This window comes from Sinohyriopsis cumingii, chromosome 5, assembly GCF_028554795.1.
Source record: "Sinohyriopsis cumingii isolate HCF-2022 chromosome 5, ASM2855479v2, whole genome shotgun sequence".
NCBI lineage: Eukaryota > Metazoa > Mollusca > Bivalvia > Unionida > Unionidae > Sinohyriopsis > Sinohyriopsis cumingii.
This window is the reverse complement of record NC_142965.1, coordinates 84,093,743-84,368,940: the sequence shown is the minus strand read 5'-3', so window position 1 is coordinate 84,368,940 and position 275,198 is coordinate 84,093,743. Positions and strand designations below refer to the sequence as shown.

Genomic DNA, 275,198 nt, shown 5'->3' with positions numbered 1-275,198 from the left:
TCTCTCTTTCTCTTTTAACTTCTACTATCATTCAAAAGTCACGCGACAATATGGAATGGGGGGGGGGATGGCTTGGATATTTTCATATTTAATTAATAATAATCGATTTTTAGAACATTATAATATGTTTAAGAAACAACAACAATAACAAAACAATAAATAAATCGCAGTATGTGTAACACGTAACAGAAATTTACCGAATAATGTCGACAAGATTTGCAAGTTTGTATCATTGATAAACATTGTAGATAAATCCCAAGGAAAGTACACACATACCGTTACGACCAACCATATTCTTGCAGGTTACTTTGTGTCATTTTTATTTCAAAGTTTTAATTCAGCCCAAATTCCTTTTCTCTCTCACTCCACATTTCTACATAGTTTGTCCGTTTTGCATGAGAGTGGAAGGGGAAAAGAAATCAGAAAGGATTACGATGAAAATATGTACCATATTAAATTCATTTAGAAAACGGGCATTATTAATACTTTGTGTCGTTATTTTTATACATCACTAATGATTAATGGAAGTTCGTCATTGACCTAGAATCAACTACAATCGGTCGCGAGAATGTTTCTATATGCGTATTATTGCGCCATGGGCGGATCACAATTTGATATACCAATAGTAATGATATATCAAATTACTTTATTACAACACTTTTAAAACCATGTTATTTTTAATGTGCATATCTATCTATCTATCTATCTATCTATCTATCTATCTATCTATCTATCTATCTATCTATAGAGAGAGGGAGAGACAGACAGACATACATACAGACAGACACAGACAGAAATACAGAGAGAGAAAGAGACAGCGAGAAAGAGACAGAGAGAAGGATTCCATGGACTGGAAGCAAAAAGCATACACTCCTCTTAAAAGCATTTGCAATACCAACAATATATGAAATATATTTGGTGAATTTACAACAGTATTTTTAAATGATGTTTAATTACAGACAGAATAGACAGAAGGAGGGAATCATCAAATCCCCTGAAGCGTGTTTTAGATCATGTTATGCATGAATATTTATATCTGATGATCATCCGATTTTGGTGAGATTGCAATTAACAATAACTGATTACCGATGAGCCTGCTAAAATAAATAATTAAATAAATAAATAAGTACATTCCTGTTTGTCGATATAGGTTGAATGATCTCTCTCTCTCTCGACGGCAAGTTAACCAATAATTCTTGGTGAAATAGGGTCGTATGGCTTTCATGCGTAAAATTTGCAATATACTGGACCCAAGACAGTTCTGCATCCTTAATAATAAATCTAACAGCTCTAGCTATTGTCATTCATTATTGTAATGCCCCATAATGACAACAGTAGTTATAGGTGACACTCGAGGACAAAAATGACACTTAGGGCAAGGGAAATTTAAACATACACAAATCGGGGGCATAAGGGGAATTTAACATGGGATTGACACTTGGGGGCATAAGGGGAATTTAACATGAGAACGACACTTGGAGGACAGAAGAGTTTTGAGGGACAAAAGAGTTTATGGGGATAAAAGTGTTATTAGGACAAACAGATATACACAAACAAACAAACACTTATACAACACAAAGACATTTTTTTGTGCAATAGTAGAAGATTATATATTTTCTAGGCAAGTGATTATCTATTTATAATCTCAACTTGTAGGAAAATCCCTTGGAAAAAATTAGTATCTATTTATGGCCTGAACTTGTAGGAAAATCATATACAAAAAAACCTAGTATCTATTTTTAGCCTCAACTTTTAGGAAAGTCCTATAGGAAAACTCTAGCATCTGTAGCTTCAACTTGTAGGAAAATCCTATGGAAATAAACCCAGACCGAGAGTGTCTACCTCCAACTAAAGTTGACCAGAAGCATTACTTCATCCGCGAGACGGAAAACGCTCCTCGAGAAAATTTAGAACTACGGCTTACATTTGCGCGGTGAAGTTTAAAGATTTCAAGTCCAAAGTATCACTGGAGAAAGTAGAAGGGTTTCATCGCCGATTTGTGGGATTCCTTGTTAACCACACTGAATCGTCAATGCTATGCCAACACGTTCATTGCAGGTTGTTTAGCCTCTAAACCCTGACTTTCCGAAAGACAAGAACAAATTCGTTGGTCTGTTTGTCAGCGAACTTTTGTCAGCTCTTCGCGTTACCAACAACATCTCATGACACAAGTTTCTCAGCAGAAAAGTGCTTGCCAACTCCCGAGATTGTGCCCTAGCAAGATTCCAGGAGGATGTGAAAAACTCTTTCGAGGATCTAGCACGCATTCCGATTTCGCCGGATGGATCTTATACCCTATTGACGACACGTGGAGCCAAGAGGACATTGGGTAGATACGTTTGGAATGGCAAAAAATGGCCAAAGAATATTTTCCACACTTTTTCAATACCGAAACCAATCAACACACCGCCCTGCTGCATTTGCCTAACGCCCACTCTTACGACCTAGACAACATGAAACTTTTTACGTTTGATACTGCTCTCACGTTTCGGACCTCTTCGATTTCAGGAAGAAATGTTAAAGTATTGTCGCTCCGACTTGGACAATATACGGCGTTGTTGTGGAAAAATTTCGAGAACTGTTCCTGGAAAATGGAGGGATCGATCCTTTGAAGGAAACTTAAACCATCGGCAAAGCGTGCTCCTTAGTGTACCGCAACCGATTCATGCCCGAGAACACCCTAGCGTTCATCAGAAGTCGATACCCACCAAAGCTGTGAGTTGATTTTATTACTTGTGCGAAAAGGAAGACAAACGGATATAATATGCCAGAATCGTATGTGGCTTAAGAGCCATTGGAAAATATTCAGTGGATGGCTGGGTCTTAGAAAACCCCAAGGATTACGAAAATTTATGGAAGCCTTTTCATGGATGCCCGACCTGTTAGTCTTAAAGTTACAACCCGATGGACCCTCTGAACCCATGGGACAGTTTGTATGGAGGACGAGTGGAAGCTGCATGGATTCTATACTGCGCGGACGGGGAGGAAGGAGAAGAAATCAAATACCTGGACGTGTGTTTGCTGTATAGTTGGGGGTTCAGCAGGACGACCAAAACAGCTGACGGTACATATCGACGTGGAAAACATTCTTCAATACAAAAGCTCGATCAAATGCAAAGTCTTGCCTCCCACCAACTTGTACCATCCCGTTTTACCCTACCATTGCCAAGGAAAACTGATGTTTCTTTTGCGTCGTACCTGTGCCCAGACCTGTAACCAAGACTAACCTTGTCATCACACCTAGAAAGAACTCGCTTTGACAAGAACGTGGGTCAGCGTGGAATTGTTTAGCGCTATGGAACTGGGATACCAGGTATGAGAAGTGTACGAAATTTACATCTCCAGGACTGACAAGTACCAATAGGACGACGACACTCACAACAGCATTTTCTCGGGCTTCGTCGATGCTTTTGTGAAACTCAAACAAGAAGCCAGCGGCTATCCTTCCTGGTGCCAGAGTCCCTAAGACCAGGAAAAATTCAAAGAGGAGTACAGTTCCAAGGAAGGCATCAATTTAGACCACATCGAAAAATACGAAGGAAAATGGTCGTTGGCCAATGGCATGCTAAATTGCTTGCTGTGGAAAATGACACAACGACAGTGTTTACCCAAGACGGAGTTCTTGGCTGAGCCCTGCCGCTACTACGAAAAGATTTATGACAAAACATAATATATGAAACACGTGGACGTCGTTCTCCAAGATCTGATCCTGGTGAATTACGATGAAGAACCAGAGTGTGTAATGGAAATGTTATCACTGCTGTCTACGTGACAGTCTACGCTCGCTTAAAATTGTACGAAGCCTTACACAAGTTAAGCTCAATTTGAAAAGTAATATTCAAGGATTGCAAGAGAATTGCAAGAGAAAATCTACAAGGAAGTTTGGATAGGACTTGCAAGAATAAAATAATAATTTGTTACTATCGAACTTTATTGTCAATATATTCAACAGATGAGAGTAAAGAAAGTGAACAACGTAATTAGATTTCTCTTGATCAAGACTTTGTTCCTCAAAGTAGTCCTCTTTTAAACCGTTTACATTAGACGATTTCATTGCCATTCTTGAAAGTTAACCTCATCGACAGTGACCAGAAATTAGCCTCTACATTTATACATTCAAGTTTTCTACAAGAGTGTGAATAACTAAGGACAGTCACAATTTGCCTGCCGTAGGTATAAAAGCTTACCATCAGGCCACGACCTTTATTAATAGTGATACAACAGATCCCGTTGAAGGAAGTCAATGACCATATCCAGACCTTGGAGGATTACCAAAACATTTTACATCATTTGTTTGTTTGGGATTTCGTTTGCCAGTAGATCCTCGTGAACTATTTACCAACAGTACCTACAAAAACATCATTGTTGCTCCTTTAAATCTTCACGAGACACTCATTCTGCTAAAAGTGTTGCGTTTTCATATCGATGCTACTCAACCTCTGCGTGAAGAAAAGATTCGTAACGCTTTATCGACTTAGGATGCTTAGGAAGATGTGTGTGTGTAGCTTGTAACATACATCCCCCCTGGAAAGAGGTAAGCTACTGGAAAAGTGTTGGTTTCTATGCTTGGACAAAGGATGTGCCTCATTATGTCAAAGACATTTATAACTGATCACAGAAACAAAAGTGGACTTAAAACGTCAAGTGAAGAATGTGACATTTAAACCCATGTTAGCCACAGTGAAAGAACCCAACACAAGGGAAAACCAAAGTCAGTACAGCAGTACCGTTCCCAACATCGACACGAATGAAAAGCCATTCTGGGAGGAAACAGTAGTGACTGTTAATAGTGTAGAGACTCAAAGAAATTCTAGGACACCACACATTGATCGAAAATGTAGTACAGTAACTTTGTTTGTATTACACTTTGAACTTTTGCTTTTCATGTTAGACATGTACTTAGCCATTTGGCTCTTACGTGGTTTACTATATCATGTAAAGTTTTAAGTTTGAACACTGAACAAACGTATCATGGAAATATAAAATCTCTTGTCTTGTCTAATTTATTTTCATAATTCTAAACGCCTGCGCTATGGCTACATCTCCTTTATCGCCTCTGCACCCAAGGTCATTGACGAAACGTTAGATCGTCGAAGTCGGGGGTAAATGTATCTTCGTTATACCATTAAAATGATGATTGCTGGACCAAGTGATTCAGGCAAAACCGTATTTGTTAAGCGCTTCATCCAAACAAGAACGTCACGATTTAGCACGTTTCTAAATCGTCAACGCCGAGTTATGCCCATCATGAAGATGATACGGCGTACCGATAATCAGTGAAGAGACAATCCAGTATAAAAACGCCTGTGCTGGACGATTCGCTTCAGAGACTTTTTTGCTCTTTTAATGAAAAAGATGTCATCCAAAAGAAGTGTACACCACCATTACTCTCTTGCCAAACATGGAAAAAGAAAAACACTGCCTCCTCGTTTAGCCAAGCATTGGGACGTGTTGTCGATACTGTCGACATGCCCATCGACCCATGCATGTTGGAATGTCTTGAAAGGAACGGTACGTTTAACCAAACACTAGAAAGAACGCTAAGGAAAGCATCGAAGAGTTCTTCGCCAAATGGTAAAAAAGAAAATACCCATCAGCCAATAGAAAATGAACGCGGAGAAATTCGGTCCCGCCTCGTAGGACTCTTGCTCAAAGGAGTAGCTGCTCCACTGTTATATCACTTCTTGAACACGTTTTAGCCATCAGCAAGAAGTAAGGAAGAAGAAGAAGATAAAAGGAACCCCTCTTCTGTAAAAACCTCGAAAGTGTACTTCGGAAAACTTATGGATGGACGACAGCTGACTTTAGTGCCCTACAAACAATGGATGGAATTCCATCGTTGGCAAGAAGAACTAGCCTCTAATTTACCTCCCAATCCTAATCTGACCGAGTTGTCACGGTTACAACGTGACTTGCAATCGTTGATAGATCGTACCGATTTGTCAGAAACGTCAAAATCCAAACGGCACGGCCAAGTTTTTCAACGTCTTCAACTCTTTCACCACGAAACGTTAGACGCAACAGCTAAACCGAATATGAAAGATTTCAACGCCATGAAGAAAAGCCAATTACCACTACCAACCTCAGTGACCAAGACAGACGTAGCCAACCGAATGCCAAAGAAGACACACGAGAGGTCTTTCAAACACCGTCATCTCTCTCCACAAGTAAGATTTAAGTGTTTCTGTTGACCCGTTCCCACTCCCAACGAGAAGATCCCTTTTGTCGATCCCTTCTTCGACAGAAGTAAGAAAGTAAAAGGGAAGTCAAATATGATTAAAAGCAAAAAAAAGTGATTCCGTTGCCACCACCACCACCTTTTGTGCCTACTACTGTGGCATTTTGGACACGTCAAGCAGTTTCCAAACCCCACGAAAGCAAGAGTAGCATAAATGAACAGTGTGTGACTTATTGAAGAGAGTCCTGATGCAAAATCTTGTAGCTAGCATTTGCTACAATCCTGCACATCCTGCCGGTTACGGGGAAGTTAAAAAAATGTATCCTGCTGCTAAAACACAACTGAAAAGTGTACGTTTAATCTATGTGCAGAGATGGTTGCAAGAACAAGTCACGTACACGTTGCGCAAACCTATTCGACGATAAGTTTCGAGAATTGGAACCAAATTGGAGGCATCGATCATCAATTGCAAGCACATTTAGCCGATCACTATCATTTAGTCACCTAAAATCGAACTACAAATACTTATTTTATATCATCGACGTCTTTTCCGAATTTGCCTGAGTCGTATCCTTTGACTTCCAAAAGCAGCTCCGAGTTGGTTTGAGCCTTAAAGCTGGTGTTGAAATAAAGTGGTCGCCACCTTCTCCGATATCAGACAGGCAAAGGTACCAACTTTCAGAACTAAGCTTTCCAAAAAAGAAATGGAAGAGACATTCATATCTTCACCACATAGAATCCCGAAACCAAAGTCAGTATCGTGGAACGTTTCCAACGAACGTTAAAAGAACTCATGTGGAAATATTTTACGCTTCAACACACCTTCAAGTACATCGACGTCTTACCGTGCCTTGTCAAAGCTTATAATCAATCTTTACCTCGGAGCATCGGATGTGTCCCCCAGAAGTGACTCTCGACAGCGAAGTGACCGTGTTTGAGTGACTGTTTGGTACGTCCTCTACTGCCCACAAGAAACGTGGACTGTTGACAGCAGGAGAATGGGTGCGCATTGGACAAACCAAACGTACCTTCGAGAAAGATTATCTACCCAACTAAACCACCGAATTCTTTCTTGTCACTGCACGAGTGCGTGGCCGTCATCCTCCCGTCTATAAAATGGAAGACATGAACGGCGAAATATTCAAAGGAACTTTCTACTTGCCCGACTTACAACGAATGATCAAACAAGAAGACGACGTGTACGATATCGAAAGCAATCTCGATCGAGGAACCGAAAATTAGGCAAACGTTGAGTCAAAGAAGTGAAAGTGTGTTGGGAAGGATATCCACTAAGTTTTGATTCTTGGATCGAAGCTTCACAAGTCATCGACTGTAAAAAGAAGTGACCATCATGCCGTTCAACACAACATCAGCGACCGCTCCTTCCCAGATGAGTACTTTTCCTCAAGAGCAAAAGCAATCCCTGTGGGTGTGGTGATGAGAATATGCGCCTAAAACGCAAATCGTCTTTCTCTGTCAAATCTTTATGGTGTATCGTATCATCGGAACCGCCATCGACAATTTGAGTTGGAAACAAGGAGACAAACAATTGTGGACCAATTTGCTCTACAGTTTCATCGGTTACCTTCTACTTAATCCTTCCCTGAAATATTTCAGTAACAACGTAAGCCTTGCGGCCAAACCCAGTCACCCCCAGAACAGCAGCAACAGTCCTCTTTTGGAAACCCCTTTGACCTCGAGTGACTCCTCGGAAAGAATACCATCGAATTATGAATAACCAATTTTACTTAACTTTATCCAGTGACAGTTCCATAGATGTGTTTCCCATCAATACCTTGCGATGTTTCACCGCAAGATTACCTCAGGTCTTACAACTGGACCACGAAGCGCATTGGGAAGTAGCTTTGGTAGAAAACATTCATCCCACACAAGTCTAAAATGTCACTAGAAATCAAACAACACTTGGATGCAAAAGATCCTGGTTTTCACGAGTCCAAAAGACAAGCATCAGTCAATCATCAATCGAGCAGCATCTATACCATGAAAATTTATGCAGGCTGTTATTTTAGTTCTCAAAATCCGGTGGAAACGATCTCCTCTATTTACGACGCTCAATTTGGCAAAGCCCTGGACAAAGCTAAGCACACCGTACTGATCGAGTACCATAAAATAGCTCGCCGTCTGGATATGACTTTATCGGATGCCAAAACATTCTCCATCTTTTCTCCCACTTTGTTTAATATTTTGGACTAAGGCATGCCTTCCTCTTTCACGACGCAGCAAGGAAATGGTAGAAAGAGACGCTCCCCTCCAGAGTTCATAAACACTTTGTGAAAAAGACTAAGAAAAGAAGAAGAGCCAGAGGAAAAGACGTCTTTGATTACGAAAGAAAAATGAGAACCGGGATTCTTGTGAATGTTCCAAGACAGAACTGGATGTGTTTGCCATGCTACCCACCATGATGACGATGCAAGAATTTCATGCAGTCTCGTCTTTGACGACTTCTGTTACCATCGAATTTGAAATCAAAGGACAGACCGAAGATTACATCGATCTGAATAGCAGTTGTTCGATCTGAAAATCATGGTTCTCAAAACGGACGATACAGCTCCAGGTGCCGATGCCAGAGTAGCTCCCGTTAAAAAAGGCATGCGTTCTTTGTTCAGCCTTGACAGAAGATAGCAATCATCACTATTTGGGATTTATGGACCGTGGAAAGAAAACCCAACAAGGCCACAGTTTATAATTGATGGATCGTTTGCATTTTGAAATGTGGTTGCAAGACAAATATGTGTTAAACAGAGTGGATGTCCGCCTGAGACTGAATCCAAGCAGTACCGTTTTCCATTTGATGGCCAATGTGAATGAGTACAAAAGTATCGTCTAACAAGCCCGACAATGCTTCAGATATATAAGGCGGAGCGTTTGCCAGTCTGTTCACCCATTGTTTACTCGTCAATATAACTTCCAAGCCAGCGCGATTGAATAAGGCATACGTGCATTTGCTTCGTGTCAGACCGAACCTGACCAGAAAGCCTGAAGAACTGGAGAACGTGAAAATTTTGAAAATGACAGAAGACCTGAAAAAGAAGAATTTGAGTCAGGAACAAGATGAGTGGGCGGAGAAGTACAGGCTGAAAAAAAGGCAAGAAGAAGAAGAAGAACAGCAGAGACAGCAGCAGCAAAAGAGAGGTTTTCTCGACTCTCGAGTGGACACAAAGGATTTCTCCTTCTCCTTCAGAAGCTGTAGGCGTAAGCCTGTCGGAAAGCTTGCAGGAAGACGGGGTCATCTCCTAGAATTTATGGGGTACTGACAAAACAAAACAGCCCAACATTTTGTCCCCAACAAATCACTTTTCCCAATTTAAGATGTATGTGTGTGTGCGTGTGTGTGTGTGTGTGTGTGTGTGTGTGTTTGTATGTAAAGGTATAGTAGTGTGCCTATAAAAATTCATGAACAAAAATGTATCTTCCCTATTGTGTGTGTGATTATATGTTTGTAAGATTTCATCTCCTTGTACATTCTAAGCTAATACGGGACATTTAGGAGAGTGTGTGAATGGAGTTTTGGATCGTATAGGTGGAATGTAATAGTATTTGTGTTGGATTTCATTTCCTCTTACACTCTAACCTAATACAGGACGTTTCGGATAGTGTGTGTGGTTGTTGGATTGTATAGATGAATAGCATTTATATAGGGTTTTGGATGGTATATCTGGTGTGTTGTTGTATGTTTGTGAGATTTCATCTCCTTAGATTCTAAGCTAGCACAGGAAGGTTTGGATAGTGTGTGCCTGGGATGTCAGATGGTATAATTGGTGTGTTGCATATTATTTTTGTGATGTGATGATTAATATGCTTGTCTGCTTTCATCTCTTTCTCTTAAACTCTACGTTAACAATAGGCTTTTTGAATAGTGCGTATGGGATGCTGGATGGTATAGTTAGTATGATAGTATTGTTGTGTAAGGGAAGTAGGTTTGTGAGATTTTATCTCCTTTTCGTAAACGTTAAGCTACCACAAGGCGTCATGGATAGTGTGTGTAGGAGGTGTAGGATGTTATAGTTGTGGGGTGTTGGATCGCATAAATGGTGTGATGGATAATATGTTTGTGATTGTAAGCTAATACAAGAATTTCTGATAGTGTGTGTATTGGGTGTGGGATGATATAGCTGTAGGGTGTTGGAAGGTATTTAATGATGTGATGGATAGTAGATTTGTGGTGTAAGGGATCGTAGCTTTGTAAGATTTCATCTATTCCCCTTGCATTATATGCTGTCTAGTGGTCTTTTGGATTGTCGTGCATGGGGCATTGAATGGTATTGTTGAGTTGTGATGGACCGTATTTTTGGTGTGATTTCATTTTGTTTCTATAGCTAAATAAATACCACAAAGTGTTTAGGATGTGTGTATGGGGTGTTGGATGGGATAGTTGAGGGGTGTTGGATGGTAAGGATGGTGTGATGTAGGTATATTTTGTGGTGAATAGGATAGTTGGTTAGTGGGATTAGTTGTAGATTATTGTTTTTTTTTTCTTAAATCTTTCCCGTTTGGTATGATAGTTAGCATGTGGAGACTATATTAGGTGTTTTGGGTTCTGAGTATATGTGTTTGTCTGTTGGTCTATGTTTGTTTGTTTGTCCCCATACACCATTTTGCCCCATACACCTTTCAAGTACATAAACCTTTATACCTTATTAATCTAGTTGAGGCTGTAAATTGGTACTAGATTATTTCCATAGGATTTTCCTACAAGTTGAGGTTATAAATATATACTAGGGTTTTTCAATAGGAGTTTCATTGAAGTTGAAGCTATATATAAATAAAATGGTCTTTACGTAGGATCTTCATACAAGTTGATGATATAAATGGATACTAGGGTTTGTTCCATAGGGTTTCCCTACAAGCTGAGACTATATATAATCACTTGACCAAAAAAGATATAATCTTCTACTATTTCGAAAAGAAACTTTTGTTTTTGTGTTATATAAGTGTTTGTGTGTTTGTATATATTTATTTGTTCGTCTCCATAAACACTTTTGTCACCATAAACTCTTCTGTCCCAACAAAAGTCTTCTGTCCTCCAAGTGTCATTCTCATGTGAAATTCTTCTTAATGTCTGCCTTCGAGTGTCACATATAACTACTGACAACAGATGGAGTTGATTACAATATTCCAACCTTCATTATGCTAACATCTTAGTTGTAATTTTCACTGTTACCTTTTAACTTTTACAATGTTATCTATTTTTACCAAAATTTAATCAAATAAACTGTGAGAAATAGATTAATGCAATGTAAAAAGTCGATATGTGTATCAATCAAAATATGCACATGGAAACTGAAGATATGAAATAGCTGTATTTTATTATTACGCATATAAAATTTAGAGAAAACTATCAAACACATAGATAATGGAAAAATTAAATAATGCAGAAAATGATATACATCATATACTATTAGAAGATACATGCATGGAATTTAAGACCGATCGAATGTGTTAGAACTAAGTCAGACTATGGTACATTAGCTATCAATGTTATAAAGGGCCTAACTCTTACGAAGATCTCGCTATTAGCTAAAGTATTTTTTTTTTTTTACAAACGATGTGCATATTTAGGGCTGTCATAAGGGGCGAGGCGTACGGGCAACCTCACTAGGCGATACACACACAATTGGCAGAATACCTAGGCAATTTGAAGTTAGTTTCTGTCATAATTACAAAATTCTGAAAAAAAGACACAACAAAGCATATGTTTAAGAAAATGGTAAGCACTCATATTTTGATATCTGATAACAGCTGACAAGGGCATGAACTACAAAAAGCACACCCACCGCCAGCACATGTTTTGATTTTGGTTTGGTGCGAATTAATGCCTATGACAATGTAATTTTTAGGAATGACTATACACCTAAACATACTTAGTGAACACCTAGAAGGCTGCCGTATTCTATTCGTTATCAAGAGGTGACGGCCAATGTATTACGTCACACACACACACACACACACACACACACACACACACAGCATTGTCACTGATTTTGCTAATTTCGATGATTTTACTTAGTAATGAAGGAAATAATTTTAACAGTCTTTCCGTATTTATATAATAAGAATAATTTAAAGGGTTTTAACAAGGGAAAAGGTTGCTTAGAAAAATCAAATGTCGATTTTATCAATGCAAAGAAACAGAATAAACAACACATCTTGAATATTGAAAGCTAATATCAGGCTCAGGTTATTAAGCATGTGTGTCAGACATTGGACAACAAGGAATGTAACATTGATCAGGCAAAATGTCTAAGTTTTCATATTTTTTTTTCTTGAAAGATCATGGTTTGTTGATGTTAGCTTCCAGTGTAAGCTATTATATCTACAATAAGAACAACAACAGCATATTTTTTTACACATGAACACAAAGTTTATTTTACACATGAACTCCTTCTGCAGACCTTGATTGTGGAATTTCTATGTTCTTAAAAACTTCCAGATAATCATTGTAGTGTATACATAGCATAATTCCCATTATGTCCTGACCTTTGCACTGGTTATATATCAGATTACAGCTACAATTTACGCATGCTTAGAATACGTTATACATACTTTGAAAACGAAGTAGTGAGAACTTGCAAGTAAACAATAGTGGTTTGTTTAAGGCACAAGGGACAGTTGTATGCACACATATGATGCCGCTTCAAGTGCTTGGTACAAAAAGTTATGGAAAAAATAATAGAATGCATCAATGAGATCGAAAAGGCCCACATTTCGGATAACTATAATAAAACAAGACGTAAGAATGCCAATCACTTGATCTGACAAGTCAGTGGAAGCTCATAGCAAAAGAAAGTGTATGTACCCCAGCAACAAATTCATACATGCATTTTTCATGTCCGAAAGCCATTTTTGACCAAAAGTGATATTCGCAGTGCAAATTCAGGCCCTTTCCTTCGATGATAATTTAAAAAAAACCCAAACTGTTCTTAATAGCTTGATGCATTCAATATATTTGCCATCAAGGCCGTTTTTAAATATATTTTACTTTCCTTGAAACAACGTGTTTCCTGTTATAGTTGGCAAATGCTGCAGCCCTGCCGACTATTGGTATTTCACTGTCTAGATACTGGACATACTGTAAAGTAACAATGGGAGGTGTGCATACCTCATAACAATGCGAAGAACTACCCTAATTCACAAATATATCCATATATTTAACTATTAAAGAATGTTAACTGGAAAGGTCACGTCATAGCCTTCACCTTATTTTCAGGATTTATCTTAGTTTGTCTGATGTCACAACAAACAGAGATCAGTAATCAAGCTGTGATAGCTACGCCATTGTGAATTACTATCCATGCAACGGATTGGAGGGTGATCTAATTGGTTATCAATCACGTCACCATTGGATTGACATTCTAACAACTGGGATACCACGGCCCTATCATTTTTGAAAATAATACTATACTAAAGCATTGAGATCTCATATATACATACAAGGGATAAATACTCCATTTCTGATCGTACAAAATATATGTACGTATTGGATTACGTGTTATGAATCTGAATTTTATAAAACGCTTTTGCAATATCGTCAGAATGCTTTACAAGTGTGTATCGTAATTATATTGCTTTAGTTTGGCAATGATTCAGAATCTATTTTTACCGTTACTTAATTGCGTCATACAATGGCTCATAGAAGTGGTGGTTGCATTTCAATTAACTGTTAGGAAATCACATGCTAAGATAAAAGATGTAATGGTTTCAGCCATCTTTATGAATTTATTATCAATAATTTTCAATATCAAGTACAGAAACATAAAGTATATGCAAATCGCTTCGATTGTACATGCACTGTATGGCGAAATAGCGCTTAAAATGTAATATATTATCCTGTTTTTAAAGTAAGAGATTCGAGTAACAACCATATGTCTCTGACAAGGAATGGAAGGAAGACTTACCTTGAACAAACGGTAAAATCTTCGATACAAACGCAGTCGAGATAGCTCCTCAGTAATGTTCATGCAGGAGTGGTATTCCAGTTAAACCTAATTACGTCATGACTCAGCTTAGCTATGTTGACAGATCGTTTGTTGTGGCAGTCAAAAACATACGATGTTATATGCCAGAGAACAAGTACACTACAACGGAGAGAACAGGCACACTACAATATATTCGCACTTGTACAGGGATGCTATAATATTTCAAATTTTTAAAAAAAGCTGTTACAGTTACAGAATAGTGGAATTACTTGCGGATATTATTAACAAGAATTTAAAAACCTCCTGGTACAGTTATAGGATTACAGACTGACTCTATGATATTATTTAACAACACATTAAAAGAAGTCCTAGCAGACATTTAAATGTTAATTTTTTCAATCTTTTTGCGTGGGATATAAATTTATAACAAAAATATTAAACTGATAATTACAATTATTGCCTCTCTCATTTTGTATACTAGCTGTGATGGCCCACTTATGAATTTAAATTAATAAAAGATCTTAGCTCAAGCTTACTAATGGATCCATTGATAAATTAAAATGCTCTCTCTGGTCGAATTTAGTTTTCTTACGAACGACATTCAAGAAAATCAAAATATCGAGTTGACGATTTCAAGCATAAAAATAACACGTTGTGATGCTACAGAAAAGATAAAGAAACACAGTTTCAGCTTTAGATTGGACCAAGGAAATAAACATCAGTAAGATGCTTAAAAGAGTCAAGGACGAAGAAGGAATAAATTACGTATATGATATAGACAAATTTACAAATTTATATACTGCTGCATTTGGAACTACTAAATTCAAATTTGGTGAAACAATCAGAATTTAAAAATGCAAAACAATATTTGCACAGGCCTATCTGATTACTTTTATCGAAGAAATGTTTATAATCAAGTCACTAACTTTAGGTTATCCAGAAGTTTACAAATTGGAAGACTTGAATGGAGGGAAGAAATGGAGAATGTTTTACGAACTAGGGTCAGCTCTATCTAGCAACCAAGATCACATATATAAACTTAAAGAACTTGAAGGCCAAGACATTGGAGGTAAAAAAGTATGAATATATAAAATGCAAAGGATGTGCGGAATAATTGAAGAATTGGAAACTAACTGTAAACATTGTTATTCAAACGATGTATCAAAGGCAGACTTGACCAGTACAACACAATATATGAATATCACCATAAAAAATCATGAACCTCTGAGTTTCTAAAATATAGCAAGACTTTAGAAGGTGGAAAAATAGTGCAAAAAAGAAGGAGACAAAATTGAGCCATAACACCTTATGTCATAAATTACAAAATATTAACAAAAATGAGCTGATAAGGAAACAAGTTTGCATGATAGGCAAGACAATAAAACATTTCACTTTTCACAGTTTTTAGCTGTATAGATTTTGAACATACAGTTTTCAAACGATTTAATTTGACATTTAATTATAACTGAATTTACACTATTGAAACAAATAGGTCAATAAAAGTGGATGTTGTTCACGATGTTTGATCGAACAGAATGCAAGCAGCAGAAATAGGATCAGTAGTTGTCAAATGTAATAAATATAAAAGAGAAAAACGTATCGAAGAAAAAGACTATAGAAATGCAAGATACAGGAGATGCCACGTTTGTGTGAGAGACACTCAATTAAACTGATATAAATATACAAAATTAAATGATTAGATAGAAAAATCGACAGCGAATTACATTTTAAAACGTGGAGAAATAGTACATAGAAGCTCAATGTAATTGTGCAAGAAACAACATATTGTTCTAATTTAAATAATTTCTTAGCCGAAATATGTAATAAGAAAGTACATTGCTCTGTAATCATGTTGAATTTTTATATTGGTTAACGCATCCAAACAAAGTTACAAGAGTAAATGTATAAATTGACCATAGAAATACAATGCACTGAATTTCGTTTCTTTTACAAAGAGACTATTCAACATGTTTGATAAATACGCTTTAAAATTTGTCAGTCATGGCTCTATAAAAAATACAATTCACAGTGTGAATGAGATTTTGATAGATCCATTAAAATGGGAACTGTGGATGACAACAGTTGTTGGTGGAATTTCTTTAATAAATTTGACAGATAAAAATGTAGCAAAATTAATCAGATCGGTATGCTAATACATTCACTCCGGTCAGTATTTCTTTTCAATTTTCCACTATTGATCTCGTTTACATCAGTACATTTTTTCCAGTCATTATATACCACCACTATCTTGTATCTGTTTTCTTTGTACAATAGTAGGTCTGAATGGATATTCAAGTTGTGTCTATAAGGTTGGACTTTGAACAGGTTCTCATGTTTCTTACGTGTATTTAAGTATTTTTATCTACTCAGAAGTTGATTTGTTATGGTAGAAGAAGGTTGTGGATGTCGGCTTGCCAAATGCTCATCTTGTATTCCGTTAATAAAACTAGATCCTCCTAGTTTTCTCTAATCTAATATGTGGCAAGAGGTTTATATTGTCATTTTGGGAGATCCTTAAATCAGCGGCATTACCGGATCCATCTCTGTGTATAATGTATTTATTTTTCACCCTTAATATTTTGTGCAGGCTTCTTGCAGGTTTCCTCAGGCACCCGCTATAACGAATGGTTTCTTCAATTGAATTTCACTGTGTGTTATATGTTGTCCAGTATAAAAACGTCCTACATTTAGCTTTGTAAGATTCACAGTATCGTCAACTTGAATTTCGATCTTTTGTTGGTCTTGTGTCATATTCGACATCAAATTTCAAATAACATAATAAGTTTTAAATTTGTTAGAGACAGTTATGGAAATAGTTCTACTGGTAGAGGTGTTTCCGAAGCCGGATTTTGTTTAGCAAATATGATAATAACCGTGGTTGTTCGTTTAACATTTATTAGTGTTGGTTTAACACAGGTATGTGTTGCTGAAAAATCCAGTTAGGAAATATTGATTTAAAATAAAATTTTAAAACGCGATGAAACAGAAACACCAGATATCTTAAGCTCAACAGAATTGCTGACATAATTAGCAGAGTTATCAGTAACAACGCAAACAACTATGACATATTGTTTTGATTATCAACAGGAACTAAGAGATTAAAGTCACAATGAGGAAGAACGTACCTATGGAGACAAACACCATAAATGAAAGGAAAGGATTCAATTGAAGAGAGATAGGACAATGAAGAAACTTACGGGAAAGAATGTGTAAATGACACAAGTTGGAAGAAAAATACTTTCAGTATCGAATATTTAGAGTTTGACTTAAGTTAATTGTTTTCAGTACAAACTGATAGCTACACTGCACTCAATTGCCACTTAAAAACGAAATATCAAACCAGTCGATAAGAGAAATGGTAAACTATTTAATTGCAGAGAATAGATCTTGTTTTTCGAGTATTAAAATACCTCGGATGATCTCGAAAACAAAATTAACTACTACAACAAGGACAAGAAAGAGAGATAGACTGTTTTAAATACTGATGGTTATTGCAACCAGATAATGATCATGGACAAATTTAAAGAGTTAAAGATAAAATGATTGCAAATGATGACAGCGAATATTGACAGCAAATATTCCAATGTTAGAAACACAATACATAAGTTGAAATCACCCCTAGCAGCACTTACTTAGTACATATCACGTACTTCATCAATGCATTGTTAAGACTGTCTATCACCCGAATGGTATGTATATATGAATTTAATGAATATGATATAGTGGGGGGGGGGCCTTTGAAAACCATAAATGTATATATTTTCTTTGAAGATATCAATAACATCAAACATTTCTTGAATGACCAATACTAAAAAAGAAACATAGTTCAGCTTAAACGATCTAATAACCATGTAATTAAACGTTTGATGAATAGCAAAAGTAGATACCATCTTTGCTTTTCTCCTAAGTCATTCGGAAGTTCAATAATACTTGTTGAAGTGAAACAAAGTAAACGCAGGTCTTTGTGCAATTAATCAATTTAAAAAGCGATGCATATCTTATGTTACTTGTTTAGGCTCGAATAAACAGTAACACAAGAAAGAGTGAAAACGACAAGCTTTTAAAAATACAATAATTTATTTCCCTGAAAAAATTCTGTAAAAATGAAGAAAAAAATTGAACGCACGGTTTTATCGAATCAAATACAAAAATAATCCACAAATAATCCGAGAATAAAATTTAAGTAGTCCTAATAAAAAAAAAATGTTCTGCTGATTTCACGTTCGAATCTCGACGAAGAATCCAAGATGGAAGACGATGACGTTTGCTAAAATCTGTATTGTTGAAGTCTACAGTTCCTTGTAGAAACAAGAATTATCACCCCGGTTTCTGAAATTACATGCGCACACGTGTTTTCCAGAAAAATAACAGAATTAATCCTTTTGAATCCAAGTAATTTGAAATAACTCCAAACCAAGAAATTTGAAATAACTCCAAACAACACAACATACAACAGTTTAACATCCCAACTTCTACTGAGATTTATTCTCCAAAACATGGGTTATATAGGCTTTCTAAAACGTAAACAAGGGTCACGTAATCATCTTCTGGTAGTTTATAGAAGCAAGTACTTGTTACAGATCACGATTACCCAGTGTTACCCTGACGAAAAGCAATCATTTTTACTCTAAGAAATAAAAAATTGTTTATATCTTAAAGACAAAATCCCAACATGACCTTGGAAACAACCAATCATTTTTAAATAAAATAGAACTTGTTTACGAAGGTTGCTACAAATTTTGAAACAAGGTCAGGATTTAGATCAACACCTTGTGTTAAACTAACAGTCAAGGTCAAACTATTTTCTAAAAAGTATCATCTTTAGTGAATGAATTTACTTTAGAATATCATGTAATGAAAAATAAAAACATTTAAAACTGACAAACAATTAAACTAAAATAAATATATATTAAATCAGATATAAATAAATCAAATATACATAACATTTACTTAAAACGACTTAAATACTCAGTGTTTACCGCTAGATTTGAACGATGCTAATATGCCACATATACATTTAATATATGTACCAAGGCATCTGTGTCTAGCAACACTACAACATGATATTTGATTCCCATCATGCTTTATTGTTGGGTTATGTATTTCTTGTCACTTTCTTTTCAGAATCAACAGAACAAAATGAAAAAATGTAAATAAGACCCATACATTTCGCATGTATCCCTATCTCTGTGCAAATTTATAAAAAGATGCATTAATAATGTTACAATGCGTCTACATGAGTTTTGTGACAGGTGTGCACATTATCTGTTTTTGTTGCTAATATTGTTTTAACAGGTAAAACATAGTCATTACAAGGAGAAAGTAAGTGTGATGCAAAGCGCAATCAATAACAACAACATTGATGATGATGAGATAGAAGTGGATTACTGTGAAAAGCAGAAGTAGAAGAATGGTTTAATTGATAACAAATATCTTACGCTATTTTTCATTGTTGTTCTGCTACAAATCTGAAGTGGAAGAAATACGTCATCATGACTTTAGATTGGCCGGAAATTTACGTTTTTGAGTCGAGTACGGTGACAAATATATTCACATTTCCTCAGCACAGTGCACGAAATATATGATATTTGTTAAGTAATACAGAGTTTCGGTATATAGGAGAAACTTTCAGAACGAATAGAATATATTTGCTGTGTGATTGAAGTACATGTACATGTGTATTCAGATCAGCAGCCTTTTTGATGCAGGAAAATGAACAAAAAAAAAAATCAAAATACACGATGAAGACGAATACCATTACCTGACATCAATTGGCCAATATAGCACACAATTTGGCAAAACTTTATAGCTCCATTACATGGAATAAGACGGTATTTAAAACTACTATTTTAAAACATATGGGGTTTTTTGCATGAAAGAGGAATAACACGACTTTATCGATTGACCAGAATAATGGAACATCACAAATGCCAGGATCTGTTTATAGCAAAGCAATATTGGATGAAGAAAAAAAAAATTGTCAAGACACTGCGTTAAAGAAACATTGTTATTTGATACGGCAACTGTATGCCGCTCATATATTTTTTCGAGTTCAGTGCAGATCAGGTATTGTTTATCACGTAATCTTAAAACCCTAAGAAGCGATTAGTTCAAATTTACTCTTTTCTATCTCTTTATTAAGCTGTGCCGTTTTGAATATACATTAAATATTTAATTCCATTGATTATGTTGTTGTTATTTTGAGTTTCACGCCATTTTTAGTGCATGATTGGTATTCATGGCGGCCAGTCTAACTGGCGGAGGAAGAGGAAACCCCGGTAAGAACCACCAACCCACGGGAAGCTACTGGCAAGCTTTCTCACATGTCCTTAGATTAAAGACACAATACAAAACTTGGCTTTCTTTATGAAACATTTTTATTTGCAACTTTGCAAAACTGCATTCATTAGAATTACATAATTGGACAATAAAGTATTTAAAAATAACAGTCGCAAAGGACCTCACACTGAAGCTAGACTACAATGTAAAGAAAAATGGAAAATCTGTAAGAAGCAAGTGTAATGGCAAGTTGCATATAAAAGGGCATCAGTATATAATGAAATATTCCCGTACTATGAATATTCTCTAATAGGAATAGTTAAGACCAAGAATGGAATAAAAAAGAAGAGTATACATATCTATGAGACAGTTTGAACAGCCAAATTTTCTCAGCGATCTGGATTTGAGCATCGTCCAGCATAGCTCGCAAGCCATCAATATAAATTATTACCCTTTGCTAGGTCAACTCCCTTGTAAATTAATAAGTAGCTTCTAATGGGTGGGACTTTCCAATTCCATTTTTGAACAGCGTTTCGACTGACTTTAGACCTTCATAAATGCAGGAGGCATTGAAAATATCCTGATATAGCCATATATGGTTTTTGTTGTTTTTGTTTTTGCTGGTGTTAACGGAACTTTTTACACATCATTGACTATATCACACTGAGAAAATGGGACCTAAGTGCCTTTTCCAAAGACACAAAATTAAGTCAGTAAAAACCTAGACGAACGACCAACTGAGCTACCGCTCTTCTTAATTATATGTGAACTCTGATAGACGTAGATTTCTTTTCTGGGCGAGACTTCATTTCGTCAACATTTATTTTGAGAACGTTATAAGATTTGCAGGTCCATTTCATATCTTCACTAATGAATGCTAGTGGTACGCATAATAATTTCCCAAAAACATTCAATATGCTGATTCAGTTTTGTGGGACCACTGTCTCCATGAAGTAGATATGTGTTTTAGGGGTATGAATCTCTTCTACGCCTTTTCTGGCAGAGTTATGGGCTTTGTCTATCGCTTTTACATCTTCACATTTGGAAGTGAATTCAGAGTTTCGTGTTGTTCTAGTGATGTATCAATATTTGCAGTTAAAAGCTTGAACCCATTTAAATCGTTAGTATACTATATCTGTCTACTCTCCATTAATCCTAAACTATATGAGTGTGAAATACCATTAACAAGCACTTACTACTACTACTACTACTACTACTACTACTACTACTACTACATATTCTGTATTAACTGAAGACAAACAATAAACAGAAAAAGCGTTAAAACATTATATAAAAAACCCTTCGCATAACTGTTTTCTAATGTAATCGAAGTTTGAAAATGTTTTATATTTCAAATAGTTGGTTTCAGTTTGACTGATGAAGCCGGCAGGGTAATGCGAATGTGTGGAACATGATGCCACGGGTGAGCAGCATGATGACCCAGTGCTAGACATCAGTATGAACGGCCAAACTGCAGACATCTTAACGACATGATCGAGGAATTGTTAAGTTAGAGATCCAAATCACACACACACACACACACACACACACACACACACACATTCTAATGCATACATTTACTTAATGGATGCTCTCTTATATTTTTTAGTTTTTATTTGTTCATAATTTGTAAAGCTTTATACAACAAGTTTCTACATGCAATCCACTTCGGAAAATTTGATGTTTCATTTGATGTTATTAAATTAGATATCCATTTTGAAGGCAATCAGACAATTAAGGGACAAGAAGGCCTACTTGGGCCACTGAATAGGTCTTTAATTTTCTTAAAACTAGACGTTAAAATTCAAGATCAACATGATCGCTAAGCTTTACTCTCCTTCACTCAAACTATCTCACTGTTTGTCATCCACCCCTATCAAACCTTCAATCAACACCTATTTTGGGGGCATTTTATCATTCCTCTTTTTCATTTGTCATTAAGTGCTTCATTAATTCATTCCAAGAATCTGATGTGCGAAATAGGGTATTTGTTTATTTCGTAACTATTTCACTTCTTAACTGATTTTCAGGTTAATCATTATTTAATTTAGAGTGAAACAAGATATTTGTGTAATTGTTACCTAATGGAAATTGAAGTTAACTCCAGTTTTAGTTTTTGAATGGTTGCTGATTTGACTAGAAAATGATGGCTTAAATTTCCCGTAGGTAGGGCTGTGAGGTTCATGTACGGATCGTGGTTTATTCTAATCCAATTTTTATTGCCAATGCAAAAGTGGGATTTGTCAGCAACGGTACCATGACATTGTTTAACAGTGCACCTTATTCCATCAATGGAAAGGAAATCAAATCATTTCTTGACAACGTTGACGTAGCCACAACAATTCTTGGACTCGCCAGATACAGCGATAATTACACGAGAACAGCTGGCCCAACTGATGTTTGTCAAAGATGCAACTGATCAAACAGATAATAGATCGGCGATCAGTAGTAATTGGTGTCTCTCGTGGTGCGATTATATTCGCGAATACGTGTTTTTTCAGTGGAACACATCAGTCAAAGATGTAACTGATCATACAGATAATAGACTGGCGATCAATAGTAATTGGTGTCTCTCGTGGTGCGATTAAATTCGCGAATACGTGTCTATTCAGTGGCACATATCAGTCAAAGATGTAACTGATCATACAGATAATAGACTGGCGATCACCGCTTCATCCACCTCAGTTAAGTTCCCCAACGAATATTCTACATCGACAGTGACTCAGTTAAGAAGAGTAAGATCTCGACTGTTATTCAACAAGGATGCACTTGTTCAAGTAGCAGCAAGACGACCGTTAGATGTAAAAAGTACAGGTGCAATTGGTGCATTGTTTAAATGATCGTAATGCTAAACCCCCAGAATGCATAATCGCTGGAGATTTAATCATTTCCTAGGTAGAGGTTTTATACAATTGTTTGACAAGTATCCCAGCAAAAAGGAATTATTGGCTAGGTGTGTGTGTGCGTGTGTGTGTGTGTCATTAATAGAAGAACTATGATAGACCCTCAATGCTATCGACGTTAGAAAATAATTGAAGGGGATTAACAGCCGCTAGATGAAATCACAACGAGAACCGCGCTGATTGTCCAATACAAATGTTTGCTCTTAGATGTTGTTTTGTGGCATTGCCACAGCAACAACTGTTGGTCTTGGTGTTCCACGACAACCATCGTAGGTGCACCAATCGGAATTATTGTCGATGCTATATCAGTATAAATTGGTGTCTCTGGTGGTGCGATTATATTCGCGAATACGTATCTATTCAGTAGCACAAAGCAGTCTCAGTAAACTGTAGAAACAGTTACAAACAATGCTGGCGGAAATGGAAAATCACCGACAACTCAGGACTCCGAACACAAATAACAAATAATGAGGTTGTGGATTTACAAACAAGTTTTGTATATTCTAGGCAAGTGTTGATCTATTCAGTACTAGCTGCCTATCAACATCACAGTCTGCTCTGCGTCTATTCCTTCCATGGGATGTACATAATATGTGTTGTGTTAATCTGGCCGGGTTTGGCATTTTCTTTACCTATTGGGCTCTGATATACGTCATACGCCTCTATCGACCATGACTAGTCACGTTCGTCAATTATTAAAATGCTAATCAAATGTATGTTGCGTATAGTATGCTGCATGCTTGGCAAGTCATGGGGGATAGAGGCTGTGACGTGTATCAGTGTCCCGTAGGTGAAAAAAGCAAAACCAGTATAATGACACTACCTACAGTATGTGTAGTTCCATCTCATGTCCTTCAATCATATTCCAAAGTTTCAAGTCTGTGTATTTAATGGTTTAGGAGACTGAGATACACCACTTACTAATGGAAGAAGAGAACAGACAGACAGGAATTCACGAGGATATAATCTCCACTTTATTAAAAGATGCATTGTAATAAAAAAATTCAGTTATTTTTTAATTTAAAAAATTTATGACTCAATCGTACGATTTTTTTTAAATTGGTTGTCAAAGTACACCATTTTCAAAGCACATTGTCATTAAATCAAAACCAAATTTACATACATTTATATTTGAATATAACAATATAAATTAAAAAAACAAACAGACATTAATATATCAGCAAGACTTTTTCTTTTTCATTTTCAATATTAAGTTTACTTCTATAACAACAATAAACAGCATAAACTCAAACTAAAAGGTTGTTTTCTATCTAACTTACAACTATAAACAACATAGATTCTAGCTAAGCGTTATTTTCTATCTACCATTTTAATATGATGTTCAAATAGTCTTCAAATTTGTCACAAAATGTAAATTTTCCATTTAGTTGTCATGCCTGTACATGGATTGGGTTTGAGATGCATGAAAGCAGTTGATGGGAAAAGGTAGACTACAAATAACAACCTAAGAATATAGCACTCAGTTAAAGGCCAAAAGGATGAGAGTATATATTTATACTATCAGTTTACATGTTAATTTCCAGTAACGATACATTTATCCATTATATTGAATGCATATCCATTCTTCCATCATTAAAGCAAATTATAGTTGTGATTTAAATTTGCTGCAAGCATCGACTGGAAATTATGTACCAACTGGATTATTTATAACTCAGCATATATATAATGGTTTTGAGATGCCCCTCATTCTCTCGCATCAAGTTAGTTTAAACCATATTTTATATAGGGTGGTAGAGTCTAGATCCAATGTATGCTTTGTACTGTCTTCTACTGTTTTTATCTCCGTCTTCCTCGTCAAATTAATCCCATATGTGCAGGCGACTTTCCACATAAGCAGATATTTCTTCTGAAATATAGCTACTTCGCTAATGTTATGTTTACAAGGAATCGTGAGCTTCAATGGCAAAAGCCACAGTTGTTTCAATATTCGTGTTCACTATTGATAGAGCTCATTAGCGCCGTCGCCGCTTTTCAAATATGGAGGTTTAACTTATATTATTTATGCAATCCCAAATCTTTGACATGTACTTTATGGGACAGAAAGTTGTGATTTTACAAGGTCAACACTCCTTTTGAGTTTCCTGGAATTTTTTAATAAAAAATTCTTATTATGCAATATTGCTTTTGTTAGGTTAAATCCTATCTTTCCCGTTTTACTACAGAAATATTTGCTTTAATTCCTTCATTTCACAAATCCTTCTGGGGACGGCTTGAAATAACATGCAATATTTATATAAAACAACACAAATTCATGTAAATCATAAAAATACATGTAATATTAGTCATCAATAAGAATTAAAATTAGAATTATGTAAAATTTATGTTATATTATGTTTCAATATAAAGATGCATTGTATTGTAATGTTTCAATATGCTCAGTCAAGTCACAGCTGTTGTATATGCTTGCATATATGTCGGGTTCAACTGCAAACAACGTTGACCCTGATCTGCAGTCGTATAATGCGCCTGTTCGTCGGGGTATATGTTCTTTCTTAGCTGGTTAATCCTAAAATTATATGCATAAACCATGATCTGCCTGCGTATTTTGCGTCGATAAATCAGGGTTTATTTTGTTTATTCCTCATTGTCAGCTAAGGGCTTATGCAGTTTGTAGTTGATCCACATTACACGCGAGTGTGTACATTAAAGTCGTTGTGCTCTATTACTGATAACAAGTACATCAAAGGTACGGAATGCACAATACTTATAGATCTTTTGACAAATAGTTATTGTCTTAAACTAATCATTAAAGACTATCATTACATATAGTACAAATACGCACCATCACAGTTACCCATCACAGTAATTTCAACACTTAAACAGTTGATAAATAATTAATAAAATGCCACCCTAAAATATACTTGTAAGCAAAAACTTTAAAAAAATCTGCATACATTAAAAATATATGTATTAATAATATATGTATTACAAATTCATAATAGAACTCCTGGATTTCAAGTTATTCCTAGACCACTTTTTCGGTTATGTTGTTCGGTGTTGTCAAATTATAATAATGTTCAGTGATTTCACAAAACCACTAAAGCTATTTAAAAAAAACACGAAATCCATGGTAATACATACAGACATACACACATACATAGATACACAAACACACATATCAATAGTAAAAAATGGACTAGATTTCATCTTCTTGCCATATATAGTCAATTACTTAGAAATGAAATTTGACATACTTTAATAATATTTAATCCACTGGATAACAGAGAGATATAACACTGTGATTATAAAAATGTATTGCACACGTGAATAATAATGATCACATTATAAAATAGGATCTAAAGCAATGAAACAAAAACATTCTATTGCTGTTGATCAGGATGATCTCGAAACTTTGTTTTTCAATTACATATGGCTAAAATGTCAATTCGGTGTGGACTCAAAGTCACAGCTGACGGACTGAAACTAACTACATTAGACCAGCAATACAGACCACTAGGCCAAGGAAGCTGACAAAAATGATGTACTTTTGTTGTAGTCGCATGGGCTTTACGGTGTTGTTCATATTGTGATAAATAGCTAAGGGGCCAATATATATATATATATATATATATATATATATATATATATATATATATATATATATATATATATATAGTAGTAAATAATTTTCTTTGCTTTATTATTTTCTTTCAAAACATTGTTGTTACGGTTATTAATATTGTATAAAACTTTACAGAGTTAGCTATTAATCCATCTTAAGTCCAGTAACCAAGTGTCAATAATGTTACGAAACACTGAGGTAAAGAGGATATCTACATTTATTGAGTAGATATAAGGATATAATTCGCGAGTGAAGAGGGAAACATTGTATTGTCGTAAAGCCATTCGTGACATTCGTGACAATACAAGATGTTTCCACTTCACGAGCAAAAATATTTCCTTACATTTACTAAGAAGTCCATAGATTTACTTTTATTATATATTTATAATGCAAAAATCTTTGATTTGCATGTATTTGTTCTCCGGTATGTGCCAGTACAATTATGGCCGTATTACTACATCTATTAAAACAAGTTTAAAAATGTACAGTTCCAGGACAGCAACCTTTCACAAATTTAGTTTTTACATATAATGCATAAAGCTGTGTATTTTGTCATATACCATGATCAATCGAAAATGAAGAGATTTTTAAAAAATTTTGTTAACACATTTCTTGCGCGGATTGATCCAGTAGGCATTGTTGGGGTTAGGGTAATATAGGCATTGTTGGGGTGGGGTAATGTAGAAACATATGAGAGTGGTCGCATCGGAAAGATTTCAGAGCGTAACATCTTTAAAGAAACTATTTTTATGATCGTGAGTTTACTTGTATGGATGTTGGTTATTTATTTATTTGATTTCTGTATCAAATGTGAATGTTTTACCGTGGCAAGCGGTAAACGCAACATCCAAATTTTGATGGCCACTTAATTTTGATTTGCAATCAACGCTCGTCATGTTTGATTTCTCCAGAGTTTTCAGACATAATTATGATTGTATTAAGAGCTAGAATTGATCCTTAAACAATCTGATTCGTGTATTGTGTTTCAAAACATGTTTCTGTTTTTGTCGTAGAGCATATAACGTAAATAATATTGTATAGTTGACACACAGAATATTAAATAACAACAGTTCATGTAGGTTCAGTCACTAATAATGTGTATGAGTCATGTTTATAACTAATTTTACAAATTATTACCTGAAGCCTACAATTGCTGTTTAGAGTTCGTTTCTTAACATTTTGTATGGTATCTCTATATTGATTAAATAAACATATACTAAAATGAATACGACATTAACATGTTGAAAATCTATAAATCCTAACAGATTTTGCAACGATGAGTATGGCATAGCTCAACAGCAAAAAGAATGGATTGCTGAATATCACATTTGATTACTACAATGGAAATAAATGGTAATTCAGTGATATAAGATATATATTAAACACAGTATATGACAATCACTATCGATGAGTAAACAGTAGCATTTAGGTTTTTAAAAAAAGCTGTGCAAGCTAATGTCAACCAAAATTATTATGTCAATAAGGTCCGAGATTGCATTTACAGTACCATTTAAATGACTGGTTTTGAATTTTCTATAAAATGTCCTAATTAGTATTTGTCTCAACACAGATATAAAATCTACATTGGAAGGGAAGCTCGATATAAAAAGAAAATTATTTTCGAGTTCTAATGGACTTCGGACTTCTATATTATTTTGTGACTACTTTGTGCAGATTATAAACACCTTTTCGAGTTATGCCACTGTTTAGTACACACTTAATTATTCACAAATACCTGTCTTGAGAGATACCTTGATAAACAGTAACGGTCCAGTATTGCATTAAAATTTCTAAATGATCTCCAGATATTAAATGCTACATAAAAAAGAAACTTACATTACTACCGTGGCACACAAAATTAAAAACATAATATGAATCAAAGAAAGTTCATGACATATATGTTAGAATACAATATAGTACTATTCATATACATAAGTTTGAACAATCTGGTAAATAATTATAATAAATTAAAACGAGCTGAAACAAAACGTATAAATCGACATAGATTGTAAAATGATAACAGTAAATGTACATGTGCATATTTCACATCTTATCGACAGTAAAAGATAAAAGCAACAAAATTCAAACATTTATATAACATATATGTTATTGATAACAGAAGAAAGAAAGAAAAAAAAGCATCATCTTCGTTCACGTTTCTGTGCCCACTCTCGTGAGTAGTGTATTTATGGCACTTAAAGGTAAGTTGTCCTGCAGTTAAGAGCAAGCAATAAACCCCTAACGTTTGCATCAAATATATCTGTAGCAACACATCACACAACTCGTGTAACTTTGCATATCAAGGGCCAATAGACTAGTCTACGATTTGGTACAGTACATGCATGGCACCATGCTGATTTGCCAGTAAACATATCACTGTAACAAATTTATTCCTTTTATGTTCCGTGTTCAAAATTATCAAGATTGTCTTTCCAGCAATGTATAGTGCAAAACCATTAAGCTGAGGTACATTATTTTTCAAAAGCATATTGTCACAAAATGTTCAATCTCTGTTAGCATCATATTGGTACGCAGTAAACATTGCTCGCTGCTCCATTGCATGTCACTTAAAAGCGTCACCCGACAACGTCATTGAATAATGCAAAGCCTTTTACATGATATGGTCAGTGGATTATACAAATCGTGTTTATTTGACGTCATATCGGTAAACTCATCAAATGATTCAATATTACATGATGCCAATGGTATGCAGCTGGTTTCGTAAAAACCATATATATAAAAATTCGAGTGATGTCCCTTTTATTCCCAATTTACTACTGATTAGTTACATTGGCAATGTTTTCTCTACTACACATTAGAATGATAACAACGAAGGGTATGCTTCTCTTGAACTTTGAAACAAGTTCAATGCATACGCATATCACAACCAACTGATTATGCAATCATAAATATAGTGAAACAATGTATTATATGGGTTTTCATTATACGAGTGTTTGTTGTGTTGAAACCTTGAATTACACAAGACCATGAAGGCGTTGAGTCTAATACCAGTTTTTCAACACAACGTGAATGAGTTATTTAAGAAAAAACAACCAGATACCCCTCCCCCCAAAAAAACATATCACGTACAGATCACTGTATTTACCTTCATCTTTAATTACCTGATATTATACATCTAACCTTAATTCTAATAATAGCCTTTTATTTATGCTTCAAAGCATCCTGCATCTTCCTTAATCTGTCAAAGTAGACGTTTATGTACTTTTATCATTGCTGTATACAATTTAGGGGCTCATACATACACGTATACAAGTCCTTAGTACTAGTTTTAATCAATTTTGGTAAAAGTTATTTTGAAAATTAATATTAAGATTTAAAACGCAGCAATCCATTGAAAATAACAACAACAAAAGAAAGCCGATGATTATGGTGATTTTTTCATTTTATTTTCGTCGTCGTTGCTGTTGCAATGATGATGATGATGATGATGATGATGATTATTATTATTATTATTATTATTTTCACGTTTTTTGTTGCTGGTTTGGTGTGATAGTATTAGTAATAATAGTAATACTATTAGTAGTTCCTGCTGTTGCTGTGTTGCAGTCATTATATTTATCAAGCTTTTATTAAAGTGGTTTTTATCTACCATTTATGTTATCAAGCACAACCCAATTAACAACATATACTATTATTTTAATAGACAAAGCGTACAAAAATGCCATAAAATATCAGCTTGTGAGAATAACTGTCATCGTTTATATTATTACTATTTATACCCAATACCAAAAGTGGAAATACGACTTATACATACTTCTAGGATTTACTGACTATTTTTTTCTTGGTATGTACTCAACCACTTGTCTTGGAGACAAAATAAATAGTGACGTGCTCGAGAAAGAAATTTTGTTAAGATATTGGGTGATGGGGCTTTTATTATAAAAATACAAAAATCAAAATATCATTTTTTTATAAAAATAAATTCGATATCCCAGCAAGGTTTAAATATAGAAATGTAAACTTCTTTAAAGGGCGCTAAAACCGTATGTTATATGTGACAACATTTGCCTCCCTTTTGTTCAATACATATTTTCGCCTTTAAATAATGGCATTAAATATTGATTTTGCACACTAGTTAAATTCAGAAACTGTACAATATGCGGTTAAAATAGCAATCACATGGTACAAATGAATAATTATAGTTGGTTACGCTATAGAAGGTATATATATATATATATATATATATATATATATATATATATATATATATATATATATATATATGCAAAAGCATTCGATATCAGATACAAAATCGTACAAATTTAATAATAGCGAAGGTTCTTAATATGAAACTGCTTATATATTTATACATTACCGAAAAATAACATAAATATGATGATAATCTGTATCATACCTATCAACCTACGTACGTACGTACGTATATACATACATCTTATTTTATACATATTATTTTAAAACAGTAGTTATAACAGCTTTCATTCTTTTTATAAGATGAGCAAAGCATATTAATTATAAATACTCCCAATCGCTAAGGTTCAATGTAAAACAAAACATGACAAACGCACATGATGTTCTTTTAAGCCCTGAATACTAGATTAAACTCCAGTTGAATTAGTTATATAAAGACAATACAAAAACGCGCGATTTATGTATGCTATTTGAAAGTTTACACTTATATTCTTTCCATTGGTCTACACAGTTGGATATCCTTTTAACTATGCTCCAACTACTTGTTATCATATGAACATATAAAAAATTATAGATCGTCTTTAATAATGTACGCACATATCATAATAAAGTTTATATATATATATATATATATATATATATATATATATATATATATATATATATATATATATATATATATATAATTTCGCAGAAATCAATTTAATAAAGCCGATTTATTAGGACACGAATATTTAAATATTACATAGTAACAGCTATTAATGTGTCAGAGGTCTCACTGTCTGACAGTTATTGGGCTCGGAAAAAGGTAAATAAAAATGATTCACGGCTTCATGGGTGGCTGGGAACTTGATTATTCACGGCACATGTAGCACTCTGATCATCTGTATTTGATTGACAGTACTTGATCATCCGTTCTTGATTGAGAGTTGATGATAAATCAATTAATGATCAGTTACCACATAAACACGAAGACATTCATAGGACATTCTTTCGAATGGATGCTTACATCACGTTTATTATTCACAGATAGAAAAATCACTTCATGAATTTCCTGGAGTTTCATCCAAAGAATCACCAGGATCCTGCGCTCTTGCTAAAAATCTGAAGAAATCATTTTTACTTGGTATGAATGTATACACTATTTAGGGATTTATGATAATATATATATATATATATATATATATATATATATATATATATATATATATATATATATATATATATATATATATATATATATATTCCCACTTCCATACCTGCCTACAAATGTGTATGTATTTATCTAATGTGACCAAAGTATGTGCGAGTTTTCCTTTTGTGTGTAGAATTGTACCGAATTAGGTCTATAATTCAACTGCTAATTAATAACGATGTGATAGAACTAGTCTACACATTTAAAGTAATTACGTATCTAAGTTTTTAACAAGTTGAATACATGTAACACGGTCGGGTCTTTAATCATTCTTAAAAGCAGCACTTACTCTTCCCTTGACTGGTTGAAGTAACACACCAAGGAATTGTATTTAGAAGAAATACGTTAATAAGCTGAGTGTTGAAATTTAACCATCAACAACATCAGTATCAATGTATTTCTTTGCAGTGAAGGGTAAAACAAATGTTTTTTCTTGTTGTTTTTTATTATCCGAAGCTCATTTATAAATACACAAAAAGGAGATCAATAGATCAAATGGATTCAATTTTATCAAAATGAAATTTTCAGAAAATCATTGAACTTCAAGTGCAGTGGGTCTATAGAAATATGATACAGTTATTTGCTATAAGTATCTTGTCAATGAAAATTGACTGAAAGATATTAACCAGAACAAAAATTAAGGAATATTTTTTTCAGTAATGTCAACATTAATTTCAGTACTTTATACCTTTGCAATATGTCTGTGTTTTCAAGGATGAGATCTTGTAACCTTACAGTGTCATCTCGCAACATTTGCAATCTGCAAAAGATTTACAATTATAATCTAAAGTTTCGTGTTGTTGATAGATTACTTAAACAAAAAATATATACATGAGAAATTAAAAATAACTTACAACTTACAGTAACGCTGAATTGAATCCTAGATAGTTCCAAATGTTCTATTAAGTCCAAAAGTATCGAGTAATCCAAATGAGTTTCAGTGGTATTCTGAACGATGTTAACTATTGTACTTAAGTACCAATATATCGAAAAAGCACGACGATAAAATCCAAAAATGTCTTTAGATGTATTTACAGTTTCCTGAGCAGCTATATATTTCCAAGTAATTAGAGTACTTAGTAATTCTAATGAAAAATTTAATTAATTAAATGAATTCCCTCAAGCAAACACAAATAAATGTCTTAAGTATATATCTCTTACACAGATAGCTAAGTTGTAATACAATTGAAAGATGATACATTGTAAGTGATTTGAATTCGTGAACTAGGTATAGTGCTTAACACTAACTTATCAAGAATTATGTAAGCTTGGCCTTCCAATTACTCATATCCTGCAGTCTGATCACGTGATGTTTACTTGGATAATATCGGAACTCAACCATGGAACTTATGAATGAATTTAAGCACTTTTAATACAATAATGGCCAATTCTTTAAAGTGGAATCTACGATCATACAGAAAATTAATATTAAAATGTTATTAACTAAATAACCCTTACAAACACTTATTATAAATAAATAATTCCCATAATATAGATGTACATGTTGACGGATGTACTGAAAGGTAAATTAAATATTAATTGTTCTAAAATTTAATATTGTACTAGTTTATGCAAAATCTATTCAGTCCTATTATTGTTGAATGCTCGTTTTCTTAAGTGTCATCAAAAAGACTTTCAACCTAAAATTATTGGTCGTTATTGACTTTTACAATAGTAGCCAAGTACTAAATTGGGTCAAGAAAAGAGAACATTAGGTCTAAAGTAACAAATAAAAAGATAGTACTAGTTTGGTTTCAACACGCGGTACTTTCATTGCGATATCACGACCTGCGAGTTTCAATCCAGTTTGTACTGGACCAAACGTTCAGGTTGACCTGTCCAAGTACCTTAACATTCATTTTGCCGTATCGTGTCTATTTCACAGGGCGTGTAAAAAGTGAACTTTCAAAGGCATTTGAATGTATGAGTATCCAAACAAAATGAATAATTGCTATTTAAAGGTATGTGTAATCAACGTCTAAAAAGTGACACCCATTACTCAAGTGTCGGTGCTGAATGCATGCATGACCTGTATGACGTTTTCTATATTACAGTATGCAAGTGTATTGAGTCCAAAATGTCAATAGACAGCCTTTTTGTTTTAACATGCATATGTAAAAACAATTGTATCCAAACAAAATAGAGAAAATAATGCCTTCATAAAAGGACAAAAATCCATATACTACTTATCTTTATGGGAGAGATTACAGAGAGAAAATCTTTTATATTCCACGTGTCAGACTGTTGAAAACTCAAGCATAAAAGAGACGATTTAAAATTAGAATTTAAACAATATGAATACAGAAAGGTTTTCATACTCTTGATTTAATTGCGTTATTTGATACGGAGTCCTTGTGGTCCTGACTCTCGTGACATTATCTAACACCAGGTTAGGGTTATCTTCAGAAGTAGTTGTTCCAATAGCTCTTTCCATTTCTTTATTTAGCTCGAGAAGTTTTCGCTTCAGTTCTTCAGTTTTTCGTCTGAATTCGTCCTGGAACTAAAACATAAAAAGGATTTTTAAAGAAATCTTGTTATATCAAACAATGGTTAGAAAATTAAAATAGAAATTATCGAGCGAAAGTTAATTTCTGTCCTATCTAAAAGCAAGACACATGTAAGCCAGCTAACATGTTTCAGTGTAATACAGTGTATTGCTAACAGAGATGGGAAAGGATGGAAAGATTTGTGTGCTTTTGTTTTCTTGAGTTTTATATATTCATGCGTTTGTAGTTTTCTATGGTTGAACATGCACACAAAAGTTTTCAAATGGTATGAATGACGTAGAGAATTCTTTTTTTGAGATCTTGTAGAATTTAACATTACTAATACTGACTAATAATGGTATTATTTATTGTTCGGTTGTTGCATCTGGATATTTTTGAAGTTATTCACCTGAAGATTCAGAAGCAGTCCCGAGTATGAAATGGCGTTTAGTAGAGCCTAGCAATTATTGCAGGAAAAATCTGGGTATTATAATAAATTAACGTTATTTTAGTATTCAGAATGAGGTAAATTTTTCACAAAATCCTTTCTTTCGTAATTACATATACATTACAATAGCACTTTGTTAAATTTAATCAACTCAAAAGCTAGAATGGAAATACTTTCCGGTGGTAGATTATATGTTTGTGATATAAGCATGTGTGATTATGAATTTAATAAGCATAAATAAATAAAACAGCAAATGTCTGACAATAATATTTCACAAATTAGGTACATGTAGTTTGTATGCATAATAAATAAACTGTGAAGAGAGATCTCGAAACCTACCAACCATGACTGCTGATAATATTGATGCACGATTGAATTTTGTGATTTTTGATAAAATATAGACGAAGAACTTAGCAACAAATGCTTTAGTGCAGTTTTATTTTTTGGAAAAAGGAATAAATAAAATCTCAGATACAAACCAATGCACACTGTACAGGGATATTTTAAATGGACTGGTCGGGTTTAAAATGTGGTGTCTCCAAATACTGTAAGAATAAGGGCATGCTATATGAAGATATTTTACGTTAATAAAACATACATAGTTACCTTTTCCAAATTTTTACTCAACTGCTCTTGGGATTCAATAACTGCCCTGATATTTTGTTCCACCTTTTTGGCCCGCAACAGATGCTTTGTTAATAGCCTGTGAAAGAATGATTTATTGTAGCATTTTGGAATCATAGTAGCAGATAACTTCTGTGTTATTACGTGGAATCAACATGCAAAAATAACACCAACCTAGTCGAACACACATACGACGCTCACACTCAGCATACATGTATACATACCTACCTAAACATACCTGCATACATACATACATACATACATATATCATACATACATACATACATATATACAGAGCGACTTCGTAAACTGATCACTCGAGAAATATGCAGTAATTCGAATATATTTGCTGACCCCTGTAAAACCCAGGAACTCTTCAAAGTTTGTAGTCCCAAACTCTAAAAATACACTCATAATTATTATTATTCACCTAAACATGTTCTTTTTATTCATTGTCGTTTTTTATTTATTAAAATGCGCCTTGATGGTTTAACAGGTGTCTGCATTCTGTGCTTTTTTAATGTCAACATTTGAGGTGCTACAACACAAGCTAAGCTCAGTAGATTAAACGACATATTGACTCGTTCTGTTTGGATGCTGACTTAGGTCAACCCATTGTGATGTGCTTAGGACTATAGTGTCAACTTTAATCATCATATTAAAATCGATCGCTGACAGGAAAGAAGTTGTTATTCGCAAAGCATATTCCATGTTGTTCGTCATGATTGGAAGGGGATATACCCATTGTGGCATGTAACAACAGTTAGTGGCTCAATATTACATTTAGTCATGCAAACTATAGTTGTTAAAGGTAAAGACTTTAGTTTACTTCCGATTGACTACTATTTTTGTTTTACTACCATCGACTTATTCTTGGTATTTTAGATACGGCTATCCGAGGTACGAAAATGAAGCCGATGACTGTGCAAAAGCAATTCGCTCCATTAAGTGTTTAAGCAGTAGGTGTAAAGATACGTTTACGATGTTCGTGTCATTTTTCTGTAAAAGTATGTTTATGTTTGTTGCAGTATATCACAGACATTTATTAGGAAAATCATGCTAAGGTCTGAATGATATACACAAACCTGTATATAACGAAAGGGGGAACTCAGTAGCCTGCATTTGTGTCCTTGTATATAACGAAAGGGGGAACTCAATAGCCTGCATTTGTGTCCTTGTTTATAACGAAATGGGGAACTCAATAGCCTGCATTAGTGTCCTTTTGCTTAATGAACAGTGTGAGTGCAATCAGATTATGAATACAACATCCATACATGTATACCAATGTTCTTCCCTCATCATCGTGTAGTAAAAAATCACAAACATTCAACTGACAACTCCATCCACCAGTATTTTACACAAATATATCTTCCAGTATGTGACACAGCTGTATCCACCAGTATGTCGCACATGTGTATTCACTAGTGTGTTGCACAACTGTATCTACCAGTATGTTGCACATGCTTATAGACCAGTATGTTACACAATTATATCCACCAATATTTTGCATACGTTTATCCCCCAGTATGTTACACAACTGTATCCCCCAGTATGTTGCACAAGTGTATCCACCAGTATCTTACACTACTGTAACCACGATTATGTTGCACAAATGTATCCACCAGTATGTTACACAACTGTATCTACCAGTATGTTACACAACTGTACATCACCCACATTGTTACAGAACTGTATCCACCAGTATGTTACACAACTGTACCCACCAATATGTTACACAAGTGTACATCACCCATATTACTACACAGTTGTATCCACCAGTATGTTACACTACTCTATCCTCTTGTATGTTACACAACTGTATCCAGTATGTTGCACAACTGTATATAATCCATATTGTTACACAATTGTGTCCACCAGTATGTTACATAACTGTATCCACCAGTATGTTATACAACAGTACATCACCCATATTGTTACACAACTGTATCCACCAGTACATTACACAACTGTACCCACCAATATGTTACACAACTGTACATCACCCATATTACTACACAGTTGTATCCACCAGTATGTTACACTAATCTATTCTCTTGTATGTTACACAGTTGTATCCACCAGTATGTTACATAGCTGTATGCCAAAGTATGTTGCACATGTGTATCCACCAGTATGTTACACAACTGTATCCACCAGTATATTACACAATTGTATCTACCAGTATGTTGCACAACTGTACCCACCAATGTTACACAACTGTACATCATCCATATTGTTACAAAATTGTATCCATCAGTATGTTACACTACTGTATCCACCAGTATGTTACACAACTGTACATCACCTATATTGTTACACAACTGTATCCACCAGTATGTTGCACACTGTACCCACCAATATGTTACACAACTGTATATCACCCATATTGTTACACAGTTGTATCCACTTGTATGTTACACTACTGTATGCACTTGTATGTTACACAACTGTATCCACCAGTATGTTACACAACTGTATCTTCCATTATGTTACACAAATGTACATCACATACGGGTAATAGCTAGCTAAACCCTACGTTTTAATTTTAACCCTATGTCTAATAAAACTTAAATACCTGCAGTCGCACAATACCTGAATAAAGTAAGTTTAAATCAATCCCATAAATGACCGTAAGAGTTGAATAATACAAAGACTTTCCGATGAAGTTGAACAAGGTGAATATTTCCATACATTGTTGTTATCATATCTTCTAAAAGTTTATATACATGCATCCTTCACCATCGGGTATTTCTCTAAATGAAATAAGATGGCTTTTCATGAAATTATTCAATAAGCTCAATGCCGAAGAGCTAACTTACGAAGAATATATATTTAAAATTTCTTTTTTATTTGGTGCATATCTTGACATAATTACCAATTAAATGCCAAACATTTAACCATATGTAGATAACTTTCATCTTCTTCTCGTCGTTAAATATTCAAATTAACAAATTAACGTTTCACTGATGAACCACGGTCTCATGGCAATGAAGCACTTACTATTTGTTTCTTCTGCCGAATAGTGTCACGGCCTTGTGGTCATAAATTAAGTAACAGAAAGAAACAAAACCAACAAGTTTTGTACAAATAATTTAGTTATCAGCATTATAAATGAAAATTGGAGAGGAACTTACAGTATTATGTAGTGAATAAAAATAATCCTGACAAAGTTACATGAAAGCCCAAATGAATGAAAAGTTCCGTATATATTTCAAATCGGAAATGTACTGGTCTGTCAAGAATTGTGACGTTGTCAAGATGGCTTTGTCCAAAACTCCCTTGAATAATTCACAAGAATTCCAGAATACTGTTATGATCCAAATAATGAGCACTTTCTATCTCCACTGAACAGTCCAAAACAAAAATTTTTCCTCTCGAGTAACATCTATGAAGAACATAACACGTCTGCAGACTTACAACAGGAATATAAGAAATGAGAATGACTCCAAAAATAGGAACGAAACTGATTCACAGCTCAGTTCACTCCTTATATACGCCATCTATTACAACTCTGTTTCACAATATACACATAACTGATCTTACTACTCGTCTTACCGCAAGAATGCCTATTCATAGGAAGTGAATGAATTCTTCCAGAAACATTCAGACTCCTTCAGCCAATGAAACCTTAATCCAAAGACGTCATTAAGTCTTATTATTAAAATTATTATTAGTAATTGTCAGCAAGTGTGTAAGCACTATTTATAGATCCTATGTATTTTTAAACTCTTAAAAGACCATATGCAACGTAGGTAAAATCTAACTAAAGATGCTTTGTAAAAATTTCCAACCACGAATAAAACTTAAAAAATTAAATAAAATCATGTACCTGTAGTTACAAAAATATAGATATACATAACAAGAGTCTATAGGCAAGGCATATATTATCAAACGATTTTTCCCCATCTTTATGACCACTTTCACACAATTCTCTTACGATTCAGATTCTTTTTCTTTGCTAACTGGCTAGATCCTGGTCGCTGTGGAAACCCATAACGTTTGAAGCATTGGTTTGTGTAGGTAAGTCAATAGCTTACTCAATTAGTTGATACCGGCAGTGAGCAACACCATTACAAATACATACACACCATCTGATGGAGGCATTAAAAATGAAATCAATGAAACTGTAAATAGTGTCCTTGATATCACGATGCATAACGTACCCTGTCTCTTTTACAGCCACGTCGAAAATGGACTGTAGATTAACCAAGCAGTGACGCTCTGTCATAGACAAAAGTTGACTGCAGAGATCTTGGAGTTTTTTCCTGGAGGAAATAAAAAATAGTTGAACTCTATCTGTAGTGGAAATATTTTATATTATAGTTTCGTTGAAGGTTTGGGGACAAATATTTGCAGGATAAATTTTCGTATTATCAAAATTATCCTAGAATGTTCAAGCACACTAAACTTATTATTGCGTCCTTTGCAAATTTCGTTGGAATGCATAAAAGATTTACCTCTTCTAATACAATGTCAAATTATGACCGTGCAAATGACAATGTGTCAAAAGTCACAGAAACTTGTCTTGTGGAGCAAAATTATACCACAACAAGAAGACCAAAATATTCCAAGCCGCAAACCCACATAAAAGGTAATATCATTTAAGACTTCTTGCAATACTGATCAATAGTAGCAGGGGATAATTAGATTTATCGAAAAGAGTTATCTCACGCTATATAAGAAAACGCGTAGGAATTTTAAAATGTAAAGAGAGTTTCTCGTTTTCTGATACAATGGATGTCGAAGATAGTGTATTATAAAGTATAGTCTTGATGATGGCAAAGCGTCTTCTTTCTCCTGTTGCCTGTACAATATATACAGGATTCGGTAACACACCTTTCACACCGATGGATGAATTCTTCGTGAGGATGTAGTGAACCATACTGCTTGTGCCTGCGGAAAGTTTCCATGACTGCTACTACCTTTTGTTTGATACTGTTTGCTTTCGATGAGCTTAAATTAAAAGTAAGACGACAACCGTTATTGCGAATAGACAGAAGACACAGTAAGAGCACATTGTTACAGATATTTTCTCTTCTTAAAAGTTCTTCTGCTTCTTCCAAATATTTCCAATTTAGCAAGGGAATTTTGTAGCATTTCTCTCCATGACAAAACGGCTTAAAGGTAAAGGTAAGTGTTTGATTAAGATTCCGTAGTCCATTTTTGTCCGTATCTTCCCTCCAGCTAGAAAAGAGCAAACTGAATGGAAAACGGTCATCTTCTAGGCCTGTAGTATTGAAACATTAATAACGTAGTATCATTTATTACCTACTATCTTAATCTGCGGTAATAGCGTATTGACTTGTTCCAAAAGATCGTGGCATTTGATAAATTATGTCAAGCAATAGGCATTATATGTTATGAACTTCGGAGAACGATGTGAATTTTTAAGGCGTCGAAATAATTACGTTTGAACCTAGGACCAGTAAGTCACTCAATCAAATGAAATTCTATTTCTTTGATTGGCTATATGTATTCATTCTGATTAATTATTTATCAAGGCAACAGCGTAATCCAAAACTCAGTATTCCATATTTTCGACAAAACAGTGAGATGAGTCTTGCATTTTTTTAAATGTAAATTTAAATTACAAATATTTTGGCCATAGTCTAGATAATCCAATATTTTTAAAGACATTCTTTTCGCATTTATCTAAGACTGAAAATTTCTACATATTCATAGGTGGTGATTAGAATGTTCCACTTAATTATGACATTGACACAGTTTTATTGACAAGAAATTAATATACACTCACGTGAACAAATACAATTGGAAGAATTTGATCTAATCGATGTATGGAGAGAAAACAATCTAACGCAAAGAAAATACACATAGAGAGGTCCTTCTCTCAAATAAGCTAGGTCAGTAATATATTGTAGTGTCTTCTGATCTTTAAACAGGTCTTCAAAAATCTAACGCAAACTATCAATACAATTGTCTAGTGTCTTGGTCCTACAAATTTAGTGAAACACTAGAGAGAGGTGGACATGGAAATTCAACAATATTCTTTTGTACTATCCTAGTTATGTAAATTTCGTAACGTTTTGTACATCTGAAGCTATAGAGATATACAAATTAGACAAATGGGAAACTTGGGTGAAAGTTTACCAACATTATCAGTTCTTTTGCCGGAAAAATCTTAAAATAATGAGGGAAGAAAAAAACAATATCCAATTCACCATTGAAGACAAAGCAGACGAATAAACAAGAAAAAGAAGATGATGCACAGTTTCAAGGCCTTCATAAAAGAAACTATCTTGTTGATAAATAAAATGAAATCGATATTTTAGAAACAACACTGAAAAACATCAGAGTGGAATTATACTTAGAGCAAAACAAATTGGAAAGTATAAGGGCAACCAAATACAAGACTTCTTTTTAATTTGGAAAACAAACATTTTACAGAGAAACACAATTTTAGAAGATGGATTAGAAGTTACTGCTGAGATAACAATCCTCCAGGAAGAGAATTCATTCCATTGGACTCTTTACTCATCTTGATATTTAACAATATAAAATATTCATAGAATTACATTTCTGACTGATAAACGAATTTATAAATAAGTTATCCTCACTGGAATGTCCGTTAGTATTACACGCATGTCTCTCTGCATTAAAAAATAAACGAAAGCTGGAAAACAACCTGGCCTGGACGGTGTTCCTACAAAATTCTATAAATTTGTTTGGATAGTCACTGTACATTATGTACAAACAGTTTCTAATTAAGCATATGGAAACAATTTTGTACCCGCTACACAAAAACAAGGAGTTATTACCTGCATCCTAAAAGAGGGAAAGTCAAAACTGTATTTGAAAAATTGATCATCTTAATCATTCTTTTTGAAAACCTCTCATTCTTGTTATAGTAGAAGAACTGGATGGTGATAAAATGAACTTTCTTTTAAAAAAACAAGGCCTTCGGGAAATATCATCCCAGTTCACTAGATTCTGGCAAAAACATTTTTTTCTCATATGGTCGGGACTGGATGAGTACTCCACCACAACTCCTGAAGATGTTTCATGTACTCCACTGTGGCGTAACAATTTTATAAGAATAAACGTAAAACTGTATCTTATTTTTAAAATAGGATGTGCGAAGTCTATTTTGCACATTAATAATTTAGTCATGACAATATCTTTTACCTTACTTAACAAAATCTTTTAAAAAATGTATAGTATTGATGTATCTTTAATTGAATGGTTTGGAATTATTCTGGATTCTATACCAAGTGACCAGAGAATCGCTATATAAACTAAGCTGAAGCCTGATACCCCTTGAACATAAATACTTTGATATATTGAGAAAGGATGATAAAGTGTCGAACCCGTTTTATAAAATATTCTTGGAAAGACATAAATAATTACCCTTAAAGCATCAATATAAATGGAATGATATACTGAAATTGCAGTGACTGGAAACTTATGACTTTTTCACCATTCAAGCCTATCGATGACATAGGACTTCAGAACTTTGAAATAAAATTACCCGACAGATAACTTACACCGATAATTAGTTACCTAAGATGACAATTTCAGGAACACGTCTTTGTTCTTTCTGTAATGAACATCGAGCCACATTGTTATACCTTTTATGATCGTCATATTGTACAAGCTTTATTCTTGAACTTCAGGCTATTATTAAGATATTAATTTAAATGCAAGTTCCGTGCTGCTTGGTGAAGACATTCTAGACAAACACGACACTATTTATCAATCAACTTATGTCTACTATTTATAAATAAATACATATACTCATGGAGTGCAAACAATTGCATTCCTTTACTTGCATACATTGAAAATATCAAGCTCAATGAAAGCATTGACCTTCATTCAGTACATATGTATTCCTCTGCAAACGCATCTAAAAATAAACACAGAAGGGAACATGTAAGTGGATATAAATATATGTGTTTATATGTGTATATGTGTATTACATTTTTGAGCTATAATGCCAGATGTTATTTTCTATTTTTGTATTGATTGCTGATCAGTTTAAAAAGGTCAGAATATTAGGTAATAATATGGGTATTACTGTTTACAATGGCTTACGCAGTGAGAGAGAGAGAGAGGTGAAACGAAATTTGTGTATTGATAAATGTTTAAGTTTATAATTATTAATCCTTTGTACCACAGATAAATTAAAATGATAGTTACCAATGTTCTGCTAGGGAACATACGACACACTGTGCTGTAACTGCTGTTTCTCTTTCTACGATTCTATGCATGAGCAAACTAGTGTACGTCTCGATTTCTGTTACACGCAATTCAATCTATAAAGAAAACAAAATTTTGCCAATAAAGCGACTCTTTGAAAAAATGCAATTTCACAAAAATTTAGGACAAATATTTTACCTACTATGATGTGATTTATTTATTTACATCACTATTTACTTATGGTAGTATAGGTGAGCTCATCCTGGACCATTCAGAAAGTTTACATTTGCAATTTTAAATCTCATAATATTATACGGATACAATTAGTTATTACTCATATTTCTTCAAGACTTCAAGACAAAAAGCACATGTCCATGGATCAAATTATACATGCCAATGATATGCAGAACGACTAATTAAAACAAATATGTCCCCAACTTTCTGAATAAATAGTACATACACATTGTGTGTTGTTGGTTACAATGGCACACAGAACACTAATATGAGAAGATTGTACACAGCAGAAATAACTAAACTGAATTCTTTTTCACAGATTTGGGAGGTGATATAAATACTTCATGAGCTTAACAATGTCGTTATCAAGAGATAATGTGTATATTTTATAATTTTGTGGATAGCATAAAAACGTGATTAAAGCATGTTGTGTTAAATAATGAAATACAACAAAACAAAACTCTTCATCTATTTACTAAACCATCAAAAACGGTGTTTTCCCTTGCTTTGCAAAATATGCAAATTTACATATTACATTTAAAGTTGATACCTTTTAGATAAGAATAAGAAACTCCGGTAGCAAGATGGTTGAAACAGAATGATATTAGGAAAGAAGATATCTGATGTGGGTAAAAGCACAAATTTATATCCTGCCAAATTTACAGTACGAATTGGAGATCTCTCAAATTTTACACTTAAAGCAATAACGATTCAACAAAAACATAGAATTTATGGAGAAAAAAGTTAGATGTTAAACAACAAATGGTGACTCATTATAAGAATTAACTAGATTTGAATCAAGCATATGAATGGGAAACCTTGACATAATCCGAAGCATTCTTGCTCTGAGAAGACTGGATGAAGGTAACTAATTTCAGAAAAAATACCTGTAGTTGATGTTAGTTCAGCTTATAAGGGCCAAAGTATTTATCAATCATAAATTATTTTTTTTATACCGTTTTAAATAAATACAAAAAATCAGTGCTAAAGCTACCTATTATATGATTCAGCTAATACACAAATATCACTCAGTTGTCGGAACAAATTGAACTGGGCAAAGCAAAAATAAAATTCAGTTAAGTTGCAAGAACGATTAACTAAACAATTTACCTACAGATTACACATAGAACGAGAAACAGAATTCCAATTAAAAGAGTTTATATCAGACTTGTAAAACTGCAGGCGGACATTGTTCACATGTAAGGATACAGATATATACAAACGTATATAAATATATTTTAGATTTGATAGATGATTTAATCAACTGTTTTGTGGCTGAGAAATTAAAAATAAAATGAGAGACGACAAACATGACGAATTAAGATAAATGTTCAAAGAATGAACATCTGATAATATACAATTTAATGAAGAATAACAGGAAAGACAAGTATCCGTTGAAAATGGACAACAGCGAGTATTTTATGATTTGCTTAAGATAAAAGGCATTTGTAGCAGATAGGTATAATAGAACCTTAAAGACTAGAATGTTCGAGCATTTAATAAACAAAAAAATTGGTTAACTTTGAACTAAAGCTAACTGAAAGCTACAGTAAAACTAATCATCTATCAATTAATGTTAATTCTCTTGAAGGAAGAAAGACGAAAACAGATCATAAGTGTGGCCTAGTCAAATGGGCTATATGATAATAAATACAATTTTAACGCCAGCTGTTATGTATATTTATATCTTTTTAAATTCGGGGGCATTATTTTATCTATAACTCTTGTAATTTTTATTCATGAATGTAAATTGTAGTGATTATCTATAGATGGGTTTTGGTGTACGTGCATATAGATATTAAAGACGCAAAATTTTAATCTTTTAAACGTATGTTCATATGCATATTTTGTTAGTGAATATATACTGCGTACCTATCTGTTGATTTATATTTTGTTATGCTAGTTTTTATATTGACTCATAATACGCCGTCACCATTTTCATTGTAATGTTTATATGTCTTTTGTTTCACTGTAAATCTGTGGACATATGAACGATGAAATACATTTTTTTTTAAATGTCAAGTGGGTAAAATAGCGTGTACAGAATTAGAGTTTTGTGTATTTTTGCCCAGACCACCGACGTTAAATAAAATTTCTTGGATCTTGTCTTTTCTATTTTCAACCAACATAAACTATTCATTAGTACCTCCAATGTATTTCTTGTACAAATAAACCTATAAGGAAATCTGTTAACTGTTATACAAAATTATGCCTCTCGCAAGCACGACCCTACACTACACAATGTGTCCGTGCGACACCCTTCATACTCGCGGTAATATGATACCATCGGAATCACAATGAACAGCATTCGGAAATTTCAATTGAGAGTATATATATATATATATATATATATATATATATATATATATATATATATATATATATATATATATATATCCGTTGTGGCAAGACTTTCATGTTCTAATAATAATTATGGTGTCAATAGATTCACATATTTTCTGCAAGCATAATATTTTCTCTTTGTTAATGTTTTTTCTATGATGAAACCAGTTTTGAAATTTGATTTGCCGATCTATTTCTTTTTTTCCGAATAATGAATGTGGTTTTACAACAATTACAAGATTTTTATCAGGTTGGTAAAAGTTTAGGACAAAGTAGACATCATGAGAAGTATTTTAATGAGAACCAATTCATTCAAGAGGAGTGATTATACCAAGATTATTAAGCTAGCTGATGTGTGGCATCCATATCGTGTGTTAGATCCAGATTATCTTCATTTATGATTAACTGGACATTATAATAAGCATTTCTGCTAAAACCTCACGTCAGATTGACTTTAATATCAGGATGAATTACGGTATGAAAATTTTGAAGGTGGCCGTTGCGGCGGCCATTTTGGATATCAGATCAGCACCGTTTTTATTCAGGACCAACTAGACATTATAAGAAATCTTTTAACGAAAACTAGATGTTGTGTTGACCATCCATTGAGGAATACTAGTGATAAAATTTTCAAAATATCTGCCATGAAGGACAGATTGGACATCCGATCGGCGCCATTTTCATTTAGACATTAGACGAAGATTTGTAGCGAAAACAACATGTTGATATTATCATCCATGCGGGTGGAGTAGCAAGAACAAAGTTTTCAAGATGGCCACATTCGCTGTGCTATCGGATGGAAGGACATCGGACAACAAACCGTTCAATAAGCTTTTCTGGTGCATGACCAGCAGAGCTAAATAATGGGTTTTCTGCATGTCAATGTCAATTTAAGCACCAAAGAATATTCTGATGTCCAGAGAATACAGGGTATTATTGTTTCTAAATAAACATAAGTGGTCTAGAGATTTTCCCAAACATGGATAGGAGATATGATAACAGACCTGAATGATTTATACTATCAAGAATCCTCATTTTTAAGACATTTTAAGTGCACTACAAAGCTCTGATGTACATTCATTCACTGGATTAGGAGATATGGCTATTTAATAAGCACCCAAATGCTAGATGTACGGACACACCTGATTAATAGTTAATAAGCACCCAAATGCTAGATGTATGGACACACCTGATTAATAGTTTGATCATAGACCCATATGCACGAACAAGTTTATAACGTCAATGGAGGAACTGGGCACAATATTCAACCATGGCATAAAAAATACTCGCTTTTTGTTTTGCAACATGGTTTAAATGATGTGTATATTTCCATTAAATGTAGGCGAGTACCACTTACACCTATGTTCGTTTAATTTAAATACATTTCGCTTATGCTTATGTAAGTAATCGAGAACGAGACAAATGTATGATGGAAATTTGATGATCGATATAAAGAAATTTGATGATTGATGCTTGTTGTAAATTTCGAGTTACATTATCTGTCATATGCAATTCTGCATCTCTCTCTTTCACAGACACACACACACACACACACACACACACACACACACTTGTGAGATGTGGATATTAGGTAAATTGTATTTTCAGTAGTCATTTATATTATAATCTATCAATAGTTTATTTTATATCCTTTTTACACATGTTGGGACTGCGCGTTCAGTCCCCTACGTCAATCATTCTCTTCGCTATTTGTTCTCTCCTTTTTGCTGTGAGAGAATCTGCGTAATTCCTACATGGTCAAGGGGGGTATATTGTACATTTTAGCATAAATCTCTCCCTTGCAGCTCACTGAAGTGATATGGAGGTCTCATGTTTACTTCCAGCCGTCCCTCAAGAAATAAATAGGAGTGGCCCCGGAATGCTCTTCTTCATGGATAAAATATTTCAAATTCAAAAATAATTGTTTGGCTTAAACAAGATTAAACATGGTTAAAGTCGTAAAAGATCGACAAATATAACGGGAGTCTTATTACAAAGCTAAAGTTCACGACATCGGTTACTCCACACAGCAACAAAATGGCATTACCGTTATTTTGGTTCTTGCTACATAAACACATTAACAACCCATTGCCTATTTATTTACAACACCTCGTTTTATTTATACTATTGCAGTTTAATAATTATTCATTCAGAATCAATTTATTTGCGCTAGTTCACTTTTTATTCCAATAAAGTTTGTTTCATTGCATGTTTGGGGCTTCTTTTTCACCCAGTTCGTTACACAAGAATGGCAAAATTTAGAAATAAATTTCCTTACCTTTTCTCTGAAGCTTTTTATTTCTGTTCCTCTCAGCTTCAAAGAGATATTAAGTGTTTCTTCCCTTAATTCCTGAAAGTCGTTACTGCCGGTTTGTGTTTGAAGCATTACTTCTATCATCTCAGTAACATTTGTAGCGACCATGCAGATACTGTCCAGTCTTTTATGGGTCTCATAAATGACCTTTATCAATAACGGTAAGAATTGCTGAGATTCTTTTACTCTTCTGTAAACGTGGCGTCTGAAAGGATGAATGCATGAATGCCTGGGGACGTGAATAGTTCATCATATTTTACTCACCACAACAAGTGTCTCAAGAATCTTCTCTAAAAAAAAATGCCATCAAGGTATATCTTTCTCTACATCTAATTTCTAAAAGAGAAGGAATTTTTCATGAGGAACGTGCTATTTTAGCAAAGGAAAGGACCGTTTGCAAATGATGTACTTTGTTTGACTTGATGTTATTCATTTTATTCTTTGCGTTTTGAAGAAACTAATTCATATCTACATCTATAAGGAATATAATTTTTTTAAAGACGGTCAACTTCTAAGCTATATCAACACAAAATATTTTTTAAAAAAAACAACTTAGAACGTTATAATAATTAATTTTGCACGGAATAGCCAGGAATCTGTTATTTTCTTCTCAAAAGCTACATAAAATTTAGAAGTATCCCATTCTGTACGCTATTTTTTCTCGGTCACCACATCGAGCTTTTGTTGGATAGTCTGTTGGTTTATAATTATATTTGCTATCATATGGAAATATTTAACTTATTACATTTTTATGGACTTTACAGTGCTTTACTTCAAGGTTCCTGTTGTCCTTCGTATTGCAGAACTTAGAATCTTCAGCTTTTCTACTTTTCTTGTATATTTCGTAGAACAAGCAGTACTCCGCAAGCATCGGACTTGTATTTGACTAGTTGTTACTTGCATTGCTTACTTGTGCATTTTTTGTTTTTGGATTTCATTCGCTTACCTTCATTATTGACAACGTCCAAGCCCTTTTTAGAACTTCAATTTGTTGAAGCTTTGCATCAGGGTGGGGCACATTGTTACTGTGTCACAATTTCCTATAATTCTCTCAAATCGAATTCTGATAATTGATTAGAATGCAGATGATTATATAATTGTATGGCCTAATTGTAACATATAATCATTTCCAATGTTTTCACTGACCTTATTACAAATACAAATGACCATATTAATGATTATACATTATCGATTTAGTTACAAAACCTTAAGCCTAACAGGCAGAGAACATTTTTCTCTCTATTCCAAAATGGAAAACAGCAACCATTCTTACATAATGCACAAAGATAGTTAATCTTCAACGAAAATCTACCTTAGTTTGGATTCACCGTCTACAAGATTTTCTTGACATTCTTCGATCTGTGAAGTCTCAGTGCTAATGTAAAATGAAACGTCGGAACACTTCTTTGCAAGTTTGACGTCATTATCTAGATCTATATCGCTTGTAAAGTCTGGAAATTTTGCTATAAAAAAACAACATTTTCTGCAAAAATACAAATTTAAAAACGTTGGGTTTAAAACAATGAAACAAAAGTGTATATTAAAGGATTTACTAGTAGAGTTTGACTTAAAGTGTAGGCCTACCAGAGTACAGTCTGGATAATGAATGAATTTCCATAAGGAAAGCTCATACAGGCAGATTGCCGTAAAGCAAAACAACATAAATTCATATAATTTGAATTATAACATGTATATTTATATACAGCCAAATACTAATGCAACTTAATAACTTGATATAATTATTGATATAGATTAACCATAATTTATCAAAGTGGAATAGACTGACTGCAGACAACAAATTGTCATTCATTTACATTTTTCTCTTTCACACACATACATACATACATACATACATACATACATACATATTGTTTTTTTAAGGCTAAAGCTTCCCAATGATAGATCACGGCTTACGTGCTTTACCGATAATGAATGAGCCCTTTCTTAACAAATCGTTTGAAGGGAAAGAAAATGTGAATTATAAACAAGTCATCAAAGTTTTTCCATTTGTGATACTTACGCAATTCTCTTCGCTCCAGTCTCATGGAATCTAGTGGCTGACGATGGAAAACGTAAAGAAGACTCTGCAGTAGCATTTTGGGATAATCTTCAATCTTTGCCGACGATTCCACGACTTCTGAAACTTCGAAATCTCCAAACAAAATGAGTTGTTCGACTGCCGGAATTTCGGTTACAGAGGCTATGTGGTCTTGAAGCTGTGCATACCTGAAGTAAAGTCACTCAGTTTCTTGTATTAGTAGGCACATTTACACTTAAAATATATTATAACAATCCATAGTAGCACACATGTAAATAAACGATTGATCCTGATCTCGACCAATAGCAGGTGGTCATGATTATTTTTTCTTGTATATGGTTGTCACAAAGTATCTACGATATTATATCCTGTCATATGCGACATAACTGTTTGTTCTAGAGTAGACGTTATGTAATAATTTGTGTATACTATTTTGCTGTACCCAGCCGAAAATCTATTTGAAGAACGGAAAATCTGAATGATGTATCTGGCAATCCATATAGTATATTCTTCTTGAAATTATGCGTTTAGGTGAGGATTAAATATTGCAGTATATTTTCCTTTAGTTGTATTCACTACTCATCCACAATTTTGATTTAATGACTCAGATTGCTAACAGATGTTCTGAGGAGAACGTTTAATTGAATTTATTATAAATTTATACCTACTCAATATTGATGGAATTACAATCTTCTAATACATGTGCCAAGTCTACACGCATGCATACATGTCCACAAGGTGCTGGGTATCTTTTTAGTTGAATGTAAGCAAAATATATTTTAGAAATCCTTATATCTAATCCAACCTGTAACACATCAGTTCATTATATAAATGATATCATCTGGAACTCGATACTTTCATACAAAAGATAATGTCATATTGGACTGCAAAAGAGTTTAACTTTCTTTTAGTGCATGCTTTATCTGCATGTTTAAGAGAGTGGCTTAAAGAAAAGGATGTACTGAAATGTATTTCGCAAGCAAAGGTATGTTTAATACACAGTTGCCACTAACGCTCCCCAAACAAGTAATTCTGGCTTTTTATTGTATTTTGTTCCTAATCGAATGACTTAAAACAAATTTAAAAATATCACAAGAAAAACTTTATGACAGTGAATTATGCTTGAACATTGACTGGACACGACGAATCATTTCTCTGTACTTACGTATCTGTGGTTTCGAGATAAATGAATATCTTTTTTCCGGTAGAAAAGCAGAATATTAATATTAAAATCTTCTTCTTTATTTCACGGATTTTGAGGAAGAATTCTTTAAACGTTATCATGCATTCTAGGTCGACCTCCATTAGTCTGGCTAGGACAGGAACCAATTGTTTCTGTAGTGTCCTTTAAGTAAAAATATATTCTCTGTGTGTTGATTTATGTCGACAATAGTGTACAGTAAAGTGTTGGTACCATAGTACAATGTATGCATATGGATAAACTCATTTTAACTGTAAATTGTTAATGAAAATGAAAAGAATAGCACATATTCGCTTGTTTCTTTATGTAAATTGTTAATGAAAATGAAACGAATAGCACATATTCGCTTGTTTCTTTATGTAAATTGTTAATGAAAATGAAAAGAATAGCACATATTCGCTTGTTTCTTTATGTAAATTGTTAATGAAAATGAAAAGAATAGCACATATTCGCTTGTTTCTTTATGTAAATTGTTAATGAAAATGAAACGAATAGCACATATTCGCTTGTTTCTTTATGTAAATTGTTAATGAAAATGAAACGAATAGCACATATTCGCTTGTTTCTTTATGTAAATTGTTAATGAAAATGAAACGAATAGCACATATTCGCTTGTTTCTTTATGTAAATTGTTAATGAAAATGAAACGAATAGCACATATTCGCTTGTTTCTTTATGTAAATTGCTAATGAAAATGAAACGAATATGTTTGCTTTACGTAAATTGTTAATAAAAATGAAACAAATAGCACATATTCGCTTGTTTCTTTATGTAAATTTATAATGAAAATGAAACGAATAGCACATATTCGCTTGTTTCTTTATGTAAATTTATAATGAAAATGAAACGAATAGCACATATTCGCTTGTTTCTTTATGTAAATTTATAATGAAAATGAAACGAATAGCACATATTCGCTTGTTTCTTTATGTAAATTTTTAATGAAAATGAAAAGAATAGCACATATTCGCTTGTTTCTTTATGTAAATTGTTAATGAAAATGAAACGAATAGCACATATTCGCTTGTTTCTTTATGTAAATTTATAATGAAAATGAAACGAATAGCACATATTCGCTTGTTTCTTTATGTAAATCTATAATGAAAATGAAACGAATAGCACATATTAGCTTGTTTCTTTATGTTATTCAGATTACTCTACGCCTTATGCCGGAATTAGGTAGGAAGTGTTGTTTTCCTTTCCGTGATACCTACATAAATGTGATGTATAGGAACGATTAAGTATAGGAACGATTAAGTATAGGAACGATTAAGACAGGGTAATGGGGGGTGGGGATACCGTTGATACAAATATATAATTTACCTGTTGATACTACATGCACAGAACATAAATATACCGTCAAAATATTCTGAAATTATACCCATGAGCCTTTTAAACGTACATTGATAGGCGGCATGTTTTGGCAAGCTGGTTACTCCAGATTATTTGAGCACCCTGATGTTGCTGCTTGCCAGAGATCATTCCTTTTGGTTTCGTTGACGTCATCCGATACCTGCAAAAATGTTTAAAATATTCATTTAGGAGACAAATATTTTATATTTGAAGATTTTAGGTCGAAAATCGCTCTTGTATTGTTCATAATTTAGGCGAACATTTTTTCTACATCTCATTGTGGATTTCGACATAAAAGAGCAAATAAATATTTTGTTACCAAAATTATAAATGATTTATAAATTGTCCCTGCTTAGTTCAAGGGGTTCTTTCATAATCTCAGACTTCCTGGTTTAATAATAATAATAATAATAACGAGGACTTTGTATAGCGCCTAATCTTTAAAAGCTCTAAGCGCTTTACAACATTAGACAACATCTATGAGATAAGAAACATAATAATATTATTAAGAGATTCCTTTAATTATTTCAGACTGTCTAGTTAAGGGATTCCTACTTTGTCTCAGACTGCTTAATTCAAGGGGTTCTTTAATAATCTCAGACTGCTTAGATCAAGGAGTTCTTTCATAATCTCATTCACCAACAAGCAAAACCCAAATGCAATAAAATAATTGCTGAAGGGGTTTGCAAATCTAATCAGGTCATTTAAATATGCGCAATAAAATACTTATCAAATTTAAATCGTCGAACACAAGTAGTTGTTATGCAATAGCGCTGAATTGAATTTCCGACGGATGTATGTACCTATGGGCTTACAGACTTGAGAATGGATGTAGCGATAAGAACGACTTCAGTTCAAAGGTACACCATATTCTGTTGCTGCAGTAAGGTCATAAATATCTGAAATCATACCACATTTCTTGATTTGATCTCCCTCCATGAGGTAGGAATGGTAACTGTCCAGTTGCAATATGATATAAAGTAACTCCAATACTCCAAAGGTCTACCCTGGCATCATATCTTCCCTCTGAAACTCGCTTCAGTACGACTTTTTCGTACATATCAGGGAACTGATAAATACAATACAACTTTATTATCAATTATCATATTTATTTTGTAGCTTAAAAATTAGTAATATATTACTTCTCTAAAACAATATCGTATTTTCCAATCTCTAATCTCAGTATTGGAACGTATCTAGGCATAATTAATAATCTGTATAAAAACACAACAATAACAACAACAAACCGATAACAGAATATGATATGAAATTAAACAATTGTTGTTTATTTATTGTAAGCAAGATTCAGTTCTTATGACAGTCGTAAATAAACGTTAGAGGTTTAAAGACTCGAGTTAAAAATACACTGTTTTAATAAAACATTGCTTTCGTAACACTAATTCTGACAAATAAAGCGATGATAATAATAACCTTGACAAGTTGTTCCTTTGATCTGCAAAAAACTTATCAAATATTTCCTACTTCCACGTGCTTGCATCGAAATAACTGTTTGTAATTTCAAACCCCAAAAAATGTTGGAGATATTTGGATTTTAAACTTACTAAATATTCCGGTGTGCCATAAATAGACTGGTATGTTTCTTTCTGGCCTAGCTTTCTCGCAGATCCAAAATCAGTCAATTTATAAACAGATCTAATAAAAAGTATTACATTTAACAAAATGTTAATAGTTTGAGACACAGGCAAGGAGAGTCATAGAAAACTATTAAAATATTTACAAGAAGAAACGTTGACTATATCCAGTGGAAAAGTGTCAGTTTTGCGTAATTTCGGTTCCATTTTTAGTAATGATAAAATGCAATTAACTTTTATAACAAAGCTTCATTTTTTTAAACTACAATTTGAGGCATCTTAGACGCGATTAGTATTGTTTCGTTAATACAGTTCTGAATTGGTACGATTTTGACTCAGATAATCGATAGTCTATAAATTTAGACGAAGACTTTCTAGTAATACTTTACTCATCACAGAGTTTCCATTTTAAATCTTTTCTTGTCAGAAATAACGAAAATGTCACATATTGCATATACCTTCCATCCTCTTGTATTGCTCTCAATACATTTCCTGGCTTAATATCTCTGTGAATGTAACCCTTTATATGTAAGTGTTCCATCCCATCGGCTAAAAAATGTAGTTAATGAAATGATAAGTGAAAAAATATCATTGGATTTATTTAACAAAGGGATGTCAATACGATTAACAGTTTTTGTTAACGTCAAAATATAAAAAATTAAACGAAAAGGCAACAGAGGCCTCAATTTCGTGACGTTATATTAAATTCATGAGCATATGCATACATCGTATCATGGGCAAAATGACCAAGATTAGCAGAAAAAGAAAAACGTTTCAAATGATTTTTTTCTTGCAACTTTTATCTATGTACGAGGGGTATTTAAAAAAGTTATGAATATTAGTTCTTTATTCGTAAACAGTGCATCACTGCATCCTCTCAAAGGACTACGATGAACCCCTACACACTTTATCAATCTCATTATCCACTTATTAAATACAATTTTTCATTCACGTTTTGGTGTCTAGTTTATTTACTGCAAAACTGCACTTCCAATCGTATGTCGGATTTATGATTGTTTGTGCCTCAGCGAATCTGTTATAACGTTATTTAACCAAAAATCACATGGAGCTAAATCAGAGGTGTATGGAGGATGCGGCAAAGTTTGTATGCGGTGCTCCTTCAAAAAGTCTGTCACGTTGCGCATTTATCCGCCGGTGCGTTGTCACGGAGCAAATATACACCTCGGATACTGATGTGAGAATGGATGGTTCGGTAGCGTTCCATTACTTTTGCCAACACTTTAGATGTCCCGTGATGCTAACAGAGCCAGACACAGGTATCTGAATAAACATCCCTGATGCCGACTACTTGGAACAACGTAAGGTTTCTGCTTATTATTTTCTCTTAAATCAGGTTCAAAAACGTGAATACATGTTTCATCACCTGTGAAAATTAATGAAACGTATCGGTCACTCTTTGCATACTTGGCGAGCATGCCTAACAGTTTGGCGATTTCAGTCTGGGCCTGCTTTTGATCAGCTGTTAAGAAATGCAGGACCCATCTTGCATTTTTGTGTTTGAAATGATTCTTCAATATATTAAATAGAACTGAAGAAATAATGCCTGTGATAACAGAACAATCTTCTGTGCATCGAGTATAGGGTCTTCATCAATTGCCCCTTCACAGTATCCATTTTTACTGCATGTCAATAGCAGATAACGGGCTTACAGAACATGGGCTAATTTTCATGCATTAGCGACCATCTTATCTTAATGATGATGAAACTGCCTCACAATTATAGGCTATGACGGAATTGTATCCGCACAATTGATTCATGTTAGCTTTGGTATCGGTCAGAGAGTATCTTAAGAACACCCGGATTTTACAGTATGCTCTTTGTTCAGCGGCAGAATTATTCTGCCTCTCCGATATTTCTTCTTCGCTGTCATTTACCTACGTTATGTCACAGGTATATATCTGCACGTGACAGGCATGTTGCGCGTACAGCTACAGACAATTGAGTTAAAACGTTATTCTGTCAATTATTCGACATTAATTAAAAAATGTTAAAACAAAATATTCATAATGTTTAAATACCCCTTGTATGCCTTTAGAGCTACAAAAAGTAAGTTAAATTTGGTGGACAGTACCGGGCTGATATTTTCCTACTTTACATGGTACCCTGTTCTAGATTATTATTAATTGTTTGACATTAAATCTTAAAATAATAGTGCTGCAAAAACGGACATAAAAAATTGCAGTATGGAAATGATGTATCTGAATGTATTTATCTCTGAAGGTTTGATTTCTGTGTAAATATCAGTTTGGAACCATTGGAAGCACCATCAATTCACTTTTATTCTTTGACTGCCAAATTCAGTTGACTCTTAGGTTGCCAAGAAAATGATTTGTATAACTACAAAAGTTGATGCCTTCAAGAAGAAATGAATTTACAATTTTACCTCTTTCGTGAGTGCGATTACGAACGGCATATTATCCAAGATATTCCGTTCGTCAAGAATTCGCACTGTCTTCTGCTAAGATATGGTTTGGTCTTTGATATTTGAATGCAAAAGAGGCAAAGCGTAGGGTGAGCGCATATATAACTCCTCGTGGCGTAATGTCAAATCCATCTGATGACGTGCAAGACATTATGGTGAGTTCTCGCACTGTGACACGTGCGTGTTTTTAGCCTGTGAAACGGATACTTGCTGCGGTGCAAGTAGTATCTGTTGTTTTTGTTTGATTCTTTCTCCTTTCAATAACTCAGTTATTGTGTAACAAAAGTAATTAATCGTTAAACTGCTTATAAATAGGTACAAATTAAAGTCGAAATGAGTCTAATTCGTTTGATTACTTCACTCTCTATTTAACCATACATACAAGCTGCATTAATTTCTATAAAACAGACCATTTGTAAAATATGTTTTATTGATACACTTAATCTTATGAACTAGCTTTGCACCAATGCATCGCTTTCGCTGTGCCGGCGATTGTTCGTTTAGACGAACGATGTTGTCCATAATGATACCAACTGCAAAGATAAATATATGGAATCTTTGACAGTGAAACATATTATGAAATGGATGCCTGCACATAATTCTGTAGAGATCTTTTCAAAATCCTTATTTTGCCATGTTCTTTTCTGTTACCTTGACACGTACAATCAGCAATTAAAAAGGGCAACTGTGAAAATGTTTTACAAAATTCAACTTGTGAAAATAGGAGATAACTATTTGGCAAAATTCAGATATAGTCTTAAAGTTCACGTCAGACGAACAGACGAAAGAAGATTGCTATTAAGATCTTAGCGTCTGTCCTTCTAGTGCTTGTGAAAATGAAATTAAACTTATGTAAATACATACAATCGTCATATATTTTCTTTAAAGTAAAATATTACCTTTAGCATTGTTAAATGCAGCTAGTGAAACATATCACGATATCAATGTGAAAACATTTAGACTTGAAGGGCTTAAAATAAAATCTTATTATATTAGAATAACTTTGATGAATCACATTATGTCATATATTTTAAGAACATATGCTTGCAAAAGACCTTAAACATGTTTTTAAGCAAACCATTCGACAATATGTTTGCACTGCATTGCACTTTTATTATGAAAAAGTAAAACAATAACCAACATTTAATCAAAAGTCATCTTTATGGAAGAGGTTTTAGGCAAACATTTCTCAAATCTTTACTACTTGACAGCTTCTGCTGATTCCATAAAACAGCCATTTCAACTTCACTTTGATCTTCTGGCGAATTCCAGCCACTTCTTCGTCATAAATAGAGCAAATAGAGGAGTCAGTTTTACCTATGTCTCCAATGAAAATCATAAATTCTGATTCAGGAAATCCAAATGCGTATTCTGGTTTCTCCAGCATTGTTTGAACGCTTCCGCCGGCACAGTATTCCATGATCAGAACTCTACTCCCTGTTATTTCCTAAGAAAATGAAAGCAAAATAAGAACGCGAAGACTTTCTCGCTTCAAAGGCAACCATATGAATGCGCATTCATTACGTTTCTTCATAAACAAGGTCATACATATGGCATTATTTACTCCTTTTGAAGTAAAAATGTTTCAAGAAAAACCCAGGTTTCGCAAAAATGTTATTTGTAATAATTGCCATGCGTTTTATTTCTAGACATTGATTTGCTGTTTGAACTATTGATACATCATGCAGCCCAAAAGTAGAACTAGATTAGATAGTATCGTGCAGCAGATTCAATGTTAATTTTCGCCACTTTTTTCATTAAAATATCAAAAACCTTTAAAGAAAATAGAACAAGTCAAAATGAACAAAGCCTGAAGTACTTAATTGTATCTCTTTAGTTTTAAAGAATCTCAAATAGTGTATGCTTTTAAACATAAAACATACATATTTCAAGCAACCCAACATATACAATGTACAGTACAAGCCTTATAGATCATGTAGGCATTCAGTATTGACTATTTCGGCAATGGGTGTACTTGTTTAGAATTTGATTACATTCACCTTGAAATGGGCATTCTGCACTTTATTTGGATCCTCAAACATCCATATTTGTTTGGAAGGCCGTTATTTACATGCCACGTGAAATACATACCGCAAAAATGTAAGCTAAAGTAAAATTTTGTTTCGAAAAAGATCGCACTACCCTGTTATTTAATATAGCAGACCTGACATCATTTTTCCTGGACCCAGTTCCGTAATAGTCCATAGAAATAAACAATTTTCGTCTGGAAGTTTTTGGATCACATTTAAGGTATAGATCATTCAACAATCAGGATCGAATAGACTTTGGTTAAACTATATTAGTATTCATTTTTATAACATCTATGAATATATAATTTTGATTTGAGTACATGCATCTGCATGATAGAGTTGAATCACACTTCTTTATTTTGACAAAAATAGTATATAAGAAATGTAATTTATTCAAGAGTCAAGATTGTTATTACTTTACTGGCTTATTAAAGCCACTGGCCCAGATTATACACCATAAATGAACAAAGAAATGATGTGCACAATAAAAACTGTAGCACTCAACAAAAATACATTTTAAATTACCATCAAATAAAATTCTATGAATTCTATAGTGATCTTTAATATGATCCTTCTTAATACTTGATATAATGTTGAGGTTGGCTAATACTTGAAACTAAAAAAATAAACGAAAATATTTGTACCAAACAGTTATCAACTATTCTTTTATATCACCTATTAAAAGGTTATACATAAACATATTTACATTTTAATGGCAGTAGTCTGACCATTTACCCTGAGCAAGTGAGAATCTTTTCAAGCGTCAATATAATTTTATTTCACTATTAATTTGTTATCTTGTGGCATGTCAGGGTACGTAGATACATATTATTCGTCTTCTAATTTGGATATACCTAGGTGGTGTAAACAACACGAACACATCCTATCTATTGTGTCTATCTGCTTACATCAGCAAGGCCCCTAGATTCGTCAACCACAGTCATTTAAATAAATATCCTCGTATGATATATATATATATATATATATATATATATATATATATATATATATATATATATATATATATATATAGTAATTATCCTTAGGCCTGTTTTTGGAGTAATGTTACTTTACTCCCTTATCTAAATAAAAAACCTAAACCGAGCAAATGTATTGAATAGATTAAAGTATCAATACTTAAGTATCTTTCAACATTCAGGAAGGTTGTAAACATGTATAATGTTTTCATCTACAATATTCGTTGACATTATCATTTAATCCTTGTCTCCACTCACATTTAAATACAGATCATACAAGTAATGGAAGCAGAAAATCCAACTGTATTTCAAGCGCGGCAGACCCAATAGAACTGTAAGGGACTGTGGTATAAACTAGTAGCCAATGACATGGGTTGACATTACCTCAGATTATAGTATATGCGAAAATGTGGTCACTTTAAATATCTGGAGTCGTTTTGACAATGTCTGAAAGTTGAATTACTTCCTGAGCCCATAACCTTTCATTTAGACCGATGAACTCCAGTGTTGTAGAGGGCACTGGTGGTAAATTCACCCATGTAGCTGAACTGATTCAGCGACATCGAAGCGGATTGATGCAGGAAATCTGCAGCAACAACCCTACCAATTCACCGTAAAAGAAAAATATCAGTTTGTTTATAGTTTCATTTACAATAATTCAACAAAACCGAGGATTTAAAGAGAAGAATTCGACTCAAAACAGTACATGGCGATTCAGTAGTTGAAATAGCTTTAGTAGTAATGTTTTCTTAGTATTTTATGCCAAACACTGAAATTGGCAAAATTTTACATAAATTTTAAATCATTCATACATTTGAACCGATTAAAGAGATGCTGCATATTACTGGAAATAAAAGTAAATGTTTTTGATGGACGTCCTGTTGGTTTGTTCATGACACACCAAAAGCAGTTTCTCAGGCATTAAATGGTCTCAGGATTTTTAATGCATTTTAAGTGACCGACAAAGAATTGTAATTGACATATCTTTACAACAAAACGAGTTTCTCATACCAATATCAAATATCGCAACAATGTAAACAGGGCAAAATAGAAACAAAACAAAATACGCTATATGAAGAAACAGTTAACTGATCAGTCTCGTTGCAATTATTTCAGACATGCGAGAAAAAGATATTACGTTATTTATATGGATGATGAGTGGCAGGCAGACAGTGTTGACATACAAGCATATGAAAAAATAACTGCTGAAAATGAATGTTCACAAAATAGATTTTGACTGAAGAAATAAAACAAAAATAAAAATGGTTTTAGCAAAATCTCCAAATAGTGAAATCACAAAGAAGTTTGATGAGGAAATGGGTTTTCGACAGAAAAATTCATCCTTCTGGAAAATAAAAAAAACATTAAATACTTTTCAACTGACTCGGACAGAAATGCATATGTACTGGAAATGTTTAACAGCGAGTAAACGCTACGATGTGCAAGCATTTGGACTCAAAATAAAACAAGATTTTTTTTCCTGAAGTGAATTGATAGTTGCAATGAAACTCCTTTCAAATCAATAGGAACGAACCTGCTGATGAAAGAAGGGAGAAAACCGACAAAAGGTGTGGATACGCATATTCGGTTACTTGACAAACGATACAATTGGAACACTTACATTTAACAGTGTCCAATCAATCAGTATTTTGAAATACAAAACAATCTTTGGAAAGGGCAACCATATTATCATTCTAACTTTACCGAGTAAATATTGACAAACAGGCAAATAATCTTAAGTGATCAAGTTAATTTGTAAAATGGAAGACTTAAATGTAGAGGCATATTTTACGAGCAACAAGATGAAACAAACAAAAGATTTTCGAAACAAAATAGATGAAAGGCAAGAAAGAACTCAAGGCTGTCAGTGCTATTCGATACTTTTACGCTCAGATTGCAACTCCGAATCACGTTGTCTCTAGTACAAATCCACATAGCAATCACAAAAGTGTGGACAAGGCTCAATTTAGAAATGATAAAAACACAATACTGATTATGGAAGAAAAACAATCTATATTGATACTAACTGATACAGGATTTGCTATATTTTAATTTCATGAATAGTTTACGAACCTATAATGTACAGTAAGAGTATGAGGACTTTGCCCTAGTGGAAATTTTCTATTACTTGTAAATAACTATTTTCCATTTTTTCTATGGAAACTCTTTTTGGTTTTTATTAAATATTGAACTAATGGTACATCTGTATTTGCAACACGTTTCAACTGCTTTTGCAATGCAATGTTACGTTTACCTCTATATTAACGTAATTTATACGTTTCAGCATAAAATTTCATAGACACTATTTTTAAATTGATAAAGTAATCAGCATTAGATTAGCATTGAATATGTTTTCTCTTGTGTAGCGAAAATCACTGGAGATGACAAATCTCCAAATTATAGTCTCTGCTTCTCTTATCTCCTTTGTGATAATTATTTGCATTTTCTTTATCCTACAGTGGCTCCGGGGATATCTACGTCATATATCAGATTCATCGTATATACACATTTGTTGGGGGGGGGGGGGTTTGGCGTAAAAAATGAGACCAAGAAGTCATTTCCTAATTGGCCTTCTAAATTATTCGGTGCTATCATTTATTGGATATTGCCTCTTATCAAACGTTTAAGTGTCTTGATCTTGCCAACAATCTTGTATTTTGTCTTGGCATCTCAAAGTTATTTATTTTAGTTAATTTTTTAGTTATTTCCCCTATTTATGTCATCCATGAGTACTTCTTTAGCTATTTTTTGAACTCTTCAATCAGTTCTAGTAACACATTTTCGAATCATTTGGTTTGGTTTTAGCAACACCCGTAGTGGTATCACAAAAATCATTAAGCAACAATTACAGTCTGATCAAATTGTTTTTGATCTTGTGTTTGCAGCAAATAAGCATCTAAAATAAATATTTTCAAATTCTTTCCTTTCGAAGCCATCAGTATTCTCTGCCATTTATCTAGTGGTAAGGTATGTACCTTTTTGTAGGGGTCATTTTAAGGTTATACAAATAGCTAAAAATGGACAATAGTCACATGCAAAAGAAATGGGAATCATTAGAGACCAAAGAAGCAATCGCCCCAATCACCCCAATTCTACCCAAAATAAATAATACAGATAAGGATTAAACATGCCAACTGCAGATTAAACATACAAAAAGATAATCTGTAAAACTTAACTGTAAAAGATTTGGAAAAGATGGATGCAAAAAAAGTCAAGAAGACAAATGAAATCTTTGTCTAATACAGAGCTGTCCCAATGTCCATATCATTGCAGAATATGATTTATACAATAATTAGCTTATTTATTTCAACAGACAACATAGTTGATAGAATGGACTGATAATTGTACCATTTAAAACGGTATCAGATACTTCACTGGACTTTATCATTTAAGCTAGGTTTACATATATAACACTTGTTGCAATATTTGTCATTATAGGAATAGCTGCTTACCATGCAACACAAAATTGATTGGAAAATCGACTCGGCAAAACTGTTTATTATCATGCCAGATGCAAAATATGATAACAGAATATTCCCAATGAATAAGTTTAGGGATATTTAATGATTACACATTTTGTGCACTTTTATTTTCTTTCCTCAAATACATTTTTCTTTCTTCGTCTGTTTTCTTTGATTGTCATGTTTGGCAAGGAAAAACATTCTTTGTTGCTCAGAATAGGACCGATTAAATTATGGACGATAAAATAAAACACAAATTACTAAGGTCATCTAAATAGACACCTTTAGGTGTATGGAAGTTTAGTCATCATCGGTACAAGCCAGCAGATGCTACACCGACCATTACCGTCATTGAATATTGCTTTATGTTTTGTTTCAATGCAAGAAAGCATTTTTCTTGATTTTTTATTTTCCTGAAATTTTCTTTATTATGGTATCTTTGTTTCTTGTCTTTCCATTTTTAAAATAGATTTTTGGGAAGTATTTTGTGCTTTATTATTATCTTTGTTGTATTATTTCGACATGGTTTAAATTAATTTCGATGTTTTCAAAACCACGTTATGTTTTTAACTGCATTTTTTTAATATGTGTTGGAATCCAAGATTGTATTTATCTAGTCACAGTTCAAATTTTATTTTGCTGCAAAAACTATGTGTTAGTCAGCAGAAAGTAATCTTTGATCGCTTTGAATTTATATTCATAGAACTTTGCAAATTTCAAAGCAGATAAATGGAAGGTGAACACGACAAAAAATAGATGAATCTAAGATTAGGAAATAACTTGAAAAATTTCCTTAACAAAAAGGTTAAAGCAGGTGAATGGTTCATAAGGAATAATGTTCCCTAATCTATGAAATAATCTGAATGGAAACAGCTTTCGCTTTTGACTGCATGAATTTCTTCTGTAAACATGTTTTATATGAGAGCAATATTATCGCTAGAAAAACAGTGTAGCAACTGTAGCACACGATGGTGATACACAGCAATAATAATCAGCTAAGTGAAAAGAATGTCCTATGGACTCCAAGGGAAATAAATCTATTTGCCCAAACCAGTCGATCACAGGAATGGTAAATTATATATCGGAGCTGAAAATAGATGTTGTTGAAATATCATTTTGCAACAAAAATTATAAAATGAAACAATGGTTATTTAAATTTATGGTGGCTTTCACAACCATGAGACGTACACAAATAGCGTCAAAGGAAGAATTCCTACAAATGGTGATATGGAAGTAAAGAATCTATCGTTTCGAAAGGGTTCAATAATATTGATGTTGTATATGGTAGCGTTAACAACCAAATTAGATCCAACAAAAAAAATATCACTACTATACAAATAATGACTTCCACAATAATTTCAAATTTTTGGTTAAAGTCGAAGAGGACAGAGTTAGAATATGATATGAAATCAGAAGATATACAGACAAACCTGCATTGTACAATTAAAACAGAGCTAATACACTGGATTACTTGAAATAAAAGCTGGAGAGAACAAAGTATGGCGATTCAGGCTTTGTACACCCTGGAATATGATTTAGCTCGATATGCATCCAGGAACACATCGATTAATTTAAAATATGAGAAACCAAGTTAATGATTTTAGCAAATATTCTGATGACAATGTAAATACGAGTACTAGTGTGTTCATAACCCAGAATATTTTATTTGAAAGCAGCTGACGTTTTCGTAGCAGTTCCAAATCTAAGACCGTATATATTATATCATTTAGTAGCTCGTGATACATTTTAATCATATCATGTAAGAGCTCTTTGTATATGTTAATTATACCATCAAGTAGCTCGCGTCGTTTGATACAAGGGTTAAAAACGACGCTAACAGATGGTAAATAATTTGGATAGAAATACTTACGAAAGAAATCACCATATCCAACGGAAACGACTATCTTTTCAAACTGAATGACTACAAAAACTTGACTATATACAAACAGTTTTGATTATCATATTTGTTAGAACAAGTAGTATTAAACACATTCATTACGAATGACAACTTGAAGAAAACTGCGATTAGGAGTAGGCAAAACACATGCTACATTCACTGAATCATTTGTTCAATTGGTAAATGAGAAGAACATAAATGGCGTTCTTTTTCTACTACATGGCTAAACAAATATTTATCGACTTAGAAGCCAAACTAATTTTAATAAATCTTACACTGATGAGTTCAAGTGTGTTGTGATACTGTTCAAAAAGAGTGGAGAAAATAAACTCGAAATTTTAACAGCTCATCAACAGAAAAAAATATCGGTGACTATAAAGTATAGTAGGTCTGGCAAATGTAAACGATTCCCAAGGTTTTTATTCCCGGTGACAGTTTGCAGTACCACGATTTATTTATCCTAAGAAAAATAAATGTATACACATGATAACAGATTGAACGATAGTGCTCTTTAAAATAATTCAAGTATTTTTGTCAGTCTATTCTGTTTATGACTTACGTTCTTGATAATCTTTAATTCTGCCATAGTGCTGTATTCTATCCTTATATTCATTTGTAGTACAATGCTGGAATATGTTTAATATGCCAACATAGTTTTGTCTTTCTATTTCATTTACTTCAACAGGTTTGATATAACATGCCTGAACTGCTTCATTAACATCTGCAGATATATCACAATTAGGTTCAAATTTCCCAGTGCCCTCTATTTTTACCAGATGTATATCAAGGTAATGACCATAACTTTACATAACGTTTTTGAGAGCATTTTAAAACAGGTTCCACAGCATAAAGGAAACACTTATTTGTGTACTTTCTGACAGAATACAAGCCATCGCATTCTTACCATCTTCTGGCAAATCCATGTATGAGCTTTCTCTAAGCAATTGATATTTATCTGTATGCGATGGAAAATATCCATTCTGTCAAACATCCGTCTTACACTTCAACTGCTCCCCGTCCAAATTTAGTATCTTAAATGTCGATTAAATGTTCGATGGTATAATTCATTTCGCCACTATTAGTACAATTAGACATTTTTTATAGTAATAAACATAAGCAATACTCAGTTTGTTCTCCTTCTTGAGTGTAATTGTTTCTTAAGCTTGTTAGTTAGGAATAATTGACTTTTAACATGGCTATATTGTAGAATTTTTCAAATAGATGATCCTCTTCGAATGTGGTTTAACGTAACTGTAAAATGAACAAAGCTCTTGAATGTTGTGGTCGTAAAATCTATATTCATTTATGTCTGTTTTAAGTAAATTTACGTGCATTTTCTTTATGATTCGATTTAAATGGAGTATATTTATTCCTACAAATTATATTTTTGTTGGAAGACGTATTTAGACTCTCTCTCTCTCTCTCCCTTTCTCTCATAAGCCAGCCTCCTCGTAAAGATATGATTAATTGTTTTTTCCTACTGTGAACTGAGAGGGCTGTTGCGGTAGTTTTTTTTTTTTTTGGGGGGGGGGGGGTAATAACCGGGATCACTTCAACGGTAGAATGTAACCACCAAATGAGCTCCATTATTATTTCAGCTGTAGGTATAGCGGATATACCTACAGTTTCATATGCCCTGTAACCGGAAACAGTGTCAATGCCTACATTATGTACCCCGTATTCTTTCGAATGGACGTCAGGAAGGAGGTGTGATCTGATTAATTATTCAAAATCTAATTTCTTTATATAAACCTATCCATGTGACCTTTAAATTTTCAGTGGTAAATGATTCATCTGAATACGCATATTGTGTCAACTATCTTCGAAGCGCACTTAAAAGACTTTGTTATTTTATTATTGTTTACTATCTAATTCGATTTTCTAGACTTAAAGGTAACATTTGGTCACCTGCACTAGAACTCTCGATGTATTCTATTCTTCCAATAATTTTATAATCTGTATTTCAGTGCAAGTGGAGACAGGAAAAGAAAAAGAAGGTTCTAGGGGTGGCTTGTACCTCAACCTCAAAACCAAGAAGCTGCACAATATTTCTATGCTTCAGCTCTGTTAAGGCCGCCACTTCTCTCTGACTTGCTAAGATCCAATGCTGAAAATCACTGGTATGAAATTCCTTGATTGCTACGACCATACCCGTGACCTGGGAGAACAGTTCAATAAATATATAAACTATATTAATATCTCGCACATAACAGAATGAGAGTGACTCTGCAAGGATACGAACATACGTTTATCGCTCTGTGATATAAGTGAGGAATGTTATAAATGCATTTTGGTCACCGTGAAGTCCAGCAAAAGCATTGGAAATTAATTAGTCTATTTGAGTGGGTGGCGGATTGGGGAAGTGTTGAGGGTATATTTTTCTTTATAAAAATAAAAACACTATCAAGCACAAAATATGATGGCCTTCAAATGTGTGTCGTACTTTGTGACTGTTTTTGAACTATTTAAAATTATTATTGACCTGTGTCCTCCTTTCGCGTATGTTCATGGATAGAATTGTACTACTTCCAGTAAAAGTATTTGAGCTGCAGGTATGAATAGAGGCTACTTTGTGATGTAACACTGAACCCACTTAACATTGTTCAACATATAACTTTGCTGTTTACATGACAACACACACACACACACACACACATATATATATATATATATATATATATATATATATATATATATATATATATATATATATAGATATAGATATATGTATGTATGTGTGTGTGTCTCTTTGTGTGCATGAGCGTGAGAGAGAGAGAGAGAGAGAGAGAGAGAGAGAGAGAGAGAGAAAGATGGTAAAAGACATTGTAATGTAATTATTTACATAGACATATATCTTATACGATAGAGATATGGGTACAAATCGCCTTGGTTCATACAGATTTCCAATTAGCAAAACATCAGACATAAAACAGTAATATTACAAAACTGCTAAAAGTTTCAAATAAATATGTATTACGTGTAACGCTTACTCTCTACACTGTTAAAGTCAAATATATAGAAATTTGAAGAAAAAAAACAAACTATTTATAGCGGTTCAAATGCGCTTCATCGTGACATAATAGGTATATTATGACCTAAGCAAGTTTTTCCATTCTTCAGTAAAGCAAGTGAAGACAAGAAATCACAGAAAATGTAGTCTAAACTTGTGTGATGCGGTTATCAAATTCTAATACTTTATGGCAGTAGGATTATCCTATCGTAGGGTGGTAACCCACTTTGAGTAATATGACTGTATATCCGTGGTACGTGGTACCCGTGATCTTTGTCTCATCACAAGGCGACCAGATACCTTATTACAAATTAACAAATGCAATTTTAAGATATTTTGGAGCCGTTTCGAATCATGCTGTAATGCCAGAATTAATTGAAAATGATTAAATAAATTAGAATGTTAATTGTAAATGAAACTCTTTGTTATCCCATTTTGCAAAATTGTTACTAAATGCTGAGGTATATGTAGATTAGAGCAATGATCTCTCAAAGAGATTAACATCATATATGTATCAGTCAAATGACACTATTTCCTTCGGCCGAAAGAAGCAAAATAAACAAAACAGAAACAAATTTCTAATTTTGAACATTAATTTACCTTGTGTCTTCCAAAGAATACCTCTGCAAATGAACCCTTTCCGATGGAATCTGCTGTGTTCCAGATGAATGTCATTGACTGCTTCAAAATGCCAGTCCTACAATATAAAGTCCCTGTCGAGGACCTAAAACAACAGTTTGGTATAAATACGGCTTTTCTATTTTCAGAATCGGCGTAGAATAGAGCACGAATAAGCGGAAACGACAAAAAGACAGTAAAGTTCGCCAGAAGATACATCTATTTAAACATACCACGTGCACGTTTGCTGACGTCACTGTCGCCACCACCGACTATTAAACCGTGTATAGCATACGTTTTTTAGACAGCAATCTAAAAGCATGAAGTTGGTTATAAACCAAAACACGTTTTGCGCAAGACAAAACGAGGAACACAAAAATGGACAAAGTAACAGACAGACAATCAAAAACATATAAATAAAGTTTAGTGGAGAACACTGTTTTGAATATTTTTTTACCTATTTATAGCCATTCCGTCCTGACCATGATCCTGAGATATATCTGAAACAAGAATGCACAAATCGACGTTCATCAAGAAATCATACAAAGTCATATCTTGTTATTTTGCTCCCACTCTTTCTAATTTAAATCTTTGTTTCTGGAGAAATTTTGTGTCGTAAAATAATTAGGTTTGACGTATTATGAATGTGTCTCCAGAGTACACAATTTATTGCAAGTATTTTGTTTCTATTTTAAACAAAAACAGGAATTACACAGACGATTCTTTTAGAGGAATCTTAACAGAAAGAAAACGTGAAAAGATGCATTTCCATAAAGGAAAATAATTTTACAACGACACATATATGGATGTATTGGGTAAGTAAACATTTGGTTCTTTGTAACTTACTCAGGCAAAAAGCAGCTGTAGTGGAAATATATAACAGAGCTCTGAAGACTATAGTGTGAAAGCATTTCGCTGAGAATAGTTACGCATTTCAAAAGTAGAATAAAACCCAAAAATGGTTCGATGACTTACCAAAGCTGTTGTACGGATATAATGACACTCATCACATATCAGTAGGGATCAATAGACATCAGTTGGCAGGCTGAAGAGCACAAAGAAGAAAACATATACGTATGACCCAATACATTTGTTTCTATAAAACTTATACCTTTCCATCATTTCATTCAACATATAGGTAACAGTCAGAATTACGAAATACAAAAATAAAAAATATTTTCAAAAGGGTAGCTTCTTAACTTTACTCAGATAATATCTAAGATAAGCCTAGTAATGCTAGGTGATCTGTAGTTTACAACCTTGGATACTTAATTACCGAGGTTATTGAGAGCGTGCATTACAAACAAGATTTCGTTTTATACGACAAGTATGATGACATAAATAAAGTTGTGTGTGTGTGTGTGTGTGTGTGTGTGTGTGTGTGTGTTTTAACGTAGCTTCAACAATTAGTCAGTCATATAGCTCCATGTCTGCAGTGTCGTAGTTTAAAGTGATGTCTAGCACTGGGACATTCTGCCGTTACATTATTATAACCCCAGGCCGAACAGTCCTAACACGAACCTCTTTAGGCTGAGCGCCTAGGGAGGCAGCTGCTAGTACCATTTTTATTAGTCTTTGGTATGACTCCGCCGGGGTTCGAACCCGTCACTTTCCGCATCCGAGGCGGACGCTCTAACCACTAGGCCACCGGAGCGGTCCATAAATAAAGTTGAAATATCTTGAAAACCAGAGGAATGAAAGATAAAAGTCTGTACTTGTGAAATAGGAAGGATTTGATGAATCATCCACCCATTTAAAACCATACAAATACATCACTACATGCATAAATGTGTCAATGAACATCTAACCTTGGACGTCTTGATAGATAACGAGTTTCTAGAATGTGGAGACAACAAGACACCGGACTAGGAAGGGATTCAAACATGTACGTGATGCTAATTTGCATTGATCATGAAATCGTGCGAAACAAAGAAAATATGTTGAAACCTCACAGTATAAAACAAACTCTTGCGCATAAGAACACATGATAAGTCGATTGCAATGTCGGAAATCCCCTTACATGAGAACAAATATATGTATTATCGACGAAGGAAAAGAGAGAACTTTCAAAAATATAAAGATGATTCAAACAACATATCGATAGAGTTAAGACAAAACAAATACAATGTAAATGGCTGGTATAGGAGATTTGGAAGGCGAAGAATCGTAACTAAAACCCGATATATTTTGATGCAATCATGAAGACATTTAAACTTCTTTCAAATTGGTTTAAAGAGTTACAGCAGTGATACAAACAACTACTGAACTGACTATTCATATTTTTATTGAAAATATTTATAATGTTATATTTTAAAGCAAGCATAAAACCCTAAAAAACCCAATCACAACAATTGCCACATAATTAAAACACAATAAATTGAATTCAAAATAATTATTATATCATCCGGAAAAATTAAAAATCAGAATATCTTTCACTTTAGGTGGATACAAATTTATTGATAACTTCAGAGATATTGAAATTAAACTTGGCAAATATATATTTGGTTGATGGGTATTACAATATTTCAGATTAACTCATAAACAATCTCCTCCACTAAATCAATGATAAAACTCAAACAAGGATTGTTTCTGTTCCTAATATGCACATATCAAATGTCAAAGACGGAATGACTACAAACTGTCGCAACTAAATCTACAATAATATCGAATGTTTAAATACAACTCAAAAATTAAAATCACTCCAAAAACAATTAAAAAGTACTCATAACCATCTGAAATGCTATGTTGTTTGGATTTATGTGTTAGCGACGATTCAAATATTTACTGAAGTAGGTACAGTTCCTTGGATTTTGAAAAAACCCATATTGAAAATTTTCCACGATCAGGTCAGTAACAGTTACCATTATTTTGATAGTTATTGTTTAACTTGCAAAAGTCCTTTACAGTTATAAATATTTTTCACGGCGACATTACTTCACGTGAAGAATTGTTACGAACGATTTATATGTTGCACATTTTGAGTGATGACATCAAAAATAAAAAGTTCCGTTCGCCGAGTTTTAAAAAAAATTACGTACGGAGATTGAATAATCTAAAATATGACGGAGTAATGTTGTAGGAAAGCAATAATATCGGTAAGGAACAAAACAAATTAATAAAATAGACAAAGGGATAAAATGAATCAGAAAATATTTACTTGATTAGGAGCAAACGTTAACATGTGCATTCTAAGCATGAATAAAAGAAATGTCCTTCGCAGGAGATCTAGCAGTGATGCGACTAAAAGCCAACTAAACGGCAAGATAGAGATTTTGACATCTAAATTAAACACGGGAAAGAATAGCAATAGTACTGAGCGTAACAAAGCAATTAGCTGTAAAGGAAATTGATTAAAGCAAAATGATAGAATGCAAAAACGAATCTAGTCCTGAGCTGTATACCGTTTCACCTTTACCTGAATGAGAAGTATCCGAGTGGCATTATTTTAAGTGTGAACTTAGATGTAGTTTCAACTGCGAATGAAGTGCATACACTTGGTGGGACAGATATTAGATACAAATATAAAGAGTGTTGTTAGACATTTTATAGACGAAAAAGCACATATATATATTTATTTGATATTTACGAATGTAACTATTCAACGTCCATCAGGTTATACTGAATTTGAGCAATACTCAATAGCTGAAGTAGAGCATTGTGTCATTCAAATGATGAAATCAGGCTTGTATGCAATATATTTTAACTTATATATTTAAAACGTAAACTTTTGGGACTTCATGTTACTCTTTAAATGTCATTAGGTAAACAACAGACTTTTTATTTCCTCTTCAGACGCTAAAAAAGACTAAGTTTACACTAATAAAGAAAACACGTATGGCCTACGTGGAAGATGAAACGTTTTGGTAATTGGATTGAAATGCGAATAGGACCAGGATGTCGAACGAAAACTGAGAGAAGCAGCATATGTTGTTACTTATAGAAAAAACAAATCCAATATGCAAAAGCTTAGAATTTACTGAGGCATTTAATACCACAAATGACTACAGAAACAGTCGAGACTGAAGCAGTATTAGCTAATGGATAAGTGTTTACATGCTGAAGCGACTGTTTGTTCAAGTTATTTGATCCCAATGGATCTCATCACGAAAGTGTACCAGAAAAACATTACATAATTCACTGAGAACAGGTCACAAAGAGACTTGACCTTCTAAATGAATAGGGGGCGTTGGGGGAAAATCGCCCCGGGCGGCACTTCGGAAGGGGCGGCAAAATAAGGGGAACAAGGAAAGAGGAAAAGAAAGGGGAAAACAGAGAGAAAGGGGTTAAAGAATGATAATAGTTTGAAAATTTGTTGATGGTGCAGCCGCCCTGTGGCGGTACTGGTGTGGCCCTCGACGGATTGACTTCAGTGAGCTGTGTTTATACAGAGATCAAGTTACTAATATGCTGGGGCGGTTTTAATGCTAAAGCAAATTCGACATACATTTGTACGTTAGTGCTAAAAGCAAATTCGACAGTCCTGTTTACTTTAGTCAAATACAACAGCTTATTGGAACAATGACAAGTATGGCTTCTGAGAGATTTGGAAAATATCGGATGCAGTTATTATTAACAATAAAAATCTTTTTACCTGTACTAGTTATTTACGAAAATAATCTAATCGGATTAATCGGATACTAACTTTTCAATCTACGACATTTACCGTACTACAACAGTCACAACATGAACAAGCGGCATAAGATAATCGAGGCAGAATATCGAAAGCGCACAGAAAATCACAAAATTGCGGAGGCAGATGGTGCTGCAGTTATTCGTCGATTCTTTGTTCGAATACGCCTGCAACTGAAGCTGCTGACAATCAGCCTGACATTGCTGAGCTGCATTTAATGCTGATCCAGTTCTGGCTGTTCAGGTTCAAGCAACAACATCAGCAACGCCGGACCCGGAGTATTTAGTTGACAACAATGATGAAATTTGTGATGGCAATATTATCAATGCCAATGAAGCTGAAGGTAAGCGAAGTCGGAAAGAAACATTACCAAATGATGGCTCAGCTGACGGTGCCACAGCCAGGTCAATGACGTTTACAGTACACTGTCTGCACTCTAATATGAGCAAGTTACACAGCAGTATTAAAATGAAGAAATAAATGGAAATCAGGACTCTGCCAATTCCAGTTTGGTTGTTTTCGGTGATGCTGACCATTGACCCGAAACTGTAACCGATGAACGTAGAACTGAAATCGTTTTGAAACGCTCTAAAACTCTCCAGAATAAGGATGGACCGTCTGCCATAGTTAAACGCGAGTTTGGTGAAGGTGAACGTCAGACCAGATCATTGTCAAAAGATTGGTTCTTCAAAACGCTATGAAATGTAAAGAATATTTTGAGGTCTTGGATGTCGTACTTCTTAAAGGGAGCGCTCTACTGCTTTTGTTGTCGACTTTGTAATTCAAATCAGAGTCGATTTGGCAAATTCCAAGGCTTCAGTGCTAGGAGAAAACTCAGTTTCAAAGTTGGAGAACATGAGATAAGCCGGCATCATATGACTTTCTTCAACAACTGGAAAGATATGGCAATGAGACTGTAGGTTGGTGCTATTACTGATCAACACGTCCAGAAGCAAATGTTTGGAGAAACTGCAAGTGGAGAGATATTCTCAGAAACAATTTTGGATGGCATCACATTCTTGGCTAAATAAAACATCCCGTTTAATGGACACATGGAAACACCATCTTTGGGAAGTGACGCTAATTAAGGTGATTTTCTTGAATTGATGAACCTGCTAGGAAAATAAGATCCTGTTATAAGAGAGCATCTCACCACGTTTAAGCTTGGGACGTTAGCTGTATCCTTTCACCTAATATGCAGAATGAATTTATTGGACTTCATAGAAATTGTATTCAGGCCACCATTCTTGATTCTGCGAAAAAGCTATATACTTTACTATCATGTTTGATTGTACTCCGATCTTTCACATGTCGACCAAATGTGTCAGATACTTCTTTATATAAACTTAAATGAAAGAGAAGTAGAGATCAAAGAGTCTTTATACATTTCTTTCTTTTTGATACAAAGATAGCTGAAGCTGTAACGGATCAAATTCTGACAAAGCTCCAAGATGATGGTCTAAATTTGTTAGACTGCAGAGGCCTAGGTTATGACAATGGTGCGAATATGGCTGGGATATACACTGGAGTTAAATAGTGAATTTTGCAGTTAAACCATTAGCTATCTTTATTCCATGCAGAAACCATAGCTTGAATTTAGCAGGCATTCACGCGACTGCTTTGAATGCAAATGCAGTAACATTTTTTGGGCACTATCGAAAAATTTAATGTTTTTCTCTTTTTCCACACATCTATGGGACATTCTTCAGAACATGTTCCAAAAAATGTAAAACGGATAGGAGAAACTTGCTGGAGTGTAAAACTTGATATTGTGGAGGTTGTGGCTTCACATCTTGATAAAACTGTTGATTCACTGGAGAAGCTAAGAGATGGCGAATCAGGAACATTTCAAACCAGAGGTGGTGCAGAATCAATACTCACTGCATTATTGTCATACTCCTTCATATCATATATTTATTTTTGGAACGCCATACTGGAGGAGATAGACAAAACGCAGAGGCATCTACAAACGAAAGATCTCAGAATGGATGGTTGCGCAACTAAGATAAATGCTCAAAGTATATCCTTCAACGAAGAACGAGACAATCTAACTACGAAGGCCCAGACAACTGCTGCCAAATTTTGTAAGGACAATGATTTAAGTACAGAGCGTCGTGTTCGAAAGAAACTTCGAATGCCTGGAGAAAAGGCGGACGATGTAGGACTAACTTGGCCCGAAGAAACTCAGGCGAGCACATAGAGATTGTCAATCGTCTACATGCGAAAATTGAGCGCAGATTTCAGCAGCTGCGCGAAATTAACTCAAGTTCCGAGTTTTCACATGATTTGACTTTTTTTTTTATAAATCATGCAAATAACGACGAAATTCATATTGCTAGTGCGAATCTTACTCATCAACGATGAAGTTGACGCTGATAGTCTGTATTACGAAATCCGTGTCACGGAATGGTGTAAATGTTGTTCATTAAATACATGTACTCGGGTTTCGTTTCTTTTCGCTGTACAACGATACCCGGGGGTGATTATATATATGATCTATTGTATTTCGAAATCGTGAGTACGATTTGTCCTATGCCACACATGCAAGGTGCTTTCGATACGGCAAAACGAAAAGTCTAAAGGTATAAATACATTACTGCATGTAAAGGGTCTTTACAATACTAATGGTTTTGTCAGCAAGCGGCCTGCTTAAAGGATTTGCACAACTCCAGCTGTAGGGGTAGGTAATTTTTCGGTCTTAAGTGATAACTAGTGTATTACCATATTTACCTTTGCATGTTTGTTATATAGTTTTCTTTATACAGCATAATGCGTGCAATTTTTTTATTCTTGTTGCAGCGTAGTACAGGATTTATGTTGGTAATGTAAAGCTACATTTTTTTTTTATAAAGAATTGTTTACTATAGTCTTATCGAGCATGGTTAGGTTTACTATTGAACTTACCATTTTGTAATTGCCATAATAATATAATCTTTATAACTTGCCATGTATGACGTCCTTACGTTATTATGTCTGTATCAAGTTTAGTACACTGTATCGGGTATATTTTCAGCTGTTCTGAGGGTAGGAATATCTGGGGTGCCCAGTGTTGTCTGAGGGATGGAATATCCGGGGTGTCCGGTGTTGTCTGAGGGATGGAATATCCGGGGTGTCCGGTGTTGTCTGAGGGATGGAATATCCGGGTGTCCGGTGTTGTCTGAGGGATGGAATATCCGGGTGTCCGGTGTTGTCTGAGGGATGGAATATCCGGGTGTCCGGTGTTGTCTGAGGGTAGGAATATCCGGGGTGTCCGGTGTTGTCTGAGGGTAGGAATATCCGGGGTGCCCGGTGTTGTCTGAGGGTAGGAATATCCGGGGTGCCCGGTGTTGTCTGAGGGTAGGAATATCCAGGGTGCCCGGTGTTGTCTGAGGGATGGAATATCCGGAGTGCCCGGTGTTGTCTGAGGGTAGGAATATCCGGGGTGTCCGGTGTTGTCTGAGGGTAGAAACATTCGGGGTGTCCGGTGTTGTCTGAGGGTAGAAACGTCCGTTTGTCCGGAGCGTTTAAGGTGCCGGAATGTCTAATGTTTAGTGTCCGGAGTGTCTAATGTCAAGAGTGACTAAGGTGACCCAGCTGTAGAGCCGTCAAAGGACCAGGGTGTTCGGAGGGTCTAATATTTGGAGTGTCAGGAGGGTCTAATGTTCCGAGTGATCATAGTATTCTGAGGGTCCGGAGTCTGTGGCAGTTGTGAAATTGATTCGTAGGAGCTGTGGAGCGGATATGGTGCACGGGTAACGGAGTGTATCTCCATACATGTATTTTATTAGCTGTAGGCTAATTTTGGGTTAGTAAGACCCAGTGTATCATTCAGGACTGGACAGATAGATGGTATATCCGTTCTTGTGTTTAGCAACATAATTTCGCTACCTGAGCGAATACATTTTTACTATGAGTAAAAAAACTTACATCGTTTACTATTTGAGTGAACTATATTCATCTTTCCATTACTGAATCATTTGAGAATCATTTATCCTGTGTTTTTTGTGTTACTGAACTAATTTATTCGTATTTTTATTTCCATCTTTGAATCTGTGCGTTTTATGTTAAATAAATCCAATATTTGGATTATAAATACGCACACATCTCCATAATCTACTGCTCATATAAATCACCACATTAAACCATATATATATATATATATGTGTCGTCAAAACGTGTTCTGTTGTCAATCCGAAATATCCCACCCGGTTATCTTGTTACAAATGGTGTCAGAAGTGGGATCATTTCGGATATAACAGAGTACTGAAATTGTTTTATTATCTTTGTATGCTTTTTGTGTTTCAGACGCGCTTGACAAAGCACCGAGGTTAGGTAGATACATAATATTTATTTTTTGTATTTATTTAATATTTGTGTTGCATTTCGAGAAAGAAAATACGGTTTGTGGTAATTACGTGTTTTGTTTAAAACTGCACTTTAAGGTTGGTCACCACCAAACTTTTGAAATGTCTTCTATGAAAGAACTGGTAGAACTGGGGAAACAGTTTGGTTATGAAGGGGAGTCCCTTAGAAATTTCGTTCGTGAAGAACAAGCCCGGAAGAGGGACCAAAGACTAAAGAAGAGGGAATTAGAAAAGGAAAAATCTGAAAGGGAACAACAAATAGAAATGGGAAAAAAGGGAAACCAAGAAGGAAATGATAGAATTAGAGAAACAGGCTGAGAGGGAAAGGATAGAATTAGAGAAGGGTAAGATTGAACTAGAGAAACAGGCTGAGAGGGAAAGGATAGAATGGGAAAGGGAAGCAGAGAGGGAGAAGTTAGAAGGGGAAAAACAGGTAAGGTTAGAAACTTTGGAGATGGAAAATAGAAATCGGCAGAGGGAATATCTAAGAAATTCTGAGCTATTGCAAGCGAAAAAAGAGGGAACATGGTGTCAAACTGAGAGGACCAAAATTGCCCCCATTTGAAGACGATAAAGATAATATGGATAGTTATCTAAATAGGTTTGAGAGGTATGCTACGGTACAAAAATGGAAGAAAGACGATTGGCCGCTCCATCTTAGCGCGTTATTGAAAGGTAAAGCGTTAGACGTGTATTCGCGTTTATCCACGGCCGATTCGCCCATCTACCTCGTGTTGAAAGAGGCACTTCTCAAGAAATATGAACTAACCGAGCAAGGGTTTCGCAAGAAGTTTAAGTATAGCAAACCCGAGAGAGGCGAAACATTCACCCAATTCGTCAGTAGGACTTGCAATTATTTGCAGCGATGGGTGGAATGTGGTAAAGTCGTCAGGACATTTGAGGGTCTTATCGATTTTTTGCTTCGTGACCAATTGTTAACAACTTGTGGCAAGGAGTTATATTTATTCTTGAAGGAAAGGTCTTCCACAAATATACATGAAATGGCCACACAGGCGGATTTGTTTGCCGAAGCTCGGGGAGGTTCACAGAATGTCATCACGCGAGATGACAAAGGTGGGAATCAGGTCAAAGACGGAAAACCCAGGGAACCTGATAAATCTGGTAGGAGTAACCAGGGGAAGCGGAGTGACACGCAACGTTTCATTTGCAAGGAAGTGGGTCATATCTCCCACTATTGTCCTAAGCGGAAGGGACCAGTCCAGAAAGTCGCGGTAGCCATTAGAGGCAGAAGATCGGTAAATGGAAAACTCAATGTTTCCGAGCAAGTTAAGCGGGAAGCGGTGCGTGAACCGGTGGTGCGTTCAGAGACCAGGCGCGATGTGATCCAATCAATCGGCACGTGTATTTTTCCAGAGGCACGGGTGCCGACCGCAAACGGCACTGTCAACGGACAAGAAGTCACCGTTCTACGAGACACGGGATGCACTACTGTAGTCGTGAAACGGAGCCTAGTCCGCGATGATCAATTGCTTGGGTTTAAATCACCTTGCATGTTGCTTGACCAGACAATCGACCACGTTCCAGTTGCAAGGATAATGATAGATGCACCTTTTCTGACTGGGACTGTGGAAGCTTTATGCATAGACAACCCGATCTATGAACTTACGATTGGCAATGTACCGGGTTCTAGACTCCCAACCATAGCAGATTTCCGATTCCCTATCATCCAAGCAGTGCAAACTAGGGCTCAGGTAAAGGAGGAAAATAAACCTTTGCGTAAGTTAAAAGTACCGGAAGCCATTACTGATATATCCCGCGAAGAATTTCAAAATGAGCAAAAACGTGACGCGTCTTTACGTGCAACCTGAGAAAGCATTAACGGGTACCGTGAGAAAATGTAAGAACGGGGGAATTCCTCTAAATTCCTTACTCGAAAGGATTTAATGTACCGGGAATACTCTACATCGGATAGGAAGTTCTTGCATCTAGTGGTTCCCCAGAAATTCAGGTCACATGTACTAAAGGTCTCGCACGAGTCGAGTATGGCAGGTCATTTAGGCGTAAAGAAAACAACGGATAGGGTATTAAGAGAATTTTATTGGCCTGGCGTCAATAGCGACGTAGCGCGGTTCTGTCGCTCGTGTGACGTTTGCCAGAAGACGATCGCTAAGGGCAGGGTAACTAGAACACCGTTAGGTCAGATGCCCTTGATAGATACTCCGTTCAAAAGAGTAGCCATCGACATTGTAGGACCAATATTTCCACATACAGATCGGAAAAACAGATACATCTTCACACTGGTAGATTACGCTACCAGATATCCTGAAGCCATAGCTTTGTCATCAATTGAAACCGAACGTGTAGCCGAAGCGCTCGTAGACATGTTCAGCAGGGTCGGAGTACCCGAAGAGGTTCTTAAGGATTGTGGAGCGCAATTCACCTCAGATCTCATGGCAGAAATTAGTAGGTTGTTGTCCCTTAAACAGTTACGCACAACACCTTACCATCCTATGTGCAATGGATTGGTCGAGAAATTCAATGGGACATTGAAGCAAATGTTGCGGAGGATGTGTGCGGAAAGACCGAAGGATTGGGATAGATATCTGAACGCCCTTCTGTTCGCGTATCGTGAGGTTCCTCAGGAAAGCTTGGGTTTCTCCCCGTTTGAACTATTGTACGGTAGGACAGTTCGTGGTCCTATGCGCATACTTCGCGAACTGTGGTCAGACGAGGTCGCGGACGAAGAAGTTAAGACCACATACCATTACGTAGTTGATTTGCGCGAAAGATTAGAAAGTACTTGTCGAATGGCGCAAGACGAACTCGCGAAATCTAGTCGTAGGTACGCCAAGTACTACAACCGAGGAACTTGGAGTAAAAAGTTTGATGTAGGCGATCAAGTGTTGGTGCTTCTCCCAACGAATAACAACAAGCTGCTAGTCCAATGGAAAGGGCCATATGAAGTCAGACAGGTGAAAGGCGAAATGGATTATATCATTGATGTGGATGGGAAGTCCAAGACATTTCATGCCAATATGCTTAAACTCTACGTAGCGAGACCTGGACCAACGATTGATAAAGGGATTTTGAATGTACTATGCGTAGCGGTGATAGAGGATAGGTCTGGTGACGAAGCGGAATAAGTCTCCAGCACAGAAATGCCCCTTGAATACCCCATGGAAGTTGGTAAAGAAAGTATTGACCAGATAAATGTATGCCCTGATTTATCGGAGGGTCAACGTACACAGATTATGGAGGTTTTGTCCAAATACCCAGATGTGTTCACGGACAGACCTGGCCGTACGGGTCTAATTCGACACGAGATCAAATTGAATACCACTGAGCCTATCAGGATTAAAGGATATCCGATATCCTTTAATGCACGGGAGACAATCAGCGAAGAAGTGATGAAAATGTTAGACCAGGGAGTGATCGAACCTTCAAATTCCCCATACACGTCCCTTGTGGTGTTAGTCAGAAAGAAAGACTGGACCAACCGGTTTTGCATCGACTTCCGGCAATTAAACAAGATCACCGTATTTGACGCAGAACCAATGCCAGATATGGAAAGTGTATTTTCAAAATTGGCAGGTCATAAATACATTTCCAAATTAGATCTAAGCAATGGATATTGGCAGATACCCATCGCCGATAATGTCCGAGTTAACGGCATTCGCGACTCCCAAAGGACTTTTACAATTTAAAGTTATGCCTTTCGGTTTAGTCAATGCCGGTGCGTCGTGCGTTCGTCTCATGCGCAAACTGTTAAACGGAACGGAAAACGTCGACAGCTTTGTAGATGACATCTTTGTTTACACGCATACATGGGATGAACATGTTAAGGTATTACGGGATCTGTTCGATTAGACTTCACATTGCAAATCTTTCGGTTAGGTCTACTAAGTGTAGCATAGGGTATTCCAGTCTGGAATGTTGGGAACATCTGGTAAGTGGACTAGGCCGGTTGCAACCTCATCCAGATAAAATAGGAGCAATCAGGGATGCCCCTAGACCAGAGACAAAAAAACAAGTAAGATCTTTCCTAGGTCTAATCGGGTTTTACAGGAAATTCGTCCCCAACTTTTCGGCTATTGCCAGCCCATTAACGGATTTGACTAGGAAGGGGCAACCGAATAAAGTTGCATGGGGTGTATGCCAGGAAAAAGCGTTTAACGCTCTAAAACACAAACTGGTAAGTGCACCAATTTTAAAGTTGCCGGAAATAGATAAACCTTTTGTACTGAGGACTGATGCGTCCGATACGGGTCTTGGGGCTGTTTTGCTACAGGAGTAAGGGGAGGTGAAATTGCCCATTGCTTATGCAAGTAGGAAATTGCTCCCTAGAAAGTACTCCGTGACTGAAAAGGAGTGCCTAGGTTTAGTATGGGGAATAGGAAAATTCCATACGTATCTTTTTGGGAGGGAGTTTACCTTGCAAACGGACCATCAGCCGCTTTTATACTTGAATAAAGCAAAGGTCACCAATGCAAGATTGATGCGTTGGGCGTTGTCTTTGCAACAATACAGTTTCCGAATCGATGCGTTGGACGTTGTCTTTGCAACCATACAGTTTCCGAATCGAGGCAATTCGAGGGTCAGAAAATGTGGGAGCTGATTTTTTTAAGTAGGGTGTAATTAGCAGATCATTTCGTTCGGTCTGAAAATTGGAAGTTTTAATAATGATTCATTGTTCACATTCCGTGATTGTTCTAAAAGTGATGCCCCTTTTTTTTAGGGGGGAGGTATTGTCACGGAATGGTGTAAATGTTGTTCATTAAATACATGTACTCGGGTTTCGTTTCTTTTCGCTGTACAACGATACCCGGGGGTGATTATATATATGATCTATTGTATTTCGAAATCGTGAGTACGATTTGTCCTATGCCACACATGCAAGGTGCTTTCGATACGGCAAAACGAAAAGTCTAAAGGTATAAATACATTACTGCATGTAAAGGGTCTTTACAATACTAATGGTTTTGTCAGCAAGCGGCCTGCTTAAAGGATTTGCACAACTCCAGCTGTAGGGGTAGGTAATTTTTCGGTCTTAAGTGATAACTAGTGTATTACCATATTTACCTTTGCATGTTTGTTATATAGTTTTCTTTATACAGCATAATGCGTGCAATTTTTTTATTCTTGTTGCAACGTAGTACAGGATTTATGTTGGTAATGTAAAGCTACATTTTTTTTTTATAAAGAATTGTTTACTATAGTCTTATCGAGCATGGTTAGGTTTATTATTGAACTTAACATTTTGTAATTGCCATAATAATATAATCTTTATAACTTGCCATGTATGACGTCCTTACGTTATTATGTCTGTATCAAGTTTAGTACACTGTATCGGGTATATTTTCAGCTGTTCTGAGGGATGGAATATCCGGGGTGTCCGGTGTTGTCTGAGGGATGGAATATCCGGGGTGTCCGGTGTTTGAGGGATGGAATATCCGGGGTGTCCGGTGTTGTCTGAGGGTAGGAATATCCGGGGTGTCCGGTGTTGTCTGAGGGTAGAAACATCCGGGGTGTCCGGTGTTGTCTGAATGTAGAAACGTCCGTTTGTCCGGAGCGTTTAAGGTGCCGGAATGTCTAATGTTTAGTGTCCGGAGTGTCTAATGTCAAGAGTGACTAAGGTGACCCAGCTGTAGAGCCGTCAAAGGACCAGGGTGTTCGGAGGGTCTAATATTTGGAGTGTCAGGAGGGTCTAATGTTCCGAGTGATCATAGTATTCCGAGGGTCCGGAGTCTGTGGCAGTTGTGAAATTGATTCGTAGGAGCTGTGGAGCGGATATGGTGCACGGGTAACGGAGTGTATCTCCATACATGTATTTTATTAGCTGTAGGCTAATTTTGGGTTAGTAAGACCCAGTGTATCATTCAGGACTGGACAGATAGATGGTATATCCGTTCTTGTGTTTAGCAACATAATTTCGCTACCTGAGCGAATACATTTTTACTATGAGTAAAAAAACTTACATCGTTTACTATTTGAGTGAACTATATTCATCTTTCCATTACTGAATCATTTGAGAATCATTTATCCTGTGTTTTTTGTGTTACTGAACTAATTTATTCGTATTTTTATTTCCATCTTTGAATCTGTGCGTTTTATGTTAAATAAATCCAATATTTGGATTATAAATACGCACACATCTCCATAATCTACTGCTCATATAAATCACCACATTAAACCATATATATATATATGTGTGTCGTCAAAACGTGTTCTGTTGTCAATCCGAAATATCCCACCCGGTTATCTTGTTACAATCCGAAATATTCGTCGTAACATTCAGAGTTATAAGGAAATTACAGACAAAAAGGCTTAAATCTGGGAAGCATTGGAACTTTTACAATGGACTGCCAAGTGGGGATGCGCAGCATATCATCCAAACCTTACCATTGCACAACTCAAATAATTAACAATGTCTGTCAGCGTAGCGATCTGCGAGAGGAGGTATTCATAACTAAAAGATTCACAATGAGCGAGGCATGGCTGACCAACTGGAGTATGCAGTCCATTGAAAGGGAGACAGCTGAAAAGATTAACTTTGATGACGTCATTCGTGACTTTGCAGACGTGAAAGTGCGCAAAATTACATTATGACATTGTGACCTGCACGACACAAGTCATACAATATTATATATTTTTAACCATTATATACAGATTCCAATTTTAAATGTGAAAATGTCTAATTATAAACAATTAAAAACAGTATGGCACTATGACACACATGATTACAATGTTGTTAACACATTTTTCTTATGTTTTTTCAAATAACTAACCAGGGTATAGCTAAATAAAATAAGCGGCAGAGGGCGGCATCTAGGACACCCGCCCCGGGCGGCAATTTAGCTCCGTACTCCTCTGGGTGACTCAGTACCTGAACAACCTGGACGATGCTTGTACCCATACGCTTCTACTCAAAGTGAACATGGCTGAGATGATTTGACTGATCCTGATAGTAAGACAAAATTTGAACTATCATGACAGCCAAAACTGAATTATTTCTACCAATTCTCTGATGATCAAGTAAAATACGGATGCATGTTGATTGTAACTGTGACGGGGGTTAGGGTTAAATTCCTTACACGTTTTAGAAAAGGTAGATATTTAAGACGTGCAATAAATACTTACCTCGCAACAAGAAGACAAAACAGAGTTAAATACCTCCGACACACACACACACACACCCACCCCTACCTGGTAGCATTAAACCAAAAGAAAATACCAAAGCTAAGACCAAGAATTATGCTTTGTACCTGGTAGTTTCTTCGCGTCGTCTGATGGAAGGGTGAAAAGAAATGCTAACAATGCAAAGATCAACAATTGTTTGTTGAATGATTGTGTATCACCATATTCTACGGAAGCGATGATCTTTTCAAGTTAAATAACAGCAACATTTTCATCACATTTGAAGCTTTATGGTTACCTACATCGCTCAGAACAAAAAGAATAGAGCAAACATGTTTTGAGTGCAATATTAGAAATATACGACCAGAAGCTACGAATTTGCAAATTACTGGTACTAATGCTATACAGTTTCCGGAAATTGAAGAAGAAAAACATGTTTAGAATACCATTTGACTTTAAGTGTGCAGCTTAAGCGATGAAAGAATGCAAAATAAACGGGAATTTTTTTGTATCCATTACGATACGATTGCCTCTGAATCAACTGCTCAATTTGTAAATGATAAACTTGTAAATGGAACTGCTTTCTGTTTTGACTACGCAACAGAATGAAAAATTCAGCAACATAGCAGCAAATACAGCTTTAGTGAACGTTACAAACGATTTTCAAAGAATGAGCTTGAATGGTGTTTGATACTGTACAGTAATAGTGGAGAAAGGGATTCAAAAGTTTTTCAACTTAGCAATATAAAAAAAATCTTGGTGACTACAGAATGCTTGTTAGACGTATTTTATTCGCATGGTTTTCATTTGATAAAACACATTACGTAAGCAACTAAATATTTCTTTGATAAACCACAAAAAAACCAGAAATTAGTAGGCGTTAACTATTTATAGAATCAAATCAAATCGATGTTCTTTTCGCTACGTATGCACGTCTTTAAAGACCCCAATAACATAATGGTCTGTTGAGTGACTTATTTTCTGAAAACATTGCATTAAATCTGACTGAATGTAACTACTTTTGCATTCGATCGTTATATCACCTGCTCAACGTTTCTCTGTAACAAACCTCACACGAAAGTGTTTATTAAAAGATAACAGTTGCGATCATGATAGATGCAGGAGATAAATTATATAAATGGTTTCATTTAGATGTTAATATATTGTACGTACAAACATTTTATCTTATGTAATATAAGATTTTTGGAAGCAGTAATTACGTAAGAAGTAAGTGAATTACTCAAAGGGACTAGACTTGTTTGTGATAATGTTTTCAAAAATATAATTATGGTTAGTTTTATAAAGATACAACTCTGCGAACAAAGATACTAGTATACGGTTTAGTACTCTTTTATAGCAATGGAAAACATAATGGAAACTATGTTCACTCAACATGATCTCATAACGGATGACTCACAAACATGATTTCAACACGGATGACTCACAAACATGATCTCATCACGGATGACTCACAAACATGCTCTCAACACGGATGATGCACACAGAGAGAATGTATATACTTTGAGAGATTTTGTATAATTTGAAATAGATAAAAATAAAAGTACTTTTAATGAGACTGGATTTCCTTTTCAATACAAAGTGTTCGCGTGTTCGGAAGTTATTGTATTTATGTCATCTACTATAGCTTACATTGTCACAAGCAGACGACACTTTGTTCATTTTGATGCTGTTATTGTATTTATGTCATCTACTATAGCTTACACTGTGACAAGCAGACGACACTTTTTTCATTTTGATGCTATTATTATATTTATGTCATCTACTATAGCTTACACTGTGAGAAGCAGACGACACTTTGTTCATTTTGATGCTATTATTGTATTTATGTTATCTACTATAGCTTACACTGTGACAAGCAGACGACACTTTGTTCATTTTGATGCTATTATTGTATTTATGTTATCTACTATAGCTTATAGTGTCACAAACAGACGACACTTTGTTCATTTTGATGCTGTTATTGTATTTATGTCATCTACTATAGCTTATACTGTCACAAACAGACGACACTTTGTTCATTTTGATGCTGTTATTGTATTTATGTCATCTACTATAGCTTACACTGTGACAAGCAGACGAAACTTTGTTCATTTTGATGCTATTATTGTATTTATGTTATCTACTATAGCTTATACTGTCACAAACAGACGACACTTTGTTCATTTTGATGCTATTATTGTATTTATGTCATCTACTATAGCTTACACTGTCACAAACAGACGACACTTTGTTCATTTTGATGCTGTTATTGTATTTATGTGATCTACTATAGCTTACACTGTCACAAACAGACGACACTTTGTTCATTTTGATGCTATTATTGTATTTATGTCATCTACTATAGCTTACACTGTCACAAACAGACGACACTTTGTTCATTTTGATGCTATTATTGTGTTTATGTCATCTACTATAGCTTACATTGTCACAAGCAGACGACACTTTGTTCATTTTGATGCTGTTATTGTATTTATGTCATCTACTATAGCTTACACTGTCACAAGCAGACGAAACTTTGTTCATTTTGATGCTATTATTATATTTATGTCATCTACTATAGCTTACACTGTGACAAGCAGACGACACTTTGTTCATTTTGATGCTATTATTGTATTTATGTCATCTACTATAGCTTATACTGTCACAAACAGACGACACTTTGTTCATTTTGATGCTATTATTGTATTTATGTCATCTACTATAGCTTATACTGTCACAAACAGACGACACTTTGTTCATTTTGATGCTGTTATTGTATTTATGTCATCTACTATAGCTTATACTGTCACAAACAGACGACACTTTGTTCATTTTGATGCTGTTATTGTATTTATGTCATCTACTATAGCTTATACTGTCACAAACAGACGACACTTTGTTCATTTTGATGCTGTTATTGTATTTATGTCATCTACTATAGCTTATACTGTCACAAACAGACGACACTTTGTTCATTTTGATGCTATTATTGTATTTATGTTATCTACTATAGCTTACACTGTGACAAGCAGACGAAACTTTGTTCATTTTGATGCTATTATTGTATTTATGTCATCTACTATAGCTTACACTGTGACAAGCAGACGACACTTTGTTCATTTTGATGCTATTATTGTATTTATTTCATCTACTATAGCTTACACTGTGACAAGCAGACGACACTTTGTTCATTTTGATGCTATTATTGTATTTATGTTATCTACTATAGCTTATACTGTCACAAACAGACGACACTTTGTTCATTTTGATGCTATTATTGTATTTATGTCATCTACTATAGCTTATACTGTCACAAACAGACGACACTTTGATCATTTTGATGCTGTTATTGTATTTATGTCATCTACTATAGCTTATACTGTCACAAACAGACGACACTTTGTTCATTTTGATGCTGTTATTGTATTTATGTCATCTACTGTAGCTTATACTGTGACAAGCAGACGAAACTTTGTTCATTTTGATGCTATTATTGTATTTATGTTATCTACTATAGCTTACACTGTCACAAACAGACGACACTTTGTTCATTTTGATGCTGTTATTGTATTTATGTGATCTACTATAGCTTACACTGTCACAAACAGACGACACTTTGTTCATTCTGATGCTGTTATTGTATTTATGTGATCTACTATAGCTTACACTGTCACAAACAGACGACACTTTGTTCATTTTGATGCTATTATTGTCTTTATGTCATCTACTATAGCTTACACTGTCACAAACAGACGACACTTTGTTCATTTTGATGCTATTATTGTGTTTATGTCATCTACTATAGCTTACATTGTCACAAGCAGACGACACTTTGTTCATTTTGATGCTGTTATTGTATTTATGTCATCTACTATAGCTTACACTGTCACAAGCAGACGACACTTTGTTCATTTTGATGCTATTATTGTATTTATGTCATCTACTATAGCTTACACTGTGACAAGCAGACGACACTTTGTTCATTTTGATGCTATTATTGTATTTATGTCATCTACTATAGCTTATACTGTCACAAACAGACGACACTTTGTTCATTTTGATGCTATTATTGTATTTATGTCATCTACTATAGCTTATACTGTCACAAACAGACGACACTTTGTTCATTTTGATGCTGTTATTGTATTTATGTCATCTACTATAGCTTATACTGTCACAAACAGTCGACACTTTGTTCATTTTGATGCTGTTATTGTATTTATGTCATCTACTATAGCTTACACTGTGACAAGCAGACGAAACTTTGTTCATTTTGATGCTATTATTGTATTTATGTTATCTACTATAGCTTATACTGTCACAAACAGACGACACTTTGTTCATTTTGATGATATTATTGTATTTATGTCATCTACTATAGCTTACACTGTCACAAACAGACGACACTTTGTTCATTTTGATGCTATTATTGTATTTATGTTATCTACTATAGCTTACACTGTGACAAGCAGACGACACTTTGTTCATTTTGATGCTATTATTGTATTTATGTCATCTACTATAGCTTACACTGTCACAAACAGACGACACTTTGTTCATTTTGATGCTATTATTGTATTTATGTCATCTACTGTAGCTTACACTGTGACAAGCAGACGACACTTTGTTCATTTTGATGCTATTATTGTATTTATGTCATCTACTATAGCTTAAACTGTGACAAGCAGACGACACTTTGTTCATTTTGATGCTATTATTGTATTTATGTCATCTACTATAGCTTACACTGTGACAAGCAGACGACACTTTGTTCATTTTGATGCTATTATTGTATTTATGTTATCTACTATAGCTTACATTGTCACAAACGGACGACACTTTGTTCATTTTGATGCTATTATTGTATTTATGTTATCTACTATAGCTTACACTGTGACAAGCAGACGACACTTTGTTCATTTTGATGCTATTATTGTATTTATGTCATCTACTATAGCTTACATTGTCACAAACGGACGACACTTTGTTCATTTTGATGCTATTATTGTATTTATGTCATCTACTATAGCTTACACTGTGACAAGCAGACGACACTTTGTTCATTTTGATGCTATTATTGTATTTATGTCATCTACTGTAGCTTACACTGTCACAAACAGACGACACTTTGTTCATTTTGATGCTATTATTGTATTTATGTTATCTACTATAGCTTACACTGTGACAAGCAGACGACACTTTGTTCATTTTGATGCTATTATTGTATTTATGTCATCTACTATAGCTTACACTGTCACAAACAGACGACACTTTGTTCATTTTGTTGCTATTATTGTATTTATGTCATCTACTATAGCTTACACTGTCACAAGCAGACGACACTTTTTTCATTTTGATGCTATTATTGTATTTATGTCATCTACTATAGCTTACACTGTCACAAGCAGAGGACACTTTGTTCATTTTGATGCTATTATTGTATTTATGTTATCTACTATAGCTTACATTGTCACAAACAGACGACACTTTGTTCATTTTGATGCTATTATTGTATTTATGTTATCTACTGTAGCTTACACTGTCACAAACAGACGACACTTTGTTCATTTTGATGATATTATTGTATTTATGTCATCTACTATAGCTTACACTGTCACAAACAGACGACACTTTGTTCATTTTGATGCTATTATTGTATTTATGTTATCTACTATAGCTTACACTGTGACAAGCAGACGACACTTTGTTCATTTTGATGCTATTATTGTATTTATGTCATCTACTATAGCTTACACTGTCACAAACAGACGACACTTTGTTCATTTTGATGCTATTATTGTATTTATGTTATCTACTATAGCTTACACTGTGACAAGCAGACGACACTTTGTTCATTTTGATGCTATTATTGTATTTATGTCATCTACTGTAGCTTACACTGTGACAAGCAGACGACACTTTGTTCATTTTGATGCTATTATTGTATTTATGTCATCTACTATAGCTTAAACTGTGACAAGCAGACGACACTTTGTTCATTTTGATGCTATTATTGTATTTATGTCATCTACTATAGCTTACACTGTGACAAGCAGACGACACTTTGTTCATTTTGATGCTATTATTGTATTTATGTTATCTACTATAGCTTACATTGTCACAAACGGACGACACTTTGTTCATTTTGATGCTATTATTGTATTTATGTTATCTACTATAGCTTACACTGTGACAAGCAGACGACACTTTGTTCATTTTGATGCTATTATTGTATTTATGTTATCTACTATAGCTTACACTGTCACAAACAGACGACACTTTGTTCATTTTGATGCTATTATTGTATTTATGTCATCTACTATAGCTTACACTGTCACAAGCAGACGACACTTTTTTCATTTTGATGCTATTATTGTATTTATGTCATCTACTATAGCTTACACTGTCACAAGCAGAGGACACTTTGTTCATTTTGATGCTATTATTGTATTTATGTTATCTACTATAGCTTACATTGTCACAAACAGACGACACTTTGTTCATTTTGATGCTATTATTGTATTTATGTTATCTACTGTAGCTTACACTGTCACAAACAGACGACACTTTGTTCATTTTGATGCTATTATTGTATTTATGTCATCTACTATAGCTTACACTGTGACAAGCAGACAACACTTTGTTCATTTTGATGCTATTATTGTATTTATGTTATCTACTATAGCTTACACTGTCACAAGCAGACGACACTTTGTTCATTTTGATGCTATTATTGTATTTATGTTATCTACTATAGCTTACACTGTCACAAGCAGACGACACTTTGTTCATTTTGATGCTATTATTGTATTTATGTTATCTACTATAGCTTGCACTGTCACAAGCAGACGACACTTTGTTCATTTTGATGCTATTATTGTATTTATGTTATCTACTATAGCTTACACTGTGACAAGCAGACGACACTTTGTTCATTTTGATGCTATTATTGTATTTATGTTATCTACTATAGCTTACACTGTGAGAAGCAGACGACACTTTGTTCATTTTGATGCTATTATTGTATTTATGTTATCTACTATAGCTTACACTGTGACAAGCAGACGACACTTTGTTCATTTTGATGCTATGTACCTGGTGACTAATAAATGGAGCAGACAATATTTTGATAATTTACTCTAAGTTCGAACAGACAATTTTAATTATTTTGATAATTTACTCTAAGTTCGAACAGACAATTTTAATTATTTTGATCACTCATTGTCCATGTCTTTACAAACATTCTCTTCATCGTTATCAGTCCTGAAAGAATCATGCTTTAACGTCGACCCAGAAAGTCTGTGATTGGTTCATCTTAGAAAACGCATGACATATTTTATTAATTTTTGGTAAACCAAATACATTGTCTTTTGGATAGTCACTAATGTCACAGAGGTTGATGTCTTCGTTTGTGTTAATATTAGTTTTCTATCTCTATATAAACGCATAATTAATCAGTATCGACTGATAATCGTCTAATTGGCTTGTAATAGACATCAGCCATTTGGATAACTAACACAGCCAATCCACTATATATCAGGTTACATTGATTTTCTTCTTTTCAGACTCACAATCACCACGTCATTGTCAATAATCTTTTTAACGTACGTAAAGGAGAGGTTGTTACAAAAGTGTAAGCTGTCCGACTGGGGTAGGTTGGGGTGTGAAACTGGTTGATCTTTGCGTACGTACTTGACGGACGTCCCTTATGTGTAGACTGTACACTTTGCCTCTACTACGATGATACGTCATAACCCGTCATACAGAACTTCAAAAAATTGATGCTGATAGCTTTGAGACAATATCGAGTTGTCTACACTGTAACAAAATCTTTTACACTCCTCTAATTTTGTTTTGTGTATTGAAACAATTCAAGAATTTTAGGGAGATATATTTCTGCCCCATAAATTTTATTTATTTTTGACGACACATTTTGATAAATCTGTTATTCCAACGTAATAGTATATTCTGTCGAAGTTATTGGGATCGCCTGAAGCAAGAATGACCAACACATCGTGTTTGACTTTTCTATCAGTTAATCTGACAGGTTTATGATAATTCTCTCCATACCACTCTTTCGACATTGAATCATTCCCAAGTTCTGGAATAACGTCGATTTTCTCCTAACATTGATTGGACAAATGACTGTAACTATCCAAATTTCACGTTGATAGCATATGTTTCAAGTTGATTCCATAGAATAGAAGAAGAAGAAAAAAAACTATTTTTGAATTTCCTACGTTAATACGGACTTGTTTGTTCCTAACCCAGTGATGCAAATATCGGGCCTTACATCATCGTGCAATGTTAGTTTAAACATATTTTATTGCCACATTTACAGCATAAGGGGTCGGACTACAAGTTCGTACAACTTAGCAACAACCCTCCCCCCAAAAACACAGAAGATATATGAAAAGTGGCAAGGATAGAAATCGTATTTACTTATGTGTGGATCAGAAACACAGTGCATTAATACAAATGAATAATGAAAACTTCATCATACTCGTCAATTTAATACAAAATAAGCGAAAAACAACTTAGTTAAAGAAAAGAAAGGAAGAAGCGGGACGATAAAAAGAATCGTACAATGTTAAATATAAAATCCTGTCGAACATTCAATTCGTACCCTGGTTTATATTTTTTTTTTACATTCGGCATGTTAAATGTCAAGAAACATTCAGTGACATCAAGCATTTCAACTTTCTTGGTTAGAGTCATTAGTCTCTTTAAATGGTAAAATTCTGCATACTCAAACTTCTCTCCCTCGTTGGTGTATCTCTTACTAATTATAATAGTTCATTTTAGTTATATCTTGACAGAACTATTCTTTAAATTTTGCTTATTCATACGACTTTTTGTTTTATTTGGAAGGTGTATTAAAAGAGCCTATTTGTTTTCTCTTGTCTTGAAATGGGTTGAAATCTTCATGATTGGTGTATTTGGTGAACAATACTGCAACGCATATCTAACTAATATTTCTTTAGGTGTGTATTGGATGGACAGAAAGAACAAAAGAGCGTCAAATATAAAAGGTGTCAATATTTGTATTACTATGAAAAGAACAAGAATACAATGACAAATATAAATGCAGTGAAAAAGTCACTTGCATTTACGGTGTAATTTCTGAATTCCTTTTTATATTTTAATTGTGTACATTATGAGCAGGTGTTCCACTCTAAACAGGTGTCTGTTATAATCAAGTGTTCATTTTAAACAGACGTCGTTATGAACAGGTGTTTATGCAACAAGGTGCACGAGCAGCCATAACTCCTGAAACAATTTAGTTTGTACCATAAAACTTATGAATCTGCCACAACTCTCTTTAACCATACAGAAAAATCGGACGATGGTTGTCTCCCTTGACATACCGCCAATATGTTTTCCATTGTATCGAGATATTTGCTATTTTGCAATAGATAAATTTATAGAACCACTTTTGACTCTTGTTTTCCATGCGAATTAAAGCTGACGTCACCAGATTAATAAACTAAGCTTAAACTATTTGACTTAAAAATGCGAACTATGTTAATATCCATGTATGTAAATTTGTCAATTTTTTTTTATTGCAGTTACCAATTTGAATATGTAAAGCCGCAATGTCTGTATTTTTCATAAGTTAACAATGCACACTGTACTGATATTAACGTAGAATGGTGCTCATGAGGCAGTCACCACCCAATTAGTGACACTCATGTACGTTTTCAGATGAAGCAGCCATTGTCTCACATATGCATCACCCCCAAATATATCTTTATAAACGAATTATACGTCGTAACGCTCATATGTGGCGAACTCGTGCCTTTAGTATGTTTTAAGAGATAAAAAAGCATATGTTTTCAAATCTTGAAAATGCCTTCATTATATTATTTGTCGGGCCGTGAAAAATAAACTGATGCATAATACTCATTAAAATACGATGCCGTTACTCTATCAACAAAAACTAACTTAAATTTAGTTGTACCTGCGTGCAATGCAGCTGAAAGCTATCATGCCTGTATCTTACGGCATAATAACTTAATCACACGCGATTCATAAATCTTGTATGACTTATAAATATGAAAATTTAAAGCTATTTAGTATCATCGTAAATAATAATTTGTTTATGCCATACATTTTTTTTTGGTTCTCTGCTCAATGCAAAATAGACTATAGTGTCATATAGGAAATGGAGCATATGTTGTTTTATATCAAATATGAGCGCTGCTAAGCAACTTCATCCTACTCTTATATACATTGTCGATACAGCTTAATAAATACGGTTGCTGAGTATTTAGAAACGTTGGTTTCTAAACACAGGTGGTGGCAGTGGAGGATATTTTATATATACAAATTTACAATGTACTTACGGTCTCATTTGCATACTACTTTGTTGCATGGATAATTTTTGAGTGTGTGGGTGGGTGGGTTTAAAGAATCTCTTTAAATGACACTTGTAAACGTTTTTCTTTGTAATAAAGAAAAAATTATTTGATATTGATTCAGCTAATACATGTGTTTAGTTACAGCGCAGATCGTCGTTTTATAATGTTTATAGTCTAACTTCTAGATTTTAAGAGAAGTTCCTAATTCTAAAATGCAGCAATTCACTTTTACATGGTAGAGAAGACAGAAAGAGAAATTAAAAGCAATGGATTTTTTCAAAAGTAATTATTCCAATCGAATGAGTATTGATTTTACTTCTCAGTTCTATTTTTGGACCCTATTATTAAGAGTTCAAAATCTTACATTGATACATTCTTAAAATCTTAAACAAGAAAAAAAAAAGTATAAACACGCATTGTGCATACAAAATGTAAGTGGATCGGTCTTGTTCGACAAAACAACGAAGTGCCTTTGTAATTTAGAGAAATGTCATTATATGAATAAAATTATAACAAAGTTAAGAAAGGAAAATGAATAAATTACAACAGATCAAGTTAAATTATTAATAGAGAATTACAGCAGTTATTTTAAAAACAGAACAATAGCCTGAGCAAATGGAAATTAAATGACATATTCCGAAACACTAGTGTACCGAAGTAATCGAATAAAGAATGGAATGAATTGGGAGGAGAATTATTTTTCTGAAGTATCCGATTGTGTAAAATATGGACAACGGAAAAGCCTATCGAGTTACAGCTTTACTATTAAATTCTTTAACGTTTATGGATATTTATTGGACAACTTCGGCTAAAGTTGGTTAATCACGGATTCAGAAGGGGGAGCTGTACACAGCATAAGGGTGGGTGAGTGGAGGGGAGCATTATTACATTATTGTTAAATGGAGTCAAAACAAGAGATTCTATTTTTAAAGATTGGAGACATTTAAAATAAAATAACTTCAGCCGTCTTACTCAAGAGATTAAGAGGCAACTGAAGAAATTGATTCACAAAAAAAAAAATCAAAAATCGTTTTTGACAGGTTGATATTTGGGAGAATTGATCATATTTATTCATGAAAATATGTGCTTCGTGGAAGAAATTTACATCTACAGGTATAAGTTTGCAAGTAGATTGTGCAAAGCATTTCATTTAGTTCTTTGGTAATTTATAAAAACAAAATACTTACCTTTTTGAACGTTGGCCCATAGATCAAACAGTGGATAACTATAATAGCATCAAAACACTTGTTATCCAAACTGTTTTGCTTCACCTTTGATCAGGATCGGTCAATGCTATTGACAAGGAGATCCCCTTTCCCCTTATTTATTTTTATTACTTGCAGAACATTTAGGTATAGTAGTTTAAAATATAAAAATGTACAGTGCATGGAGATTGATAGAAATGAAAATAAAACTGTACAATATGTCGATGACACTTCGTTTATACTTGATAGGACAGAAAATTCACTGTACGCCGCTGTGGAAACTCTTATTAATTTTTGATGATTTACCAGGGCTAAAATAAATATTAATAAAACAGAAGCAATCAAATTAAAAGCTCTAAGACTTTCTAAGATTCGGATATTTACTGATCTTGGATTAGATTGGATTTCAAGATTTACAATCATGAGCATTGAATTATAATTCAAAAATAAGTATTAATTTCAAAAATAAACTCATAGATATTCAAAAACTGTTAGCAGGTTGGAGTAGCGGAAAATTAACTATATATGAAGAAATAGAAACCATCGTCTATATCCAGACTTTCGCACTTGTTTCTTGTGTTGCAAAATGCAACTGAACATGCTTTAAAAGAAACAAATATTCTATAGATTTACTGAAAAAATATGTCAGATAAGTTAAGCAGACGAAAACTTAAAGATGTTTCGGATTAGAATACAGACTTTTAATTACTCTAGTTGATAAATTAGTATAGATTAGTTGCTTCATAAATATAAAACATTATTTTTTACAATTAAGCACACCAAAAGCATTAGACTTGTCCATTGATATAAAAATATCCTTTCGGAAAGGATGTAGTTCAGGCTTGGACGAAGTTTATGAATATTTCAAATCACAGAAATTTCTTAGCTGCTATAGAAGAGGAATCCTAGAAAAACTGAAACATAATTATCGAAAAGAGAACATTTTTGGCCAGGTCTTGGTTGTCGTAAGGTGAACAATTTATTTCTCACTTCTTCGATAACAAAGGATGCTTTTTGACTTAGGACACATTCTGAGTTATTCGATGTCTCACAGCCTATTACCCTTTTGTATAGTTTAATAAATCGAATTTAAAACTAAAGGAAAAACTCAAAATAATCTGGAGTGTCTTTCGTTACTACTAAAATTAACAACCAACATTTATGTCGAGATACTAGGATTATTTGGAACGTTTTGAATATTTTATTTCCTTGAACCTGCCAACAATTATAATTCCATTCGAAAGATGTAATAGTATTCTGTAAAATGATTTGCAGCACCCCTGATGCCTGCAGATATATTCAAGCTACGTAATATCTGTAAATGACAGTGACCAAAAAATGTAGCAGAAGAATAATTCTGCTTCGGAGCAAAACGTATACTGTAAAATCCGGACGTTCTTATGATAATCTCCGACATTTATCAAGATTGACTTTAATAACGTTTGCGGATGTTATTCTTTGTCATAACCAATAATTTTGAGCTGATTCACCAAAGATGGCTCGCGTTCTAAATTACCTTTCTTTGCGATTTTTGAGAAGGAAGTAGCTGCTGCGAATGAGCAATTCATGACAATGCTTGATACACGGTGGATTAATATGCACATTCTCTTGACCATACTCGAAGGTATCCAAGACATTCCTGATATAAGTCATTTACCAAGCTTTATAGAAACTGGATGAGACATACAATGTATAGATCAGGAGAAGTAGCCAGTCAGATGCAGTGTGTCACATTAATGTCGCCTATATTTGAAGCTTAATCAAACCTAAATAAAAAAAAATTCTTTAAGATTAACAACAAGCTCAACCAATCAAATACAATATCGCCTCAGTAATATGCCTGCTCCTGATCACGTGCGACCTTGTCAAACAACGTGATGATATAAGCCCATATTTCAATTTTGATGAAAATGCGATCAGAATTATGGCTTTTATAGTAGTAATAAAGATTAGCCGATCAGATGCAAGATTACGAGATTAATGTAATGGATTTTGCCCATTTTCAAAATTACAAAAGAGCTTGGTTATGTAAGCACATATTTCAAGTTTTTTTTATTTATCAAAATCGGATTATAATTACTATCTAAAAAGTGGTCACAAGATCAGGAGTAGTAAATGGGGATACCCTAGCCTCAATGGGAATTAGCATTACAGAGACCCCTGGGACACTCTAGCCTCAATGGAAATTTAACATGGAGAAAAATCGTGGGCCACTCTAGCCTCAAGGGGAATTGAACATGGGAAATAGTCTTGGGCTACTCTAGCCTCAAGGGGAATTGAACATGGAGAAAAAACCCTGGGCCACTCTAGCCTCAAGGGGAATTGAACATGGGATTTTTTTTAATAATTTTTTTAAAATTTAAATTTAAATTTAAATTTAAAAAAGGGGTAGGCAATTGAATAAAGTCATTCTCTTTTCGAGAAATATGGCTGGCCCTGAAAAGGGCCTTTGGGTTTATGTTAATGTATCCATTAACATAAAGGGCACCGCATTGGTCTTCTTCTTGTCCTTAGGCTGCGTTTCACTGTAGGACCGTAAATCAGGACTCTTTTGAGGCATCCTTGTCTTTCTACGTAGATCCTACGTATCCACAGGCTGGTGTTTGTCCTGTGGACAACGGTCCACTTGGATCGGACATACATGGGTATGTCCGTCCGGAACATCATGGAAGACACAAGCGTAGAAGATTGCACATCGGTCCACATCTTGAAGCGACGAGAACAAGTGAATCAATGCACTGAACTGCGCTTATTTATAGGTAGAGGCAGGATTGAAACGGATTGAGTTCATTCACCAATCCAAACACGCGTTACAAAATTCAGTCAGCCCGCATCCAATCCGAAGAGATTAGTCTGTGACGTCAGTTGGTCTATATAGATTCGCTAGCGCTTGTGTGCAGTCAATCTATGCGACAGTGATTCAACATGACGAAAATTCAGAAAACGATCCATTGGGGTGCACCAGCAGGGGAGACCGCCCAAGGGAACCCGGACTTACTTTCAGAAAAGGTACATTGGGATTTTGTGGATTTTCTTACCTCGCAAGAATTTGTTCCGGAACCTTCGTCTCATTCTTCATTACCGCAAGTGGAGAATTTTAGACAGAGACAGAAAGAAGAATTGGAGAAATTTATGCAACGACAAAAGGAAGCGGAACAAGCTTTTCTCCTACAGCAACAGCAACAGCAACAAGAAGAGGTAAGAAAAAAACAACAGCAACAACAGCAAGAAGAAGTAGCAGCAAAGAAACAAGAGGGTGAAAATCAAACGGCTACGGTACTGTTGGACATTTTAGCGGAGTTAAGAAATCTGAAACAAATGTATCAGACTTCTTTATCACGACCGAAGAGAATACGACCTTCCCGAGCTAAACACGCCAACCCTGTGACTAAGCCTGTCGTACCACCCTTAGTGATTTCAACCCAATCATCAGAAGTAGGCCTTGGCCGTGGCAAAGGCTTAAGGCAGTTAAAGTTGATTGGTTAAACTCACTCCTACACCATAAAGAAAAAAGGCCCTTTTCAGGGCCACCCACATTTCTCGAAAAGAAATACAATTTCAATTTGCCAATAACTCAAAAATAAACCCCACCCATTTTACCCTTATAGTACGTGTCTGTGTATGAGTGCGTGAGTGTAGCTTCTTATTTTAAAATCAAAACTCAAAGACACTTACCTTATATCATTAATGTATTCTTTTCTCCATAGTTACAATCCAATTCACAATTCACAACAGAACACTTTAATTAAAAGTTCATTGACTTCTTCTTTCTCCTTGTTTAGTCTCTGTTTTTTGAATTTCTTCACCGTTTTTTCCTCATTTTCCTCCCTTCTTCTTTTCTTCTCCTGTTTCTTTGCCTCTTTTAAATAGAATTGTTTTCTTTCTTCCTCTTCTTCCTCTGAAGAATCCCTCTCTTCTTTCGAAGAATCCCTCTCTTCTTCCGAAGAATCCCTCTCTTCTTCTGAAGAATCCTTCTTTTCTTCTGACTCCTCTTGTTTCTTTTTTGGGCAATCTGGAGACCAATGTCCTTTTTCTTTACAATAATAACAGGTATCTTGACTTTTGTCTTTTTTAGCCCCTGTTTTTTTTCTTTTTTGACGGTCTGGACACTCTGAAGACCAATGCCCTTTCTTCTGACAGATATAGCAAGGATCCTGACTTTTATCTCGAAAGGAAGGAGAGTAGTCCGTAGGCTGGTCTGAAGAGAATTTTCTAATGACCCCTCGCAAAGCTCTGACGAAACGTTCCATCTGGGTAGTCTCTTCCATCGTTGTGCTCGGTTTGAGAGTGAAATGAATAGTGAAAGGACAAGACACACACCCTTTTATATACGCTGGTTTGTCATGACTATAAATTAGTCTATGGTGTTTAAACTTTAGTCATTTGACGTTTTTCACTCAAGATGAAACGATCCTATTCATTCGAGAAGAAAGAAGAAGAAGGAGGAAGTAAGAGGCAGAAACGTGATCTATCTTCTCGTACCAGGGCTGAAATCTTGGCACAAATTCATGCCAGTGATTTTGAAGAGGACATGAGTGAACCAGAATCAGAACCCTCTAAACCAAGTTCACCACCCTTAGTCAACCCTGAAAAGTACTATTCCATTCGAGAGACGGAAAAGCGCTCCTCTAGAAAATTTAGAACCACGGCTTACACCTACACGGTGAAGTTTAAAGATTTCAAGTCCGACGTACCCTTAGAGAAAGCAGAAGGGTTTATCACCGAGATGTGGGATTCTTTGCTCACCGCACTCAAGCGACAATGTCAAGTCAAAGAAGACGATCGCTTGACACTATCCATAGATCACGACGGTTTGAAATCCCCTGTTTGGATCGAGTTTAGCAGACCCGCAGAACTAACCCCTTCCAAAGTCATGGACAAGATTCAACACGTACAACAATCTAATGACCAGTTTGACATCACCGATGGTAAAGCCACACTGAAAATGGCCCACGTCTCTCCTCCTCAAGGGACTGGACGCAAAAAGATGTTATTGGTGGACGACCTTCGCAACACCAAAACAAGTCTCGTCCGAATTAACAACCCTCAAGACCAGATGTGTTTAGCTCGAGCCATCGTGGTGGGACGAACCTATGCCAACAAGAACGACACGACAGAATGGAAAAGAGCCTGGAAAACTATTCGACAATCGGACCGAGCCAAACAACGAAACGAAGCAGAACTCCTGTTGCAACAAGCTGGCCTGTCCAAAGACGCACCCTGTGGCATTCCTGAGATGCAAAAATTGCAAGATGCCCTAGCTCCACGCTACACCTTGAAAGTGCACCCTCAAGAAATGCGTGGGTCTCTGTTGTTTCGAGGCCAAGATTTTAAGGACGGAAAATACATTCATATCTATTATCACGATGAACATTTCGATACCATTACCAGTATCACTGGATTCCTAGGATACGGTTATTATTGTGAGAAATGTGATTATGGTTATAACAATCGAGAGCAACACAAGTCTTGTGGATGGAAATGCTCAGGATGTTTGGCCTCTCCACCCTGTCTGAGCGAAGAACCAGTGCCTTGTTCAACTTGTCTGCGCACGTTTGTCAGCCCTACCTGTTACCAGCAACATTTGAAAACACAAGGTTCACAGAAGAAATGTGCTTGTCAACTCCTGAGATTGTGCCCTACGTGTGGACAAGGCATACGTACCAATAGTACCAAGGCACACGTATGTCGAGGAAAGAAAAAATGTCACATTTGTCACCACATCGTGGACTTGGAACACGAATGTTACGTGCAAAAATACCAACCCCCACCAGAGGAAGAGGACGGTCACAAGAAGAAAGGCAATTTCATCTTTTTCGATTTCGAATGCATGCAAGAGACCGGCATTCACATTCCTAATTTCTGCGTGGCTCATCGAGCGTGCGAGAAGTGCATTCAAGAACCTATCTTCAGTCATTGCCCTCACTGCAGCAAGATTCCTGGAGGGCGTGAAAAAATCTTTCGGGGACCGAACACGTTAGCCGATTTTGCCCGATGGGTCTTAGACCCCATCGACAAGACGTGGAGCCAAGAGGACATCGAACGTTACGGAGATTGTCATCGTCATGCCACGGTGATGGCTCACAATTTCTCCGGATACGATGGACAGTTTCTTTTGAGGTACAATACGGAACAAGGCACCGTTTGTCCTAAAGTCACTTTGAACTGAGCTAAAATCATTTTCATGCAAGTGGGACAAGTACAGTTTAAAGATTCGATGAGCTATTTGGCCATGCCTTTGAGTCGAATGCCTAAAACGTTTGGAATGACAGAAATGGCTAAAGGGTACTTTCCACACTTTTTCAATACGGAAGCCAATCAACATGCCGTTCTACCCCATTTGCCTGAGGCTCACAATTACGACCCCGACAACATGCGTACCGAACAACGAGAAGCTTTCTACGCTTGGTACCAGGCTCACGCCTCGGACCCTTTCGACTTTCAGGAAGAAATGCTAAAGTATTGTCGTTCCGACGTGGACATTTTACGGCGTTGCTGTGGAAAATTTCGAGAACTGTTCATGGAACACGGAGGGGTCGATCCTTTGAAAGAAGCTTGCACCATTGCCAAAGCGTGTTCCTTAGTGTACCGACAACGATTCATGCCTGAAAACACCGTGGCTGTCATCAGCCCTCAAACGACCCACTATGTCAAGCGTCAATACTCGGTCAAAGCCCTACGCTGGTTACATTACTTGTGCGACAAGGAAGACAAATGGATTCAGCATGCCCGCAACGGAGGAGGCGAAAAGACCATCGGAACGTATTCGGTCGATGGCTGGGACTTAGAAAACCCCAAGATCGTGTACGAGTTTAACGGTTGCTTATTTCATGGATGTCCCGTCTGTTACCCTGACCGTGACACTAAAAATCAGTTTTTGCAACGAACCATGGAAGACTTGTACCAGGACACTTGTCAGCGACGCCTAAAGTTAGAACAGCAAGGATACCAAGTGGTGGAAATGTGGGGACACGAGTACGATCACCGTTTGAAAACCGATCCCGAGTTTAAACGCCTCGTGGAAAGTTACCAGTTCATGGACCCGTTGAACCCGAGGGATAGTTTGTACGGAGGAAGGACCAATGCCACCTGTTTGCTGTACCAAGCCGACGAAGAGAAAGGAGAAGAAATCAAATACTTGGATGTGTGTTCGCTGTATCCGTACGTGTGCAAATATTGTCGCTTTCCCGTAGGGCACCCGCAATTGCTGACGGAACACATCGACCTGAAAAACATTCGACAATACGAAGGCTTGATCAAGTGTAAAGTTTTGCCTCCCACGAACCTATACCATCCCGTCTTACCTCACCATTGTCAAGGCAAACTGATGTTTCCCTTGTGCCGTACTTGTGCCGAAACGTGCAACCAGGACCAACCTTGCCATCACAGCCAGGAAGAACGGGCCTTGACGGGAACCTGGGTCAGCGTAGAATTGTTCAAAGCTCTGGACATGGGATACCAACTGTTAGAAGTGTACGAAATTTGCCACTTTCCCAAGACACAACAGTACCACAAGGGTGACCCTACTCAGAAAGGCATTTTCGCCGACTACGTGGATGCCTTTTTGAAACTGAAACAAGAAGCCAGCGGCTATCCTTCCTGGTGTCACACTCCCGAAGACCAAATACAATTCAAAGAGAAATACTACGAACAAGAAGGCATCACTTTAGACCACATCGAAAAAAAACGAAGGCAGGCGATCGTTTGCCAAAGTGATGTTAAATTGCTTGTGGGGTAAAATGGCACAACGACCGTGTTTACCCAAGACGGAATATTTGACAGAACCTTCCCGCTACTTCCAGATGATTCACGACAAAACCAAATACATGAAACACGTGGACGTCGTTCGAGAGGATTTGATCTTGGTCAATTACGAAGAAGATCTGGACTTTGTACAAGACGACCCTTTTGGAAATGTCATCATTGCGGCTTACGTGACAGCTCATGCTCGCTTAAAATTGTACGAAGCTTTAGAACTGTTAGAAGAACGCGTCCTGTACTTTGACACGGACAGTTGCATTTACATCCATCACCCGATTCAACAGCACCCTGACATCGAAGGAGACCGTTTAGGAGCCTGGACAGACGAGCATCCCGACGACAAGATTCTAAGTTTCGTCAGTGGCGGCCCCAAAAATTACGGCTACGAATTCCGGGACGAACAAGGAGAAGTGCACACGACGTGCAAAGTGAAAGGACTGACTCTGAATCATCGTACCAGTCGAGTGGTCAACTTTGGGGTATTGAAAGAAGCCTTGCAATCGGGAGAGGATGGAAATTTTAAAGTGACTACCTATCAAGCGAACAAGATTGTACGTTTACCCACTCACCACATCATCAGTCGACCCTTGGAAAAAGTCTATCAAATTGTATACCAGAAGCGAGTGCGACTTCCCAATCACTTTACGTTGCCGTACGGTCACGTCGGTATTGGTCTGTATATAAAAAGGAACCCTAGGCAAGATCGATAGTTCATTGTTCATTGAAGTAACTTACCATGTCGTTGACGAAGAAGAAACCAGATTGGTTTGGCTTGGACCCAAGAGGTGGCCCAGTATGCACGAGAGTTATTCAAGGAAAAAAGTTACTTTTCAACCCGTGTTAGTGACGGTGGCAGAAGAACCCGTCACCCAGGACGGGACTGTCGTGGACAGGCCTGAAAGACCCTTTCGGGAGGACACTTGTGTGACCTTACCCCCTACTATAGAACTGGTTAGAACATTACCCAAAACATGTTGTACAGACACTTGTTTTTATTCCACGTTCATGGTTATCATGTGCCTTTTATCCTTGTACTTAAGCCTTTGGCTTTTATGTATTTTTGTCTTTCGTATTCATGTTTGAAAAAAAAAAACATTCAATAAACGTGTTCTGAAAAAGTATATAAACTTTTGTCTTGTTTGTTTTTCGTGTCACAAGTGACATTTCTCACACAATGGCTACCTCTGCTGTCTCTGCTCCCTCTTCCTCTACTGTCAAAGTCATCGACGAACACTTAGATCGTGCCAGTTGGGAGGCTTTGTATCTTCGCCATCCCTTTAACATGCTCATTGCTGGACCTAGCGGTTCAGGCAAAACCGAATTCGTCAAACGTTTGATCGAACATAAACATCATTTGATCGATCGGCCCCCTCAACGGATTGTGTGGTGTTACAAAGAGTGGCAATCGGCGTACAACCTCTTGCGAGAAAGTCAAGGCGATTCCATCGTGTTTGTGGAAGGCATTCCTAAAGAAGACGACGGCATCGTCTCTGACTCCCGTTAAACCCATTTGGTCATTTTCGACGACATGTTAGGAGAAGACGAAGAAGAAATTAAACTGTGGTTCACGCGCAAAGGGCATCACCGTAATGCCAGTGTCGTTTACATCACTCAAAATTTGTTTCAACAAAGTAAAGCCCATCGCACCATCAGTCTCAATGCGCATTACGTGGTCTTGTTTAAAAGCCCTCGAGATAAATCGCAAGTGCAAGTCTTAGTCAAACAGTTAGGAACGCCTTGGCTGACTCAGGCGTACGACGATGCCACTCAAACGCCACACGCCTATTTACTCGTCGATTTGAAACCTACGACCCCCGAGGATTTGCGATTTCGTACCCACTTGTTTCACCACTGGTGCCAAGACGGAGGGCCTGTCCTGTACACGTCTCCGTCCTCGACTTCATTTCACTCCCCATCAAAAAATCTATAAAAACCTCAAACCCTTTTTCGTCTGTCTCACACAGTGTGAACATGACGTCCCTTCAGTCGCATCTTCCCGTCAAATTGATTCGTGCCTTGTATGGCATCAGTCGAGAAAAAAATCCACAAACACGAGCTCGTGTCTTAGAAGCTAGTCTCAAAGAAGTCTTACGATGGTTCACGGTGACGGCACGTCAATTACTCCAAGGAATCATTCAGATTCCTCATCAAACCAAACGCTTTTTCGATCGAAACAAAGTCGCTTTGGTCCAACTGGCCGATCCCCGCATCGACACTCAAACCAAAAAACAAATCATTTTGAAACCTGGAGGGAGCGGTACTCTAGGAGGGGTCATCATTCGCTCACTCTTAAGATGGGATCCTAATGCCCCCAAAGTTATACCCAAGACAAAAGTCCAACGAAGCCCCAAGAAGAAAAAGACCAGGTCCCCAAGGAGAACTTCTCCAGTGGCAGGACCCTCCTCTTACCAGACACCACCACCACCGCGGAAAAAGAAAAGAAGCCCCCAGAAAAAGAAACAGAAAAAAAGTCCCCAGAAAAAGAAAAGTCCACAGAAGAAAACTAGTCGCAGGAGAGGCACTTCGGCCAGGACGCCACCTTACACTCGCAAACCACGATCTGCCACGGCAGTGACTGCGTCTCCGGTATCCTCACGTTTGTCCACTTCTCCGTTAATGACACCAGGAACTGAAGAGTACTTGGAGACGTTGATCACACCAAGAACTTCTCCGTTGATGACCCCCAAAAGAACTTCCCCAGTGGCAGGACCCTCCAATTTAGTGGCAGTGGCTGCTGCTCACAAAGTACCTTCTCCCAAAATCAAAGTCCATGAAAGATCGGGCATGTTACAAAGTTTACTGGATTTGTCCAAGCAAGAACTGGCTCGATTTAGTCCGTTACGTACCCCTGCACGACGTGTCATGCCTGTCCTCAAACTGATACGACGTAAAGACAATCAGTGGCGACGCGTTCCAGTATAAAAAAGGCCTGTGACCGAGTAGGGTATCAGTGTTTTTTTGGTGCTCCTGAAGATTAAAAGATGTCACCCTCCAGAAAACCACAAGGAAAGAAAAGGAAAGGACTGCCACCACGTTTAGCCAAACATGGGGACATGTTATCTGTCCTGTCCAAAGCTTCTCCACCCCTACGAAAAAAACTCATTCAAACGGCCTCCAAAGAGGTCATCGATACCGTGTGCGAATGTTGTTTGAACGTTTTGAAAGGCACGATCCCTTTGTCCAAACACCAGAAACAATGCTTAGGCAAACATCGTCACGTTCTTCGCCAAATGGTTCAAAAGAAAATTCCCATTCGTCAAAAAAAGAAGATGTTGGTCCAACGTGGAGGCATCTTGCCTCTCTTGTTAGGCCCCATACTGAAAGGAGTCTTGGGAACCATGTTGGGAGGACTAGTGGGAGCAAGATAAAAAGGCCTTCGGAAGTCCCAAGATCTCAGAATCGACCCCTGACAACCCCATGGAAGGACGAAAACTAGCTTTAGTGCCTTACAAACGATGGATGGAATACCATCGGTGGCAAGAACAACGCACCCCGCATTTACCTCCCAATCCCAATTTGAGCGAAATGTCCCAGTTACAACACCAATTGCAGTCCTTGATGGATCGCCAAGATTTGTCCGAAACAGAAAAATCGCAAAAGTACGGTCAACTCTTGCAACAACTGCAACTCTTTCACCAGAAAGCTTTAGACGAAACATCTCTGCCCACTCTAAAAGATTTTAAGACCTTGATGAAAAGTCCAGCACCATCACCAGTACCAGTACCAGTACCAGTACCACCAGTACCAGTGACCAAGACAGAAAAAGGAAAAGAAGAAGAAGAAGAAGGGTTTCAAACTCCACCAGAAAAAGTACGCAAGTTAACAACACCACCTACCTCCAGAATTGGATGGATTAAAAAGATGATGGCCACCCCTTCTTCATCACAAGAGAAAAAGAAAGTGAAGACAGAAGTGAAGACAGAAGTGAAACAAGAACCGATATCCCCCGCTCAGACATCCTCCTCTTCAACACCTATTGCCGGCCGTACACGCAAAGCATTGCAATCCAAGAAAGTACCCCAAGAGAAAAAGAGTAGCATCCTCCAAGAGTGGGTGTCTTATTAACACACCAACCAACACAAAAAAATGGAAAAAGTCTTAGCCAGCATTTACTACGATCCCTCCCATCCTGCAGATTACGCAGAAGTTCAAAAATTGTATCGTGCTGCCAAAACTCGACTGAAAAGTCTCCGTTTACCTCAAGTGCAACGATGGTTACAAGAACAAGCTACCTACACTTTACACAAACCCATTCGACGCAAGCTTGCCAGAAGTCGCACCCGAGTGGAAGGCATCGATCATCAATGGCAAGCCGATTTAGCCGATGTCTCTCATTTGGCCAGCTACAATCGTGGCTACAAATATTTGTTTTGTGTCATCGACGTCTTTTCCAAATTTGCCTGGGTCGTGCCCTTGACTTCCAAATCGAGCAGCGAGTTAGTGCGAGCCCTGCAACGGGTGTTGAAACAAAGCGGTCGTCACCCTCTTCGATGGCAAACGGACAAAGGCACCGAATTTCTGAACCAAGCTTTCCAAAAAGAATTAAAGAAACGTGACATTCATTTTTTTACCACTGAGAATCCCGAAACCAAAGCCAGCATCGTGGAACGTTTTCAACGCACTTTGAAAGAACGCATGTGGAAATATTTTACGCATCACCACACTCTGAAGTACATGGACATCTTACCGCACCTGGTGCAAGCGTACAACCAATCTTACCATCGAAGCATCGGACGTGCCCCGCAAGACGTGACTCCCGACAACGAAGTGTTGGTGTTTGAGCGTCTGTTTGGTACGTCCCCGACGAGGGCTGTCCCCAAGAAAAGTGGAGTGTTGGCCGTAGGAGATTGGGTGCGCATTGGCAAAACCAAACGCACTTTCGACAAAGGTTACTTACCTAACTGGACGACCGAATTGTTTCGCGTCACTGGACGAGTGCATGGCCGTCATCCTGCCGTCTATAAATTGGAAGACATGAACGGAGAAGTGCTCAAAGGAACGTTTTATTTGCCCGAGTTACAACGTGTCACCAAAAAAGAAGACGACGTGTACGACATCGAAAGCATTCTCGAACGCAGAACCCGTAAAGTGGGCAAACGACGTGTCAAAGAAGTCAAAGTACGTTGGAAAGGATATCCACCCAGTTTTGATTCTTGGATCGACGCTTCGCAAGTCATCGACTATAAAAAGAAGTGACCATCATGCCCTTTCACACAGCAGACCACTCCTCCTTCACCTAGTTCTTCTGTGCAAGATTTACAAAAACAACCCTTGTGGGTGTGGTGTGGAGAACGTGTGCCTAAAACGCAAATCGTCTTTTTCTGCCAAATCTTCGTGGTGTATTGTGTCATCGGGGCAGCCATCGCCAATTTGAGTTTGCAACAAGGAGACAAACAATTGTGGACCATTTTATTGAGCAGTTGCATCGGTTACCTGCTTCCTAATCCCTCCCTGAAATTCACCTCGAACGGGAACCCCGGGAACCTTGTGTCCAGTGCCAGTGCCAGTCACCACTTCAACCACAACCAGAACCCCATTTTAGACGGAGACACGCCTCTGACGTCCACTAACCCCTCGGACATCCACAGAACTCTGGAATTATGAGTCACCAAAACCAATTTTACTTAACTTTACCCAGTGACAGTTCCATGGAGGTGTTTCCCAAGAACACGTTGTGCTGTTACACGGCCAAATTACCTCAGGCCATCCAGTTAGATCACGAAGCCCATTGGGAAGTGGCTTTAGTAGAAATGATTCACCCGACCCAAGTCCTCAATGTCCTTCCCAATCAAAATTTTTTTGATGTGGAAGTTCATGACGAGCAAATGCAACAGTGGATGGATAGCAATGTCAAATATGACAAGAAAACCCGTACACAAAATCAAAAGTACACCACCTATCACTTGTTCATTCCCCCAGGCTATTATTTTAGTGGTCAACATTTGGTCAGCACCATAGCCTCCAGGTTTAATGTCGTGTTTCTGAAAGCTTTGGAGCATGTCAACAAAAGTGTCACCATGGAGTATCACAAAGCAGCTCGTCGCTTCTTGATGAAATTTGAACGAAGTAAAATCGTGTCCATTTTATTTTGTCCTGAATTGTTTGACATGTTGGGCGGAGACATGGACATGAGAATGGCCATGCTCAAGAAAAACGAATTACCCATCGTTTACGACAACAAGTCTTTTAGCAAGTTATTTCGTGCCCCGGTAGAACTGAACCAAGGACTGAATTTGATCTTCGTGTATTCCGATGTGGTGGAGTACAACGTGGTGGGACACACCTCCGTACCGTTACTGCGTGTCATTCCTTTCAAAGTAGATTCTGCCACGGGCGCTGACGAGGAAGGTGGAAACACTTACCACGTCCACCGCGAATTTGTCCATCCTCACTATTTGCCTGTCAGCAAGTCGTATTTGGACACGGTCAACATTGCTATAAAAGGAGATCTGGGACAAAATATTCCATTCACCAAAGGAAAAGTCACGGTGAAACTCCATTTTCGAAAACGGTTCTCTCACGACTCGTAAGTAAGTCATGTATCCAGTGTACCGAGGGGTTGCTCGACAGCGAGGACACGGCTTAGGAGACATGTTAAAATCGGCCTTTCGTTCGGTGGCCCCAGTGTTGAAACCGATGGTGACACGCGGATTGCACGCCTTGAAAGATGCGGCACTGACGCAAGGCAAAGAATTTCTCCAAAATGTCATCATCGACAAACAAAACCCTAAAGAAGCCTTCATGAGGGCAGGCAAAAATATCTTGCTGCAAACGGGCAAAGACATTTTAGGCCAACGAGAGACACCTATAAATGCCCTGCACGCTACCGAGTCAGGCATTCAGCAAGGACAAGGCAGAAAGAGACGACGAAGAAAACACCCTTTCACCAGACTTCAAGCGAGAAAGGCCAAGAAAAGAAGAACCGTTCGAGACTTAGACGTTTTCGATTATTGAGAAAAGAGACAAAAAAATGATGCACCGAGAATCTTGCGCTTGTTCCAAGACGGAACTGGACCTGTTTGCCATGCCCCCCACGATGATGACGATGCAAGAATCCCAATGGGTGGAATTTCACCCCGTGTCCTCACTGACCGATTCCGCTCCCATCGAGTTTGAAATCAAAGGACAGCCCGAAGATTACATCGATCTGAATAGCAGTTACTTGTACCTGAAAGTCAAAATTCTAGATAAGACTGGAGGTCCTATAGACGATGAAGCAGTAGCTCCCGTCAACAATTTCATGCATTCCTTGTTCAGTGGAGTGGACTTGTACTTGAATAACAAACTGGTCGGTAGCAGCATGGATACTTACCCTTATCGTGCCTACCTGGAAAATCTCTTGACGTACGGAATAGATGCCAAGAACACTCATCTCAATGCCTGTGTGGTATGGGAAGCTGACGAACCTACCAAGTTTGAAATATTGGAAACTGATGAAAAGAAAGACAACAATGATGGATTTGTAGAACGAAGAAAGAGAATCACGGGAGTCGAAACAAGTTTAGAACTGATGGATCGTTTGCATTTGGACATGTGGTTGCAAGAAAAGTATTTGCTGAACGGGGTGGATGTCCGCCTGAGACTGAATCGTAGCAGTGCCGCTTTCCATTTGATGGCTGATAGTGACGGTTACAAAACCAAAATCCTAGAAGCCAGACTCTACGTACGCCGTGTGGAAGTGTTACCTAAAGTGGGAAACGACATCAGTCAGACGTTGAGCAGAACGACCGCCAAGTATCCCATACGACGCGTGGAAGTGAAAACCTTCACCATTCCCAAGGGACAGCGATCCATGATCGAAGATCATCTGTTCCAAGGACAGTTACCCAAACGTTTGATCGTTGGTATCGTCGAGAATACAGCCTTCAACGGAGCTGCCGAAAAAAATCCTTTCTACTTTCAACACTTTGGCGTGTCCAAAATCGAAGTCAGTCGCGATGGCAAAACCTTGTGTACCCGACCTTTCGAACCTGACTTTACCAAGAAGAATTACTTGAGATCGTACTTGTCCCTGTACGAAGCCACCGGCCAGTTAGGAACCAACACCAGTCACGGCATTACGTACGAAGATTATGCAGGAGGCTATGCTTTGTGGGCTTTCGATTTCACTCCAGACCAAGGCAGCGACGAGGGACATTTCCACCCTATAAAATCCGGCCAGATTCGTGTGGAAATTCAGTTTAAAGACCGAGACCCTGATGAAACGGTGAACGTCATCCTGTATGCAGAATTCGATAATACGATAGAAATCAACAGTTTGAGAGAAGTCATCCTAGATTACTAGAAACCATGGAAGACTGTTATCCCTCTTTACCTAGTGGAGAAACTTTGGACATGAAATGTGAGGAGACCGTGGAAAAAGAAGAAGTGATCATGATGAAGTCAAGATGGCCAGAACAAGAAGCCCATTTAGTCTCCTGTTTTGCCAAACACTTGGTCGACAAAATGACGGAATTGATCAAGAAAAATTGCTATGGATGTCAAAACGATCATCCCAGTCAAATTCAACACGATAAATGCCTGATGTTGAGTCAAGAAGAAAAATTGGACGAGTATCTGGACGAAGCTTGGAGTCTCATCTCGAACAAAGACGTGTGGCATCAGTGGTATAAAGACTTGCGTAAACATTCTTGTCCACCATTAACCACTCAAGAGATCCATCGTATCGAAGCTCTCCTGAATCAGAGTGAGGAAACAGAACGAATAACCGTTTATTCGTCAGACATTTTCAAGCAAAAAGTCAGGATCGAATTGACGACTTATTATTACCTGTGAAGAAGAAGAAGAAAAAAAACACACACAAATCAATGGATACCTGGGAACTTTATTACCTTTTGAACCACAGTTCGTATACGGCTTCTTGGAATCCTGTCGTCTGTGCTAAAGATGAACTCCCTCATCGCAAACCTCAAGACCATCAAGCTTATGTGATCAACACGGACGACAGTCATCTCCCAGGAACCCACTGGGTAGCCGTCTACTTTCCTCAAGAAGGATGTGTGGAATATTTCGATTCGTACGGATTGCCCCCTTTGGAAGACGATATCATCGACTTTATGAGAAGAAATGCTCAGACCACCCGATTCAATAATGTGAAATTACAAGGCACAGATTCCTTGGTGTGTGGACAAAATTGCGTGTATTTTCTGCATCATCGAAGCCTGGGCTATTCCTTAGAACATTTAGTGACTCATTTTGATCCTCGTTCTTCTTCAAGAAATGATGTGAAAGTAGATCGATGGTTTTGTGACCATTATGCTTATCTTTTGTCTCAAGCTAGGAAACGTAGTGTCCATCAATGGCCTAATGATTTGCAACAGTGGAAATCACAATTTCATTCACAACGTTGTCAGCCCTGTTTAAAGTAGATTGTGAATTGAGAAAAAAATGTTGGTGATTTGAAAAAATTGTTTGATGTTATAGTGTTGGATTATTGTTAAAAATGTTAGAGTTGTTGTGGGTTAGTGTTAAGTGATTTTTGAATAAAAATGTTGTGTTTTGAAAAAAAAATGTCTTTGTCTTTTGTTTAGCTATAAGAATGTTGGATTGATGCTCTTTGACTTCTTACTATCCCTCTCATGACACTCACTGTACATTGCGACTCGAAAACCGTGTGGGGGATGTTTTCCTTCACGTCCGCGCTTTAACTTTAAGAACCGGTTTGTTTCCAGTCTAACCATCCATTGTCGACTCATCCTCCTAAGAAGATGTGTTCCAAACTAGCTAAGCTCAACGAAGCCTACGTGAATTTGCATACCGAAGCCAGAAGAAATAAAGAATGTGAGAATGTTAAAAATCACTGAAGACCTGATAGAAGAGCTTTTCAGAGAAGAAATGAACAGGGAAAAAGAAGAATGGACAGAGAAGTACAGACTTCAGAGACAGCAGCAACAGCAGCAACAACAACAACAGCAGCAACAAGAACCTGAAGCTGACAGAGGCTTTGTCGATTGTCGTATCGACACCAAAGAGTTCTTCTTCTCTTTCCGAAGAAGCAGACCTATCGCCAGAAAGTCTATCCTCAGAGGACATTGCATTCTTAGAAACTAAAAGATTGCCATAGCAAACAAAAAAAAACAGCCCTTTTCAGGGCTACCCAATACTCTAGAAAAGAAATAACTATCCATTTGCCAATGTGTGTAGGTAGAGTAGTGTGAAAATAAACACTAACTCTTTTTAAAAAATGTGAGGGTATGTGTTTGTGAGTTTGTGTGTTTGTAAGTGATCAAGTACGTTGGTGTGGATAGTAGATTAAAATGATGTCTTTATTTGGTGTTTGAGGTGTAGATTTCGGGGTTAGATTGGATTGCTTTGAGTATGTGGATAGTCAATTGAAGTGATTTATAAAAAATTTTAAAATAGTGATTGGTAGAATAAAAAAGTGAGTGAGTGTTTCTTTTAGGTCCGCGCGTTGTTGTTTTTTTTTTGGTCATGATCTAGGTAAGATCAATTTTATGTTTTTAGGGGGATGTTTTCCTTCACGTACGCGCTTTCACTATAAATTGAAACTCGTTCGGCAGTCTAGCTACCCTTGTTGATTGATCAACACAAGAATGAATAGTAGCAGAATAAGCAAGCTTCTTGAACTCCAGATACATCTGGAATATGTCAGGCGCCTGGTAAATGAACTGGCTGCGGAGGCTATAATAGAAGAAGAAAGAATAAAGAAGGAAGAGGAGGAGAGAAGACAGAGGGAAGAGGAGGAAAAGAAAAGAGAAGAGAGGATGTCGTTCAATATTCCCGAGACAGAGGATTGGGGTGCTGAAGCGAATCATCCTCCCTCTTCGCTCCCCAGAAGAAAGGTGAAAGGAGACTGGGGAAGAAGATGCGTGTGTGGCGCCAGGCCAGGAAGGTGCAATCATTAGATAGTTGCATCTGGAGTTAAAAAAAAAACAGCCCTTTTCAGGGCTACCCAATACTCTAGAAAAGAAATAACTATCGATTTGCCAATGTGTGTGTGTGTGTGTGTGTGTGTAGGTAGAGTAGTGTGATTATAAACACTAACTCTTTTTTCATAGTGCGAGGGTATGTGTTTGTGTTTGTAACTGGTCACGTAAGTTTTTGTGAATGGTAGATTATGGGTTTCTTTATTGTTTCTTAGCGTATGTGAAGAGTATAGTTTGGGTTTTGTAACCGCTCACGTACGATTGTGTGGATAGTAGATTATGGATTTTGTTTATTGTTTCTTAGCGTATGTGGAGAGTACAGTTTGGGTTTTGTAACCGCTCACGTACGATTGTGTGGATAGTAGATTATGGATTTTGTTTATTGTTTCTTAGCGTATGTGGAGAGTATAGTTTGGGTTTTGTAACCGCTCACGTACGATTGTGTGGATAGTAGATTATGGATTCTGTTTTAATGATTTGCGTGTGTAAATAGTAGATTTGGGGTTTGTTTATTGTTGCTTCACTTATGTGGATAGTATATTATATGAAATGAGAAAAGTAGGGGATGTTTTCTTTCACGTCCGCACGATGTTAGGTCATGATCTAGGTAATATCAATTTTATGTTTTAGGGGGATGTTTTCCATCACGTACGCGCTTTCACTATAAGAACCCACAGTATTCGTCGTTCAAACCATTCTACAAAGAAGATGGCTTCTAACCAAATTGACAAAATGCAAACATTGCAAGACGTTTTGGACAATTTAGGAATGATGGAGCAGATGTTAATAAGACTCGTTGAAGACCACTATTCCTATAGTCCCCATCGTGTAAAGATGGAAATTAATAACTTAAGAAAGGTAAAGGATAAGATAAGTGGTGTAACGAAAGAGATAAAGGAGGAGAAGGAGGATGAAGAGGAAAGGATAAGAATACGCAAATGGAACGAAAAAATTGAAAAAGAAGAAGAAAATGAGAAGAGGAAGAAAGAAGAGGAGGAAGAGAAGAAGAAAGAAGAGGAGGAGAAAAAAAAGAAAGAAAAGAAGAGAAAGAGTGTAGGAGAGAAAATAAGAAGTTGGTGGAGAAAAAGAAGAAATTAGAAGCAGAAGAAGAAGAAAAACCAAAGGCCCTTTTCAGGGCCAGCCATATTTCTCGAAAAGAGAATGACTTTATTCAATTGCCTACCCCTTTTTTAAATTTAAATTTTAATTTAAATTTTAAAAAAAATTTTAAAAAAAAAATCCCATGTTCAATTCCCCTTGAGGCTAGAGTGGTCCCAGGGTTTTTTCTCCATGTTCAATTCCCCTTGAGGCTAGAGTAGCCCAAGACTATTTCCCATGTTAAATTCCCCTTGAGGCTAGAGTGGCCCACGATTTTTCTCCATGTTAAATTTCCATTGAGGCTAGAGTGTCCCAGGGGTCTCTGTAATGCTAATTCCCATTGAGGCTAGGGTATCCCCATTTACTACTATCAGGTATAGAATTACCTCTTTAATATGTATGAATCTCACTCATTATCGAATCCTTTAAAGATCTTGATGATATAAGGGCATATTTCAAGCTTGATCAAATTTAGATCAGAAAAGGACTCCCAAAATAGTAACAAGTTCAGTCAATTAGATATAAGATCATCTAACTGGTATAAGTGGATCTCACTCATTATCAAATTTCTCCAACATCTTAATGGTATAAGCCTATATTCCAAGTTTAATCAAAATCGGATAAAAAATACGGCCTACAGAGTGGCAATAATCTCAGACTATCAGCTGCACGATCACCTAATTATGGTGCTTTGATCTCGCTCATTATCCGAGAACCTGATGATACAAGCAAATATTGATCAAAGTCGGATCAGAAATATGGCCTATGGAGTGTTAATAATCTCAGACTATCAGCTGCACGATCACCTAATTATGGTGCTTTGATCTCGCTCATTATCCGAGAACCTGATGATACAAGCAAATATTGATCAAAATTGGATCAGAAATATGGCCTATAGAGTGTTAACATGATTAACCAATCTCGCTCATTATCTGTGATCTTGATATTATAAGCATTTATTCCCGAGTCTGATCAAAACTGGATTAGAAATATGGCCTCCAAAGTGGTATAAAGATTAACCAATCGGATACTAGATCGTCTTATTAATATGCTTTGTTCTCGCTCATTATAACTCATCTAAAACTTGTATAGTATTAAACCAATATTCCAAGACTGACTGAGATCGGATCAGAAATATTTATTCCGGAATGGTAACAAACAATTGCTGATAGATGGACGTATGATGCACGATTTGCAACGCATGACGAACAACATATTACGGATGTAGGGCCATACCTTGAGTACACTTTACCTTTCGGCCAGATGATTTAAAAAAAAAAAAACAACCTAAAATCATCATCCTCGTTATCATCATTGTCATCGTTATCTTCGTTATCATCATCATCATCATCATCATCATCATCATCATCTTTCAACAGTTTCATGAATAGTATCATATAGCATATATTTGATTACACATGAAATTTTAATCAATTTAAAATAATTTGATTATAGTAACAATTATTTGCTATTTGAATCAATCATTTATTTTAATGTTAGCACTGCAATTACACCCTAATGTGTCATTAGTAGAAGTATAGTATGTAAAACAGTCATCTTTTGTTCCTCTCTTTCTGTGCTGAATACGTGTAAAAATTATATACTAAATCGTCCCTGGGAATTTGTTAGGGTAATCCCCGTGTATTTCCCGCTAAATTAAGACCACTGTAATAACTTCCGCTTCGTTTGTAACTAACTTTGCCAAATGCAAATAGACGGGCTAGATAACAGTTGCAATGTGTTCATTTCCACGGAAAGATAAAGGACAAGCGAAACTATTTTCATATGTCTGCCTAACAACATAACAACAGGCTCTCTCTGTCTGTCTCTCTCTCTCTCTCTCTCTCTCTCTCTCTCTCTCTCACACACACACACGTTTGAGTATCTTCAATAATGGTCTGTTTCAACTATGTTGAGTTGATTTAGTATGTAATTGCGCGATGAAAGGACTGAAAAAATATATCCAGATAATTTATTTTTAATATTTTTCCCCAAGGTAACCTTTTCTTGAACTCTTTTGCACCCTTTTCATGAATAATCTCACGGGGCGGGTCCAATAATATTGTTATGGAGAGATCCAACAAGCAGGCAAAAGGTCGGCGGAATGGAACCCATGGTGAGGCCCTGGAGGTGAAGCCCCCGGAAACTCCAGGATTTTAAGTGTTTCCAGTGCATAATTGTAACCATCTAACTGTATAGAATACGTACTCTGATGAAAATTGCCTGTAATTCACGTTCATTTTCTTTTTTTTTTGGGGGGGGGGGATGGGTCGTTGGGGGGACAGTTTGGGAGCTGGTGAAAGGGCACCGGTTTTTCCCTACTCCCTGGTTCTGCTCCTGAATCTATGATGAATTAGTCATATCATTTTGTGTTGTGTCTCTTGATGACTACGGCCCTGAAGTATGCGATATTGGGGTACATTTAAATCAAAATATTTTATGAACAATTTATCCTATATACACATTTATCTCTATCTCATGCAGTGTGTACATGGCATCCAGTGTTATTAATGGCACAAGCAGCACGTCTTGTCATTGTGCAACCGCGCATGATAAGCAAAGTCCAGGCGATAATTCTATGTTGAATGAAACGCGTCTTCATCGTATTACAACTTTTAAACGGAAATTGTTTGACCTAGTGGTTTGACCCAGTAAGAAGAATAAATAATCCATTAAGAATTGGTTCATGCTTGAAGTAAATACAATAGTATAAATTCATTGTGCATGGTTGATATTATCAGGATTATTGTCACTCCTCCCACGCATGCAAGATCATAGGGAGCAACATATACTTTATGACTCAACATGGTTTAAAAAAATGAGCATCCCATGTCGTATTTTCAACCTAGACCACCAACACAATGGTCTGCAAACACAGTCTAACGCATGTTTGCGCATTGATTCCTATGCTAACAAATAAGATTACAAAAGTGTGTGAGCAAAAAACCGCAAGAATGTCAGGAATGTACTTCAAAGGAATCAGTGAAATAGAATATCGTGGAGAGAAATGATGTATATAAATTCATGTACTTACCTTACGGAATTTTGTGCCTTGATATCAGTTTGAGATTTCCTCTGCATTAAGGGAGCATTCATTACTTGATTCCATAGTACAACTATTGCATATAGTTTTTTTTATTTTTTATTTCGAAATTCTGGAAAATATTTATGAATGGTAGCTTAATAACGTTTAACGCACGCAAAGCTTACCAGAAGGACCATTGATATTTTTTCCCCATGAGATATATAATTTTTTGAAATGTCTTTTTCAAACATGTCACACATGTACCTTATCATATCGCCACCCGAGGGCTCTGAAATATACTTCCTTCATACGACAGCGCATATAAATAAAGGGATATAAATCAGTGCTACCACAATAAGTTTATAAAATAAATTCCCGTCAAAAAGGGGTAGGTGAAGGAGGGGTGAAAGGGCAAGGATGACAGATCATCCAAGTGGCGCTTCGATGCCTATACATATTTATAGAACGAGGGTATAATTGTAAACATGTATCCGATTGATTTATAATTGATTATATAAGTATGTAACGTTGAAGTATAACAGTCGTTTCGGCAAACATGGAGGTTCGGATTGCTTTCCTGTGAAGTAAATGACAGCTATTTCGTAAAAACGAAAGGTTCACAAACGGTATTTCATCATTCTAATATGGAGCCGTGCTAGTTCAGTTGGCAGAGTGAAGGAGCAGAAGTAAAAATAAAATAAAACGAACCTCGGAAATCATTATAATATCTTGAGTTCTCTACTCTATGCAGAAAAATGTTTCCTTCTACATATTTGGTATACGTACACACTGTGCCCAGCTGTTACAACGGTAAATGGAAATATACAGTACTTGATGAAAAGGCGAATATTACCAGGTGAAATGTAAAACAAAATAAAAACGCCAAGTGAGGGTGTTGGAAGAAGATATTTGGTCTTTGTACTTTTTTTAATTATAAGTAATTGTCAAAAATCAAGTTCCCTCCCTCCTTTCACCACGCTATATAATGCGATATGCTGGGCTAGGCCGTGTGGGAAGTGCCCAGACCCCACCTGCCCATCCCACCTCCACCCCTAATGTCAGTTTTAATTATATACAGACCGAGCAGACAAAAAAAAACATTTCGAGGAAGTATGATACGAGACATTCACATTTTCATGAGTTTTGAACACATCCAGAGGCATACAGGCCGTGCCATAATACAATAATTTTGGAGGAAATGCAACTGTCACCAACTAATTACTGAACTGCTATATACTGACGTCTTACATGAGAAAAGAAAATTGGAAATTTGCCATTAGTGTGCTATGTATATTTAATTTGCATTGTTTGTTAATGTTTGTAAAAACAAATTTTTATTAGATAACATGCTACTGTAAAGTAACATTAAATGTTGAACTAGGCCTTGTCCAAAATTGAGTTCATTCCTGCTTGACCCGAATTGACTTTTTTTTTGCTTTAAACAACTAATACATAGCTAAATTATTCTCAGTGTGTGTGGGTTTAAAATCAGAATTATTTATTTAATAAAAGAAGCCTATATGTTTATTTGGGTCTATGTCTAGGTTTGGGAATTTCCTTAGTGTATTTGACATAGTCCAGGTTCTGGTTTATAATAACTACTACTGTTATTTTGTAAACATCAGAACCAATCAAGAACGTTATATTCCTTTAGGTAATACTTTTCTTAGAAAATGCTACTTGTGACTTGAGTTCAAGTAGAGAACTATATAACCTTGTAACTAAGGTGATGTTTTTATTCGTGCTTTAAGATCTAGCACTTTCAAGTTGTATTATATGTTGTGTCCAGTTGGGCTGAAAGTTATTCCTTTTACATTATTAATTTTAAATGATTATTTTCTCATGAAATTCAGAAGTGCTCTGATAAAATTCTTGGGCAGAGACATTCACTGGATTATATAGTGAATTCAAATCTGAAATTATATTACTGTGATTCAACAAAAAGATTGTTGACATTTTAGTGACACGTTGTTTCGAGCATTTTGTTCAGTTAATACATATCTGAATCTATGATTGTGCTTCCCGTTCCTTTCAACCCTTTCCCAATTCTCCAAGACCTTCAAACAAAGAGATCTGGCATTTTCCTTAAAGATGCACAACACGCAGTCTTTTATGTCAGTAATACAACTCGAATGATAAATTTCATATTCTTTGACTATTTAAATGATAATCTTGTACCACAGAAAAACGATAATTTTCCATCCAAGAGTTTGAGAATGTTGTTTTTGTGTACGTAATTTGAGGGGAAATAATGTCACATCTCCTCATGGCGTGTTCGTAATTTTACACTGCGGAGTTCAGTAAAGAGTACAGGCAAATGGTATTAAAATAGTTAAAAGTAGATAAATCGAAGCAAATAGTGCCATAATACTATATAAAAAGGAGCAAAGACTACGTATAGAAAGAACCAACAAATAACTCATAATCTATACTGACTACATCTTTCTCGGAAGAAAGTGATAGTACGTGTCTTCAGCCATCGACAAGGGTGAAGTACAATGGCATTAAATCACATTGCTTTACCTCGAATTCAACACTAAAGAAAATTTTAAGCAAAGTATTCTTTCGTGAAAAAATCACCACAGCCGTCTGCAATAATATGATATGCCTGAAACAAAGACCACAACAACAGCAAAATTCGACAATGATAATAATAATGCCAGTAAATTGGAGGACGAGAAGAAAGAGAACATGTGACCACTGACAGCTCGTGTTCTGTGTTTGTTTTTACTGCCAATTCAGTTTCAGATGTTACCGTAAGTATTTATTTCATTTCCACCTACACGACTCTTTGCAGTGTTAACATGTTTCATGATGAGGACGTGAAGGTTGATAATAATGACGATGACAACTTTAAGTAATAGAATTTCACTCCTTTATTTGAGTGCATGTTGGTGTTATTTCTAAATCACATTTCAGTTATCGATTTAATAATGAAAATTGTTATTTCATCCTAACTGCATCTTAAGACGTAAACAAAAGCCTTTGCAATCGACCGCAGATATTTAAAATCGTGAATATCAAAACGAGTACTCGAGGTGTTGCATTAAGTCATTCTTCGCCATTGTGATATAAATGACACTGTTCAAGTGAATAAGTAAACACAAGCACGTGTTCATGCAAGATACTATAATCACTCTGAAGGCCTGCCGAGTATTTCGTCGTTTACATGTAAATGTGGACTTTATTTCTGGTTTGCCGCATTCCATCTTCCGAAGTGTTTTTAAAAGTATTTTTCTGACTTTTCTTTCCTCGTTTTTCTATTCATCGCCTGCCCTATTTTTTCTCGAAGCTTAGATTTCAAGAGTAACAGAAGGTGTTTAGGGGTGCAAAGTAAGATCAGTTATTGCTCAACACGGTATTGAGCCGGGACAAATTGAGAGGGAAATCTCTTTTTTTTTTCAAATTTGTACTGAACAATTTCTTTTTAAAAAACACTTTAAATATTACGTTGCATATTAACCTCTCATTGATAATGATTATAAAAAGACCAATATTTATAACCTTTAGAGAAAAAACAGATAACACCAATCAAAGTTTTTATGCTCATTAGGCCGAAAAATGCAGTTTATGTGTCTTTTGTTGTGAAACTTCTTTCTTAGTGGGATCCCATAAGTTTTTTTTTTAAAGTGGTATCTGAATCAAACCCACCCTGCATGAAGAGAGAAATCTGGTTTATTTGTACTATTGACAAAGGGAAAGGATAATATACCTGCTCCGGCTTTATCGTCCTGGATAAGATGGATTATTTGATATGTGTAACAGGAACTATCGCTCGTTAAGTTTGAGTAGTAACCACTGTCAAAGCATACGAGCATAAGAGTCAGCTAATCAACATTTTCCAAGGCGTGGGACGGAGGTCTTAAACGACTTTTTCTAGCTTTTGCCTCAGAGACTTTTTATTCTTTCAAAGTAGATCAGTTTCATCAGGTAGAACCTATAAGATTCACGGTACTAATTCAGTTCCCATAGTAAACCTATGCAAACACCATGATATTAAAGATTCAATAACTTAAAATTTTTGAGTGCTCATGATCAAACCTATATTTATCATTATAAATGAAACCTGGATGTCTCTATTGTTTTCACTTACAACTAGGATAAGCTCTCAAAAGATTCTTTTTCCTACAACATAACTTACATTATTAACCAATCCTGGTCAGCCTAACCCATATACACTCTTTTTTATGTTCACTCATTTCCAGGCTGGTTCTCATTTTTCCATACCATTAATACCGTGTGTCCCAAATTCACCCTTGATTTTCTTGACAGCCCTAGGGTTAAGTAGTTCAATACATAAGTAAGCAATGTGCTTAGTTCTGCTTGTCAAAGATTACATTTGTGAGTATTAAATTATATTGCAAGTCCATCTTCACCTAAAGACCAATGGTGCATTTCAGGCAACATTTAAATATTTGAGCTTTATTTAAAAAAAATCAGAAAATATTAAAATAAAGCTACCTAATAAGAATCGTCTTTTTTAATATCGCCATTCGTCTCTCTTCAAAATAATACTGAAATATATTACAAGCCTAGTCATATTATGTAATTAATGAGTAAAAGGTCATGGTGACATGTACATGTATTATTACAGAGAAAGATATATAAATGACAAAAATTACCTCAAATTCCCCCCAGAAGACATATAATTTAGAACTAAAGTAACGTAGACATACGTTCATTAAAATGCAAAATATGAAGTTTCAAAACGTTGACTGAATGTAATTAGAGGAATGCAAAGTCATGAGAGGTCTTCACCATTGAGCATGGTGGAAAAGAGCTCAGTGATCATATCTGATTCATTATGTTACAAAACACAACTAGGAAATATCATATTGTCTGCTGTAATTACTCTATAAATGGTAAATTGTATAAATTTTATATATGCATCGCATAGATATAAACCAAAGTGCTAAACACTCCACCTAACATACACTGTTCAACCCTCCCCCTTCTTGGCAACAGTTGATATATCTGAATATGTATTTAATATCCTACCTAAAGTCACTCTGTGGTTTACAAAATGTATTGATTTTGCTTGTTATCCACAAATATAACCATGTGAATGCATTTATAGTAACGTAAATTGCACTTGCATATATGTAGTCACTGTGTATTGCTGTGGCTGTCTATAGGACTCACAGTACTAATTCAGTTCCTATAGTAAACCTATGCAAATACCATGATATTAAAAAAGCAATAACTTAAATGTTTTGAGTGCTCATGATCAAACCTATATTTATCAGTATAGATAAAACCTGTATGTCAGCTTCTGTGTAGAGGAAAGGATATGAGCCTTGGCATTTTCTGGACCTGCATGTGTTTGAAACATGTGGTTTCAATTCCGCACCAAAGAGTCAGGTGCTAAATTTAGTAATGTGTGTTCCAAACTCAAGACTGTCAAAGGACTGAAATTCCATCAATAAAACGATGTCTCTATTTTTTTTCACTTACATCTAGGATAAGCTCTCAAAAGATTCTTTTTCCTACAACATAACTTACATTATTAACCAATCCTGGTCAGCCAAACCCATATATACTCTATTTTATGTTCATCCATTTCCAGGCTGGTTCCCATTTTTCCATACCATTAGTACCGTGTGTCCTATAGCAGAATCACAGTCGGCTACTTTACCTGTTTTTTTTATCGGCCTCTCGACTTCCACTGGACGTTTGGAGGGTTGGGGATTTCTTTATAAGCCGCAGATAGGTCTTTCTGTACCCTACCTTTAGCCCCTATCTCTCAAGAGATGTGACGACGTGAATCTGTCTCGTATATAATTAAGGGGCCAAAGATGGGTTCTGTCCGGAAAAAACACAAGTAATTCCTTCCATCTCTTACCTATTCTCCAAATGAATTATTATCAAGTAACGTATCTGAAGAGGAAACCAATTTCTGAATTAAATGTATTTCTTCGATAATACACTCCCCATGTATACTTTCACAGCCTCCCAGCAGTTATATTAAAACGTGGAAGAGCATGCACATCAGCTCCAGTAGTAACCGACATTTGAACGTGATTTGGAGCCAGTCCCTGTAGCTTGACTCCTACCTTAGTGCGAAGACAACTTTTAGTATTTTTTGCACTTGTGGGGAGCAAGCTTGACCAGAAGATACTTTAGTTCCCTCGCTTTTGCAAGACTGCAGAGATCAGATGGGTTAGAGGGAAGGGCTAATCATCTAGATGATTGTGTTTCATTGAAAGAGCTTCGCTTGAAATTCTTTTTGATCTGGAACTGAAGACATAAAGATGGGTTCCACCTTGTCGTAAACAAACCCAAGAATGGTTTATCCCAATGGGTGCATATACGTGCGAATACCAATAGATTTCGGTTTGAATTAATTAGCTGAGTCTGCTAGGGATGTTGATGGACTTGGATGTGGAGTTTTCGAGTTGACATCACCTGAGAAAATCCCTAAATAGAAGGAAAGATCTGGGAAATTGGTTCCCACTTGCCAAGAGAGCTGGCAGATAGAAGAAGAACGCCCTTTCCTGCTAGGATTGAAGTGCATTCACTCTGGCCTTCATCTCCAGGAGCCTGATTTACATTGAGCGCTTTTGGAGCATGCAAACCTCCCATGCTTGCATCCGTGCAGATCGTGATTCATGGAAGCTGAAGCTGCAAGGGGATACCCGCTGTAAGCTGTAAGTCTGGTGGTTCTCCAACTAGATGATATTGGACCATATGTATCCCGAAATAAGTTCGCTTGATCCACTGGATAAAGTTTCAACTCAGGCAAGATAATAATTTTTCAGCGGTCTTATACACTGTCGTCTCAAGATTATATCAGCTTTCTCACCGAGGATATCCAGTATGCAAAGAAATTCCCAAGGCTAAAATGTGATTTTTAGAGAAAAGAAGACAGGGTTAGGGTTACATCGTAACATGGTTGTGAAGGCACGTTCTTGAGGGAGACAGTATCCTGTTAACGTGCGTTTTGATCTCCTTACCTAAGTGACTGAGATACTGAGATGGGACGATAACATATTTGTCGTTATTGACAATAAATTGAAGGTGGAGTAGACATGAAACAAACGAATTTGATGTCCTTACCAAGACTATAACTAACACAGTGCTTTTGCAAGTTGTCGTTCAGGTATTTGGAAGTCACAGACACCTGGAAGCGCCACGTGACTATTCTCATTATTCTCGTAAAGAACTAGGGCATATTGTCAGACCAATAGGGAGTGCCCTTAATTAGTATACCTTAAACGGCGTTGAAAACCCGTCTCAGAGTCTCCATTTTGAGCCATGATGCTTGAATGAAATAACTGAGAGCGCTGAGAATTATGACTGGCTGAAGCTGGTGTCATTTTCTGCGGAATGGAGGCTATCGTCAGTGGACCTTCTAAATTGTTTTCTTCTCTGTAGGGATGGTATTGTAACACTTTTCCCCCGTTTGGCGTGCCTGGGGGAGGTGTTGATATGGTGATTGGAGGGGGGGGGGGTCTTTCATTTTCCTATGATCTCTATTCTGTAACGATGACTGAGATCTAGGGCATTTGGCTTGTGTAAAAGCATAGTTACTCGAGACAATGTTTAGAAAATTACACTCTCATTTTCCTATGATCTCTATTCTAAAACGATGACGGGACCCTATAATGATGGGCTTGTGTAAAAGCATCGTTTCTCGAGACAATGTTTAGAAAATGACACTCATTTTCCTATGATCTCTATTCAGAAACGATGACAGAACCCTAGAATGTTGGGCTTGTATGAAATCATAGTTTCTCGAGACAATGTTTAGAAAATTACACTCTCATTTTCCTATGATCTCTATTTTAAAACGATGACTGAACCCTAGAATGCTGGGCTTTTGTAAAAGCATAGTTTCTCAAGGCAATCTTCAGAAACGACAATGTTCGTGTACAAAAAGGCAAATTATGGTCCCCTGTTTTAAACAAGAACTTGTAACTTCGTTAATGTTGGCACTGTATTACCAACATTTGCGTCAAAATCACGGCAAAAGATTGTTCAGAAACTATGTATTGTTAATATTTTGATAGATAGCATGCTGATAGTCGTTTTTAAAAAAATAAAACAAAGGCCGTTAAAGCCATTTTTCAGGAGAAATAGCAGCTAATACGGAAGATTATGTGATCATCCAAATATTGCTAAAAATACAATATATTAAACCAATGAAGATATATTAAGCTAGCACCAAAATTTTAAACAATGAAAGGCAAATAGAAAAAAAAAAAAAGAATGAAAGAGATACATACATATTTGCAAATCCAGACCTGTAGAACAATATGCTTAAAAATAATCTCTTAGCAGCTCTTTTTATAAGTAGGGGAAGCAAAGCTAAGCAGGAATATCAACGGGCAAAAGCCGAGTCAAGCACTTACCCATATTTGTGCGCTGGGAGCCTGTATTAAGTTTGTTTTCACGTGAACTTTTCTCTTCAGTTTGATAGATTTTTTTTCCTGGCATGGTTAACAACAGTTATTGGGTGTAAAACATATTAGATTTGGATTTGTTAATATTGTCGATGGTAGTTTAATTTGATATTGCAGTTACATATAAAAGTTGTCAGTACCTATAACTACCACACACACACACACACACACACACACACACACACACTCGCACGCACGCACGCAAACACACACACACCAATCTGAAAAAAATCTCCGACCTAACGGAGATCTCATATGCATTGATAACAGTTCATGTTCACGTCATGTCCTTCAAAATTATAACTCCGCTTATTGCTGGTGGCCTAGCAGTCAAAAAATTGCATTTCGTGCAAGCGAGTTTTCGTTAGGTGTGTGTGTGTGTTTGAGTGTGTAATTTAGATTTTTAACGTAGCTTTAAACAATTTTTCAGTCATATCGCTACGATGTCTGCAGTGTGACAGTTTATAGTGATGTCTAGCACTGGGACATCATGCTGCAGACACGTAGCATGATGACCCACCCAGTGACATTATCCTGACACCAGGCCGACCAGTCCTAACACTAACCTCTTAAATGCTGAGCGCCAAGCGAGGCAGCTGTTAGTATTATTTGTAAAAAGTCTTTGGTATGACTCGGTCGGGGTTCGAACCAGCGACCTCGCGCATCCGAGGCGGATACTCTAACCACTAGGCCACCGGAGCGGTTAGTACTCGTTAGGTCGGAAAGGATTTATTCCGAATGATGCTTCTAACTTCCAGAAAAAAAGAACGCAGTAATTTAATAGGTAAATCAAAATATAAACAGAATATGTAATTTTATTGTACCTGCTTATTATAAGCGATCGTGATTTTGATGTGTATATATTTTCCCTTGAAGAATTTATACACGAGTTGAAACTACAAAGAAGATGGCATATGCAAAGAGCTAAACATGATTTTGAAGAGCAAAAGAATGCACGATGTATACTTGTAAAATCGCAGGATGTAATGAATCTTTAAAGAGTTGGTAACCGACTGAAAGAATTGTTACATTAAAATACTTGTCAGAAGAAGCAAAATGCATAGACACAAGTGGCAAACAGCATTGCAAGTTTTAGAGTATGAAAGATAATAAGTTCCATGAATGTGATAAATGTAGAAAAAATACAGCACATTCGAAAATCAACGAATTCAAAATTTGCACGGCATTCAAATTTGTGTTGATCATGAAATCAAAGGGGACAAAAGAAAATAAATCTAAAACATGACCAATTAATAACAAAATGGTATGTATGAAAACGGAAAAGGCGATCAGAATGAGCACAGTGTTACTAAATGGTAATGAATGCGATTTAAGAAGAAATCAAAAGAAATAGTATTCAAACGATGAAGATGAATCAACAGATTTAAAGAGATAAATAAAAAACAGTTACATGCAAATTCAGAAACAAACAAATAGATGATAAATATATCTGCAAAAGCGAACTGCGTATATAAAATATGGATGAGTATTTTTCACCATACACATTTTTTAATACAAATATTTGGTTTTCAACGGCTAACACTTTATCGTAAAAGCTTTCAAAACACAATAAAGGTTATTATTTAAGGATGCCACTAATGTTTATTTAACAAACAAAATAATGGTCAAAGTCCAACTGGAAAAAAATGTGAGATTTATAGACAACAAATATAGAAATAACACGATATTTTCGAAATTCGAAGCGTGCATGCAGGATTAAAAATGAATATTACGAAGAGATAATTTCAATCTTTTCAAAGTAAAAACGATATCCATATGTTTTCAGTTATGCCTTTAAAGAAAAAAATACTCGTAAATGCTAGGACGTGTACTGCATAATAGCAAACGGAAAATAAGAATAGCGTTTCCCATAAGGATCATCAGAAAAACAAGACCAAACTCAGAGCCAAAAGGTTTAATAATAATAACTGAAAAATAAGGTCACAATCACTAGAACCTAGACAAGTACTGGCATCCAATCCAGGCATCTTAATATCAAATTTGATCTGTAAGAAATCTTGCAATTTAGTGTGACGGCCGCAAAGAAAGACATCACAAAGCCAGTATATCTCTCTCCAATTGATTTTGGGCTAGTCTTTGTCTTTTTTGGGAGGCGGGAGATTTTATGTCCTAATGATGACGTCTCAAAGGAATTACCTAACTTATGTTTTCAAGAATATAAAGATTACCAGGTGTAAATATCACAAATTACAGAGGTTCTATCATTTCTACCTGATTAACAACACACTATTGTCTCAAATATGATAATCAAGATAATGTACAATTTCAGTCTAAGGAAAACTTTTGCAGTGTAATACTCTGGCTTGACATCATTCATGCCCTGTCTTGGGTCCTGGCCCTGTTGAACCAGCGTATCACGCTGAATTCATATTCAATGAGGACGTATAATAATCAGTTTTCTTCCATTATAAAATATGCAAGTAAATTTTGATTCTCTAGACAATGAAAGACGGGAATATATATAAGCTATCACTGTCATGAATGGAAGGTACCACATTGTGAAGTTTTTTTTTTTTAATGGGTCATAGCATAGAAAAATTGACTGCCCTTGGGTCGCAACTTAGAGACTATGCATGGTATCACCATTATATCAGATATACACTTAATTGTTTTATAATTGGGGAATTCATTCATTCAGTTAGTATAGTTTCGTGGGTGTATCCTTACAGACCCCGCCCCAATGCCCGATCCTTACTGTTATAACTTGAAAACTATTAAGACTTGCAACCTATAACCTTGAATACATTTTATCGGCGTGATACGTTCAAGTCATTTATGCGACCAAGTCACTTATGCAACACACACACACACACACACACACACACACACACACACACACATAGAGTTATGTGCATTTAATTTATATTATGTGCTTGACGCTTATCCGTGATAGAGGGTAGATTTTTTACTTTTGTGACGTTTTACAGATATTTACTAAAAACTAGCCTTGTTTACGAGTTTGGCATGTGTTCGAAGCGAACTTGTTAACTACATTTTAGAAGTTTCCATTAGTTTTTAAACAAAATGCTAATTGTAACATAGTTCAAGTGGAGATGTATATAAAGATGTTGTAATCAAAGTCCTCATTCCTATTTTAAGATTAGTCTGTGTTATCAATTTTGGTTGTGTTCGGACATAATTTGAGAGGACTCATTTGTTTAAATTGTTAATTGGAAATAAAAAGTGCTCATTCACAATTTAGACTAAAACATACCTTTGGAATTATTGAGGACTCATTCAAATCTATACTGGATTGTATCATTGAGGTACTATTGGTACATCAGCACATTCAAGACTATTATACATCAGCACATTCAAGCGTACTGGAATTCATTCAGAACAGTTTTTAGTTTTGGATTTGTGATAGAAGACTTAGGATTATTTAGAATTTAATTCACAATTTTGTATCTTTTGAATTTTCACTTTGCATTTTAGGAAAATAAATTGATACAACTTAGTTTACAACCATATAGTCTTAACACAAACACACACATATATCATCAGACAGGCTATCTCTCTCTCTCTTTATATATATATATATGTATTGGTAAAAGTAACACTGGCGAACACACTGCGCAACGCGAGTGTGGCTTCGGGTCGATTTTTCATTCATTTGAATGCCTCCAGTGGCGTCAGGACAAGAATCGTTGTCCCAGAAGGGTTGTATAAATCGAACTAATACTGCTAATTTTATATTAATCAAACTAACGACCGCACATTCATTTCTTAGTTCACGTTGGTAATCAGTACACAGTTCTAGGTGGTATTTTGATGTTTTATACCATGTATTATCAAACAGGGCCCAGACGACCAATATATGGAGTTATTCCCATCTCTAATCTGAAATACAAGTTGGAACATCCCAAGAATTCCTCATATTAAGGTCTCAGATGGAGGCCATTTTACGAAACGAATCCTTGCTACCATGAGTTACCCTTGAATATGGTTCAGTATGACGCCTGTTCCTATCAATGAGTGAAAAATCGTCTGCAAATTTTCTTTTGCGTGATGTCATTAAATAATAATGCAATATTTATTAATACGATCGTGTCTTCATGTTATGTGCGATATCGCACGAAAACACGTACCGCAAATTCAACTCGAGTCCAAACACGTAATGGACGAACAGCGATTTATGAGAACTTGTGTTCGACGTGGGTCACAGAAGTTTACGTTCATTAGGAAGCCGAAAATTCGCAGGGTTATACATAAAAGTTGGCAGCGGTAACATCGTGGCAGCATTAACAAAGTTACTAGGGACAACGTGAAGTAAATATCCGGTTGAAAAGCACCTTTCTGGCTACAATTACCAGGTGCTCTGCTAGATGTACGTCTCTATTCTAATAACCAACCAAAGCCTGTTGAGGTACCTATCAACCGCGTTGATGCTGCTTGTTACCGAAGTGACCTTGCTTATAAAGCATCCAAAAATATCCGTGGACATGAACGCGCCGACGTAGATCTGATCCATGACTTAAATGCGATTAATTCAACATTACGAGAAAGAATCGCACGATGGGTTTTCACAGGAGGTATGAAAGCCAAGATTGCATTGGATGGTGGACAAAGAGTCTCCCATGGACAAAAGTCCATTCATTAAAAGCTAATGATACCGATATTAACAAACAATGGACACACAGAGCCGTGGAACAGTTAACCAGTGCAGCCAAGGTCACGTAAGGGATTGCTCAAGATTGGCTGGCTAAACAAGCACTGTGGCAACATTACTTATCAGTACAAAGAAATATATCCGGTGGTTTGTTGGATTTCCAAATGCCAAATAAGGTTCATCAGGCCGATTTGTTGTGTCGTCCGCATGATCGTGTCCGTGATCTATAAGGCCGATTGCACATATATAAGCACGTGCTAAACAGCAGATACAAAGAAGCAGATCTGTTGACATCAAAAGATTGTGCAAGTGTTGCAGATGCACTCGAGCCCATTTATGTACACCGAAAGATCACATGGCGTCGGTTGTTGACATGGATCGTGGAAAAAACATTCTCCGATCTGTGGCTGTGATGTTGGCCAATCTGTGCGAGTAGGTGTTGGACTTGTAAAAGTACATCATGGCTAAGATACTGTGGAACGATTTAATCGTATTGTTGGAGATCGATTATTAGGTCATCACTACGCATATACATTTTTGATGAGGCCAGAGCGGTCTTGGGATTGGATAGCACGACTTCCATTAGTTATAGCAGCATTGTACAATGGAATCACACGCATGAATGGATTAAAACCAGCTAATGCGATTCAACAAGAACCCGTTACTGTTACTCAAACACTGATTGCACAGCCGGCACCGTTATAACTGCTCAGATACAGGTTTGTTCGGTATTTGTATGCACCTGGAAAGTTGTAAGGTGGACAACAACGTCATGCTACTGACACGGTATGGTCCGTCGACGTATTCACGATCTTGGAACAGATTTATACTCCTAGACAACCAACCGGTTACCCTTTGGGCACATCATCAAGTGGCGTACCAAAGCCTACTAGCGAGACGAATCACAAGTCACCCCATCTAAAACGGTAATTCCACCAAGATTTGTGCTGACACGTTAGCCAGTATCAACGGTTAAGTTGGTTTACAACATCACAATAACCAAATGCGCAAGTGGTGATTCCATCGGGGAGAATTCATAGCTTTTTATCAAGCCGGAACAAACTCACCTTGGTGCATCTATATAACCCAGGCACTGTTTGTTAGATCTGATCATATTTGCCGTGTGTGCGTATTCACGTCGGCCTAGAAGACATACCAAATACAGTTCGTGTTTGAGATCTATTTCTACAATAACCTTCGGAACACCTTTGACCTGCTTAATATTTTTGGGTCGGCATTAGTTTACCCGAGCATTCGTCTTTGAACATAGCAGCACCATTTCTATTGGCGTTACTAAAAACAACGGATGTTCTTTCGGATACTCGCTGATATCAAATTGGTTGACCAAACTTGGTTGTGCATGTCCGCGTACACATCGGTGGTGATATGTATCAGCAACGAATCGGTGTCGTTGTACAACATCTTGATCCTATCCTGATAAAACAGTTTAAATTTTGTCATAGTAAAATTCGTATATGAGCAGCTTCTACAAGTTCAGCACAGACGAAAAAAAACATAGATTGTTTCTGTCAAAGTTGCCTTTGATTTTTTACTGTGAACGGTAATAAGTCCACCATCAAAGATTTTTCTGGATTCAAAGGTTGAGTCAGCGATGAGCCTTAGAAGTCTGTCTTGCACAATATCACCAATAACATCGATTGCAATTCGTTTACCCAGATTTCCCTGGTTTTCCCAAACACGGCATTGTTCATCACCTTGATGAAGTCCTTCTCAAAATCATTGGCGGCCTTTGTGCGTAGATCAATATTCATTTGAATGTACGGAGCCTTCCAAGCTTGCTGACAAAATCCAAGCACTCGATGCATTTTGGTACGCATACCCAATCGCAGATACAACTACATATTTCGCACGTGCACTATATAATTGTGTTTGGTCTTAAGACTTGGTACCAGTTTAGTACTTTCAGTGTATTTGAGGCCGGACTCATCGACGATTGCAGAATGATACGGGGACAACTATGTGGTATCAGCGCATAATCTTTGTGCACCTACTGCAAATGCTCAGGATATTCCAGATCAACTTCTAAGAAGTATCCATGGTCACTGCTAATGTTGTGAGCGTGCACGTGCTTTGTAGGTCAATGTGGGCAGTATCGATCCACTGAAATCTAGCAACCTGAAGTGGTGTCATCATGGCCGATCCTTAAAGGTTATTTGGATCTAGATACATGCTATATATAACTATTGAGGTCAGCGGGTCATATCCGTTCACGTTTGGGTTGGTGGCACGAGCGCATCTGTGACTTGACGTTGATATTCCACCACGAAGTGATTGCTCGATAAACAGATTGATCAATATCAGCTGTTTCAGCTCAGTTTTGGTTTTGAACAACAATGCATCCCAACCCATTCCCGGTGACGAGAAGTAATGCGCAGGATGGAGCTTGGATACGTGCGTTGCAGTATCACGAAATGTCTCAAACACATCTGTGCGCATATGCAGATTGTGACATTCACCAAGGTTTTTTAACTTGAATGCTGACAAAACTTTCTTTGCGTATTCGTAATCATTTTCTGAAATACCCTCACGTGACACTGATTACTAAAACGCTTCGATCGGTGGCAACTGAGTTTAAGCAAATTTGTTCCAGTCAATAATATACTCGTATGGATTCACATCTTTTTTCGTCAGCAGGTCTGTATTAGTTGGAGAGTATCGACGAGTGATTTTGAACTTTTCCGCCGTCAGATTGTTTGCTAACTTGTATAAGGAAGAATTCATAAACTCTAACGAATCGATAAGCTGCAACTGCCCCAGCCGAAACGTGATATCTTTTTCCATGTTGTTGGGGATCATGCTTATCGGTGATTTTGATGACGTGGCTATTGCTTGCATTATTAAGTGACCATTGTACCTACGCAAGTTATGAAGCACCACAGAAATTTTGGTTTTGTTAGGGTAAATTCGCAGCCGTAGATTGCATGCGTTGTGTGCGGCACCTCTTTACGCTCCAGTGATGTGACAGTGATCACGAACTTTTCGAACCGGGGCATTCAGTTTCGTCGTTGAAATGGCTTTGCTCTTTTTCGTTGGACAGACTTTGCTTTTCAGTGAAAGCTTATTCACAAATACAGCAGTGAGTGGCTGCGGAGAACTTACGAATAATATCAACAGCCATACGCATGCGTACTGGTGAGAATCAATTTTGTTATAACTTCGATCGATCTGAGAAATACCTCATCTATGTTTTGAGAGCTAGCGTTCTGAGCACGATAAAGGACTGGCTGCCCTGTTTGTCCATCGTATCGTACAACTGAATAACAAAACCCGCATTAGATTTATTCAGCACAGTTCGACTGATATTATCCTTATTAGAGCTAGGTGCATTAGCATCTGCCGCTGTAATATTCAGGCATTCAAAATCCCCGTAGATGATGTACGGACTTTCATTTTTAGATGTACTGTAGTAAATCTGTTTTTACCAGGCTAAGGAATTGTTGTGCGCTGTGGTTTTTAACTGAAACCACCACAGTAAAAGTCATGAATAATGAGCAGTTCTTGAGTCTTATATATATGCATGCAATGTCAGCATGGATATTTCTTGATATGCTACTTGCTGTGTCGGTTACGTAGCCAAGCAAGATTATTTATTCATACAATGTGCGATATTGATGTTGATTCTTTCATTTCACTCAGTAGCAAAAATGAATTTGAGTACGTATGTTCTGTCCACGGGGAGATAGTGCCAGTTGATAAAAGCATTTGTCGGGGCAAATTTTGGTTATCACTGGCTAGATGTGACACTGACAAAATTGCCCATTCAAAACATGTGCTGTCGAGGTTTTCACATTTATAACTGATATTGGCTGTATCCAGCTTGGTGTTACTATGTAACTTAATCTGTGAAACGGATGATACAGTCTGAGATGTAGCATGACATGTGAACATTTTTCGAAAGTCCGTTACGGTCCTGCATTAGTGTATTTCTCAAGCGTTTCGAGAATCTTATCAATACCTCTGCCAATTTCATCACGGATGGTGCTGCTGTCCTTACTTTTCAGGATTACGCGAGCACCACTGTGAATTCAAAGATTAGTAGTCTTAAATCAATCCTTGTCACTAAGCAACACAACTAGATGATCACTAAGGACAATGTCTGCCTTATCCCCAACGTGACCAAAATTCGCAACACCGCCAAGATTCCAGGAATAATAGTTGTCATTATTTCGCTAGCGGTTTGCTCGTATATATGTATGTATGTGTGTGTCTTTGCCTGATGCGTATTTGGATAAGATAATATTTACTTGATTTTCGATCTCAGCACTATGTTTTTTAAATCTAAATTCTGGAACTTGTGATTTCTGTGGATTTTTTTCACGAACATACTCAGCCGCTTCAGTAGCCATATCAGATGAGAGACGACGAAGACGATGGTTTTGTTAATACTCGTCTAATACCGCAAGGATGTCGGCTTTTCTTGCACATCTGGGTACTCGGATATTATGCTCACGTGCAAATTGTTTTAGTTGCTATATTTGTTTGTAATTGTTGCTGCTGTTGTTGTTGCTGATGCTGCAGTGACAGTGGCAACCGACGGTGGTGGTAGTGGTGGTGGATTCGGTACAGATATGTTTCTTAATAATTCAAGCATATCTGCCATTCTAATACTGCTTGGTATGTACATTCCATGATGCCGTGCAAGCTGTTGTAGCCGTGGCACAGTAAGCATGTTTATACTAAGGATGGTTGACGCGTGTTTCTAATCGGGAAAATCTGTCGATGGGTTGTTTTATTTTTTAGATTTTATCAGGATCAGAAACTGCAAATCACTTTAATCGTGGTTATTATTTTATTTATTTCTATTTTATTGTCTTTATTGTATTTGTTTTGCTTGCGCAGCCACGTATGTTTGTAGTTTCCATTTATTTCTGCGCGCTTTATAGTACTCGCGAACAGATCAACAAGGCAGGCAAAGATGATGCCGAATTTAAAGCAGAGCCGTGCCCCTATGCCATCGTGTAGCACCTGCGAATGTGTTTTACAATAATCGTGATGGCATGCTGTGCCATAGGGTTCATTTATTCTGTCCAAATACCATGGAGATTCCTATATATATCACGTGAACGTGTTCAATAATTGGTGGAAACACTGCTACATTTCTTGTTTTATTCTGTTATAAGCCTCCAGTGGTACTCTATAGAAAATCTCGTAGTGTCTAGTTTCAACAGAACTATCATAAAATTGTAAATAAGCCCTTGTCAAACAATTATGTACGCCAATTATGCGTAGTCATAGCGAAATTCCTTGAGATCACAAATTAAAACTTCTTTGAGAAAAATATCAGCCTTAATAACCTCAAACGCCTCATCACTAAGCACGACACCATCATCAATTTTGTCAGGGTGAGGTATGTGCCCAATAGCATCAAACATCTTATAAACATCGTCCTCATTTTGGGGTGGTATATTGCTTTGTAAAATAAAACTGCTGGTTGAGAGTTCGGATGCCATTCATATATTCATGGCTAAAGAATTTGTTTATTTAGCCTGCTCTTGAATAGCTTCGTCTCTGACCTCACCAAAAATGCCACTCGTTTCAGATGCAGTAAGCGAGTTGTTTCTTTTGTAGGTGTACTCTTTCTTGCATGATGGTCTGCATATTCATTTTCGTTTTGTTTGCTTCAAAAATCTGCACCAATCTGTTTTGTTTCTATTACTAAGGTGACTCCCAGGTTAATCAACTTATCAATATGCTCTGTTTTGTTTCCTAGAATGTGTTCACCATTTTATGTGCTTCTTTAATAAACCTGTATAGTGCATTCAAACGATACAGCGATATCAGTTTATATGCCAATTGTTGATATTCCAATAATTTGGTAGGTTTATATCACTATTGCACACCTCCATAAATGTCTTCAGTATATTTTGGGAATCAATGGCTTGGTTACTGCTTGACATTTGTATATAAACCATCACAAGCATTTCTTCAATACGAAAATATTCACAAGTCGACTATATATTTCTCTTTTTGTCAGTACAAAATCGTGCTATAGAAAGCATACCCTAATGTATAGTATTGCTTAGACAAAATCAATACAGGGAAATTGTTGATATAGTATAGTTACAATCAGTGCATACTTTATTCATTGAGCTTGCTGTGTGTATATTGATCGGTATCATATGCTTGCTTCAAATAAATACACTCCTCGAAATTTGTTTCTAAAATCACAGAGTAGTATCAAAGGCTTGTGTTTCGCCCTTTTTTTGGAAACCCTTTGGTGCACTTCAATCCATGCGAGGCCCTACTCCCAAATAGTTTCGTCTTGATCGAGCTAAAACAAGTAAGAAGATCATCGAAAAACTTTACAATCGCATTAAAGAAAATTAATTTTCACTTAAACGACACTCATTTTAATACTTGAACATAAAGCACACTTGACTGATATTTATAGCACCCCTATCGTGTGCTGATTTAGCGGGAGAATATGAATGTTAGAAACGGGGGGCGAATGTGATCTTTACCTGTACGTGTCTGTTATTAATCAGCAGTTGGTATGCGGAGTAAAATTAATTACATCTGTCCACAGAAGATAAAATGTTACTTCTGAGCAAAGTCAAACCAGAGAACGGTATCAAAGAGTAAGGAATGTTGTGAAGGCTAAAGCTAGATTTATATATGTTATTTCTGGCTAACCCCGATAGATTACAATATTTGGACAGTATCAAAATGTGTAGAGACCCTTGTCAACTTTGGATAAGTAATATTTATTTTATTCCAGAGGACGATTTTACTTTACGCTCTATCAAAATGAAGACTTGTTTGCAGAATTTGGCAAAGAACGTCGCAAGAAAAAAAAAGCCTGGTTACAGCTAGTTTAAAGTGAAAAATATATTGCAAAATAGAGCATGAAATTTATTCAGACAGAATTTAGTTTTGATCGCTGAGTGCCATAAACTTTTAAGAGCTATGATGTCCTTCTATCTGTCTGAATGCATCTGTTTGCAAGGTGCCTTGGTGTATTTGGCGTAACGTGGTTTTTATAGCCATACAAAATCTGCGTGAGCATCGTTTCTAGAGAATAGGTTCACAAAATAACAATACTCGTATATTAAAGAGAAATTATGGTCTTTTGTTTGAAACAAAAAGATGTAACATCAGCAATTTTGTCAGCATCAACACACCTTGTTGTCAGAAGCTTCGTATGAATAATATTTTGATACGTAAATAAAATCTTGATTGATAATTTTTTGTTAAGAAGAATCGTGAATAATACTAAACAAGATGCAAGGATCCAAACATCACAAAAATAACGTATTAAATCAATAATAATACATTAAGCAAGCACTAAAACATCTATAAGAATAAACAGGAAACAGTGAATGACAGACACAAATAAAAAATGAAATGCATGCATGCATACATACATACATACATACATACATACATACATAAATACATACACACATACGTACATACGTGCGAGCGTACATACATACATACATACATACACAAACACATACATACATCCATCCAAACATACATGCGTACATACATACATACATACACACATACATACATACATACACGCACATACATACATACATACATACATACATACATACATACATACATACATACATACATACATATATACATACACACATACATACACACACAAACACATACATCCATCCAAACATACATGCGTACATACATACATACACACACACATACATATATACATACATACATACATACATACACGCACATACACATATACATGCATACATACATACATACATACATACATACATACATACATACATACATACATACATACATACATACATACGTACATACATACATACATACATACATACATACATACATACATACATACATACATACACACAAAAACACATACATACATACATCCAAACATACATGCGTACATACATACATACATACATACATACATACATACATACATACATACATACATACGTAGCGTGGGGAACAATATACTTAAAACACATCTGTGAACAGGTATGTGTGCTGGGGGCGGTAGGCATTATTGAGGGAGGTGGGTGCTGACAGCAATTACCGAAAATTTAGAACATCCAATATATAAACCAGTGCAAACAAGAATGTTCTATCTTAGGTGTGTACTGGCAACCCGTATCAGCGATGAGTCGATCGCCAAGTTTGTAACCTAAGACCATGCTTCAAAAATAAAAATGTTCGATATGAACGTTTTCGTTTAAAGGAATGAATTTGTTCTTTTTATTCCAGATGGTCAATAACATTTTTTTCGACACAAGAATATTGGGTGTGTAAATATTGTCGATGATAGTTTAATTTGTTATTGCAGGTCCATCACTTTGATAATCCATGAAAACATTGTCAGTACATATAACTATGTCACACACACACACACACACACACACACACACACACACACACACACACACACACTGTTATGTAAATTTAATTTTTATTTTTATTGTTGATAGCTTTCCTCAATGATTATATGCTATGAATATCTGTTTTTTATACTTGACTTTTGTCCAAAATCAAGTTAATGGTGTACCTGACCAGTGACATTTATTTGTAAATCACATAATACAGAGCTAATATTTCTCTGTGAATTTAGATTAAATATTCCGATCATTAGCAATGGAAGTAAACATGTTTATTTGTATCTCAATATAGGAAATTAGTTTTTCACTTAGAAATTATTAAAATATATTGACAACTTTTAATGGTTTAGAGAGGAGACTGGCCTACATCCTGGCTCTATTATTGTGTTTTAGCTTTAATATAATGTTGTTTACCTGAAACAATTATTCATTCATGAATATAGATTAAATATACCGATCATTATCAATGGAAGTATACATGTTTTTTTTGTTGCTGTGCAAATCAAGATAGGATATTAGTTTTTCACTTGGAAATTCCTAAACCTACTGATATCTTTTAATGGTTAAGATAGGAGATTAACCTACATCCTGGCTCTATTATTATTGTTTAGCTTTTAATATAATGCTGTTTACCTGAAACAATTATTTATTCTTGCCATAACAACCAAAAGAGAACCGGTCTTATTGATGTGTTCAGTTTTTAATTTGGATTTATTTATTTATTTATTTAATTCACTGGCATTACAAAGTTTTCAATAATATTCTTTGGCTAAATTAATTTGGAATTATGGCGAATTCAGTCGAAGACATTTTGGATTATAGTATTGTGATATATCAGAAGGCTATTAACACATCACCACATCCCAGGCCATTGATGCATTAGCATATTCGAAAAACAGGCACATCGACACTTTAAATACCAGAATTGATTGAGAATACCACTGGAATTCAATTGGAACTCTATACATCTGAATTTGTGACTATTTTGGATTTAGTTTTCAATAATGTAAGTTCTTTTCAAATGTTTACTTTGTATTCTAGGGAAATTAATTATTTGTTAATTTTAAACAAACTTGTTGGTTTTCGCTCTTTTCTGTTACTTAGTCTTATACAATCGAGTCGTAACACACATACACAGCCACACACTTTCTTACCAAAATCAAGACCTCCGACATACGAAAATCTGATATGTATTGATAAAAGTTCACGTCACGACGTATCAGATAAAAAAAATGCTTTGATAGAGAGGGTAATCGTTGGTAACGACGTTTCTTATTGTCGAAAAAATTAAAGCAGTTATATGATTGGTGATTCAAAAGATTGACAAAATGACCTTTCGTGTATGCCACCGGATCTACTTACTGTAAGTTATCTCCATTTAAATCAGATTGAGATATGCTGTCTAGAAATCCTTATTTGTATTTGAAGTCAAGTCTAACTATTCGCTTGCTGCATTGAAAACATCTACACCAAATAAATTCTAATATATTTTACTGAAAATTCACAATAAATTTAAGCATAAACAAGCATATTTCTCATGCTCTGGCAAATTCAGTTTTACTAAACTTTCCTCATCGGACTTCCTGTTTTCAGCAGCGAATCACACTTGTTTTTACGCATTCACGCATATGTCGGTCATATCTCTTCAAATTACAAGTGTCCTTTTTTGTATTTACTGGATAACAAGTGTGGAGTCTGAATTGATATTTGCACTCAAGCAAAAGCCACAGTTTCAAAGATTTTAGCACATTATGTTTATTTGTATCAAATCTAAAGCCAATGATTGACCTCGACCTTGACTTTTCGAATAATAGTTTAGCAATATAACTTACTTACACTGAGTTCAAGTTTTATAACATTCAAATATGTTTACAAGGTGAACTTTCCGACCACAAAACCATCGGATCGTATTTTTTTAATATAAAAAAGCTATTGCATATAAAGGGTATTTCTCTTCGGTTGGAGTCCACATGACCATGTAAAATATTTGTGATATGAAAATTGATAAAATGGAAGAGATGAATTGTACATAAAAACAAATTTTAAACTCCACTGATTGGCTTCTACAACCGACCGTTCCAAAAATGGATTCTTATTCTTTTGGAGGATGATTGCAATCATCTTACGAAGCATTCTTAAAGTAAATGGTATAAAATTGATATTAAAATATAAAACCGGCTTAGCTGTAAGAGAGTACTGAACAATAGTCGATGAATGATGTGTTGATGCAAGGAGTGAGCTGACACTGGAGCATTTTTTAAAGATACAGATTTGGTGGATGTAGACTCCGACCGAAATAAAGTATTCTGTGCGGAACAAATGTTGCGAAGGATAAATCTGTTTATATTACTGTGGAAACAAGAAGAATTTGTAGATGATATCACATAAGATGATGGAAATGATAAAAATGGGCTATAAGAGGAAAAACGGGATGCTGGAAATGGTAAAATGGGTTACAGGAGGAAAAACAGGATGATGGAAGAAACGGTGCATGAAACTGACATTCGATCGTACGATGAATCGGTGTGTTATGTAAAGAATGCGGCTGAATAGACGTCGACATAGAATATGATGCAGAAATCAGAGATGTAGAAAAAGGCTGTGCTGGTTTACAGTGCCTCTGGAGATGTTCCATGAGGCTAAGCTGGAGCAGTTAATGATGTTACATTGATAAAGTTAGAGAAGGCAGTAAAGGTACGTATGGAGGATTAGTTCTCGAAAATCATATTTCAAAAGCTACAGACCTTAATATCGAAGGAAGTTGCTGTAAGGCAGTTCATACAATATCAATTGATGGAAATAAATGGGAGTGAAGTAGAGCGTGAATGATTATGATGCAACTTGTAGTGCATGAGATGATATATCTAACGATGTATATCTTGGGGCATGTCCCACCAATATATCAAGTTTCAACATAATTCTTGTTAAGAAACCTTTCTACTGACTATTATACACCGGTTAAAAAATGGTAATTTTGTAATGTTTAATTTCAAAAACACAAAATAAGTTTTCACGAACGTGGTTCTCTTCCATTCATAACTTTAATAACTCTGTTTAATTGGTAAAGGTAAATATTTAAAAAATGTATTAGATTGGCTGCCAGATTTAACATATTAGCAGAAAGCAGTATTGTCCAAAAATAAATTAAATAAAGTTTACATTTATTAATTCATTAAAAAGGGGTAAGACTCAATATGAAGTACGAGTTGTTCTGTATATTCATTTAATTATAACTGATTTAATATATATTTATTTCAATTTAATTGTTTGTCAGTTTAAAAAAAAAACATATTTTTCATTGCATGCTATTGTAATGTAAATTTATTCACTGGAGATGATACTTTTTCGAGAAAATAGTCTGACCTTGACTGTTCGTTTTAGTAAACACCAGGTGTTGACTTGGATCTTAACCTTGATTTAAAATTAGTAGCAGCCACGTAAATAAGTCATATTTATATTTTAAAATGATTGGTTGTTGTCATGGTCATGATGGGACTACATGATTAACAAGTAAACAATTTTTTTATTTCTTAGAGTAAAATGGTTGATTTTTGTCAGGGTCATGTTAGGCGTACGTGATATAAACACGATCACGTGACCCCCTTTTTCGATTTCTCGACTTGGGAATTTTCGAAACTGCGTTTTAGAAATACGATATAACCTGTGTTTTAGAGAAATATTCTCAGTGAGTTAGGCTTTTTTCTTTACGCTGGAAAGTGTTGTGTCGTTTAGAGTTATTTAAAAATTACTTGGATTCAAAAGGATTAATTTTTTTTTTACTGGAAAATACGTGTGCTCATATGAAATTCTTGAACAAAGACAGCTGTTATAAAATTTATTCGGATTTCCAAAACCGGAGTGATATTTCTTGTTTCTACAAGGAACTGTATCCTTCAACACAATACATGTTACAACATTCGTCGTCGTCTTCCATCTTGGATTTTTCGTCGGGTCTCGAACTTGAAATCATTAGAACATTTTATTATTAGGACTTCTAAAATTTTATTCGTGGATTATTCTTGGATTATTTTTGGATTTTATTCTTAAAACCGTAAGTTCATATTTTTTTCTTCTCATTTTTACAGTACTTCTCCATGGAAATAAATTATTACAGTTTTAAAAGCTTGTTGCTTTCGCTCTTTCTTGTGTTACTGTTTATTCGAGCCTGAACACGTAACATAAGAGAGTTCATACGTATAACCTTTAGTATAAAATAGTTACAGTATTTGGAGAAGAGTACATAAAGCAGCCCAAAACTAGTACCAGACATCAGCCCAAAACTAGTACCAGATATCAGCCCAAAACTAGTACCAGACATCAGCCCAAAACTAGTACCAGATATCAGCCCAAAACTAGTACCAGACATCAGCCCAAAACTAGTACCAGATATCAGCCCAAAACTAGTACCAGATATCAGCCCCAAACTAGTACCAGACATCAGCCCAAAACTAGTACCAGATATCAGCCCAAAACTAGTACCAGACATCAGCCCAAAACTAATACCAGACATCAGCCCATAACTAGTACCAGATATCAGCCCAAAACTAGTACCAGACATCAGCCCAAAACTAGTACCAGACATCAGCCCAAAACTAGTACCAGACATCAGCCCAAAACTAGTACCAGATATCAGCCCAAAACTAGTGCTAGACAACAGCCCAAAACTAGTGCCAGACATCAGCCCAAAACTAGTACCAGACATCAGCCCAAAACTAGTACCAGACATCAACCCCAAACTAGTGCCAGACAGCCGGCATCTCCAAAATCTTGATATGCTAAATATTATGAATCCTTCAATGTTAAAAACAAAAAAATGTGGATATATAATATACGCATACCACATTATTGTCCAGAGACAAGTATAAAGTATGCATGGATTCTTTCTTTCTTTTACTTTCAACTCGTGCAACACCGATATTTGCATAATGTTCAATGGTATATGTTTACGTTTTCAGACCGAATACAGGTAACTAAACAAACCACAGTTGACAAACATGGGCTTGGTGTTACTCATTTTTATAAAAATTCTACATCAAATAGATTTGGGCTACATAGAGCTTAGTGTACGTATGCTTTTGTTGAGCGAGGTTTTTCATTTAAATTACTGTTCATATCTCTCTGAATGTCTTACATGTTGCAGATGGTACAGTCAAGTGCCCCCTGTCATAAGATTGTTGGCGAGTTACGATACTATGAACTCTTTTTCAGGGAAAGATGCTTTAGATCCAAAATAAATGGATTGTATATCCTATAACAATATACCAACAACTGAAAAAAACGCAAACGGCTGTGCCTAAATACCGTAAATATTTGTCGTGTGTAGTGTTGTTTATATTTTAACACAATGCTCATAGTCGAAGTACGTCTTAGATCGTAAAAGTCCTGGTGGTGTGACGTTTTGTAACATGGTCACTTTGTCGATTTGAGATAGATTATATATGGACCGTTTAAAAAAAAATACGTTTTCATCACTCGCTGATTTAGAACTTTATGATGGAGACCTGCATGGATGTGCTGTACACCATACACGTACATAAATTTTTGTTTATCTAATTATTTGTTTATTTATGCATTGTCAAAATACGATAATGCTGAAAACACAGTGCATAAAAGTGCCCAGACAAAAGTTTATCATTTGATTTTAGGTCATTATTCATAGATACATAAGGTTGTGCACCATTTGAGGTTTTCAATTGCACTACTTGTTTGTCTTTTCCCCTGTTATCGGAAACTGATTTCCATACATTGTTTTTAGTCATGCATAGAAGCAGATGATAGAAAAACTTAAACACGGCAAACGGAGTGCTAAAACACCTGGGACTTTTAAATGTATATTTGTTGGGGGGGGGCAGCTTTTTGTGCTACATCATATCAATAAAGCAACAATCATCTAATTAACACAAATAGGTTTACCTAACTATAAAAGGATCACAACAGAACTTTAATCGAAATGAATATAGTTCTTTGTCCCATATATTCGATACAATAGCTTCACAATTCTCTAGAGAATTTTGAAATGCATAAAATTGTATGGATGAGTAAATTTAAAAATCCAAATGCTTTCTATAACATCTTGAAATCATTGGATGAATAAGGGAAGAGAACTTGAGCTACTCGTGTTAAAAATATGTTATTAAGATTAGCGGTGATCAAGGGATGGGAGATGTATGGTTTTATCAACGGATGAGAAACCTACGAATGCATTAAGGTATGGAGATGAAATACTATTTCTTCAAATTGTAGAAGATATATTGAGCTGTATTAATTTCCAGAATTAGCAATATGAGATCAATGAAAATAGTTAAGTTACATCTCTGTCAACTAGTTAAAACACAAGAAAATTGTTCGAGTACATAACCCCCAAAAGCTCTACAAAATAATGTTTTGAGGCTATAAAAAAACTTTCAATGCTCTACCACAAATATGGAGAACTTTGTTGTTATTGTTAACTCCGACTCTATATTCTGGGCTTCACTGAAGCCCGTTGATATTCTGTGTCTTCTAAAAAGTATGTACCTCTTTCTAAACTAATTGAATGTTGTTGATATGAGGATACAAACTTGGAGAAAAATTTCAGTACCTTGACAACATTCTGGCAGAGAATGCTACAAAGGCCTATATTGATTTACCTATTGATATCATTGCCCATTATAATTGTGTGCCTATTTAATTAACTCCCCCCTTCCTCTTCCTCCAATCGTGCCTTGACCACACACACGTACATCAAATCTTCTGTTGCTATTGTTGTGGCATTATAAATATAATCATTATATTCCTGAAAGGAAAGACTAGTAGGTGACAAGAAATAGAGGGCGCTTCTACCTATTTGTAATGGATGAATAGTGTGATGCTTCAAAGTGCAGATAGGCATCACAATTTTTTACAAGGTCTAAGTCGTCCTACAACCATTTTATATTCGTCAAGTTAGATATCAGGCAATGCTTTTCGTCCATGAAATATAATGAGCTCAGAAGTATTTGTAAAAGTAGTTATATTACTGGAAAAAGAAGAAAAAGAAATGAGGTTACAACTGTGACGGCAACGTAATTTAACTACATGAGAGTCCCTCTGTTCGAAGAGGAAGGGAATGCCTAGTTTAGTGCTGATGGAAAGATGAAACAAGATTTTTACATTTTCAGCTGCTTTTTGAAAAATCTTTTTTTTTTTCCTCTCAAAGAAGCCACTTTAAGAACAATGTTCTGCAATCGGATTCAAAATTAAGTACCGCGCCTTAACTTCTCGTTAACAAGGTCTTACTTAGCCAGTGGAGTTTTGTATTGTAAACTCTTCTGGATCAGCTCATTTTGGATTTCAAGACTGACGAAAATGGAGTGGAATCGAGCCTTCCCCTGCGTTTTATATCGTTTGTTGGTACTGAATTGTATAATCGGCGTTGTTCTCAGCTTAACGTTCCGTCAAGAGTGAATAGCATTATAATCCAAACTTTACCTCAACTTCCGATCATAATTGTTTTCCATTTGAACGAAATCTGTCAAGGGTTGAATTTCTTCAATATGTCATCAAGTGTTGAGCTATATTGACATGCTTTGAAACTTGAGTTTCTGTTAATTGTAGTGGGGACGAGCGTTAAAGCAGGTAGGAAATACGCAATGATGCGGAATCGTGTCTTCTCTAATGTTGTGTTGTTGCAGGTTTGTATGTCTGGTACCTATATCAATATACCGACACCCTTAGCTTCATTTGTAACGAGTACCAGTGCACAAATGCTTGAACTATCAAGGTGTTTTCACTGTAGTCAGGGTGTGGATTGAGGTACGTGAGTTTGAAGCTATATAATCTCCATACGCTTCGAAATTTATTAGACTTAAACATAAACGGTGTTTACAAGGGTTATCAATAACCGAAATACATTATACCCATGTTATTCCGAGCCGGACGTGGAGGGGATGAGGGTCTCATTAAATATGCCCTAGAAACATGTCTCGTATACAAAATCGACACATCCCTAAGTCGTGTAAACTTCTTCCTTTCGGTCGACTAGAAACAAAAATTAATTATTCATCCTTTCCGTCGGCTCCGAACAAAAATTACGTATGTACTTTATTGTGTTTTGAACTAATTTTTTTACACTTATAGATTTCAACATAACATGAGGGTAAAAATGCAGAGCAAAGTAGCGATATGTCATTTTATCATTCATATTCCAGACCTTTCTGACCAGCACTCTGAGACTCTCAGAAAAATCAGGTGACACCAGTGTCAATCTATCTATCTACCTACCTACCTACCTACCTACCCACCTATCTATCTATATATCTATCCGACGTCTTTAATCATGATTCTGCGTATAACACTAAGAACAATATTGACTTTTATAGGAATTAAAGATCATCATTTAAAATGTGACTTTTACTATGGAAATGTAATATACTTGATTTGAAAAAGTTCAAATGCAGAAACGGATTTCATCTCCATGGAAAAACAGCATTTTATTTCCAATTTGCAACATTTTGCCAAGAGATGGAAGATACTGATTACAAATAAAGCCTAAATAAATTACACATGGAAAATGTACCCAATTATGCATCGCCGTCATTTAAGAAAGACCTTTATCGATATACCTTACGAACGCTCTCTACCGTCAGTATCTGCCAGTAGTTCAGAGTCTGTCTGTTTTACTGATTAGAACGAACAAACTATATAGACCCAGATATACATGCGTATTATACGACGACAGATCTTGGTCTGTTAATAGTTAGATCCGACCTATTAGCGAGTACTTACGGTTGTTTTAACTTCAGGCAAACATGTCCATGTCAAGTGAGTGACCTTCCCGCAAGGGTTTAATTTGAGTCAGATACCCACTTAATAAATAAAACCCGAGATTCACAATATTTATGTACCGAGAATCAAACATAAAATCCAGTCATTTACCTTGATTGGCAGAAGGTACCCCGATACCATTCTCGTACTTCAGTTGGTTAGATCCTCACTGAATGCAGATGTAGAGGAAGACCCCTCCCCACTCTGAGCATTCGTGCTCCCTCTAGCGACAACTTGATTTTTCTAAGCGACTTTGATCAGAAGCACATGAGTGTAGTTTTGTACTTTATTTAAATCACTACAGGATGTAAACTATGAACATGTCAAACAGAGATACATTATTTAAAGAAGGCAGAATTGAAGATCCGCTTACTGAACAATTATTAAAAAAAAACACATTAGTGATTTGTTTCGAAGAAAACTATAATGGGAATATAGTAATCAGAGCAGGGGTACCTACGCATCAAGAGAAACAAAGCTACAATAAAGCGACATTTTTTTTTACCAGTGTCATGATGTACTTTTATTGGAAAAACATTAAGTGGAATACTTGCTACATATATAGCGTAGCAAAATAATTCTTATATCATATATAGTACACATTTGTACCTTTGTTGTCAAGAGTGATTTATGTCCCAATAATTCTCTGTACAATAGTATTAAAACTGCATTCACTAAAACAAAATGCCAAAAAAATGAAGATCGTGATATGACATGATTTTCTAGCTCATCAAATGAAAAACAACGAAAGAGCTTTGCAAACAAACAAACCAGATTTAAGGGGGGAATCTGAAAACGATCTCATACCCTCAGGCGGACGCAATAAACTGTAATTAATTTTGATGGTTTCCAATCCATTTCCACGACACTCACGCTTTATCAAGTATTGTAGATATCACTGTGGGATGTTACTAAACACAGGCCACCCGAAACAAACTCGAGGGATGGCATATCAAAGCAACAAGCACGCGCCAAAATGGCGATATAAGCATGTGTCCACCCTAAAACACGTTTTACCGCAGCAAGGAATAGTAAACCCGGTCAAAGGCCAGAACAATCAACCAAACACGGCGCATATTTCACAAAACCGGGATCACCCCAAAATTAAATAAATTGAACTGGACGATCTATGTGGATCATTTTATACAATTATGAGTTTCCAAAGAACACGATCAACATAATATTTGAAGATTTACCACACATCGCAATGTATGAATGGATGGATGAATGGATCGATGGATGGATGGATGGATACCTATGCAATAAATTTGCCCAATAAATTTCTGGCATATGTTTTTGTTTTGTTTAGCAAGGTAAGTCATCAAAATTCAGTCACAATATTATAAGCGGGTCTTGAGATCCACTCAAATTATCTATATATCAGTTTTAGTATGGTTGGCTCTGAGGGGATCGAATTATTAGTTTAGGTATGGTTTGGCTCTGACGAGACTAAAATATACGTTATGGTATGGATTGGCTCTGACGAGACTAAAATATACGTTATGGTATGGATTGGCTCTAAAGTTATCGAAATATCAAATTTGGTATGGTTTGTCTCACTATTCTCCTTGACATTTTGTTTACAAAGTAAGTGAAAACAAGATTTTTTTAAAATCAAAACTATGCAGGAGCCCCGAGTGGCCGATTGGTCTAAAGCGCTCTCCTTTACGGATCCCTGCCATCTCACCTGTCTAGGTTCGAGTCTAGGATTCGGCCAATGTGGGTATGTGAGAAAGCTTGCCAGTAGCTTCTCGTGGGTCGGTGGTTCTTCCCGGTGTTTTCCAGGGTTCTTCCTCCACCATTAATACTGACCGCCATGCATAGCCTATCGTGTGCTGAAAATGGCGTTAAACCCAACAACAACAGCAACAACAACAAAACTCTGCATGTCCAACAAGATATTTAAAAAAGTGTTGACTAGAAATATGTGCTTGTAAAACACGTATCTCAGCGCATCTCCCTTTTGAGATCCACCCCAAAATTTGAACCTACTGGGTATGACCATGAGAGTAAAGACTGCCAAAAGTTCAAATTTCACTTGAGTATAGGCATTTGTACATTCATACCCAGTACACATGTACTTGGTTATACGGTGGGAGTCTCAGTACCTTCCAAACACTGAACCAGGAGTTTAGTCTCTTGGGTGGTTGCGTGGGTGAAGGGTGCAGAGATAGACCGTAGGACCAACGTCAGAAATATTATTCTCGCTCTTCGTGTACAGTAATGTATACATGGAGTTTTCAATAAGTTATGACCAAGGGACTAGGCCTTTTGTGGTAAACATGAACCTCCAGGTCAGTATCCTAAATCCCTGAGGGTAGGTAAAGGTCACGGGGCATGACCCTAAGATACAAGTATGATATGTGCTGACACCTGTGTCACTGATAACACAAGTCAGCTTTGAGACATGTGAAACGAATAATTGCGGAGGTTTTTTTAAAGTGTTATGTAAATCATCTCTTACCTTCTGGCCCCATCTTCAGGAGCGAGATCGACATTAAAAAACTGTCTGCACAATTTACACCCATTGGATTATTATTGATCCAAGTTTCACATCTCAAGATTTAACGGTGTAGGAGAAGTTATGATATATTTGATTGAAAGATTAAGGACATATATTGATCAATGACTTTAAGAAAGAAAGGAATATCTACTAAGGTCCGCAGCATATTAAAATATATGTCTGCCAAATTGGTAGTTTTAACTCAAGCGATATTTTTTGCCCTGCTTGCAATATCTTTATCAAAAATCTGTCCAAAAGTTAAAAATGACCACTGTCACCAGATCCTTGTCAAGAGTCTGCACGTGGCGGACAAATCGATTCCAGATGGAATGAAAATAGGTAGCCCGCTCTTTTTAAGCCAATATGAGAAGAAAATACGCTCATTTAGAAAAGAGTAAAATTATTGAATATTGATCAGTTGCGGCGCTAGAATACTTTGAAGGGCGAACTTGGTCTGACGACAAACCCAGCTGTTGCAGATTTCCTTTTTAACTGATAAGCATATCACATGGACTGTAAAAATAATGTACGCAAACGCACGGCCGAGTACTCCATAATACCAAACGCAAAATAAGAATAGCGTTTCCCATAAGGATCACCTGCTGTATCCAGCATAGCGTAGCATTGGCTTCTTTTGCTTACAACGGTGACGATACCACATCTTGTGGTCCAGCTTTCCACTGAAATCAGTTGACCCACGGATGTCGCCAATCAACATCAGAATAATTCATATGTATCTGTAAAAATGGCTCATAATGTGTTGAAACGTCGACATTAATTAGTTTTAACCGCACCAACAATGCTTAGGACCAATTTTATTTAAGATTTTGTATTATTCAGGTGATTTGGCATATACGACCTTTTTCACGTAGTGGTTGTATTGGGGATTTAAAATGACTAAAACTGCCTAAATATATAATCAGATTGTCTACATATTATGACAAATATGCCTGCCAAACGTAATTAGTCAACCTAAAGTGATTTTTGCTGATTCATGCTTACAAGGATTACTCTTGTCAACAAGATCTAAGTCCAAAAATTGACACATGTGTAAGAAAATTGAAAAAAGTCGGTCACAGTTACCGAAATCTAACCACGTCTTGAGGCCTACACATGGCACCTAAACGTCCAGTTGGGTTTGTTTAGGCATAAACGTTTTTAAGATATCTTGTTTACAGGGCAAAGACAGAAAAGGTTTTTGTTCGGGGAAAAACACCAAAACTCAGAGAAAAAAAGTTTAATAGTAATAAGTGAAAAATATGGTCACAATCACTTAAACCTACTCACGTACTGGGATCCACTCTAGGCATCGTAATGTCAAATTTGATCTGTTTTCGCAAAATGGTCTATGAGAAATCTTGCAATTTAGTGCGACTGATGCGAAGAAGGACAGCACAAAGCCAGTATATCTCTCTGCAATTTTTTTTTTTTTTTTTTTTTTTGCTGACCTTTGTTTGTTTGTGAGGCATGAGGACGTTATGTCCTAGTGAATATCACTCCACTTTAAGGAATTACTTAACTTTCTCAAGAATATAATGATTTCCAGGTGTAAATATCACAAATTACAGAGGTTATATCACTTCTACCTGATTAACAATCACACTGTTGTCTGAAATACGATAGTCAAGATAATGTACAATTTCAGTCTGGGGAGAAATTTGCAGTGTGATACTCTGCCTTGACATCATCCAGGCCCTTCCCGGTCCTGGTCCTGCTCGGCCAGCGTATCAGGTTGAATACATATTCAACGAGGACGTGTAATAATCAGTTTTACTCCATGATAAAATATGCAAGTAAATTTTGACTCTCTAGACAACGAAAGACGGGAATGTATGTACGCTGTCACTGTCATGAATGGAAGGAACCACATTGTGAATTTTTTTAAAATGGGTCATATTATGGAAAAATTGCCTGTCCCTGGGCCGCAATATAGAAACTATGAATGGTCTCACCATTAAATCAGATATAGGCTTATCTTTATATAATGTAGAATTCAGTCAGTCAGCATTTACAGCTCCGGCCTTAATGCCCTATTCCTACTGTCATAACTTGAAAACTATTAAGACTCACCACCCTTAACCTTGAATACATTTTATCGGCGTGATGCGTTCAAGTCATTTATGCGACCAAGTCACTTATGCAGCAAACATACATGCACACACGCACAGAGAGAGAGAGAGTTGTGTGTATTTAATTTATATTGTGTGATTGACACTAATAAGTGATAGAGGGTAGATTTTTACTTTTGTGGTCTTTTATAGATATTTACTAAAAATTGAGTTCAAGGCCTAGTCTTGTTTATGAGTTTAGTATGTGTTCGAAGCGAACTTGTTGACCACATTTTGGAAGTTTCAATAAGTGAAAAATGCTATTGGGACATAGGTCAAGTGGAGATGAATATAAAGAAAATTTTGTAAACAAGGTCCTCATTCCTATCGTAAGATTAGTCTGTGTAATCAATTGGATTTACAAAGTGCTCATTCTTATTTTGGACTAAAACTTAACTTTGGAATTATTAAGGACTCATTCAAAGACATCGGTTTGTATCATTGCGGTACTATTGGTACATCTACACTTTCAATACTATTATACATCAACACATTTAAGAGTATTGGAATTCATTCGGAAAATTCTTTAGATTTTTTGGATTTATGACATAACGTGTAGGATTATTTAGAATTTAATTCACAATGCACTAAGTATCTTTTGAATTTTCACTTTGCATTCCTGGAAAATAAATTGATGCTACTTAGTTTACAACCGTAGAGTCTTTACAAACAAACATATATATCATCAGACAGGTGTTATATATATATATATATATATATATATATATATATATATATATATATATATATATATATATATATATATATATATATATATATATATGGGGGAAGTAACACTGGCGAACGCACTGAGTAAGTTTGGCTTCTGGTCGTTTTTACTGTTAGTTTGTAAGTCTTCAATGGCGTCAGGACAAGAAACGTTATCAAAAAAGGGTTGTATAAATCGAAGTAATACTGTAAATAATTTAACATTAATCAAACTAACGAAGGCACATTCACATAACTGTAATTTCACACTTGCATTCTTTTTCTTAATTCACATTGGTATGATTTTATCAGTACGCAGTTCTAGATGGTATATTGATGTTTTATACCATGTAATATCAAACAGGGCCCAGACGACCAATACATGGAGTTATTCCTATCTCTAATCTGAAATACTTACAGGATGGAACATCCCAAGAATTTGCTATATTAAGGATTCAGACAGGGGCCATTTTACGAAACGAATCCTTGCTACCATGGTTGACCCTTGAATACGGTTCAGTATGACGTTTGTTCTTAGCAAATGGATAATTACCTGGTTCGAGAACTATCTTCACATTGCCCATAATAAAAATAATAATCCCTAAATCATATGAAAAACTAAAAACAAAGACGTAAATGTAAATAGCAAATACCCAAGATTTGTGTGTGTGCGTGTGTGTGTGTGTGTGTGTGTGTGTAGATAGGTAGATAGATAGATCTGACAACGGACAGTGCATAACTAGTTCTTAAGTAGGCTAGACAAACACGATGCCAAAATGCTTCCGAAATAAATCTAGTCAAATTTGACTAACTCTGAGTCACTGAGAACGAATATGATGCTTAAAATTGTTGATTGGCTCTAGTTTTAAGCATATGATACTATGTCAGTATATACGACCCTTGACTTGGGTATGGCGGAGGATAAGTGAGTTATAATGGGAAGGGATCTCAATTTAAACCATAAATGACTAAAAATACATCTTTAACTGGATGTATGAATAAATCCATGACTGGGTTTGGAAAGTACTTGCTTTTTTGGCGAAACGATGAATGATGCAATCTGAAGCTGGCATTACGTCATACATGATATGAATTGCATCATGTTATTCCTAAAAGTCATGGATAAAGCAATCATAACTAAGCTTACGTCACTCTGTTGAACAAAGTGCCCTATATGAGCTCTAGAAATCATACTGTATCGTGCTCTCTTATTTATCAGTGTTTGATTTTGGAAAGGGACGCAATTCTGTTTTGCCAAAGTGAGCAGAGATGCCTCGTACTTGTGTGAACAATGCAGATAATTTCTGCGATGTTTGTGGAGAAGTGACTTGTGCATTACAAAAGGGTAGTATAACCACCATGGTTAAGAAAGCCTATCACCATTATTTTGGGTGGAAAATTGGTGATCATCACAACAGTTGGTCCCCACACATATACTACTACACTGGTGCAACAAATTTTCGCCAGTGGTTGCATGGGAAAAGGAAATCTATGCCTTTTGCATTGCCAATAATTTGGAGACAGCCAACAGATCATATCAGCAATTGTTACTTCTACACGGTGCCTTCAGCTGGGAAAGATGTGTCACAGAAGAAAACGTGGACTGTACATTATCCGAATAATTCCATCAGTTATATGCTCAGTACCCCACGGAGAATGCCGGTTCCTGATGCACCAGACTTGAGTCAGACGAAGATGAGGATGAGTGTAAAACTTCTAGTCCTGGACTATCAATGTCACGTGACCCACATTTTCTCCCATTCTCTGAACCGCACCTCATAACACAAGGTGAACTGAATGACTTTTTCAGGGATTTGGAACTATCCAAGAGTAAGGCAGAGGTCTTGTGCTCCAGACTACAAAACTGGCAGGTGATGTTAGGGTTTGTCAAAAGGATCTTGTCCCATTCTTCTTCATGGAAGGTGATCTAGTAGCCAACAACAACATCGATGGTGTGATGTCAGCCCTCAACACCGTTCATGATCCAGATGAGTGGAGAGTGTTTATTGATTCATCGAAGACAAATCGTAGATCTGTTTTGCTGCATAATGGCAATATTTAGATATCAATTCCAGTTGGTCTGCAGTCCATATGAAGGAAACCTATGAAAATATGAAACAACGTTTGCGGTGCATAAACTATGACCAACATCAGTAGCAGCTTTGTGGAGGTTTGAAGGTTCTTACTCGTTTTCTTGGTCTGGAGGCTGGATACACAAAGTACTGATGTTTTCTTTGCGAATGGAATAGTCATGCGAGAGATTCCCACTACATCAAGATAGATTGGCCACTACGACAGTTATTGGATCCTGGGAGAAGAAGTGTTCAGCAGCCACCACTTATTAAAGCAAGGAAGATTTTATTACCACCCTTGCACATCAAGCTGGATCTGATGAAGAACTTTGTCAAGGCCATGGACAAAACACAATCAGCTTTCAAGTACCTCCGTGGACATTTTCCAAGGTTAAATGAAGCTAAAATAAAGGAAGGTGTCTTTGTTTGTCCTCAGATTCGTGAACTTCTTCGAGATGATGCATTTAACCCTGCATTGCATGGCAAGGAAAACTTCGGTATGGAAAGCCTTCCAGTTAGTGGCAACACATTTCCTCGGGAACAACAAGGCTTACAACTACAGGGAGTTGGTGGAAAACCTCCTCATGGTATACAAAACCCTTGGTTGCAATATGTCACTGAAGATACACTGTTTGCAATATCATCTAGATTTTTTCTACAGAACTACGGATCAGTATACGACAAGCACGGCGAGCAGCATCACCAGAACATTGCAACAAAGGAGAAACGATATCAGAGCAAATGGAGCCCATCAATGCTTGCAGACTATTGCTGGACAGTGACAAGACATGCTCCATTTAATGAATACAAGAGACAGGTCAAGAAGCACTGAGTAGACACTCAATAAGGCCTAAACTATGTACTTATACATAAACAATAGTTTGGTTTTTTTTGCCTTTTGTTTTATGAACAGGACAGGTTAATTGTTACCATGTAAAGCATCCATAAACACATGAAATGACCTAGTTTTATAATTTATGATGAGAACTCTACTACCTGTACAATATACATAGACGTAAATTCTAAAAACTTAAATATCTTGGAAACAGTAGCCAATCAGTTGTTTTTGTCATATTTGAATTTCGCACATCAAAATCCACAATAAATAGCACATTTTATCTCTGAAGCAGACGACTTCTAAAATAGTGTATACCACGGTAGTAGAAGGCAAAATTTGAATGAGTTAAGATATGGTTAGTTTAGGCTGTGTTTAAGACACCACCTGACCTAAGAAAAGAAAAAAAAAGAAAAGAAAAAACTATTTTACAAATTTAACAATGATCTTAATCATGACGGGTATAAAATTGCACGCACTTGGAATAAATAGTTAAATGTTTAGTCAGCAAATCCGAGGCTTTAAAATAGTCATATACGGTTATATTGTATTCATTCATTGTGTAACATGCTTGTGCATTTTAACGATCACTCGTTAAGCATGTAATTGACCTAACTGACGATTTTGGCATGTCATGGATTTAAATAACCAAGTATTGGTCAATATTTCTTACCATATACAGGTATCACACATCAATGTAACATGAACCAAGGGGAAGTACGTTTGAATCAGTAGACGGTAAAACCTCAAGAAATGCAACGAACGAGGAGGATTAGACTCTACAAAAGTATTTTCTATACATACATTAAAGGAAAACAACTGGCTAACTTACAATTTTCGGTGTAAGTTTTATCACTCATGATCAATACCGTTATTATATTGTGTCTTTCACAACACTAGTAATGTAAATCGTTATGCAGTATAAATATTAACCATTCAAGACAATAAGAGCATTGTTAAGACAAAGTTAGTGCTAACATATTTTATTTAGCATTCTGCTTAATATTGTAGACTAAACTTACGAAATCGTACAATACGAGATACTGCATAAAACAAGATAAATTACAATTCGCATCCATTTTTTTCTTCTTCTTTGTATAGCATTTGTTCTCTTCTACATATCACGAGATATAGTATAACGAGATTGGTGGATTACGAATCCACTGTTGAGTTTCCTGCTATCATACAATGTAATTTTACTTGAATATAATAGCAAGGTCACTGGCAAGGTCACATGTACGTATTTAAAAGGATTATAAAATAAAATCCAAGCGTTATATGCTGACTAAGGGCTGCACGTGACATATTTACATCACTTGACACATTCCAATAAACTACTGGCTTATATGGATGTAGTTATTATATATATATTGACAGGCAAAAGCTTGTCCCACTGAGTGGGCAGACTAGACACTTTATGCTATACAAATCACGTACAATTAAAAAAATAATTTCACTTGTTTGACTACAATTTTCATGAAATTTTCAAAACGTACTCAAATGTAATCTCTCAAAAATCCCTTTTTTTGAAAGGGAAGGAGCTTGATTTAAACTAGATAGCATCGCTAATTTTGGAGGTACAATGCTATTAATTCCCATAATAAAAAGGGGCGAATCACTGTAGCTCAATTGAACCACAAATTCCAAATATAAAACCTGTGGCCTTCATTCTGTACCAGTTAAAATTAATCCAGAACATGCGAATGTTGACACGAAATTTCGAGAAAACACATATCCCTGACCAGTGATATATGTTATGTATATTTGATTTAATTATATCGGATGTAATATATATTTATTTCAATTTAATTGTTTGTCAGTTTTATTTTTATATATTTTTCATTACATGATATTGTAATGGAAATTTATTCACTAGAGATGATACCTCTCTTAGAAAACAGTTTGACCTTGACTGTTAGTTTATAAACATCAGGTGTTGATCTAAATTCTGACATTGTTTCAGAATTTGTAGCAACCTTCGTAAACAAGTTCTATTTTATTTTAAAATGATTGGTTGTTTCCAAGGTCATTATGGGAACTTGTCTTTAAGATATAAACATTTTTTTTATTTTTGTTATTTTTAAGAGTAAAAATGATTGGTTTTCGTCAGGGTCACACTGGGTAAACGTGAGCTGTAACAAGTACTTGCTTTATAAACTTCTAGAAGGTGATCACGTGACCCTTGTTTACGTTTTAGAAAGCCCATATAACCCATGTTTTGGAGAATTAACCAGTAGAAGGTGGGCTGTTAAAATGTTAGTTGTATGTTGTGCTGTTTGGAGTTATTTCAAATTACTTAGATTCAAAAGGATTAATTCTGTTATTTTTCTGGAAAATATGTGTGCTCATGTAATATTGTGAAACAAGGACAGTTTTTTAATAAAAATTTATTCAGTTATCAGAAACCGGAGTGATAATTCTTATTTCTACAAGGAACTGTAGACTTCAGATTGTAGCACATGTCATCGTTTTCCATCTTGGATTCTTCGTCGGGATTCGAATGTAAAATCAGTAGAACATTTTGTTATTAGGACTACTAAAATTTTATTCTCAGATTATTTTTGGATCATTTTTGGATTTGATTCTATAAAACTGTAAGTTCATATTTTTTTCATTTTCACAGAATTTTTCCAGGGGAATAAATTATTGTATTTTTAAAAGCTTGTTGTTTTCACACTTTCTTGTGGTACTGTTTATTCGAGTCTAAACAAGTGACATAAGAAATTGGGCGCTCGTCCTAAGGGTAATTTTGAATTTTGGATAAAATATTTCAGAAAACTTTGTTTTTTGAAATTTGAATTCTCTTTGTTTTTCAAATCTTAGTGAAATCGGCAAGCTTTTTCTAAAATATTATCAAAGTAGAGAATTCTTTTGAATTTTACTCAGGAGTGGTTGGAAATTTTGAAAATGGAACTACAGCTAAAAAATTTGGAATTAGAGATGAGGCAGGTTCAGTTTCAGATAGAAAAGATACAATTTGAAAGAGAGATGGAAGTAAGACGAATGCAGTTTCAGAAAGAGATGGAAATAAAACGAAAGGAGTTCCAAAAAGAGAGTGAGGGGAGAGAAAGACAAATGCATTTACAATTTGAGAAAGAGGAGAGAGAGAGAGAGAGAGAGAGAGAGAGAGAGAGGGAGGGAGAAAGGAAAGAGAGAAATAAAAACAAATGCAATTGGAAGAAAGAGAGAAAGTAAGACAAATGCAATTACAAAAAGAACAAATACAGTTACAAAATAAGATGGGAGTAATGCAAATGCAAAAGGAAAAAATGAAAGGGAATTTCAAATTCGGTTAAAATAATTAGAGGTAACAAAAGGAAAACACTCTCTTACTTTTGATGTTTTAAGACATATCAAGTTAGTACCTCCTTTTCTGGAAGAAGAAGTAGACAGATATTTTTTTTCTTTTGAAAGAATTGCCGAGACTTTTAAGTGGCCAAGAGAGTACTGGACTGAATTATTGCAATGTGTACTCACTGGTAGAACTCGGAATATTTACATTTCACTATCACAAAAAGCAGAGCCCTGACTATGCTGTAGTTAAGGACTATATCTTGATAGGTTATTTGTTAGTCCCTGAGGCTTATCGGCAAAAATTCAGACGCTATAAAAAAAAGAAGCTGAACAGAGCTATGTCGAATTTGCGTGGGAAAAAGCATGACAATTTGATAGATTGTGCTCTACTAGAAAGGTTAATAAAGATTACGAAAGTCTCGTACAACTCATATTGGTTGAAGAGTTTAAGAACTGTGTTCATAGTGACATTAGAGTCTATCTTGACGAGCGTAAGATCGAAACCTTGGAAAATTTTGCTCGTGCCGCTGATAATTATGCTTTAGCTCATAAAGTTTCTTTTGTAAATAAGACTTCTACTCAACAGTCTTTTGGCAGAAAAGTATTTCAGTCTAATACAAGCCCTTCTAAAACTCAAACTGGCACAACCTCTAAAAATCAAACTTCGGAGAAGCTTGATTCAAGATTCTTGTCTCTTCCTACGTGTACATATTGCAAGAAAAAAGGAAACGTTATTTTTGATTGCTACAAATTGAAAAATAGGCATCAGAATCAAGACAGACCTATTCCAAATGCTCTTACTTCTAAGAGGTCAAGGTCACGGTCAATACATTTGTTGCGTCTAACAAACCCCAGTCTAATTTGATTATGAAGAATTATGAACCATTCATATTGAAGGGTTCTATATCACTCTTGGGTGATTCGGCCAATCCTATCCCTATTAGAATTTTAAGGGACACAGGAGCTTCTCAGATTCTTTTATTGTCAGATACTTTGCCTTTTTCTGTGAAGTGTTCTTCTAATGAGAGTGTGCTTATCAGGGAGTAGAGTGCGGCTTTGTTAATGTTCCTCACCAATGTGTGAATTTTTCATCAGACATAGTCTCAGGACTTGTGACAGTCGGAACGGTCTCTGTTTTACCCGTTGAGGGTATTCATTTATTACTAGGCAACGACCTAGCTGGAGACAATGGTGTGGTTAATCCGCTTGTAACTGACAAGTCTTGCTTGGATCAGAAAGTCGAACCAATTGAAAAAGAATTCCCTGATGTATTTCCAACGTGTGCAGTTACCAGAGCTATGGGAAAGAAAGCTCTTGAGAATGATGTTGATGAGGAAATTATTCCTTTAAGTGACACATGTATTGGTCAGGCTTTTGATGAGGTCACGTTCACTCCTTGTTTGGATCAATCAGAATGTATTGATGACAGTGATCCTCTTTTAACGAATCATTCTCTTTATTCTAACCAGGGTGATAAGCGACAATCACTCGTCGTTGAACAGGTATAAGATCCTGAGATCTCCTGTTCGTTTCAGAAGGCCATTAGTGAAACTGAAGCTGCTGAAATTCCTGTCTGTTATTTCATTAAAATGGAATTCTTATGAGAAAATGGAGACCTCCCGAGGTACCTGCTGGTGACGAATGGTCAATGAACTATCAAACTGTAGTTCCAAAACCTTACAGACAAGAAATACTTAGTTTGGCCCATGAAACTCCATTGGCTGATCTTTTAGGGATCAATAAAACTTATCACAAGATCTTAACTCACTTTTATTGGCCAAAAATCAAATGTGATGTTGGTAAATACTGTAAATCTTGTCATACCTGTCAAATGGTAGGAAAACCAAATCAGAACATTCCCAAGGCTAATCCACAACCTATTCCTGCCTTTGACGAACCATTCAGTAGAATTATGGTAGATTCTGTCGGTCCCTTACCTAACACCAAGTCAGGTAACCAATACCTGTTGACCGTTATGTGTGCGTCAACAAGGTTTCCAGAGGCAATTTCCTTGAGGAATATAAAATCTAAAATAATAGTAAAAGCTGTGATAAAGTCTTTTACTCAGTTTGGCCTTTCTAACTCTATCCAATCGGGTCAAGGGTAGAAGTTTAGGTCTGTAATAATATTACGGCCCTTACAAGGTTAAGAAGAAAATAAATGAGTTAAATTATAATATTAGTGCTCCTCGGATCTAAATAAATTATAGGAGTACCAGTATATTGAAAGAGATAGCCAGGTTAAACATGCAATTAATTTAGTTGTACCTGTCCCACTCAGTGAAGATTTAAGTGAAGGAATATCATCGGATTCTACTGATATTGGAGTGACAAATCTTCGGAATTCAGAAATTATGAAAGATCTAGACCAAAAACACTCACATTTGCAAGAGCAATAAAGAAAGGAACTTAATCAGTTATTATTTGAATATGATCTCCTTTTTCCAGATGTTCCTACAAGGACAAACAAAATTTCCATGACGTTGAAATTGTAAATTCCAAACTATCAAACAACACCCGTACAAGATGCATCCTCTCAAACATGAATACTTGAAAAAGGAAATTCAATATTTGCTGGAGAATGATTGTATAGAGCCCAGTAAAAGTGACTGGAGTTCAACATGCATACTTGTTCCAAAACCAGATAAAACTTTCCTTATGTGTAATAATTATTGGAAGGTGAATAGTGTGACAAAAACAGATTCATTGTGTCACTAAATGTAACCTTCGGGAAGGATTTTGGCAGATTCCACTAACGGAAAGAGCAAAGGAAATTTCGGCATTCGTGACTCCAGATGGACTTTACCAATATAAAGTAATGCCGTTTGGGATGAAAGGGTAGCCAAGTACATTTCAACGCCTCGTGAATATGATTACCTCTGGCCTAGACAATTGTGGCACTTACATCGATGATGTCATCATCTACAACGACACCTGGAAAGAACATTTAGCAACAATTCGGAAATTCTTTGACAGACTAAAAGATGCATGTTTGACAATTAATTTGTCTAAATGTGTGTTCTGCCGTGCTAGTGTAACTTTCCTGGGACACATCGTGGGACATGGACACGTCAAACCTATAGATGCTAAGGTCAAGGCTATCTCTGAATTTCCCGTGACTGTTAATAAAAAGCAACTGATACGATTTTAGGTATGGCCGGTTAATATCGAAAATTTTGTTCCAGTTTTTCTATAATTGCTGAACCCCTGACAAATTTATTGAGTAAGAAAAACAAGTACCTTTGGACTGAAAAATGACAGGAGGCTTTTGACAAGTTGAAAGCCCTACTTAAAAGCGCGCCAGTTCTTAAAGCTCCAAATTTCAGCCAATCTTTTAAATTGTCTGTTCATGTAAGTGATGTTGGGGATGGATCAGTTTTGATTCAAGAAGATGAAAGTGGTAATGATTATCCAGTGTGCTCTTTTTCCAAGAAATTAAATAAGCACCAAAGGAGTTATTCAACAGTCGAGAAGGAATGTTTGGCTTTGATATTGAAATTACAATATTTTGAAGTTTACCTTAGTTCAGCTCCTTCTTTGATTATTATATTTAGTGACCACAACCCCTTACTTTCATCGGCAAGATGAAAAATAAAATTCAAAGACTACTAAGATAGAGTTTGTTATTACAGGAATATAATCTTGACATGAAGCACATCAAGGGAAAAGATAATTTAATAGCAGACGCACTTTCACGTGTATAACAATATTTTATTTCATGTACACTGTGTAATTTATATGACTTCTTTTAAACCTTATGTATAATTAATCTGTGGTAAAAAAGAAAGCTTTATTCATCAATCTTTCTTTTCTTTAAGGGGAAGTGTTATGTATGTTTGATTTAATTATATCTGATTTAATATATATTTATTTCAATTTAATTGTTTTTCAGTTTTATTTTTTTTATATTTTTCATTACATGATATTGTAATGGAAATTTATTCACAAGAGATGATACTTTTTTTTAGAAACTAGTTTGACTTTGACTGTTAGTTTATAAACACTAGGTGTTGATCCAAATTCTGACCTTGTTTCAGAATTTGTAGAAACCTTTGTAAACAAGTTCTATTTTATTTTAAAATGATTGGTCGTTTCCAAGATATTGATGGGAATTTGTCTTTAAGATATAAACATTCTTTTATTTTTGTTATTTTAAGAGTAAAATGATTGGTTTTCGTCAGGGTCACACTGGGTAAACGTGAGCTGTAACAAGTACTTGCTTTATAAACTTCTAGAAGATGATCACGTGACCCTTGTTTACGTTTTAGAAAGCCCATATAACCCATGTTTTGGAGAATTAACCAGTAGAAGGTGGGCTGTTAAAATGTTAGTTGTATGTTGTGCTGTTTGGAGTTATTTCAAATTACTTCGACTCAAAAGGATTAATTCTGTTATTTTTCTGGAAAATATGTGTGCTCATGTAATATTGTGGAACAAGGACAGTTTTTTTAATAAAAATTTATTCAGTTATCAGAAACCGGAGTGATAATTCTTATTTCTACAAGGAACTGTAGACTTCAGATTGTAGCACACGTCATCGTTTTCCATCTTGGATTCTTCGTCGGGATTCGAACGTGAAATCAGTAGAACAATTTGTTATTAGGACTACTAAAATTTTATTTTCGGATTATTTTTGGATCATTTTTGGATTTGATTCTATCAAACTGTAAGTTCATATTTTTTTTTCTTCATTTTTATAGAATTTTTTGAGGGAAATAAATTATTGTATTTTTAAAAGCTTGTTTTTTCTTCACTCTTTCTTGTGGTACTGTTTATTCGAGTCTAAACAAGTGACATACGAAATTGGGCGCTCGTCCTAAGGATAATTTTGAATTTTGGATAGAATATTTCAGAAAACTTTGTTTTCTGAAATTTGAATTCTCCTTGTTTTTGAAATCTTAGTGAAATCGGCAAGCTTTTTCTAAAATATCATCAAAGTAGAGAATTCTTTTGAATTTACTCAGGAGTGGTTGGAAATTTTGAAAATGGACGTACAGCTAACAAATATGGAATTAGAGATAAGGCAGGTTCAGTTTCAGATAGAAAAGATACAGTTGGAAAGAGAGATGGAAGTAAGACGAATACAGTTTCTTGTGGTACTGTTTATTCGAGCCTAAACAAGTGACATAATATATCTCTCTTGACGAATTATGCTACTTCAAAATAGAAAAATTCGATACAGAGAAATGATTTGTGCCGACATATATATTCATTTACCGAAACATTTCTTGAAAGCGAAGCGCATTACATCAGCAACATGCTAAAGAGATACCGCGTTTTAAACGGAGACAACAATTAACGAAGCCTACACGTCAAAAAGTGAAAGAATTAATTCCTGTCAAAACTCCATCTCGCTCATTATTTCAGAGCAGGAAGATGGCGAATCAGGTGAAAATTGCATCGATGCATATTGTGACAATATGAATGAACAACAGAATGAATCAAGCATTGTCAACGACAGTATATCACAAGTGAAAATGACAGCGAAACTCAAGCAGTGTCTCAACGAAATTTGATGAAAAACGTACCGAAGCTGATGTTGAGAATGAACATATGTGTAACTCTGACTGTCAAGCAATGGGTAAGTAAAAAACAAATTAAAAAATATGACAAGGTGTAACATTTGCTTGCCTTGGTAACATAATGCATGTATTGGTATCAGCAAAACAGACCCAGTAGGATTCTGGCTCTGTACTCAATGACGTAAAAATGTCTAAAGATCTCAGAACGGTTCAGGCTTTGATAAATTAATTAGATGCTTGTACGATTGTCATTCTAAAACAAATACAAACTCTGTTAAACAATACAGAATCATAGTGTTTAAACATAAACGACCAAATATCCAGAGCCAAAAACACAACGCTGTGTATGAAGAATCAACCTCAATGCAGCCTGAAGAAATGAAACAACAAACATTAGATGCCAAACTCAAAACAAATAAGAACATATCTGTGTTACTGAACAAAACACAAAACCTAATCGAATTGATAAACGTTAATACAAAATACCAAAAGTCGGTACACTAAACGGCCACTAGTCAGAGAGACAAGGGTAGACCAGAAAATAACAAACCAACACACACTAAATAATGGTACGAACAGCCTCAGACGGATCAAAGTCGACTTAGTCATGCTTCTACCCCCACCAGCAAAGACCCGAATTACAGGATCATTTCTCCTGAAACGAATCAACACCAGAGGACTTTTAAGTGATGTACATTTGAAATTATACCTTGGTACCACCACTGAAAATCTCAAACAGAACTGGACAACCTTGACCTTAATAAATATTGCACAGTTATTATCCACGTAGGAGAAAATGACGCTGATAGAGGTCTGGAATTGAATCAGTCTGAGATCAAATTCGGGTTTCTTATCAAACTGCTGCTCGTCCAGGTAGATAAGGTCGTTTAACGCGGCCTTATTCCAAGACGGGACGTGGACAAGACGCAATAAGATGACATATTGGTAAATATTGGCAGATCGTTCAACCTACCATATATATCAAACCACGACACTTTTTCTTTGCTAGCGTCGGGTCAGCTACCATCTACTTTCTTTTACTCTGACCTGATTCACCGGGGAGACCAGGTCATAGCAAACTTATTGACAAACATGCACAATGTTACTCCTATACTCAAATCAAAATGTACCAAACTGAGTAAGCACTTTCTACGCAATACAAACACAAAAGCCCCAGAGGTTCAACGCAAGCTCGTAATGAGTGGGAAACGAATCAAATCGCACAGAACACATGCCATTGCTATAGAGGCAGACCCAGTCGCACTACATTCCTTAGAAAAGGGACGCATCGATAAAACAACAATACGTACATGACAGACGCGAGTCACCTACATGGAAGTATAAACATTCGGTACATCAGTCTGGGTATATTGATGATAATACATGTACATGAGTAAAAAATAAGTATCATGTTCCTGGTGTTATTTATTCTGAGCGTCTTACTGTCCTATTTATTCTGAGCGTCTTACTGTCCTATTTATTCTGAGCGTCTTACTGTCCTATTTATTCTGAGCGTCTTACTGTCCTATTTATTCTGAGCGTCTTACTGTCCTAAGTATCAATTGTGTAATGTTAGTCAAAAGAATAACTCTCTTAAAATTACTGTCGAAATCTCTACTTCCCCTGTCATTTGAACTTTATTTTTCGGGATATATACTTCCACTGATAGAATACGGCTGTACCCTATGGGGAAACTGGTCTAATATAATCTGTCAAGAATTGACAAACTCCAGAAAAGGGCAACCCGAATAATTCTGATCTTATTACGACTCATCGAATGTTTTGGTTTTACGTCTGCAATAGTTACCTATACAAAACATTTTCTTTATTTTAGGAATCATGACATATAAGTCTTTCTCCACATTATATTTCTAATCTAACTGAACTAAGATCATCAAATACTGAGCGTAATCTCTGATCAATAACTAACAAGGATATAGAGATTCCGTGGTTCAAAACTCCAGTTTCCTATCTTCTTTTAAAACCTCGTTAAAGAAAGTCTTTCATGACCAGCTGGAATGATCTAGTAAAGCCTCCCAGTAGAAAACCTGTTACAAAAAAAAAAAAAAAACCGAGGACCGCATGACAGATGGGTGTTTCATAACCAAAAGTGTTATTCTTGTTAAATAACGTTAACTTATTATTATTATTATTATTATCCTGCAATCCGAAACGTAAATTATTAAAAATGGAAAACAGGAGTTAACAATGGAACACATAGTTGTTAAATCATACATGAAGTCGACATAATCCTCCATGGCTATGACGGTTTTTCTAAGGTAATATTTTTTTATCAGTGATTTTTGTTACGTGTCTTTGTCTCACTCCAAGAAAGATACACAACGTATCTAAATTTATGATATAGAGGTAGGCATAAGTAAAAAAAGGTTTATATAGAAATGTAGAAGAATACGGGTTTGCATGATGTACACGAAGTTCATTAACTACAGTTTTTAAAAGTAAGATTGGCACCAATGCGACATACCAAAGGATACTTATTCAACAAAAATGCGTAACAAGAAAATACGTATTTATCAAAAATTGCGTACCAACAAAATACGTATTTATCAAAAACGACGTACCAACAAAATACGTATTTATCAAAAACGACGTACCAAGAAAATACGTATTTATCAAAAATTGCGTACCAAGAAAATACGTATTTATCAAAAACGACGTACCAACAAAATACGTATTTATCAAAAACGACGTACCAAGAAAATACGTATTTATCAAAAACGACGTACCAACAAAATACGTATTTATCAAAAATTGCGTACCAAGAAAATACGTATTTATCAAAAACGACGTACCAACAAAATACGTATTTATCAAAAACGACGTACCAAGAAAATACGTATTTATCAAAAACGGCGTACCAAGAGAGCACTTATTCACGGAAAGAGTTTGGAAATATTAATTACACTAAAAATTTGAAGATTTATCTAACTGGTTCAAGAGTGATCGGATTAATCTGTTACAAGATCCGCCAATAACGATATAGAACTCTGTGTACTTTCATCTCGTTATAAGTTGAATCGACTGCAAATTTTTTTCTCGAATTATACATATGAATATTTGCTAGTTCCGTTTGACCGTAAATAATGTTTGCACCGTCTTGTACTGTATTGAAATGTTATGAGTCAATATCCATTAAGTGATTTCTTTTAGTGATTTTTGTATTTCCCTTGATCATTACATCATATACATGTTCTGCGTGAAGTAGTTGATATACTCGAAAACACAAAAGTCTCGATGAGACTGTACTAGTGGTTGCCTTGATCAAAATCACGATGCAAAGTGTTTCTTGCTAATTAAATGTGAAAGATTCAAGGAGATAGGACGACGGGAGACGTTATCTCATATGTGCATCGATGTTAAAATACGCTATGTATGAAATACACGTCCTCTTCCTTGTGTCTAGACATGTATTTACCGATATTTTTAAAAACAATGGTTTATTGCACAAATGAAAAGACAACTTTAAACAGTTGTAGGTGTGGGTTGGTGTGTGTGTGTGTGTGTGTGTGTGTGTGAGAGAGAGAGAGAGAGAGAGAGAGAGAGAGAGAGAGAGAGAGAGAGAGTAAATATCTAGCCTCCAAAACAGTTCTTTTGAGAGATTCAAGAGGATGATTGTTCGTGACTTGCAGAGCAACACCTAAATACAGAAGAGTTCAACAAAATAATTTCACGAAAAAAAGATAGTAAGAGAAAGATATGGAGTAATTTTCAAGTAATACAAACACATTCCATAAATGACACTGCGTTACCTCGGTTTTAAATTTAACTGGTTTGTAAATGATTGCTGCTTACATTTCAAAGTTGAATGCGAAGTTAAATATGAATTATATCCGCCGGCAAGCAATTAAAGCAGCGTTAAGTCGCATTTGACAAATAGCTAGATAATGTCGTATATCTTTCTTAAGTGTCTTTATGTATCACATTCAAATGAGGTTTCGTCCAAAACAATGGTAGCCTCATGTTTATCCCGTATAGCTTAAAATTGTGTTTTAACAATTTTTTGCTGAAATGATGAAAGAAAATAGTGGAAATCACCAAATACCTTGATTTCTGTCGAGGAATCAGGCGTGATAGTGTACATAGATGAGAATTTTTTTATTTTCTCGACCTGTATGTTGTCTGCTACTCACGAATGCGTATACCAGCGGTTCTGTTGTATCAGTTTTTGGTGATGTGTGCATGGTCAATATGGTTTGGGGGTTGGTGCGTACTGGCAAGGCGATGAGTGCCTAAACACGAGGACCTGATTTCGAATCTCTGTAGAGAACTAACAAAAACATGACCAAATCAGCGTGTGCACGTGTGTGTATGTCGAAAGGGAACAAAGTTAAGTAGAACTGAGATCCATTCTCTTTTACATAATATACATGTTTTGGAAATCAAATGTTTTTCAAAGCAAATGTATGTGTGATACAGAGACTCTTTATTTGAATGCATCATTCTCTGACGTCATCACTTACCATGTATTAGTTTCATTTAATTACAGACAAAAGAATGAATTTGTCTATCTAGGTAAAAACAAAATGCCGAAAAAGAAAAAAAGGCTTATTTTTGTCAGTATTTCCCTTTAAGGTCTGAAATGTTGTGCAGCAGTTAAAACAGAATTTGAAAACATTTAATTAGATATGTTTGTATAGTTTCCCTGGTGCTGAGGCACCGTTTCGTTCATCCGACCAAGCGTCTCTGCCTATGGCGGGTTTCCTTTCTCTTTTTTACTCCTGTGTTTGCAATATGAGTTATGCTATAATGCGTGTATACTATAGATGTTCTTATGTTAGGGCGGCTACTATTAAAAACATATGTTCCCCATCTTGTCTAATTATATATATATATATATATATATATATATATATATATATATATATATATATATATATATATATATATATATATATATATATATATATATATATATATATATATATGATAACATTTACTTTTTGATATATTTATATTTTTCTTATTGTTTATTTTCTCCTTTTGAATGAGAGATGTTCGTGTATTCGAACAAAATGAAGAAACAAAATGTATGAAAAGAAACTTAACCTGTCTTTTGATGTTTGTATGTCGTGGGAATATTTTACCTCTCATTCTTACACAAATATATACGAGTTAATGTGTATGTCGTGGGTATATTTTTCCTCTTCATTCATATACAAATATATACGAGTTAATGTGCACCAACGATAAACAAAGCGTGAAGTATGTTTGTAACCTTACGTGATTCTAAATAAATTTCTGTCTCAAGGTAAAATGTTGATGAGCTACAAATTCCAGGCTGATTGGGTAAATGCTGTGGATTAAATTCCAAGCGTGGTTGTCTTTTTAAAATCCTGACACTGTGCTGTCCAGGAGGCATTAGAAAAACAAAAATACATTCCATCGTAAGGGTCAACCCCCATAAGCCCCCCCCCCCCCCGCCAACATACCACTTCAAACATCCAAGAATGTATTCTAAACTTCCTTGACTTTTTGAAATTCCTTTTCGATTAGTTCACTAAATGTGTTAAAGGTGAATTTGTTGTAAAAGTTTCACCTGCTCAATGCATGATAATACTGATGTTAATTTAATATGCCTGCTTAATGCGAAATGGCATATTACCGTTTTAGCAATTCGAACTACAAAGAAAACAATGTTCATTTATCAGCAAACACGTCAAGTACAGAGAACAATGTTTAAACACAAAAATTCTTATTGCAGTTCAAGATCAGTTATCACAAATTAGTCACATGACTGTGTAGGGATATGTTTGCATGTCAAAACATTCCCATGTGTGTGTTCTCGTTTATTAGTGCTTTTGAAATTGACACGCGTATTAACAAAGAAAATTAATCTTGTATGATGTCATTTGATTGTATTCCAATAAATGTTTTTTTCTTTTTTTTTTTCTTCTGGATATTGCAATGGATTGAGCTCGTTCATTCGTTTATCCGTTGTATTTTGCAGTAGTTTCGAGTTACCTGAGATATTTTAAATAAAGCATTGATTATGATTATATCGCATATACCAGAGGGATCCGTACTCTAAACGTCGAAGTTATCAGAAAGGAATACGCGACTTTATTTATCCGATTCAGTATTCGAGACATTGCCTGTTCACTTTTTAACTACTCGTGAAATTTTGCCGATGCTTTCGTTAAATATTCATCACAAGACTGTTTGCCATGGAAAGCAAACGTGAATGTCTTATTCAAATTTTGATGAAACGTTGATCAGATATCCATCATCATTAGTCTGTATATTGTATACATATCACATATCATAGTTAAATCCCTATCTTAAAGGTCAAGGTCAACAGAGGGATATATAACGTTTAGACTTAAGTCACTTTCAGTAAAAAGAAAACCGAAATGCTGTTTCTAGCTTTACTGGGTGAGCTATTTTAATGAAAATTTAAGCAGATTTAAATCATTATGTGAAGATTGGTCTGAACTGAATTAAGGCAGTAGGATCTACAATCACCGTTATGACAACTCAGATCCTTAGTTTAAAGGTCAAGGTCAAACGAAGGTCAAACTTAATACTGTGACCACTAATGCATCCTCGTGTAGTTATGATGATACCTTCAGACAGAGATTATAATTCATTGAAAACAGCCTAACAGTATATTTAGGCGGGTTTATTAAAGAATGCGGTCACGACAAGAATACGAATAGTACAATTAGGTGAGTGGACTCAATAGTAAGGTTACGATAAGAGTCGATAGTACATCTGGGTGGGTGGACTCAAGACTAAGGTTACGACAAGAGTCGAATAGTACAATTAGGTGGGTGGACTAAATACTAAAGTTACGACAAGAATCGAATAGTACAATTAGGTGGGTGGACTCGAGACTAAAGTTACGACAAGAGTCGAATAGTACAATTAGGTGGGTGGACTCAAGACTTAGGTTACGACAAGAATACAAATAGTACAATTAGGTGGGTGGACTCAAGACTAAGGTTACGACAAGAGTCGAGAGTACATTTAGGTGAGTGGACTCAAGACTAAGGTTACGAGAAGAATACGAATAGTACAATTAGGTGGGTGGACTCAAGACTAAGGTTACGACAAGAGTCGATAGTACATTTAGGTGAGTGGACTCAAGACAGAAGTTACGACAAGAGTCGAATAGTACAATTAGGTGGGTGGACTCAAGACTAAGGTTACGACAAGAATACGAATAGTACAATTAGGTGGGTGGACTCAAGGCTAAAGTTACGACAAGAGTCGATAGTACATTTAGGTGAGTGGACTCAAGACTTAGGTTACGACAAGAATACAAATAGTACAATTAGGTGGGTGGACTCAAGACTAAGGTTACGACAAGAATACGAATAGTACAATTAGGTGGGTGGACTCAAGACTAAGGTTACGACAAGAATACGAATAGTACAATTAGGTGGGTGGACTCAAGGCTAAAGTTACGACAAGAGTCGATAGTACATTTAGGCGAGTGGACTCAAGACTTAGGTTACGACAAGAATACAAATAGTACAATTAGGTGGGTGGACTCAAGACTAAGGTTACGACAAGAATACGAATAATACAATTAGGTGGGTGGACGCAAGACTAAGGTTACGATAAGAATACGAATAGTACAATTAGGTGGGTTGACTCAAGACTAAGGTTACGACAAGAATACAAATAGTACAATTAGGTGGGTGGACTCAAGACTAAGGTTACGACAAGAATACAAATAGTACAATTAGGTGGGTGGACTCAAGACTAAGGTTGCGACAAGAATACGAATAGTACAATTAGGTGGGTGGACTCAAGACTAAGGTTACGACAAGAATGCGAATATTACAATTAGGTGGGTGGACTCAAGACTAAAGTTACTACAAGAATACGAATAGTACAATTAGGTGGGTGGACTCAGGACTAAAGTTACTACAAGAATACGAATAGTACAGTTAGGTGGGTGGACTCAAGACTAAGGTTACGACAAGAATACGAATAGTACAATTCGGTGGGTGGACTCAAGACTAAGGTTACGACAAGAATACGAACAGTACATTTAGGTGAGTGGACTCAAGACAAAAGTTACGACAAGAGTCGAATAGTACATTTAGGTGGTTGGATTCTTTATTAAGCGCACTACAATATTCAATATCGTAATATGAATATAACAGAGACCATCCTTTATGAGTCTGCGAAGGAAGTGGAGGTCAGGTTCAGGATTATTAATAATTGCCAGACTTTGACACATCCTACACCGCCACTGATTCCAAAACTGTATTGCCTTATATTCAAAACTGAATGCCCATAATCACGTTACAACAATATTTTTATTTTAATAATGTGTGTATTTTAAATATACATTTTGGGTGTCGGAAGGGGAAGGGTTCTGCCAAAAGAATTTAAAGCAACTTCAACTGTAATATACTTCAACCTTCTGTTTACGGCAGGCGTTTAAGATCGGTGACTTGAACTTTTAAAAGCAGAATTAGGATTCTACCAGAGGAGGTGTGTATGTGGAGGGGGACATATACTTGCTGTTTTACTCAATAATTAACTATCACCCAAAGTTTAGCTACGATGATAAATTGATACCCTTCTTTTTGCCCGTTAATTAGTCGGTCCACATGATTAACGCGTCCATGGGATTTATTTATTTATTTATTTACCATCGTCTCTGAATTCACTGGGACAGGATGGAAGCTGATACGGACAAAAACTGCTAGCATAGTAACATTATCAAAACTTTTTTTTAAAAACGAAACCTTATATATGCAGATGTATCAGAAGAAAACATAATATGTCCAAACAGATTTTGCGATCTGAACTCTTGGTTATTATGCATTAGCGGGAGTGGGGTTGGGGTTGGACAGGGTTCCAGTGGTGACATAAAATAAATCTGATAAACGGTGTGGGTTTTTGCAATAAGAACAATAACTATTATTAAAACATCATCGCAGTTGAGCCAGTTTCAGATTTTTTAAACTAATTACTTTGAAAAGGGCATCTTATTCTGATTAAAACCCTTTGGGTGAGACAAAAGAACTTGCTCGTACATCTCGACGTGGTTATGTTTATCTACAATTAGCACAATATAGTCAGAGTTACTCAGGTATATATCTGTATCGAGTTTTCTGACTATTACATGACTAGGAATATGAATTTAAGTGTACTGTATGTAGTACATGGTTAGTACCTTTTGGGGGACAATGGGTTGCACATCCATGTCCAAAATGCTACTGACTTCCATCCCCTCCGCGATCACAAAGAAGAAATGGAATGGCCAAGGCATTGAGCAATTACATAGCATATTAACTTATCATAATTTATTACAATTACGTCATTATGTTCTCCCTAACATTTTAGTCTATATACTGGATCTGATTTTAAAATATCGACAGAATATAACGGCAGTGTATCAGAATTTATGCATTGATGAAAAAAAAATCTGACCAAATGTGCTAGATATTTGGAAACTGTATTTTATGACAGCAACCAGGACAAATTTACCATAATTAATCTGTTTTAAAATTCAAGTATTTGATGACGAAATACTAATCAAACGTGATTTTTTAAAAAGTATTTCCTACAATTAGAAAATTCAGTGACGACATTGAATATAAATTAAAAAGGGTACCTTACCTGGTTTAGGCAAATAGCGTCCATCAAAATAATGTAGTTGTTTCTTTATATGAAATCATTATATGATTGGGAATCCAATGAACTATAAATAGCTGTAAATTACGTCACCACAAATTGTGGGGTTTATTGATTCATATATCTGAAAACAGACGTTCCACCGTTACTGATTCAGTATCTTTTGATATCCCTGGGCTGCAAGATGGGAGTGGGGCTTGGCTTTTTGTTCCGTCAAATGTGCTATGGTCAGATTATGCTAAGATGGATAAATGTGATGTTAAATAAACGTAACAGTCATGATCGAAATCTCATTACTCTAAACAAAGTGAAAGAATACAACAAAGAGAAACCTGCTTGCAAGTTTAAAATGCAAGATCTTGTTTTTCTTAAGATCAAAGAAATAGAAATTCTTAAGATCGAAGAAATAGAAATAAAATGAAAACCTTGAAGCGTGTGTGAAGAGGTAATTCAAAAGACATTACACGACAAGTATTCGATCTATGTACTTTGCTTAAGTCAAGAAAATCTCGTTGATTAGAAAAATATTCGTATCGCTATTGTTTTGCAAAGCCATAATGGAGTGTTCAGAATGAATTTTCAGGTAATTCTTAGTTAATAGCCATGCATGTTACAACATCAATTAAACTGAAAAGATAGAAAAAGTTCTCAAATGACGTATCACACTTGCGGTAATAATGGTTGATTCTGATTGATATAACTGAAAACATCTCATGACGAATCACTGAAAACAAGTGGTTAATAAAAGGGGAAAAATCTCGAAAAAATTAGCATTGAAAAGTAGGTTGTGTTTCTAAGAAAAATTGTAGCGCAAAAGAAGTACCTTCAATGACAAATATGCGTGAAAGACAAATCAAGTCATGTGTGTAAGAATTTAGAAATGTGTGCATAAAACCGTTTCGTACACTTAATCTGTAAAAAAAAGACATAAAGCAAATCCTTAGGTAAATGTTGAAATATAACGCCATCAAAATTTCACCCGGATTTGTGACATACTCAAGAAATATAGATATATAGATGTGGTCGTTGACCTTTATTTCTGTCCGCTCTGTGTGTGTGTGTGTGTGTGTGTGTGTGTGTGTTATATAGATCGACAACAATATCAAGAGGAACAGTGACTAAGAGACGAACAAGATGACAGAATACAAGTTGTGACTCAGTTTGCCATCCAATAAACCAGCATTGACTCCATTACCTAATGCCCCATCATGTATTCAGCGTGTGACTCAGTAAACCTTCCACGTGTCCAAGATATGACTCAAAAACCCATTTGTGTTGGCTTAATAACTAAAAAATAATTGGGACTGGTAACACGTTCTTGCATCTTAGACCCCATCCCCCAAAGGGTGTCAGAGGGTGGCAAGCCTACTTATAAAATAATATAAAATGAGAAAAAGGAATGTAAAGTAGAAAGGAACAAGGTAGAGGACAGTCGTCTTACAGGTAGATTTTTTTTTAAAACCGCATAAGTAGATTTTGTTTTGAACCATTCCGTGGTTTTTATTTGAATTGTCAGACCAATGTATTTATGTGCGTTATAAAAACTTTGTTTATTACCATGTAAAAATGCCTGGTAGTTGCAAGTAAATAAAAAAGGAATAAAATGGGTAAGATTTACTAAAATGGCAATTAACACAGATAACCGTCTAAACTGGAAAAAGTACAAAGAACTCAAGAACAGGGCAAAATATAAGTACAGAGGGCAAGTCAAGATTTTACGATAATGTAAACACTAATAAGTATTTAATAACAGCAAATAATCTTCGAAAGAGCTGGAAAATAATCAGGAAGTTTATGATTGAAATGAGATCTACAGTTTCCACATATCAACCAGTCTTAGCTTCTCGACTCGTTCTTTTGGGTCTATTTCAACGTTCAGCCACCACAATTACACTCTGATCTTAATCTTAGGACAAATAACGATTATATATTTCATACATATTGAAAAGTATCAGTCGGAGAAAAACGATATCGCCACAGTGGTGATATCACGTTTGAAACTACCTTTTCTCCCATTTAGGAAATATATATATATTGTGATGTAGCATTGTCTTGTGTAAGTTATTCAAACATGTTTTTCAATATTTAAGTTTATTTAATTTGTCTTATTCTGCTGCTCATTCTATCTCTCCCTCCTTTCTAACAGCATGTACGGATCTTAAAGTGTCTTCTGTAGACCGTCTATAATACAATTATGCTGTCAACGTGGTGTTGTCAAGAAATGCCTTGAAGTATTAACTGTTTATAATTAGTTTTCGTCATGAATTAGGGAAACTGTTAGTGACTGAACTACATGACCCGTTGCTATGTATGCGTCACTCGTACAACATTGTATCGTATTATATACCTGTAATAATCTAGCCTATGACAAACAATATGCATTTTTAAGGGGAAAACATGATTGAATATGGTGATAACATTTTAAGTAGCAGTTTCAACTCGCATCATAACTATGTTTGAAAACGATAAATCGTCTGAAGATTGCAAACCAAAATTACGTGGCAATCGAAAATTGGATGCAGCATCTGCTAATGAACTCCAAACTTACCATGGCCAGACAAAATATAAGCAAACAAAAAACTACGAAAATCGTTACAAAATAGACTTACAATCATTAAAATATTTCGTTTAAAGATGTTGAGCTCTTTAATCTGTCACATATAATTAAACCGCCAGGTAATATTTCTAAACATTACCCAACACCGACAATATCAAACCGGGATTGAAATAAAACTCTTCATTTTCGTACGAATACAGTCATTATTTTGACGAAGACGTTGTGAAACTTTATATTTCGAAGCTAATTTGGTAAAACGTCGCTGTCACAAAATTATTATTAAATTTGGGAACTAATTTTTATTCATCTAGCAATGTAGCTATTTATTAATCACATTCACATAGAATGGAGAAAATTCAAGCAAATCGATGCCTTTTGCCATTACACATATTCATAAACGAACATTTATATCTTTCGTACTTGGATTTAGTTTATAAGTCTCAACGATAAACACCATCGTAAAATAAACACGAGCATAAACTTTAGTCAGCCTTCTGTCAAAACGATAGTAGGGGCCAGGTCAACCTCCTGTCTAGACGATAACTGGCCCCATAAACTTCATTTCTGTTTAAAAGTGTCGCTATTGTTGTTTATTGTGTTTTAAGTAATCAAAATTGGTGCATTTACGTAAGGGATAGTTACCTAAGTGACAAGTAATTGAAAATTGTCATTTAATCACAAAAACATAAATATAAATAATAATTAAATCATTGTTCAATTTTATTGCATAAAGAAATACAACTACAAGCGTTGCCAACACTGCATGCCAAACTACTCTTTAATGCGTCTGATGTTTTGCCACATGGCATGTGAACGAAACTATTGTATATTTTCAGTCTGTGTTGGTGAGAAAACCTTATGAATCACTTTCCCACACACTTTTCATTCGTGTTCATTTAGGTAAACTCCCTTTAATATACAAAAGGGTGTCTGTATTATACAAAGATTTTCACGTGCCTTATACCTTCTATTATAACATAGAAGTGCAGGCTACAACAATCTGTATTTATCATTGAATGACTAAACTGTGCCACGGCTTGAAATGCATACACAAATATTTAAATCCTTTTTTATAATAGGTCCCCTGGAACTGTCTACTTAAAATATATTGATTGATGTTAAACTATTTTGATTCGCAGTAATAACCATGGGGATGCTGAGAGAGAGAGAGAGAGAGAGAGAGAGAGAGAGAGAGAGAGATTATATTCCATGTTACTAAAAATGTCATCAGATTCCGGTACTGGGTCGAATATTTGTATGCTGTGTTACGCTCTATTTTTTGGTGAATTTTCTGATTGAGTCATTCTTATTATGATTCATTTTTATTATAAATACACACACACACACACACACACACACACACAAACTTGATACTAAAGTTTTAAGTACGATCTGTGTGATACAACTCCTCCTAGACGCATAAGGCAAAAATCTCCGTCTGTCTAAAACATCACCTCAGATTTTCGAGTGTTTGAAATTTATATAAAGACTGCGGTATTTGCCTGCATAATAGCAAATCCAGTCAGGTCCGGTTCATTTACTGGGGATTTAATTTGGAGTACTGAAAACAGTAAGTCACAAATAGTTAGGTGTTTGGAAACGTACTTCCAATTACCATCAAGGAGACGGAACACGCATTGCAAATTATATAAAAAATAACAATCAATACATGTTTCCAATAAGCAAAGTATATGAATGTTTTTATTGCAAAAGACTCCATATAGGGTCTTGCTGTCAATCAGGCAGTAAACGAATCTAAACGATTGAGGCGGCAAAAGTACATATATTTAGAATTACATTTCAAATCAGAAAGAACATATCCAGAACACACTCCAAGTGGTCAACGGTTCTACTACTCACTTTAGTCAAAGACTTTACTGATCTCAATGAAACAGCATTCCTTAGCTTTATGCAGAACTCAATAGTCAATCAAGCTCGTTTACTGTCTCACGCGCTATTTCTAGCCCGTGCAACGTTTAAGCGAACCATTGGAATTACGTTTACATACAGTAGGATCATACAGGCAATCACTAAGATTAATGAGAGTAAATACACACATATGTCATGTATTTCTACACAGTACAAGAAAAAAACCATACCGTCAGTTACTGATTAGCAAGTATTACTCATCGCCCAGAAAATGAACACGTCAGATACAACAATGTTGGGCGGCATTTCACTCTTTGTTTTAAAACCAAATTATCTCATACTAGAAGCATTGTGAACCCGCTTCAAACAAACTTATACGGCAGACAATGAACTATTTTTGTAAATGATATCACGTCTCTTTCGCTTCCTGTGCGTGCACGTAGAAACATTAAACTGGTACCATGGCCTCCAATGATGTTATGCACACAAGGCCAGGCACACACCGTCGAATGTAATCAGATCACAGCTATTACTTCCAGTTCTGCACCCAAAATATTGTCCCAGTCTATTTTTAGAGCATTTTTCCTCTCTCATTTTGGTTGTGATACAAGAGTTAGATTTAGGCATTCTGGGTTAATTGTTCATTCTTTAGAGTTGGAGCGTTATAGTGCTGCTGTGTGTGCGTATTTCGGCGACTGTGCACAGTGAGTAACGAGGCAGTGATGCTGATCCAAAAGTGAAATCTGTGATCCATTGCACCTTGCTTCGTTTACAGTCCATCCTGCCAAAGAAATGCCGGATAACCTATGACAAGAACTTCACCGTTAATTCATCTTTAAAGGTGTTTTAGATAAGCATATGATTCATCATTAAAGGTGTTTTAGATTAACATATAATTTATTTTAATTTGGACACACTGATAAATTCAGTACTGAGATACAAATGTAAAGACTATATAAGAAAGATAATTGTGACCCGAGTCTGAATGGCCGATACCAGTGAAAAAATTCACTAGGGTGGAAGTAATAAAAATGCGTTGGTAATAAAGAACTAGCATTAAATTGGTTATTTCCAGGCATGTTGCCACCGGCATTTTCGCTGTATTAGTCACAAGCATGTTATTAAAAGAAGTGCTTTGTGTTTGTTTAGAGTATCACCATGTATTACTGTTATTTTCAGCCATATTGTGCGAGTTCATCTTCCTATTATTATTATTATTATTATCAGTGTTGTACAGACTGGATAGGGCGATGCCTGGGACTAATCCAGTTTCGTGCTAGATGAATGCCTTACGTCAAGAGTTGAATCCCGGGGAAATGTAACCTTTCTATAAATGACAAACCCGCATTTATTTTCAAGATGTGCGCATTGCATTTTTGGATACCATCCATGCTTGGATCAACATTTACGCGTAGTTACCGTGTTATTATTAACGCACAGTCTGAAATTTAATTTTTAGTATGTCCAGTATATAGAGCTTAAAGGTGACTTCCAAACATTGGCTAAATACAGTCGTCCACAGAGAACGAATAGCTTAAAGGTGACTTCCAAACATTGGCTAAATACAGTCGTCCACAGAGAACGAATAGATTAAAGGTGACTTTCAAACATTGGCTAAATACAGTCGTCTGCATAGAACGAATAACTTAAAGGTGACTTCCGAACATTGGCTAAATACAGTTGTCCGCAGAGAACGAATAGCTTAAAGGTGACTTTCAAACATTGGCTAAATACAGTCGTCCGCAGAGAACGAGTAGCTTTACGTATTGTCACTGCAATAAGATAAATGATTCAGCAAAGTAAAGATAAGTCAGCTGGTAATTAGCTATGTGTATCTGGGTTACACTTCTTCAAAACTGTAGGTTACAGCAATACACCAGGTATCAGCTGACTTGTCTGGCGATAAACTTGATCCTAAGCATGTGTATGTACAGTTTCCTCTATTTTATGTTTGTTTGCTATGGTTGTTTCTGGCGGGGTTTTTTTGGCGGGGTTTTTCTGGCGGTTTTTTTTTTTGCAACTGATTTAATATTATTCTTGACCAGTTCCTGTATCTGAACAAGTCTGATGTTTTCTGAAGTGCTAAAAGTGGAGAACCTCGTAATTATTCTTATATGTAGAAACTATACCTGAGTTCGAATCTACGTACAGTACGAATTAAAAACCATGTAACCTGTGTGATAGTATTATTTGTATTAAATATTAATTCTGCCTAGTATTATCAAGCATTCTCCTGTAGAATCCAGGTATGGAATTTTCCGTTCTGGTTGGTGTACATTTGTAATTTCTGTATATTTGTAATTTCTATCTCTGTCTTTGCCTCTGTATGTATATATAGCAAAACCATCACGTTTTATCAAACTTATCAAATAATTTAATTATCAAAGTTATAAATGAAAATGTGAGAGGAACTTACAGTATTATCAAGTGAATCCAAAATAATCCTGATAAAGTTATATGAAAGTCCACAATAATGAAAAGCTCTGTATACATTTCAAGACCGGAAATGTACTCGTCAGCCAGGAATAGTGACGTTGTCAAAATGGCGTTGTCCTGAACTCCTTTGGATAATTCACAACAGTTCCAGAATAAAAGTCCAAAGAATGAGCCCTTTCTATTTCCATTGAACAATCTTGGCAAACGTTTTTCATCTCAAATAATATCTAAGTACAGCATAAAACACGTCTGCAGACTTGATGTTTATTTCTCACGTTATATACACCTTCTTTTACGACTATATTTCACAACATATCCCCAACATGACAGATCATATTACAGTATAATGTTTCAAAATACGTATTTATGTGACATAACTCATTCAGTAAGGAGTAACTTAACTGTTCTAGAACAGTCCTAATTGATCTGACCAATGGGAAAAAGGCCAATCTCACAAACATGTCTACCAATAACTCTATTATTAGCAATTGTCAAGGCTTATGTAAGCATCTATTTATATAACCTATGTAATTTTATGCTCATTATATTCCAAAAATAGACCCTAGTCGCGTAGGCAAACTCTAACTAAAGATAATCTGTACAATTTACAACCATGAATAAAAATTACAAAAATTAGATAAAATCAGGTTCTAGGAATTATAATAATTACAGCTAGATTTTATCATCCCGTGTATATCCGCCTGGAAGTGTACAGTGTTCCTGGAAAGCAACAGGAAAATAAATATTGCCAACAGAGGTCGACAGAAAGAAAATTTAGTCTCAGCAGGGTCTAATCTACCGGAAGATATCAACACTGAAAGGACAGTTTATTTGAATGTCAATGACAGGGCATAACAGCCGCATTTATTTCCCTTTGTCAACCCGATTTAAGAAAAATTTGTATAGTACAATCTGAAATAGTATCGGATCTTAGGAAATAATTTGCAAAATATTCTGGATGAGTAGACCCCGCCGAACCTACATCTTCTGCCTGTTGGTCATCTCTTGTAATATTTATTTTTCGTCTGCTGCCCGGCGAATGCCGTCGATGACTGCATACTTTGAAGTTCACCTGTTCTCGGTTTGTCGCTAAAGATGAAAAACTTTATTTTGCGTGTGATAATTTAAACAACGGGTTTTCAGAGTGGAGATGTATTAGAGCTGGTGTGCCCCATAAATTAGTTTTAGGTACCTTACTTTTCTTCATATACAAAAATGACATTGTATAGGATATATAATCCAATATAAGTTTATTTGTAGATAATACAAGTCTATTTCCAAAGTCACTGCCAAGAATTAATGAAATGCATAAACACAAATTCCAACTGAACAGGAAATCTTTAGAAAGTATATTTGCGTCATTTATATTACCCATTCCGAAATATGGTAATGTGGTTTGGACAGCTACCCATTACTCGAGAAAAGATAACTCGAAAATATACAAAATGAGGCACCCAGAATTGTGAACAATTTCGATAAGAGCTGATATATGCCATATTTGAACAATGAGCTTCTACGTTGATATTGAATGATATTGTTGGAATTTCTCAGGTTATAAGGCACCGTGTATTGTGAACGGGATGGGGAGTAAACCGGTTCTATAATCTGAAACCTGTTTGTTGATAATTTTACAAAATTAAGCTGCAGAATATTTTTTCTCTCTCTGCGAGAGTAGGCCATCCAGTTATTTTTATTTAAAAAGTGCTCCTCTGATGGCAAATTTAGCAGTCCAGAAACTATTTCATTTTGTAATATTTATGTTTTTCTGAGTTAAAACTGGAACAGCGTATTTTAGATGCATATTACCGAATTGGGCGAATGTACGTTGAATAAATTTTATTCAAGTTATGTTTTGAGAATACATATTTAAACTTCCTCGGTGGTCCATTTCGCACAGATACATAATGAATTATAGATTCAATATGATTACCCCAAGAGCCATTGGATAATACATTAATTCACAGATGTCAATATCATGAAACAAATCGAATCTTCCTACCCGAAAATTCAAGCTCCTTCTTGGTGTAAATGGATGCACTCTGTTTTGTATATATAACAGTTAACAAGCCAGAGATTTGCCCAATCCGATAATTTTTGAAGATCATCCTTTGATACATTTTGAGTGAAAAGTAGATCAGATGATATAGATTATAAAGAAGAATCATTTTCAAATAATCTAAGCAGTGATTTTAATCTTTCAGCTATATCATTACTGTATATAAGCAAAAGAAAGGCACCTAATACTGATCCCTGAGTTACTCCTGCGGTGAGTTGTCTAAGGTTTGAGAACATATTTCCAACCATCGCGAATTGAGTCCTATTAGCTAAATAATCGGCTATCCATGTTAGCAGATTTCCATTAATTCCGTAGCTTTTCAGTTTATGAATTAATTGTCTATGCCAGACTCTATCAAATGTTTTGTATATGTCACGGAACATAATGCATTCAATTTCACTTCGGTCGATGGCATTGCAAATATTATGATAGCTATCCATGCGCATATAGCCGATCGACCGTTTCCCTTTCTTATATTTTAAGAGGTCCTTGCAGTTTGTTTGTTTTACTCTCTGTGTTGGACCCGTTATTAGGTTTTTGTCGTAGTTTTGTTCATTGAAAGACTCCTCTTCAGACCTTTGAATTGTTTCAACGTTGGAGCAAATTCTGCATGTCCCCATAGCTTGACTGTAAGTGACGACATGCATGTTATCCTCTGGATTACAGCTGGATCATGGAAGATATTAGTGTTCATCAGTTGTTTGGAGTAGGTAATTGTGTGAAGTTAGTTTTCTACAAATTTGATTGCTGTATCCAAAAATTGATTGTTGTTTTGAAGGCTTAAATTAAGTGTGTCACACGATTCCATGGCCGATCAGTGCTTTTGGATGAATTTATGTACTATTGGGTGCATGCAAAAATGACTGTCCCTGTCTCACGATTTTTGACCGCGTTTGACGTCGATTTCCGTTCAGTGTTGCACATCCGCGTAATTGTCACATTCGTACGAATGTGTGTGTTTTTCCTATAGAATAACGATGGGAAATACCTCGATCTTACTAACAGTGACTGGTGTTTTTTATCAGGTGACTTATTACTGATTATAGTGCAGACACACTGGGAAAAAAACTGTCTGATTTCCATTATCGCTTGAGTATTCTTTCACACTAAAAGATAAACGTTAATTTCTGCATCTTAAAACGTGTTGCGGTAGAAGAGAGTGCCTCACAAACAGAATGTTTTGCACTGATTGACGTAGCTATAGGTACATATTAGGTATAACAGTTTCGAGTAGGAAAAAAACGTTGTTGCCGTTGTTGTTATTATTATTATTATTATTATTTTCTTCTGCTGATGATGATTCTTCTTCACGGTATTATTTTTAAAAGGAAAATCAGTTTAAGATTCAAAATTAAATCGAGGAATATATCATGATTTATCTGTCTCGTTTATTTTAAGGATAAAGGAGGACTTTAGTTTTGGAACTCGTTGCGCAAGATTTTTTTCAATACACAAATCGGACGGTATGAATCGTACTTGAACGGTGAAACGCGTTTAAATGACATTTCAAAGAGAATATTTAAGTGCAGACCTCACTTTTATAATCTATATCAAGGTGAGACGTTTGTCAGTGAGAATTTTGCCTTTTTAATGTTGCATCTGTATTCACAATACTCCATTTTGACTTCAACCCTAATGTGTCGTTGGAAAAATAATCCTTCCTTATGTATCTTTGTTGGTTAGGAAACTCGACAAACCCTCGTGTCTATGTAAATCTCTGACCTTTTGGTGGAATTTTCCTATCTTACACTGATCTAGTGGTGAAATTATCTTATCCTATACTCTGATTGAAAAGGGAATTTTCCTATCCTACATTCTGACCCTGTAGTGGAATTTTCCTATCCTACACTTTGACCCTGTAGTGGAATTTTCCTATCCTACACTTTGACCCTGTAGTGGAAATTTCCTATCCTACACTTTGATAGACTATGGAATTTTCCTATCCTACACTTTGATAGACTATGGAATTTTCCTATCCTACACTTTGATAGACTATGGAATTTTCCTATCATACATTCTGACCTAATGGCTGAATTTTCCCATCCTACACACTGACCCTGTAGTGGAATTTTCCCATCCTACACTTTGATAGACTATGGAATTTTCCTATCCTACACTTTGATAGACTATGGAATTTTCCTATCCTACACTTTGATAGACTATGGAATTTTCCTATCGTACATTCTGACCTAATGGCTGAATTTTCCCATCCTACACTCTGACCCTGTAGTGGAATTTTCCCATCCTACACACTGACCCTGTAGTGGAATTTTCCTATTCTACACTCTGACCCTGTAGTGGAATTTCCCTATCCTACACTTTGATAGACTATGGAATTTTCCTATCGTACACTCTGACCCTGTAGTGGAATTTTCCTATCCTACACTTTGATAGACTATGGAATTTTCCTATCGTACACTCTGACCTTTGTTATGTATATCCATACTGTGTGCTGAATTTTTATCCGTGTGTGAGGCTCGGAGTTTTTTTCCCTACCTGGCTTTTGTCATGCTTGCAAGTAGAAAACAAGATGTTTTCTTGAATTTGAGTTTCAAGGAATGACGTTGTTTACTAGTTAGTGGACGTTTTCATTAGAAATCCATTACGGTGTAGGTCAAGTGAAATTTGTGTATAATGAGGACTGATAGACAAATAATTAATTCCATTTAATTGATCAGTCGGTGGAATCATTTACAGTTGTGTTCAGATATGGAATTACATATTGACATTTTGGACTAAAACACAACTTTGGGATTATTGAGAACTGATTCAAAGACATTCTAGATTGTAGCATTCTGGTACATCGTGATATTCAAGACTATTGGAATTCATTCGGAATATTCTAAAGTTTTGGACAGTAGAATTATTTGGAATTTAATTCACAATACTGTAAATGTCTCCTCAAATTTCACTTTGTAGTTTATAAAAATAGATTATTTGCTGATTTTACTAAACTTGCTGGTTTCGCTTCTTTCTGTTACATTGTTTAAGATCTAGAAACGTAACACCCTGTAGTGGGATTTTCCTATCCCACACTCTGACCCAATGGTGACGTTTTCCTATCATACACTCTGACCCATTGTTGAAGTTTTGTTCATACTATTTCAATGAAATTATTCGTTTATTTAATGATGTTAATCAGATTCACCACTTTGGAACTGTTTAGTTTATGGGTTGGATTTGGTGAGTTAAGTTCAAAATTGAAAAATAAGTCGATAATTATAATAATAAGAATAATAATACAACCATCATCTGTCACCAATCAATCAATTATCTATGGTTGGTGGAGAGGGAACATATGCAAACTCTCAACGATAAGAAGCCGTAAGGATTTCGGAGATAAAGTTTTCATTAATATTTTATGAAAATCAGGGGAAATATATATAAATAAATTGTTGTTTATTAAGGACCGTTGACACATACAGTTGTTGTTAATCACAAACTATTAAGTAAAATAAGTTTTTCAACGTTTTGGTGGTTTTCTAGTATTATTTGAACAAAAACTACAATTTGAAATCTTCATTCATAGAAACTGGCGTCAGTCGCAACTCTCCCATTAAATGTCGATATAAATTGGAAAATAGCTGCATTTCCTGTATGCTTGTCATATTTTGTAATTAATGTTAATTTTCATTACTTTTTTGAAAATAAATCTCTATATAACGGAGACAGGTTCAGAGGGCACTCTCTGATATTCTTCAAATATAAATCTTTGCATATATGAGTGTCATGTATAAAGAGGACGGTTGATTTTTGTGAATACAATGCATTTGGTTTGTTCAAAATATTCCTGCTGAAAGCCTACAAGTTAACTTTTTGTTAAGTTAATCGCCTATAGTGTTTCTTTTCTAATTTTCTAATACTGGTAGTACACTTTAATCAACATCGACGGACTTCATATGATAAATTCACAGCTGTAAGACAGAAAACATTTTCATTTGGCTATTTATCGGGAATGAATTTAGAACGTTATTTCTGGGGTGCTTGTAAACACACACACACACACACACACACACACACACACACGTGTGCGTGAGCTGTTGCACAAGGCGATTGAAAGGAACAAGATTCTCCATGTAAGGGATACCTGTTGTTAGATAATTTCTTCTCAGTGTCCACCGAATATCTCTGAATATAAACAGGTTTCTGCGTACTGTCGTACACAATTGATTACGAAGAAACTTGAAGGCTTGACTGATAAGACTGGAAATTTGGTATTACATATTCTGTTTACGAAACATTAGAAGCACGATGAACCAAATATATGATGGTTCCTTGACCTTTATTAGTGTACAGAAAAATACTGCGTAGAAGGATTGGGGAGTGTTTTTGTTGTTGTCTTAGTAAACAGGCCACAATCGCGTGTTGTTGCCTTGTAACTAGGACAAAATCATGCCTGAAGGATGTGAACATACATCTGACACTGATTCTGCAGAAGATATAAATGCATGGCCTTGTTAACGCAAAAGCGAAATTTGCCAGAACACTTCAGTGACCTACGTGCCACTTCTAACAAGCAGCGATACCTGTAATCGACAATATGAAGGTAAACTACATGTAATGATGTTTATTAATATTGCATACAATGAGGGCACTTAAACCTAGGTTTTAGTATGCAATGGGGGCACTGTAACCCGGATTTTAAGCGTGCTATTTGATTCTCCTCTGATCCTAGCACGCTTACCATATAATACTCATAGTGAAAGTGTATGAGCTCATTTGATATTTGGAGGTCATCCCTGTATGGATAATACCTGAAATGTATGCTGATAGCTATACTTAGCTGCCATTAGGACCATCTCCTCCATTTGCAAAAACAAGGATAGACCTAGAAGTCACGAATGCGCCTAACTTTTCTTTTATTCGTAACTTATCCGTCAGTTTTACGATCAATACAATTGCAAATAATTTCCGGCGATTTTTGTTCCTGCAAATTTTGGACACCGTAATAGACATGAAGCATATTTATATTTTTCAAAAATAGCCGAGTTAGTCCGAATGTATAGGGATTGTGAGGAGTGTGACTGCTACCACGGATACACTGCGACTCTTATAGTTCGAGGAAAAATCCTTAAAACGAAATTATTAAAGCTATGCAGTATAGTGGGTAAATGACACGCGATGCATCCACCAAATTAAATTTATGCAAAAGTGTTCAGCATTAAGGAACCGACAAATTTAGAAAATTTGAACAAATTTAGGCTGCCTTTTAACGTCGTTCGAAGTCATTATTGATTGATTGATAAAGATTCGTTTTATCTTTTCGTCGGCAACAAAGCAAATTGCGTTTATAACGTGTCATTGTCTGAATCTGCCGCTAGGCTGTACAGTTTAAGGTCGGATCTTCGTAAATCGTCGTTTTTATATGCGCCTTCAATCTATACGATGCGTACGAACCGACGTCATTTAACAAGTGGGTATTTTAACCATAAAAATAACCATAAAAATCAGATAGACTAAATATAAACTATTTAGGCATATTTTGCATAAAAATATATCTGACTATAAAAATATATTTAACTTAGATCAAGCTTCAGCGTGTAATTTTCTTCCTTTTCCAGAGGGGAGAGAGATTGGGGTCCAGAATTTTAAAAATGATTTACCTTAGAGCACAAGAGTTTGTCCAAACAATTAAAACTATAAAACTATAACGATTTGTTAATACGCTATTTTGTAGAACAATCATTTTAATATGAAGTGAAACATGTCATGACTTAACTTAAAATTTCATCTTTATGCAAAGGAAATTTAAAGACCCCACCCTCTAAAATAAATGGATCATGCATACTGCTTTATGACATTATCTGTAGCAGCGATATAAATCGAACAATCGAAACGCCTTCGGTCATTTCTGTCACATGTTCGAAAAATACCTGGGATGTAAATATAAGTTAACTGAGATAAATCTGCTATGTACTTATGTAAACAGTATTGTATACAGAAAACGGTTAGTAAGCAACACGGAAAATCAAGAAGGGAAATAAGTAAGAAATTAATAATTATCGTAAATGTAAGACTCCAGGCATATCGCCTATTCCTTATGTAAGGTCAGTAGCCAGTACTGAAAGTAAAATTTATAAGTAACTATCTTAAATTTTGTTTCTATTGATTTGTTGATATTCAGTATGTTCAGTGTTATGTGCAACGTGGACACGATTCATTCTTTTTGTTCTTTTAAATTTGTCTCTCGTCAGCTATAGTTACCATTTCCACCTCGTATAAGCAGTTGCCGTATCGGAGACGCATTGAACACTTACGGGAAGGAACATAACACATATGAAACTTCATTTACGATGCTTCTGTGGAGAAAACGCAATGGCAGTGGAAGGTTTTCATTAAAAGTTATAAAAAAACAAGCACTGCTGAGTGGATATGCAGAACACCAAAACAAATAAAACAAACGAAATAAATTTTTATAATTTTTGTTTGGTTGCTTATACATTTTTCAAAACTGAGCGAAGTCAGTTGAAAACTTTATGCTCTCCATACCTGTATAGGGTTTAACGGCATATGAAAATAACGTTCGGATTTTTCTTCTGACAATGCTGGCATATTGTGACAAAAGTTACAAAAAGTGAATTCATTTAAAGCAGTCATTCAATATGTTCACTAATATGGAGTTTGATCGTTATATGCGGTCTAAAGAGCACAGGAAGTGTGACACAGTTGTCAGCTAAAATTTGTAGGCAACGCAAAGTAAAAGTTCCATTAGGTAACCATTGTTATATGACTTCGTAACGAAAAAAACATGAATGTTCGCTGATAACTGCAACACATTTTTATTGCTCGTGGGAACGCAGATGACTAGTATCCTCTTTTCTAAGTGAAAGTACAGAATCTCTACATTTTTCCGCATGATACATCACGGCGATGTGAAGCTACCAACCCACTCACAACATCGAGGTCACTCCTATCGATCATTCCTCGAATGCAATCGGAACCTCCTCTATATTTTCCATTATATACTAGATAGAAAAAAACCTCGGATGAAAATATTGGATATTTTGAACTGCCCTCAAGCCTGCTCTGGTTACCTCGGTTATTTTCGAAACAAGGATTGACCGACAAGTTACGAATGCATGGAACTATATTTTTTTCCATTAACAATATCTCAGGCAATCCAAATGTAGAACTAGTGGTATGAATATACTGGGGTTTCTTTCTTTACGGAACATTTTCTGACGATGGAAATGTATGATTTGTCTGTAAATTACTACGTAAATTTGCATCCGAGAGATATTATTTTCTCACAGAAAAGCCGAACACGCTTAAGTTGCTGATAACTAATTACTGGCCCGCTCCGGTGGCCTAAGTGGTTAGAGCGTTCGACTCCTATGGAGAAGGTCGCGAGTTCGAACCCCGGCCGATTCATATTAAAAATGCTTGGAGCTCAGTATTAAGAGATTAGTGTTAGGAATGAACGGCCTCGTGATTTTTAAAGCTACCTTAAAAATAAAAAAAAATACAAACACAAACACAAACACACTAATTACTGCGGTTTCTAAATGAAAAGAAACATCAACTAGTCTAAATAGAAATGACGAACGTGTCGTGCGAACTAACCAGTCATGGGAAACTTAATTTCCGAGTTACCGGTCATCGAGCAGTTTTGACAGTCAGCAGAGATCACACCAGTCTGCTGATGAAGTCCTTAGCGTAAGGACGAAAGCTTCAAGTTAGCTTTCTCTATTTTTTGTGTATATAATTGAAAGGTTAAATACATTGTCCAATATGAATATTACTATACATTTAAGTTTTCACCAAAGTTTACCGGTCTAACGTTGGCTTGCCAATTTCCGCTTAGTACAATGGAAGCATGAAAGGAATTTACATACCTATCCTTAGTAAGATAACACAACTGTCACAACGCTAAAATTTGGTGGTAAAAATGCCACCTGGACAAAACAGTAATCCTTGATTATCGTTTTGCTAGTTATACTTTATTACAATATAAATATTTTTATATATAAAATATTTAGGAGAAAACCTGCAACATGAGGTCTAAGACATGATAAGTTAGCGCGTTGACAAACGTCACAGTACTAAGGATGTACTAATGTGGTGCGTAAGAGCCGCCACAATTTAATCTGGTTCACGAAACCTTATACTTTATGTGATTTCTATTTGCGGTTGTGAGCAAAATGTAAGATGCAATCCAATTTTCTCATAATCTATTCCAAGAGGGCTATGGACAAATGTATATTTCACCAAGTGGTTAAAAAATACTACAACACCGGTATAGCATATGTCATATGCTGTGAGAAAGCATGTAGATTCTTTCGTTGTGTACATTTACGATTGGTGGGACAATTGTGACTAATATGAGTGAGATGAAACTTTATGGCTAAAACATTGTATTTATGATAAGCTTTCAATGACAGCTGTAACGAATCAACACGTTTATGTATTTAGTTGATTTGATTTTTTTTATTCATTAATTATGTTACTGAATTTGTGCTAAAATATCCATCTGAATTCGTCGTTTCGGCCGGCCGACTCAACAGTTTTTCGGCCATACCAGAAAACAAGATGTGTCCACACAAATATATTTAGTCCAAATTCAAGAACCCATACATATGAATTTGCAAATGAAGAGACCATCATGTGGAAAAAGGATGAATAAATTTACATTCTGACAACCGTGTTTTAATATGCAACACAAACTGCCGATTTTATTTTTTTCAAAAATCATTTCATTTGTTGTTTACATCATTAAGTAAATAATACCCATAATTTATAATACCAAATGTTTGGGAATGAAGGAATATCAGGGTAAAATAAAATTCCTCCTTCCTATTCTCTTATAAAACCGAATAGCCAGTCACTGAAGCAAAAAATTAATAATAGTTCAAGACGTAAATACTTTGCATTAACTGTTTTCGTATAAGGCACACTATTTACATCTCTTTTATTTTTAGGTTCTGCTCTCTGCACTTTTCTCATGTCTTGTGCTACCAACCATGGGATTTCAAATGGATGACAGTTCAGAATCTTGCTTGCCTGAATGCCAGTGCTCATCTCAGTCTATTGATTGCCGAGATGGCAACCTCTCAACCGTTCCTTCCGACCAACTGCGTGCCATTACACTGCCACTAAGCTATCTGAATCTTCGTCGTAACAGAATATCTCGGCTACCAAATAATGTTTTTAATGGGATATTCTCTCCGATGTCTTATTTGGACCTGTCTGACAATCCAATACAAATTATTGAAGAACATGCTTTTGCTGGGTGTGAAAATCTTGAACGATTGGTTTTAATAAATACTGGTTTGTCGCAACTCCCAAATGCGTTTAAAGAATTCAGAAATTTGAAGTTTTTGTCACTTGAAAAAAATAGACTATCACACCTGGATGAAAGTGTAATGTCAAGCTTAGGGTTTTCTTTGACCGGACTTATACTGAATAATAACAAATTTCAAAAATGGCCAGAAGTAATAAGGTATTTACAACTGTTACAGCATCTATACTTGGAGAATAACCCCTTACATTCCGTTCCAAACGGAAGTTTTCACACCCTTCGACATAGCTTAGAAAATCTATACATTGGAAATACAGCACTTAGATGTCTACCAGATGCTATGAGAGAGCTGACAGCATTGGCCTACCTATCGGTCAGCAATAATCCCTTGGGTGATTTGGGATTTCCAGAAGGTATTTTTGAATCAATGAAGGACTCTCTTATATCCATTGATATGGATAATGTATCTATTACAACAATACCAAATGCCATCAAGAATTTACGAAAACTGGAAAGGCTTAATTTGGGAAACAACGCTATCCTGTTCATTTCTGAAAGAGACCTAAATAAGTTGACGAATTTGAAAACTCTAATGCTCAATGCCTGCGGTTTGCGCAGAATACCATCTGTTGTAACAATGTTGCCGAGTCTCAGCTACATGGTTCTAGATGATAATCCAATTGTGACTCTGGAAACACGTGATCTAATTGGGATGACAAATTTAGCTGACTTACGTATGGATAACACATCACTTCGATATGTTTCACCCTCAGCCTTCCATGCAACTCCAAACCTACAGCAAATCAGAATGAGAAATAATCATCTGCAAGAAATACCAATTGCGCTTCGTGCTATTATATTAGATCATTTTTTTTCTGGATTCACTGGCATCTATGAATTTGAAAACAACCCAATCCAGTGTTCGTGTGAAATGAAGTGGATAAAAGAATGGATTGGTAGAAGAGCTACGGTGACAAGTGTTCCATTAAAAGGGAACTGTGTTAACTATATGATGAGTATCGAAAACTTCATCCTGACTGAACTGGCTGCATGTTAAAATATGAGCCACCAGTGAAATGAAATTTCTTAAAATTGTATAGCCATCTTTGTTCTTATGAAACTTAAGATTAACAAAAAATGAAGATCTTATAATTTTCTGTATTGGGGATAGTCGTGCACATCAGTTATAAAAAATGTACTAAACTATTATGTTTTCATTTATTAGAAAAAATGGTTGAAACGACATGGTGTTAGTAAACATGGTTGCACAGAAAGCACTTGATATAGACACATTTGGATTGAATATGAAAAACATCTTGAACATCGTATTTAATTCATCATTCAACGTAAAAGTAGCACACGTAAAAGGCTTCTCAAGGGTCGGCGGTTATTTCCGGGCATTTCCCGGGTTCTTCCTCCACCATTAATACTGGCCGCCATGTATAGCCTTTCTTGTGCTGAAAAATGGTGTTAAACCCTACAACAACAACAACAACAAAGCACACGTAAACAAAACATTTCAATATAAATAGCTCCATTGTATGAACTTTCTGAAAAACGCCCTCATCTTCTGTAAAATGTGAATTCGCTCTTTTGGGTGATTTTGTTCTTTCGCACGTTCACAGCAAATTTGATCTTTGCATGTTTTTTAAAAACAATTTTTTATAATAAAACATTCTTTCTGCCTTCGTTTCTTTTGGAAAAAGTAATAGAAATATATCTCGTTCATTTTGCTAAGTTACATTTTTTCATTTGCTTTGTTCTTACAGATTTTGTGAGGCAATTTATCAGAGAAGTTTAGTTTGTCCATTACAAGCTCCAAGTATTGAGAAATAATTTGTACATGTTCATCTTGCCACTTTTGTACTTGTTGCTTCAGAAAATTTTGACTGTTGTGATTCAAAACTAAAACGATCTTATAGCTAAGATGTTTTAAACAATTGAACTGAACATAAGTTGTATTCGTAGACAATATTTATCATATCATCTGGCAACTGTAATCATCTGGCCATCGGGCAGATGACATGTAAAGTTCACCCCAAAAAGTAATAATATCTATCTATCAACTGATCTTCATGATGACAAACATATTTTTTAATTAAAATGCGTCTTAGATTAGTATTTGTTGATAGTTGGCAATTATACAAAGCCTTGAAAATGGCTTGTCTACAAACCATTGATTAACGCAAGTCTCAGGTCGATCATTTAACTGTTTTGCGCTTATAGTTGGAGTACGGCAACATATCTCATGAAGAGAATTTACCCTGTGGAAAGGAAATGTCTCCTAACTTTGAAAGTAATAATATTGCTACGAGCTTCGTCTTTTTCGTATATAAATAAATGTTTCCGACGAGTGTTATCTATCCAACATATTAATAAATTCTTCCGACGAGAACTTATATATTAATAAATGCTGAAATATCGATTTCGTTCACGAACTTTAAAACCTATAATCTTTTCAAAACCTGACATTCTGGCCAAGCCAAGCTGATGTGGTTTGATTTGAGTCTGAGGTATACATTATTCCTTAAAATGACCTATATTCCACCTAGCTGAAATAGATGCTGTACAAACGCTATTAATACATATATATTTTAACTCGATATAACGTCTGTGTATGCAGGCACAGTCCCAATAGCTAGACAGTACAAAACAAAACAGAACCAGATTCCGACATTACTTAAGTTATTGTTTAATCATTTAATCTACTCTTGCGAAAAACGGACTTTCCAACACACGTGATGTGATTGAAGCAAGCCTCGTTTACGTCTTTCTGTCTTTACCAAGGACAGGGGTTGGAGGAGAGAGATTCTATTTCAGGACTATCTGACTCAAAAGAGGTACATTTCGTCTGTAGAAACAACGCTCTGCCTAATTTCTGTCTGAGCATTCTCATCATATGAGTGGATTTTCCCTTATGTCATATCAATATACAGTGTTTGTTACGTTTACCATATTTTCCTGTGTAAATTAAAGAAAGGTAGGTTTGTTTCCAAGCACGAAACATCAGTTGGACACATTAAATGAGCTCCACGTGCTTTATGTCACTCTTGTTTAATTCTTATGTCTATGAGGTATAATTTTCACGCTATACAGAGCCATGCAAATACAGAAATAGGTTAAAATCTATTAAGAGTTGTGACAAAAAGTATTAGTACTTATCAAAATTAGATCTGTAAGAACTTTAAACTTCAACTTTTTTCTCATTTACAACTTGATATTGAACGTTTGGGAACATGGACCCATCTTTCCCATGTTCAGTGTCATAGAACTTTGGGGGAACTTGGACCCTTTTATTCAGTGTTATGAGACTTGGACATCTCATGATCGATGCTATGGAACATTCTCTTATTGTAGGAGTGTTTATTGTCCCCCCAAAAAAGCATGAACATTAAAGTGCATGTAGTGTTTGAGGAAAAAACTGAAATTGATGTAATTTTAGCTGGATGATAAGAGGATATAGGAGACCAGCAGGAGACAATCGGCAGAACCAACTGTGATATATGAGGCAGCTTTTGAGGAAAGGTGACCTTTGTAAAAGGGACTTTGGACTGTAATATGAAAGCAGGTTGTCAACTTGGATGTACAAATGATAAAATTAGAAATGATGTCAAACAAAAACTGCACTGCAAAACAACAGGATGAAATAGATATTTATCTTGTCATTACAAAACGCCGATGCCGTCCATTACACAGTAGAAAGTGGTTTAGGATAGCACTGCTTTCTCATATCAGATTGCCTGGGAGCGCGACTCTCTCTCTCTCTCTGTTTTAAGGTGATATTAGTTAAGGGCAAGAGCATGTATTAAAATAATATTTTAAATGTTCCAAATCTAAGTGTATGGGAAGACTATTTTGGGGAAGACTATACTACATATGTACTGGGATTTTCAATTACACTGGACATGAAAGTACTCCATGTACAATTCAACAAACCGATTTCTTTTATTTAGGGTCATACTAATCGTGTATATGATTTAGGTAAAGTGTGTGTGATTTCGTCAAAATATCTTGCATGAACATATTTAAATTGTATGATCCTGACTGCAAATGTAAACTGTATGAAAAGTTATGCAATTAGGTCATAAAACAGCTGACACAAATGGCGTTCACTTCACTGATTTCTGTCTCTTTAAGACATCAGAATATAAGACTATATATGTAACATATCAAAGGATCTTATGAATTCATTGTCAGATATTGTCCAAATTAATTAGAAGAAACACGAATGCAAACAAAGAGAATGATCTTTATCAAATTTTCTATGACATTACGAAGAAATGGCAACTTATAAAACTTAGGTCGATTACTGGGGCAAATGTCTCAAAACAAAATGATGACTTACCTTGGTAAAAGATCAGCTCTTCGCCCAGTATTAAAATCGAAAAGAACAAAGAAAATGGAAAAACCGCCAAACTATTTTTAGAAATTACCTCATTACCACTATAGCCCAGACAGACCGGCTATGTGGGCTCCGATGTGAATTTATTTCGTGGTTTTACTTCCCTGATATTTGGACCTATAAATACCGGATCCTAATAGTATAGTGAGGCTGTATAGCCTCAATGGAAAACCCAGTCAAAAAGGTCGTGGGGCTGTATAGCCTCAAGGGAAATTTAACATGGGGAATATTGGGGTTGTATAGTGTCAAGGGAAAGTGGTGTTGTTGTATAGGGATAACAGAAATGGAACAGAGCGGGAAAACACCTAGAACACTTGGCGAGACATAGACATATATAACACATACAATATACAGACATAGATGGATGAACATTAATCTATCACACAAACAACTATACCGCTGACTAAAAAAAATTTCGACAAGAAAGCAAATCTTTTCGAGGCATATGAGTGGCCCTGAAAAGGACATTTGGTCTTTATGTTAACATCATTCCGTTAACATAGAGGACATCGCATAGGTCATCTTCTCTTCCTCAAACTTCTTCTGACTTCTCGACCGTAGATGAGGACTCTCTTCAAACAGCATTGTCTCTCCACCTAAATTCTTCTTTTCCAAACGCCCGTATCGGTGATCTAGATGATTGTCCTTGATGACTTGATATACATGGGTAAGTCCGTACGGAACAGCATCGACGATACGAGAGTAGATGATTCAACATTAGTCCACATCATGTGACGAGAACACGTGAAGGAATAAAATGAACCGCGATTATTTATAGTGGAAGAGCTGATCGAAACGGACTGAGTTTTTTCACCAATGCAAACAAGCTTTACAAAATTCAGTCACAGTGCGGGGTCTGTCGTCCACTCCGAAGAGAGATGGCTGTGACGTCACATCCCATTTATAGATGTGCTAGCGTCTGTGCTCAATGAATCCATGCGACAGAGTTCTCAAACATGACGGAACCTAAGAAGACGATGAATTGGGGTGCACCGGCCGTGGAGAAGAGAAGCGATGGCATAGCAGCGGCAACCAAAGTGAACACAGTCTTACTTTCAGAAGAGACCGATTTTATTTGGGATTTAGTCGATTTTCTTTCTTCTTCGCAAGAATTTGTTCCCATACCAGTACCTTCGCCACCTTCTCTTTCTTTACCACAAATGAAGGATTATAAAGAGAAGCAGAAAGAAGAATTTCTTATGTTACGTGTTTAGGCTCGAATAAATGGCAACACAAGAAGGAGTGAAAACAATAAGCTTTGAAAAATATAACAAAATAATTTATTTACCTGGAACATTACTATAAAAACGGAAAAAATAAGAACTTACCATTTTAACAATCAAATCCAAAAATAATCCAAGAATAATCCACGAATAAAATTTTAAAAGTCCTAATATTTAAATGTTCTAATGATTTCAAGTTCGAGTCCCGACGAAGAACCCAAGATGGAAGGCGATGTTGTATGCTGTATCCTGTTCAATTTTGTTGTCTACAGTTCCATCTAGAAACACAATAAATAATACTCCGGTTTTAGAAATCCAAATAAAAATTGTAAGAAATGTCTTGGGTCAAGAATTCTGTATAAGCACAAAAATATTTCCAGAGAAATAAATTAATCTTTTAGAATTAAAAAAAAATTGATACAATAGACCATGCTTTATTACTTCACCGTCTCCAGCATGTATTTGGCATTCATGATACAGCCTTGCTGTGGTTCAAGTCCTACTTGGTCACCAGGACACAAATTGTGTCTGCAAATGGAATACACTCCAGCTCAGTTGACCTATGTTGTGGTATTCCACAGAGGTCTGTTCTTGGACCTGTGGTCTGTTCTTGGACCTGTTCTCTTCATTCTATACACTCAGCCACTCTCAAGTGTCATAGATCATCATCCAGTGTCTCAACAGTTGTAGGCTGATGACACCTAAATATACAAATCTAGCCACCCAGCTGAAGTTGATGCTACCATCCAAGGTGTAGAGAGGTGCATTTCTGATGTGAAATCATGGATGACATGTAACAAGCTGCAGATGAATGATGATAAAACTCATTATTCCCACTATGAAAACGAAGTCATATAGACAGCGTTCTTTTGCATACCAGGGCCTAGCAACGTGGAATGAATTGCCCACTGAACTTAGACACAGACACAGTGATCACATTAAAAACTCAAAACTCACTTATTTCGACTGCAAAAACAAACTTAAAGACCTAATAATGTTTACTACGTTAAATATTCCCAGCATGTTTTTTTTATATATTTTCTAATTTCATGGTGTTTGTGTTTGTAATCATATCATTATATATGTTTTTTAGTCTTATTGGTGTTGTCTAATGTTGTAAAGTGCTTAGAGCTTCTAAAGATTAGGCGCTATGCAAAGTCCTCATTATTATTATTATTATTATTATTATTATTATTATTATTATTATTATTATTATTATTAATTCTTACCAAAGCAATAGTAGGACCTACGTTGAGACTCCTGGGCAGTGTTTTACCCATGCTTCCGGGAAGATAATAGTGACCTCTAGAGTCAAAAGATCTCAGACATAACCCTTGAAATCCAATGGAATGACAAAACTGACTTCAGTGCCTTACAAACGATGGATGGAATTCCATCGTTGGCAAGAACAACGGACCCCGTATTTGCCTCCCAATCCTTATTTGACGGAAATGCCCCAGTTACAACACGAATTGCAATCGTTGATGGATCGCAACGATTTGTCGAAAACGGAAAAATCGCAAAAGTACGGTCAACTATTTTAACGACTGCAACTCTTTCATCAGAAAGCTTTAGAAGAAACAGCTCTTTCCACTCTGCTCTAGCTTTTAAGACCCTGATGAAAAGCCCTTCACCACCACCAGAGGTTAAGACACAAGCAGAGCCACGAATGCCTGAGGAAGAAGTACGAGAAGTCTTTCAAACACCATCAGCAGTTCCCATTCCTAGCAAGATTTGTAGGCCTTGTAGACCCTTTCTCCCACTCCCCAACGAGTAGAACTTAAAGCTTGGGTTAAAAAGATGATTTAAACTCCTCCTTCGACAGAAGTTTTAAGGAAAGAAGGGAAACCAGAAATGAAAAACGAAAAGAAGACCAAAGCAATCCCATTTCCACTTCCACCACCACCACAACCCTCGACTTCTATTCCAGTGGCAAATCGGACATGTAAAGCCGTTTCCAAACCATCATTTCGCCCCATCCAAATTAGCATCAGCGAAGAGTGGTTGACTTATTACAAAATGGAGAAGGTGTTAGCCAGAATTTAATACGATACACCCCATCCTGCAGGTTACGGAGGAGTTCAGCAATAGTATCATACTCCCAAAACCCGTCTGAAAAGTCTCCGTTTACCTCATGTGCTAGAATGGTTACAAGAACAAGCCAGGTACACTTTACAAAAACCCATTCAATGAAAACTTCCAGAAGTCTCACCCGAGTGGAGGGCATCGATCTTCAATGACAAGCTGTTTTAACCGATGTCTCACATTTGGCTAACTACAATCGTGGCTACAAATATTCGTTTTGTGTCACCGACGTATTTTCCAAATTTGTCTTGGTTGTACCATTCACTTTGAAATCGAGTAGTGACTTAGTGCGTGCCCTGAAACTGGTGTTGAAACTAAAAGGTCGGCACCCTCTTCGAAGGCAAACCGACAAAGGCACCAAATTTCTGAACCGATAGCCTCCCAGTTTTGATTAGGATCGAGGCTTCGCAAGTCATAGACGCTAAAAAGAAGTGATCATCATGCCCTTCCACACAGCCGCAGCTACCTTTACCACTCTTTCATTCAGTTCTTCTCTGCAGGATCTACAAAAGTAGCCGTTGTTGTTGTGGTGTTGAGAACGTGTGCCAGATCTTTGTGGTGTATTGTGTCATCGGTGCGGCTATCACCAATTTGAGTTTGCAACAAGGAGACAAACAATTGTGGACTATTTTTTTACTGAGAAGTTGCATCGGTTACCTTCTTCCCACTCCTTCCCTGAAATACTTCTTAAACGGGAACAACTGGAATCTTGCGTCCAGTGATAGCACAGAATCTGAGCCCGAGGATCAACAGTAATATGGAGTTTTACAGGGCTTTTGATCCCCTGTAGAACTGAACGTAGGACTCAATTTGATCTTTGTGTACTCCGAAGTGGTGGAGAACAACGTGGTGGGACACACCTCCGTGCCGTTACTGCGTGTCATTCCTTTCAAAGTGGATTCTTCCACAGCCAGTCACCAGGAAGGTGGAAATAGCTATCACATTCACTGCGAATTTGTACATCCTCACTATTTACCCGTCAGTAAGTAGTATTTCGATACTGTCAATATTACTATAAAAAGAGACCTGGGACAAAATATTCCATTCTCCAAAGGAAAAGTCACAGTGATATTCCATTTTCGAAAACGATTCTCTAACGAGCTGTAAGTCATGTATCCAATGTACAGATGAGTCGCTCAACAGCAAGGACATGGTTTCGTCCGGTGGAAAAGAAGCCAAGAAAACCCATCTGTATGCTTGCGTGGTATGGAAATCTGATACGGCAGGCAGTTTTGACGATGCCGATTTTATTACAGAAACAAAATCAAAGGACCCAATAAAAATTTAGAACTGATGGATCGTTTGCATTTAAACATGTGGTTGCAAGAGAAGTATTTGCTGAATGAAGCGGATGTCCGCCTGAGACTGAATCGTATCAGTGCCGCTTTCCATTTGATAGGTGATGATGTCTATTACAAAATCAGTATCCAAGAAGCCAGTCTCTACGTGTGACACATGAAAGTGTTACCTAATGTTGGAAACGATATCAGTCACACTTTGAGCAGAACGACCGCCAAGCATCCGATACGACGCGTGGAAGTGAAAACCTTTACCATTCCCGCTGAACATCAATCCATGATCGAAGATCATCTGCTCCAAGGGCAGTTACCCAAACATCTCATCATTGGCATCGTCACAAATACAGCCTTCAATGGAGTCTTCGAGGACAATCCTTTTGAGTTTCAGCACTACAATGCGTCCAAGATCGAAGTCAGTCTGACTTTAGTGACGAGAAGAAGAATTACTTGAGATTGTTCTTGTCACTGTACGAAGCGCGGGACAGTTAGGAACCAACACCAGTCACGGTATTACGTAGTACGATGATTATGCAGAAAGGTATACTTTGTGGGTCTTTCATTTCACCCCAGACCAAGGCAGCGACGAGGAACATTTCCACCCTATAAAATCCGGCCAGAACCGTGTGGAACTTCACTTTGCAAAGCCAATACCAGTAAACAACACAGTGACCGTCATCCTGTTTGCCGAATTCGATAATACCATAGAAATCAACAGTTTGAGAGAACTCATGCTAGAATATTAGGAACTATGGAAGTCATTAATCCTTCTATGAATAGTGGATAATCTATGGAAATGGAATTGGAGGATACCGTGGAAGAAGATTTCCAAGGCAAAGACAAAGAGGACATAGTAATAAAGTCAAGATAGCAAGAACAAGAACATTGTTTTTCCTATTTTGCCAAACACTTGGCAATTCAGACGTGAATTTACACTGTATCAGGCAAAGTCTGATACCGAAGCCTGAAGAGATAGAGAATGTCAGAATGCTGATATCGACCCAAGACACGATAGAAGAGCTCTTCAGAGAGGAAACCAAAAAAGATAAAGAAGAATGGACGGATAAATACGGACTACAGAAGCGGATAGAGCAGAGAGAACAGCAGCAGCAACAACCGGACAGAGGATTTGTACAGTGCCGTTTAGACACGAATGAGTTTTCCTTGTCTTTCTGAAGTAGCAGACCCTATCCTGTGGGAAAGTCTGTCGCAAGACGGGGACGTAATCTTAGTCGATAAAAGATTGCCATAACTCCCTGTCTACAAAAAAGCTGCCTTTTTCAGGGCTACCACAATACTCTAGAAAAGTCATATTAGTTCAATTGCCAATTGTATGTAAGTTCAAAAAATTGAAGTGTGTCTATAAGCATTTCATTTCTTTGTTTTATGTCAACAACAAAAATAGAAATGTGTCTATAAGCACCTCGTTTCCATAGCTTGTCAAAAAATAATATCATGTGTTTGTGATTGTTGTTAGTGTTTGTAAGTAAAAAGTGAATGAGTGTTTCTTTTAGGTCCGCGCGTTCCATGTTTCATTTTGGGTGATGATATGGGTCTTGTAGGTTTTGGTATCAGGGGATGTTTTCCTTCACGTCCGTGCTTGACAAATATAAAAGGGAGCACTCGTCAGTCTGGTTACCCATTGTTGATCCATCAACTGTGAAAAAATGATCAGCAGACTAACCAAGCTTCTTGAACTCCAGATGCATCTGGAATATGCCATACGTCTTCAGATGAGCTGCTATGGAGGCAATCCAGGAAAGTCCCACACGTGAAGAAGAGGAGGATAAACTATCTATCCACATCTGATGCTAAGACAGAGCTGTGATGTCATTGCGATGGCGAGGACACCTCCACAGGCAGCACCACCACAACCATAACAACAACGTCAACAACAACAGCCACTACTACCAGTAGAAGTACCAAGAGCAGCTGTCCCCAGATAGAAAACTGGGAGGTGGAACTGAAGAGACAGCGGAAGCCACTACAATGACAGCATCCCCGGGTGTGGCATAGAAGAAGAAGACAGAGGGAACAAATCTTCACTATCCCTCGAACGGAGGAGTTTGAGAGTGAAGCCACTCAAGCCCTGTCTGCACTCCCAAGAACAACTGTGAGTTGTGAGCAAGATTGGAGCCGACATTGTATCTGTGGCGCCCGACCTGGGAGGTGTAACCATTAGCCAGATGCATCTGAAGTTCAAAAGAACAGCCCTTTTCAAGGCTAACCAAATTTCTAGAAAAGAGACTATTGAAGTTGCCAATTTGTGTGTATGTGGAGTAGTGTGATTATAAACACTCACTCCTTTCCTGATGTAATAGTGTATGTGTTTGCATGTGTGTGTGTGAGAGCGTTGGTTCGTGTGCATAGTAGAGTGTGTGTTTGTATGAATTTGCGTACGTTTGTGTGGATAGTATATAATAGTTTTTCTTCTTCCCGTATGTGGATCGTAGCATTTGGGGCTTGTTTTTTTTCCTTCCCCTTCTCGTGTGTGGGTAGTACATTTTTGGGTTTGTGGATAGTATATAATAGTTTTTCTTCTTCCAGTATGTGGATAGTAGATTTTCGGGTTGTTTTTTTTTTCTTCTTAACGTGTGTGGCTATTATGTTTTTGGGTTTGTGGATAGTATATCATAGTTTTTCTTCTTCTTCCATTATATGGATAGTAGATTTTTTGTTTCTTTTTTCTCCTTCTGGTGTGTGGATAGTATATTTTTGGGTTTGTGGATAGTATATAATAATTTTTTTCTTCTTCCCGTATGTGGATAGTATAATTTGGGAGTTAGTGTAAGTTTGTGTAGATAGTATATACTGTGGTTTTTTCTCCTTTCCGTGTTTTGATAGTATATTTTGGGATTTGTAAATAGTATATTTTCTTTTTTAGTCGGTTATATAGTTGTTTGTGTGATAGATTAATGTTCCTCCATCCCTATCTGTATGGTCTTTGTGTTATATATGTATATATCCCGCCAATTGTTCTAGGTTTCTTCCCGCTATTTGGTCCGATTGAGGTCAGCCCCTTGCTACATTGCAACTGATGTCCCGTACCGTGACGTCACCTCACCTGTTCCATTTCTGTTATGCATATACAACAACCCCACTTTCCCATGACGCTGTAAAACCCAATATTCCCCCATGTTAAATTTCCCTTGAGGCTATACAGCCCCACGATATTCCCATGTTAAATTTACTTTGAGGCTATAGAGAACCACGACCTTGTTGACTGGGTTTTCCATTGAGGCTATACCGACCCACTATACTACTGATCCTATGTAAATCACATGCTGAAAAACCATGTTCTGTATAGTATATGCTAAAAAAGAACGTGCATGGCCTACAGTCGATTTATTTCTTCTTTGTTTCATTGCTGTCTATTTTTTTATTTTATTTTTTCTTCTGAAGTTATTCGTTTCGCTGTTTCAAAATATTTAGATCATTTCTTTAAAACATGAGTGGTTCCTTGCTAAAGAATTCCATCATGCACAGCAGAAGATTACAAGGGTCGCTTCCCTTCAAAAGTAGTTCAACATATTCTGTGACCAACGAGTAAACGCCGTGATTGAGACAACAGGGCTGAGACAACAAGACAAATAACCGTCGCAACTGTAGAGATTTCAGTCTCATGGTTGAGAAATTTCTTATGGGGAAGAGGAACTTGTTGTATGGATGTTGACGGGTAGAGTCACCAGCCCTGTATATTCTTGTCACTCGTAACAACATAATTTGAAGACAAAGAAATACGTACAAGTTTTGGAATTTCTTTTTCTTTAGCTTACTAATATTTTTCAAATGTGTGTGTGTGTGTGTGTGTGTGTGTTGTATGCCATTTTCACTAATCATTTGTATTTTATTCCAGGTATATGTCTTTTTTACTACTGGACTACGTAATTAATATTGTAACTGACAATAGTTTTTATTAATGTACAAATTACTTTATATTTAATAAATTTTGTAATCAGACGAGATTTAAAAGATTAGGCTAATCTTACGAACCAAATTGTTTCCACAAGAATAAATTACTTTTATGGAATAATAGTTTCCACAAGTGGTGATATGATTTTCAAGAGTAGGCTTAGGAGTGATGTAGTATTCAGCAGATCTTTGGCGAAGTTTTGAATATGTTTTGAATATAGAGAGTAATGCATTATTTTCATAAAGTACATGTACAAAACCACAATATCGGTGTTGAACAATATGGAGTAAAGAGTGCGTACGTCTTGATGTATAAGGTAATTATTAAATTATTAAATCATATTAAATATATTCCTTAATCACACAAGCTTATACCTCTAAGCTAGATTTGTTTATTGTGGAATATTAAGAAATTTAATAAAACGAAGACGTATTCATGCTTTTCATGCTTTTGATGACAGCATTTATTTATAATAATCTTCCATCTTTCATGATTCTCGAGACACAGTGTTCCTCTGGCTTGAAACAGGGCTTTTCTTTGCAAGTCTCATTGAAACATGTATCACATTTTTGCTTTCATTTCATTTTCCTTTGTTGCAGAATAATTTTTTATTTGTCAAACTTTGCTACAGTAGTAGGGGTATGGTATGAAACGGTTGTTTATGTAAAATGGCTAATTTAAGCTATTTTATCCACCCCTTAATAAGCGCTTGCTCTCAACACAACCCACACACCCAGAAAGGTGGGGGATGGGGCATCAAGGTATTTCTAGCATATCAAACTTTTATTTAAAGACATTTGGTGAAATGGTATAACATTATGTTCCGATGCGAAAACAATCGTGGTTTGGTGTAGCTGAGAGGCAAAGAGGCTTGTGAAAAAAACTGTTGGTGAGTATTGTGTCATGTATATGCTGAAACATGGATAAATGATAGGATATGCGCGGGGTGGAGTGGCAATTACAGAGCGAGAGAGATGAAGAGAGTAGAAACAGGGCAAGAAGGAAACATTTTAAGAATGTTATTTGCAAGCTTCAGCCAAGATGAAAAAATATCTATTGGATTCCTAGGGTATATATATAAATTTTTATCGAGAACATAAAATAATATATATATATATATATATATATATATATATATATATATATATATATATATATATATATATATATATATATATATATATATATATATATATATATATATATATATATATATATATATATATATATATATATATATATAAATGAAGTGGGCACCGAAATGCGCCACGCATGATATTCCACATGTGAGTGAGCTGCTTAAGAAGTTAAAGATATCGCTAAGTAAATATAACGCTGGTCTCGCTATATACAAAATAGAATATTAAACCAGTTTCGGCAACCAGACGATCGACACGGAGATAGCGACCAGTTCCAACTTAATCCCAGACAATAGGGCGGTGCCAGAATAGGAACATGTTGCGTTAACAGATGAAGCACTTAATAGTAATCTCGAGGTGTATTCCTTTATTCTATCCTGATAGCCGCAGATATATATTTCAGCACCACGACCGATCGGGAGGTTATGGCAACAACTTGACGTTATTCAGCAGGAGGGTAGAATGGCGTTATAAAGAGCATCAGCTCGAAACAGATATCTTATCATTTCATAAAGCTGTGGCACCAGAAGCACAAACTATCGTTTCTGATTAGTTTAAAAACATTGATTCCCTGAAGTTTTAGCCTAGTCCTAATCGGAGAACTGGAGAAAAACATACAGTAAAGAAGCTAAGATGGAAAGGACAAAAGTGACGGCTTGTTTTCCTACCAACTCTGTCGTTGAACTGTTTAGCTGGGTGACCAAACTAATGATGTAATACTGAAGTTCATTTCAAAGTACACGTGCGAGTGGTCTGGGTGGATATTTGCCAGCTATGAAGTGCCTGACACTGTTGTATCGCAGTATCGCCAATTTTGAGGGCGGAACTAAATTTCAACGCCAATATGAATGCCACAGCGGTCTGTTATTAAATGTGAAAAAGACGGACTGCTAAAAAGTAATATGTTTTGATTAAAAAAGCAACACAACCACAACAAACTGATCATAGAAAGTATGTCTGCCGCCGCTTCTACCACATCTTTAGTCTGAACGACGTATTAGAATGCCACACAAAGGACTGCCACGATGTAACCGAAAAGCCACAGCGAGTGTTCCAGCCGAAGGAAGGCAGCGCGACCCGATACTACCAGAACTATTTCCGCCAGATTTGTATTCCATACATCATCTATTTGGACCTTGAAGCTCTCAAAAGATGCAAGCAACAAATTGCTGACTAGGTCCCATGTGGTGTTTGCTATATAATCAAACACTGTGATGGAGTATACAAGTAACCAATCTTATACCGTAGTAATGTGTCTGTCGCAAATTTAATCCAGAGCCATGAACGTGAGCTAGCAGAGATAAGAGAGGTATTCCGAAATTCAGCAGAGAATATTTTGAGTAATGACGGTAAAGAGGTTCATATGAAGGGCAGTGACGGCAACGTCTGCGGCAAGTAACATGACCACATCTTTGTACGAGACCAATGCCATAGTATCGAAAAATACTGCGGAGCTGGCCATCGAGGTTGGAATCTCAAGCTGCACATCGAGACAGACAAAATAATGATGCATATTGTGGTTCATAATATACGCGACTATGCTGGCCACATAAATATGGAACCCGTCAGAAACAACGTCGACGGTAACATAAGCGCCATTCCGAGACGTTCTAATTTGTGTAGCTGCTGATTATTTACAGCCGCTAGTTTACGAACAGCAGCCTTGAGAAGTGCTTGCCAAAAGAGCCTTAGGAGGCGTTTCGACCCACAGTGTCGCACACGGCTTCTGTTTCGCAAGAGCGTCTACCAATACAAATACAAGAGCAGCTAGGACAATTTTGAACAAGACATACTCCCAGCAAAACAGATACTCTACCGTCTGCTAAGTAGCACTGACATTTCAAAAAGGGTATCCACGTAAGTCTTGGAGACTACCATAACTGCTTGCGAACTGACGTGCTTCTGCTGGCCGAAGTGTTCGCGGAGTTTTGAGAAACCTCGCTGGAAATAATGGCTTTCACAACCCATTACTACAGCACTCATGGATCCCAGGTATGGAAACAATGATGCCCTGCTATACACGTACACAAGCAACCAACTGCTGCAGACTGAGACTACCTTTGCATATTGTGACATGGCAGAAGATGTTATGCCCTATAATACGAAAGAATACCCACATGATCACCCATTCTAGATTGTAGCCAACTAGAAGATTGTACGGAAGTTTAAAGATGCGTGCGCTTGCCAAACAATACCTGAGTTCGCCGTCCTCCGCCCCATGTTGTACTGCATTTTGTTTGCGATACAAGTAGAGATCCACAAGGCCAAAGGTATTTCAAGAATGGTTGAATAAACCGACCTCAGGCATTGCCTCTACCTGGAGTGCCTAAAAAATAAAACTGTTTTGCCATACTATGATCGCAAGCCGAAGCCATCATCACAAAATGGGAATATAACTCATACACATGACGAACTTGAGCTCGCTGTACAATAAATAATTGATAGTTCCTGACAGCATAACAGTGCAAGCATATGGTCCTGCTCACGGTGGACTATAGCTTCGCAACATTCCAACTATACGTTGCGATTGGCCAAGAGCTGCGAAACAGAACCAATAAACTCATGACTGGGATATACCTGTAGCAGTTTCAACCACTTTAGTGACTATAGCTTGTAGATACGTTTCGATGTGTTTTTATCGTTAGGAACCTCCTTTGGGATCGGGTGTTACGCCTCCTTGTAACGGCCTTCGACATCAACCAAAGTTAGCGAGTCTATGTAATTGTATCACCCAACCTTATCGTGCGGTACTGAAAAATCAAATTGAATACAAGCCATTTTTCTCAGTGTTGGTAAATCTTTCTCATGACCAACTCCTTGAGCTACGCCATAAAAATATCTTTGGAAACTTTAGTGACTTCTGCCAGCTTTTTGACTGCTGTCACGCCCTTCCAGTAACTATGCGGGTTGTAGTATATTGCCGTAAGCTTAGTATCCACTGCATTTTGTTGTTCCATGGTTTGTCGTTCCAATAGGTAATACTATGCAAAACAATTTCCTAGCTCAAAACATGTCTGCGCTTATCAGCATGAAACACGTATAGACCGCAGAGCTAGAGGCAGCGAGGCAGTGACAAACAAACTTATTTCATATCTTTGCTGCTCGAGCAAGAATGCGTAAACGTCGGAAAGTTTTGGCTCATGCCCAATGCCTGCTTCCTCTCTAGCACGAACAAATTTCCAATAGAAATATACATGTTTAACTACAACAGATTATAAAGAGTTTCCCTAAAAACTGAGTTGGTCATTTGTGTCGTTGACCTATATTGCAGACATTAGAAACTAGTTCGAAGAAGAAACAAAACTCAAGCTAAAGTAAAGCACAACGACAACGAAAAGTTAACAATAAAATACAAACAGTTAAAAAACTGAAAACAAAGACAATCTTAAAAACTCAGATAACAGTTATGTCAGCACCATAACTGGAAACCTAACCTCAGACTTCAAAACATAAATGGAAATAGATCAATCGCCAACAAAAAAGACTCACAGGTCATTCCTTCTCGTACGACAGATACCATATTAGTAGAAGCATATACAGAGAAGAATGAATAATTGAACACACAGTGATGCAGTATATTACACACTTTAGCGATATGGCCTCACTATGTATATTTCCAAAAGTACTAAACATACATAATTTAGTAGTAACGTTTTAAGGAGTTCAACATTTGCTACTTGGTCTCAAACCATCAAAAAGCTTGAGGTCCGGATGATATGTAACCAAAGCTACTAAAGAAAATACATTCTTAGCTTGCACAAGTGCTTACGCACTTTTTCAATAATCTTGTGACATTTGCAACACACAAAATGATTATTCTCTGGCAAATATATGTCCACTATTCAAAACAGTGATCTTCCAAAGGCTAGTAATTACCGGCCAGTGTCACTCACCAATCTTCTTTGCAAATGCACTTGCCCATTATATTTTTTCTAACGCCGTGACGAACTTGGATGACATTTTTATGAAATCTAATAAACGGCTTTCCTTTCGGAATTTAGACACGAAATATAACTGTGTCGTGTTATTGATGATTGTGCTAAATATTTAAATAAAGCTGACCGAATAAACAGTTTTAAATTAGACTTTGTACAAGCTCTTGACACTGTCCCCGTGAACTATTTCATAATAGAATTGTCAGCAAAACGCTAAAGAGAATGAACTCTTTATTATATTTCTGAAAGAAGTTGTTGGTGGTAAATGGCTCCAAATCTGGTTGGTTCGAAATAGCTTCTGGAGTTCCTCTAGGCACTGTACTTGGACCAGTGATCTTCTTCTTGTACATCAGTGACATCATGATTGAAACTGACCTGGAAATTCTCCTCTTTGCACATGACTGCATCTGCTACACAGCATTCAAACGGAGTTGGATATTAAGATACTCCAAAATGATATTAGTCAACAAGGACGCAGAGGCTTGCGATTCTAACCTAAACCATATAATTAACAAGAAAGAAATGCTATAAAACCAGCAGGTCATATTCATTGCCCTTGAAACCCCTAATGAAATAAAATATTTAGGGGTCACAATCATTAGTGATTTGAATATAACTTTTAAACTCGATACTTATGCATCGAAGCAAATAGCACTTTAAGTCTATTATGACGAAAACTACAATCGTGCATAAGAAAATGCCATCGAACTATCAATCAAAGGTTTAGAAAGACCTATTTTAGAATATGCTTGTGTAGCCGGAACCCCCATTCCCATGTTTCATTAACGAAATTTTAAAGGAATCCAACAGCGATCAGCAAAGTGCTACAATTCTATAGTCACAAATTAAGTAATATAAAAAACAAAACAAACATATTTTGTAAAGCTGAACAAACAATTTAATTATCAAGGTTATAAATGAAAATGAAGGAGGAATTCAAAGATTTTCAAGTGAAGCCGAACTAATCCGTATAAAGGTCTATGAAAATCCTAAATGAATGAAAAGATGGCATTTCCAGGATTCCTTCGAATAATTTATAACAGTTTAAGAATAGTATATAGACCAAATAATTATCGATTTCTTTTTCCGCTGAACTCTCCAAACAAATGTTTTTCCCCTCAGATGGTATCTAATTACAACATAAAACAAAACTGCAGACTTACAACAATAACACACGAAATGCGAATGACTACAAAATCGGAATGAAAGTGATTGATCAATTTTCTCTTTATATTCACTGTCTATTACGACTTAATTTCGCAATAGACCCCACGTGACAGAATACGCTAATCATTTTGCGTCGAATTGGCCTATTCATGTGACCGAGACCAGCCAAATGGAAGGTACAGAATTCGTCTAGAAAACCCCATCAGCCAATGAGAAATTGGGAAAAATCGCCAATTACTTTTTATTATTAAGATTATTATTAATAATTGTCCACACATAAGTAAGCATCATTTTATAGATCCTATGCAATACTATGCTCTTCACAGATTCAGGATACGCAGGCAAAACTAACTAAAGATCTTCTGTACAAATTACAAGCATCAATAAAAATTATTAAAATCAGATAAAATCATGTACCAGGAGTTAACACACACACACACAGATATATATATATATATATATATATATATATATATATATATATATATATATATATATATATATATATATATATATATATAACAAAGGCTTGTAAAATGCGATTAAGACTATACCCCATGAAGTATTAATATTGAATAAGTTGGATATAGTGTAATTATGTTGTAGCAACGAACTAATCAAGATCAAGAAGAACAGATTCACCGAAGTTTTGGTAAAACCGTGTGGTCGCCTGTTCGTCCTGTCTTGTTTCTCTGATGTAGCATAGATGCTCCCTGCACTTACATTGGTTCGCGACCTGCGCGTCATTGAGTTGTTCCACTGCTTTATCATGGCAAATGTATTCCTCGTCAGCCCTTTTCTGTTGATAAATGAGAAGAAGCTGTTTGAGATAGTGAAATCGAGGGCGTTAGCAATTGCCCCACTGTTCACAGAGGCCACTATTGTATCTCGATATGGTCAGCAATGATGCATTGTTTAATTAGCATGTTCCGTGTCCAAAGGTTCTGCAGCGTGATGTTAACGTCTCTTGCATCTTCATAGTCTAGTAATGCCCTAAGGTAAAGGATTTCTTTGGTGCACGATGGTATAGACAGTTTGTGTTAGTTGGTAGGTTCAACCACCATTAGGCCTAACATCTTACCTACTTTTCCATCGATTGTATCCAGCACATTAAAGCGTTTCGGATATTCCTAATTCTGATTAGCTCTGGTGTACATTCGTTTATTTTCTGTTTTATTAACCCCTTGTATGTCTTGGTCTGCCTGTAAATACATCATCTGGATACTTATTTAAAATCGCCATGATTTACTAATGTTAACCTTAAGACTTGACTTACCTTTAAAATTTATCATGGTACTGGACACTATTTTCTCCGCAGTCACGCTCAAGGACAAGTCATGTCTCTGATCATGCATAAATGCATCATGCGAAGACTTGTTCATAGCTTCCTGAAATTTTAACTTAGCGGCTGTTTCACCGTTCGCGCCTGCGATCTAGTTCCGATTTGCACACTTTTCAGAACATCTTTCTATCCATATTAATACTAGTTTGCTCGGATTCTCTGGGTCTCCACTATTTAGATTGATTACCAGCCATATTGTCTCTCGAGAACACATTCTGGGTGCATCCTGAGTTTTACTCGTTAAGGATTTTTCCCTCAGAAGGAGATAAAACTCCTGGCTACAAGTAGTTAAAAGTTGGTCCCTAAGTAAAATGTCGGTAAGACCCTCGAACATGTGTTCGATCTTACCACATTCAACACACCGCCGTAAAGCATTTCCAGTCTACTAATGAACTGGGTAAATGTTTCACCCTTCTCGGTTTACTGTAATTTAACTTCATGCAGAACCCTTACTTGGTTAACTCCTATCTCTTAAGCAGTGCTTCTCTTAGTGCGCCGTAATTTAACAAACTGGGTAAATGTTTCGGTCCTCTCGGTTTGCTGTACTTCAACTTCATGCAGAAACCTTACTTGGTTATCTCCTATCTCTTTAGTAGTGCTTGTCTTAGCGCGCCGTGATTCATTGTTAGCGGATAGACGCGAATACACATCTAGCGCTTTACCATTTAGTAACGCGCTTAGATGAAGTGATTAATCATCCTTTCTCCAGTTCTGGACAGTAACATATCCTTCAGCCTTATGCAAATCTCAATCCAAGTCTTCTGTTCGTCTTCAGCTTGTGATAATACAAATTTTCTTTTCTTTTTCCATATTCCTGTCCTCTAACTGTATGGCCTCTAACTTTGTTTAATGTCCCTCTCTCTAACTTCCTTCCCTCAACTTATCTTACCTGATCTATTATTTACCTTTCTGCTTCTCTATCCATCTTATCCCTTCCTTCTCTGGCTGCTTCTCCAATTCTATCTTCTTCTTCTTCGCTTGCTTCTCTAATTCTGTCTTCCTTTCTTCAAAGCTTGTTTTTTAAATTCCATTGTTCTCTCTCCACCCACGCCTCTGTCTCTAGCTTCTTCGTTGCTATCTCCTTCTCCTTCAATCTAACCGCTCCGGTGGCCTAGTGGTTAGAGCGTCCGCCTCGGATGCGGGAGGTCGTGGGTTCGATCCCCGGCCAAGTCATACCAAAGACTTACAAAAACGGTACTAACAGCTGCCTCGCTTGGCGCTCAGCATTAAGAGGTTAGTGTTAGGACTGGTCGGCCCGGTGTCAGGATAATGTGTCTGGGTGGGACACCATGCTACATGTCTGCGGCATGATGCCCCAGTGCTAGACATCGCTATAAACTGCTACATTGCAGACATCGTAGCGAAATGACTGAAAAAGTGTTAAAGCTACGTTAAAAATCCAAATCACATCACAAATCACTCCTTCAGTCTTGTTTTCTTTCGCGAGCATGATCCTCCTATAAAAGTTTCTAAGGGATTTCCCCTCTTAACCAAACTGTGACGACATGATAAGTGCACTACCATACAATTCCGGAATTACATGAACAAACCGCATCTTCATTCTCAGAGGGCAAAACAGTCTATGCAATAGATATATATGTAAATTAAAATACTAATATATAATGTAATCGATATATTTACCTAGTCTCGTACATTAGGTCTTGTCTGGAAGGTCACAGTCTAAAACACACATATGAAAACTATCAAGTGATTCCAGGATCAATGGAAACTAACGTTAGAGCTCCGCCTGATCCAATCCCACTTCAGATACAATTGTAAAGGATGAAGACGGGTTGTGATTGGATTTTAGCGAAGACACTGACAGAATTTCCGTGAATGAGATGCTGATTTACAATGAGACTGAACGATCAAAGAATCTGACACCAAACTCACTCACCAGATGGATACTTCCTTACATGCAGAGACTAAATATTGTCGTACTCTATACAGTAGTACAGGTGCATAGTGAAAAACGGTTGATGGCGTTGAGACTGTACTTACGGCTGTGTCTGTGGACACAACTGTGGCTGAGATTGGCATTTTATCAAGTCTCTATGTCACCCTCATAGCGGTTGCCTTTAAGACAACAGCTTTGGGCTACGGGCTGGTTTATTTGGCCGGTAATATCACAGGCTGGCGGTTTCAATAGAAGGCTAAAAACAAAACCGTTGTGGGATAGATATCTGCCTCCTCCCCAGAACAACACTTAGCACACTATTCCACCACATTTCTAAGATGCTGCACGACTATGACAAATCTGAGGAAGTGTTTAAGCTTATCCTCGAGCGAGTCGATAAGTATATCACCGTGAAACGAAATACGGGCTATATCAAACAACGCATATTCTTCAGTTGTCATGGACGAGGGGGCAGAATAAGAATTGAAGCTGCTCAGCAACACTTAGAATCGATTGGTAATGAGATAGAAAGCCGCAAAAATGTCAAAGATATGTTGCAGTCGCAATAAACTACACGAGAAGACCTCACAGCCGGGTTTGAGCAAACATTTGGAGTTGAGGAAGACGTGGAGAACATGAGGAGCGAGCCATCAGAGAATCAGTTCCAGATGAACAAAGACTCGTTCTGTGCAAACCTTAAACTACCCCGAACTGGGAAGATTTAGTGAGGAAGGAACCATCAAAGGATATAAAAAGGTTTTGGGTCAAGTGGGTATACATATTATTCGTTGGGTCTCAAAAAGCCTCTGGCATGGTGTTTGAGTCTTATAACAAATGTAATTCAATATTTTATGAGACTAATGCACGGAAAAGGAGGGTATAGACCAGTCTATGAAACTGAGACAGAATAATATTCGTTATCGACCAGCCTTGAAACTATGACGAAAGAATACTTGGATCAAGCAGTATTTACTTCTCAAATTGAGGCAGAAGAATATTCTTAAAATGCGGTCGCACCTCATTCAAAACGAAGAAGCCTCCACTAATAAAAGTTACAAGGAAAAAAGATGCAAAAATACCTTAAGAATAATAGCATAGTAGTTAATGGGGATACTTTAGCGACAATGGAACTTTAATGTTAAAATAGGGGGTTGTACCCTGGCGACAATGGAAAATTTAACATTAGAGAAAAAAGTTTGTACCCTGGCGACAAGGGGAATTTAACATGGGGAATAAATCGTGGGACTGTTGAGCGCCAAGGGGAATTGAACATGGGGAATAGAGTTTAGGACTGTTGAGTGACAAGGGAAAATGGAACAGGGTCGGGACCCTATTTTAAAAAAATAAAAAAAAGTAATAAAAGGGGTAGGCAATTGAAAGTCTATCTCTTTTCGAGAGATTGGAGTGGCCCTGAAAAGGGCCTTTGGTTTTATGTTAATGTCTCCATTAACATAAGGGGCACCGCATTGGTCTTCTTCTTGTCGTTAGGCTGCGTTTCACTGTAGGACCGTAAATCAGGACTCTTTTGAGGCATGCTTGTCTTTCTACGTAGATCCTACGTATCCACAGAATGGTGTCTGTCCTATGGACAACTGTCCAGTTGGATCGGACATACATGGGTATGTCCGTCCGGAACATCATCGTTGACACAAGGGTGGAAGAGTGTACGTCGGTCCACACGTTGAGGCGCCGAGAACAGGTGAATCAATGCAGTGAAATGCGCTTATTTATAGGTAGAGGTAGGATTGAAACGGATTGAGTTTGTTGACCAATCAAAACACGCGTTACAAAATTCAGTCAGCCCGCATCCAATCCGAAGAGAGCAGTCTGTGACGTCACGTGGTCTATATAGATTCGCTAGCGCCTGTGTGCAGTCAATCTATGCGACAGTTATTCAACATGACGGAAACTCAGAAAACGATCAATTGGGGTGCACCAGCAGTGGAGACCACCTAAGGGAACCCGGACTTACTTTCAGAAGAGGTGAATTGGGATTTTGTGGATTTTCTTACCTCGCAAGAATTTGTTCCGGAACCTTCGTCTCCTTCTTCATTACCGCACGTGAAGAATTTTAGACAGAGACAGAAAGAAGAATTGGAGAAATTTATGCAACAGCAAAAGGAAGCGGTACAAGCTTTTCTCCTACAGCAACAACAGCAAGAAGAAGAGGTAAGAAAAAAACAACAACAAGAAGAAGCAGCAAAGAAACAAGGGTGTGAAAATCAAACGGTCACGGTATTGTTAGACATTTTAGCGGATTTAAGAAGTCTCAAACAAATGTATCAGACTTCTTTATTACGACCGAAGAGATACGACCTTCCCGAGCTAAACACACCAACCCTGTGACTAAGCCTACCGTGTCACCCTTAGTGATTTCAACCAAATCATCATCATCATCATCAACAGTACGCAGTCCAGAAGTAGGCCTTGGTCGTGGCAAAGGCTTAAAGCAGTTAAAGTTGATTGCTTAAACTCACCCCTACACCAAAAAAAGGCCCTTTTCAGGGCCAGCCACATTTCTCGAAAAGAGATCGACTTTCAATTGCCAATAACTAAAAAAAAAAAAAAAAAATTTTTACCCCGATTGTACGTGTCTGTGTATGAGTGCGTGAGTGTACGTTCTTATTTTAAATCAAAACCCAAAGACACTTACCTTTTATACCTAATTTATTCTTTTATAAATATTTACAATCCAATTCACAATTCACAAAAGAGCACTTTAAAAAGTTCATACACTTCTTCTGTCTTATTGTTTAGTCTCTCTGTTTTTTAAATTTCTTCACCGTCACATTCTTTTCCTCCTCTTCCTCCTCACTTTCTTCCCTTCTTCTTTTCTTCTCCTGTTTCTTTTTCTTTACCTGGCTGATTTCTTCCTCTGAAGAATCCCTCTCTTCTTCTGAAGAATCCCTCTTTTCTTCTGACTCCTCTTGTTTCTTTTTTAGGGAAACTGGAGACCAATGTCCTTTTTCTTGACAGTAATAACAGGTATCTTTACTTTTGTCTTTTCTAACCCCTTTTTTTCTTTTTTGACGGTCTGGACACTCTGAAGACCAATGCCCTTTCTTCTGACAGATATAGCAAGTATCTTGACTTTTATCTCGAAAGGAAGGAGAGTAGTCCGTCGGCTGGTCTGAAGAGAATTTTCTAATGACCCCTCGCAACGCTCTGATGAAACGTTCGATTTGTGTAGTCTCTTCCATTGTTGTGCTTGGTTTGAGAGTGAAATGAATAGTGAAAGGACAAGACACACGCCCTTTTAAATACGCTGGTCTGCCATGACTATAAATTAGCCCATAGTGTTTAAACTTTAGTCATTTGACGTTTTGCTATCAAGATGAAACGATCCAATTCATTTGAGAAGAAAGAAGAAGAAAGTAAGAGGCAGAAACGTGATCTATCGCCTCGTACCAGGGCTGAAGTCTTGGCACAAATTCATGTCAGTGATTTTGAAGAGGACATGAGTGAACCAGAATCCAAACCCTCTGAACAAAGTTCACCACCCTTAGTCAACCCTGAAAAGTACTATTCCATTCGAGAGACGGAAAAGCGCTCCTCTAGAAAATTTAGAACCACAGCTTACACTTACAGGGTGAAGTTTAAAGATTTCAAGTCCGACGTACCATTGGAGAAAGCAGAAGGGTTTATCACCGAGATGTGGGATTCTTTGCTCACCACACTAAAGCGACAATGTCAACCCAAAGACGATTTCTTGACACTATCCATAGATCACGACGGCTTGAAATCCCCTGTTTGGATCGAGTTTAGCAGACCCGCAGTACTAACCCCTTCCAAAGTCATGGACAAGATTCAACACGTACAACAATCCAATGACCAGTTTGACATCACCGATGGAAAAGCCACACTGGACATGACCCACGTCTCTCCTCCTCAAGGGACTGGCCGCAAAAAAGTCTTATTGGTGAACGACCTTCGCAGCACCAAAAAGAGTCTCGTCCGAATTCACAACCCTCAAGACCAGATGTGTTTAGCCAGGGCTATCGTGGTGGGACGAACCTATGCCAAAAAGAACGACACGGTAGAATGGAAAAGAACCTGGAAAACTATTCAACGATCCGACCGAGCCAAACAACGAAGTGAAGCAGAACTCCTGTTGCAACAAGCTGGCCTGTCCACAGACACACACTGTGGCATTCCTGAGATGCAAACATTGCAAGATATTTTAGCTCCACGCTACACCTTGAAAGTGCACCCTCAAGAAGTGCGTGGGCCTCTGTTGTTTCGAGGGAAAGACTTTAAGGACGGAAAATACATTCATGTCTATCATCACGATGACCATTTCGATACCATTACCAGTATCACCGGATTCCTGGGATACGGTTATTACTGTGAGAAATGTGACTATGGCTATAACAATCGAGAGCAACACAAACATTGTGGCTCGAAATGCTCAAGATCTTTGGCCTCTCCACCCTGTCTGAGCGAAGGGCAAAAACCAGTGCATTGTTCAACTTGTCAGCGCACGTTTGTCAGCCCTGCCTGTTACCAACAACATTTGAAGGCGCAAGGTTCACAGAAGAAATGCGCTTGTCAACTGCTGAGATTGTGCCCCGCGTGTGGACAAGGCATACGTGCCAATAGTGCCAAGGCACACGTATGTTCAGGAAAGAAAAAATGTCACATTTGTCACTACATCGTGGACTTGGAACATCAATGCTACGTGCAAAAATACCAACCCCAACCAGAGAAAGAGGATGGACACAAGAAGAAAGACAATTTCGCACAAGAGCGTGCGAAAAGTGCATTCAAGAACCTATCGTGAGTCATTGCCCTTACTGCAGCAAGATTCCTGGAGGGCGTGAAAAAAATCTTTCGGGGACCGAACACGCTAGAAGATTTCGCCCGATGGGTCTTAGACTCCATCGACAAGACGTGGAGCCAAGAGGACATCGAACGTTACGGAGATTGTCATCGTCATGCCACGGTGATGGCTCACAATTTCTCCGGATACAATGGACAGTTTCTTTTGAGATACTATACGGAACATGGCACAGAATGTCCTAAAGTCACTTTGAACGGAGCCAAAATCATTTTCATGTAAGTGGGACAAGTACAGTTTAAAGATTCGATGAGTTACTTGGCCATGCCTTTGAGTCGAATGCCTAAAACGTTTGGAATGACAGAAATGGCTAAAGGGTACTTTCCACACTTTTTCAATACGGAAGCCAATCACCACGCCGTTCTACCCCATTTGCCTGAGGCTCCCTATTACGACCCCGACAACATGCGTACCGAACAACGAGACGCTTTCTACGCTTGGTACCAGACCAATGCCTCGAACCCTTTTGACTTTCAGGAAGAAATGCTAAAGTATTGTCGTTCCGGCGTTGTTGTAGAAAATTTCTAGAACTGTTCATGGAACACGGAGGGGTCGATCCTTTGAAAGAAGCTTGCGCCATTGCCAAAGCGTGTTCCTTAGTGTACCAACAACGATTCATGCCTGAAAACATCGCGGCTGTCATCATTCCTCAAACGACCAACTATGTCAAACGTCAATACTCGGTCAAAGCCCAACGCTGGTTACATTACTTGTGTGAAAAAGGAAGACAAATGGATTCAGCATGCCCGCAACGGAGGGGGCGAATAGACCATTGGAACGCATTCGGTCGATGGCTGGGACTTAGAAAACCCCAAGATCGTGTACGAGTTTAACGGTTGCTTATTTCACGGATGTCCCGTCTGTTACCCTGACCGTGGCACTAAAAATCAGTTTTTACAACGAACCATGGAAGACTTGTACCAGGCCACTTGTCAGCGACGCCTAAAGTTAGAACAGGAAGGATACCAAGTGGTGGAAATGTGGGAACACGAATACGATCACCGTTTGAAAACTGATCCTGAATTTAAACGCTTCGTGGAAAGTTACCAGTTCATGGACCCGCTGAACCCGAGGGATAGTTTGTACGGAGGAAGGACCAGTGCCACCTGTTTGCTATACCAAGCCGACGAAGAGAAAGGAGAAGAAATCAAATACTTGGACGTGTGTTCGCTGTATCCTTACGTGTGCAAATATTGTCGCTTTCCTGCAGGCACCCGCAATTGTTCACGGAACACATCGACCTGAAAAACATTCGACAATACGAAGGCTTGATCAAGTGCAAAGTTTTGCCTCCCAAGGACTTGTACCATCCCGTCTTACCTTACCATTGCCAAGGCAAACTGATGTTTCCTTTGTGCCGTACTTGTGCCGAAACGTGCAACCCAGATCAGCCTTGTCAGCACACCCAGGAAGAACGGGCCTTGACGGGAACCTGGGTCAGCGTAGAATTGTTCAAAGCTCTGGACATGGGATATCAACTGTTAGAAGCGTACAAAATTTGTCACTTTCCCAAGACACAACAATACCACAAGGGTGACCCCACACAGAAAGGCATTTTCGCAGACTACGTGGATGCCTGTTTGAAACTGAAACAAGAAACCAGTGGCTATCCTTCCTGGTGTCACACTCCCGAAGACCAAAAGACATTCAAAGAGAAATACTGGGCACAAGAAGGCATCACTTTAGATCACATAGAGAAAAACGAAGGCAGGCGATCGTTTGCCAAAGTGATGTTAAATTGCTTGTGGGGTAAAATGGCACAACGTCCTTGTTTACCCAAGACGGAGTATTTGACAGAACCTTCCCGCTACTTTCAGATGATTCACGACAAAACCAAATTCATGAAACACGTGGACGTCGTTCGCAAGGATTTGATCTTGGTCAATTTCGAAGAAGATCTGGACTTTGTACAAGACGACCCTTTTGGAAATGTCATCATTGCGGCTTACGTGACAGCTCATGACAGCTCATGCTCGCTTAAAATTGTACGAAGCTTTAGAACTGTTAGGGGAACGCGTCCTGTACTTTGACAAGGACAGTTTCATTTACATCCATCACCCGAGTCAACAGCACCCTGACATCGAAGGAAACCGTTTAGGAGCCTGGACAGACGAGCATCCCGACGACAAGATTCTAAGTTTCGTCAGTGGCGGTCCAAAAAATTACAGCTACGAATACCGGGACCCACAAGGAGAAGTGCACACGAAGTGTAAAGTGAAAGGATTGACTCTGAATTATCGTACCAGTCGTGTGGTCAACTTTGGGGTATTGAAAGAAGCCTTGCAATCTGGAGAGGATGAAGACTTTAAAGTGACCACCTATCAACCCAACAAGATTGTACGTTTACCCACTCACCACATCGTCAGTCGACCCTTGGAAAAAGTCTATCAAATCGTGTACCAGAAGCGAGTGCGACTTCCCAATCATTTCACCTAACCGTATAGACACGTCGGTATTGGTCTGTATATAAAAAGGAACCCTAGGGAAGATCGATAGTTCATTGTGACTACCAAGACCAAGCGAACAAGATGAATACTTTCAGAGAAACACAAAACAAGTTTAGAAAGGCACAATTCAAGTGTGGGACTTCCGAAGTGGAATGCGATTGTGAGCCTTGCGATGGGAACGATGCTGTACGCTGTGACCTTAGCGATGCCGTAAAGCATCATGGGAACTTCGTTCTCACTACCCCTATCATGGAAAGTGATGCTGTTCGTGTCAAACCTGAGGGATGCGAAAGCGATGCCGCTCGTCCTCTTGGACACTTTACTGGGTTTCGTTTTAAAGGTGGATGTTCACTTTCACGTCTACCCCCCTACGGATGTCATCCAGACCTGAGCAAACTCCTATCCATGTCACCCAATCCTCATCGAAACGAACCTGTGAAAGACGAATATTCGTTTCCTGTGCGTTTGTCGGAATACTGCGACTTTGAAAATCGTCTTCAATCGTTCAAAGGAAAATGGCCTAAGTATCTGGGAGGACCAACCCCCGAAGAATTAGCCAGAACTGGATTTTTCTACTTGGGCGAAGGGGATAAAGTCAAGTGCTTCAGTTGCGGTGTGTCACTTCACCACTGGGAACCGCAAGATTCGGCCTACGTTGAACATGCTCGATGGTCACCGAATTGTCATTACTTACCCTTAGTGGGACCGAGACATTGAAGTAACTTACCATGTCGTTGACGAAGAAGAAACCAGATTGGCTAGGAATCAAATGTTGGACATCACCGAGACCGGTATTTAAACTTCATTTCAAAAACGATATTGAATCATTACCTAAAGAACTGCAAGAGAAGATTTACAAGGAAGTTTGGCAGGGGTTTGCCAGAGTGAAATCTCAATGGGTGACTGTAGAACTTTTGTGCCGAGAAATTCACAAGAGGAAAGTGAAAAAAGTCAACCAGTGGGTTAGATTTCTTTGGGTCAAGTGTGCGTTCGTCCTATTGTATTACTCTAGACCGTTTACATCAAAAGAGTTCAGTGACATTCTTGGACGTTACCCTGAATGGCAGTGGTCAGAAATTACGCACTATGTGGATTACTTTTGCTCTAGGAGAAGACTGTGAATTGTACGGACTGACCTATTCATGGATACTTTACAAGAGAACATTCGTGCTTTGCCTGTGGAGTTGAGAGAATACATTTACCGAGAGCTGGTCAAAATACAAGTGAAACGTAGAGAACAATTGCATCCGTTACGTCACCAGATCTTTAACCACTGGTACCTGAATGGTATAAGAGGACTGATTCGTCAGAAATTGTTTCAGTGGTCAGACCTTGTTGAACACTTTCAGTGTGTGAATGAACTAAACGTTCGTAATTTTGGTTACTTCGAGATTCACCTAGTGCAACGTATTGAGGAAGACGAGTTAAAGGATTACCAACATATTTTACGTGGAATCTGCTTAGCGGAAGACGAAACATCTAGACAAACTCTGACGTTTCGGTTACAGTATGCAAGATTTAGATTCCCTACTGGAGAACGAAGATGTCTAGTTAGAAAGTACCTTTATTGCTTCCGAAACAAACAGATTCCCTGGAAGGAACTCAATGACCATATTCAAACCGTGGATCATTACCATCGATTATTACAAGAACTGTATCCATTCAATTTGGGTCGACAAGTGGAGTGTGTCTTAGTGACTTGTTTTCTGGGATTTCGTTTACCAGCCGATTCCTTGTGGACTCTTTACGAACAGTACTTACCACCCCAATGGCCTTAAATGGTCACGAAAGACTCCTTTTGCTCAAAGCCTTGCGTTTTCATCTGGATACTTCTCGACCTCAACAGGAAAAAAAGATTCGTCAACTTTTAGCTACCCAAGACGTGTATGACGATGTGTGTGTAGCTTGTGACTTACACCCCCATTGGAGAGATGTCCGTGACTGGAAAAAAGGGGGTTTTGAGGCTTGGATCCAAGAAGTGGCCCAGTATGCAGGAGAGTTGTTGAAGGAAAAAAGTTAGTGACGGTGCCAGAAGAACCCGTCACCCAGGGCAGGACTGTCGTGGACATGCCTGAAAGACCCTTTCGGGAGGACACTTGTGTGACCTTACCCCCTATAGAACTGGTCAGAACTTTACCCAAAACATGTTGTACAGACACTTGTGTTTATTCCACGTTGATGGTTATCATGTGCCTTTTATCCTTGTAATTAAGCCTTTGGCTTTTATGTATTTTTGTCTTTCGTGTTCATGTTTAAAACATTCAATAAACGTGTCCTGAAAAAAGTATATAAACTCTTCTCTTGTCTGTTTTCGTGTCACAAGTGACATTCCTAACACTATGGCTACCTCTGCTGTCTCTGCTCCCTCTTCCTCTATTGTCAAAGTCATCGACGAACACTTAGATCGTGCCAGTTGGGAGGCTTTGTATCTTCGCCATCCCTTTAACATGCTCATTGCTGGACCTAGCGGTTCAGGCAAAACCGAATTCGTCAAACGCTTGATCGAACATAAACATCACTTGATCGATCGACCACCTCAGCGCATCGTGTGGTGTTACAAAGAGTGGCAATCGGCGTACAGCCTCTTGCGAGAAAGTCAAGGCGAATCCATCGTGTTTGTGGAAGGCATTCCTAAAGAAGACGACGGCATCGTCTCTGACTCCCGTCAAACCCATTTGGTCATTTTCGACGACATGTTAGGAGAAGACGAAGAAGAAATCAAACTGTGGTTCACGCGCAAAGGGCATCATCGTAATGCCAGTGTCGTTTACATCACTCAAAATTTGTTTCAACAAAGTAAAGCCCATCGCACCATTAGTCTCAATGCGCATTACGTGGTCTTGTTTAAAAGCCCTCGAGATAAATCGCAAGTGCAAGTCTTAGCCAAACAGTTAGGAACGCCTTGGCTGACTCAGGCGTACGACGATGCCACTCAAACTCCACACGCCTATTTACTCGTCGATTTGAAACCTACGACCCCCGATGATTTGCGATTTCGTACCCAATTGTTTCACCACTGGTACCAAGACGGAGGACCTGTCCTGTACACGTGTCCGTCCTCGACTTAATGTCGCTCAAAAAAATCTATAAAAACCTCAGACCCTTTTCGTCTGTCTCACACAACGTCAACATGACGTCCCTTCAGTCGCATCTTCCCGTCAAATTGATTCGTGCCTTGTATGGCATCAGTCGAGAAAAAAATCCACAAACACGAGCTCGTGTCTTAGAAGCTAGTCTCAAAGAAGTCTTACGATGGTTCACGGTGACGGCACGTCAATTACTCCAATTACTCATTCAGATTCCTCATCAAACCAAACGCTTTTTTGATCGAAACAAAGTCGCTTTGACCCAACTCGCTGATCCCCGCATCGACACTCAAACCAAAAAAACAAATCATTTTGAAACCTGGAGGGAGCGGTACTCTAGGAGGGGTCATCATTCGCTCTCTCTTAAGATGGGATCCTAATGCCCCCAAAGTTCTCCCCAAAAAAAAAGTCAAAAAAAAGTCAAACGAAGTTCCAAGAAGAAGAAAAAGACCAGGTCCCCAAGGAGAACTTCTCCAGTGGCGGGACCCTCCTCTTACCAGCCACCACCCCGGAAAAAGAAAAGAAGCCCCCAGAAAAAGAAACAGAGAAAAAGTGCCCAGAAAAAGAAAAGTCCACAGAAGAAAACTAGTCGCAAGAGAGGCACTTCGGCCAGGATGCAACCTTACACTCGCAAACCACGACCTGCCACGGCGGTGACCGCGTCTCCGGCAGCCTCAAGTTCATCCACTTCTCCGTTGATGACACCAAGAACTGAAGAGTACTTGGAGACGTTGATCACACCAAGAACTTCTCCGTTCATGACCCCAAGAACTTCCCCAGTGGCAGGACCCTCCAATTTAGTGGCAGTGGCTGCTGCTCACAAAGTACCTTCTCCCAAAATCAAAGTCCAAGAAAGATCGGGCATGTTACAAAGTTTACTGGATTTGTCCAAGCAAGAACTGGCTCGATTTAGTCTGTTGCGTACCCCTGCACGGCGTGTCATGCCTGTCCTGAAGTTGATACGACGTAAAGACAATCAGTGGCGACGCGTTCCAGTATAAAAAAGGTGTGTGACCAAGTCGGTGTATCAGTGTTTTGTTGCTCCTGAAGATTCAAAGATGTCACCTTCCAGAAAACATCCCTCTTCTAAACAACCCCAAGGAAAGAAAAGGAAAGGACTGCCACCACGTTTAGTCAAACATGGGGACATGTTATCTGTCCTGTCCAAAGCTTCTCCACCCCTACGAAATAAAACTCATTCAATCAGCTTCCAAAGAGGTCATCGATACCGTATGCGAATGTTGTTTGAACGTCTTGAAAGGCACGATCCCTTTGTTCAAACACCAGAAACAATGCTTAGGCAAACATCGTCACGTTCTTCGCCAAATGGTTCAAAAGAAAATTCCCATTCGTCAAAAGAAGAAGATGTTAGTCCAACGTGGAGGCATTTTACCCCTCTTGCTAGGCCCCTTGCCGAAAGGAGTCTTGGGAACCATGTTGGGAGGACTGGTGGGAGCAAGATAAAAAGGCCCTCTGGAGTCCCAAGATCTCAGAATCGACCCCTGACAACCCCATGGAAGGACGAAAACTAGCTTTAGTGCCTTACAAACGATGGATGGAATACCATCGTTGGCAAGAACAACGCACCCCGCATTTACCTCCTAATCCCCATTTGAGCGAGATGTCCCAGTTACAACACGAATTGCAGTCCTTGATGGATCGCCAAGATTTGTCCGAAACAGAAAAATCGCAAAAGTACGGTCAACTCTTGCAACGACTGCAACTCTTTGACCAGAAAGCTTTAGACGAAAGAGCTCTACCCACTCTGAAAGATTTTAAGACCTTGATGAAAAGTTCAGCACCATCACCTGTACCACCACCACCACTACCAGTGACCAAGACAGAAAAAGGAGAAGAAGAAGAAGGGTTTCAAACTCCACCAGAAAAAGTACGCAAGTTAACAACACCACCTACCTCCAGAACTGGATGGATTAAAAAGATGATGACCACCCCTTCTTCATCACAAGAGAAAAAGAAAGTGAAGACAGAAGTGAAGACAGAAGTGAAACAAGAACCGATATCCCCTGTTCCGACATCCTCCTCTGCGACACCTATTGCTGGTCGCACACGCAAAGCATTGCAATCCAAGAAAGTACCCCAAGAGAAAAAGAGTAGCATCTTCGAAGAGTGCGTGCCTTATTAACACACAAACACAAAATGGAAAAAGTGTTAGCCAGCATTTACTACGATCCCTCGCATCCTGCAGGTTACGCAGGAGTTCAAAAATTGTATCGTGCTGCCAAAACGCGACTGAAAAGTCTCCGTTTACCTCAAGTGCAACGATGGTTACAAGAACAAGCTACCTACACTTTACACAAACCCATTCGACGCAAGTTTTCCAGAAGTCGCACCCAAGTGGAAGGCATCGATCATCAATGGCAAGCCGATTTAGACGATGTCTCTCATTTGGCCAGCTACAATCGTGGCAACAAATATTTATTTTGTGTCATCGACGACTTTTCCAAATTTGCCTGGGCCGTACCCTTGATTTCCAAATCGAGCAGCGAGTTAGTGCGAGCCCTGCAACGAGTGTTGAAACAAAGCGGTCGTCACCCTCTTCGATGGCAAACGGACAAAGGCACCGAATTTCTGAACCAAGCTTTCCAAAAAGAATTAAAGAAACGTGACATTCATTTTTTTACCACCGATAGTCCCGAGACCAAAGTCAGCATCGTGGAACGTTTCAACGCACTTTGAAAGAACGCATGTGGAAATATTTTACGCATCACCACACTCTGAAGTACATCGACATCTTACCGCACCTGGTGCAAGCGTACAACCAATCTTACCATCGAAGCATCGGACGTGCCCCGCAAGAAGTGACTCCCGAGAACGAAGTGCTGGTGTTTGAGCGCCTGTTTGGTACGTCCCCGACGAGGGCTGCCCCCAAGAAAAGTGGAGTGTTGACCGTAGGAGATTGGGTACGCACTGGCAAAACCAAACGCACTTTCGACAAAGGTTACTTACCTAACTGGACGACCGAATTGTTTCGCGTCACTGGACGAGCGCATGGCCGTCATCCTGCCGTCTATAAATTGGAACACATGAACGGAGAAGTGCTCAAAGGAACGTTTTACTTACCCGAGTTACAACGTGTCACCAAAAAAGAAGACGACGTGTACGACATCGAAAGCATTCTCGAACGCAGAACCCGTAAAGTGGGTAAACGACGTGTCAAAGAAGTCAAAGTACGTTGGAAAGGATATCCACCCAGTTTTGATTCTTGGATCGACCCTTCGCAAGTCATCGACTAAAAAGAAGTGACCATCATGCCCTTTCACACAGACGCAGCTACGTCGACCACTCCTTCACCCAGTTCTTCTCTGCAAGATTTACAGAAACAACCCTTGTGGGTGTGGTGTGGAGAACTTGTGCCTAAAACGCAAATCATCTTTTTCTGCCAAATCTTCGTGGTGTATTGTGTCATCGATGCAGCCATTGCCAATTTGAGTTTGCAACAAGGAGACAAACAATTGTGGACCATTTCATTGAGCAGTTGCTTCGGTCACCTGCTTCCCAATCCCTCCCTGAAATTCTCTTCCAACGGGAACCAGGGGAACCTTGTGTCCAGTGTCAGTGTCAGTCACCACTCCAATAACAACAACAACCCTATTTTGGGCGGAGATACGCCTCTGACGTCCAGTAACCCCTCGGACAGCCACAGAACTCACCAAAACCAATTTTACTTAACCTTACCCAGTGACAGTTCTATGGAGGTGTTTCCCAAGAACACGTTGTGCTGTTACACGGCCAAATTACCTCAGACCATCCCATTAGATCACGAAGCCCATTGGGAAGTGGCTTTAGTAGAAATCATTCACCCGACCCAAGTCATCAATGTCCTTCCCAATCAAAATTCTTTTGATGTGAAAGTTTATGACGAGCAAATGCAACTGTACTTGGATACCCATGGCAAATATAACATCAAAACCCCTGGCACACAAAATCAAAAGTACACCACCTATCATTTGTTCGTTCCCCCAGGCTATTATTTTAGTGGTCAACATTTGGTGAGCACCATAGCCTCCAGGTGTAATGTCGTGTTTCTGAAAGCTTTGGAAAGTGTCAAAAAAAGTGTCACCATGGAATACCACAAAGCAGCTCGTCGCTTCTTGATGAAATTTGACGGGAGTAAAATCGTGTCCATTTTATTTTGTTCTGAATTGTTTGACTTGTTGGGCGGGGACATGGACATGAGAATGGCCATGCTCAAGAAAAACGAATTACCAATCATTTACGACAACGAGTCTTTTAGCAAGTTATTTCGTGCCCCGGTAGAACTGAACCAAGGACTGAATTTGATGTTTGTGTACTCCGATGTGGTAGAGTATAACGTGGTGGGACACACCTCTGTACCGTTACTGCGTGTCATTCCTTTCAAAGTGGATTCTGCCACGACCGCTGACGAGGAAGGTGGAAACACTTACCACGTTTACCGCGAATTTGTACATCCTCACTATTTGCCTCTCAGTAAGTCTTATTTGGACACGGTCAACATTGCTATAAACGGAGATCTAGGACAAAATATTCCATTCACCAAAGGAAAAGTCACGGTGAAACTCTATTTTCGAAAACGGTTCTCTCACGACTCGTAAGTAAGTCATGTATCCAGTGTACCGAGGGGTTGCTCGACAGCGAGGACACGGTTTAGGAGATATGCTGAAATCGACCTTTCGTTCGGTGGTCCCGGTGTTGAAACCGATGGTGACACGCGGATTGCACGCCTTGAAAGATGCCGCAATGACGCAAGTCAAAGAATTTCTCCAAAGTGTCATCATCGACAAACAAAATCCTAAAGAAGCCTTCATGAGGGCAGGCAAAAATGTCTTGCTGCAAACGGGCAAAGACCTTTTGGGCCGACGAGAAACACCTATAAATGCCCTGCACGCTACCGAGTCAGGCATTCAGCAAGGACAAGGCAGAAGGAGACGACGAAGAAAACACCCTTTCACCAGACTTCACACTTCTAAAGCTAGAAAGGCAAAGAAAAGAAGAACCGTCCGAGACTTAGACGTTTTCGATTATTGAGACACAGAGAAAAATGATGCACCGAGAGTCTTGCGCTTGTTCCAAGTCGGAAATGGATCTGTTTGCCATGCCCCCCACCATGATGACGATGCAAGAATCCCAGTGGGTGGAATTTCATCCCGTCTCCTCTTTGACGGATTCCGCTCCCATCGAGTTTGAAATCAAAGGACAACCCGAAGATTACATCGATCTGAATAGCAGTTACCTGTGCTTGAAAGTGAAAGTGATCAAAACGGACAACACCAATCCAGAGTAGCTCCTGTCAACAATTTCATGCATTCCTCGTTCAGCGAAGTGGACTTGTACTTGAATAACAAACTGGTCAGCAGCAGCATGGATACTTACCCATATCGTGCCTACCTGGAAAACCTCTTGACGTACGGAAAAGAAGCCAAGAATACTCATCTGGATGCTTGCGTGGTATGGAAACCTGACACGGCAGGTGTAGCCACGTTTAGCGACACAGTCCTGACAGAAGATGACAATCCTCACAATGTGGGGTTTAACGACCGTCGTAAGAAAATTCTGCAAGGGCGAAGTTTAGAACTGATGGATCGTTTGCATTTGGACATGTGGTTACAAGAAAAGTATTTGCTCAACGGGGTGGATATCCGTCTGAGACTGAATCGTAGCAGTGCCGCTTTCCATTTGATGGCCCATGCCAATGAATAAAAATCTATCATTCAAGAAGCCCGACTTTACATGCGTCGTGTGGAAGTGTTACATAAAGTGGGAAACGACGTTAGTCAGACGTTGAGCAGAACGACCGCCAAGGATCCGATGCGACGCGTAAAAGTGAAAACGTTCACTATTCCCGCTGGACAGCGATCTATGATCGAAGATCATCTGTTCCAAGGACAGTTATCCAAGCGTTTGATTGTTGGTATCGTCAGGAATTCAGCCTTCAACGGAACCCACGATCAAAATCCTTTTGAGTTTCAACATTACAGTGTGTCCAAGATTGAAGTCAGTCGCGATGGCAAGACCTTGTGTACCCGACCCTTTGAGCCTAACTTTGGTGCCGCGAAGAATTATTTGAGATCGTACTTGTCCCTCTACGAAGCTACCGGACAGTTAGGAACCAACACCAGTCACGGTATTACGTACGAGGATTATGTAGGAGGCTACGCTTTGTGGGCTTTTGATTTCACTCCAGACCAAGGCAGTGACGAGGGACATTTCCACCCTATAAAATCCGGCCAGATTCGTGTGGAACTTCAGTTTACTAATCCTCTAACTGACACAGTGAACGTCCTCCTGTATGCAGAATTTGATAATACGATAGAAATCAACAGTTTAAGAGAAGTCATTCTAGATTATTAGAAGCTATGGAAGACTGTTATCCCTCTTTACCTAGTGGAGAAACTTTGGACATGGAATGTGAGGAGACAGTGAAAGAAGAAGAATCCCAAGACAAAGACGAAGAAGTTATCATGATGAAGTCAAGATGGCCAGAACCAAAAGCCTATTTAGTTTCCTGTTTTGCTACAGTCCTGGAAGATATAATGAAAGAATTGATCAAGGAAGAGTGCTATGGATGTCACAACGATCATCCCAGTCAAATGCAACACGACAAATGTCTGATGTTGAGTCAAGAAGAAAAATTGGACGAATATCTGGACAAAGCTTGGGATCACATCGAGACAGAATTCGTATTGAACGAGTGGTATAAAGGCCTGGATAAACATTCTTCTCCTCCATTAACGTCTCTGGAGTGCCGTCGCATCGAATCTCTCTTGGACCAGAGTAAGAAGTCGGATCTAAACGCCTTTTACTTGTCAGACATTTTCAAGCAAAAAGTCAGGATCGAATTGACGACTTATCATTACCTGTGAAGAAGAAAACCACACAAAACATGGATACCTGGGAACTTTATTACCTTTTGAACCACAGCTCGTACACGGCTTCTTGGAATCCTGTCGTCTGTGCTAAAGATGAACTCCCTCATCGTAAACCTCAAGACCATCTAGCTTATGTGATCAACACGGACGACAGTCATCTCCCAGGAACCCACTGGGTAGCCGTCTACTTTCCTCAAGAAGGATGTGTGGAATATTTCGATTCGTATGGATTGCCTCCTTTGGAAGACGATATCATTAACTTTATGAGAAGAAATGCTCAGACCACTCGATTCAATAATGTGAAATTACAAGGCACAGATTCCTTGGTGAGTGGACAATATTGTGTGTATTTTCTGCATCATCGCAGCCTGGGCTATTCCTTAGAACATTTAGTGACTCATTTTGATCCTCGTTCTTCTTCTAGAAACGATGTGAAAGTAGATCAATGCTTTTGTGACCATTATGCTTATCTTTTGTCTCAAGCTAGGAAACGTAGTGTCCATCAATGGCCTAATGACTTCCAACAGTGGAAATCACAATTTCATTCACAACGTTGTCAGCCTTGTCCAAGATAATGTGTGAGTTGGAAAAAAAATGTTTGTCATTTGAAACAAAATGTTTGATGTTATATTGTTAAAAGTGTTAGAGTTGTTTGTTAGTGTTAAGTGATTTTGAATAAAAAATGTTGTGTTTTGAAAAAATGCCTTGGTCTTTTGTTTGGCTATAAGAATTTTGATTCATGCTCTTTGACTTCTTACTATCCCTCTCATGGCACTCATTGAACGTTCCGGCTCGGAAACCGTGAAGGGATGTTTTCCTTCACGTCCGCGCTTTGACTTTAAAAACCGGGGAAGTTTCCAGTCTAACCATCCATTGCCGACTCATCCTCCTACGAAGATGTGCTCCAAACTAGCTAAGCTAAACGAAGCCTACGTGAATTTGCATAGGGTCAGACACAGTCTGATACCGAAGCCTGAAGAGACAGAGAATATGAGAATGTTAAAAGTCACTGAAGACCTGATAGAAGAGCTCTTCAGAGAAGAAGTGAACAGGGAGAAAGAAGAATGGACAGAGAACAGAAACAGCAGAGAGAGCAGCAACAGCAGCAACAACAGCAGCAACAGAAACCTGAACCTGACAGAGGCTTTGTCGACTGTCGTATCGACACCAAGGAGTTCTTCTTCTCTTTCCGAAGAAGCAGACCTATCGTCAGAAAGTCTATCGTCAGAGGACGTCGCATTCTTAGAAACTATACGATTGCCATAGCAAACAAAAAAAAAACAGCCCTTTGCAGAGCTACCCAATACTCTAGAAAAGAAATAGTAATCCATTTGCCAATGTGTATGTAGAGTAGTGTGAATATAAACGTTGACTCTTTTTTTATAGTGTGAGTGTATGTGTTTGTGTATATGATTGTGTGTTTGTAAGTGCTCACGTACGTTTGTGTGGATAGTAGATTAAGATCATGTTTTTTGCTGTTTGACGTGTGGGGAGAGTAGATTTGGGGTTTGATTTGATTGCTTTGCGTATGTGGATAGTATATTATTGGTTTAATAAATTTTTTAGAATAGTAATGGGTAGTATAAAAAAGTGAGTGAGTATTTCTTTTAGATCCGCGCGTTGTTTGGTCATGATCTAGGTAATATCAATTTTGTTTTAGGGGATGTTTTCCATCACGTCCGCGCTTTTAGTATAAATTGAAACTTGCTTGGCAGTCTAGCTACCCTGTTCATTCGTTAACAAGACAATGAATACCAGAATAAGCAAACTTCTTGAACTCCAGATACATATGGAATATGTCTGGCGCCTGTTAAATGAACTGGCAGCGGAGGCCATAGTAGAAGAGGGAAGAATAAAGAAAGAAGAGGAGGAGAGAAGACAGAGGGAAGAGGAGGAAAAGAAAATAGGAGAGAGGATGGCTTACAAGATACCAGAGACTGAGGATTGGGGTGCTGAAGCCAATCATCCTCCCTCTGCGCTCTCAAGAAAAAAAGTAAAAGGAGACTGGGGAAGAAGATGTGTGTGTGGTGCCAGGCCTGGAAGGTGCCATCATTAACCAGGTGTCACTGGAGTTCAAAAACAAACAGCCCTTTTCAGGGCTACCCCAATCTCTAGAAAAGAAATAGTAATCCATTTGCCAATGTGTGTATTCTACATACACACATTGGCAAATGGATTACTATTTCTTAGTGTGAATATAAACACTGACTCTTATGTGGTGTGAGTGTATGTGTTTGTAAGAGCTGACGTACGTTTGTGTGGATAGTAGATTATTGGGCTTTGTAAGTGATCACGTATGTTTGTGTGGATAGTAAATTTTGGGTTTGGTTTTAATGCTTTGCGTGTGTGGATAGTATATTTTGGGTTTGTTTATTGTTGCTTCAGGTATGTGGATAGTAGATCATATGAAATGAGAAAAGTAGGGGATGTTTTCCTTCACGTCCGCACGTTTTAAGTGATGATCTAGGTAATATAACTTTTGGGCTGTAGGGGGATGTTTTCCATCACGTCCGCGCTTTTCGTATAAGAACCCACAGTATTCGTCGTTCAAACCATTCTACAGAGAATAAAAAAGAAGATGGCTTCAAATCAACTTGACAAAATGAAAACATTGCAAGACGTCCTGGACAATTTGGGTATGATGGGGCAAATGTTAGTTAGGCTAAACGAGGATCACTATTCTTATAGTCCCCATCGAGTGAAGATGGAGATCAACAATTTAAGAAAAGTAAATGACATGATCAGTGCTCTGATGAAAGAAATAAAGGAGGAGAAGGAGGATGAAGAGGAAAGGATAAGGATGAGAGAATGGAACGAAAAAATTGAAAAAGAAGAAGAAAATGAGAAGAGGAAGAAAGAAGAGGAGAAGAAGCAGAAAGAAGAGAAAAAGAAGAAAAAGGAAGAAGAAAAGAAAGAAAAGAAGAGAAAAAGTGTAGGACAGAAAATAAGAAGCTGGTGGAGAAATAGAAGAAATTAGAAGAAGAAGAAGAATACCAAAGGCCCTTTTCAGGGCCACTCCAATCTCTCGAAAAGAGATAGACTTTCAATTGCCTACCCCTTTTTTATTTTTTTTATTTTTTTTAAATAGGGTCCCGACCCTGTTCCATTTTCCCTTGTCACTCAACAGTCCTAAACTCTATTCCCCATGTTCAATTCCCCTTGACGCTCAACAGTCCCACGATTTATTCCCTATGTTAAATTCCCCTTGTCGCCAGGGTACAAACTTTTTTCTCTAATGTTAAATTTTCCATTGTCGCCAGGGTACAACCCCCCTATTTTAACATTAAAGTCCCATTGTCGCTAAAGTATCCCCATTAACTACTTAGCATGCACCTGCACCTAAATTTCCTACATTGGAAAAACAGTAAGGATGGATAGACGAACGTGTACGAAAAATGGCACAGCAATCGTTACCAACACGTACACGCCCAAAGCAAAGAGAGGGCTTTGGTGGATTGTGTAACCATAACGACCTTACGGATCGATTTGAAAACACTCATGGGATAGGTTGTTGCGAGGTAGGATGCACCCGAAGTCATTAATGAAGTCACATCAACTGTCAGCGGCTGCTCAACAATCAGGTCATGGACAGAAACACATATCGCGCTCTGATGCATTAACTTGTTAAAGATATTCGTGATGTATACACCAATGATGAGTTCTGAAACGATCGAGACAGCGCGTGCGCTACGTAAAATATATGTTGCGATGCAGTAGATGGTTGTAAATACAGCCCAGAGCTTCACCTAGACTGATTAAAATCTCATCGTCGAAATCAGAATTCAGTGTAATATTTTCGCCAGCTTGTAACCGCTAGTGAATCACACACACTTGAGATCTAACTTGCATCGTTGAGAGTATATTATAGTTGGCCTAACATCAGATCCCAACTGTTTGGTTTTCTACCCGCGAATAACACATGTATAGTCTCATCAGATGGTGGATCAAGTTGCAGTCTTGTAAAACTTCCTACAGGCGCGTATGACATCACATCAGTCAATGACGTAGTTCGATGAATAATAATAGCTTCTGTGTTGAATGGCAAGGGCTCTATAATTTCTATACGCGAACATGAGTCTACACTCAGCTCTGCTATCCCACTGAATATCCACAATATTTCGTTAACATTGGACAGTCGTCAATAAGATCAGTTCTTGGTTGGCCAAAAGATTCCCAAAACAAACAGATTTTAAGTGCAGCGCCTAAAGGGACTGGACGTCATATCGGGCCTGACATTGTGAGGATTATCTCAACGACCCAGGTCAGTTTACCTTGTGAAGCTGTCAGTAGCAGTTATTAAAGCATGTCTGACATGACAGGGGAAGTTGCTTAAGGTCATATTCTGTTTGTGTTTTCGCCAACCGTGGAAACATGTGCTTTGATATCGATCACACCCATATCACCAGTGTATCTTCTTTGTCATAATAATCGGCTTATATACTCAGGATCAAACTGGGCACATTGATGGTCTGCAAAATGAAACATTCGTGATATAAGTAAACATTGGACATTTAATGATAACAATGACAGTCGCATGCGAATGTGTGAAGCCCGGTTACGTTACGATCAGCAGACTCAAAGCCACCTGTTGTTAGTAAAGTCATTAATGAAGCCGCTCAACAGCGATTGTCGGATTCATTTATTGAAGGTATGGCAATGCTAAGTTGATTTAAACAGCAAGATGTTACGCAGTGGTATTAAAGAAAATCAATAATGTATAGTTTCACCATGGCTCAGTTCAGAGTTATATCTGATCCAGCATTTGGTTGTGCCTGTGTTAATGGATTTTAGCAATGAAGTATTTCAATATTACTCATATCCAGACAGGTATCCAATTCGATTGAAAATGGAATTGTAAGTGCAGGATACATTTAGGATGCTCCTTCTATGTGCACATTATTGGCAGTTGAGGGCGTACAGAATGATGATGACAGTACCAATTATCTTGCCACTAGCACAGTTGGATTGGCTAACAATGACATCATGGAGTTGTTTACCAGTGCACGTTATGCCATCCATGGAACGGAAATCGAATCAATTCTGGACAATGTTGATGTGATCAGATGCAGTGATGATAATAAAAGACTTGCCAGATACAGTGATGATCACGAAATAATAGCTGGCCCAACAATGACGTTTATCAAAGATTTTTCTGATAATGCGACCTAAACTACACACCACCCCTGCAAATGATGCAGATGTACAAGTTGTATTTGTAGGCATTAACGGTACTTTTAATGGTTGATTTACCCAGTGCAACATTTCGATTTTCGAGTGCATTCCTCTCAGTCACATATTCGGGTTTTGTAGAGATGTTTGCAAGGATATTTTTGGAGCCAAACATACAGTTTCAGTGACCCATAAGAATAACTTTAATGATCAAATGTGGTGTGGTGCAGCTGCCGCTGATGATAGAGTTATTTAGAAGCCTGTGCTATCCCCTTTACTGTCTGCAGAATCGCGTTTACTATCGTTTGTGTAATCTGTAACCGCTTCAGCGCTGTCGTTTTTCGCACATACAACAGTAGCACATCCACCAACTGCTATTGCTGGTAAATTTACTTAGCAAAAAATTACTCAGCATGGTCTTACTGCACCAAAACGTGTTTGTGGTGTTTTAACTAACAAATCGAGACAATGACCAAACACAGAATACAACGATATTTGACCAATTAGAAGTAACCGAGGTTTTCTTTGCGTTTTAATGGTCATCATATCTTAATCAGTTGTCGTATATGGACCAGCATCAAACATCGCCGATGGTTTGCAGATTTGCCAACATGACTTCACAACACTGTACCCGATTTATTACTTTTCATTGGAACATCTGGAGTTGTTTATACAGTCCGTCGCTGTTATTATGTTAGGCACAAGTAGGTTTGGCTGCTGCTAATTGCAAATACTATACTGCCATACTTTCCTTTCTAACAAGACACTGTACTTTGAGAGTGTTGGTCGTCGAATGAAGGTTATCGATGGACCTGGCAAAAATTCGTAGAACTCATACTTAAACCGCGTGTTTAGATAACTATTATAGTATTGTTCAGTCACGAAGTGATGGTTGGTCTTACTGAAAACTTGCAAAAATAAAAATGCAATCAAAAACAATTGTGGGGTCACTCTGAAACTGAAAATTCACTGGAAATGTTCCCGTGTGGTTGACCTAAAAACAGTTCTCTCAGGTTAATGCGCCCAAACACAATAACACCTCAATGGCATTAAAATTACCCAAGTAAGAGGTGACACAATCGCAAAAGACATGTGAAATATTTCCATCCCTTTCAGCCATTCCAGTGTTGTTAGCTGCAGTGGCTCCAGTGGTCGCAAAAGCTGCAGCATTAGGGGCTGTCGAAACTGCATCTGGAATAGCTTTAAAGAACGTTTTCAGTGGCCATATAAAAAAAAGGAAGAAGCCTTCGATTGTCAGAACGAGTCGTCGAATACCATCGGGCAGTGGTCGCCAAAGATCAAGGGGTTCATCCGTCTATTGACCAATTTTGATTTGCTTGTGATAGTAAAATCAATCAAACGTTTTCGTGGTGTCTTTATGAGAGATGAACTTGCATAGATGATGTCACGCACGCGTAAAACCGGTATTATAAATATTCAGTGGGTTGCATACGTAGTAACATCCAGAAATGTATTATATGTTGACTCGTATGGACTTGCATTGCCTGTCCAAGTTGTTCATTATTTAACCACGCATGCTTTAACTATGCCAGCACACACTCGGTTGAATGGACTTATATACGGTTTTCTTGTTGTTGAAGCGTTGGGTGTACTGGAGAGTTCATCCACACTGCAAGCACTTATTGATTTCATATTAATGTAAGTTTAGTATTATTCATATCTATTAATATTTATTAACGTCATATTGCACAACGACATGGTGTTTTTCTAGATCTGAGCCGATTTGCAACAAAAGCTGATATGACTGAGTACAAAAGTCGTGTTGTTGTTGGTGTCGACCCAAGTGAGCTTGTTATTTCTGAAGATCAAACTGGCAAACTTAAATCCTCGAATGTTGACATAGAAGATTTTATTGTCAAGTTGAAAGGCACTGTCACGAATAACCTGGCTGAGAACACCGAAAACGGTGGAATCTGAGACTTGGGTGTCGGTTGAGTTTATCAAAATTTAGGTTGGTGATACTAATGCAGCAACAAAACGACGCTTGGATCAACAATTCGCTGCCGTACCATCACCAAGTGTAATGACCTCATGGAGCCAAATTCATGCAATATTAGTCGAAGGAGGAAAGGAACAAACTGGCGTTTTACCTTAGCAAGTGGAAGATTTATTTTTAATTTTTATGTAATTGGTTTTGATGGAACTAAGCGTCACATCTTAAATGATCATATTGATTTATTTTGTGCCAGGAGTAATATTTTACCAGAGCACAGTAAAATTAGAGAATTTTTTTACGCAGTTCCATTATCAGCATCATTAATTGCCGGAGATGAAATCCAGTTTGAAAAATATTGATATTTATCCGAGCTGCAACTTAAACGTTTTTAGTGTTTGTGTTTTCGATTTTAGCAATATTATATACGTGATGGAATCTCACCGCGCCAATGCTTTGCGTAATTTTACGACGGAGTGATGAATGACCTAACAAATAATGTAAACATCGATGGTCATTTCGTTCCACTTCTTGATGAATATCTGCGTCAAAACGATGTTAGCAGATCCTCATATACACTGCAATAAACCTTGTTACGGGTCAAATAGAAAAAAACTATTTGAACTACCTTGCTGCATCACAAGTAACTGGAGGCCAGCTTGGATTCATCACACGAGCATGTGAAAACGCTGAATCGTTAACTGCAGAATAGATGCAGACCATTCCAGAATTGTTTATACAAATGAACAAATAACTGAAGCAGAGCGGCAGGTGCGAGGTGAAATTACCAAGAAAACTGCGCTGAACGTAAATTACCACGCAAATTTTTGGTCGCAGATGCTATTTGCGACAGCGACTATTGGTCTTGGTGTGACTGGAATCAGGGCAACACCAACCAGTGTAGGTGTACCATTCGGTATTATTCTCGGAGCTATATTGCTAGTAACTGGTGTCTTTGGAGGTACAACAAATTAATTTATATGTGACTGCATTCATCAATTCGCGTCAATTTCGCATTGCTATAAGCCACAAAAAGCAACCTTAATACGATAAGCTGTATTCAGTTGTAATCGATGATAAAAATAATCAGTGCGGTTGAAGTTGAGATTGTGCTGGGAGAAATCGAAAATCGTAGGCAATTACAAGCACAATAAGAAACACTGTATATATATATATATATATATATATATATATATATATATATATATATATATATATATATATATATATATATATATATACATATATATATATATATATCTTCCGTGAAAAACTACTTAGGAAATACAGAGCCTGTGTGTTTCTGTTACTGCAAAGGAAGTCCAAGAACGATAAGGAAAAACCTCAAAGATTATATCTGATATGGAATGTTCTCAAATATTGCCCTGAGATAAATCCATCTGATAACAATCAAAAAGAGTTATATTTTATAGTAAATAGCCTTTATAGACTTAAGGCCCACGTAGAAAAAACTGCTGAACTATGATATGTCTATAATGTTGCTACAATCAAGTAACATGAGGATAAATAGAAACTTTACAAAAAAAGGTTAAATGAACTCCCCAAACTCGCAAATATTACAGTAGTATCATAACACTTTGTGATAGAAATCGTAGAATATACTCTAAAACAAGAATATCGAGAAAAAGAAGGCAAAGAGAAAGCAAAGGAAATGCAAGATAATGTCATAACCGAACTGTTGTTCAAAAGTATGAAGATCAGCGGCAGCTTTGGTAATAAACAGCATTTATTGCCACTTACACACAAAAGTCCGAATTTCGATAGAAAACACATTAGCTGCTGTAGTAATTTGTTCATTGTGCTGGGCTCTCAGTGTGTATACTGATCGGTACCACATTTATGACAAAGTACGACCAGTAGTATCAAATACTGTAGTGGGTTCTGTCCTTTAAAGAAAACCTTTTGGCGACACTGACATCCGTCGTAGACGCTCCCCCCCCCCCCCACAATTGGACGACGTGTGTGCAAAAATAACATTGATAAATATGCAGCGATCATTTATAGGATAACTATGTCATGGGGGTGTAGTTTTCAGGCAAAGCCGCCGGCAGGGACTCAAAGGAGACAGAGAAGGCAAATCGACCAATTTCATACTACTAGTATCGGCAAATGTCCTCACTCAAATATTAGTTTTCTCTGTTTCAGAATGTATAATGTTTGACATTATTTAGATTCTTTGCAAGCTGTTCTAAAGATTGTCTGATGAACTGCATATTTTCTAGGAATCTAATTGTCCCAACAATATTCTCGGACCTGCTTCTTAAATCTAAAGTTTGTGAAACCATCCTAAGCCAAATATTATTGCCATTTAATGATTAGGGTTATTTTTCTCTATTTTTAACGGTTAATTGACAATGATCCTTCAGATGATTTTCGTTATGTATACATACATACATACATATACATGCATACATATATGACATATATTGGTGGTATTGAAATGTTTCTTATCTTTGTATCGTTTCTGCCAAAGCTAGCACAACGCCTGCAATTTGTTTTGGTCAAATGTTTGGAGAACATTTTAGGGCAGTTATCACCTCTGTATACCATAAGCTCATAGTCTTTGCTAATGGTTTCAGTGCAAAGATAAAACTTCTTCCTGGTATATGTTTGGCAGTTTGTGTTTTCCATATGATTTTATTTGAATCTTATCTGCACGTGTTTAGGCGTTGAATAATACTTTCGATATAGTACATTTTAGCTCATGGTGTTACATTATATCCCTCTTCGGGAATTATATCTACGTTGTCATCTACTTGATAATATAATATTTAATGTTCATCATATACAATTAACACGCCCGCGTGCCTGCCTCTCCCCATGGTACTATAACTGATTTGATTACTCCATGATTTTGCATCGATTTACAGAAATGTTGTTGATGCGTTGTTATTTAACAGCACTGAGTACGTTATTGTTTATGGCATGCAGTGGAAATTGGAGCAAAGTGCCTTCTCCAAAGATAAAATGATGCAGCCTATCCGAGCTGGCCGTAGCTGATATCGAACCCGCGACCGTCGCATTATGAGTCTGACTTTTTACTACTTGAGCTACTGCCATTACCCAGGAGAATTCCAGGTAACTTTTTTAATCATAACGACATTGAAATCAGTAGCTCTTTAATTCTTCCCAGTAGGTCATGCTAGTAGTTATGTATGGCGATTGGGTCTCGTATCATTTTACATGGAGAAAATGGCGGAAAATTTATAGCCACTAACGGGAAAATAATACTACACTATCATCAATGATTGAAAAGCTATTATAGCAGCATTCAGTTGTATAAAGTTTTTCAAAGATATGATAGCAGTGGTAAGTGTGGATAACTGATTATATAATAGGCTCAAAGTTTCAAGAGTATCACAGCCAGCATTAGCATCTGCTTCTATTTTTTGTATTTGATTGGATGATAGATCTAGTGTGGAACCTGGAGAGAAGACCACAAAATGAATTGTTTGGTATCTGAGTAAGTTTGTTATCTTGTAGATAGACAACACTGATCTGTGACGTATTGAAGAGTGAGGTTAGAGATGGAATAGCGGTGAGGTCAGCAAAATTGCTGTAGATGGGAGTAGATTCACATGTGTATTTCTCAAGGCAAATGTCTCCAGGATCACTGTGTAACATTGCCCATATTTGTGTAATGGTCAGGCACATAAGTGGGTGGAGAAAGAGCTGAAATAGAGAAAAAATAGCAGAATATGCCTTTAGTTGCAAAATAATTGTCTGAGCAACTAACCAAACAATCAATCAATGAAATAAATGTTTATTATTTTGCACTAAACAAATAATGATAATATAAAATGTGTTCCTTTTTTAATGCATGCTTGTTCAATTCCACCTGGGATTGAAGTGTAGAAAAAAGTAAAATAAACTGTAAATTTGTAATTATACACATTAAAATTAAAATTAAAATAACCAAAATATAAGATATCCTTCTTAAATTCATTTTTACTTACCATTTTTATGAACATTTAGTTATAGTCAGGAACATTATTCTCCTTTGCTGCTCTTATCGCGTTTGTAAAAAGTCAAGGAGTCTATTAATTCTTTCCTTGCAATGCTGATGGCAGTCATGATCTTCATGTACTATATTTAAGGTTCATAATGTATATATATATATATATATATATATATATATATATATATATATATATATATATATATATATATATATATATATATATATATATAGTTATAGTTATAGTGTCTATATGTGTTCCTGCTATGAATGCATATATAATGTTTGGTGAAATTGATAAGAATGCCACTGTAATTTATAGTAACATTTGATTACCAACCAGGGAATCCATTCAATGGGCCACTGTAATTTATAGTAACATTTGATTGCCAACCAGGAAATCCATTAAATGGGCCACTGTAATTTATAGTAACATTTGATTGCCAGGCAGGGAATCCATTCAATGGGCCACTGTAATTTATAGTAACATTTGATTGCCAACCAGGGAATCCAATCGATGATCCAATAGATTATGCCCATTTTCCATACATTTTCCATGTTTTGAATTTACACATAATGTTAAACATGGATAATACATATAAAATGCCGAATTTAATGTAAATATGCTAATCTCACACATGCATACACAAAACGTACACACCAGAAATAAAACAATATCTTTATCTCTTTCGAAATCATAGTTCTGCTCGTCTCTCAATTTTTTTTCCGTGTTTATATTGTGAATTTCAATAAAGCATATGGAGAATAGCAGGTACTTGCATGTCTGATGGTATTTGCAACCTCATATGGTATTTCATGATAACCAAACTGTAATCAAGATAAATCATGTTGCACTCAACTGGGTCTTTGACCTCCTTCCGTTCTGTGACAAAAAGGTGATAAAAGTTATGGAATCAGACTAATTTTGAAACTAATTTGGGTCTTGATAGTAGAATGTTGTGAACTCACATATGTCATTTAGTCTACAAACTGTTATATAACGCCGAGGCATTTCAAAAGAACATTTGCAGTATTTAGAAGAGTCTCGTACACAGCTTAACACAGGGTTAATACTATGAAGGTAATAATTATTTTTACTCTCAGTAATTTTGCTTAACTTGTATGCAGTCCTTGACAAGATATATTGCAGTACATTTTAAGGTGCTACTTTATTATTAAAATTTTCCTGATTCTGCATGATTTAGTATATGTTTTGTGCCTCGGATAATTTTGCAAATAAATATGTCATGTTTTCCATATAGCAATCATCTGCAAGAGGTGTATAATCTTTGGGTCCATTGAATGGATTTCCTGGGTGGCAATATATATATATATATATATATATATATATATATATATATATATATATATATATATATATATATATATATATATATATATATATATATATATTGTAAAGTGCTATCTGTATTATCTTTATTTTTTGTTTAGTGCAAAATCATAAACATTTATTCCATTGACTGATTGGCTCAGACAATTATTTAGCAAATAAAGGCATATTCTGCTATTTTTTCTCTATTTCAGCTCTTTCTCCACCCACTTATGTGCCTGGCTATTACACAAATATGGGCAATGTTACACAATGATACTGGAGACACTTGCCCTGAGAAATGCACATGTGAATCTACAACCATCTCCTGTGGTTATTCTGACCTCACCAATATTCCATCTCTAACCTCATTCTTCAATAGGTCACAGATCAATGCTGTCTATCTATATGGTAACAAAATTACTCAGATACCAAACAATTCATTTTATGGAGTCTTCTCTTCAGGCTCCACACTAGATCTATCATCAAATCAAATACAAACAATAGATGTTGATGCTTTTGCTGGGTGTGATAATCTTGAAACTTTGAGCCTGTCTTTTAATCAGTTATCCACACTTCCCACTGCTATCATAGCCTTGAAAAACTTGATGCAACTGAATGCTGCTTATAATAGCCTCACAACCATTGATGATAGTGTAACGAGAGGCCTAGGATTGTCATTGTCAGTACTCGATCTGAGCAGCAACAAATTAAACATGTGGCCAGAATCATTCCACCAACTACAGTTTCTGAAAAGTCTGTCCTTGAGCAATAATCCAATTAGTGAGATTCCTTCAGGCAGTTTGCGAACCTTCAGAGATACTATAGAAACGCTTTATATTGGCAACACAGGACTAACACATGTACCAGAGGATATGAGAGAATTAACATCGCTGGCAGCCTTCGACATAAGTAACAACCCTATAAATGATTCAGGATTTCCACCAGGCATATTTGACTCTGTTAAAGACACTCTTAGAACTTTAGCCATCAACAATCTTCTTTTAACAAAAGTACCAAATGATATAGCAAAGTTAAGACAGCTTTCATATATTTCTCTAAGTAATAATCGAATACATTATATTCACGAAGAAGACTTAAGTAATTTGACACAACTGCAAAAATTAGGCCTCAATAACTGTGGTCTTCAGAGAATACCATATGTTGTAAATATGTTGCCAAGTCTTGGAGAGCTTTACCTTGATAATAATCCTATTGTAAGTTTGGAACATCCAGACCTTGATGGTATGCAGATGTTACATTGGTTAGGAATGAGTGGCACATCACTACAATACATTTCACCAGCAGCCTTCCTCAAGACACAAAATTTGCGCTATATCTATTTAAGTTATAACCATCTTACAGAAGTTCCATTAGCATTTCATGCCCTTCCTGTACAGGGCCTTCACATCAATATTCAGGCTAACCCAATCCAATGCTCTTGTGATATGAAGTGGATGGTGAACTGGATTAAAAATCAAACTGAAGTCCATGATGTTGCATTCCCAATAGTAGGTGACTGCGACAATTACAAGATAGGCATAGAAAAATACTTCCAAAATGTGTTGCCTAAATGTCACGAAGAGAAAGATGGTTTAGCCAGAAATTCCTATTAAAATCAATGGATAAATACAAGGAACAGATGAAGACATCTGCCAAATATTATCTCATCATTGATTGTTATAGTTGAAATAAAGAAAATTATGGGGAGAATATAATATAAAGACTTGATTGTATTGTGAGGAAGATGGACTGTGTAACTTATTATGGATTAAAATCAGTATGCATAATACTTGTATAGCTGAAGCAAATTTTTGAAAGTGTATAGAACATGCCCTATACCTTTCTATTTGTGTTGTATGTTTTTCAAATTTAATACATTAATCAAGCATTTTTTTTCCACACTGTATTTCATAAAGTTTATCACAATATTTTTTCTTTGTAATACGCACCATGGGATAAAATAAGTATGCATGGTAAAACCTGTGAAAATCCAAATAGTTGTGCTAACTGGAACATGGAAAATAATTTCAGAAGAATAACTTTTTTTTATTTTTCTTTAAAGGAAATATGTTTGAACGTATGTTTGAAGAATGTGAACAAGTTAGAACAACTGTCCAAATATATCAGTTACAAGTACCAAAAACAAAACTTGATACATTATACATAAGAATGAGAGAAGACATTTAAAAATTAAAAATATTTTTTTTTCAATCTCTCTCTCTCTCTCTTATCTGCATATGATGCTATTACATATTTTGTTCTCCTCAATTGTAAAGTTTGAGAGACAAGCCAGCAGAGATTTTACCATTAAAATAAGTTTTAATGTGGTGATGATATAATTACAAGCAAATGTGCACATTTTGCTTTGAAAATGATCCTGTTAACATAAATTTGTATATAACACAATTATGATATAATTGTCAGTAGTTTTGTTTATTAAATACATCTTAATTACATCCTGTAAACATTTACACAGTAATAACCAATCACTATTGTATTTCAGACGATAAAAATCCATATTGTTATATAAATTGACAATTAGTAAAATTAGCACTGTGACTTTGAACAATCAATGATTCAGTTCCTGTGCTATGAAAATTGTGACAAACTGATCATCAATGCAACTCAACTCAATAACATGGCTACATACTCACCAATGGGGTGAATTTACCAACAAATGCAATTGCAAATATTTCGGCAAAAACTGTGCCAAGAAATACTTTTGCCAAACTAATATTCGTATACTGAATGAGGGTTCACAGAATAATAATAAAAATATTAAAATGAAATCAGAATTTAAAAAAGAATGAATTAATACAAATTGCAATTATAATATTATATTTTTGTGTTGATCTTGGTATAAACTTCCAGTAGCTAAATAACACAGCTTACATGATGAATGAAGGGCCTTATTTACTGTGTGAGTCTGCTGGTGGCAGTTTATACAAATCTAAACACAGAAAATTAATATTAAACACTTTTTTTAAAAACAATACTGCTGAATAAACTTTATTTTCCTTTGAAAATTAATTAACATGTTCTTGAAACATTGGTAACTATATTATTTATCATCAGCAGACTCGATCTTATCTCAGGCAATGCAGTTGTTTGAGATAGGCTCAGGTTTCCTGTCCTATAAGGTATCTAGATTTTACTTAGGAAAGGGACAAAGCAAGAGTGTAAGGTGTGTAATGCTCCACAGAAAAAACTCATATTATCAGTTTGTATTACTATGGCAACGTTTTAACAGAACAACAATTCAAGTCCACCATAAAAACAATTTTAGTCAAAATACATGTATAATCTTTATATTTGTGAACTCAAACAAATGTAACATTTAAAAAGTTTTTTTAATTACAAATTGGATGTCAAAGTAATGTAAATAAATATTCACAGAATGTAATGAGCTTGCTTTGATTCTTATACATGTTGACATTAATTAACTGCAAAACATGATAGACATCAGTTAATTGTTCTGTGTCCTAATTGGAAGCCAATTTAGAAAGTTTTCAATCTCCATCACACGTGTCTGGATTTATTGTTAATTTCGACTGGTTCAGGTGTTATGCTATCAGATCACACATGTCTGGATTTACTGTTAATTTAGACTGGTTCAGGTGTTATGATATCGGACTGGTTTAGGTGTTGCTATGCTATCAGACCATATGTCACCTTCTTTCTTATTTTTACAGCTCTAGATTGCTATTTTTATTCAATCAAATTGATACTTGTGGTTGGACAGACTGTTTGCTTGAAACAGCCATTTTATGAAACATTGTGTACTAAAAATGTAGCACACTTTTTTTGTAAAGACAATATCTTTTTCAGCAAGTTAGCTTGATCTTGAACTCCTGACATCAAGATCAATTGTGTTCTTTCTTGGACTAAGGGAAACATGTAGCAAAGTTACGCTGAAGTCTGTTTACTAAAGTTTTAAGTGTTCATTCTAAAATGCAAATAAATGCCTCATGTCTACCTGCCCATACTGACATGTTAAACTACAATTTTCCATTACTTTCGTTGGTGAGGTTACAACCAAACAATTAAATGGTCTTTATTCCGAAATGCAACCATCAAAATGATACGCAGAAAAAAGAAAGTGCAATGAAAGTTTACCGTAGACAAGTGCCAATGGCAGCATTGCTTGGAATTCCCCTCCTCATATTGGTTTAACATTGTTCTAAAAAATAGCAACTGCAAAAAGGGGATTCCATTTAGTGTAAATAATGTACTCACCTTCTGTCAACTTCAATGACTAAACTTTGATAGTCTGCAAATTTCAAAACCCCTTGAAATGAGGTCATGTGAAATTACCATGCCTACCGTAGTAATGCCTCATTCCAGGTATGACAACCATGGAATCAATCGATGGGATGGTATGTGAAAATTATAACAGTAAAATAATTACTTCAACTAGAACTAGAACCTTAATATATGTTGATTACTAATCTCCCACCGCCATTTACAACATATGTTTTAATGAGATATGTTCCTATCTCAGTTCTGTTATAGATAAGGGGACTAGGAATATGGTGGCACAGTAAAACACCGACAATCCAGACGCCCACTATCTGGATAATCAGTAGTGAAGTGGGGCACTTTGGAGACAATGGGAATTAACATTAAAAACCACCCTGGGTCACTTTAGCGACAATGGGAAATTTAACATTACGAAAACCCCTGGGTCACTTTAGCGAGAATGGGAAATTAACATGGGAATATATTCTGGGTCTGTTGAGCGACAAGGGGAAATTGAACATGGGAATAAATCGTGGGTCTGTTGAGCGACAAGGGGAAATTGAACATAGGAATAAATCGTGGGTCTGTTGAGCGACAAGGGAAATTGAACATGGGAGAAAAAAGCAATTCTAGGGACAAGGGGAAATTGAACATGGGATTTTTTTTTTGCTTTTAAAAAATAAAAAAATATAAAAAAGGGGTAGGCAATTGAAAGTCTATCTCTTTTCGAGAGATGTGGGTGGCCCTGAAAAGGGCCTTTGGGTTTATGTTAATATGCCCTTAACATAAAGGGCATCTGCAACATCTTCTTCGTCTTAGGCTTCGTCTAATGGTAGGTCCATAAACTAAAACTCTTTTGAGACATCCTTGCCCCTACACGTAAATCCAACGTATCCATAGGCTTGTGGCGGTACTATGGAAAAACTGTCCACTCGGATCGGATATACATTGGTATGTCCGTCCTGAACATCATCGTTGACACGAGCGTAGAAGATTGCACATCGGTCCACATGTTGAGGCGCCGAGAACAAGTGAAGGAATGCAGTAAACTGCACTTATTTATAGGGAGAGAAAGGATTGAAATGGATTGAGTTTGTTGACCAATCCAAACACGCGTTACAAAATTCAGTCAGCTCGCATCCAATCCGAAGAGAGCAGTCTGTGACGTCACATGGTCTATATAGATTCGCTAGCGCCTGTGCGCAGTCAATTCATGCGACAGTTATTCAACATGACGGAAACTCAGAAAACGATAAATTGGGGTGCACCAGCAGTGGAGACCACCCAAGGCAACCCGGACTTACTTTCAGAAGAGGTGAATTGGGATTTTGTGGATTTTCTTACCTCGCAAGAATTTGTTCCGCTACCTTCTCCTTCATTACCACACGTGGAGAATTTTAGACAGAGACAGAAAGAAGAATTGGAGAAATTTATACAACAGCAAAAGGAAGCGGAACAAGCTTTTCTTCTACAGCAACAACAGCAAGAAGAAGAGGTAAGAAAAAAACAACAACAACAAGAAGCAGCAGCAAAGAAACAAGGGTGTGAAAATCAAACGGTCACGGTACTGTTAGACATTTTAGCGGAGTTAAGAAGTCTGAAACAAATGTATCAGACTTCTTTATTACGACCGAAGAGAATACGACCTTCCCGAGCTAAACACTCCAACCCTGTGACTAAGCCTACCGTGCCACCCTTAGTGATTTCAACCAAATCATCATCATCATCATCATCATCATCAACAGTATGCAGTCCAGAAGTAAGCCTTGGCCGTGGCAAAGGCTTAAGACAGTTAAAGTTGATTGCTTAAACTCACCCCTACACCAAAAAAGGCCCTTTTCAGGACCACCCACGTCTCTCGAACAGAGATAGACTTTCAATTGCCAATAACTCAAAAAAAAAAAAAAAAAAAAAAACCAACCCATTTTACCCATATAGTACGTGTGTATGAATGTATGAGTGTATGTCTTATTTTAAAATCAAAACCCAAAGACACTTACCTTTTTATACCTAATTTATTCTTTTATATTCTTTTATAAATATTTACAATCCAATTCACAATTCACAACGGAGCACTTTAAAAAGTTCATAGACTTCTTCTGTCTCATTGTTTAGTCTCTCTGTTTTTTGAATTTCTTCACCGTCACAGTCTTTTCCTCCTCTTCCTCCTCACTTTCTTCCCTTCTTCTTTTCTTCTCCTGTGTCTTTTTCTTCACCTGGCTGCTTTCTTCCTCCTCTTCTCCTTCCTCTGAAGAATCCCTCTCTTCTTCTGACTCCTCTTGTTTCTTTTTTGCGCAATCTGGAGACCAATGTCCTTTTTCTTGACAATAATAACAGGTATCTTGACTTTTGTCTTTTCTAACCCCTTTTTTTCTTTTTTGACGGTCTGGACACTCTTAAGACCAATGCTCTTTCTTCTGACAGATATAGCAAGTATCTTCACTTTTATCTCGCAAGGAAGGAGAGTAGTCTGTCGGCTGGTCTGAAGAGAATTTTCTAATGACCCCTCGCAACGCTCTGATGAAATGTTCGATTTGTGTAGTCTCTTCCATCGTTGTGCTCGGTTAGAGAGTGAAATGAATAGTGAAAGGACAAGACACACACCGTTTTAAATACGCTGATCTCCCATGACTATAAATTAGCCCATGGTGTTTAAACTTTAGTCATTTGACGTTTTGCTATCAAGATCAAACGATCCAATTCATTTGAGAAGAAAGAAGAAGAAAGCAAGAGGCAGAAACGTGATCTATCGCCTCGTACCAGGGCTGAAGTCTTGGCACAAATTCATGCCAGTGATTTTGAAGAGGACATGAGTGAACCAGAATCCAAACCCTCTAAACAAAGTTCACCATCCCTTAGTCAACCTGAAAAGTACTATTCCATTCTAGAGACGGAAAAGCGTCCCTCTAGAAAATTTAGAACCACGGCTTACAAATACACGGTGAAGTTTAAAGATTTCAAGTCCGAAGTACCGTTAGAGAAAGCAGAAGGGTTTATCACCGAGATGTGGGATTCTTTGCTCACCACACTCAAGCGACAATGTCAACCCAAAGAAGACGATCGCTTGAGACTTTCCATAAAACACGACGGCTTGAAATCCCCTGTTTGGATCGAGTTTAGCAGCCCTGCAGAATTGACCGCTTCCAAAGCCATGGACAAGATTCAACACGTGCAACAATCCAATGACCAGTTTGACATCACCAATGGAAAAGCCACACTGGACATGACCCACGCCTCTCCTCCTCAAGGGAGTGGCCGCAAAAAGATCTTATTGGTGAACGACCTTCGCAGCACCAAAAAGAGTCTTGTCCAAATTAACAACCCTCAAGACCAGATGTGTTTAGCCAGGGCTATCGTGGTGGGACGAACCTATGCTAACAAGAACGACACGGTAGAATGGAAAAGAGCCTGGAAAACTATTCAAAAATCGGACCGAGCCAAACAACGAAGTGAAGCAGAACTCCTGTTGCAACAAGCTGGCCTGTCCAAAGACACACCCTGTGGCATTCCTGAAATGCAAACATTGAAAGATGTCCTAGCTCCACGCTACACCTTGAAAGTGCACCCATAAGAAATGCGTGGGCCTCTGTTGTTTCGAGGGAAAGACTTTAAGGATGGAAAATACATTCACCTTTATCATCACGATGAACATTTCGATACCATTGCCAGTATCATTGGATTCCTGGGATATGTTTATTATTGAGAAATGTGACTATGGCTATAACAATCGAGAACAACACAAACATTGTGGATCGAAATGCTCAGGATGTTTGGCCTCTCCACCCTGTCTGAACGAAGGGCAAGAACCAGTGCATTGTTCTGCTTGTCTGCGCACGTTTGTCAGCTCTGCCTGTTACCAACAACATTTGAAGACGCAAGGTTCACAGCAGAAATGTGCTTGTCAACTGCTGAGATTGTGCCCTACCTGTGGACAGGGCATACGTACCAATAATGCCAAAGCACACGTATGTTCAGGAAAGAAAAAATGTCACATTTGTCACCACATTGTGGACTTGGAACACCAATGCTACGTGCAAAAATACCAATCCCAACCAGAGAAAGAGAAAGGACACAAGAAGAAAGGCAATTTCATCTTTTTCGATTTCGAATGCATGCAAGAGACCGATATTCACATTCCTAATTTCTGCGTGGCTCATCGAGCGTGCGAGAAGTGCATTCAAGAACCTATCTTCAGTCATTGCCCTCACTGCAGCAAAATTCCTGGAGGGCGTGAAAAAATCTTTCGAGGGCCGAACACGCTAGAAGATTTCGCACAATGGGTCTTACACCCCATCGACAAGACGTGGAGCCAAGAGGACATCGAATGTTACGGAGATTGTCATCGTCATGCCACGGTGATGGCTCACAATTTCTCCGGATACGATGGACAGTTTCTTCTCAGATACTATACGGAACATGGCACCGAGCGTCCTAAAGTCATTTTGAACGGAGCCAAACTCATTTTCATGCAAGTGGGACAAGTACAGTTTAAAGATTCGATGAGTTACTTGGCCATGCCTTTGAGTCGAATGCCTAAAACGTTTGGAATGACAGAAATGGCTAAAGGTTATTTTCCACACTTTTTCAATACGGAAGCCAATCAACACGCCGTTCTACCCCATTTGCCCGAGGATCACTATTACGACCCTGACAACATGCGTACCGAACAACGAGACGCTTTCTACGCTTGGTACCAGGCTCACGCCTCGGACCCTTTCGACTTTCAGGAAGAAATGCTAAAGTATTGTCGTTCCGACGTGGACATTTTACGGCGATGCTGTGGAAAATTTCGAGAACTGTTCATGGAACACGGAGGGGTCGATCCTTTGAAAGAAGCTTGCACCATTGCCAAAGCGTGTTCCTTAGTGTACCGGCAACGATTCATGCCTGAAAACACCGTGGCTGTCATCAGTCCTCAAACGACCAACTATGTCAAACGTCAATATTCGGTCAAAGCCCTACGCTGGTTACATTACCTGTGCGACAAGGAAGACAAGTGGATTCAGCATGCCCGCAACGGAGGGGGCGAAAAGACCATCGGAACGCATTCGGTCGATGGCTGGGACTTAGAAAACCCCAAGATTGTGTACGAGTTTAACGGTTGCTTATTTCACGGATGTCCCGTCTGTTACCCTGACCGTGGCACTAAAAATCAGTTTTTACAACGAACCATGGAAGACTTGTACCAGGACACTTGTCAGAAACGCCTAAAGTTAGAACAGGAAGGATACCAAGTGGTGGAAATGTGGGAACACGAATACGATCACCGCTTGAAAATCGATCCCGAGTTTAAACGTGATGTGGAAAGTTACCAGTTCATGGACCCCCTGAACCCGAGGGATAGTTTGTACGGAGGAAGGACCAATGCCACCTGTTTGCTGTACCAATCCGACGAAGAGAAAGGAGAAGAAACCAAATACTTGGACGTGTGTTCGCTGTATCCCTACGTGTGCAAATATTGTCGCTTTCCTGCAGGGAATCCACAATTGTTGACGGAACACATCGACCTGAAAAACATTCGACGTCGTTCGCGAGAATTTGATCTTGGTCAATTACGAAGAAGATCTGGACTTTGTACAAGACGACCCCTTTGGAAATGTCATCATTGCGGCCTACGTGACAGCTCATGCTCGCTTAAAATTGTACGAAGCTTTAGAACTGTTAGGGGAACGTGTCCTGTACTTTGACACGGACAGTTGCATTTACATCCATCACCCGAGTCAACAGCACCCTGACATCGAAGGAGACCGTTTAGGAGCCTGGACAGACGAGCACCCCGACGACAAGATTCTAAGTTTCGTCAGTGGTGGTTCTAAAAATTATGGCTACGAATACCGGGACAAACAAGGAGAAGTGCACACGAAGTGTAAAGTGAAAGGACTGACTCTGAAGTATCGTACCAGTCAAGTGGTGAACTTTGGGGTATTGAAAGAAGCCTTGCAGTCTAGAGAAGATGAACACTTTAAAGTGACCACCCATCAGCCCAACAAAATTGTACGTTTACCCACTCACCACATCGTCAGTCGACCCTTGGAAAAAGTCTATCAAATCGTGTACCAGAAGCGAGTGCGACTTCCCAATCATTTCACCTTACCGTATGGACACACATCGGTATTGGTCTGTATATAAAAAGGAACCCTAGGCAAGATCGATAGTTCATTGTGACTACCAAGACCAAGCGAACAAGATGAATACTTTCAGAGAAACACAAAACAAGTTTAGAAAGGCACAATTCAAGTTTAAGGCTTCTGAAGTGGAATGCGATTGTGAGCCTTGCGATGGGAACGATGCTGTACGTTGTGACCTTAGCGATGCCGTAAAGCATCATGGGAACTTTGTTCTCACTACCCCTATCATGGAAAGTGATGCTGTTCGTGTCAAACCTGAGGGATGCGAAAGCGATGCCGCTCGTCCTCTTGGACACTTTACTGGGTTTCGTTTTAAAGGTGGATGTCCACCTTCACGTCTACCTCCCTACGGATGTCATCCAGCCCTGAGCAAACTCCTGTCCATGTCACCCAACCCTCATCGAAACGAACCTGTGAAAGACGAATATTCGTTTCCTGTGCGTTTGTCGGAATACTGCGACTTTGAAAATCGTCTTCAATCGTTCAAAGGAAAATGGCCTAAGTATCTGGGAGGACCAACCCCCGAAGAATTAGCCAGAACTGGATTTTTCTACTTGGGCGAAGGGGATAAAGTCAAGTGCTTCAGTTGCGGTGTGTCACTTCACCACTGGGAACCGCAAGATTCGGCCTACGTTGAACATGCTCAATGGTCACCGAATTGTCATTACTTACCCTTAGTGGGACCGAGACATTGAAGTAACTTACCATGTCGTTGAAGAAGAAGAAGAAACCAGATTGGCTAGGAATCAAATGTTGGACATCACCGAGACCAGTATTTAAACTCCATTTGAAAAACGATATTGAATCATTACCTAAAGAACTGCAAGAGAAGATTTACAAGGAAGTATGGCAGGGACTTGCTATGAGTGAAATCTCAATGGGTAACTGTAGAACTTTTGTGCAGAGAAATTCACAAGAGGAAAGTGAAAAAAGTTAATCAGTGTGTTAGATTTCTCTGGGTCAAGTGTGCATTCATCCTATTATATCACTCTAGACCGTTTACATCAAAAGAGTTCACTGAGATTCCTGGACGTTACCCTGAATGGCAGTGGTCAGAAATTACTTACTATGTGGATTACTTTTGCTCTAGGAGAAGATTGTGAATTGTACGGACTGACCTATTCATGGATACTTTACAAGAGAACATTCGTGCTTTGCCTGTGGAGTTGAGAGAACGTATTTACAGAGAACTGGTCAAAATACAAGTGAAACGTAAAGAACAGTTGCATCCGTTACGTCACCGGTGTTTAAACCACTGGTATCTGAATGGTATAAAAGAACTGATTCGTCAGAAATTGTTTCAGTGGTCAGACCTTGTTCAACACTTTGAGTTAGTGAATGAACGAAATGTTTGTAATTTTGGTTACTTCGAGATTCACCTAGAGCAACGTATTGAGGAAGACAAGTTAAAGGATTGCCAACATATTTTACGTGGAATCTGCTTAGCGGAAGAGGAAACATCTAAACAAACTCTGAAGTGTAGGTTACAGTATGCAAGATTTAGATTCCCCACTGGAGAACGAAGATGTCAAGTTAGAAAGTACCTTTATTGCTTTCGAAATAAAGAGACTATAAAATCAGGAATCCATGCCACGGCTTTTGTCACAAGTGATTAAACAGATTCCGTGGAAGGAACTCAATGACCATATTCAAACCGTGGATCATTACCATCAATTATTACAAGAACTGTATCCGTTCAATTTGGGTCGACAAGTGGTGTGTGTCTTAGTGACTTGCTTTCTAGGATTTCGTTTACCAGCCGATTCCTTGTGGACTCTTTACGAACAGTACTTACCACCCCAACGGCCTTAAATGGTCACGAAAGACTCCTTTTACTCAAAACCAAAAAAAGATTCGTCAACTTTTAGCTACCGAAGACGTGTATGACGATGTGTGTGTAGCTTGTGACTTACACACTCACTGGACAGATCTCCGTGACTGGAAAAAGGGGGGTTTTGAGGCTTGGACCCAAGAAGTGGCCAGTATGCACGAGAGTTGTTGAAAGAAAAAAGTTACTTTTCAACCTGTGTTAGTGACAGTGCCAGAAGAAGAAGAAGAACCCGTCACCCAGGACAGGACTGTCGTGAACATGCCTGAAAGGCCCTTTCGGGAGGATACTTGTGTCACCTTACCCCCTACTATAGAACTGGTCAGAACATTACCCAAAACATGTTGTACAGACACTTGTGTTTATTCCACGTTGATGGTCATCATGTACCTTTTATCCTTGTACTTAAGCCTTTGGCTTTTATGTATTTATGTCTTTCGTATTCATGTTTAAAACATTCAACAAACGTGTCCAGAAAAAAGTATATAAACCCTTGGCTTGTTTGTTTTCGTGTCACAAGTGACATTCCTAACATTATGGCTACCTCTTTTGTCTCTGCTCCCTCTTCCTCCACTGTCAAAGTCATCGACGAACACTTAGATCGTGCCAGTTGGGAGGCTTTGTATCTTCGCCATCCCTTTAACATGCTCATTGCTGGACCTAGCGGTTCAGGCAAAACCGAATTCGTCAAACGTTTGATCGAACATAAACATCATTTGATCGATCGACCACCTCAACGCATCGTGTGGTGTTACAAAGAGTGGCAATCAGCGTACAGCCTGTTGCGAGAAGGTCAAGGCGATTCCATCGTGTTTGTGGAAGGCATTCCTAAAGAAGAAGATGGGATCGTCTCTGACTCCCGTCAAACCCATTTGGTCATTTTCGACGACATGTTAGGAGAAGACGAAGAAGAAATTAAGCTGTGGTTCACGCGCAAAGGGCATCACCGTAATGCCAGTGTCGTTTACATCACTCAAAATTTGTTTCAACAAAGTAAAGCCCATCGCACCATCAGTCTCAATGCACATTACGTGGTCTTGTTTAAAAGCCCTCGAGATAAATCGCAAGTGCAAGTCTTAGCCAAACAGTTAGAAACGCCTTGGCTGACTCAGGCGTACGACAATGCCACTCAAACTCCACACGCTTATTTACTCGTCGATTTGAAATCGACGATCCCCGATGATTTGCGATTTCGTACCCACTTGTTTCACCACTGGTGCCAAGATGGAGGGCCTGTCCTGTACACGTCTCCGTCCTCGACTTAACTTCACTCAAGAAAACAATCTATAAAAACCTCAGACACTTTTCGTCTGTCTCACACACATTTTGAACATGACGTCCCTTCAGTCGCATCTTCCCGTCAAATTGATTCGTGCCTTGTATGGCATCAGTCGAGAAAAAAATCCACAAATACGAGCTCGTGTCTTAGAAGCTAGTCTCAAAGAAGTCTTACGATGGTTCACGGTGACAGCACGTCAATTACTACAAGGGATCATTCAGATTCCTCATCAAACCAAACTCTTTTTTGATCGAAACAAAGTCGTTTTGACCCAACTGGCCGATCCTCGCATCGACACTCAAACCAAAAAACAAATCATTTTGAAACCTGGAGGGAGCGGTACTCTAGGAGGGGTCATCATTCGCTCTCTCTTAAGATGGGATCCTAATGCTCCCAAACTTCTCCCGAAGAAAAAAGTCAAACGAAGCTCCAAGAAGAAAAAGAGCCAGTTGCCAAGACCAAGTCCCCAAGGAGACCCGTGTCTCCAAGAACTTCTCCAGTGGCGGGACCCTCTTCTTACCAGACACCACCCCGGAAAAAGAAAAGCCCCCAGAAAAAGAAACAGAGAAAAACTCCGCTGAAAAAGAAAAGTCCACAGAAAAAAACTAGTCGCAAGAGAGGCACTTCAGCCAGGACGCAACCTTACACTCGCAAACCACGACCTGCAACAGCGGTGACCGCGTCTCCGGTATCCTCAGGTTCATTCACTTCTCCGTTCAAGACACCAAGAACTGAAGAGTACTTGGAGACGTTGATCACACCAAGAACTTCTCCGTTGATAACCCCAAGAACTTCCCCAGTGGCAGGACCCTCCAATTTAGTGGCAGTGGCCGATGCACACAAAGTACCTTCTCCCAAAATCAAAGTCCAAGAGAGATCGGGCATGTTACAAAGTTTATTAGATTTGTCCAAGCAAGAACTGGCTCGATTTAGTCCGTTGCGTAACCCTGCACGACGTGTCATGCCTGTCCTGAAGTTGACACGACGTAAAGACAATCAGTGGCGACGCGTTCCAGTATAAAAAAGGCCTGTGACCAAGTAGGGTATCAGTGTTTTTTGGTGCTGAAGACTCAAAGATGTCACCCTTCAAAAAACATCCCTCTTCTAAAACGCCAAATGGTTCAAAAGAAAATCCCCATTCGTCAAAAGAAGAAGATGTTGGTCCAACGTGGAGAAATTTTACCCCTCTTGTTAGGCCCATTGCTGAAAGGACTCTTGGGAACCATGTTGGGAGGACTGGTGGGAGCAAGATAAAAGGGACCTCTGAAGTCCCAAGATCTCAGAATCGACCCCTGACAACCCCATGGAAGGACGAAAACTAGCTTTAGTGCCTTACAAACGATGGATGGAATACCATCTTTGGCAAGAACAACGCACTCCGCATTTACCTCCCAATCCCAATTTGAGCGAGATGTCCCAGTTACAACACGAATTGCAGTCCTTGATGAATCGCCAAGATTTGTCCGAAACAGAAAAATCGCAAAAGTACGGTCAACTCTTGCAACGACTGTAACTCTTTCACAAGAAAGCTTTAGACGAAACAGCTCTTCCCACTCTGAAAGATTTTGGGACCTTGATGAAAAGTCCAGCACCATCACCTCTTAGACCACCACCAGTGAACAAGACAGAAAAAGGAGAAAAAGAAGAAGGGTTTCAAACTCCTCCAGAAAAAGTATGCAAGTTAACAACACCACCTACCTCCAGAATTGGATGGATTAAAATCATGATGACCACTCCTTCTTCATTAGAAGAGAAAAAGAAGGTGAAGCCAGAAGTGAAACAAGAACCGATATCCCCTGTTCAGACATCCTCCTCCTCGACACCTATTGCCGGTCGCACACGCAAAGCATTGCAATCCAAGAAAATACCCCAAGAGGAAAAGACTAGCATCCTCCAAGAGTGGGTGTCTTATTAACAAACAAACAAACAAATAAAAAATGGAAAAAGTGTTAGCCAGCATTTACTACGATCCATCCCATCCTGCAGGTTACGCAGGAGTTCAAAAATTGTATCGTGCTGCCAAAACGCGACTGAAAAGTCTCCGTTTACCTCAAGTGCAACGATGGTTACAAGAACAAGCTACCTACACTTTACGCAAACCCATTCGACGCAAGTTTTCCAGAAGTCGCACCCGAGTGGAAGGCATCGATCATCAATGGCAAGCCGATTTAGCCGATGTCTCTCATTTGGCCAGCTACAATCGTGGCTACAAATATTTGTTTTGTGTCAATGACGTCCTTTCCAAATTTGCCTGGGTCGTACCATTGACTTCCAAATCGAGCAGTGAGTTAGTGCGAGCCCTGCAACGAGTGTTGAAACAAAGCGGTCGTCACCCTCTTCGATGGCAAACGGACAAAGGCACCGAATTTCTGAACCAAGCATTCCAAAAAGAATTAAAGAAACGTGACATTCAGTGTTTTGCCACCGAGAATCCCGAAACCAATGCCAGCATCGTGGAGCGTTTTCAACGCACTTTGAAAGAACGCATGTGGAAATATTTTACGCATCACCACACTCTGAAGTACATCGACATCTTACCGCACCTGGTGCAAGCGTACAACCAATCTTACCATCGAAGTATTGGACGTGCCACGCAAGAGGTGACTCCCGACAATGAAGTGTTGGTGTTTGAGCGCCTGTTTGGTACGTCCCCGACGAGGGCTGCCCCCAAGAAAAGTGGAGTGTTGGCCGTAGGAGATTGGGTGCGCATTGGCAAAACCAAACGCACTTTCGACAAAGGTTACTTACCTAACTGGACTACCGAATCGTTTCGTGTCACTGGACGAGCGCATGGCCGTCATCCTGCCGTCTATAAATTGGAAGACATGAACGGAGAAGTGCTCAAAGGAACGTTTTACTTACCCGAGTTACAACGTGTCACCAAAAAAGAAGACGACGTGTACGACATCGAAAGCATTCTCGAACGCAGAACCCGTAAAGTGGGCAAACGACGTGTCAAAGTACGTTGGAAAGGATATCCACCCAGTTTTGATTCTTGGATCGACGCTTCGCAAGTCATCGACTATAAAAAGAAGTGACCATCATGCCCTTTCACACAGACGCAGCTACTACTGCTACCAATCCTTCACCCAGTTCTTCTCTGCAAGATTTACAAAAACAACCCTTGTGGGTGTGGTGTGGAGAACTTGTGCCTAAAACACAAATCGTCTTTTTCTGCCAAATCTTCGTTTTGTATTGTGTCATCGTGGCAGCCATCGCCAATTTGAGTTTGCAACAAGGAGACAAACAATTGTGGACCATTTTATTAAGCAGTTGCATCGGTTACCAGCTTCCCAATCCCTCCCTGAAATTCTCCTCGAACGGGAACAACGGGAACCTTGTGTCCAGTGCCAGTGTCAATCACTACTCCAACAACAACAACAACCACATTTTGGACGGAGACACTCCTCTGACGTCCATTAACCCCTCGGACAGCCACAGAGCTTTGGAATTATGAACAATAACAACCAATTTTACTTAACCTTACCTAGCGACAGTTCCATGGAGGTGTTTCCCAAGAACACGTTGTGCTTTTACACGGCCAAATTACCTCAGGCCATCCAATTAGATCACGAAGCCCATTGGGAAGTGGCTTTAGTAGAAATCATTCACCCAACCCAAGTCCTCAATGTCCTTCCCAATCAAAATTTTTTGATGTGGAAGTTCATGACGAACCATTGCAACAGTACTTGGATACCTATGGCAAATATAACATGAAAACCCCTGGCACAAGAAATCAAAAGTACACCACCTACCACTTGTCCATTTCCGCAGGCTATTATTTTAGTGGTCAACATTTGGTGAGCACCATAGCCTCCAGGTTTAATGGCGTGTTTCTAAAAGCTTTGTAGAGTGTCAAAAAAGTGTCACCCTGGAATACCACAAAGTAGCTCGTCGCTTCTTGATGAAATTTCCTGAGGGGGGTAAAATCATGTCCATTTTATTTTGTCCTGAATTGTTTGACGTGTTGGGCGGAGACATGGACATGAGGATGGCCATGCTCAAGAAAAACGAATTGCCAGTCATTTCCGACAACGATTCTTTTAGCAAGTTATTTCGTTCCTTAGTAGAACTGAACCAAGGACTGAATTTGATCTTTGTGTACTCCGATGTAGTGGAGTACAACGTGGTGGGACACACCTCCGTGCCATTACTGCGTGTCATTCCTTTCAAAGTGGATTCTGCCATGGCCGCTGACGAGGAAGGTGGAAACACTTACCACGTTCACCGCGAATTTGTACATCCTCACTATTTGCCGGTCAGCAAGTCTTATTTGGACACGGTCAACATTGCTATAAAAGGAGATCTGGGACAAAATATTCCATTCACCAAAGGAAAAGTCACGGTGAAACTCCATTTTCAAAAACGGTTCTCTCACGACTCGTAAGTCATGTATCCAGTGTACCGAGGGGTTGCTCGACAGCGAGGACACGGTTTAGGAGATATGTTAAAATCAGCCTTTCGTTCGGTGGCCCCAGTCTTGAAACCGATGGTGACACGCGGATTGCATGCCTTGAAAGATGCCGCACTGACACAAGGCAAAGAATTTCTCCAAAATGTCATCATCGACAAGCAAAACCCTAAAGAAGCCTTCATGAGGGCAAGCAAAAATGTCTTGCTGCAAACGGGCAAAGACATTTTGGGCCGACGAGAAACACCTATAAATGCCCTGCACGCTACCGAGTCAGTCATTGAGCAAGGACAAGGCAGAAAGAGACGACGAAGAAAACACCCTTTCACCAGACTTCACACTTCTAAAGCTAGAAAGACAAAGAAAAGAAGAACTGTTCGAGACTTAGACGTTTTCGATTATTAAAGTATTGAGACACAGAACAAAATGATGCACCGAGAGTCTTGCGCCTGTTCCAAGACGGAACTGGATCTGTTTGCCATGCCCCCCACGATGATGACCATGCAAGAATCCCAGTGGGTGGAATTTCATCCCATCTCCTCTTTGACGGATTCCGCTCCCATCGAGTTTGAAATCAAAGGACAACCCGAAGATTACATCGATCTGAATAGCAGTTACCTGTATTTGAAAGTGAAAGTGATCGAACCACCCAACGCTAACATAGACAATGATGATGTAGTAGCTCCCGTCAACAATTTCATGCATTCCTTGTTTAGCGAAGTGGACTTGTACTTGAATAACAAACTGGTCAGCAGCAGCATGGATACTTACCCTTACCGAGCGTACCTGGAAAATCTCTTGACGTACGGAAAAGAAGCCAAGAACACTCATCTGGATGCTTGCGTGGTATGGAAACCTGACAAAGCGACTAAGTTCAACAGCATTACAGTTGCTGGGGATGCTCAAAATACAACGGGATTTGTAGAACGACGAACGAAAATTCATCTAAGTCGTAGTTTAGAACTGATGGATCGCTTGCATCTAGACATGTGGTTACAAGAAAAGTATTTGCTGAACGGGATGGATATCCGCTTGAGACTGAATTGCAGCAGTGCCGCTTTCCATTTAATGGTTGCTGATGGTTCCACTTACAAAACCAAAATCGAAGAAGCCAGACTCTACGTGCGTCGTGTGGAAGTGTTACCTAAGGTGGGAAACGACGTCAGTCAGACGTTGAGCAGAACGACCGCCAAGTATCCGATACGAAGAGTGGAAGTGAAAACGTTCAACATTCCTGCTGGACAGCGATCCATGATCGAAGATCATCTGTTCCAAGGACAGTTACCCAAGCGTTTAATCCTTGGTATCGTCAACAATTCAGCCTTCAATGGAGCCTACCATGAAAATCCTTTTGAGTTTCAACATTACAATGTGTCCAATATTGAAGTCAGTCGCGATGGCAAGACCTTGTGTACCCGACCCTTTGAGCCTAACTTTGGTGCCGCGAAGAATTATTTGAGATCGTACTTGTCCCTCTGCGAAGCTACCGGACAGTTAGGAACCAACACCAGTCACGGTATTACGTACGAGGATTATGTAGGAGGCTACGCTTTGTGGGCTTTTGATTTCACTCCAGACCAAGGCAGTGACGAGGGACATTTCCACCCTATAAAATCCGGCCAGATTCGTGTGGAACTTCAGTTTACTAATCCTCTACCTGACACAGTGAACGTCCTCCTGTATGCAGAATTTGATAATACGATAGAAATCAACAGTTTAAGAGAAGTCATTCTAGATTATTAGAAGCTATGGAAGACTGTTATCCCTCTTTACCTAGTGGAGAAACTTTGGACATGGAATGTGAGGGGACTGTGGAAGAAGAAGAATCCCAAGACAAAGACGAAGAAGTTATCATGATGAAGTCAAGATGGCCAGAACAAGAGGCCTATTTAGTTTCCTGTTTTGCTACAGTCCTGGAAGATATAATGAAAGAATTGATCAAGGAAGAGTGCTATGGATGTCACAACGATCATCCCAGTCAAATTCAACACGACAAATGTCTGATGTTGAGTCAAGAAGGAAAATTGGACGAATATCTGGACAAAGCTTGGGATCACATCGAGATAGAATTCGTATTGAAGGTATGGTATAAAGGCCTGGATAAACATTCTTCTCCTCCATTAACGTCTCTGGAGTGCCGTCGCATCGAATCTCTCTTGGACCAGAGTAAGAAGTCGGATCTAAACGCCTTTTACTTGTCAGACATTTTCAAGCAAAAAGTCAGGATCGAATTGATCACTTATCATTACCTGTAAAGAAGAAGAAAAAACCACACAAATCAATGGATACCTGGGAACTTTATTACTTTTTAAACCACAGTTCGTATACTGCTTCTTGGAATCCTGTCGTCGGTGCTAAAGGTGAACTCCCTCATCGCAAACCTCAAGACCATCTAGCTTATGTGATCAACACGGACGACAGTCATCTCCCAGGAACCCACTGGGTAGCAGTCTACTTTCCTCAAGAAGGATGTGTGGAATATTTCTATTCGTATGGATTGCCTCCTTTGGAAGACGATATCATCGACTTTATGAGAAGAAATGCTCAGACCACCCGATTCAATAATGTGAAATTACAAGGCACAGATTCCTTGGTGTGTGGACAATATTGTGTGTATTTTCTGCATCATCGCAGCCTGGGCTATTGCTTAGAACATTTAGTGACTCATTTTGATCCTCGTTCTTCTTCAAGAAACGATGTGAAAGTAGATCGATGGTTTTGTGACCATTATGCTTATCTTTTGTCTCAAGCTAGGAAACGTAGTGTCCATCAATGGCCTAATGACTTCCAACAGTGGAAATCACAATTTCATTCACAACGTTGTCAACCCTGTCCAAAATAATGTGCTAGTTGAAAAAAAATGTTTGTGATTTGAAAAAATGTTTGATGTTATATTGTTAGATTATTGTTAAAAATGTTAGAGTTGTTTGTTAGTGTTAAGTGATTTTGAATAAAAAATGTTGTGTTTTGAAAAAAATGCCTTTGTGGTTTGTTTGGCTATAAGAATCTTGATTCATGCTCTTTGACTTCTTACTATCCCTCTCATTACACTCATTGAACGTTGCGGCTCGAAAAGCGTGGAAGGAAGTTTTCCTTCACGTCCGCGCTCTGACTTTAAAGCCGGGGTAGCCTCCAGTCTAATCATCCATTGTCGACTCATCCTCCTACGAAGATGTGCTCCAAACTAGCTAAGCTAAACGAAGCCTACGTGAATTTGCATAGGGTCAGACACAGTCTGATACCAAAGCCAGAAGAGATAGAGAATGTGAGAATGTTAAAAGTCACTGAAGACCTGATAGAAGAGCTCTTTAGAGAAGAAGTGAACAGGGAGAAAGAAAAATGGACAGAGAAGTACAGACTTCAGAAACAGCAACAACAACAGCAGCAGCAGCAGCAACCTGAACCTGACAGAGGCTTTGTCGATTGTCGTATCGACACCAAAAAGTTCTTCTTCTCTTTCCGAAACCTATCGTCAGAAAGTCTATCGTCAGAGGACGTAGCATTCTTTGAAACTAAAAGATCGCCCTAGCTTCAACTTCGCACACAAAAAAACAGCCCTTTTCAGGACTACCCCAATCTCTAGAAAAGAAATAACAATCGATTTGCCAATGTGTGTATGAAGAGTAGTGTGAATATAAACACTGACTCTTTTCTGGTGTGATTGTATGTGTTAGTGTTTGTAAGCACTCAAGTACGTTTGTGTGGAAAGTAGATAATGTTTTTTATGTTTGACGTGTGGGAATAGTAGATTTGGGGTTTGTTTATTGCTGCTCCGCGTATGTGGATAGTATATTATTAATGAAAATTTTTAAAATAGTAATGGGTAGTAAAAAAGTGAGTGTTTCTTTTAGGTCCGCGCGTTGTTTGGTCATGATCTAGGTAATATAACTTTTGTTTTAGGGGAAGTTTTCCTTCACGTCCGCGCTTTAACTATAAATTGAAAATCGCTTGGAAGTCTAGCTACCCTGTTCATTCGTTAACAAGACAATGAATACCAGAATAAGCAAACTTCTTGAACTCCAGATACATCTGGAATATGCCAGGCGCCTGTTAAATGAACTGGCAGCGGAGGCCATAGTAGAAGAGGGAAGAATAAAGAAGGAAGAGGAGGAGAGAAGACAGAGGGAAGAGGAGGAAAAGAAAATAGGAGAGAGGATGGCTTACAAGATACCAGAGACAGAGGATTGGGGTGCTGAAGCCAATCATCCTCCCTCTGCGCTCTCAAGAAAAAAAGTAAAAGGAGACTGGGGAAGAAGATGTGTGTGTGGTGCCAGGCCTGGAAGGTGCCATCATTAACCAGGTGTCACTGGAGTTCAAAAGCAAACAGCCCTTTTCAGGGCTACCCAAACCTTTAGAAAAGATATAGTAATCGATTTGCCAATGTGTGTATGTAGAGTAGTGTGCATATAAACACTGACTCTTTTTTTCCTAGTGTGAGTGTATGTGTTTGTGTTTGTAAGCGCTCACGTACGTTTGTGTGGATAGTAGATTATTGGGTTTTGTAAGAGCTTAAGTTGGTTTGTGTGGATAGTAGATTTGGGTTTTATTTTAATGCTTTGCGTGTGTGGATAGTAGATTTGGGGTTTGTTTATTGCTGCTTCGCGTATGTGGATAGTAGATAATATGAGATGAGAAAAGTAGGGGATGTTTTTCTTCACGTCCGCGCTTTTCGTATAAGAACCCACAACATTCGTCATTCACACCATTCTACAAAGAATAAAAAAGATGGCTTCGAACCACCTTGAGAAAATGAAAAAACTGCAAGACGTCCTGGACAATTTGGGCATGATGGAGCAAATGTTGGCTAACCTAAACGAGGATCACTATTCTTATAGTCCCCATCGAGTGAAGATGGAGATTAACAACTTACGAAAACTAAAGGACATCATCAGTGATCTGTTGAAAGAAATAAAGGAGGAGAAGGAGGATGAAGAGGAAAGGATAAGGATGACAGCATGGAACGAAAACATTGAAAAAGAAGAAGAAAATGAGAAGAGGAAGAAAGAAGAGGAGGAGAAGCAGAAAGAAGAGAAAAGGAAGAAAAAGGAGGAAGAAAAGAAAGAAAAGAAGAGAAAAAGTGTAGGACAGAAAATAAGAAGCTGGTGGAGAAATAGAAGAAATTAGAAGATGAAGAAAACCAATGGCCCTTTTTAGGGCCAACCACATCTCTCGAAAAGAGATCGACTTTCAATTGCCTACCCCTTTTTTATATTTTTTTTATTTTTTAAAAACAAAAAAAAGCCCATGTTAAATTTCCCCTTGTCCCTAGAATTGCTTTTTTCTCCCATGTTCAATTTCCCTTGTCGCTCAACAGACCCACGATTTATTCCCATGTTCAATTTCCCCTTGTCGCTCAACAGACCCAAAATATATTCCCATGTTAATTTCCCATTGTCGCTAAAGTGACCCAGGGGTTTTCGTAATGTTAAATTTCCCATTGTCTCTAAAGTGACCCAGGGTGGTTTTTAATGCTAATTCCCGTTGTCTCCAAAGTGCCTCACTTCACTACTATAATCCGCTCATACAACTTATTACATGACCCCTGAAATTATCATTTATTAAAATGTCCATGCACATAGAAATGAAAGTAATTTGCCAATCATGATGTTAACATATTAGAACAGAGAAAGAGAAATAAAAAAAACAAGCACACTCTAATATAAGTTTTTTAAAATAAAAATAAATGTAAATAGAATAGAGTGAGGGCTAGAGTGAGATATGAACAGAATAAGTTTCTTCTTAAAGCCGATTGTTGCCAAGTGGGTAGTGAGAACCGCTATGATAGTATGTATTTTTTTCAAACAGAAATTTGAAATAAAGCATGATTAAAAACTCATAACAGCCCAATCAAAGACATTATATAGTCCAAAACCTACGTAAGTAATGTTGATAAAATTTAAATTGTGACTTATCATAATTATTTACTGGTACAGTGAGACAAAATCCATGCTAACTGAGTTTAATTTAATAAAAGCTTTTGGACATGTTTGTGTGTTTTTAGAGTTTGTTCATAGCAAATTATTGTACTTGTTCATTCTGCTCTAAGGTTGATTTTCTTATTTGGCATGCTGATTTAATTCCAATAATAGGATATATTTTGCTCTTGAAGTTCAAGTAATTGATTGATTTTACATGTACACTTAGGTCATAAATTTTAGATACCGCTTTGGTGGCCTAGTGGTTAGAGCATCCGCCTCGGATGCGGGAGGTTGTGGGTTCAATTCCTGGTCAAGTCATACCAAAGACTTACAAAAATGGTACTAACAGCTGCCTTGCTTGGCGCTCAGCATTACGAGGTTAGTGTAAGGACTGATCGGCCTGGTGTCAGGATAATGTGACTGGGTGGGACATCATGCTACGTGTCTGCAGCATGATGCCCCGGTGCTAGACATCACTATAAACTGTCATACTGCAGACATCGTAGCGATATGACTGAAAAATTGTTAAAGCTATGTTAAAAATCCAAATCACACACGCACACACACACACACACACACACACACAGATAAATTTTAGTACCTAATGTAGTTTTGTGCTGTTTAAATGATGGTACTTGTTTTGCTCTTCAACATGTGAAATTGTGTCAAACTTTAATATTTACTTTATATTTGATGTACAATCAGTCAAACTTACCATTATTAGATTGAATAAACTGAGATACTTCCATTCACAATTCTACTTTCTGACTGCACTTCAATCATCAGGATGGGATATTATTCTGATGAAATATGTTCTCCCAATTAGGGCCAGGATAATTCGTGTTTTATTGTGTATAAATACATGAATAGGCCGAAGATCTAAGTAAAACTCAAAATAAAAAGCCAGAGGAAATTAGATAAGTGTATGCAGATTTGTAGGTAGTTAGGAATGTACATGCATGTCTGTACAAGGTTTAACATTCCAGACTGTATGGTACAAAGTTTATGTGCCATCTTTATTCGCTTATAAGTCAATCTGCAAACAACAAAGATCCTGCAAATCAGGATCTGTGTTGTTTGTTCTGCTGATTACTCATATCAAACTGCAGATACCAAAATCCGCTGGCGCATTATGCAATGGCAGATACGGGACTGTGCAGTTTGCAGTTGATCATGACTTATAAGAGAGTACATAGGATACACTGTACTCTCTTAAAACGCCCAAGAGCTTTTCATTTTGAACATCACTGGAATCATCCTACAGCAAAAAGGTTGATTCGGTTAGTGGTCTCTTACAACATACAGGAGGTTACAAGGGTAAGGTTATAAATGCCGTGACTTTTGACAACTTTTGACATGGGCTCTGATAAATATATGCCGTAATCAGAAATCAAAGTATTCATGACACTGATACAATGAGGAAATCGAGAATTTTCAAAAGAAGTACAGGGATTTACATGATGTTGACGCCATAAATGAACATTATGGGCATATTAACGCTCTAAAATTCTTCGCTACACCAATCACGTGATAAGGTTCCACTCTACAGTTATTATACATCTGAGAGAGGGACTGGTATAGGCAAAGTTGTTTGCATTAGTAACATGCAATGTGGACAGAATGTTGACATACCTCTATGCTACTGTCATGTACCGTGACTAAAATTTCTTTACATGTGGTAATGATGGAAATTACGTACTATCTAAAGCAGACAGCTATTAAAATTTAAATTTAAATTTAAATGTGATAGAAAAGTGAGTCTGAAATAGAACAAAGAACACTAACTTTAGTAATTTTCAATGAAATTTGCCAGAATAGACAATACCAGCTTCAGAAAGTGCAAAATATATAAAAAGTAACAAAGTTATCACCTCATTTTTTCCAATTTACCTTCGAAGTCCTGGAAGTGAAAAAAAATCAAGTGGAGGAGCTGGCAATCTTATGAGAGGTGCACATCTGAAGTAAGGTCAAACTGTTTATACTATAACCCAAATTACACCTATCAATCATACACTAAGATAAAGGTAAAACTTATTTTAACAATATCAAAGATATAAAAGATCATTTTATAAATTACCTGGATAACCAGTGAAGAAAACGGAAATTCTTAAAACAATGTAATTGCATGCAAAGCGTGAAACTGTAGCGATCTTTATGTTTTAACTTGCAATTAAAATCAACATTATATACCACCAACTGAGGATTACCTACACAATGGAGCTACATTTTTCAACAAATTATATCATATTCAAGTGTAACTAGCGCATAACTAGTTCTCAGGCAGACCAAGTGGGCAGACTGAATAAATATGTTGCCTGCCGACATAGTCTTGGAAATCTGGTTTTCATTAGCTGAAGTGCAAGTAAATCTGAGACAGTGTGAATTATCAAAGAAAATAGAAAGTGAAGGGCATAAACTCAAGCTAAAAGAAGGGTGAATTATCAAAGAAAATAGCAAGTGAAGGGCATAACTCATGCTAAAAGAAGGGTGAATTATCAAAGAAAATAGAAAGTGAAGGCATAAACTCATGCTAAAAGAAGGGTGAATTATCAAAGAAAATAGTAAGTGAAGGCATAAACTCATGCTAAAAGAAGGGTGAATTATCAAAGAAAATAGTAAGTGAAGGCATAAACTCATGCTAAAAGAAGGGTGAATTATCAAAGAAAATAGCAAGTGAAGGGCATAAACTCATGCTAAAAGAAGGGTGAATTATCAAAGAAAATAGTAAGTGAAGGCATAAACTCATGCTAAAAGAAGGGTGAATTATCAAAGAAAATAGCAAGTGAGGGCATAAACTCATGCTAAAAGAAGGGTGAATTATCAAAGAAAATAGTAAGTGAAGGGCATAAACTCATGCTAAAAGAAGGGTGAATTATCAAAGAAAATAGTAAGTGAAGGGCATAAACTCATGCTAAAAGAAGGGTGAATTATCAAAGAAAATAGAAAGTGAAGGGCATAAACTCATGCTAAAAGAGATCAGACATATAATTCTGGTACACCAAAAGATTCAGACTGTTTTGATCTCATTAAAACACGATAAAACATGTAACAGAAGAGCATAGTAAAACCCAGCATTAATAAAATTTTTATTTTAAATGTCATTTTTATAGCACTGATCAGTTAGATTTTGAAACTTTGCTGATAGATAAAAAAAGACGTCAAAGTATGTGCTACCTGAAAAAATTCTGCATACAGTGTGACCCCACTATAACAAGTTCTGTTATAAAATGAATTCTGATATATCACGGTTGTGACGTGGCCCTGCAATTTTATATGCATGTAATTTTCTCGTACACGAGAAAAAAAAACTTATAAGAACACATTATGCAATAGAAGAGAAACAATAATCAGACCGGAACAAAGAGAAGCTATTAAAGAATGTGAGTGATATGGAAGGAGAAAAAGGCCAGTGATTACTTTTGTAATTCAGAAGAAAGATACTTTGTAAGCAAAATGATGCTCTAATTAATCCTGGATGATGGCACAGTAATACCCAACATGAGGAATTAGTCAATGAAATGCTGCGGTTTTATGATAGTACAAATATAGGCTAGCAGATAAACTTGTGTTCAATGACATTCTTCCATAAAACGGCATTCCAAAATAAAATGATGGTTCAAAGTCTAGATTATAAGGTCTGAGGATCTAAAAACCCTTACAAATACACAAATTCTGAGAGCCCTGGTTCTAAAAGTTTCACGGAGTATTTTTTTTTAAATTTCTGGAAAGATAAAAAGGACATTCTTTTAGTCAGATCAATAAACTATAATTATGCTTTAGGAGATCTTTCTTCAAAACAAAAGGTATAATTACTTGGATTCCAAATGGACATATGCTAAAACAATGCTTTTAAAACTAGAGATCAATATCTTGACTCGATGTATCATACCAAACTGTATTTGCATGTATCACAATTAGGTTGAAATCTGAATTACCTAAATTGATAATGATCATACTCATTTTCTTGTCTGGAAGATATTTTGGAGAAAATACCTGAGGATTAGTATGATGTAATGAACATATGGAAAAGAATTAAAAAATCCGTTTTTTTTTTCTGCTTCTCTTTCTATGTAAATCACCTGCCATATGCAAGTGACACCTCTCAGCCAGTTCCTGACCTGTAGTCGAGATGGATATATACCACCAAAATATACCGCTGAACTATGCTGGATGATACTGTGACCACCTAAGGAAGTGCAGTGATTAAAAACAATCACAGTATTCTTCCGTGTTATTCTTCGGTAAGCTGATATCTGTCTCTCTCACACACACACACACACACACACACACACACACACCTTAAACAGAGTAGAGGGTATGTCAGACTGATGCAATCATTATTATTAGGGTTCTCCAGGATGCTGAAATCTGTATTAAAAAAATCTGCATACTTATATTTTCGATGCATGAAAATTACAACCAGGTCCTCAGTATGCAAG

At 37.0% G+C, this 275,198-nt stretch overlaps 4 protein-coding genes across 8 annotated transcripts; 3 read left to right on the top strand and 1 right to left on the bottom strand.

Moving 5' to 3' along the window:
• Positions 1–31,739: 31,739 nt before the first annotated feature.
• Positions 31,740–199,283, bottom strand: LOC149799646 (serine/threonine-protein kinase TBK1-like). Of its 5 annotated transcripts, XM_089958991.1 has the most exons (21): positions 119,882–120,244; positions 70,444–70,513; positions 69,926–69,968; positions 69,451–69,574; positions 67,858–67,998; positions 58,793–58,922; positions 55,491–55,581; positions 55,003–55,093; positions 54,352–54,509; positions 53,490–53,600; positions 52,052–52,231; positions 50,869–51,074; positions 50,161–50,311; positions 48,813–49,053; positions 43,958–44,073; positions 40,640–40,756; positions 39,967–40,068; positions 35,786–35,882; positions 34,564–34,745; positions 32,934–33,005; positions 31,740–32,154 (listed from the first exon to the last, which is right to left on the bottom strand). In XM_089958991.1, exons 3-21 carry the CDS (start codon positions 69,937–69,939, stop codon positions 32,094–32,096), a joined length of 2,385 nt encoding a protein of 794 aa, XP_089815117.1. In that variant the 5' UTR covers positions 69,940–69,968; positions 70,444–70,513; positions 119,882–120,244; the 3' UTR covers positions 31,740–32,093. The 5 variants fall into 5 exon arrangements, with proteins under 5 accessions (XP_089815117.1, XP_089815115.1, XP_089815116.1 ...); XM_089958989.1 differs by lacking the exons at positions 31,740–32,154; positions 119,882–120,244 and adding an exon at positions 199,230–199,283 and having other exon boundaries at positions 32,332–33,005; XM_089958990.1 differs by lacking the exons at positions 31,740–32,154; positions 119,882–120,244 and adding an exon at positions 183,571–183,924 and having other exon boundaries at positions 32,332–33,005.
• On the top strand, positions 75,792–76,298 carry LOC149799648 (uncharacterized). Its single transcript, XM_089958244.1, has one exon. The coding sequence runs from the start codon at positions 75,792–75,794 to the stop codon at positions 76,296–76,298; it is 507 nt and encodes a 168-aa protein (XP_089814370.1).
• On the top strand, positions 190,004–196,090 carry LOC149799647 (uncharacterized). Its single transcript, XM_089958986.1, has 2 exons — positions 190,004–190,192; positions 194,565–196,090. Exons 1-2 carry the CDS (start codon positions 190,187–190,189, stop codon positions 195,939–195,941), a joined length of 1,383 nt encoding a protein of 460 aa, XP_089815112.1. The 5' UTR covers positions 190,004–190,186; the 3' UTR covers positions 195,942–196,090.
• Positions 199,284–246,596: 47,313 nt separating the features above from the next.
• Positions 246,597–250,328, top strand: LOC149799645 (uncharacterized). Its single transcript, XM_089957108.1, has 2 exons — positions 246,597–246,704; positions 247,169–250,328. Exons 1-2 carry the CDS (start codon positions 246,699–246,701, stop codon positions 248,567–248,569), a joined length of 1,407 nt encoding a protein of 468 aa, XP_089813234.1. The 5' UTR covers positions 246,597–246,698; the 3' UTR covers positions 248,570–250,328.
• The last annotated feature ends 24,870 nt before the right edge of the window (positions 250,329–275,198 follow it).

Bases quoted from the DNA above. Each gene is read 5' to 3' on its own strand.
- LOC149799646 (XM_089958989.1), bottom strand. The intron at 52,232-53,489 runs GTACGTTTAAAA...TTTTACTTAAAG, and splicing joins AAAACATGCCGCCTATCAAT to GACACTACAGAAACAATTGG. The intron at 51,075-52,051 runs GTAAGTACAGAG...ACTTTACTTCAG, and splicing joins TATCTCGAAACCACAGATAC to GTATGCACAGCTTCAAGACC.
- LOC149799648 (XM_089958244.1), top strand. From the start codon at position 75,792: ATGGGACATTCTTCAGAACATGTTCCAAAAAATGTAAAACGGATAGGA.